Source organism: Schistocerca americana, chromosome 2, assembly GCF_021461395.2.
Source record: "Schistocerca americana isolate TAMUIC-IGC-003095 chromosome 2, iqSchAmer2.1, whole genome shotgun sequence".
Lineage (NCBI taxonomy): Eukaryota > Metazoa > Arthropoda > Insecta > Orthoptera > Acrididae > Schistocerca > Schistocerca americana.
The window spans coordinates 100,221,855-100,510,212 of record NC_060120.1 but is presented as its reverse complement, the minus strand read 5'-3'; the positions used below and the strand labels follow the sequence as shown (position 1 = coordinate 100,510,212).

General features: G+C 43.1%; 2 protein-coding genes across 2 annotated transcripts; both read left to right on the top strand.

Annotated features, from left to right (window-relative positions):
- Window positions 1-76,532: 76,532 nt before the first annotated feature.
- Window positions 76,533-205,129, top strand: LOC124593808 (ras-related and estrogen-regulated growth inhibitor-like). The gene is made up of 6 exons (XM_047132155.1): window positions 76,533-76,656; window positions 97,789-97,881; window positions 117,078-117,134; window positions 186,809-186,885; window positions 196,536-196,712; window positions 205,073-205,129. The coding sequence occupies exons 2-6, from the start codon at window positions 97,800-97,802 to the stop codon at window positions 205,127-205,129; spliced, it is 450 nt and encodes a 149-aa protein (XP_046988111.1). The 5' UTR covers window positions 76,533-76,656; window positions 97,789-97,799.
- Window positions 205,130-227,780: 22,651 nt separating this feature from the next.
- LOC124593807 (ras-related and estrogen-regulated growth inhibitor-like) lies at window positions 227,781-229,034 on the top strand. The gene has a single exon (XM_047132154.1). The coding sequence runs from the start codon at window positions 227,781-227,783 to the stop codon at window positions 228,120-228,122; it is 342 nt and encodes a 113-aa protein (XP_046988110.1). The 3' UTR covers window positions 228,123-229,034.
- The last annotated feature ends 59,324 nt before the right edge of the window (window positions 229,035-288,358 follow it).

Here is a 288,358-nt window from a genome sequence, read left to right as displayed (position 1 = left end):
TTGACGTATTGCTATCCAGTGCCATCTGTTGGCCGGTTTTTGCACTCTTTTTGATTTCAACTAAATCTCTTGGCATTTTTTGGCATTTATGTCAAGTATTGTCTCTCTACCTACATTAATCCGTGCATTAATGCATTTTCAAATGTTAACAGACTTTTGGGACTCCATGAGCATGGTATATCAGCAATAGTGAAGTACATTCGTCCTCGACTCCAGCAACTAATTTAGATCAAGTGACTCATGTACTAATCGTTACTTGCACTCCATTACAATTTCAGGCACCACCTCGTTATTATGGAACCTCACAATGTGCTTCACCCAAACCTCCCCCACCTGTTGATCCTCTCCAGTTTGGTGATGGAACCACCTTCCTGGCGCTTTATCCTACTCTTCAACGGTCCCAGTGTTCCCTACAAACCTACCTTGACCAGTTCACCACCTGGTGCAATCAGTGGTTCCTTTGTATCAACCGCTCCATGACCCAGGAAATCATCATAGATTCATTCCATCTCCATGATTTCTACCTAACCATTTATGGTAGTCCTATCCACCTCGCTCCTACCCTAAAATACCTTGGCCTCACTCTTGACCACCACCTCACCTGGACTACCCATCTCCTTATGATCCAACACAAAGCCCACAATAGACTCTGCCTCCTGAAACTCCTGTCCAGCCAGGCATGGGAATTGCATTCTTCCACCATCCTTCACACTTACAAATCCTTGATGCACCCCATCCTTTGTTATGCCAGTATTGCTTGGATTCCTGTCCCTCCCAGATTCTATAAAGCCCTCCAAATCCTGGAACACCATGAACTCCACTTCGCCTTCTGTATTTGTGTTGTGTCCACCACACGCATACTTTACAGCCTCATCTCCTTTCCCCAGCTTCTTCTTTTCCTTGAACACATCTGCATCCTGTACATCGTCCGCCGACTCGATCTCCTCCAACCCCCTGCTGTCCCCCTGCCTCTCCACCCCCAACCCATTTCCGCGCCTTTACTGTTGTGTACCGCCCTCTCTCCATCTCCACACCCTCCATCTCCAACTTCCAGCTCCTACCAGTCCCAGATGATGAGCCTCGCCCTGACATCTATCCCTCCTACCAATTCTAACCCCACCTTCCACCCCACTACTCCTCAGGGCTCCCTCTCCCCTCCCCTTCCCCTGAGCCGTTTTCCTCCCTTTCCTGGGTCCCCTTCTGTGTCTGTGTTCCCTCCTGCCTGTCTTCCCTCTTCATCTCCCACCCTGCCCATCTCCTGCCGCATGGTGCACTCCCTGCCCCCTTTTTCCTCTTCCTCTGGCCCCCCAGAACCACTCCCCCTCCACTGCATCTTCTTCCCCTCTTTTTCCCTCCTCTCCGGCCCCTCAGCAGGTCCCTATTAGCGGTTTTTATTCTTCGTGAGTGCTCCATCGTTTCCAGTGTTTTTTTATACTCTGCAATTCACATTTAAGTGCTTGGCAGAGGGTTCATCGAACCACAATCATACTATCTCTCTACCATTCCACTCCCGAACAGCGCGCGGGAAAAACGAACACCTAAACCTTTCTGTTCGAGCTCTTATTTCTCTTATTTTATTTTGATGATCATTCCTACCTATGTAGGTTGGGCTCAACAAAATATTTTCGCAATCGGAAGAGAAAGTTGGTGACTGAAACTTCGTAAATCGATCTCGCCGCGACGAGAAACGTCTTCGCTTTAATGCCTTCCATTCCAATTCGCGTATCATATCTGCCACACTCTCTCCCCTATTACGTGATAATACAAAACGAGCTGCCCTTTTTTGCACCCTTTCGATGTCCTTCGTCAATCCCACCTGGTAAGGATCCAACACCGCGCAGCAATATTCTAACAGAGGACGAACGAGTGAAGTGTAAGCTGTCTCTTTAGTAGACTTGTTGCATCATCTAAGTGTCCTGCCAATGAAACGCAACCTTTGGCTCGCCTTCCCCACAATATTATCTATGTGGTCTTTCCAACTGAAGTTGTTCGTAATTTTAACACTCAGGTACTTAGTTGAATTGACAGCCTTGAGAATTGTACTATTTATCGAGTAATCGAATTCCAACGGATTTCTTTTGGAACTCATGTGGATCACCTCACACTTTTCGTTATTTAGCGTCAACTGCCACCTGCTACACCATACAGCAATCTTTTTTAAATCGCTTTGCAACTGATACTGGTCTTCGGATGACCTTACTAGACGGTAAATTACAGCATCATCTGCGAACAACCTAAGAGAACTGCTCAGATTGTCACCCAGGTCATTTGTATAGATCAGGAACAGCAGAGGTCCCTGGGGAACACCTGATATCACTTCAGTTTTACTCGATGATTTGCCGTCTATTACTACGAACTGCGACCTTCCTGACAGGAAATCACGAATCCAGTTTTAATGTTGAAACTGTGAACGTATAATATTAAATTCTTCCACAGATGTGTCTACATGTAGTTTGCTTTTCCTCAGCACGAAGAAATGGTTCAAATGGCTCTAAGCACTATGGGACTTAACATCTGAGGTCATCAGTCCCCTAGACCTAGAACCACTTAAACCTAACATAAATACATCACACACATCTATGCCCGAGGCAGGATTCGAACCTGCGACCGTAGCAGCAGCGCGGTTCCGGACTGAAGCTCCTAGAACCACTCGGCCACAGCGTCCGGCTCCTCAGCACGGTGCCATCTCCCTGCAGGATAATGCAACGACTCATACAGCTTGCAGTGTACGTGAATGGTACGAAGTGCGCGAGGACAAATTTACCATACTCCCCTGCCCACCAAACTCCCCGAATGTAAATCCAATGAAAATCTGTAGGACCACCTCGATCGCGGTGTTCGCTCCATGGACCCTGAAGTGAGAAACATAGCGCGGCTGGCCAGGTCACTCGTAGCGGTTCACGCTGCAGAAGATGCTTATTCAGTCTTTAGACAAGTGGTTGCATTAAAGTAACCTAACAGTGTTTAATAATATTTCTTACTTACTTACTTATCGCGAATGGACCCAGAAGGATCACGCAAAGCTTTCTGACGTCGTTTCTTCCATACTTCTTTCATTCGTTCTCCATGTTTTCTTTTTCTTTCTTCTGTCCATTTTGTTCCTGGTCTCTTTAGTGCTTCCTTCTCCGACAATACAATCCACTTTTCCACCATATTTCTAAAAGTTTTTCTATCTTTGACATCTTTAAATTCAATATTTGCTTTTTGTAAATCTAATTTTACTTGGCTAATCCATGGTGTTGTTGATTTGACTTTTTCTATGTAAGTGAGAATTCTGTTGGTGAGTCGTGTGGGGGGAAGTCTAGTGACATGTCCATAAAATTTTAATCTTTGCCTTCTTATGTCTGCTGCCAGGTTTGATATAGTTTCTGTGGTTCTTCTTGATTGTATCCGATATCCTTCTTCTGTTAATTTTGGACCTAAAATCTTTCTCATAATTTTGCGTTCTTCTTTTAGTATTTTTTCTAAATCACATTTTGTGTGGAGTGTGAGCGTTTCACTAGCATATAGTGCTGCTGGCTTAATTACTGCACAGTAGTGTCTGATTTTTGTGTTCGAGGAGATGCATTTTTTATTGTATATTTCATGTCTCATACCATATGCTCTCTTCATTTTCTGTTGTCTGATCTTCTGTGCAACTTTCTCTCCTCCGGTTGGCTCCAAAATTTCACCTAGGTATTTAAAATGTTTTACTCTATTTATTTTTCCATATTTTGTGTTCAAACTGTGTATATGGAATTTCGTACAGAAAAATTCTGTCTTTTGAAACGAAATTTGTAAACCTACTTTATCCGCGCATTCCTTAAGGATCTCTATTTGTTTGGTGGCGATTTCTTCATCATCTGCAAGTATGGCCAAGTCGTCCACGAATGCTAAACAAGATATCTCCACGTTGTCTTTGGTTCTACCAAGATGGATTGGTTTCCAGTAGGATTGATTTTTTAATTCTTTTTCCCATTGCTTAATGACTTTATCCAGGACTATATTAAACAGAAGTGGAGATAGCCCGTCACCTTGACGTACTCCAGTTTTTATGAGAAAAGGTTCAGAGATTTCTCCCCTGAATTTAACTTTAGATACAGTGTCTGTCAGTGATTCTTTGATAAGCCTTAGTGTTTTGGAGTCAAGTCCAAGTTCCTCTAAAATGTTAAACAAAGATTGCCGGTCAATTGAGTCATAGGCTTTCTTAAAATCTACAAATGTACAAATTATGGGGGCATTTCTAATTGCTTTGTGTTTTAATATTGTCTTTAAATTAAATATTTGTTCTATGCATGAGCGACCGGGGCGGAAGGCTGCTTGATAATCACCAATTTGGCGTTCCAGCTGCTCTTGTGTTCTTTTCAGCAGGCATGTTGAGAGAATTTTGTAGGTGACTTGTAAAAGTGAGATTCCCCTGTAGTTATTGACATTTGTTCTGTCTCCTTTTTTATGTAACGGGTGAATAAGGGCACATTTCCAATCCTCTGGTATTTTTTCTGTTTCCCATATTTTTGTTATTATTTTTGTGAGCTCTTGCAACGTCTTTGGTCCTAGGTTTTTTAATAGCTCTGCAACAATGCCATCTTCGCCAGATGTTTTTAATGTGACATTTGATTTCTTCCTGTGTTGGTGGTAATGAATCCGGTTGAGCGTTGGCACTGATTTCTTTGGGAAACCTTAAACTAGGTTCTGGGCAATTTAGTAGGTTAGAAAAATATTGAGCCAATACTTGACAGTTTTCCTGGTTTGTTAGGGCTAATTTACCATCTGGTTTTCTGAAACATAAATTTTGAGGGATATATCCTCGTATTTTATCTGCGAAAGTTCTGTAGAAGTCTCTTGTATTATAGTTTTGGAAATTTTCTTCTATGGCATCCAGTTGTGCCTTTGTGTACTTCCTTTTTGCTTGCCTAATAGATTTTGAAACCTGTTTTCTAACCTCGTTAAATAAATGTAGACTTTCTTGTGAGTTTTTACTGTTATATTCTTGAAATGCCTTTTTTCTCCTTTCCAATGCATTTTCACAGTCTGAATCCCACCAAGGGTGTTTGAATATCTTTTTCAAGGGAATAGTTTCCTTAGCTATTCGCGTGATTTTAGAATGAAATTCTTCCCATGTGTTTGCCTTTTCCTTCTCCCATTCTTCTTTTACTTTAGATTCTTTAATCTTCTTGGTGTCATATTTCTGTATTTCTGTTTTCTTCTGATGACTTCTTCGTGCTGTAAACTTGATTTTAATTCTAGTTAGGTAATGGTCTGAATCAATGTTTGCTCCTCTGCGTACTTGGACGTCGTAAATTTCTTTTTGTACTGGGTATGAAATCGCCACATGATCTATTTGAAACTTGCCAATTTGTTGTATAGGAGATCTCCATGTCTTTTGTTTTCTTGGACATTTTCTTAGAGATGTTGGCATTATCTTCAGGTTATTCTGCTTACATAGTTCGACGAGCCTTGTACCATTTTTATTGGTAAATTTATGTGCAGGATATTTGCCTACGGTTTTTTGGTGGATTTTCTCTCTACCAATTTGGGCATTAAAATCGCCGAGTAGAACTTTTGTATCACCTTTTGGAATCTTGGCCATTATATTCTCCAAATTTTCCCAGAACTTTTCTGTTTCTATGGGGTTTTTCTTGTTGTCTCCGTTTGTGGGAGCATGAACATTAACCATTGTGTATGTTTTGTTGGCACATTGTAAGCGCATCGTCATTATCCTATTATTTACGGGAGTAACTTCCTTGATGGAGCTGAGCACGCTCTTGTGTATGATAAACGCCATCCCGAGATGGGGGGCTCCTCTTCCGATTCGTTTATCCGTCTTGCTCTTAAAGGTGCGATAGTTGCCATAATCTGATGTTTCTTCATCTGTAAAACGTGTCTCCTGTAAAGCTAGTATTACTATCTTTTGCTTTTCAAGTCCTGTTGTAAGGTTTAGAAGTTTTCCTGGTTGGATTAATGTATTTATGTTAAAGGTTCCAATGTATGTAGGTGTTTTAAGTGGAAGTTTGCCAGAGAGCTCCGACTTTCTCTGATGTAATCGTGTAAGTCCAGGTTCCCCAGAATCCGAATTCCTGGTTGCCATCTGTTGATGGGTGCATTGGTTACCACCTGGGGTAATGTTGTTATTACTTGCACGAGTCATACTTGCTTGTAATCAAGTTGGTCCAGTGTTTCCACTGGGTGTTTAGAACCAGGGATTGTTAGTTCCTGGCGCATTATGACCAGCCGCACATTGTGTGAACAGACGCTGACCAGGATGCCGATGGTTCCCACTTCAGACGCGTCCTGGATTTGGGTGTTGACAGTGCTTATTGTAATGGCGGCACTTACTCGCCATTACACAGCAACGTCTTCAGGTTCTGTGGTTTTTGAATCAGTGTGACCCTTGCCAAAAGTCACCCTCCCAACCCTCGTGATGCTGCCGCCTCGGTCCGGGACTGCTTGTTTGGGTTTCCCCTTATTCGCAGCTGTCCACCATATCTGATGGATCGTTCGCTATCCGCCACCTGCGACCCGCCCTGTACCTGAGGCTCGGCTATTAATAACACTGAGAGTACACAAATCTACCGCTACTGAGACGATCAACAGAGATGCTGTGCATCACGAAGAGTTTCAATGTTGAAACTGTGAATGTATAATATTAGATTCTTCTACAGATGTGTCACGAAATGACAACGACGAGATAATCAGAAGAATTAGACCTCATGTGGAGGTTTACCAACAGTGGTTTACCCAATACATGATTCAGAAATGAAAACGGGAAGAGCAAAACTAACAGTGCTACTAGAAGTATCTTCTCCCACACTTCGTAAGATGGATTGCAGAGTACAGAGGTAGCTGTATATTACCGACATACATTTCTTGTATCGATTAACGTTAATAAAACACTCATATTCGTGGATCTTAGTTCTAAAGTTAAAGCTTTCTAGAATGTCAAAAAAAAATTGTTCAAATGGCTCTGAGCACTATGGGACGTAACATCTGAGGTCATCAGTCCCTTAGAACTTAGAACTACTTAAACGTAACTAGCCTAAGGACACACACATCAATACCCGAGGCAGGATTCGAACCTGCGACCGGAGCGGTGGCGTGGTTCCAGACTTAAGTGCCTAGAACCGCTCGGCCACACCGGCTGGCCTAGAATGTCAAACGTAGCCTTTTTTTACTGAAACATTGTATTAGTAACAGATACTTTATCACAACTTGACGTTGCTTCCTCGACTCACAGTGTTCCTTGAATGTTATTTGTGAGATCGAGGAAAGGAGAGAAGAGTACAAGGGGCATTAGCGCAAGTCAGTGTTTTGTTAGCGATTTAACTGAATTTTCCTTCGGTGTTGACGGAAGTAGCAATAACATTAAAAAGGAAACAGTTCCTGATATTCTACAATATAATCCTTGCCAGTACTTTGGTATATCGGGAGCGAGAAACGGGTGATGATGACCAGAAGATGTCATTGTGCGCATGAAACGTATCTAGAATAACTGCAGTTTGTGCTCGCGCAGACTGTCTACATCTGTTTACCTATTTTAGGGACAGCTTCTTGTAGTTTTGATGACAGTGAATTTTATATTGTCCCTGGCGTAGAAGGTAGAGTGTATCTGCGTCCTTTTTATCAGACACTCATCACACAGCACTTAAACATGAACAAAGGGTTTCTTAAATTTAAATGAAACGATACAGGGTATTTCAGAAGGTACAATACAACTTCAGTGTGTTATAGCACCGAAGTTAAAAAAGATACTCCCACTGTGGTTGACTTATATTACACATTTCACAAAGTTTCTATGCTATGCACTGATGTGCGCCTGTTGTGGCACGCACAAACAGCAGCCTGAATTCAAGCTCTATCCACATCCGGCGCAACATATGCTGTGGCAGTGGCCGGAACGGTTCGGTTCGTTAAATCGTTGATGTGGTTGACAGGCAATTTGGAGACTCTGTCCTAGACGTACCCCCGTAGAAGTCCATCGGAGTGATGTCAGGCGAACTGACGGCGAAGAACAACCGCAGTAAGTTGCATGTGCTGTGTCGTGTTGTCTGCTTTCACTGGGTGCAACAGCTGCAGTCAGTATCTGTAAACGTTTCCAAAGGACCCGGTGCACGGTCGCCCTAGCGATTTATAGCTCCTGGGACGCCCTCAGAACAGAATACTGTTGTGAACGTTGAAAAGCCAACAGCATCCGTACTGTGTCGGCTTCAGTTGTTCCAGGTTGTTCAGGATAATGCTTCGCATCAATGCCTGCTATGCGCACAAAATTCCTGTACGCACAGTGTATCGATGTCTTTGGGTAGTGTTTGCTTCTCATACTGTGTTCGGAAGTACCTTTTGAGTCTGCGTGTCCGATGTTGTCTGAATAAACCATTATACACACAATGCCTTTTCTCGAACTGTTGTCATTATGCTTCACTCACGGCAACCTGGAATACAAACGAACAAAACATTGTTTCTCTGTCACGTAAGTCAAACATGCAGTGAAAATTTAAATTACGTTGCCGCGCTGAACAGTAATGCGTATGAATTTTCTATGTGAAAACACTTAATGCTTTTCAATTTAAACAGAAGTTATTACACTACTGGCCATTAAAATTGCTACACCACAAAGATGACGTGCTACAGAAGCGAAATTTAACCGACAGGAAGAAGATGCCATGATATGCAAATCATTAGCTTTTTAGAGCATACACACAAGGTTGGCGCCGGTGGCGACACCTACAACGTGCTGACATGAGGAAAGTTTCCAACCGATTTCTCATACACAAACAGCAGTTGACCGGCGTTGCCTGGTGAAACGTTGTTGTGATGCCTCGTGTAAGGAGGAGAAATGCGTACTATCACGTTTCCGACTTTGATAAAGGTCGGATTGTAGCCTATGGCCCAGATCCAATGACTGTTGGCAGAATATGGAATCGGTGGGTTCAGGAGGGTCATACGGAAAGCCGTGCTGGATCTCAACGGCCTCGTATCACTAGCAGTCTAGATGACACGCATCTTATCGGCATGGCTGTAACAGATCGTGCAGCCACGTCTCGATCCCTGCGGAAACAAATGGGGACGTTTGCAAGACAAAAACCATCTGCACGAACAGTTCGACGACGTTTGCAGCAGCATGGACTATCTGCTCGGAGACCATGGCTCGGTTACCTTTGCCGCTGCATCACAGACAGGAGCGCCTGCGATGATGTACTCAACGACGAACCTGGGTGCACGAATGACAAAATGTCATTTTTTCGGATGAATCCAGGTTCTGTTTACCGCGTCATGATGGTCGCATCCGAGTTTGGCGACATCGCGGTGAACGCACATTGGAAGCGTGATGGTATGCGGTGCCACTGGTTGCACGTCTCGGTCACCTCTTGTTCTCATTGACGGGAATTTGAACAGTGGACGTTGCATTTGAGATGTGTTACGATCCGTGGCTCTACCCTTCATTCGATCCCTGCGAAACTCTCAATTTCAGCAGGATAATGTAAGACCGGATGTTGCACGTCCTGTACGGGCCTTTCTGTATATAGAAAATGTTCGACTGCTGCCCTGGCCAGCACATTCTCCAGATCTCTCACCAATTGAAAACGTCTAGTCAATGTTGGACGAGCAACTGGTTCGTCACAATACACCAGTCACTACTCTTGATGAACTCTGGTATCGTGTTGAAGCTGCATGGGTAACTGTACCTGTACACGCCATCCAAGCTCTGTTTGACTCAATGCCCAGGCGTATCAAAGCCGTTATTACGGCCAGAAGTGGTTGTACTGGGTATTGATTTCTCAGGATCTACGCACCCAAATTGCGTGAAAATGTAATCACATGTCAGTTCTAGTATAATATTTTTGTCCAATGAATACCTGTTTATCATCTGCATTTCTTCTTGGTGTAGCAGTTTTAATGGCCAGTAGTGTAATATTCTGCATCTTTATCTTTCATGTCCTCACATTTGTAGTTGTTGCCGCAGAAGACTCGGAATTCTAGTGTGTCACTCGGCGGTGTGTAACGTAACTTTGTCAGTGAATGAGGAATAGCGTGCTGTAATCGGGTTTCGAAGAGTGCCTCCACACATGGAGTAGCCTCTCGTTCAGTATTACAGCGCCGCGACATCTGCAGCTGCCTGACGCCTTGGGTTCACTGGCACTGATAGCTTTTTGTATACCACATACAGAAAAACATTTCTTTTGAACAGCTAGTCATGCACAAAGTATTTCAGCTAGGAATTGAGATTCTGGAGTACGAAAAAATCACAGCAATGACGAGACGGTGTAATCTCGTGTGCGAAATATAGCAGTTACGTCCAAGATCGCTTAAAAATTATAATGTTTACGCCGTCGGTTTCAGCACTAGATTGCCACCTTTAGATGTGATTAACTCGCTATCAGGTTCATCAAAATATAGGCTTATAACGCTTCCAGTTAAGTATTCTCAACATTGTGAAGTATAAAACTATGTCAATGAATACGTCACACCGTCATATATTAAAAAAAGACTGGCATGTTGTAAAGCTTCTTAAAAGTTTTCGCAGCACTCGACGAAGTTGCAACTGCGCCGCCCGAGACGAACAGACCGACTGCGCAACTACCGCCTAGAAAATGGGAAGCTGCCGGCTTTATAGTTCCGCCGTAAAGACTCGTTCATTTAATGGCTCTTCCACTACGTAGCTTTGACTGGCAACTGAAACTGGGTTGTCCGAAAGAAATCCCATTACTCAACTCAAGGCTACGTACCTCCCACAGTTGGCAAGACACGGCATTCTGCGGACACGCCGCACGTGCTGTACTCCATCCGCCGGACTGTCGACAGTGTTTGTATTCATACCCCTAACGCCCGAAGTAAAGAACAGCGCTTAGGCTAAACCGAAGTAAGGCAAAAATAATGAGTATTAGCAGAAATGTGATTAGCTACATACGTAACATCAGAACTGGAGACCATGAAGCACACTGAGGTAACAAAAGGGACAATTCCTAGTATCGTGTCGGAGCTGGTTTTGCCCGTCCTAGTGCAGCAGCTCGATGTGGCGTGGACCCAACAAGTCGCTGACAGTCCCCTGCAGAAATGTTGAGCCATGCTGCCTCTATAGCCGCCCATAATTGTGAAAGCGTTGCCGACCCAAGATTTTGCGCACGAACTGACCTCTCGATTAAGTCCCATAAATGTTCGACGAGGGCAATACAACTTTGTTCGAAGTTTATGAGTAACCTAGATGAAAACAATTTATTGACAGACAGCCAATACAGACTCATACAATATCATTTTTGTGAAAGACAACTAGCTCTTTATTCTCGTGACGTAGTGAGTGCTATTGATAGGGGATGTCAAATTGATTCCATATTTTTAGATTGCCCGAAGGCTATTGACACCGTACCTCACAAGCGACTTCTTATCGAAAAGCGTGCCTATGGACTTCCGTGTCAGTTCTGTGACTGCACTCGTGTTTTTCTGTCCGGAAGGTCACAGTTCGTATCAATCAACGGAAAGTAATCGAGTAAAACGGAAGTAATATCTGACGTTCCCCAAGAAAGTGCTATAGGCCTTCTGCTGTCCCTGATACAAATAAAAGATTTAGGAGACAATCTGAGTTATACCCTTAGATTGTTTGCAGGTTGGTTGGTTGGTTGGTTTGAGGAAGGAGACCAGACAGCGAGGTCATCGGTCTCATCGGATTAGGGAAGGACGGGGAAGGAAGTCGGCCGTGCCCTTTGAAAGGAACCATCCCGGCATTTGCCTGGAGCGATTTAGGGAAATCACGGAAAACCTAAATCAGGATGGCCGGACGCGGGATTGAACCGTCGTCCTCCCGAATGCGAGTCCAGTGTCTAACCACTGCGCCACCTCGCTCGGTGTTTGCAGGTGGTGCTGACATTTACCATCTTATACAGTCATCGGAAGATCAAAACAAATTGCATAATGACCTTAGACAAGATATCCGTAGGGGGCGGGAAGTGGAAATTGACTTCAAATAATGAAAAATGTCAAGACATCCACATGAGTATCAAAAGAAATCCACTAAATTTCGGTTACACGATGAATCATGCAAATCTGAAGGCTGTAAATTCAACTCAGTAGCTCAAAAATGGTTCAAATGGCTCTGAGCACTATGGGACTCAACTGCTGAGGTCATTAGTCCCCTAGAACTTAGAACTAGTTAAACCTAACTAACCTAAGGACATCACAAACATCCATGGCCGAGGCAGGATTCGAACCTGCGACCGTAGTGGTCTTGCGGGTCCAGACTGCAGCGCCTTTAACCGCACGGCCACTTCGGCCGGCAACTCAGTAGCTGAGGATTACAATTACGAATAACTTATACTCTGAAAGGGGACTGTCTTTTTTGTCATTATGATTTTCACGGAGTTTTTATCATAAATGTAATGGAAGTTAACAATTTAAAAAATGTACCCAGCCTGTTTAGTGTCGGTAGGACCATATTCGTTGTAAGTCCGTTGCTGAGACCAGAGGTCTTCGTCAGAGAGATTATTTCTTTTGAAGAGAGCAACAGGCAGTGTGTTAGACAGTCTGGCAACGCACTTGCTTTGGGAAGGATGGAAGCTGATCTGCTGTGTAGTGGAGCCAGGATTATTTGAAAAGGGTGTTGTTTTAATTTATTCTGAGGAAACATTTTGTAGAACTGAGATGATATGAATGCAAAAATGTAAGAAGGGAAATTTTCTAAGTGTGTATTTGTGGTATTTGTGTGTGTATTTGTGGAAATATCGTATCATTTCAGAGGTTTCAAATCACTAAAAGATTTCAGAAAGGTGTTATCCTACGAATTTTCAAGCAGTTTTCGCAGAAATTCAGATGCGTTAATTTTTAGGTTCATTTTCTCTGTACTCACAATAACAGTTTTGACACACTAATTGTTTGATAGGCTACAGATAAGGATTAGCTATATACAGGGGCAACATTTTTAATCTAAGTCATTTGTTTCTCAGTCCATTGAAAACGGACCTCTCTTTCGCAGGCGAATTGTTAGATGTACTGGCTAGCTTGGATTTCACGTACTTCATTCCAAAATTTAATATTAACACAGTTTTCTTGCCAGTTTTCTGAGATTAACGTATTTCAATATGAAGATGAGTTTTATACATTTATCAGATACCAACCACATACAAACACGAGTTTAGAGGTTTTAACATGAAACTTTCAAATCGAATGATCAAATAGATAATGTTGTGGTTAAAACAAATCAAAGATTTCGATTTATTGGCAGAACACTGACAAAATGCACAAGGTCTACTGGAGAGACTAGCTAGACTATGCTCGTATATCCACTTCTGGAGTACTGTTGTGCGGTGTGGGATGTGCATAGGGTAGGATCGACGGACAACAACGAAAAATTTCAAACAAGGGCAACTCGTTTTGTACTATCGTGAAATACGGCAGAGAGCGCCACGCATATGATACGTCAATTTGTGTTGCGTTTTTCATTGGGGCGGGATCTTCACATGAAATTTCAGTCACCAGCTTCTTCAGAATATGAAAATATTTTTTTGGCGGCCAGCTACATAGGAAGGAGTGGTCATGATAATAAAATAAGAGAAATGAGAGCTCGCACGGGAAGACTTCCCGCGCGCTGTTCGTGAGTGGAACGGTAGAGAAATAGCTTGAAAGTGGTGAGATGAACCCACTGGCAGGCACTTACTTGTGAATTGCAGAATAATCGCGTAGATGAAGCTGCGCTGCCCTTCCGTAATCATTCTGTAGTTTTTGGCACCTCAGATTTATTTATGCGAGATACAGAGTGAAAATTATTGAACTATATGAAAGGATAACGTAAATCAGTTACAAACTACAGCGTGCACACACTTTATTCAACATGTAAACGTCAACTCCGATATCCGGATTTAGGTTATGACATGTTCGAGATGCCTGCCGTCATTGGCGATGCTGTAGCGCAGACGAATAGCGAAATTCTGTATGACCTGCTGAAGTGTCGAAACATAGATGCTGCCGATGACCTCCTGAATGGCTGTTGTCAGCTCAGCAATGGTTTTGGGGTTATTGCTGTACGCCTTGTCTTTGATGTAGCCCCACAAAAAGGAATCGCATGTATTCAGAGTTGGAGAATATGGTGGCCAATCGAGGCCCATACCAGTGCCCTCTGGTTACCCAGAACCAGAATGCGGTCCCCAAAGTGCTCCTCCAGGACATCAAAAGCTCTATTGCTTCGATGGGGTCGAGCTCCGTCTTGCATGAACCACATATTGTCGAAGTCTGGATCACTTTAGATAATGGGAATGAATCAATCTTCCAAAACCTGCACGTACCGTTCGGTGGTCACCGTGCGGTCAAGGAATATCGCATCGATTATTCCATGACTGGACATTCCACACCACACAATTACCCTCTGTGGGTGAAGAGACTTCTCGATCGCGAAATGCCCCCAAATGGGCCAATTTTGCTTACTGGCGAACCCATCCAAATGAATGTGGGCTGTTCGCTAAACCAAACCATGCAGCACGTACCAATTATCATCATGCCCCGCGGCCAACCGAGCAGTTTGAATGTCCTGACGCCAACCTTTCAGACATTATGACGATTTTATTTCATATAGTTCAGTAATTGCCAGCCTGTAGTTTGCAGTCGCTTTCAATGCAGGGAATATCCGTTGTTTGTATGAGTTCACAGTTTCGTTAGAACACGTGCGAATCAATGTCATTTCTATTCAGTCAGTTGCAAGTTGCTTATCCCACTACTTTTCCACTATTATATAATCTGGCTGGCGCTAATAAGTATATAGGCTGATTTTTCCTGTCTTTTATAAATGTGATTTCACATATATGAATGCGAAATATCAGATTCGGTATTTTTTTTCGAAGCAATATACACTCCTGGAAATTGAAATAAGAACACCGTGAATTCTTTGTCCCAGGAAGGGGAAACTTTATTGACACATTCCTGGGGTCAGATACATCACATGATCACACTGACAGAACCACAGGCACATAGGCACAGGCAACAGAGCATGCACAATGTCGGCACTAGTACAGTGTATATCCACCTTTCGCAGCAATGCAGGCTGCTATTCTCCCATGGAGACGATCGTAGAGATGCTAGATGTAGTCCTGTGGAACGGCTTGCCATGCCATTTCCGCCTGGCGCCTCAGTTGGACCAGCGTTCGTGCTGGACGTGCAGACCGCGTGAGACGACGCTTCATCCAGTCCCAAACATGCTCAATGGGGGACAGATCCGGAGATCTTGCTGGCCAGGGTAGTTGACTTACACCTTCTAGAGCACGTTGGGTGGCACGGGATACATGCGGACGTGCATTGTCCTGTTGGAACAGCAAGTTCCCTTGCCGGTCTAGGAATGGTAGAACGATGGGTTCGATGACGGTTTGGATGTACCGTGCACTATTCAGTGTCCCCTCGACGATCACCAGTGGTGTACGGCCAGTGTAGGAGATCGCTCCCCACACCATGATGTCGGGTGTTGGCCCTGTGTGCCTCGGTCGTATGCAGTCCTGATTGTGGCACTCACCTGCACGGCGCCAAACACGCATACGACCATCATTGGCACCAAGGCAGAAGCGACTCTCATCGCTGAAGACGACACGTCTCCATTCGTCCCTCCATTCACGCCTGTCGCGACACCACTGGAGGCGGGCTGCACGATGTTGGGGCGTGAGCGGAAGACGGCCTAACGGTGTGCGGGACCGTAGCCCAGCTTCATGGAGACGGTTGCGAATGGTCCTCGCCGATACCCCAGGAGCAACAGTGTCCCTAATTTGCTGGGAAGTGGCGGTGCAGTCCCCTACGGCACTGCGTAGGATCCTACGGTCTTGGCGTGCATCCGTGCGTCGCTGCGGTCCGGTCCCAGGTCGACGGGCACGTGCACCTTCCGCCGACGACTGGTGACAACATCGATGTACTGTGGAGACCTCACGCCCCACGTGTTGAGCAATTCGGCGGTACGTCCACCCGGCCTCCCGCATGCCCACTATACGCCCTCGCTCAAAGTCCGTCAACTGCACATACGGTTCACGTCCACGCTGTCGCGGCATCCTACCAGTGTTAAAGACTGCGATGGAGCTCTGTATGCCACGGCAAACTGGCTGACACTGACGGCGGCGGTGCACAAATGCTGCGCAGCTAGCGCCATTCGACGGCCAACACCGCGGTTCCTGGTGTGTCCGCTGTGCCGTGCGTGTGATCTTTGCTTGTACAGCCCTCTCGCAGTGTCCGGAGCAAGTATGGTGGGTCTGACACACCGGTGTCAATGTGTTCTTTTTTCCATTTCCAGGAGTGTAACAATATTTACTCAGTATGAGCCGTGTGCGGCTCGCATTCATGCCGTTTGTTCCTTGGCATTTTGTTACATCGAGTGGTGTTACTTCCTTGGTTACTGGTGTAATGAAGTTGCTGGCTTGCCTCCTTGAGTGGCAGCAGCAGCGCTTATCGATACTAGTACTGTCATGCTATCTTTGGTGTGAGCGCTAGTATTTCCGGGTGGTGGTGGTGTGCGTGGTGGTCAGCCAGTTGGGACGGAGCAGCGAGGAAGTCTCCACGACGCGAGGCCAGGTCGGGACCACAGGCAGCGTGCACGCACTGTTGGATCGTGAGGCGCTAGCTGCGAGAGCGACAAAGTTCGTTGCCCACCCAACCTGAAATGAGTGATCAGTTAACCTGTTATGAAACGTCAAATATTGTGACATCTCTTCATTCATTTGTGGATTGTTGCTCCCTAGGCCGTTTGGGCTAGCAGCAACGTATGATGTGTTGGAGTCTTCGAAATCTTGCAGCCGTCTTCCTATATTGTGATTAATTATTAAACTGACTGTTACTTGCCAGTGAAGTGCACCAGCGGTATTACCTGCCCTGTGGCCGTTAACGCTCCAGTTACCTGCCGTGTTCGATAGCGTAGTTTTCCGGCAGTGTGCCTTTCCTCGCCGTGTTGATGCTGTCCAGCATGGCGTGTAGTTCTACAGACTTTTAAGTTGTGTGGTTCATATTTGATTAGTGTGGTTATTGTTCCCTTGGCTGTTTTTAGACGCCAATTTCTGAAGATGTAGTGCTGTTCATATCCTCGTCCTCGGCCGATATTTTCTATCGTTGTGCCGTTGGTCGGACGGTAGGGAATTGATTAAGCTGTTGGTCGGTCCTTGGACCATCCCTAGTTTGGGTTGCCATCCGATTATTTAACTTCAGCTCTTGGCTGCCTGTCTCCCCTCACCTTACGTTTGAGCTACCTTCTCAGGCCGACCCTTGGAACACTTCTGAGCACCACTTGTTCTGCTTGTTTAGATTGTGATTTTTATTTTAGTTTCAAGTACTGTGCGAGGCCTTCGGCCATATATTAATTCTGTTCCTTTTAAATTTTACGTAAAGGCCTTCAGCAGAGTCAATTTAAAATTTTGAAGATTGATTTTATTTTAAAAAAGTATTTTTTCTTAAAATTTGTTCTATCTGAAATTGTTTGTAATCCTGGCCCTAAGCCATTAGTTCTTCAATGTGTTATGTGTGGCCTTCAGCCAAAGATTTACGTGAACCCCTTTTAATGAGGCCTTCAGCCGTGTGTATTCTTTAAAGGAAAATTTTTTATAAGAAGGAAGGGGTTTATTTTTAATTTGCTTCTCTTACTTGTTGTTCAGGCCTTCAGCCGTTGTTTCAGATTTGTTTGTGGCCTTCAGCCGTGCGATAAATTAATATTTCTTTAATTAGGCTTTCGGCCTTCCTGTTGTAAGTTTAAAAAGAAATTTCTTGGTTAGAAAAAATTGTTTATTAGTGTGTTTTAATTACAGTTGTCCTTCAGACGTGTAGTGTAGGCCTTCAGCCGCTAATTGTTTTCAGTTGCATGTGTTCTTTTAAATATTTACCTTCTATTTTTAATTGTTTTTTTATTTCTAAGTCAGGCCTTCAGCCGTTCTTGTTTTTGGTGTGGTTTTGGGCCTTCAGCTCAGAAAGCATCTCAAGATTTCTTTAAGTAGACCTTCAGCCGTACTATGTACTTGTGATCTTTTAAAGCAATGAGTATATCAGTTGTTCTTAGAAAAATAAAGTTGTGTGTTTGATTGTGCAGCTCACAGTAACTGTTTACGGCCCCATCCACAATCGTAACCTTATCCTGTGCGCTCTCTGAGTATCTACCAACCAGGTTTCACAGTACTTCTTACGTCTCTGAACATTATTCAAATTTTTGCTTATGTTCACTTAAGAAGTAAGTTCTCGACGGAGTACTTTTCGTTTGTACAGTATTGAGAGAATAAGTGATGGCACCTCATTTTTAAACCAATTTTTCAGCTGGTCAAGGAAGCTTGTGTTGACGTGGAACTTTAAGACATATGGCTGAAGTGACAGCGAATACGATAATTTTCCGTCACTCTGCCTCAGGTATATTGATTTTATTAGCTGTTGTAGGATGCAGGATAACAGCAAATTTGCATTGCACGAACTTCACCTACAAGGTGTAATGTATAAAAAGAGATAGCGTCTAGTCACTTTAGATCTCTTGTAAGAAATGGTGATTCAATTACGTTTTGCTTTAGCTAGCAAGCTAGTCAGATTGCGTTTGTATACTTCTGGGCCACAATGAGGAATGTTTCACGGCACTGATAAACTGATTCATACTCTTACTAACTCACAGATTAAAGTAATGACAGGCTTTCCCTAGTACCAAATGTCGGCCTTAATTTGATGATAAAAATATCTGAGAGTGTATATTTGGAGCACATTATTGTCTTGAAGTAGATCATGGGCTTTGGGAAAACGGAAAAAGAAAATAAGCGAATGGTTTGAGCTGTGGTGCCACAGAAAGATGTTGAAAGAGAGAAGACGTGCCGAAAGGTAATGCCTACGAATTTTTATGTGAAAACTCTTACGGCTTTTTGAATTAAATAAACGTTATTAACATTCTACAGTTTTATTCTTCATGTCTACACATTCATTTCTCAAAATTGTCAACCTGGTGACGATAACATTTCTCCCAACGAGAGAGCAATTTGTTGAGACCGTCACTGTAGATTGTTCGATTCTGATGGAGTCACAACCTTACCACTGTTTGCAGTACAGCTTCATCACTATCAAAATGAAATGGTCGAAGACGTTCTTTAAGTTTTGGAAACAGACAAAAATCGCATTGGGACAACGTGTGCTGTCCGGCATTGTCATGCTAAAGCAATCAGTGATGCATGTGTGCACAGACTCTTCGAATTCGGAACTCGATTACAGCTCGCTATTGCCCACGCACAGAGATACTGTAGTTACGTTACACACAGCCAATTTTACACGTTTCGATTCGGAGCGCTCTAGCGGCAGAGGGCTGCAAATATTTAAACACGAATTATAAAAATATAGAATATTGATAACTTTTATTTTATTTAAACAGCTTTAAGAGTTTTCGCGAAAAAATTCGGAAGCATTACTTCACAACTCACTCTCGTAGGTGATTTAATAAGATAAGAGAAGAGTTACTCGGCGGAACTGATGCGTAAGAGAACTTATGGACAACAGTGGCAAGAAGAAGGAAGGTAGGACTTGTGTTATGACATCAGGGAATCACTAGCTGCGACGTAATTGCGAATAAAAAGAGTGATCCAGGAACGGTGTAATTTGTTTCATTCATTCCAGTCTACGATCACAAAAACTTTCGTCATCATTGTTGTTGTTGTTGTTGTGGTCTTCAGTCCTGAGACTGGTTTGATGCAGCTCTCCATGCTACTCTATCCTGTGCAAGCTTCTTCATCTCCCAGTACCTACTGCAGCCTACATCCTTCTGAATCTGCTTAGTGTATTCATCTCTTGGTCTCCCTCTACGATTTTTACCCTCCACGGTGCCCTCCAATGCTAAATTTGTGATTCCTTGATGCCTCAAAACATGTCCTACCAACCGATCCCTTCTTCTAGTCAAGTTGTGCCACAAACTTCTCTTCTCCCCAACCCTATTCAATACCTCCTCATTAGTTACGTGATCTACCCACCTTATCTTCAGCATTCTTCTGTAGCACCACATTTCGAAAGCTTCTATTCTCTTCTTGTCCAAACTAGTTATCGTCCATGTTTCACTTCCATACATGGCTACACTCCATACAAATACTTTCAGAAACGACTTCCTGACACTTAAATCTATACTCGATGTTAACAAATTTCTCTTCTTGAGAAACGCTTTCCTTGCCATTGCCAGTCTACATCTTATATCCTCTCTACTTCGACCATCATCAGATATTTTACTCCCTAAATAGCAAAACTCCTTTACTACTTTAAGTGTCTCATTTCCTAATCTAATTCCCTCAGCATTCGTCATCATAGAGTAGAATAAAAGAACACGTCATACATAAGAAAATAACTTCAGTGGCACTAGAGAGAGACGTAGACGGTAAAAGTAGTAGGTGAAGACAGAGGTTGAAATATACCCAGCCACTAATGGAGGACGTCTGGCGCAAGTGCTTGTCTGAGACGAAGGTGACATAGGACAGGAAGTCGTGGCACCTTCACAGAAGGGTAATCACTCCCCCTCCCCCTCCCTTGTACCAGCACTTATAAATCAAGTACACTCTACTTCGTGGCAAAATTATAATTAATTTAAATAAGAAGTGCGATCAGTGTCATATTTAATGGGATGAAAGAAGAAATAGGCGAGAATAGGTGACAATTTAGTGCGCTGGAAGTGGAAATTATGGCACTTTTCACCAGAAAACCCTGCCTTGGGTTGTTCGACAGCCTGAGGCAAGTATTTCTATTTTACGTCACTCTGGCGACTTGCGCCTCTCTGTGGTTGATAGGATATGAAACGGGACTCGAACCCGGGACCCCGTAAACCAAAGGCAACGCTTCTAACCACTAGAGCTCCAGCTCAAATATGAACAATTTAGTGCACTAACTAACTGTTCCGACAGTTTAGAAATATTGTGTTTCGTTAGTTAATCAAAATTTGGCACTATAGTAGTAAGTCGTTTTTATTTAATTCCTCCGCAGGACATGAATTTTCTGGGACCATTTATTCATTACCCCAGATTGGTTTTTCAATACACAATACCAGCACATTGGTACTGAAAATGTAGAGCTGTGAAACCACAAAAATATAACATATACAGGGTGTTACAGAAAGGTACGGCCAAACTTTCTGGACACATTCCTCACACACAAATAAAGAAAAGATGTTATGTGGATATGTGTCCGGAAACGCTTAATTTCCATGTTAGAGCTCACTTTAGTTTCGTCAGTATGAACTGTACTTCCTCGATTCATCGCCAGTTGGCCCAATTGAAGGAAGGTAATGCTGACTTCGATGCTTCTGTTGACATGCGACTCATTGCTCTACAGTACTAGCATCAAGCACATCAGTACGTAGCATCAACAGGTTAGTGTTCATCACGAACGTGGTTTTGCAGTCAGTGCAATGTTTACAAATGCGGAGTTGGCAGATGCCCATTTGATGTATGGGTTAGCACGGGGCAATAGCCGTGGCGCGGTACATTTGTATCGAGACAGATTTCCTGAACGAAGGTGTCCCGACAGGAAGACGTTCAAAGCAATTGATCGGCGTCTTAGGGAGCACGGAACATTCCAGCCTAGACTCGTGACTGGGGAAGACTTAGAACGACGAGGACACCTGCAATGGACGAGGCAGTTGACGGTAACCCTAATGTCAGCGTCAGAGAAGTTGCTGCTGTACAAGGTAACGTTGACCACTTCACTGTATGGAGAGTGCTACGGGAGAACCAGTTGTTTCCGTACCATGTACAGCGTGTGCAGCCAATATCAGCAGCTGATTGGCCTCCACGGGTGCATTTCTGCGAATGGTTCATCCAACAATGTGTCAATCCTCATTTCAGTGCAAATGTTCTCTTTATGGATGAGGCTTCATTCCAACGTGATACAACGTACTGACGAAATTAAATGAGCTCTAACATGGAAATTAAGCGTTTACGGACACATGTCTTCATAACATCTTTTCTTTATTTGTGTGTGAGAAATGTTTCCTGAAAGTCTGGCTGTACCTTTTTGTAACACCCTGTATTACTGGAGGTTATTTTATATTAGATTTCCAAGTCAAATGAAGTCAAGCAGGTAATAGCATAATCAGTTGCTTCGATTACATCTCCCACAGATCTTTGATTCTTTCTTGCTTTCTGCTTTTTCACGGTTTGATGAACAGTTTTCTCATAAGCGTCAGAAACTGATACAACCCGAATATGCTTCGTCGGTTTGCAACTTCGAAGATGTTTTACAGTACTGTTGTGCCTTGTCCACACGCCAGGGACACCCCAGGCAATATTCTGTACCGGAAGCTCTTGAGTGACATCTGCGATATTTAAGTGGCTGATACTTATTTATCTGTTTCATTCTTCATTAACATGAAAGTATGATTCTGTGATAGTGTCCCATACTTTTTTCTGAGACCTCCAGGTTGTGGTAGATCGTTTGCAGTCATATGCTTCATCTAAATCTACATGGTTACTCTGAAATTCACACTTAAGTACCTGGCAGAGGGTTCATCGAACCATTTTCATACTACTTCTCTACCATTCCACTCTCAAATGGCTCGTGGGAAAAACGAACACCTAAATCTTTCCGTTCGAGCTTTGATTTCTCTTATTTTATTATGAGGATCATTTCTCCCTACGTACGTGGGTGTCAACAAAATATTTACGCATTCGGAAGAGAAAGTTGGTGATTGAAATTTTGTAAATAGATCTCGCCGCAAAGAAAACCCCAACTCGCGTATCATATCAGTGACACTCTCAACCCTATTGCGCGATAACACGAAACGAGCTGCCCTTCTTTGCACTTTTTAGATGTCCTCCGTCAATCCTGCCTTGTAAGGATCCCATAGCGCGCAGCAATATTCCATCAGAGGACGGACAAGTGCAATGTAGGCTGTCTCATTAGTGGGTTTGTCGCAACTTCTAAATGTTCTGCCAACAAAGCGCAGTCTTTGTTTCGCCTTATCTATGTGGTCTTTCCAATTTATGTTGCTCGTAATTGTAATTCCTATGTATTTAGTCGACTTGACAGCCCTTAGATTTGTGCGATTTATCGTACACCCAAAATTTATCTTTTTTTTTTTTAATACCCATGTGGATGACCTCGTACTTTCCTTTGTTTAGTGCCAATTCCCATTTTTCGCACCATACAGAAATTCTCTCTAGATCATTTTGTAATTGGAACTACTCGTCTGATGATTTTACTAGACGGTAAATTACAGCGTCATCTGCGAACAATCTAAGGGGGCTGCTCAGATTATCACCTACATCATTTATGTAAATCAGGAACAGCAGAGGGCCTATGACACTACCCTGTGGAATGCCAGATATCACTTCTACTGTACTCGATGATTTACCGTCTATCACTGCGAAATGTGACCTCTCTGAGGCGAAATCACGAAATCAGTCACACACCTGAGACGATACTCCATATGCACGCAACTTGATTAATGGTCGCTTGTGAGGAACTGTATCAAAAGCCTTCTGGAAATCTAGGAATATGGAATCCATCTGAGATCTCTTGCCAACAGCACTCATTACTTCATGGGAATAAAGAGCTAGCTGTGTTGCACAAGAACGATATTTTCTGAATCAATAAGTCATTTTCTAAAGTGATTCATAATGTTCGAGTGCAGAATATGCTCCAAAATCCTACTGAAAATTGAGGTCAGTGATATGGATCTGTAATTAAATGGGCGGTCGGAGTGGCCGAGTGGTTCTAGGCGCTTCAGTCTGGAACCGCGCGACCGCTACGGTCGCAGGTTCGAATCCTGCCTCGGGCCGGAAGGCCCCTTGCGGGGCAGGTCCGGCCGCCTTGGTGCAGATCTTATTACAATCGATGCCACATTGGGCGACCTCCGTGCCGGATGGGGATGAAATGATGATGAAGACAACACAACACTCAGTCTCTGAGCGGAGAAAATCTCCGACTCAGCCGGGAATCGAACCCGGGCCCGTAGGATGGCAATCCGTCACGCTGACCCCTCAGCTATCGGGGCGGACACGGCAGTGGTGAACGACGGCTGTGGAGGCGTGTGCGGGCGACTAGACGCTCAACTGTTGAGCAACTGGTCACTCGGCTACCAACAGTGTCCCCTCAAAGACCATCGTGCGAATGTTGCTGCACATAGGCCTCTGCAGCAGTCGCCTGGTTCATGCACTACTGCAGACTGCTATTCGTGGCGACGAAAGCTTCAATTTGCACACTCGTACCGCAACTTGACATCCACTGAATGGAAACAGGTGGCCTTTTCAGATGAATTGCGTTTTATGCTCTTGCGGATAGTTGGCCGTTGGCGTGAACGGCGTGAAACGTCTGAAAGCAAACTCCCTGAACAATCGTCGGAAGGGTGCAGGCAGGAGGAAGAAGTGTTATTGTCTGGGGAGTGTTTTCATGGCACTCCTTAGTTGAACTCGTCCTTCTGCAAGGTACCTTACATCAACACAAGTACGCATCTATCCTTTGGGACAATGTCCAGTCCTACATAGTTTGTTTTCCTCCGCACGATGGCATCTACCAACTACGCGTCGCACCACTCACAGTGAATCGTGCGTGGTTTGAAGAGCACGTGGATGAGTTTACCGTACTCCCCTGGTCACGAAACTCGCAGGATTTAAACCTAATAATGAATCTGTGTGACCACCACTATCGGGCTGTTCGCGCCGTGGATCCTCAACGGAGAAACCTGGCGCAGCTGCCAGCTACACTGGAGTCGACATGGCTTCGCACCTCTATCCGTACCTTCCAGATCCTTTTCCAGATTCTCTTCCTGCAGATCTCGCAGCGGCCCATGCTGAAGGAGATGGTTATTCAGTCTGTTGGCAGGTGGTCACATTAGTGTGACTGCACAGCGTGGAACTTAATGAAACCTTGAGGATTACAACAGATACCTTAAAATGTAACTGTGATGGGCAACATTACACCAACTGACGTAAGACGAGAACAGAGAGCTTCGCGAGAGATAAAGTAATTCCATGACCCTGACCGTTCTTAAAATCTTTTTCACAATTCCTTCACGAAAGAAGGCGAAGTAAATATTCCAGAATTCGAAACCAGAACAGCTGTTACCATGAGTGACATAAAAGTGGATATCTTAAGTGTTGCGAAACAACTCAAATCACTTAAGAAAGGCAAGTCTTCCGGTCCAGATGGTATACCAATCAGGTTCCATTCAGAATACGCGGAAACAATAGGGCCTTTCCTAAAGATTGGAAAGTATCACAGGTCACACCAATAACCTAGAAAGGAAATAGGAGTAACCCATTGAATTACAAAATGGTTCAAATGGCTCTGAGCACTGTGGGACTTAACATATGAGGTCATCAGTCCCCTAGAACTTAGAACTACTTAAACCTAACCAACCTAAGGACATCACACACATCCATGCCCGAGGCAGGATTCGAACCTGCGACCGTAGCGGTCGCGCGGTTCCAGACTGTAGCGCCTAGAACCGCTAATATCGTGTAGGACCCACAGCAACACGCAGAAGTGACCCAACACGATGTGGCATGAACTCGACTAATGTCTGAAGTGGTGCTGTAGGCGATTGATACCATGAATTCTGCAGGGCTGTCCATAAACCAGTAGGGGTACGAGGGAGTAGAGATCTCTTCTGAACAGCACGGTGCAAGGTATTCCAGATATGCTCAACAATGTTCATTTCTGAAATTTTCGTGGCCAGCGGAAGTGTTTAAACTCAGAAGAGGGTTCCTGGAGCCACTCTGTAGCAATTCTGATCACATGGGATGTCGCATTGTCCTGCTGGAATCGCCCAAGTCCATCGGAATGCACAATGGACATGAATGGATGTAGGTGATCAGACACGATGCTTACGTACGTGTCACTTGTCAGAGTCGTATCTAGACGTATCAGGGTTCCCAAATCATTCCAACTACGCACGCCCCACACCATTACACAGCCTTGACCAGCTTGAACAGTCCCCTGCTGACATGCGGGTTCCATGGATTCAGCGGCCGTCACTGTATCCGTACACGTCCACCCGCTCGATACGATTTGAAACGAGTCTCGTCCGACCAAGCTACATGTTACAGTCATCAACAGTCCAATGTCGGTGTTAACGGGTCCAGGCGAGGTGCAAAGCTTGTGTCATGCAGTCATCAAGGTTACACGTGTGGGCCTTCGGCTCCGAAAGCCCATATCGATGATGTTTCGTTGAATGGTTCGCACTTCGACACTTGTTGACCGCCTAACGTTGAAATCTGCAGCAATTTGCGGAAAGGTTGCAGTTCCGTCACGTTGATACAGGGTCTTTTTCTGGCCGCAGCGATGTCGGAGATTTGATGTTTTGTCCGATTCCTGATATTCATGGTACACTCGTGAAATGTTCATACAGGAAAATTCCCTATTTCATCGCTATCTCGGAGATGCTGTGTACCTTCGCTCGTGTGCCGATTACGACATCACGTTTAAACTCACTTAAATGTCTCTGTACCAACAGCAACCGGTCTAACAACTGCACCAGACACTTGTTGCCTTATACAGGGTGGTCCATTGATAAAGACCGGGCAATATGTCTCACGAAATCAACCGTAGAAATTACAAAGAACGAAACTCGTCTAGCGTGAAGGGGGAACCAGATGGCGCTATGGTTGGCCCGCTAGAAGCGCTGCCATAGGTCAAACGGATATCAATTGTGTTTTTTAAAAATAGGGACCCCCATTTTTATTACATATTCGTGTAGTACGTAAAGAAATATGAGTTGGACACTTTTTTCGCGAAGTGATAGATGGCCCTGTAATGGTCACACACTTTTAAGTTCGTGGTATCACGTACCATTCTGCCAGTGCGGACGGTATTTGCTTCGTGGTACATTACCCGTGTTAAAAAGGACCGTTTACCAATTGCGGAAAAGGTCGATATCGTGTTGATGTATGGCTATTGTGATCAAAATGCCCAACGGGCGTGTGGTGTGTATGCTGCTCGGTATCCTGGACGACATCATCCAAGTGTCCGGAGCGTTCGCCGGATACTTACGTTATTTAAGGAAACAGGAAGTGTTCAGCGACGTGTGAAACGTCAACGACGACCAGCAACAAATGATGATACCAAAGTAGGTGATTTAGCTGCTGTCGCGGCTAGTCCGCACGTCTGTAGCAGACAAATTGCGCGAGAATCGGGAATCTCAAAAACGTCGGTGTTGAGAATGCTACATCAACATCGATTGCACCCGTCCTATATTTCTATGCACCAGGAATTGCATGACGACGACTTTGAACGTCGTGTACAGTTCTGCCACTGAGCACAAGAGAAATTACGGGACGATGACAGATTTTTTGCACGCGTTCTATTTAGCGACGAAGCGTCATTCACCAACAGTGGTAACGTAAACCGGCATAATATGCAATATTGGGCAACGGAAAATCCACGATGGCTGCGACAAGTGGAACATCAGCGACCCTGGCGGGTTAATGCATGGTGCGGCATTATGGGAGGAAGGATAATTGGCCCCCATTTTATCGATGGCAATCTAAATGGTGCAACGTATGCTGATTTCCTACGTAATGTTCTACCGATGTTACTGCAAGATGTTTCACTGCGTGACAGAATGGCAATGTACTTCCAACCCGATGGATGTGTGGCACATAGCTCGCGTGCGGTTGAAGCGGTAATGAATAGCATATTTCATGACAGGTGGATTGGTCGTCGAAGCACCATACCATGGCCCGCACGTTCACCGAATCTGACGTCCCCTGATTTCTTCCTGTGGGGGAAGTTGAAGGATATTTGCCATCGTGATCCACCGACAACGCCTGACAACATGTGTCAGCGATTGTCAATGCATGTGCGAACATTACGGAAGGCGAACTACTCGCTGTTGAGAAGAATGTCGTTACGCGTATTGCCAAATGGATTGAGATTGACGGACATCATTTTGAGCATTTATTGCGTTAATGTGGTATTTACAGGTAATCACGCTGTAACAGCATGCGTTCTCAGAAATGATAAGTTCACAAAGGTACACTATCACATTGGAACAACCGAAATAAAATGTTCAAACGTATTTACGTTCCGTATTTTAATTTAAAAAACCTACCTGTTACCAATTGTTCGTCTAAAATTGTGAGCCATATACCTGTGACTGTTACAGCGCCATCTATCACAAAGCGAAAAAAGTGGTCCAACTAAAACATTCATATTTATTTACGTACTTAACGAATTTGCTTTAAAAAAACGCGTTTGATATCCGTTTGTACCTATGGCAGCGCCATTTAGGGGGCCAATCATAGCGCCATCTGGTTTCCCCCTTCAAGTTCGACCAGTTTCGTCTTTGTAGATTTTTCGTTTGACGCTTGTTTCGTGACGTATTTGGCCCGGTCACGATCAATGGACCACCCTGTATAGGCATTGCCGACCGCAGCGCCCTTTTACATATCTCTGTATGAGTACACATGCCTATACCAGTTTTTTTTTTTTTGCGCTGCGGTGTATATTTGAATATTTATGACAAATGAAATGTTTTAAGTGATTTTCGTAACGAAAACATTAGTACTAATAAAGGTCAGTTAATGCAGTTTAGTGTCGCGAATTTCTTGAAACATACATCGACTGCTGAAAGTTGCCTGAAAAGCACATAAATCGTCTGAAATAGTTACACGATCCCAACCGGAGACGGCTGCTAGTACTCGTTAGCTCTACAGTGTCACATGCTGTAACTTATACGCCACGGCTTGTCTTTCTCGTGGGCCTCGCTGGCCAGGAAGCTGCGGAAGCGGCTGCTGGCGGAGCGGGTCCTGCTGAATTAGTGGTTGCTGTAAACAGCGGAGCCTTGGACTTGAAAGCACTTAATCGCGGCGCGTAGCCTTGGCACCAGTTGGCGGCGCCGGCGCAGCCACGCCCCGCTGAAGCGGCAACCACTCCGCTCGAATGCCGTACCTGGGCAGCGACCGCCAGGGTGGCTGGCGTCGCGATCGCTGGCTGTTGGCGTTGCCTCACTCACACTATCGGGCTGCCGTGGTGGCGCCACTAATTAAGACAGCCGCCGGCGTGCTGTCAGCGGTGGCGCAACGCCGCCACAATATTTATTCCTAGCAACGCGCTGGCGCCGGCCGTTCCCTATGCTGGCGCTGTTCTACGCTAACTCGAAAATCTAAAATTCACTCTTACGAGCGCCACAAGGTAATTAGTTGGCATGAGTCAAGTTTCTTATTGAGTAATGAATGGGGTTAGGTGGCACAGTTCTAATTTTTTAAAATCTGATAAGGCCCATTAGAATGCCCGCAACTCTGAAAATAATAGGTTTGCTTGTAAATAACGTTTTTCCTACCAATAATGGCTTACGTTCATTTACACTTTACTCGTGGCATTTCGGGAAGTAATTCCCGTTTGAAAATGCGTTTTTCTCTAACGCAGCTGTTCTCGATACATACTTTACACAGAAAATTGTCTGTGATGTTTAGTGTAAGTGAGACGGCACAAACGGACCGTAAAAATACTGTAGGTACAAGTTCTTCCAAATTTCGCCACTATGTACACTACTGGCCATTACAATTGGTACACCAAGAACAAATGCAGATGATAAACGGGTATTCGTTGGACGAATATATTATACTAAAACTGACATGTGATTACATTTTCACGCAATTTGGGTGCATAGATCACGAAAAATAAGTACCCAGAACAACCACCTCTGGCCGTAATAACGGGCTTGATACGCCGGACATTGAGTCAAACAGGGCTTGGATGGCGTGTACAGGTACAGCTGACCATGCAGCTTCAACACGATGCCACAGTTCATCAAGAGTAGTGGCTGGCGTATTGTGACGAACCAGTTGCTCAGCCACCAGTTACTAGACGTTTTCATTTGGTGAGAGATCTGGAGAATGTGCTGGCCAGGGCAGCAGTCGAACATTTTCTGTATCCAGAAAGGCCCGTACAGGGTCTGAAACATGCGGTCCTGCATTATCCTGCTGAAATGTAGGGTTTAGCAGGGATCGAATGAAGGGTAGAGCCACGGCTCTTAACACATCTGAAATGTAGCGTCCACTGTTCAAAGTGCAGTCAATGCGAACATGAGGTGACCGAGACGTGTAACCAATGGCACCCCATATCATCACGCCGGGTGATACGACAGTATGGCGTTGACGGATACACGCTTCCAATGTACGTTCACCGCGATGTCCCAAACACGGATGCGACCATTGTGGTGCTGTATACAGAACCTGGATTCATCCGAAAAAATGGCGTTTTGCCATTCGTGCACCCAGGTTCGTCGTTGAGTACACCATTGCAGGCGCTCCTGTCTGTGATGCAGCGTCAAGGGTAACCGCAGACATGGTCTCCGAGCTGATAGTCCATGCTGATGCAAACGTCGTCGAACTGTACGTGCAGATGGTTGTTGTCTTGCAAACGTCTCCATCTGTTGACTCAGGGATCGAGACGTGGCTGCACGATCCGTTACAGCCATGCGGATAAGATGCCTGTCATCTCGACTGCTAGTGATACAAGGCCGTTGGGATCCAGCACGGCGTTCGGTAATACCCACCTAAACCCACCGATTCCATATTCTGCTAACAGTCATTGGATCTAGACCATAGGCTACAATCCGGAAACATTATGGTACGCATTTCTCCTCCTTACACGAGGTATCACAACAACGCTTCACCAGGCAACGCCGGTCTACTGCTGTTTGTGTATGAGAAATCGGTTGGAAACTTTCCTCATGTCAGCACGTTGTAGGTGTCTCCACCGGCGCCAACCTTGCGTGAATGATCTCAAAAGCTAATTATTTGAATATCACAGCATCTTCTTCTTGTCAGTTATATTTCGCGTCTGTAGCACGTCATCTTCGTGGTGTAGCAATTTTAATGGCCAGTAGTGTATTGAGATCGATAGTCACGCAAAAACTACTCTTTATGTTGTTCATTTTAACTCAAAACACTGAAAAATCTCGGAAACTACACATCGGATCAAGAAAGTAATAATTCCAGTATTTTGTCTTGGAGCGGGCATCCAACGATACCACACTCGACCCGCCACCCCACCCCATGCGTGTGTGGTGGGAGGCAACTTTGAAAACTTCAATAGCAACTCCCGTTTTTTATTGTAGATTACGATTTTACGGCAAAAATCTAAATAAGTTTGGTCTGGAGAACTTTCTCCTTTTCTCATTTCTGTAATCGGACGAACAAACATGGTACTCAATGGCCCTTGAATATCCAAAGGCGCATGGGACAGATGCTTATATGCAGGAATGTCAGCACAGGCGTTTTTGATGAGGTCGACCATGTCCTCACTGCCTTTTGGCACTTACTAGTACACCAGATCTTTAAATACCCCCAAAGAAAAAAAATCCGGTGACGTCAAATCCGGCGACCTAGGGGACCAATTAATAGGGCCACCTTCAGTGTAAAAGCGGTCTCATACCTCGCGGGCTTCGGTTGCTTAATGCCCTTGCCAATCGTCATGCTGAAGCCACATATGTTGTCGAACGTCCATGGCAACATCCTGCAGCAGAACCAGTAGTTCCTGTTCCAGAAACGTTCGCTATGTGCAACAAGCGTGTCTTTCCTCCATGATGCCGCACCATACGTTAACCAACCAAGGACGTTGGTGCTCAACCAGCCGTAACTAGTGGGGATTGTACACTCTCCAGTGGAGACTACAAATCTACTCTGTAGGAATGAGCATGGGTTTCGAAAGAGACGATCGTCTGAAACCCAGCTCTCGAGTGTGGTATCATTAGATGTCCCGCTCAGAGACAAACAATTGGAATTTCTTTTTTTTTTTTTTTTGATCCGTTGCGTAGTTTTTTCGAGGTATTTCAACTTCTTCTCTTAAAACGAACACCCTATACAGGGTGTTACAAAAAGGTACGGCCAAACTTTCAGGAAACATTCCTCACACACAAAGAAAGAAAATATGTTATGTGGACATGTGTTCGGAAACGCTTACTTTCCATGTTAGAGCTCATTTTATTACTTCTCTTCAAATCACATTAATCATGAAATGGAAAAACACAGCAACAGAACGTACCATCATGACTTCAAACACTTTGTTCCAGGAAATGTTCAAAATGTCCTCCGTTAGCGAGGATACATGCATCCACCCTCCGTCGCGTGGAATCCCTGATGCGCTGATGCAGCCTTGGAGTATGGCGTATTGTATCGCAGCCGTTCACAATACGAGCACGAAGAGTCTCTACATTTGGTACCGGGGTTGCGTAGACAAGAGCTTTCAAATGCCCCCATAAATGAAAGTCAAGAGGGTTGAGGTCAGGAGAGGGTGGAGGCCATGGAATTGGTCCGCCTCTACCAATCCATCGGTCACCGAATCTGTTGTTGAGAAGCGTACGAACACTTCGACTGAAATATGCAGGAGCTCCATCGTGCATGAACCACATGTTGTGTCGTACTTGTAAAGCCACATGTTCTAGCAGCACAGGTAGAGTATCCCGTATGAAATCTTGGGGGTGAATCGAGGAAGTACAGTAGATACCGACGAAACTAAAATGAGCTCTAACATGGAAATTAAGCGTTTCCGGACATGTCCACGTAACATCTTTTCTTTATTTGTGTGTGAGGAATGTTTCCTGAAAGTTTGGCCGTACCTTTTTGTAACACCCTGTATATTGCAGTAACGTCAACAGAACAATGTGTAACCTCACGCAACAAAAACATTACGAAAAAATGGCGTAGTACAGAAAGAGAAATGCAATTTATGATATGAATAATTTTCCGAGAAGTGCCGTGCAAAATATAAATAAACAAAAATCTTGACTGGCAGCAGAAAAGTTGTTTATTAACGAAGCAATTGGTTTTGTTTATTTTTTTTGTTTTTCCCTATAATATCTACTACGTATGTCATCGACACTGCTGACAGTATTACTCTTTCGTTACTAATAAAGAGGAGACTGTTATACAATGTATTCGCAAAAAATTTGTACGAAAAGGTAACAACTGTTCCAATTTGAAGCACTCACGGGGCAAGTTTATATACCGCATGCGAAAGGCGGCACTGACTGATGAGAAATAAGATTTAAGAAATAAACGAATTCCACTACCTATAAAACTTTTACTTCGGTACAAAATATTGGAAAATGTGTTGTACATGTTAAACATAAATACTATATGAGTGTCTGCGTAAAGTGTTTGTCTGATTACAGAAATTTACCGTATTTTAAGGAACTGTGCTACATACAGGTATGCAGTTCGTTGTAAATGGTAGCTTAACTCAGAAAGGTTTCATTAGGAAGACATTTCCACATACGCTACGTTTGTTGCCGGTCTAGATGATACTGAATTTCTCTCTAGATCATTGCCAACATCTTCCCCATCACCGCCTCAACAGCACCTCGCATTCATGGTGTACGAGTCCGCACATCAGGAACTGGTGAACCGAATGCTTTATCCCCAACAAGCCCACAAAAATGTCAAAGGAGGTGGTGTAAAGGGTCTGCAACACCGCTGTACACGACTTATTAGAGCAAGAACATGAACATTTCATACCTCGGCAAGGAAAGTGACATAAGTCAAAAAACGGCATTTTTTAGTTTACGTCACTAAAAAATACGTTTGAAGTGCCCCAACGTGCGCGGAAGTCGTCACGTCTGTGTCTCGCAGTTTGTTCACTTCAGAGTAGTTCCCTCAGTTTCTTTGTCGGCTACTTCGAGGCAAGAACAGTGACTCTCAGTGCTGCTACTGGCAAGCGTGCATGGGTCATTCCCAAGAGGCGCACACTCTGAGTTGTGACACTTTTCGTGAATAAAGTAAGCTGGGTCTAATTTTTACTGTCACTAATTACTACAATGTGCGTGTTTATGCAGTATCTTACATTACTACGTCCTTGAAGCATATATGCTTGTCTGATGGAAGAGACACTGCTTGGACGATAACAGCTGCTGTAAATATTCAGAAGTTTCTGGCGTTGCAGTGTAAAAAAAAAAAATGAAAATTTCCGCTATTCTGCTATAAAGAAAGTTCATGTTTGATCCCTTTTCTTGGCTTAAATTATTTCTACATTATGTAAGCCCATTTATGATTCTGTGATCTGTAAACCGCGTTCCTTGAATCGTACCTGACTGATGTTCCGTATTACATTGTACGGATTTCATATATTACAATTTTGATTTCTGTATTTTTATGATAAAACAGTTTCAATTTGTTCTTTATTTTTTACTCTCGTAAGTACTAAATTTTCTGATGGTGGTTCGAATCTCGTTTTATATTACAGTAATTTAAAAAAATATATTATCTGTGGTGGAAAAGTGGCAAAAGTATTACACGAGGGATCATAACACAAACAAAATGTTTTTAGGAATACAAAAGAAGTCTCAACTTAAACACCTACTTAACAGTTACTTCACAACACCTCACATTCGACAAGAACATAACAACATGTCCATATTCGTGTTGTGTATTATATACTGGAAATTACTGTGAAAACTACTTACTTGAAATTTAAAGGAAGCTTATATAGGGTGTGGCAAATAAAAATGAGACGGAGAACGGACACATTAGAGGAAGGGAAATACATTTATAACCTGACTGTAGCAGGTATTAAAAGCGACCACCATTGATATCTCGCCACCTTCGGGCCTTGTTCAGCAAGTTGCTGAGGGCAGATCTAAGCTGGACTACTGGAACAGCTGGAATCTCATCCGAAATGCTCTGCTGCAATTCTTGAAGGCTATAAGGGTTGTTGCGATACACCTTGAACCTGAGGGAAAACCCACGCAAAGCAATTGCATACAGACATATCACGTGACCGGGGTAGCCAGTTAGGGCTGCGACCAGACTGACCTCTGCTGTCAGCTCTGTCAGGCGTGAAGATGGTGTAAATGTATTCCAGTGTTCGGCCGGCTGTGTGGACAGTTGGTTCATCTTGTTGGAAATAAATATAGGTCTCTTCTTCTTGCTTTAATGCTGCCACAGATGGTTTCAAAATGTCCGGGACACATTTATTTGCCCACTTCCCCCTCTGCGTTGTTTCAGTACAAGTTCTTATTGAATTATTTAAGTACAAGTTTTTATTGAATTCTTTAAGTCTATGTTTCTCAAGTACTGCATTTTTGAGTTGTGTCACTGCTCTTGCCGCCGCATTGCGATTTTTTATTGCAACACTTACATCCATGTAAGAAAAAACAACATTGCATCTGTCCACGCTGCGAATTAAGTTCCCTGAACTGCCATCACCTCCAGAAACAAACAGCCGTCCAGAGACAAAATCAGTTACCAAGTGGCAACCCTGGCTGTGCAGTGCCTATCCGCGCGAGGGGAACTTAATGTGTGTGCTGCAGATTCTGGGCCGGTGGCGGTCCTCTTTCGGCTGTTGCTAATATGAGAGCCCCAGCCCGCGTAGCTTATGTCGTCTGAGAACCGGTGAAGACAGAGTCCTAACTGCTCATGATATACTGCTGGTTGTCGGGGAATGATGGACGCTTGGCTCCACGATGATGAACTGCTGAGTAAATGTATCGATGAATGGCTTCAGATCTGCTGAGCCCCGAGTTATGAAACGAATCCTCTCTATTGGCTGATTGATGCTGCAGGCAATAACAGGCACCCCACTCGCTGACTCCACAAGCAGACTGATGTCATCGTTGTGTGCCATTGGTGCCTATGATGAGGCATGGCGAAATAGTGCCGTCTCTGCTGACGGCATCTGTGGACAACAGCCGATGTCCTCGCCACTCTTGGGTTCACCTTCGTGTAGGCACGCTGACACGCCGCTTCGTCAAAGGGTGGACTACCTGGAGGGGAAGGGATGTCGGATACAGCAAGAGGTTATGCCTTGTGCACGTAGTGGCCATGATGTTGGACCATGTCTGGAGTAGGGCGGTGTGGAACAGTTTCATCCCAGACCTGGCGAACAAGTAACCCCAATGTGAAAGCGAACCATCATGCCGAAACACTAACCATGACTGAATTTTCAGCTGATGTGAATCAAGAAGCCTCAACATACCCAGGTGAATTGTTGGAATAATGGTACACTCAGAGAAATAAGAACTGTCCAATAACTGTGTTGTTAATTAAGCCACACCAGTCATTCAATTTCTATGGGATACGTGGATTTTCTGACCACAGATCAGGACGTTGAACCTGTTATTTCCCAAGAATACTCACGTCCATAGCTAAGATCACTAATGCACGCTTGTATGGTGATGTTCGACACAGAGATGAACCAGTTGGAAACCTGGAGGAGGAACACTTTCATACCAGTATTTGGCTGGCAAAGAGAGGAGAGGCAGTGACGTGAGATTCTTTATCACCAGTGTTCACGGAAATCTCCTGGACGAAAATCAAATCTCTTCGCAGTGCCTCATGGAGCGAGGACATTGTTGGTAATCCATGCATTGTTGGTAATCAATCCATCGGATGGTAACATTAAGTTTAGCGGCCATCTTGGTGCTTTTCGCAAGGAGTAGGCTATTCACGAGCACAAGATTTCACCGTCCCTTCTCCTCACTCATAACAACATAAACGAACTCTATACCTAACGTTTCACTGTCATGCATGCAACACAGATAAACAAATAACAATCCATATCAGGTCGCAGGGAGGCAACGAAAACCTACCTTCAGTATAACGCCCACGGCGACGCTGCAGGATTCCAGAATTTGCTCACCCATTCCAGTTCCCTGAGTACTGGTCTACATCGACTTTTTTGACTTTCCGGAGAAACGAAAAGTCTCTTTATCGGAAAAACAAACTTCAATTAGGCATTCCCATCGATTCGTTCCAGAATGTTCTTATCAAACTCAGCACGTTTGAGCTTATCATCTAGTTGCAAGGCTTGCAGCAATTTTTCTTTTTATGCATGCAAATGCAGCCGTTTGCGCAAATTCTTCACCACAGTACTTTGAGGTGTGCCTGTTTCTCTGGAAACGTGTTGACTTCCGCGGACTTTCCTAAAATACAGTACACACGTTATCAGCAGTGTCGTAACACACTCCAGGTGTGCCGTAGCTTGCCGTTCACCAACACTACAAGTCTCTCTAAACTTTTCATACCATCCTTTGATGTTCTTCGTATCTGACAGATCTCGACCCTAGGCACCTCGAAACTGTCGCTGAACTGTAATGGGCGATCGTATTTCAATAAACAACAAAACACATTGCGCTTCCTCTAGCATTGACACCATCATGACAGTCTCTTATAAATTACAGTACCTTCAGGAATAAGGGGGGGGGGGGAGGAAAGAAATCATATGCTGTCAGAATACATGTAGATGTGTATCCATAAAAACTTCATGAGCTAATGTAACGCCCCAAGGACAGAAAACCCCAATTAGCAAATTTTGTGGGATCTTTAAGTAGAGAAGTGAGTCATCTTGACAGTGACGGCAACTATTGACGATAAAATTTACACTGGTAATATTTTGATTAACACCTATATCATTCAAATACTGAGAATAGCATACAAAAAGGGGAGATAAAAGGATAGAATTATCATAGATTCTTTATCAAACATCTATAGAATAAATTCAAAATCATATGAACGAAGGTTAAATCCAAGAAAGTAATTCTAAGATAACATTTACCACGGAAGAGAGTTGTAGCAGCATCGAGAAGGAAATTCAATGCGACTACAATGCAACTCGGATATGGAAATGTTCAGTTAGTTAGTTGCTCAAATGGCTCTGAGCACTATGGGACTTAACAGCTATGGTCATCAGTCCCCCAGAACTTAGAACTACTTAAACCTAACTAACCTAAGAACATCACACAACACCCAGTCATCACGAGGCAGAGAAAATCCCTGACCCCGCCGGGAATCGAACCCGGGAACCCGGGCGAGTTAGTTGCTCTTGAATCACTTTAGAGTACTTTTGCGATAGTTCTTTGGACGCAAACGCTATTAGATTGTTTCAGTTTTGGAAGTTTCATAATTCGTGATGTAGAGACTGAAGAATTGCTCAGTCATTCGACTGATGAAAGTTAATCTTTACCATCCTCAACGCGACGGTATAGTAAGACGAGTGTTAGACTTCAATTGAGTGATATTCGTTTATCGGACTTAGCCTTCGTAGTTACGAACCTTGAGAGCAATGGATCAACGACAGAAAATATTTTCGTAATCTTGTGTAGGACACAGTAAAACGAAGACACGAAGAAAGACAAGTACGCCGATTAGTCAAAAGTTGTTGTCAGCGTCACGATTACTGAACTGAACAGAAGTTAATCTTGAATGATATATCGGTGTGCGTGTGTTGGAGGGACAAATAATTAATAACAGAAAGAGCAATAAAATCTGAGTCAAAAGATAAATCTTGCGTGTCGCCTAACTCATTAAACGGACAATACTATGTGTATTAATGCAAGTTGACTGACTCTTTAAACATTTTAAGTGACTATGTGAGTACATGAATAATGGACAGTGAAAAGTGATTAGAGTAAATCAGTATTACGGCGTGTTAAAAAAAATCATTTACTCCGACATAAATTATCTCTGGAGTTACGTCGGACTGTTGTTAATAACTTGGCGGAGCAACGGCATAGAAACGGAATAGTAGACAGCAAAATTTCATCCTCGCTATGTATGATGTGAAAAACGAACGTAATGATGAAATCAATAATCAAGATTTTATTTCGTCACGGAACTAACCGAGCATAAAATTAAAAATAAACGATTGCAGTTTACCAGTTCGCACAAGCTGAGAAGACTGTTGCGGACAGATAACAGAATATTTCTGAACCACGCGAGGAGTTGTGTTCTCACGAGAGCTACAGGTGCTGTTCCACGTCACACCGACGGGGACAAACATCGTTACGAGTCGCATCTCTTCCCGGCGAGTGAAGAAGGAGGGAAGGGAGGTCACAGTACGCTACCATTTATAAAAAACGACATACACACATGGAGGTGTGTGGCTGAGCTACCCTTTGCAACAAAGCCCATTGTTGTCTGTAGCATAATGCCTTGGAAATAAATTTTTGTAATCAGAGAAAGACTATACACTCTACATAATTAATAAAAATAAAAAGGGTTCATTAAAAAAATTAAAAATTGTGGCTAGGAAAGATATCAATCACAGCCTTATAACCGCGAAGCAAGTTGGTAGGTCGCTCAGTTGAAGTTGTGGTTTTAATTTTCACACAGTTCTGTTGTGGTGCCACCAGATTGTGTCAGGAAAGTCTGGTTATTTACAAAGGTTCGTTTCTTCGACCTGGGCAGAAGCAAATAATTCATCACCATCGATTTTCGTTATCTATCCGGGAAATAGCCAGCCACTATACCTCCACAGCATGAAGTGACTCATATTATACTGCCAAGAATTATCTTCCCAAGCTACATTCATAATGTTCTCATTTGGGGTTGATATAGGTGGTCACGCTAGATTTTCTGAAGGCTTCAGCTCGCATTTTTCTTCAATGCCTAATCAAATACAGAGGCTATCTTCATAATGTCTGATTTGTTAAATCTGATAAAATACATATTAATGTACTTCATGAGCTGCACTTCAGAAGTATTTTTGTTTGCATACTGGCATTCTGGAATATAGCCCATCGTCAGTAGCAAAAACTTTGCACGTCTACATGAACCGACGTGTCCGTCTAGTATAAAATCCTTGTGCTGGTCAAAAATGACGTTCATCTTTGCGGTATAGAAATAGTCGTCTGTACATACAGTAGTTTCATAGTAACAACATGTACAGTCTCACAAAGTAGCTACTGGTAATGTCACTTACAACCTATATATCAGGAAAAACTATGCAGCGGCTTTCTTATTTATAAATCGCATTCTAATGTTGCTTATTTGTGAGACGGGCTTGTTATGACTCGTGTAACAAGGGAATATGTCTACTAGACGTGTCGTAATTCGGCAGAGACACAATCCTGACCTATCGTGACTCCATTCGATAGCTCCGTGATATTGCTACCTCGAGTTAGTTGGTATTCCTATACTCTGGGACGAATAAGCTATGAATGAGTTCAGGATTGCCATACTCAACGATGTGGAGTCTGTCACCGGCTCTCCGCTAATAACACCCGAGAGTACAGACTTACTGTTCACTTGGTGACGCAGAACCGCACTTCTGCGTCACATGCTTTTAGTCAGGAAATGGGGCTTTTTTGCAGCAACAGTAGTGGATACTCAAACAGTACGACGACACCCAGAGCATTGTCAGCAAGGAGACAATTGTTGCATATTCTCTTGACGTGAGGGCAGTGAGGGCGTGACAACAGAGGTACGTTCAACCATGACACTAGGCAAAGGAATTGCACCACATTATCTTTCCAGAGCGTTCCTGGTCCACGTACAACATACGATGGACGAATCCGTGCGGGAAGGTTCCGACGAGAACGAACGTCGCGGAACGAACGTCGCCAGACAGAATTAGTCATCGCCCCATGAAGTCAGACGTGGCGTGATGGTATGGGATGTCATTGGGTACATCATGCGCTCAACTTTGGTAGCGCCATATCTTCGGCATCTTAGTGACGTTCTCTTTCATGAAGATGATGCAAGACCGCATGTTCCCCTACTGTCTTGACATACAGGGTGTTAGACTATTGTCTCGGCCAACACATTCTCCAGCTCCGTCACCCATTGAAATAGCACACTACCACTCGTTAACGACTACGAGTGACGGACTCTGCGATCGAGTTGAAACAACGTCGAAGTAGCTGCTACGCAAGCTCAGACACGATGAAAATCCGCCTTAGAGTCACTGTTGATGCCAAAGGTTCCAGCTGAATTTCGCACTCTGTATTATCACAAATCACCTTTTACTTTGTACTGTAATGTACAATACGTAAAACTTCGTATTATGGTGTTCTTCCTTTTGTAGCGATTTTAATGGTCAGGAATGAAATTTTCCCTCACTCACCGTCCACACTGAAACGTGAGTTTCTACACTTTTCGCAAATCAATAATATTCTTCTGCGTGTGATCGTGTTACATGTGATAAATCTGGCAACGATTATTATAGCACTAGCTGCACCCGGCCACGCTTTGCTGTAGCTGAGTCTCTTTCAATGGACAAGAAAGGAAAGAGAAAGCACACGTTTCTAATATGTATGGGAAACGGATATACGTCATAACCTTCTCTCCTCTCTGTCCATCTCCCCCTTCTACTTTCCTTTTACATCTCGTCCTCCACGCCTTCTCCCTGTCCATCACCTCCTCCCCCTCTCTCTATCCACCTTCTCATCACCCATTCTTTCTGTCGCCATCTTCTCCTGTCCCCCTCCCCACCATCTCACAGACTGTCACCTCCTCTCCCCTTTCTCTCTCTATCCTCTTCTCCCCACCTCTCTCTCTCTCTCTCTTCCTGCTCCCTCTGTGTGCCCACCTCCTCCTTCCCGATTGCTACGTCCATTTCCTTCCTTCCGTTTGTCCATCTTGTCTTCACCCCTCCTTCTGACCTTGAGCCATGTTCGTTGTCATCGCAAATCAGATAGCCATATGTTAAGGAATTAGGTGTTTCAAAACAAAACTGTCAAAATTTCAATGCAGTTTTTCAAAAACTTAGGAGATTAACGATTTTGAACAAACCAACATTTACATTTTTATAACGTTTTCCCTTTATTACATAAAAGGCACGTCTGTAATAAGCGGCGTTCCAGTGGGCATATAGAAATACTTGAGTATTCGAATGCAGCGTTGTGCCAAAATTTCAAAGCAGTCGTTGGAAAACTTCGGTGATTTGATGTTTTGAAGAAACGAACTTTAACGTTTGTACTTGTATAGAAATCGTAAATACTCCTGATTACAAATCTCTGAAAGTTTTTGACTCAATGCTTTGAAAGTTTAACACAGCATTGCATCGGGATGGGCGTGCGGTTTCATGTACCTATTTTAATATATTCAATACATAATTTAATAAATTTAACAATACGAAAATCTCAAAATTATATATATATATATATATATATATATATATATATATATACAGGGTTATTGCAAATGACTGAAGCGATTTCACAGCTCTACAATAACTTTATTATTTGAGATATTTTCACAATGCTTTGCACACACAAACAAATCTCAAAAAGTTTTTTTAGGCATTCACAAATGTTCGATATGTGCCCCTTTATCGATTCGGCAGACATCAAGCCGATAATCAAGTTTCTCCCACACTCGGCGCAGCATGTCCCCATCAGTGAGTTCGAAAGCATCGTCGATGCGAGCTCGCAGTTCTGGCACGTTTCTTGGTAGAGGAGGTTTAAACACTGAATCTTTCACATAACCCCACAGAAAGAAATCGCATGGAGTTAAGTCCGGAGAGCGTGGAGGCCATGACATGAATTGCTGATCATGATCTCCACCACGACCGATCCATCGGTTTTCCAATCTCCTGTTTAAGAAATGCCGAACATCATGTAGGAAGTGCGGTGGAGCACCATCCTGTTGAAAGATGAAGCCGGCGCTATCGGTCTCCAGTTGTGGCATGAGCCAATTTTCCAGCATGTCCTGTAACGTTTTTTTCGCAGAAGAAAAAGGGCCCGTAAACTTTAAACCGTGAGATTGCACAAAACACGTTAACTTTTGGTGAATTGCGAATTTGCTGCACGAATGCGTGTGGATTCTCTACCACCCAGATTCGCACATTGTGTCTGTTCACTTCACCATTAAGAAAAAATGTTGCTTCATCACTGAAAACAAGTTTCGCACTGAACGCATCCTCTTCCATGAGCTGTTGCAACCGCGCCGAAAATTAAAAGCGTTTGACTTCGTCATCGGGTGTCAGGGCTTGTAGCAATTGTAAACGGTAAGGCTTCTGCTTTAGCCTTTTCCGTAAGATTTTCCAAACCGTCGGCTGTGGTACGTTTAGCGACCTTCTTGCTTTATTCGTCGACTTCCGCGGGCTACGCGTGAAACTTGCCCGCACGCGTTCAACCGTTTCTTCGCTCACTGCAGGCCGACCCGTTGATTTCCCCTTACAGAGGCATCCAGAAGCTTTGAACTGCGCATACCATCGCCGAATGGAGTTAGCAGTTGGTGGATCTTTGTTGAACTTCGTCCTGAAGTGTCGTTGCACTGTTATGACTGACTGATGTGAGTGCATTTCAAGCACGACATACGCTTTCTCGGCTCCTGTCGCCATTTTGTGTCATTGCGCTCTCGAGCTCTCTGGCGGCAGAAACCTGAAGTGCGGCTTCCGCCGAACAAAACTTTATGAGTTTTTCTACGTATCTGTAGTGTGTCGTGACCATATGTCAATGAATGGAGCTACAGTGAATTTATGAAATTGCTTCAATCATTTGTAATAGCCCTGTATATATATATATATATATATATATATATATATATATATATGTATCCAAAAATACCCCTATATTACAACGCAAAGCTGAGGCAAAGTTTTAAAATAATCGTTCAAGAACTTTCGGAGATACACGATTTTGAACAAATGAACATACGCATTTTTATTTACACACATTGCTGATCGCCTTCATGATGTCATTTTGGTGACTACTTGGGGTTTAAAGCTACTGCTTCATATTTATTATATGTTAACACCTGAGTGTTCTGGCATGTATTTTGATTGGGTGACAATATCAAGGGGGATGGATATGAGATGCTTCTAGGCGGGAATATTTATTTATCGGTTGTTGATGTTTATCGGTTGTTATCGACGAATATGGTGACGTAGCTTACATAGTGGGCCGTCATTCCTCTCTGTTGCCTACATTGTGGTGTTTATGCCATATAGTTGAGCAGCTGCCACTGGTTTCCAATAAATGACAAACCAGACTGTGTGAGTCTGCAGCTCTTCTGGCGATTCACGTACGACGGGCGCTTTGCTTATATTGACACCATCCTTGATTTTTTGTTTGTACGTAAGTGTCTGCGAAGCTAAGCACAGGTTTCTTTAAATTGTAAAGATCCACCATATTTGTTTTCACTTTCTGCCGCCTCCGATTTGGTGGGTTGAACTGGCCGTTTGTATCACAGTCCCGATTCGCTGATAGCAAGCAATAAAAATTAATATGAAATGTTACTGAAAAGATGCATCTGATACTCATCCCCTTTGATGCAGCCACTCAATAAAAATATAGTGTAGCAAAATCGTTAACCATATTCGAATATTAAATATAAAGCAATAACCACAAACTACACGTAGTCGTCCTGCTGAAAATCTACAATGGCAATGAAAATGTCAAAAGTATTACCTCATAGGATACGGTCACGCACATGTAAGGATTTTATTCAAATGGACTGAGGCCAGTAAAGCCTACGCTCTTACACTTACCGCAAACGTGACACTAACCATCCTAATGTTTATCTCTGATTGTTAACCACTCTACTCAGTCGTACCAGCATATCCCCTCAACCACACAACTACACATGCCTCACATCCTCATCCAACGAAATATTCATCAGCTCCATCAACTTATTGAAATCAACTCTAACGAAATAGGTGTTAAAATCTTATGAGTCCTTAGGCCACGTCACGTACAGTACTTCTTCAAATGTCTTCGATGTTCGACATTGCGATTCCTGTTCTGCGACAGCCTGAGGATTACACTGGTTTCCGTAGATGGCTCAAAACTGATGGCTGAATGTTAAGTCATCGAGAGACTAATATAATACTGAAAACGATACCAGCAGAAGTGTCGAAACATCGAGCAGCAGATAAGTTTCAAGAGGAATGTGATGCGACGTAACTAGTTAGAAGATTTTTTCCATTAACGACAACAAACAGGGAAGTCCACAAACCTATGTTTAGTGCGATACTCCCGCTCTACACCAGGGCTGCTCATCACCCCTTCCTCCCCCCCTCTCATTCCCACTCTTTCCAAGTGTCTGGTTCGGGGTCCTCATACGCTACACTTTAACCCCACATTCATTCCAAAACAATTTATGTACTACACCCTTCTCTTGTGTCTGACAGTCGAATTCGATGCCAAGCAGCAGTATCGATACAAGTGAGATAGTGCAGTTAGCAAGAAATAAAAGCTAGTCAAACCTCCACAGATAGAGCGAGCAGTTTGTAACAATATGTGTATGTGTGTATGTGTGTATATGTGTACATGTGTATGGATGCACATGTGTATATGTGTATGGGTGTATATGTGTATGGGTCAATATGTGCGCATGTTATATATATTTGTGTGTGTGTGTGTGTGTGTGTGTGTGTGTGTGTATGTGTGTGTGTGTATGTGTTTTCAAATGGTGCAAATGGCTCTGAGCAGTATGGGACTTAACATCTGAGGTCATCAGTCCCCTAGAACTTAGAACTACTTAAACCTAACTAACCTAAGGACATCACACACATCCATGCCCAAGGCAGGATTCGAACCTGCGACCATAGCAGCAGAGCGGTTCCGAGCACCTAGAACTGCTCGGCCACAGCGGCCGGCTTGTGTGTGTGTGTGTGTGTGTGTGTGTGTGTGTGTGTGTGTGTGTGTGTGTGTGTGTGTGTGTGTGTACATGCATATGTATCCCATAGCGGAGTTTTGCGCTTAAATATGTGCTAGTGGGTCATGTTGCCTCATCTACTGAAGTTTTCTTCCGCACCAGTTCTGAGGCAACGAGTCACTACCGCTCACGTTCGACAATGTTGGACATACCCTCAAATAGCGAGAAGTGGGAGAACGTAACGTATCAAGGAACGTTTTAGAACATTGATGTTTTGGTGGTACAGATGTTATGGTGTGGGGAGCCAAATGTTTAATGGGCGTACTGACCTGCAAATCTTTGAACACGGCACACTTACATGTCAACGTTATTTTCGTTTCCCATATGTCACTTTTCAGGGGAGCATTCGGCCATGTTTGTGAATGACGAAGAATGACTGCGTCTAGCAGCGTCGGTGGAGGAGCTCTTGGAGCGAGAGGATATTCGGCTGATGGACTGCTCTGCCCGTTCCATGCGCTGGGGAAACGTATTACAGGACATTCGCATGTACCAACGACCATCCAGCAATTGTCACTCGCGCTGGTGATGGCTCGCCCCACCACAAAAACTCAGTACAGACCCTGTGGTCAACATGGAGCACGTATCAGAGCATGCATTGCTGTCCTTGGTGATCACACACACTATTATGAACCATGTCCCGCCGTTTCTAATGTCCAGGGGACCATCACGAACCGCGATGATTTCACTATAATTATTGTGTTTACATAAAAGTATAATTTCTGTTCGTCTCATTGCCTATTACTTCTGTTACCTTCTGTACTGTACTGAACTATACTGTAGCAGTTCTATCTGTATGTGGTCCAAGATTCATCGTGCTATGTTGCTTAGCTATGGCACATAACTTAAAAGTTACTTTCGTTCTTAAGGTTTGCACACCAGTGTAGGTGCTCAACATCAGTAGCACGAACAGATTCTAATAATGTACGTTGCAGGAAAAGTCTGAATACATATCACTCAGACCCATCCGTGTCGCGAAACGACCACGACGAGAAAAATCACAGAAAATTGAGCTCATTCAGTAGTTTACCGACAGCCATTCTACCCACGCCCTTACGCGAATGAAATAAGGAACGGAGGTCACACACACCAAGGTTCTATTCGAAGTATAAGTGGAGAAGGTAGTACATTGAAACACTGAAAAGATAGCATACGAAGTATCCTTACAGCCCGCCCATAATTCAGTACTGCACGTGTGTTGGATCCAGACCGGATTAGGCAAGGAATTAGCCTGTACACACCGAGGGGAAATACCGATGGCGACAGGTCTGTGGTAGTCGTGAGAGTATGTAATGGACATACTGAAGAATCTTAACTGGCAGCAAATTGATGATAGTCGCAGAACGTCCCATGGGAACAAGATAAAAAAAATTCAAGAACTTCCCTTCAGTGCATTAACTACGACTGTTTTCAGCACACTGAGTAGCTTTCCTGTACAGACCACGCAGATAAAATTAGGCAAATAACTGCTAGCAAACACTCATTCTCCCACTCTTCATCCGTGAAACGATCAGAAAGGAACTTCAACATATATAGTAGAGTAAGGAGTAAGGGGTTCTAAGAGTGACAGAATACGATCCAGCAGATGTATCACCCAAGTCAGTCATTGAAGTTGCTACCATAGAGAATGCGTTTTCAGGCTTTCGCTCTGCGCGAATGTTCCAATTCAAACCAGACAGATTTTCAGGAAATGATTTCGCCCTAGACAACGAATTGAGTCACCTTACATTAGAAAGAACACTTAACCCGGTAATTTAGAATTCTGAGACATCTCCTAATTTTTCCAACACTCAAGTCCAATCAGTACTCGAAGTACCAAAAAAGCCACAACATTCTAAAATTGCACCAATTTCTAAACTAAAAACCAACACAAAGGCAAGGAGAAAGTCAAGTAAAAAACAACAAACAAGAGTATTAACAAGCATTTCCTTGGAAACGAAGCTGGAAGAAGCATGGTACGTTTTTACTTAACATCTGCTTTGTTTAACCTTTAAATCTAAAGGAAGTGAAAGGGCTGACCCAATAAAGTGAACATTTCAATTCCGATGTGTTTATTAACTACCAAAAACAATCTCACATAAAAATTGGCAAACGCCACTCAGGCAAGATTATTTAAGAAACACTCATTACATAAAATCATAAGCAAGTTAATAAATCTCCCGTTTTGCCACTCAGGCAAAATATTTAAGAAAGTCTCTCATTGCATAATAAACCATTAGCAACGACCTCATATAAAAATTGACAGAAGCCACTAAGGCTGAATCCGACCATAACTTTAACAAAACAACTCTAGTTCAGGCACGTTATTTAACACCCTATCAATTCCAATACTTCAACATTACATGTAAAATAACAGTGGACACACTGCCTTAATTTTAACACAAATACTTAGAACGTATTTATTAAATCTTAACTTGGGCAACCTTGCAAATTACTAGACTAGAGAACCTTGCAGAGCGAACCACGACATTGTTCAAATGCCCATTGACTTGTAAGATGGGCTTTTAGTGAATAAAAAGTTACAACTTTGTACAATCATAAATATGTAACAACAGAAGTAAGGCCGAAGCTTGTAAGGCAGAAGTTTAACGACGAACGGTAGAACCGACTAAGGGAAGTAATACTTAACTTCGAACCAAGCCGTAGCTCCGTTTGCAACCCGACGTCGAGTAGGCCACCGAAATGTGAACCCAGCAAAGGCTACCGAAGAGGAACACACGAGCTCAGGCGAAGTCCACCGCCCGTAAGCCGAACTCGTAATCTAAAGGGAAGCTCTGCACTTCGGTTGCCCGCTGCCTCAGCTCACTGAAACACAGACTACACCCGACAACAGGAGACCAAAAAACTTTTCTTAACTTTAACATTCAAGATTGACCAGTAAATTGACACTATAAAATCAAGGTTAAACAACAACTACTTTCAAACACAAGTGCTTTCTTTAAGAGAAACAGTACCTGATAAACAAACGAGAACCGACATTCATTAGAAGTTAATGACACACATATTGGCCACCTTAAGTGGGCCTGCAAAGCTCAACATGGTAACCTTTAGAAATAAAAATTCAGATTGCCCGCAGAGGACGTATTGACATGGATTAACCGATATCGTAAGCAAATTAAACACTTGCTAATAATAGCAAATGAACTATCATTCTGCAAATACATCAATATTATGCGGAAGCAGAGCACACGCTTAGTAGGAGGCATCAAATGAAATCGAACACACATAACATCACGCCTGCGGCAACGTCTTACTGTACCAAGAGCGATGACAGTCACAGTTAACTACGAGCTCTTAGTAATTAGAGTACTTAACTGGGTGTCTTGTTGCTGGGGCGATTTTGCGAAGATGTCGGACCATCACTTCGCGAGACTTTAACAGCGTGTCCCTCCAAGGAAGCGGGCACTTCCACAGCTCACGTGGTTGGCGGAGAATGCACTGCGCCGGCCAACTTCCGCCGCCTCCAGTATAGCCACGTGATGACCGCCGCCCGGCCTCAGGCACGCCGTCTTCGCTTTGCCCGCCGCCTTCCGTTCTCAAAGCGTTGTTCCCATTATTCGCGGTCGGCACTCGCTTATATCCCGAGCCGGCGCAAGCCCAAAGACAAATCTCTGTACTAGGAAATCTATCGTGCTCATGTCAGAGATACTACTGGCGTCGGTCCCGCCACGGCACAAAGCTGAAATGAAGAAGAAAATAAGGAATGAGAAGACAGAACAGACTGGATTGGGAAGCAAGGTTGGGGAGGTTGTACGTGTGTCGCTAGGAGCCAGGAAAAAGGAAACCAGAAGTAAGGAAAACCGCCACAGTCATAGAAATTATCGGATGTTTCCAGCATTTGTGATGATGACGATGACTATTGTTGTGGACTGGCAAGACAGCCAATCCACTGGGAGGAAGCCGAAAGGCACGAGTTTAAGCTCACGCAGGCTGGTGTGAGGTCTGGAACAGTTAAAGGAGTTGAGTCTAGTAAAAAAAGTACGTAGCTTCTGGAATACTTAACTTTAATCCATAATTGGTAAACACCGCTCGTGACGGTCCATGTTTTACAATATAAATAGCAAATGATAATGGCGCCTTGCTAGGTCGTAGCAGATGACGTAGCTGAAGGCTATGCTAACTATTCTCTCGGCAAATGAGAGCGTAATTTGTCAGTGAACAATCGCTAGCAAAGCCAGCTGTACAACTGGGGCGAGTGCTAGGAAGTCTCTCTAGACCTGTCGTGTGGCGGCGCTCGGTCTGCAATCACTGATAGTGGCGACACGCGGGTCCGACGTATACTAACGGACCGCGGCCGATTTAAAGGCTACCACCTAGCAAGTGTGGTGTCTGGTGGTGATACCACAACTATGATGACGATAACCAGTTTACTGGTACTTTGAAATCACTACTTAAGCATAGGAAAGAACCTAGTGTATTCTGTTGCCTCTGTTTTGCAATAGCAAAAGATAAAAAAATGGTTCAAATGGCTCTGAGCACTATGCGACTTAACTTCTAAGGTCATCAGTCCCCTAGAACTTAGAACTACTTAAAACTAACTATCCTAAGGACATCACACACATCCATGCCCGAGGCAGGATTCGAACCTGCGACCGTAGCGGCCGCGCGGTTCCAGACTGTAGCGCCTTTAACCGCTTGTCCACCACGGCCGGCCAAAAGATAAAGAACTGTGGTGCTAGTGTGTTCAGTACTGTGCTTGGAAACACGTTGCAGGTACTGGAGTAGAGACGCCTCAAGACCATGTGATGGCTGCTTATCCAAGAAATGAACATTTTGTAACTTGTTGTAACATGAAAATAAAAGTATTCATTCTTTTCATGTTGCTGTTTAAAACCATATTAATATTTTAATTGCGTAACAGAAACTAATGATTTTTGAATCATTAAAAGGGCTTAAATTGAACCCATTTTAGGCAAATGTTATCAACGCTGAAAACAAGTATTATGCGCCGATCCAAAGAATCTTACTTCTGAGGGATAGAAAGAAAATCTTATCTCGCACAACGCTTCGGGCTCGTTAGAGATGATGTAAAATGTGCTTTCGTACAAATTACTTACCTTGTGTATCAGTTCTGCATGTAACTACATGCATTACAACCGGAAGCAGGGTTCTCGTTGTATGACGTGTGACCGATAAAACGTGTTCTACGTACGCGATGCAGTGACGTCACGGCTATTGCGTCTCGAGTTATTATTCATAAAAGCGTGGACATATTTTTGGCGTCACGTGAAGCATAATTCAGCTGTGCAATTAGACGCAAATAACAGTCGTGGGCTGTGCAACCAATCTCTCGGTGTCGCGGACATCCAATATTGGTTGTGCGACGGGCAGCACACAGTTCATCGCCCACACTTGTTTCGCATCCGCCTGCAGCTGTTTCTTCCGAACAAATAAATCAACTGGCTACAGTGTATTTTATATGACTGTAACTAGAATAGATCATCGTACAGTTGGATAGTACTTCATATTGAATTTCCGACGAAAATTCATTCCCCAGAATTGAGAGCGGTATAGTTACCGAATTTTTTAAGGATTTAAATGTAATTTTCTTAGACACATTTCCACTACCTACATAAATCTTTAATGAGCCTGAATGAATGTAATGTAATTACATGCATATATCTCACTTAATAGTGGAATCGAATTCATCAGAACACATGTAAGTCATTTACAAAAATGCCTTCCTTTGGCACACAAAGCAGAGATATATGAGATGAGATATATTTGAGTGTAATTAGCGATGGATTATCATGATTATCTTGACGTTCTTATTAATAACTCACTAACTATACAGATGTTTTCCTATCAGTATATAATTTTAAAGGTAACTGCGGAATACAAAATTGGTTCTTTCTTACTGACCCAGTGCATTTTTCAGCACCGCTAGGGTATCGCCACAATTTTTTTCTAACTATAAGACATGCGTTATATCGTTAAAGCAATTACATACAGATTTTGTAATGCTCATCAATTTCGCTGCTAGATTTGGTACTAAATTGGTACTGTAGTAGCCCATTGATTGCTCATATGATTTGCTCATATGACTGTCGGCCGAAATGTACGATTACCTTTCCTACAGTTTAAAGTCTGCAATGTTTGTGCCAACTTGTTTCTGTAATTGGAAATGGTTCAAATGGCTGTGAGAACTTTGGGACTTAACATCTGAGGTCATCAGTCCCCTAGAACTTAGAACTACTTAAACCTAACTAACCTAAGGACATCACACACATCCATGCCCGAGGCAGGATTCGAACCTGCGATCGTATCGGTCGCGCGGTTTCCAGACTGAAGCGCATAGAACTGCTAGCCCACACCGGCCAGCTATGTAATTATATCAGTTTATCTTATGAAGTGATCAGTAGTCGTGGAAGAGGTACGTTTTCTTTATACAGTGATAGTCGTGACCAAGTGAAAACCGTAATTACCAACGTCCAATGTAAACTGATATTGTTAAAACGTTATCTGAAATTCCTAGATACCAAAACTTTAACCTGATAGTTATATTTCTGGTGTCACCGCCACACACCACACTTGCTAGGTGGTAGCCTTTAAATCGGCCGCGGTCCGTTAGTATCCGTCGGGCCCGCGTGTCGCCACTGTCAGTGATTGCAGACCGAGCGCCGCCACACGGCAGGTCTAGAGAGACTTCCTACCACTCGCCCCAGTTGTACAGCCGACTTTGCTAGCGATGGTTCACTGACAAATTACGCTCTCATTTGCCGAGACGATAGTTAGCATAGCCTTCAGCTACGTCATTTGCTACGACCTAGCAAGGCGCCATTATCAATTGCTATTTATCTTGTGATGCATGTACCCGTCATTGTGGATTGGCTGTCTTGCCAGTCCACAACAATATTCATTTACTATTTTTATGCAAGTACATTTAAATAGTCGATCATGAAAATATAAGCAAAGGCACTGTTTCTAATAGTAGAAATCAGTACAACAGCGGCTTCACAGGACTAGTAAAAAGCAAACAGTAGCATACAGTTTAGAAAGAAAATAACCAGTTTAAATAATGATCACATAGCAGTAATTATACATTTAGCTCTGTTTTGGTTCATAGAAAAAAAACCTTGTGTTCTGCCTTACGGCAGGTCTTGTCATGGGGGAAGCCTCGTCAGAGAGGTCCACCGCATGAGCGTCCAGGGAAGTGATTCCAGTGGTGGTTTCCCGTGGCCTTCCACTGATGATGATGAAATGATAATGAGGACAACACAACACCCAGTCTCTGAGCGGAGAAAATCTCCGATCCAGCCGGGGATCGAACCCGGGCTGACCACATTTTTTCATTTTGTTCGTTATGGTTCGTTGTATTTCGTCGTAGCGAACTTCACATGACACCCGTTGAAGTTCGTTGTTGATCTTTTCACTCAGTTTTTTATTACAGAGACCAGCCTGCTCTCTGACTGAACACGCTGAGCTACCGTGCCGGCTACCACTCAGCTATCGGGGCGGACTTGTTCATAGAAGGAATGGTAAAGCAAATGACAAACTGTTTAAAAATGTCACCTTATGCTGCACAGCCAAGGTAGCTTTTTGGGGAAATTATTAGTAACACTGATTAACACATCCGCGCCTGCACGTACTTTTTTCTGCAATATAATGCATTTCTTCAGGTATTTCTATGTCGACTTTAATAAAATGACGATTGTGTAACCTCACCGAAACAAGTATCAATTGGTTAAATTATTATTTTTAGGGCTTAATAACTCATTTATCCCACCGCTTCGTATGCTCACACAAACATCTTGACTAAAACAACCAGTGAAGATTGTCATTAAAATGTTTGAAAATTTGCAAGACTGCAACCACGGAAGTTATATAAACTAGAAATAAAAATGTTCTGAAGTGAATCAGACAGGTAAAGAGGTCTTTATCACAACAATCGGTCAGCGAGTGTATGGCTGAAGAAGATGTAATAAACATGGATGGGATAAACATTATAAATTATTCCATATAAGTTTAGAAATGAAGCTAGGTAACTCTGACATTTGTGCCACAATTGGCTCTTGTTACGTAAGTTAAATGGCAAAGACTGGGACTGAAGCTGAAATGTGACGTTCTAAAACATGTACGCCGCGAGTAACGCAAACCAATTAGAGGTGGCGGTCGTGTTTTAGGGGCCATTACCCTACCTTTCACTTTGTTAAATCCGAGGAAGGATCAGTTTTAATATCAGATCGAAAGTGAGATACTAGAGGAGGACGGCAGAATGAACCGGTCTTCGCTGTGTCGTAAGATGAGGCGATTGAAGGGAATCACAGGAAACTCATATTACGACAGAAATAAGGGAATTTCAAACCCCGGGCCTCCAGACTACGGTATGCGTGTCTCAGCCAACAGCAAAAATACTTCAGTAAAATGTTCTTACAGTAATACCTTTCCTACCTCATGCTTCCTGCGTTCGCTGTTTGTCGAAACCGATGGTTGCCCTTTGAATGGTTCCGGACCATAAGAAAGGCATTTGTGTTGTTATAATTAACCTGTCTGAAATAGTGGTTACCTGGTAAGTAGAAAGCGTTTATAGGAACGACCATTGTTGATACTAATCATAGAGTTATAGCCCCTGCTAGTCCAGCATAACGGTCGATGTTTGTGGCCCTAAACTATCATGGTTTGAGGCAGCAAACTCGGGGCATAAGGAAGCCGATAGGTCGCGCTGAAGACCATTAATAAGCTATAATGACTCTACATACATTCCGGTATGTCAGATCGAATGGAAAGCAATCGTCGTGGCACCGGATATCTAGAATATTAGAAGTAGAAGGTTATTGCCATCACAATCGCTGTATTTTGATAGGTACAGAGAAAATGTGTTGCACATCTTTAACCATATCTCAAGATGTCTTCTTCCATCACGCTGCTTAAAATGCTCTCATACCTTTGCGTAAGACATCTGGGTTGATATGGAGTATTTAAAAGTATTTCAGGTGTGGAGGCAGTTCTGATTCTTCGGAAACGAAATTGTCCTCTAGTCAATGCCGATGTTCGAGCCCTGTCGAAATATTGTGATTAATAAGACCAAATAAAGTCATCAAGGCACGCTCTATAGTTACACCTGAATTTAAAAAGTCTCTTTAGGGGCTATCAGTGGCGACGAAAAATAAACTATGTGGAAAAAGTCGCCGCTCTTCCCCCATCAACGCATCATGTGTGAGATTTGTTGTAAATTTGGGAATCTATATGTGAAGTTGCAATGTCCTAGCATCATGGACGCGTTTCTGGTTTGGATTAGCGAACATAGATGGAATTTGCGGGCAGAGACATTCGTGTGAAGTCAAACTGCACAGATACATGTATGTTTGATCATTCCGTTAGATATTTCATCCCTGGCCATTTGCAGGTTTGTTAATCATACTCGTCCATATGAAGGATTACACTTATTGGCCTGTTCAGTATCAGAACTTCTCGTGCCATCTCTCTAACGGCTGACCACTATCTTCTTGTTAAACTGCAAAAGCGTTTCAGGTGTTTAACATTCTGTTTACGTAGAGGTCATCAGGGACAGAGCACAAGCTCGGATTGTTTCGAACATGGGGAAGGGAATCAGCCATGCGCTTTCATCAGGACCATCTCGAAATTTGCTTAGAGCGATTTAGGGAATCACGGAAAACCTAGACTGGGATGGCTGGGAACTGATTTCAACCGTCATCCTTCCGAATGCGAGTCCAGTGTGCTAACCAGTGCGCCACCTCACTCAGTAATGTGAACTGGAAATGCCATCACAGCATTAAGCCCAGCCGCCACAGTAGTGTGTCTACGAAATTAACGAATAGTAGCAAATGACCATTCAGTCGCCAGTGACACTTTTTAACAATTTCCGGAGGCTTCTGTATTCGTAGCTAGAGTGAAAATGGAACACATAAGAGCCGACGCTCTCTCGAAAGGCAAAGGTTAAATTTTTGCAATTTCATTTTTAGTCTACTCAAATGATCAAGTAATTTGCGAGCTTTTACAACAGTTGTAGTGACGCTTGTGTTCTCGCGGTCGCGTTCTCGCTTCCTGTGCACGGGGTCTCGCCTTCGATTTCCGGCGGGGTCAGGGATTTTCACCTGCCTCGAGATGACTGGGTGTTTGTGTTGTCCTCATCATTTCATCATCATTCAGGAAAGTCGCGGTATTGGGCTGAGCAAAGGTTGGGAATTTGTACGGGCGCTGATACCCGCGCAGTTGAGCGCCCCACAAACCAAACATCATCATCACTTGTAGTGACGAATTGCACCTTCATGTGAAATTACCATTTCTGTACGATTATGTTGAACGGTATAACACTCGTTTATCGCGCTTTGCGTACGCATACTTACTGCAATAGAGGATTTCTTTTGTCTATACGTACAACCACAACCTTATGGTTTATACTGTTTCTGAAGTGGTGAATTCAACAGACGGAAAGCAAACGTTTCCTACACGAACCGGTTCTGTTAGGCAGTGTACTCAATACTTAATCTGTGATAGTCATGGATGCTTCACAGAAGCCCTTTTTGTACTTGCGGATGTTCTACCAAGTTAATAAAAAATTTTCGAGTAAGATTGAGCTTGCAGGTATCCACATTTCAAAATACGGCTTATACGAGGTGTGACTAGAAAAAAAACGGACTAGTACTGGTGAAACAATAAAACGAATGCAATAAGGCTGAAAGTCGCGTGGCCTGTCACGTGACTCTCGCTCCGCCTACTGCTCGAGTTTCATCTGCCTCCTGCACTCAGTCTGCCCGTGGCGTCTGTTTTAAGTAGTTGACGTTTTGTCTGTGCGTCGGAAAATGTTGAGTGTACAGAAAGAACAGCGTGTTAACATCAAATTTTGTTTCAAACTAGGAAAATGTGCAAGTGAAACGTTTGTAATGTTACAACAAGTGTACGGCGATGATTGTTTATCGCGAACACAAGTGTTTGAGTGGTTTAAACGATTTAAAGATGGCCGCGAAGACACCAGTGATGACACTCGCACTGGCAGACCATTGTCAGCAAAAACTGATGCAAACATTTTGTCTTCCAGCGCGGAAAGTTTGCGAGGAAAAGCCTATACTCGTACAATGGTACGCTTCTGAGTAAAAATCCTTGGTGCCGCTTCTTCGTTCCTCTCACCTGCGTCCGAGATTTTCAGCGTTTCCGAAGTATAATCCTTCCAGTTCGGCTACAAAATCAACCGGTCGCGACTCTGTTGTGCTCCAGCGCATACGTGCTACGACGTCCGTCTTCCTATTTCCTGTGTTGAAGCAGGACCAACACACCTGTGTGGCCCTTCCACCCAGGGCTTCAGTTCCGCCAGCCGTTTCATTTCCACTGGCGTTCCAACCTCTACTAGTATAGGCAATCATTCTTTACGCCGTTTTTATAATAAAGACACTGCGTCACCTTTTATACAGTAAGCATTAACAAATTTTTACAAGACGTACGTGACAATGTCAGTCTCCTTTATATATTCATATCTACGATGTCCAACCTATCACATGATACCTAATTGTGTTTCTAGATCGCGGATGTGGATGAGTGCTTGTAAGTTGCGAAATTATAGCCACCTTACAACCTGTGTCACTTCACCGATTTTCAAAATCGGTCAGTTTAAAAAGTTTTTGATAGCGAAAGTGTTCTATTATCACAGAGCAAGACACATTATACCTTTTTCTTTTTGAAATATATGCAGAATAAATTTTAAACATGAAATGATGTTAACTAGCGATCTCCACGGATAGAGGCCTGTTACTTCACGATTCTGAGTAAATCAGGAACATTTACTTTACCCACCTGCTCAGCTCCTACATGAAAACTGTTGAACAGTTTTGGAATAAATTACGACCGCTGGTTCATATCAATCCAGATCCGTCCGTAACTTAGTAATAGCGTTGAAGACAAGAAACGCATTTCTCCATCAGCCTGTCAGTATTTACCATAAAATTAAAATTTTGTGTTCGGCCTTCATTTCGGTGGGTGAACGAACGTGAGTGATTTAGTTACACGTTGAACCTTTCACGCCGTAATATGGACAGCGATTAGCGGCACAAGATGTCCCGTTCTTTTATCAGTATTATGTTAGAATCAATGATTAAAAAGACAAGTTTAATTTTCCTCCGAACATGTTCGAAGTCATAAGCAGTCTTTTCATCATATTCGTGGCGCTAATATCAGTTGATATCGGACGCGTTTAAACTTGCGACTGTTAGGACGATCAAGGCCGGCATTGGTCTGGCGCGGTCTGGCACAAACAGCGGCGCCCCATCCGTTAGCCAGGCGTCAGTGTGAGCCAATAGCGCGAGGCGCGGCCAAACCGCTGCGGCCATTCTCCAAGGCGGGGGAGGCGGCGGTGTAGGCTGGTCTGTCTTACAGAATCAGGGCACCAGAAATTTTGAAGAGCTACGACAGGATCCGAGTGAACATAAAACGACATTAAGAGTTTTGTTTGCGACGTACGAAATTATGCGGAACAGACATCAGGTGTAAAAGTTCGTCTGGAACAGAATTCATGCTATAGTATAGGTAACGGGTCAGCGTCATTGCAACTGTTATAGTAACAAGTACCAGTTGGGTGTTTTTCTGTCTATACAGGGTGAATCACCTAACACTTGCGCCGCAAGTATTTCGGACAAAGAAGGTACAGAAAATACACAGATTTGGAGATACAGACGAAAGGGCAAGATTTCTTTACAACAGTTTCAAATTTTTACATGGAACAGTGCCTATTGAAAGTTGTCTTGTTGTGGTCTTCAGTCCTAAGACTGGTTTGATGCAGCTCCCCATGCTACTCTATCCTGTGCAAGATTCTCCATCTCCCAATAACTACTGCAACCTACATCCTTCTGAATCTGCTTACTGTAATCATCTCTTGGTCTCCCTCTACGATTTTTACCCTCCCCGCTCCCCTCCAGTACTGAATTGGTGATCCCTTGATGCCTCAGAACATGTCCTACCAACCGATCCCTTCTTCTGGTTAAGTTGTGCCTCAAACTCCTCTTCTCCCCAATTCTATTCAATACCTCCTCATTAGGTATGTGATCTACCCATCTAATCTTCAGCATTCTTCTTTAGCACCACATTTAGAAAGCTTCTATTCTCTTCTTGTCCAAACTATTTATCGTCCACGTTTCACTTCCATACATGGCTACACTCCATACAAATACTTTAAGAAACGACTTCCTGACATTTAAATCTATACTCGATGTTAACAAATTTCTCTTCTTCAGAAACGCTTTCCTTGCCATTGCCAGTCAACAGTTTATATCCTCTCTACTTCGACCATCATCAGTTATTTTGCTCCCAAAATAGCAAAACTCCTTTACTACTTTAAGTGTCTCACTTCCTAATCTAATTCCCTCAGCATCACCCGACGCAGTTCGACTACATTCCATTATCCTTGTCTTGTTTTTGTTGATGTTCATCTTATACCCTCCTTTCAAGACACTGTCCATTCCGTTCAACTGCTCTTCCAAGTCCTTTGCTGTCTCTCACAGAATTACAATGCCATCGGCGAACCTCAAAGGTTTTGCTTCTTCTCCATGGATTTTAATACCTACTCCGAACTTTTCTGTTGTTTCCTTTACTGCCTGCTCAATGTACAGATTGAATAGCACCGGGGAGAGGCTACAACCCTGTCTCACTCCTTTCCCAACCACTGCTTCCCTTTCATAACCCTCCACTCTTATAACTGCCATCTGGTTTCTGTATAAATTGTAAATAGCCTTTCTCTCCCTGTATTTTACCCCTGCCACCTTCAGAATTTGAAACAGAGTATTCCAGTCAACATTGTCAAAAGCTTTTCTAAGTCTACAAATGCTAGAAACGTAGGTTTGCCATTCCTTAATCTTTCTTCTAAGGTAAGTCGTAGGGTCAGTATTCCCTCACGTGTTCCAACATTTCTACGTAATCCAAACTGATCTTCCCCGAGGTCGGCTTCTACGTTTTTCCACTCGTCTGTAAGGAATTCGCGTTATTGTTTTGCAGCTATGACTTATTAAACTGATAGTACGGTAATTTTCACATCTGTCAACATCTGCTCTCTTTGGGATTGGAATTATTATATTCTTCTTGATGTCTGAGGGAATTTTGCCTATCTAATACATCTTGCTCACCAGATTGTAGAGTATTGTCAGCACTGGCTCTCCTGAGGCTGTCCGTAGTTCTAACGGAATGTTGTCTACTCCCAGGGCCTTGTTTCGACTTAGGTCTTTCAGTGCTCTGCCTATTGAAAGTAGAACCCTAAAAATACCGTAAGTGAGAAAGTTGATGGTGTTTGTTGCAAGAAACTAGTGCAAAGTGCTTACGATTGGTGGGGGGGAGATTGTTTGGGGGAGGAGACCAAACAGCGAGGTCATCGGTCTCATCGGATTATGGAAGGATGGGGAAGGAAGTCGGCCGCGCCCTTTCAAAGGCCCCAGCCCAGCATTTGCCTGGAGTGATTTAGGGAAATCACGGAAAACGTAAAATAGGATGGCCGGACGCGTCGTCCTCCCGAATGCGAGTCCACTATGCTAACCACTGCGCGACCTCGCTCGATCAAGTGGCTTACTAGTTATCGAACTGCGAATTCTGCAAACATCGGCAGTTGTTTGTTTCATCCTATTGCTTAGACGCTAGGTGACGATGTTATGTTTGTTTACATTTTGTTGTGTGTACCCTGTGATTGCGTTGCGACGGTCTTGTCAATTATTGTGTGATAGTGGTGATGGATGTCCCAGTTGAGATGACGTGCAACGGCGTCCGTCGTTCACGACAACGCCATTCTGTAACTGTTAGCAAAACAAACTTCTCGTGCGGTTTGGTTATTTTCGAGATACTGTCTCTCAAAACTGATATCAACGTCTCGATGGAGCAGCACGCCGGAGTGTGTGCACCGCCCTTGCTTGTAACTAAAGCAATGGTGTTCCATGTCTGCCGAACTTCTCCACTTATAAATATAGCGACAGCACCACTCGATAACGCGATGACTCCCTTGATCTGAAATGATGACCAAAACTCCTTTGGGTGTTCGCGACAGACTTTTCAGTTTACGCGAACTTGCTGGCTGTAGTTCTTATGCCCGGTTTGGGAATGGGTATTCAAACGTTGAAAATACAATGTCCTGAATCACCAACCCATCACCCAATCCGATGCCACATTATGATTTTGCGAGGATATTGAGTTGTTAATTATTATTCCCTCGTCAAGGCGTCACTACGTCGCGTATTCAACAACTACACGACGTAATTCCAGAGATAACGTACTCTTGAGCAATGTTCAGAATGCGTCGTATTTCGGTGTAAGCTTATTGCTGTTTACCGTTAAATTGTGACTAAATCACTTTTCACTTTTATGTTATCCGAAGAATCAGTTAATTCCACAAATACACTTTAAATGTCCATTAAATGATGTATACGACACGAAGAATTAAACTTGAATTAAAGTTTGTTGTTCTTCGTAATTATTTGTCCATACATTGAGCACACACGCCGATTTTTCATTCAGGGAATTGCGTCTGTTAGCATCAGCAACTCTGACTTTGACGATGGCCTCTGACAACACGGCGCAATTGTATGATCTTCGTCATTGCGTTTATCTGTTGCCTACTCAAGTCTAATAATTGAGTTTATGTTGGCGATCAGTCTCTTTCTGTGTCCTTTGATGTTCGTGACTACTAAGTGTAACGAAGGCTAAGTCCCATCACAAACCAGCAATCACAAGAGCTATTTTTGTGTCACATATATCAACTATCCTGTTATCTGTCTAAACTGTGAAGATGATTTTACTTCACTCCGACTTTTGACTAATACTTCCAACCGTAAAACTTTTAAACTGCAGATCGGTTTCAAAACAATCCAGTAGTGCTTAACATGAGCACTACTATTGCAAGAGTACAAGAGAGAAGTGAACATCTCCATTGCCGAGTTACATTGTGGTCACAGCGAACTTACAGCTCGATGCGGCTACAACTTTCTTCTAGGATAAATGTTATCTTTGGTCAGTTTATGGTCAGGGCTTTAACCTTCGTAAATAATAATTTTTTAAATTCTTTCTTTAAAGTTTCTGTTTCGTATCATATGGTATCCTTTCATTCGGTCTTTCTTTATGATAAGCTTTAGTGTTTACACAGCATTCTTCTTAATCAAACTGTCAAGAGTGTAAATTTTGTTGTCAGTAGCTATCATGACTGTCAGGATGACTGATTTTTCTATTTCTTTTTGCAACGAATCGGTATTCGTTATGGATTCTATAGTTGGGGTATTACATAACGTAATAAGTCGTGCTTGGAAGATGGCATTTCCAAATGCGAAAAAAACGGATGTGCTGATGGTTTATGGCGAATGTAGGAAGTACGTCGTTCTTTCGTGTACCGTGTACGCCGAAGGATATACGAATAGACGTCAACCTCTTCATCATCTTCAAACAATTACAGATGATGTGAAACGGCGTAACACTGTTGCTCGTGCGGCAGTTTCCTCTGGAATGCTAGAACGTGAGCAGAAATCGTAGCGTGGCAGACTGCAAGCTTGTACTGACGCTGGTGGCGGTCATTTTGAGCACAGGCTTTGAAAGCAGATTGGCTCTTTACGTTTCAGATCACATAGAGGTACTGTATTCTACTTATGTCAGCACCTCCGTCTGTGTTTCATTTGTCCTACGTAATGTCCCATTTAACAACACATACGCACCAATGTGAAATTCAAATTCGTTTGTGCTACAGTATGGAACAAACAACTGTCGGTGTTTACAATGTTCAAACTATAATATCTCGTAAACTACTTGAACTAGACTCTTACAAAAAACAAGACTGACTTTTTAATTTAGTCTACTTTGATTGTAGTACTGTCAGGAGGTATTACTCCATTCAAATATTTGTACCTTTTGTAAATAAATATACGTTTGAAACTCATAACACTCTGTGCATGGGCTGCAAAGGCGAGCTCCAGTCTGCCATTTACAGTCTGTGAAATCCGCATATCAGTGGCATCTTCCATTATCAAACACTTGCGGTGAAAGTCTTAGGTGATTCACCCTGTGCACCGGATACTTCCGAGATGATGTTAAAAATATTCAGGGACGGTGGAGAAGGCTAAATGTAACAATTGGAGGTAAGGAGAACTGCTCCAGAAACGATTTAGTCGAAAGCTAAGAACCTGCAAGCTTCCATATTGTGAGAGGATTTAGCACGGACCAAAAAAAAGGGAAAAGTCCAGTAAACATGGGCTCTAAAATACATACCGTAAGGACTATGAGCAGTTGTTCAGTAGAAGAGATTTGTTTCCAATATCAAGAAGGGCTGATAGCTCTTAAGATATGCAAATTAGTGTCCATCTTCACTGGACACTTTTTTCTTGTTTCGTCCAAACTGCTCCCTCCCAATATACGGAAAGAAAAGAGTTTGTAGTAGTAGAAGTCTACTGCCAGAACAATTTTCGCTTATAATTTTCTGCTCGTTCGTTTCTGGGTCAGTATCCCCTACTTCAGATTGATACATTTACCCTTCTCCATCGTCCCTGATTGTTTGTAACCTCATCACGGAGTCACCCTGCATACATCTGTGCCGCTACTCCACAACAGCGCACGTGAAAGGCACATAGTGTTACCCTATGATATCTGCGAGAGGTTGAGTTATCATGAGAAGGGGTATCCGAGAATTCAGTTTTGTTTTTCGAGATGTGAACCACCGATTAGTTCATTTATACAATTCCAGACGTGAAGTGTTGAACATTTATTATTAGAGTCTGGTTCTCTCAATCCCCAGTAAGTTTTGTAAATAGTAGAAATTTCAATTCGGTTGTAATTTTCCATATTTGTATTCGAATCTCGTAAAGTGAATTGACTAATCTGATCTGTAAAATTACATATTTAATTAAGGCATTTGTAATTGGTGTATTATAGTTGAAACTATAGTAGGAACCACGTACCTCATCAGAACAATCTATAAATAAAACCCAGAAAATATCATTGTAACAGGAGCACGATAATCCTTTGAAAATCTGTTCGATAAAAAGTTTTGCAGTGAACACATAGCGTGTAGTGGGGCGATCACTGTTGTAGAAATAATTCAAAAGCCAAGATCGCTTAAATGCTGTTTATTGGATAATCGGTTTCAACACACTAAAGGTGCCATCATCGGATCTGTGAAGACATATCATGACAGGTTTGAGGGACGGCTTACATGATTTACACTCTATATATTACTATTAGTACAGTACCACTTACCTGAATGTAGCTTACCATTTATAAACAATTTGGATATAACGATACATGAGGCAGGCCAGTTGATATAAAATCATTGTCACAAAAATAAAAAACAATTGCTCTTATGGTCACTCTTTTCCGTCAGATATGTAAAACCGAAGTCACAAGATAAAACTATTTGGTACATGACCGCTGCTTGACTAACAACGGTCGGCATAACACTGCCATAAGGGTAAATTATAATATGTAGTTTTGTATGGCGCTAATATGGATAATGTCTTTGCTTGAGATGTTTTTACTCTGTAACTGACGTACTTCATAGTATGTATAGTATGCATAGCATGTATAGTATGTACAGTAAGTGTATGCGAAAGTGTTCTTTGCATGGGTATTTGATTAGCAGTAATAGTAAAGTTGAATTGTGCTAGTAATGAGTGGTTAGACGGTGGGGCTGTGTGTCCACTGCTGGGACAGCGCTATCTAGTGGCCGCTTGTGAACCGCTAGAATAGCAGCGGGTAAACCGGCGCGGAATAGGGCAGTGTTATGCCGACCGTTGTTAGTCAAGCAGCGGTCATGTACCAAATAGTTTTATCTTGTGACTTCGGTTTTACATATCTGACGGAAAAGAATGACCATAAGAGCAATTGTTTTTTATTTTTGTTACAATGATTTTACATCAACTGGCCTGCCTCATGTATCGTTATAAAAAAAATGGTTCAAATGGCTCTGAGCACTATGGGACTCAACTGCTGAGGTCATTAGTGCCCTAGAACTTAGAACTAGTTAAACCTAAGGACATCACAAACATCCATGCCCGAGACAGGATTCGAACCTGCGACCGTAGCGGTCATGCGGTTCCAGACTGCAGCGCCTTTAACCGCACGGCCACTTCGGCCGGCATGTACCGTTATATCCAAATGGTTTATAAATGTTAAGCTACATTCAGTTATGTGGTACTGTACTAATAATAATGTGTACGGTGTAACTCATGTAAGCCCTCCCTAAAACCTGTCATGAAATATCTTCACAGATACGATGGTGGCACCTTATGTGTGTTGAAACCGGTCATCCAGTAATCAGTATTTAAGCGATCTTGGCTTTTCAATTATTTCGATAAAACGTTTATTGACCTTTTGCTTCAGTTTTAACATGTCCGGATTGCCGTGCGTGTTAAAGCGACACTTCCGGGACGGTGAGGTGAGCCGGAGCCGTATCCAATCTTCTCGGTGGATTAACGGCGAGGGCCGTAGTGCAGGCAAGCCTGGATGTGGTTTTTAGGGAGTTTCGCACATCTCGCCACATCAATACAGGGCTGGTACGCAAGTCCTGTCTTAGTTACATGAAACATATAAAAAAACGTTCGCTCACTTCCACATAATCAACACTACGCGCACACAGCTGAGGTACATACATTCCGTCCTGGGGGGTAACGGGATGGCGACAGGAAGTGCATCTGACCACCCATTAAGTTAATCATGCCAAATCCGTAAATGACGATTAGGATCCTGTGCTGATGCAGGGAAAGAGTACAAGAAAAATATGATTTTTTGGATTAAATTTGTTGCCAAAGATTCACTTACTGCGTAGAATCAATGACTTCGTTTTCACTCCATCTCTGGCGGACACGTGTTTCGTAGTTCTTTCAGAGATGGCGAGAGAAGGATCTGTGTGAGATATCGTAGACATATACTCTGTATAATTGTCATTGTGGTGCACGTATGATGTTTAATTTTCATTAAGGGAAATCAAAGTTTTATGAAAAATTTGTTTGAAGAAAGCTATTCTCGGAAATAGCAATCATATTTAATATTAGGCTCCAAGGATATGGGAAATACTTATAATGGGATTCTGAGATAGAAGATAGTTCTGGATGATTATGAAACCAAATTGAAAAACGCTTCTTATCATAGAACAAACAAAAAAAAGGCGAATTTGCTCTGGGCGGAGCTAGGGAAGGGAATCAGAATTAATGCATTAAAACCTTCTACATGAGGTGCTTTATTCACATCAGTTGATAGTTCCGCAAGAAAAATGGCAGCTCTGTCTCTAATTTCAAATTCTCACTAGTGGAATTTCGGCAGAACGTGTGCCTGTAGACATTTGTAAGTGCCAAAAATACGGCCGCGAGTAGTGATAAAGCGAGCGGTGTTCCTGCCAGGAGAATGCTTTTGAGAGACAATTTGTATAAATGCGAAGATGATGTGGATAGCTGCATCTCAGATAAAGATGCTGAACACGTTCCTGAATGCAACTAAAGTTCAAAAGATGTTGCTCATCAGGTAAACGTGAATAATTCTTTAAGCAAGTAAAGCCGGCCGGAGTGGCCGAGCGGTTCTAGGCGCTGCAGTATGGAACCGAGTGACCGCTGCGGTCACAGGTTCGAATCCTGCCTCGGGCATGGATATGTGTGATGTCCCTAGGTTAGTTAGGTTTAAGTAGTTATAAGTTCTAGGGGACTGATGACCACAGAAGTTAAGTCCCATAGTGCTCAGAGCCTTAAGCAAGTAAATAATGTTAAAATGTGTGCCTTACCATTTTTTACGGGGACTTACATGACAGTGTGGTACCAGAAATATTAAGGATCATGCTTAACATTTTATATGGTCTAGTAAAGCGATGATAAAATCAGTTCTGTATAGTGCTGATTTATAGATTAATTTTTAGGTTTGTTTTATTACATTGTTTCAAAAACCAATTTTATACAGTGCCGAATTTCAAGTTAAGTTTTAAGTTTGCTTTGTTACATTATTTCAAAAATTTTGAGTGCAAATCTTAGTATCACAAACAGAAACAATTCGGATGCTTTAATTCTGAGAGAGATTTCACAGTAATCTTTCGGTAACTCGCCCAGCAAGTAAATATGGTAACTCATGTTTAAGTGCCCTCAGTATCCGAGTAAACAATGTTAAGCGCCTATTGACGTAATTTTAAGAATAGAAGTTTGGGCGGACTTAAAGATTTAATAAAAAATGTCGTTACTCTAGAAATATTAGAAAACAAATCGCAATGGACTTCTTGTACTATCTCATTTATGACGTTTTATTGAAACTTCCCTATTCCATTTCTCTAAAGAACCAACTTGTCCGTGTATATATTGATTTTAAATTATCTAATGCCAAAACCAATTTCAGTAGAAGTGCAGAGTCGTGCAGAGCACTTTTGAGACTGTGAAGCAGTGAACCGTGACTAAAACAGAACGAATGCAAGGATGATAGCATTCAGAATAGTTGTAGAATTCAAGTTGAAATGGCAAGATCAAAGGCGCGGCCACTCTGATCTACAGAAAAATGGAGAGGGATGGAGGAGGATGGGAGAGGGTGAGGGCAAAGGGTGCAATCTGGAGCCAAACAGCGAAAGTCATCACAGGAGTACGTCGAAGCACAACTTCCTGATCAAAGAGATAGTTGTGCGCAAAGCCTGTGTATTGAATACAGAGAATCTGAGATATAAAGACACTTTTTAAAAAGGAGCTGCTAAATGAACGCACCCACCAGATTGCAGATTTTGCAGAAACTGGAAGATAACGATGGACTGCTTTCAGAGCAAATCCTTCTCAGCGAGTGAGAGTGCCTTTCTGTTGAGGACAATGAGGGTGGTGTAGAACATCAACTAAAACTACAGTTAAATAATTCGTTTAGTGATAATAATAACCTTAGCTGGCGAATAATATGTATGGAAATGCTCATTGAATACTTAACAGAGAGTTAGGTTGGATGGTCTTAATAAAGGCGACTTCGATGCTAACCTTTTTGAGAGAATGATGAGCTGAGACGGCATTCAGTGAGTGTCCTTGCCACTAACTCTAGAGGTCCACTACACCCTGGACCATGAGGGTGGAACCGTAGCCACCTTCACACACTTATCACCGTCCAACGACACTACCTGTCAATTCCTGTGTTCAGTGAACCATGCCACTGAAAACTCATCACCTGCAAAGACATGAAGCTGAGCACTGCTGTCATAGACAGCAGTCCAATGTCCGTCTGCGAGCGATGATAAACTAACACTAGAAACCGAATCGGAGAAATTTTCGTTGATATAATGATCGTATTGTTGTTTCTTTGTTTTAATCATAACGATTGAAAGTGTTGTGGACTGGCAAGACAGCCAATCCACTGTGACGGGTAGCCGAAAGGCACGCGGTTCAGCTCACGCAGGCTGGCGTGAGGTCTGGAACAGTTAAAGGAATTGAGTCTAGCAAAAAAGGTACATAGCTGCTGGAATACTTAACTTTAATCCATAATTGGTGAACATCGGTCTGACGGTACATGCATCACAAGATAAATAGCAAATGATAATGGCGCCTTGCTAGGTCGTAGCAAATGACGTAGCTGAAGGCTATGCTAACTATCGTCTCGGCTAATGAGAGCGTAATTTGTCAGTGAACCATCGCTAGCAAAGTCGGCTGTACAACTGGGGCGAGTGCTAGGAAGTCTCTGTAGACCTGCCGTGTGGCGGCGCTCGGTCTGCAATCACTGATAGTGGCGACACACGGGTCCGACGTATACTACCGGACCGCGGCCGATTTAAAGGCTACCACCTAGCAAGTGTGGTGTCTGGCGGTGACACCACAGAAAGATTTTCTTTTGTTAAGGCGTTTTGTATTGAATGACTGGAATTCACTTGCTGTGGTGAAACACATTTTGAGAAGTAAGTTGATTTTAAAGCACTCCGTTTACATTTCCGCAAACAAAAAATTTAACCAATTTATTTACTATTAACGTGCAAGCACTGCTTCAATTTCATTTATGTTACTGTCAATAAATACAGTCATCACGGAGTTCATTCCAACCTATCTAGAGGTGCAAGCAAGGCGATTAACAGCAGTCGCCAAGAGTGGCGTTGAATAGCCCCGTTATCTCGCTCAGTCCGAGAGGCTCTGCCCACGGAACATGACAGGCCAGTTGGCGTAGTGGTGGAATTACGTGCCTGGTGGAGGAATCAAAAATGGTTCAAATGGCTCTGAGCACTATGGGACGCGGTCGCGCGGTTCCAGACTGTAGCGCCTAGAACCGCTCGGCCATCCCGGCCGGCGTGTGGAGGAATCATTGTCGTTCTTGATAGATGTTTCGTGGCACTAAACTGCGCTGGTTTAAGCAGCTGCCATCGCAGCATTTATCCATCACTGTAAACCTCAGTACATCTGTACCACCAACTGATCTGCAACCAGCCATGCTACCAAATTCCAATACCCTTCTTCGGCATTTCGACAGAGGGGACTACCTCATGTCTGGAGCATTTTCTTGTCAGCACCCGTGGCCATTACGCATATAAGTACTAGCCACGGAGCTGGTGTAGAGCATTCAGTCGGCCACCGTTGCGGAGCGGGCTTCCGCCTTGCAACCCAGAGGACCGTTGCCGCTGTACTTTAGACCGTTGGTTCAATCTGTAATGTCTGTCGTCGCAGACGATCACCCGTCGTACAGCCCATACTCACCTCCAATGGGCCGAGGTTCGAGCTAGGAGCCTTCTGGCAACTGACCCATTTAGCGAAGACAGGCAGACGCAGATGTCGATGCCGTTACAGATGGAGGTAGCAGCACAGTAACGCAGGGTGCCCTTCGTTTCGATTCTTCCAGAACTGGCGGTGCATTTATCTCTTCAGTCTAAGATTCCAGCTGAGTGTATTTGTGAAGTAGGCTGGTGCAGTCCTGTCCATGATAACAGATGTTTCCTGAATAGTACCGATCGAAATCTACACTGCAAGCAAAACACTGATGTTACGATAAAGTTAGGCAAGCGCGTTTAAGAACTAACACGAATCTTCAAGCCGCACGGGATTAGCCGAGCGCTCTAAGGAGCTGCAGTCAAGGACTGTGCGGCTGGTACCGGCAGAGGTTTGAGTCCTCCCTTGGGCATGGCTGTGTGTGTTTGTCCATGGGATAATTTAGGTTAGGTAGTGTGTAAGCTTAGGGACTGATGGCCTTAGCAGTTAAGTCCCATAAGATTTCACACACATTTGAACATTTGATTTGAACGAATCTTCAGCTTGGTACTTTCTAACATGTATTTCTAATATGCCGAATTCAATCAAGCCACGTACAGCAGGAGGTAGATCATGATCGTAAGTTCCCATCGCAGTAAGATAGCTTGTAAGCTGTTCAGTGACTTGTCAGGCTCAGTGCAGTTTCATTTTACGTACACATGCAGAGGACGCTAGTATCCTCAGAGTATGGATGTGTGTGGGCAATGAGAGGGTTTTTAGACGACAAAGAACGAAGGAAGATAGAGCGCGTATTAAATGTTGCGTGTAATTACTAATCAGTGTTTAACAATCACCTGGGCCCCGATCATGGCAAATTTCGTACTCGAACAAGTGAGGAACTCGCTTTTGTCACTTGGAGGTTGAACGGGAAAGCCGTATGCGTCCTAACAGGATACCTATGTGTTAAGAATTACTCGTTCAATGTAGCTTAAATTGACACCCAGCCAATGGTCCCGTCAGATCCGCTGACAATAATGTCCTGTCGAAACTTCGTAATTCTTAAAACACAACGATTTGCAATATTAGAGTAAACGTTTTCGTCATCGCCCAGTAGCAGTGTTTTTCACAATGACAAACGTGATTTTCGCCACCGACTAAGGCAGGAAGCAAGTCAGGAGATTTTTGTTTGTGGCTATGACGATTTGTGGGTATGACGATTTGGAATTCGACATATCAGAATAAAGAGCTAAATTCGCCTTCCTTTATTTTAGGCTCCACTGCCTCGTTGACTGGTTTTCGCAACATACTCAGCCTATAGGAGTACAGAAATGCCTTACAAAAGAGTGAGACCCTGCCAGCCAACAATGACATCACCCGTCACGCTGCCACCAGTATAAGATAGTTACAGGCAGGCAGAAACATCCAGTTATGATTATTTTTGGTCGTTGAACCACGACTTCTATAGAGAGGTGAACGCCCTCTGCAGTCATGCATATTTCACTGCAGTGTTGAACAATACCTAGTCAGAACCCTTTGGCTGAATTTCAAACATACCGTCCGTTTGCCATGTAACAAATGACCTTTAGTGCTGATCCGCTTAGCTACTAAGGCATGGAATCGCACTCCTACGTTCATTCAGCTTATCAGACGAGTTTCGGGAGACTTTAATTGCTTACGTTCAGTATAACTTGTCTCTGGCGGCGCTGTTTGCTTTACACGTGGGAATGAGTTGCAGGATTAGATTAGATTAGATTAGATTAGATTAATACTAGTTCCATGGATCATGAATACGATATTTCGTAATGATGTGGAACGAGTCGAATTTTCCAATACATGACATAATTAGGTTAATTTAACAACATACTTAAGTTAATATAACTACTTTATTTTTTTGTTTTTTTATTTTTATTTTTTTATTATTTTTTTTCTTAATTTATATCTAAAAATTCCTCTATGGAGTAGAAGGAGTTGTCATTCAGAAATTCTTTTAATTTCTTCTTAAATACTTGTTGGTTATCTGTCAGACTTTTGATACTATTTGGTAAGTGACCAAAGACTTTAGTGCCAGTATAATTCACCCCTTTCTGTGCCAAAGTTAGATTTAATCTTGAATAGTGAAGATCGTCCTTTCTCCTAGTATTGTAGTTATGCACACTGTTATTACTTTTGAATTGGGTTTGGTTGTTAATAACAAATTTCATAAGAGAGTATATATACTGAGAAGCTACTGTGAATATCCCTAGATCCTTAAATAAATGTCTGCAGGATGATCTTGGGTCGAGTCCAGCTATTATTCTGATTACACGCTCCTGTGCAATAAATACTTTATTCCTCAGTGATGAATTACCCCAAAATATGATGCCATATGAAAGCAATGAGTGAAAATAGACAATGCTAGTTGTTTACGTTCAGTTTCACTTGTCTCTGGTGGTTGTATTTGCTTTAGACATCGGCGTAGGAATCAAATTACAACAGGGAATTATGTCTGAATAAGTCACATAATTGCTTTACACATGTGAGCAGCAACGAGGGAACTGAAAGGATTATCGTATGTCAGAGAGAGAGTTCGCATCTTAGGCTCGCTACACAGCATAGCACCCTTGAGAGAAACGGTAAAATAATGCAAAGGTTAGCTCTGCGTTCGTTATCTACGTTATTTGCGCGTGTTTGCGCTCGTGCGAGCGTGATGGCGTCTGTATGAGTGTTTGTGGGTAACCTGGAAGAAAAAGAGAGAGAGAAAGAGAGAGTTAATGTCTGTAATATTCTTTTCTATTAAGTGACATGAACCGTTGACCCACAACGGGAAACAACCTACAGTCGTGCAGATCAGGACTACGTATTAGCCCAGTAGCGAAATTAAAAGAAGTTCTGGGCATGTTATCAGAGGCAGTCAAATAAATAAGCAAAGGGTTTCTGAACATGAACCTATCTATTTTTTTTCTCTTCGAGGCAAATCTTCTCGTAGCTACTGTGAACCAGCATCTATCGCTTCCATTTAACTAGTGGGGCTTCTGGCCTAGTTCCTATAACTCATCCATTTCCTATCCCATCAGATTAATGTCCGAAAATACTCCATTTGATATTTCTTGATCTCGAAAAAAAGCTATTTTTGAAACTCTAGACCTATCCACTTCCAGCACTTCCCATTAACTATATCCACATTAATATACCTATTCTAACCAATCACCCACTGACAATACCTATCACCAAATCTTCCATCCAGCTGCAGGAATGTCTCAAGATTCCGTTTTCTATCCGCTCCTGTAAATTATTTACGCTAGAGACATGTCCTAGTAATCGCATTCGGTGCCCGCCCGGTTAGCCGTTCGGTCTAACGCACGGCTTTCCGGATTGGGAAGGAGCGCCTGGTCCCTGGCACGAATCGGCCCGGCAGACTTGTGTCGAGGTCCGATTAGCCGGCCAGTCTGTGGATGGCTTTTAGGCGGTTTTCCATTGGCCTATTGGCCTCGGGGAATGCGGGCTGGTTCCCTTTATTCCGCTTCAGCTACACTATGTCGGCGATTGCTGCTCAAACATGTTCACGTACGCGTACACCACCATTACTCTCCCACTCAAACATAGTGGTTACACTCGTCTGGTGAGAGACCTACGATTTTTACCCTCCAGTACTAAACTGGAGATTCTTTGATGCCTCAGATCATGTCCTACCAACCGATCCCTTCTTCTAGTCAAGTTGTGCCACAAATTCCTCTTCTACCCAATTATATTCAGTAGCTCCTGATTGGTTACATGATCTACCCTTCTAATATTCAGCATTCTTCTGTAACACCACATTTCGAAAGCTTCTATTCTCTTCTTGTCTAAACTATTTATCGTTCATATTTCACTTACATCCATGTCTACACTCCATACAAATACTTTCACAAAAGACTTCCTGAGACTTAAATCTATACTCGATGTTAACAAATTTCTGTTCTTTAGAAACGCTTTCCTTGCCACTGATAGTCTACATTTTATATCCTCTCTAGTTCGACCATCATCAGTTATTTTGGCCCCTAAATAGCAAAACTCATCTACAACTTTAAGTGTCTCATTTGCTAATCTAATTCCCTCTGCATCTCCTGATTTAATTCGACTACATTCTATTATCCTCGTTTTGATTTTGTTGATGTTCTTTTTATAGTTGTATTACTGTAGTAGGTGTGGATTTCGCGTCTATCTTGGCTACAATAATTCGTTAACTATGCTGTTCGTAGTAGCTTACCTGCGCTCCTATTTTTCATTCATTATTAAAACTTCTCTTGCATTACCCCTATTTGATTTTGTATTTATAACCCTGTATTCACCTGGCCGGAAGTCTAGTTCCTTCTTCCACCGAACTTCACTAATTCCCACTATATCTAACTTTAGCCTATCCATTTCCCTTTTTTAATTTATAACCTACCTGCCCGATTAAGGGATCTGACATTCCACGCTCCGATCTGTAGAACGCCAGTTTTCTTTCTGCCTGTAACTGCTACTTGCAGTATCTGTCTCCATGACTTTTTCTATAAACATTTATAACCCTATAATCCAAGGATTCACTAAAATACCTTGAACTAATCCGTATCCGTAAATTAACATGCAAACCATGCCCTCTCACCCTCCAAAAGAAAGCCTAAGACAACTAAATTAATAACTGGCTGAAGATAAAGATTGCATTCCTCGGCCAGCCTTCACGACTCCACATCCTTGATCCACGCCATTCTCGACAATGTCAATATAACCTGGATTTCCGCTCCACGAAAATTCTATCAATGCCTCCAAATCCTTGAACGGCACACAGACAGCCTTTCTTTTCGCATCCTTTTTCTCTCCACAACAGGAATTCTTTACCAGTCCAACACTCTCCCTTTCATCCTCGCACATACTGAACATCATACACGCTGCAAACTCCAACCCAACAATCCCATAATTACCCTCGAGTTTCCAATCCTGATAAGCTGCTGTATTTATAATAACAAACCCGCTGCGACATTTACCATCCGTTCCATACCTAATCCATTCTCTATCCACCTCCACATCAGGGTTCTCAGTTCTCGTAATGTTTTACTCTTTCCTCTTCATATCCGTGGTCTGGCGTCCATCCTAGTTACACTTGTTTAATAGAATTTCCATATTTTCTTACCACTCCCTCTCTCCCATTACGCCCATACGCCCATCAGAAATTATCGTCCAGTCAGTTTCACTGCTCCCGGGTTACTCCCCATCACTGCGAGCCCTCCCCGTGTAGTGCAGTGAAAGGCTTCGTCAGTTTTAATCATATTTTTCAAACATGTTAATGTGTAATCGTAAATTTAATAATGCTTATAATTACTTTATAATTTTGTAATATTTTAAAATAATTGGTATTGATAGAAATGTTTGTGAATGAGGAGAGGTAGGATGTAAAAAAGGGAAAAAGTAAGGTAGCAGTAACTTCAACAGGTAGGCCACCGCACATGTCGAAACGTTCAGCATCGTAACTTTGTTACACACATGACTTTTTTGTCTGGGACATATTATCACAGAATCGAAATAAAAATAGAGCAGTTCTGACCAAGGTTTTCGGGCAGAGAGTTCCCTTATTGTGGACCAAATACTCCCTGTCTAAAGGTTCACGCTTTGAACATCTCGTGTTACGTCACCTAACTGGCCTGAAGCATTCTACTTAATTCATGTGAACACAAATGTGGAAAGGACATTACATTTGACTGACGTGGTGACGCCAAGTAAGTGTTCAAGGAGACTATTCACCTTCCAAGGCAGAAGAAATGCACCCAATCTTTCAGCGACTAGTGTAAATTCTGTGTGCAGCTATGAGAAAGTGTTCTAAATGTTTGCATAGATTATATCTGAGGCGGAACATGGGAACCACCAAGTGCGATGTGGGAAGCCGCCTAAAAATTGCATCCACCCTGAGCTGGCACATCTACCGCGCGTCGTTAATCCAATCGAAGGATTCGATCCGGGGCCGACGTACCTCATACCCCCCCCCCCCCCGATCCCCCCCCCCGCCCCCCCGTTCCTATCCTACCGTCCTGGAAGCAGTCGCGTGAATTCGCGCAACTACCTGTGTAACTTGGCTGACATGGTAAAGCATCTTATTACCAAAGCAGCAAACAGTTCCATAGATTAAATATCAAGGTTATATGCAGCATCTTATTGTGAGAGTAATCGAGGCAGTTTCAACCGCGATTTCTCATTCCGAAAAACCTCTTGTGTAACTATAATTTTTTTGTTTATCCGAATTCCCCCGGGAGCGTCGTCTGCAACATACACACCACAATGCATTCTGCTCGTCCTCTCACTTAATGTAGGCATACAGGATGATTCAGCTGTCCCTGCCCATTGGTTTTATGCAACCCGAAATGCCTTCAAATACCACATGAACGTTTCTTATATTGTCTTGCTCGCTATACGCAAAACTATGAGTTCAACAGAAAAAATAAACAATATCTTTTTGTAGGAAATTTCATGTAGTTAAATTCTGTTCTGGTAAACATTTTAACTAGACTGTAGTTTTCTAATTATTCAAGAAATATACACAGAAATTGCCTTCAAACACTTTTTTTTTTTAATAATTCGAAAACTGTGGCCTCCTGTGAAAATGTATCCCAGTACAAAGTTTAAGTACATTTAATTTCCTAGGAAAATGTTGTGTTCATTTTCTCTGTAGGACTAATACATTGTGCGTAGCAAGCGAGAATAATGAAAATCTCACTTGTGGTTTTCGAATGCGTTGCAGGCTGCATGAAACCGATAGGTAGGGGCGGGTGAATCGCCGTGCATGCCCAGTTATAATACCTCTGATATGTTTCTCCTCATACATATTTGCTGATTTTTTCACTTTTTTAAGATAATGATATTATTACATTACATTTTGAATACAGATTCTGGTTTCAGTTGTTGTGTGAATAGTGTTATGGCACATTACACTGTTTATATTCCAGGCAGATTTGATGTTTCATGATTTCACAATTTCTATAGTCAAGTAGAGGCCGTAGTTTCTGAGGTGTTCAAGAAAACTGTACAAAAGTAACTATGAAATGCGTTTACCTAGAATAACTAGAAAACTGTGGCCTTTAGCAAAAACATATCCCAATACAAGATTTAACTACATTAAATTTCCTAAAAAATGGTCCTGTTCATTTTTTCAAACACGTTTTCTTAAATAATTAGAAGACTATAGCCTGTAGCAAAAAAAAACCAACACAAGGTTTAACTACATTAAATTTCCTAAAAAAAGCTACTGTTCATTTTTTATGTAGGACTAATAGTATTTAATAGCAGTGACGTAGCAAGTGAGAGACTCAAAATATATTGCACATTGTTTTTGAAGTCGTTGCATGTTCCATAAATGCCACAAGTAGGGGCAACAGAATCACCCTGTACTTCCCATATGGCACCTCTGCAGTATGTCTCCTATTACATATTTGCAGTTTTTTTACTTTTTTAAAGACATTGACATCAATATTTTATATTTAGGATATGTACTCTGCCTTCAGTTGTATGAATACAGTTTCGGCACACTACACTGGTAATATTACAGGCAGATTTGATGTTTCATGGTTTCACATTATTTATAGTAACTTACATATCAGAGAGTGGACGTTGAAATGCGGATGCGTGTCTCATTTCCAGCAGAGAACCATTCGCAGTGTAAGTTAGTGAGGGGGGCCATCACAGACAGCGCCATCGTCGGCGGCTTGGAGACGCTTCGGAGCGCCGTTGTCGTGGAAACGGTTGCTAGCTATAAACGGCACGGCCGTCCCGTGTAGCCGCAGTGGCCGCCAGCGTCCCCGCAGCTTAGCACAGCACAGCACTCGCACAGCCTGAGCTAGCGCTGCTACAGACGCGTGTGTGATGCGGTGCGGTAGGCCTCCTAGGGGCAGCAGGTGAGTAGCGCGCACCGACAACTTGCGATGGAGACGTGCAAGTACACTTGCGTGCAACGTGCTCGCGTGTGGCTCGTGAGCTGTTAGGGTGACAAACTGAAGCGGAGAGCCTCGCTTGAGCATTCTATGAGTCACGTTGGTCGCGAACTCGTACACTCGTAAATGTACACGTACTTAAAAGGGGTTCATCCCTATCTCACATGTCAACCACGAAACTTTTTGTATATTAGTGCTCTTTTGACGGGTGATTTCTCGTTTGTAAGACAGATATATGGTTAAGGCTGACATGCACAACATTTTTGTTCTTCAGCACGAATAAATCTGCAATAGTCATCTTGCCATGGGTTGTTTATTAATCCCGCACTATCTCTCGAAATTCCACGCATTTTCTTCATTCATACTTAACAAATTTCAATTGTTTCTTTATCTTTCCTAACCTTTTACTTTTAAATGTGTTTTTATTTAATTTCTTAATGATGTTATTACTGACAGCACTTGCTGTATATTGTGGACTTACACAATGCTTGTTCTATACATTTACGAACTAATACAATGTACGATGTTAAAAGTAATGTATCTGTAGTTGTTCCTAAGAGTACTTGCGTCGAAAATACGCCAGTTGACTTTCACTTTCCTTATCACTCCTTTTCACATTTATATTACCGACATGTTCCCGACGTCCTTCTCCCTTTGAAGTACTTCAACGCCTTGTTTATGTACATCTTCGATGTAAAGTGTAGAAACAAGATTAATTACTCAAAGAATGCCATTTCTAAAATACGTAATGACTGAGAAAGAGTATTTTCACTTACCTGAGGCTTCATACACATTAAATAAATCAGGACGTTGCTGCAAACTATATTAGCGAAAACTTCTCTTAATAACTACCACGAACATTCCAATAGACTATACTCGCATATATGTATTTAGCCACACAATTCAGATGACGACAGCCTTCTATAAATCCAAATGTTATGATTAATTACTGGATTCTTTGTAGAAGAAAGTATGTAAATACATTCACGATTTAAGTTTCGGTGTTAATATTTTACGCTTACGTAACGAACTTATGTTGCTTCATACTGCCTAAGCATACATAAGTGAAACATAACTGGGAACGTCGCATGTTATTTGACACTGTAACTACACGCTAAAAAAGACGTCTGTTTCGTTCTACTTCCAGCGCAATTTTTCATTGATTCGAGAAAGAACTGTTGCTATTAAAACAGTGCTCGTGTTCTTATAAACAAAATATTCAGTCCGAGAAAGATAGGCACAGTAGTGACCACAGATTCATTAGTTATAAAGCCTTAGAGTTTCTAAACACTAACAGTATATGCGGGTAACCATAACAGAAGAATTACACAAATAACTGAAAACTGTTAAGTCACATTCCACAGATTAAATCCCTGTTGCGTCCAGTGATGTTACACTAATGACATTGCTTCATCTGTAGATATAGTCAACAACGAGTCCATAAAGCCTACAGAAAACTATTTTGTGTCATGAATCACGGTGTGGTTGTACATGCGTCCTTTCTTACATCTTCATAAGACTCGATTAGAAAACTGCCGAAGATAAACTCAGATGTGAAAGTCACACAAAATTATTTGTTATATGGCACTATAGTCACACTAACAGCGGTAAAACGTGTGGTGGCCACATGAACTGTAATTGAGGTATGCTGCTGTTGCACAGGAGACGTAGTGTTCTCTTAAGAGGTACGAGTTTTCGTTCTTGCACAGAGTCATAACTGTGATTCATGCGCATTTAGTGTACAGAGTAACACTACGTCGATATTATCTAGTACGCTAGCGCGCTGCACTTTACGCTATACGAGCAGGTCACAAACATCTCGACAATAATTAATTTAATGTGGAAGTACATTACAACAAATATTCTCCGAACAGTTGGGGATCGCTAGGGTGAGTCTCTCGATCTTTTACTCCACATGCCTACTCTCCTCGCCCTATCTGCGTCCTCCCCCTTCCTTCTCAACTTTCACTCTCTCAACCCTACCACTACGTTTGTCACTACCACCAAACCGGAACTCTTGGATTACATGGATATGCTGCCAGAAATATTCCTCGGGTTACTCCACGAGATAGAATGAACTTCATTCGACCACTGACCAATTCCTTCAGAGAGCGGATTTCTCAGTGTGGTGAAGCAGTGTTTGATATGGACTATCAGTATACAAACTGTTTGAAAATGATATCTAAAAACTTCGAGGTACTGTCGAAGGAGCTGGGTTGGGTATACTGGAGACAACAAATCTCGATTGGGAACATCATCAAACTATGACAGGAGGGATTAATAGCACGAGTTTCTGTGCCCCACAGCCGAAACCCCACATTACTTGATCTGAACCCGCTAGACTTCTTTCTTTAGAGACAACTGAAGAGTGTTGGCTACAAAACTCGGTTAGAATCGGACGGGGATTTAGCTGTCAGTGTAAATGCTGCAAAGGAAAATTGTCCCTCTAAGACTCGAATCCTTCAGTGAGAACATCATCAGACGGTGCGTGGTCGTGCAGCTAATTTAGAAGCAGGCACTTTGATCTCTTGTTATAATAGTGTTGGTTTCCTTTTGGCAGTAGCCCAGACAGTGTTTAATACTTACCCTTGTCTTCTTCTAAAAACGTAGAAAAATGTTTTTGTGTGTCCTGTACATTGTTGCATCCAACTCTAATGACACTGAGATAGTCCCGAAATCGTAAATACACCCCAACACAAAAAAAACAAGAAAGAAAAGGATCCACCACGAAGAAATCATCCCAAGGGACTGATATCGGAAAAAGTGGTGTACATGTACAGAAAATGTAATGATTTATTCAAGAGAAACAGCTTCACAAATAGTACAATTCAATAATGCGTTGGTCCAATTCTGGCCTTTATGCAAGTAATTATTCGGCTTAGCATTTATTGACAGAGTTGTTGGATGTCCTCATAAGGGATATCGTGCGAAATTCAGTCCAATTGGTGCGTTAGTTCGTCAAAATCCCTAGCTGGTTAGAGGGTCCTGTCTATAATGCTCCAAACGTTCTCAGTTAGGAAGAGATACGGCTACTCACCTGGGAAGGCAGGGTCTGAATAGCACGAAGTCGAGCATTAGAAACTCTCACCGTGTATGGGCGGGCATTATCTTGCTGAAATGTATCCCCAGGATGGCTTGCCATGAAGGGTAACGGAACGGGGCGTAGAATATCGTCGACGTATCGCTGTGCTGTTAAGTGCACCGAAGACGACAGCCAAAGGCTTTCTGCTATTAAAGGAAATGGAAGCCCAGAGCATCACTCGTCGTTGTCGGACCGTATTGTGGGCGACAGTTAGGTTGGTGTCTCCAGAACCGTCTTCGCTGGTGTTCGGGGCTCAGTTCGAAGCGAGACTCACCAGTGAAGAGAATTCTACTCCACTGAGTGAGATTCAAGGCCGAAGACGTGTCTGGTGACGCTCCAGACACAGGTGGGATACCAGCCTGATTGTCGCCCGACAACCAGGACCGATAGTGTGGGGTCAGCAGTGTCAAGCGTTGTCCTGATGCTCATCACATTGTGAAATGCCGTTTTCGACCGCGAGATGTGTGGGAATCAAAGCCGCAAGGAAGGTGTGGTTTCATTAACGCCCTTTACGCCGCCCACGAGGCCTTTACGTGTCGATTCTGAACGCCGGTTTGTCTGCAATGTTTTTCTTGGCCACTCATAAGAAAACCGCGTGTTTTCAATGCTGGACGTTGCGGTTGTAGCCTCCATAGCGGAGGGGTCAAAAGAAGAGGTAAGACGTGGATAACAGGGTGTGCGACGACTTCATCATCATGCGACACGTCCGCGGAGACGATGGGCAGAATTGTGGTGAAATATGGTGCCACTGTAGCATCATTAACCCACCCTATGCCTCACGTAAACTTCTCAAGTGTGCCCTTTTTTTCGCATATGTCGACACCTTGCTGTTTGAGGCAACGCCGAACGCCAGGCTGACGTTGCAGGGTACCGCGCTTTTGAACCATTACAGAGGTAGTTCGTAAGCACATTTTAGCCAAATTTCAAACTTCTACGTCGCAATGGGAAACATTTACATGGATCTTTTGGTTGTGTTCGGCATTGTAGATGCAATGACAGATGGAATCTCTGTAATTCAGAATCCTCTCGTGAAGGATGGATCACTTATAAACCTGATCTCGTAGTTAACTGAGAACTAGTTCAATAGCTGTACCATACACAAATGGTTCAAATGGCTCTAAGCACTAAGGTACTTAACATCTGAGGTCATCAGTCGCCTAGACTTAGAACTACTTAAACCTAACCAACGTAAGGACATCACACATACATGCCCGAGGCAGGATTCGAACCTGTGACCGTAGCAGCAGCGCGGTTCCGGACTGAAGCGCCTAGAACCGTTCGGCCACAGCGGCCAGCGTACCATACACAGCCCCAAAACTATCATACATTGATCGTAACTTGATATTGTAATCAAACCTGACACATTACGGCCAAATTTAGAAAACTAGATCGTGTGTCAAAACATGGTCCATAAATATTGCAAAAAATACGAATTTGAAGATGCACACAAGAGAGAAGGATTCTGTGCACCTCTAGGGATAGTCATTGCAATTTGCGGGCCACTATGACCGAGCGGTTCTAGGCGCTTCAGTCCGGAACCGCGTTGCTGTTACGGTCGCAGGTTCGAATTCTGCCTCGGGCATGGATGTGTGTGATGTCCTTAGGTTCGTTAGGTTAAAGTAGTTTTAAGTTCTAGGGGACTGATGACCTCAGATGTTAAGTTCCATCGTGCTTAGAGCCATTTGAACCATTTAGTCCCTGCAGTTTAGTTTCTGTTGTAGGATATTGGAAAATCAGGCACAAGTCGCTTCGTGCGGAGCTATGCCGGCAATAGAATAACACTTCATCACCAAAATCGGAGTCATCTTTTATCCTTGCCGAAACTTAGGAGCCTTATGCAATATAGCCTGATAGCGAAATGGAAGAAGTAGGCTGAAACTGACACCTGCCTCTTGAGTCTTTATACATTTTACATACGTAAATCCACTCGTCGCTGACAGTACAGTCAGAAAGTTTCCTTTAGTAATTTAGTGAGAAATATACTGATGAGACAAAATACTATAATAATTATGCACCGCAAGTTTGAGGGCCGCGTGGTGGTGTCGTCGGCACACGACGCGTTTAGGAAAATATACACATGGATCAGAGACGAATAGGGACTCAGTCTTGTAACGATGCATGCTTCAAATGAGAAACTGCACTGGCAAGCAACTTTGAGAATCGCAGATTCGTATGGAGCTGAAACTGGGAACGAGCATCTCGCAAACAACAAAGTGGTCGGCTGCTCGAGCTACAGTCGTGATATGTCCGTCCTTTGGCCACTTTCCACAGATGCTCACGAGGAGGTGACAGGGTGTTGGACGACCAAGTCTCATCACGAAACGTGGAGGCTTCTCCACCCTCTAAAGTATGATAGGCAGTGATCCGTGGCAGGTCGTACGTCATTGTATAAAGCTGAGCACAGCGTTCAGCGCACGTTGCTGAACATGAGGCTCCACAGCAGACGACCTCTTTGTTTTTCTATGATGACCCAACGACATCGTCAAGAACGATTTCAGTGGGTGCGGGATCATCGAGATTTCATCGTCTAGCAATACAAACGTGTCGCCAGGTCGAAAGAATCACGTTACACCACGTCGATCGTAGTGCCCGGGCACGCCGTCATCCATGTCGACGGCTGCAGGCCGATACGAACTTAGGCCGGTGAGTGCAGTGTTATGCATGATGATTACTCTGACTGCCATGGTACCTCCTAGACGGATCATGTTCCGTATCACAAAGTCGGAATCTTCTTACAGTGATCTGGGGCAAGTGATAATAAACCCACAATGTTGTTTTGGCCACCAAATTCTATTGGTGTAATTCCGACAGAACATTTCAGAGACGCCATCGAGCTCCTGCTTCGCACGCAAAAACCACTGGTCGGAAATTTGCTGGAATTGCTTAATCCGTCCGTAGATCTTTCTTGTCACATACCGCCGGAAAGAAAACAATGACCTGTCGGGACCACGTCATGAAGAATCACGAGTCGTGTTGCATTGCGTTGCAAGAGAGGATAAAAAAGCGGTTAAGCACATTTTACCTCAGTCGTCTGTTGCTAACCTAAGGGAGGAAATCGTGTTTTATATCTGCTTTTGAATCGAAAAACTGTGTTCTGTGTGGGCACCGACTCGTCATTCGCCAAAATGAGAGTGATAAACCACGGAAAAACCAAACTCTGGTTGGCCAGTGTACAAGAGCAGTGCATGTTTATCCGCCGTGTGCATTAGACTTGTTCCGGCTAACCTGATGCCTTGCAAACTAGCTACGCAGGTGAAAAATCGGATGCTCCGGGAGACGTCACGCTAATACCGTGTGACACTGTCTTTAGACGTGATAATCGTCTCATTTCGATGAAGAAAATCTACAAGTTTCTTTGGGAATGCCACACTCAGCTGAGGCCACTCTTTCACGCATAGATCCCGTCGAGCTATCAAAGAGTCTAGCCTTGATAGTGGTTTTAATTCAGCGTTGAAGAGAGTCCACAAGCTTCTTTAGGAGTGCTATAAAAAGCTGAAGCCGATCATCGAAGAGTAGGACACACACAGCTATCAAACGGCGGCGATGTTGACCAGTACGTCAACCACGGTACCGAACAGTCGCGGACATTTCCTATGGGATAAATGGCGGTTGACTTGGCGGGACAGTGGAGGTGCGTTTGAGAGCCTCAGTATTCGCCAAACAAGCAACGACTTCGTGCAGAACTACGAATACGACTGTTAATGTTTCATAAGATGAGAGTATCCATGGCATACTTATCAGGAAGATGTGGGCTCCGAGAATGTTCACGGTGACCTCATTAAACAGTGCAATATCATCATGGTATGAGAAATATTCGCAAAATATCAGCGAAACATCTTCGGCCTGAACTTCTTCTCGCCCCCCTCCCAACACACACACATTGGGCCGTAGGCGCTATCGACGCATTGCATCATTTGAAAAAAGACAAAACCGCGAATCGTTGCAACATAGTACTCGCCTCCTGTCCCTCACTGTTAGTTAATGAACCTTTTGCCACAATATAGGCATGCTGCTTCAAGTGCCACTATGCACAATGGTCTCTTGCAAGGTACGATACTCCAAAAGCCCACCGAAAGAATTTTCTTCCGCAGTGTTAGCTCGGAAGGAGCCAGAGATGGACCTGCATTCACTGAGAGCGTCAACAACTTTCGGGCTTGAAACCGTGACACTTGTCTACGACCGTTATCGGATAGATTATTTTTACGATCTACTCCGTGTTACATTTATGTGGGAGGTGCACCATTCCTTCTAGGCACGCTGATATAAAAACAACTCAGACAACGTCATTGAAAACGTCCAAACACGATAGCTCCTTTCTTCCATTCTGTCACTTCCATAAGTCGGCTCATGTTACTGTGCTGATCCCACGGAACCGACAGAACACTACACTGCCCTAACTTCTACATCTACATACATACTCCGCAATGCACCATATGGTGCGTGGCGAAGGGTACTTCGTACCACAATTAGCATCTTCTCTCCCTGTTCCACTCCCAAACAGAACGAGGGAAAAATGACTGCTTATATGCCCCTGTATGAGCCCTAATCTCTCTTATCTTTGTGGTCTTTCCGCGAAATGTAAGTTGGCGGCAATAAAATTTTACTGCAGTCAGCCTCAAATGCTGGTTCTCTAAATTTCCTCAGTAGCGATTCACGAAAAGAACGCCTCCCATCCAAGTTCCTGAAGCATTTGCGTAACTCTCGCGTGATGATCAAACCTACCAGTGTCCGCAGCTCGTGGTCGTGCGGTAGCGTTCTCGCTTCCCGCGCCCGAGTTCCCGGGTTCGATTCCCGGCGGGGTCAGGGATTTTCTCTGCCTCGTGATGACTGGGTGTTGTGTGATGTCCTTAGGTTAGTTAGGTTTAAGTAGTTCTAAGTTCTAGGGGACTGATGACCATAGATGTTAAGTCCCATAGTGCTCAGAGCCATTTGAGCCAAACCTACCAGTAACAAATCTAGCAGCCCGCCTCTGAATTGCTTCTATGTCCTCCCTCAATCCGACCCGATAGGGATCCCAAACGCTCGAGCAGTTCTCAAGAATAGGTCGCACCAGCGTTCTATAAGCGGTCTCCTTTACAGATGAACCAAATCTTCCCAAAATTCTACCAATGAACCAAAGACGACCATTACATGCTTGTCCCACTCCATATCGCTCTGCAATGGTTCGCCCAAATATTTAGTCGACGTGACTGTGTCAAGCGCTACACCACTAATGGAGTATTCAAACATTATAGGATTCTTTTTCCTATTCATCTGCATTAATTTTCATTTACCTATATTTAGAGTTAGCTGACATTCCTTACACCAATCAGAAATCCTGTCCAAGTCATCTTGTATCCTCGTACAGTCACTCAACGACGACGCCTTCCCGTACACCACAGAATCATCAGCAAACAGCCGCACATTGCTATCCACCCTATCAAAAAGATCATTTATGTAGATATAAAACAACAGCGGACCTACCACACTTCCCTGGGGCACTCCAGATGATACCCTCACCTTCGATGAACACTCACCATCGAGGACAACGTACTGGGTTCTATTACATAAGAAGTAATAGCAATGCTGTGCTACACGACTGGATACTACCAGTTCTGCACTATGTACAGCGCTCCAAAGTGACCAGTCTGCTCTTTTAGTGATGATTAATACAGGGTGGCGCAGGGAAACGGGAAATTTCGAAATAACGTCATTTCCATGAATAAATTCATAAAACTAGTAATTATTTAACGAAAGTGAATGTATTCAGTATGCCATTATTCAGTATGTCTTTACAAACAAAATGTCCAAAAGTGTCTCTTTACTTTTTAAAGATGACCTCGAAAAGATGTGCTCCCATTCGGCGTTCACACTCTAACAGCCTGTTATGAAAAGTCTGGAATGCGCGGTGTAGCAAATCTTGGGGAATGGGAGTGATTTCGTTTTCAATGTTCTCCTTCAGTTCATGGATTGTTGCAGGACGTGTACAGTACACCTTGCCTTTAAGATATCCCCACAGGAAGAAGTCGCACACACTAAGATCAGGGGATTTCGCAGGCCATGCAATGTCACCGTTACGTGAAATAATGCGTCTTCCAAACAATTGACGAACTGCTGCCATCGATTGTCGAGCAGTGTGTGACGTGGCTCCATCCTGCTAAAACCACATGTTTTTGACGTTAAGATTAAGCTCGTACAGTCTCGGCGTAAAGAATGTTTGAAGCATTTCAACATATCGAGCGGATGTTACTGTCACTGCACTACCATTCTCACGTTCAAAAAAATAAGGGCCGATAACACCATGACATGATACAGCACACCATATTGTGACCTTGGCGCTATGTAGTGGTCGCTGGTGAAACTCACAAGGATTGTCCTGTGCCCAATAACGAAAATTCTGTTTGTTCACGAATCCGTTCAGGTGGAAATGGGTTTCGTCTGATATCCGTAAGTTACCAAGGATATTCGCGTCCTCGTTGATTTTAGCCAATATCTGGCTACTAAACTCCATACGTGACGCTGGGCCTCGTTCATGTAAGTGTTGCACAATCTGCAACTTATAGGGATGGAAGTCTAATTCGTGCAATATTCTTTGTAAGCTTCGTCGCTTAATCCCTAGCGAAGATACATGGTGTCGAACGGAGCGACGAGGACTTCACTCGATTGGAGCTCTAACAGCTGCAATGTTCTCTGGGGTACGTAACGTTGGAATGCCACCTGGAGGTTACTTTTTCAAGGCAGATCCTGTTTCTTCAAAATTACGCACCCATGTTGTAATCGTATGCGCAGATGGGACACGTCCATGATGTCCAAGCTGGTATTGCTGTCGAAATGTTCTCTGCGCGGCAGTCGCACTACCACCATTTTTGTAAAACGCTCTCACAGCTACTGCACGTTCCGCACCAGTCCAGTTCTCCATGGCAATGCGTTCACATCAATTGTGCAAAGTTTCGAACATCTGCCGGCGCTACAGTGCTGCCAACTGTAACGTTCAAAATTTCCCGTTCCCCTGCGCCACCCTGTATTTAGTGCGGTAATCATAGACAGATCAAAATTAGCTGTACTTGAAATCCTTTAATAATGTATTTGTTTACTGAAACAGTTTAACTACAAATTCGCACGAGTTCCGCCACAGCATGAGGAACGTTTAACACTCGGCGTGTTGACCACAACGTGTCTTTTAGTGAAATAGACGGTCGTCATTAAAAAGAACGGAATGTAAAATGTGACGCATAATGGGCCCTTATATTAGGTGGAAATACGCTCTTAGCAAAGCATATATCTTCACACGAATATACGAGTTTTTCATAGCGAACTGAGGAGCGGTAAATTTAGCAGAATTTTCGCGCACTTTCGCCGGTGGCATAATTTAGGGAGCGAAGGTCGGCGGCGCGGCAGACCCACGTGACGCCAGCAGGGCCCTGGCGGCTGGTCTACACGTGTGCGCGCGGCGCCGGCTGCCGACCGGTCGCCATTGCTGACAAACAGGATGTTCTCTCGCAGCCGGACTGCCGCACGTTCCTGACGCAAAGCGGTCCTCTTGCCACGTACCTGCCACCGTCTGCGCCGATCTTCGTCATCCCGCCTCTCTGAACGAGTCTCGAGCAGAAACCGTGAGAGAGTCCATTCAGCAAGCTACTCCAAAACAACCAAGACTACAGGCCTGCGCGCACACTTGTGACGTCACATACTGATGGCCGGGTCTGTATCGGAACGCTCCTGTTAAGCACTCTGCAGCTATACGAACTTTTACGAGTTTTAGAGCTGAGACCGCATAGGGATTCTCGTGCTTTCGTCTTCTACATGGCGTTGTAATGAAAGTATGGAAATCCCTATCATTGCGTTAAGTAAGTGAACAAAACTGCCCTATGTTACTTCAAGATGTGAAATTATTTTGACGATTTGCCTTAAATACGCGTTTCTAGGCTTGCATACAAACTGTAATTTTAAATTTTACTTCAGGAGCTAAGTTTTCTTGCAGTAAAAAATCGGCAATACGCAACAACAAGCAGACGTTTTCGATTTTAAACAAAGCAGCTGGAACTCCTACAGAATTTAAGAATTTGTTTCCCCGGCTATTTTCGTAAATTTTCCTCTCCACTTCAAAATTAGCTGACCTCACACGAAACTGAAATCATTCGACGAAATGGAGCATCTCCTGACATAATGTTTAATAAATCAAAAAACCCAAGAAAATATTCTATTTCCCTGTTCTCCAGAACTTTAGAACCTTAAACATGAAAAGATTGTTTCTCCTATATCCTTGACTGAAATTTGTGTCACAGTGTGCTGTTAATTTAATCACAATGCACTTACCTCGAAATTCTGCTTTCTGTACTGCTTAATCTGTCGAACACTGTGTGGTGTGCGTACTGTAAGACCTTCAGTACACACACTATCAGATTATTTGACTTGTCGCTCTAGCGAAATAGGCGAGTCTCAGCAATATGTCTCGTGGTCTTATCGTGGCGTGTTTATCTTCTGCCGTTAGGTCAGACGATAGAAATGCCACTTGCACGCTTATAGTAGCAGATTGACGGTGACCAACTTTAAACAGAACTTGATTAACTTTCACACACATTTATTAAAATAATAACAATCATAAACCTTACTTAACTTGATTCTGGATGTTATTTACAATTGACAATCTGAAGTTCCTTTGGTCTTGGTACGTTAATCTTATTCCCACATATCTCTGATACTTGATATAGTGTCTACGCATTTTTCTTCATGGCTATGTACAGGAATATAATAATCTTATTAGGCGCAGACTGAAACTTGACTACAGACTAATGCAGACTAATGCAGACTGGTACAGACTAGTGCAGACAAATGCAGACTAATCTGAGGCCTGTACACTGGTTATAATACCTCGCGCGTTCATGTATCACTGCGCGAGTGTGATCCATGAGGAGAAAAGGTTCTACGTTAGCAGCAATCTCATTGGCTGCGTTACATATTAATACGCGGATCGGCGGAAGCAGAATTTGGTCCGTCTCTAAGGCAGCGCCATCTCGTAATGCGGAGACGGACGAGCGCTGCGCCTGCGCTGTTGTGCTTAGCGGGGCGCGCTCTAGTGGGAAAGTTGTGTACGCGCTGACTACGCGGAACTATGTTCACAAGAGTAAGTGAACAAAACTGCCCTATGTTATTTCAAGATGTAAAATTACTTTGACGATTTGCCTTAAATACGCGTTTCTTGGCTTGAATACAAACTGTAATTTTAAATTCTGTCTTTTACCTCAGGAGCTATGTTTTCTTGCAGTAATAAATCGGCAATATGCAACAACAAGCAGACGTTTTCGATTTTAAACAAAGTGGCTGGAGCTCCTACAGAATTTAAGAATTTGTTTCCCCGGTTATTTTCGTAAATTTTCCTCTCCACTTCAAAATTTGCTGACCTCACACGAAACTCGAATCATTCGACGAAATGGAGCACCTCCTGACATAACGTTTAATAAATCAAAAAACCCGAAAAAAAATTATATTTCCCTGTTTCTCCAGAACTTTAGAACCTTAAACATGAAAAATTGTTTCTCCTATATCCTTGACTGAAATTCGTGTCACAGAGTGCTGTTAATTTAATCACAATGCACTTACCTCGAAATTATGCTTTCTATACTGCTTAATCTGTCGTACACTGAATTTAGTAAAACAATTTTCTAAGGTAGTATACTCAAATTGAAATTATTTCCGAATAGCTATATATGTATAACTGAACCAAATAATTCTGTAGAAAAGTACTGGAAACTCAATAATCTGGTAGGAATGATAAGGAATACTAAACATTTTCGAGCCGCACTCATTGATATAACTATTCTGTGTGACAATAGTTGCAAATATGAGAGACATTTCACAGCCAGCTTCATATTAACCTCGCAGCAATGGTCCAGAATTAAGAAACAAATTATACTGGTACATGATACATAACTGCTTTTAAAAATAATTGGAAAATGTGGTGCAATGGTAACAAATAACACGCTATAAATTTTTTGTCATTTACTTACCTTTGAATGATGCGTAGACACAAATTCCTGTCTGGGAATAGCTGCAATCCAGCTATTTCTCAACTTCACACACTTGAAAAATCGGAACATGTGCACTATCATGCCTTTTTGGGATTTATAATTTCCCTGACAAAAAGGGAATGCAACACTTGTATCCCATACTTCGAAGAACTGTAGGCGAATACTGTATGAAATATATTTCAGTTTCACGTGGCACACACTTTCAACACAACGTACACGCCAACAGGACTGCCGACTAAAGATAAGATGACCAACAGTTTGTGACGTCACATGCCAATATGGCCGCTGTGCGTCGGCCTTGTATCTAGAAGGCTTTGTCTACTCCCACAACAGTACAGGCACTTTTAGCTGCAAGTTCGGGTCGAGTTCTGGACGTTTTGGAAGCCTTCCTTGACTGTTCAAGTGGGTTAACAGTGAAGTCATAGGATTTTTCTTGTACAATATAAATAATTTTGTATTAAAGAAGACAACCCACCGAAAAGCAGAAGCTAGGTGTTGTCGATAGGCATACACAAGAGAAAGAAAACATGCCAGCTTTCAGAGTTATTCTTTGACGAGCTAGAGTGAAACACACACACACACACACACACACACACACACACACACACACACAGACAGACACACATGCCCCTACATGGTGCCAGCTGAACTATCTCTGCATTTTACTTCAGATCGTCAAAGGAAAACTCCGAGAGGTCGCAACTTTTCTCTCTTTTGATTGTGCCTATCGACTACTCAATGCTTCTGCTTTTTCAGTGAGTGGTCACCTTGAATCCAAAGGTATTTACGAAAAAGAGGAAAGCCATGAGTGGATGGGAGACACCGAAGGCAGGTCCAGTTTTCCCCTATTCTTCACGCCTGCAGGCACGTGAGAGCTGTGTGCGTAAATGTACCGGGTGATCAAAAAGTCAGAATAAATTTGAAAACTTAATAAACCACTGAATAATGTAGATAGAGAGGCAAAAACTGACACACATGCTTGGAATGACATGGGGTTTTATTAGAGCAAAAAAAAAGTTCACAAAATGTCCGACAGATGGCGCTGGACAGCAAAACGTCAGTGACTGCGCATGACAATCGTGTATAAAAGGAGCTGTAATGAGAGAGAATCAGATGCGCCAGCAGTCGCAGCATGTTGACATTTCCTGAAAAGGCGCTTTTAGTGAAGCTGTATTATCAGAATGGGGATGGGCTAGTTCAGCGTTACGATCCTATCTCCATAGGAAGGGGATTCGAACGGGTAAAGGTTCGTTGACAAATGCCGCTGTGGCGAGAATGATTTCGAAGTTCGAAGCCACAGGTTTTTTAGACGATAGACCCCGTAGTGGCACAAGGCATAATGCTGTTGAGACAGTTCAGAAGGAAATGGAGACTGTAGCGGGTTCGTCTATTCACGGGGAAGTCAGCGCTCGTGCAGTCGCACGTCGCACCGGCATTCCATAGAGTACTGTTTGGTTGGCATTGAGGCGTACCCTTCGATGCTATCCGTACAAAATCCATCGGCATCACCTGGCGATTTAGTGAAGCACAGGGCATTTGCTGTGTGGGCGTTTCAAAAGATGGCGGAAGATGACCATTGGTCGAGTAACGTGTTGTGGACCGACGAAGCTCATTTCACGCTCCGAGGGTCTGTCAACGCCCACAACTGCAAAATCTGGGCTACCGAAAATCCTATAACTGTCGTGGAAACTCCACTGCACGACGAGAAAGTCACGCTATGGGTGGGATTTACCACATCTACCGTTATCGGGCCTTTTTTCTTCGAGGAAATGCGCGATTCTGTTTTTGCAACTGCTACCGTGACGGGTGAGAGGTTCGCCGATATATTACGGAATCGCATCATCCCCAGCCTGGCTGATAAACACCTGCTGGAACGTACGATGTTTATGCAGGATGGTGCTCCACCTCATATTGCTAGACGAATGAAAGATCTCTTCGTTTGGTGATGATGGTGTGCTGAGCCGCCACTTTTGTAATGCTTGGCCTCCCAGGTCCCCAGACCTCAGTCCGTGCGATTATTGTCTTGGGGGTTACCTGAAGTCGCAAGTGTATCGTGATCGACCGACATCGCTAGGGATGCTGAAAGACAACATCCGCCGCCAATGCCTCACCATAACTCCGGACACGCTTTACAGATCCGTTCGCAACACTATTCCTTGAATACAGCTATTGTTGAGGAATGATGGTGGACATATTGAGCATTTCCTGTAAAGAACTCATCTTTGCTTTGTCTTACTTTGTTATGCTAATTATTGCTATTCTGATCAGGTGAAGCGCCATCTGTCGGAAATTTTTTGAACCTTTGTATTTTTTGGTTCTAATAAAACCCCGTGTCATCCCAAGCATGTGTGTCAATTTGTACCTCTCTAACTACATTATTCCGTGATTCATTCAGGTTTCAAATTTGTATTGACTTTTTGATCACCCGGTAAAGTGTAGGCGATTGTAATGGGTGTCTGCGGTAGTGCAGTGTCGTGTTCGTGTAGGAGATTATGAGGGCAGGGAGAGTGTCTAACGGGCTGCAGGCACATGGCCCGCTCATCTCGAGAATCACCAAGGGGGCTGATGATCACTCTTGTGGGATCACACGTGGTCGGCTGGTACCTTGACGACGAGAACGCGTGCCCTCACGTGTCCACAGAGACCAACATCGAGAAACTGTTACATCCGAATGCTCAACAAGTGTGTATATTGGACGATTCGACCAGCCTATCAGGTGGAGACCCACAGCGTTGCCCCTTTCAAACTCTGTCTGGTGTTCATAACGCTGTCTCACAGGAGTACTGGACATCTCCGTGTCCTTCACTGTAACCACTCCACCTCCGACACTGTTCATGCCTACCAGTCCTGGTAACAAAACTTAAACAGGATCAGCACTAGTGAACACCGTTCTACCTACAACAGGGAACTGCAACTCTAACCGTTTATTCAGAATGGTCCATTGATAGAGACCGGGCCAAATATCTCACGAAATAAGCATCAAACAAAAAAACTACAAAGAACGAAACTCGTCTAGCTTGAAGGGGGAAACCAGATGGCGCCATGGTTGGCCCGCTAGATGGCGCTGCCATAGGTCAAACGGTTGTCACCTGCGTTTTTTTTAATAGGAACCCCCATTTTTTATTACATATTCGTGTAGTACGTAAAGAAATATGAATTTTTTAGTTGGACCACCTTTTCCGCTGTAATAGTCACAAACCTATAAGTACGTGGTATCACGTAACATTCCGCCAGTACGGACAGTATTTGCTTCGTGATACATTACGCGTGTTAAAATGGACAGTTTACCAATTGCGGGAAAGGCCGATATTTTGTTGATGTATGGATATTGTGATCAAAATGCCCAACTGGCGTGTGCTGCGTATCCTGCTCGGTATCCTGGACGACATCATCCAAGTTGCCGGACCGTTCGCCGTATAGTTATTTAAGGAAACAGGAAGTGTTCAGCCACATGTGAAACGTCAACCACGACCTGCAACAAACGATCATGCCCAAGTAGGTGTTTTAGCTGCTGTCGTGGCTAATTCACACATCAACAGCAGACAAATTGCGCGAGAATCGTGAATCTCAAAAACGTCGATGTTGAGAATGCTACAGCAACATCGATTGCACCCGTACCATATTTCTATGCACCAGGAATTGCATGGCGACGATTTTGAACGTCGTGTACATTTCTGCCACTGGGCACAAGAAAAACTGCGGGACGATGACAGATTTTTCGCACGCGTTCTATTTAGCGACGAAGCGTCATTCACCAACAGCGGTAACGTAAACCGGCATAATATGCACTATTGGGTCACGCGAAATACACGACGACTGCTTCAAGAGGAACATCAGCGACCTTGGCGGGTTAATGTATGGTGCGGCATTATGGGAGGAAGGATAATTCGCCCCCATTTTATGGATGGCAATCTAAATGGTGCAATGTATACTCATTTCCTACGTAATGTTCTACCGATGTTACCAATGCATGACAGAATGGCGATGTACTTCCAACATGATGGATGTCCGGCAAATAGCTCGCGTGTGGTTGAAGCGGTATTGAATACCATATTTCATGACGGGTGAACTAGTCATCGAAGCACCATCCCATGACCCACACGTTCATCGGATCTGACGTCCTCGAATTTCTTTCTGTGGGCAAAGTTGAACGATATTTGCTATCGTGATCCACCGACAACGCCTGACAACATGCGTCAGCGCGTTGTCAATGCACTTGCGAACATTACGGATGGCGAACTACTCGCTGTTGAGAGGAATGTCGTTACTCTTATTGCCAAATGCATTGAGGTTGACGGACATCATTTTGAGCGTTTATTGCATTAATGTGGTATTTACAGGTAATTACCCTGTGACAGCATGCGTTCTCAGAAATGAAAAGTTCACGAAGGTACGTGTATCACATCGCAAAAAACCGAAATACAATGGTCAAACGTACCTACGTTCTGTATTTTAATTTAATAAACCTACCTGTTACCAACTGTCCGTCTAAAATCGTTGGCCATATGTTTGTGACTATTACAGCGCCATCTATCACAAAGCGAAAAAAGTGGTCCAACTAAAACATTCTTATTTTATACGTACTACACGAATATGTAATAAAAATGGGGGTTCCTATTTAAAAAACGCAGTTGATATCCGTTTGATCTATGACAGCGCCATCTAGCGGGCCAACCACTGCGCCATTTGGTTTCTCCCTTCAAGCTAGAGAAGTTTCGTCTTTGTAGTTTTTTCGTTTGACGCTTATTTCGTGAGATATTTGGCCCGGTCACGATCAATGGACCACCATGTATATCTACCGCTGAGGTGACAGCCCATCATTTCTTCTGGGTGCTTTACCTTCAAAATACCACTAAATATATCGTTTCAGGAAATTTATCAGCACTTATGGGTGCTACATGTTGTTTAATTTGACAAGACGGATAAACGTGCGAGGTAACTGATAATGCATTTTTTGAGAATAGTGTAGCAAATGCTTTGTCAATTTCCTTCGGGATGTATCAGTAAAGATACAAAGCACACTAAGTATTTGGAGCATTAATTTTTCTGACACTATTTTCGCGAAGGAATTAATTATTCTGGTTCGTAGGTGTCACCTAATAAAATATTGCTTTCGCGTGCTGATCAGATAATTCTCGGCTTCACTTATTCTTATAGTTCATGAAATAACGCTTACAATTTAAACATGGTGAATAATCCTAAGTCATTTACAGGTCGGGAAAATGTTTTGTCTGAGTGCCACATGGCGAATGATGCAGACTGCGTGAATATCCAGGCACGCTGCAATTTTGCACTCGGAGACCAAAGTTTTACACTCGGGTAACACAGAGGTCGCTGGTACAGGTAGCTTCGCTGTCTTAGTGTTTGACTGCTGCGGAGTATGGCGTTGACTGCAGAATTGACATTTTGTCCTCTCTCAGTACTCTCGTGCAGTAGCTCATAATATTGTTAATAATTTTATGAAATACCCTTTGCCATCCACTGTATAGTGGCTTGCAGAGTATACACAGGGTGGTCGGAAAGTCTGAAAAACTTGTAATGGTGATGGAGAGTAGGTTGTGCTGAGAAATAATTGCTAAGAAAAAATTCCGTGTTAATTAGCATGTAAGTTAGCCAATTAAGCTGCTGCACGCGCGAACTCAAGCAGCCCGCCAGAGAAGATGTTGTCAAACATGTTGTTGGTCTGGTTTCCTAAAACCGAACAAAAGTGATGGTAAGATCGAACCCGAGCAGTCTCCTGCGCTGTTAGACCGACTGCCAGTAATTATTGTATCTGGCGGGGGCGCTTTAATTTGCGCTCGTAACGGCCTGATTGGCTAACTTCGGTGCTAACTAAATCAGAAACGGTGCATTGTATGGAATGTTTTCTTAACAATTGTTTCTCAGCGTATCCTACCCTGCAACACACAAACTTTTCGGACTGTTTATGATTCCGTATGTGTAGGTGTAGATGTATGAACACTGAATAACTCAGGTTAATCATTCAACAGGATTTGCGCACTGCTAATAATGCAAGGTTTCTTCCCACCCTGCACTGTGTATAGCTGAAAGACGATTCTCTACTCAGGTACACCTTATTACCGTACCTACTGACGTCAGACAACAACTCGTCGATACTCGATGTTTCTCACCATAACTTCGTCTTCGTTACAACTTTTCGAACTTCGTCGATCTGAATACTACGTTTTTGGTCTAGAGAGAAAGCTAACCTCACCACACCCCGTTCATCGACTCTTTTCTGGACCAATGTGTTTTACTATCGACTTGGTCATAATCGACTTATTGTACTAGCACTAGCTTAGCACCCGCTGCTTCCCTCGCGGCGACTGAATGCTTCGCACATACTTCATTTTCCTTTAATCGACTTTTTATGTTGTTCACAAATTTCAACAACTTCTTAACTTTTCTCGCTAATTACGGCCACAGAAGCAAGATCTTTTCCGAATGTACTTCTAACCTAAGGTTTTTGTTAGTCATGCCTTTTGTGTTCTTATGGTAATATTTTCATAGAAACTTTCATCCCGTAACACATATTTCTTTATATCTAACTGAGAAGTCGAATACCAACGTTTAGAGAGTTAGCTTTAAGTTTCTTTAATATAAGACAATATTTTCTTAAAAATTTCCATCCCCTATTTCACCGCCTTAGCGGCTGAATTTCCTACAACAGTGAAAGACGTCTTTCTTTAATTTCTAACCGAGAAATCAAATACCAGTTTTCATAGACTTTCACATAGTATTTTACCTCCTTAGTGATTGATTTCACACCGTTAGGAGTGGAATTTCGAACATTTCTTTCTTAAGCGATGCCTGAAATATAAGCTCGACAACCTCTCCAAATTTCAAGTTTCTATCTTTGGCGGTTTGATGTTGGCGGTGATGACCCAGTGAATAACTCAGACCCTATTCCACGCCCTTAGCGGTTGAATTCCCAAAATCAGTGAAACGCGTATTTCATTTCTAACTGAGAAGCCAAGTACCAATTTCAAAGGTTTAGCTCTAAAAATGCTTTCACAACGAAATATTTTATAAAACATTTAACCCCCTACTTCTCCCCTTTTCGGGTTGAATTTCCGAGAACACTGAAATGCGCATTTTTTAAATTTATTTCTAATGGAGAAGCCAAATACACATTTTCGTAGATTTACCTTCAAAAATGTTTCCTTAATGAAGTATTTCCACAATAGCTTTCATCCCCCAATTCGACCCCATAGCGACTGGACTTCCAAAGACAATGAGACATATTTCTGAGACACTATTTACGGTGATAATGCAGACATTGGTAGCCAAAAGATTTCCTTGTGACGGTACTATGTTCTCTTCACTTTGAGCTCTGCATTCCCCGAAACATAAGGCTGTATCCATCAAGTACGAGCTACCAGTCCGCGCTATAACCCCGCTTGTGTCACAGTACATCCGCCATCAAGCTATACCACCAGTCAATGTACGATCACTACTCCAGTAAAAGAACGATCTGGTAACGTTGAGGCGATTTATACATACTACACGCGTGCCTTCCATAGTGCAGTTTTTCCATGCTACTGTCCCTTAGGACATGAGACATTTCAGTGAATTATAACGACACAGAGAGCCACCAAGTAACGACTTCAATCAATAAACCGCCAACTTCAACAAAATACAGTTTCAATTTGCTTTCACTTTTACCCATGCATTTTTCTATATTATTGTACCACGATCAGTGTATTCCTTTACTTAGTTTTACAATTGCTTCTATAGGAGCCCTACCTACCTTGGATGACACAATCACTTTTATCTGTTTGTCATCTTTATTCTTGTCCATCAAATTTGCACCTATGGTATCCAACTAAATTAAGGGAGTTTCCACTGCGCTTTTCTCTATAAATTGGCCTCAAATTAATTATCATGTAAAGACTCGAATAATGCAACGAGTTACATAACAAATAAAAGTCTCATTTCTGTGAGTATTTGCATTAGATGCCGAGTATTAGCTTCAAGTATTCTTCTGAAAAATGCTTCTTGTTCCAGAACCCACCAGAATGAAGACTACTGAAGAGAAGAGTGCAAGCACACCTCGTGTGAGGTTAGCAGTCCTGGGGCAGACCAACGTCGGGAAGTCTGGTAAGTAGGCCGCCCGGTGAGTGTAATGTCTATGATACAAACTTACTAACAGTGAGGCGTTCTGCACCCTTCTGACGACAGGGAGGTAAACTCTTACACGTTGCAGTCACCTTTTGCAGCGTGTACGTGCAGGCAGAGTGTCAATGAGGCTGGCTCTGAGCACTATGGGACTTAACTGCTGTGGTCATCAGTCCCCTAGAACTTAGAACTACTTAAATCTAACCAACCTAAGTACATCAGACACATCCATGCCCGAGGCAGGATTCGAACCAGCGACCGTAGTAGTCGCGCGGTTCCGGACTGAGCGCCTAGAAGCGCTAGACCACCGCGGCCGGCAGTGTCAATGAGGTTCTAGAAGTTACTGACAGGGATGCGGAGCCATATCGACTCTAGTGCCGGCCAGTTGCGCTAAGTTTCACGATTGAAGACCCATACCGCGAATAGCCCGACCTAGATGGTCCCACAGATTCTCCATTGTGATTAAATCGGGTGGGGCGTGCGAGGGGATGGGGTTGGTAGCCAGGGGAGTGCCATAAACTCATCGTGGTGTTCTTCGAATCAAGCACGTATACTGTGAGCCGGGTGACACGTTGGATTGTTCTGCTGGTAGATGCCACCGTGGTGAGGAAGGTAAACCGCATATGGGAGAGGACATTGTCCACAGATGGAGGATACTTAAGTTGATCCATTGAGCCTTCCAGAACAACGAAATCACCCAGGAAATGCCACGATAACGCTCCCTCCTCCGGCCTAGACCGTTCTCGCAATTGTTGCAGGGCCGTACACGCCAACGGTCTTCAGTCAGATGGAGGACAAAATATGATTCTTCCGAAATGGCCACCTATCGCCACTGAATGTAAGAAATGAAAGTAAGCAAGCCATCATGTTCGTTACAGACAACGGAGATTATTTTTATAATGAAGACACTGGTATTGACATAACTAATATGAGTTACATTATACTATTGGGAATTACGGTAGTGTGGCGGATACAGTTTTCTTGGGCACTGGGCTGGGCGTCGCCGACGAACAGTGGTCAGGACGGGTGCATGAACCAGGCGCCTGTTGCGGAGACCCATAGGCAGCAACGTTAGCTAAACGGTCGTTGAGGAGACAATGTTGGCAGCCCCCTGGTTCAGCTGGGTAGTCAGCTGCTCAATAGTTGCACACCTATGAGCCCGTACACATCTCCAGAGTCGCCTTTCACCCCTTTGGATCACCACAGCTGCCTCAACGTCGGTATTGGATAGTTTTCTTTTTCTTTATTGGATTTCGATCCCCCACCCCCCAGAGGGGGCGGGGGCAGCAACGTAATATTCTGCTCTACAGCCTACAGAAAAGTTAAAAAACATAATGAGAATAGAAACAAACTAGAAAAACTGGTGATAAAACGGTGACGCTGTAAAAACCTGAAAACATGGCGGAAAGCTGTGGAATTTAAAATATAAAAACACTGTGGTGACAATGCAAATGGAGATACACAAGAAGTAGACAGGCACAATTAAAAAACACGGCGACAGTCTGGTTTCCTGTCGCACGAGATAATAAACACAACTAGCGACAGTATGGCGGCTGTCCGCAACATTGACAAGGGACGCACAACACTGAACACTCACTTATAACAGCACTATACAGATGACACGGCGGCAGATGGGGGGTGGGGGTGGGGGAGGACCCGGATCTATGAGAGGGAAAAGGGGGGGAGGAGAGGAAAACAAAAAATGGGACGCTGATGGAGGGAGGGGACATAGAAGAGGAGGGGCTGGGCGGACGCGAGAAGGAGTGGGAAAGGCAGTGGTGGGGAGAGCAGAAAGTACTCGGGGGAGAGAAGGGAGGCAGAGAGACAGTAGGTGGGGAAAAAACAGGAAGGAAGGGGTGAAGAGGAAGCCTGGGGAAAGGACAGAGGAAAGACGGGGAAGGTGAGGATCGGAGTTGATAGGAGGGATAAATGGAGGGAGAGAGGGCATCATCCGGGAGGTGGAGTCGACGGAAGCCACCTTGGGAAAGTAGATGAAGGGTGTAGACTGTAAATATTGGATAGCGCCATTTTGCCATGAATGGTATACTTTTACCACCTCGGCACGCGAGCAGTCAACAAACTTAGCCGTTTCGGAAATGTTTCCACCCTTGGCTTGAAAGCCAATGATCATACCTTAGCAGGCCGGAGTGGCCAGTGGTTCTAGGCGCTACAGTCTGGAACCACGCGAACCGCTCCAGTCGTAGGTTCGAATCCTGCCTTGGGCATGGATGTGTGTGATGTCCTTAGGTTAGTTAGGTTTAAGTAGTTCTAAGTTCCAGGGGACTGATGACCTCAGAAGTTAAGTCCCATAGTGCTCAGAGCCATTTGCACCATTTGATCATACCTTTTGGAAGTCAGATAAATCGCTCCGTTTCTGCATTACGACAACCACTGTATTGTTTTCCGCTTCACTCTGACAGGCTTTATATACTCCCCACTTCAATCTCTGCCACCTGCCGTCTGTAGGTGGTATTGCAAGTTGACGTCCAATATAGGCGATGTTCGCATGAATGTGACTGGACAGAGTAGCAGGAGGCAAGAGACTAACTGCCTTTCTATTGTTGCTAGTGAAGTTCGCAGGTAGCAGTGTAAATTCTTGCAAATGCGATTTAGAAACATGTACATTATCAATGTAACCTGAAGTTCGTATGTCTGTATTAACGTCTTCCCTAATTAATGTATTTCATATTATAGAAGTAAATGTATTCATGCCCCCAAGTATAACGCTGGTGCGACTGTAAGTGCAACATGCCATGGTAACATTTCGTTATTTTGGCAGCAAAAAATTAGCTACGAGAATGCTGCTGTCTTCAGCTCTCTGTGACAAACATGATCGCCTGCTTAATTTCGTTTCTTCCACTTTGTTGTCGACAGTCAAATTACATTCTGATGAAACTCCATGCATTCGCCAATAACGCTCCTAGCCTACAAAAGGGTGGTCAGACGGATATACGGTGTCAAATCGAGAGCTTCTTGCAGGCCGTTGTTCACATGTCTCAGCACTCTGCCTCGCATCCTTGTGTACTTGTGTTGACAATATGGTCGCATTCAGAAGAAACTGCGACATCCAACCAGTGGAAACTGGCCGGAAAACTATTTCCTCTTGGATAACACATCCAATGCAATTTACCGAAAAAGTGTGTATTATTCAGCATGTTTCATTTTCAAGAAACTTCCAGAAGAACTGAAAAACTAAGTTACAAGCCTCAAATAATCAAATGTAATTTGAGTAATTTCCATGTGTCTTACTCTTCCTGTTCTTTTTATCTACGGTGTTCTGTAGCGTGTTTGGTTTAATATTTGCACATCTAAATGGTTAACTATGGTTCGCAAGGTGATTGGATTTACATATCTTCTGGAACGTGAGTTTTACGTTTCACCAAGATCTGTTTGAGAAAGACATTGTCAAACTGAGTGGTTTGATCTTAGAATTCTGTTCAATTGGGTCGTCCTCTTTCCAATATGGGTTTGATGGGGCTGGTGAGATTAGCAGTTTCTCGTTATTTTTTAATTTTCACTTACTTCCGTTTATCGTAAACTGGAAACTTCTCTGCATGTCCGTGATTGCATGATAACAATATAGAATTGTGAGTCCGCCTTGAAGAAAACATCCCGCGCCCGGGTTCCCGGGTTCGATCCCCGGCGGAGTCAGGGATTTTCTCTGCCTCGTGATGACTGGGTGTTGCGTGATGTCCTTAGGTTAGTTAGGTTCAAGTACTTTTGAGTTCTAGGGGACTGATGACCATAGGTGTTAAGTCCCATAGTGCTCAGAGCCATTTGAACCTTTTTTTTTGTGAAGAAAACACTTTTGATCACTTTCCTCTCCAGATTGGTTTCAGCGACAGTATCACCATTATTTGTGGTTTTTCTTTATTCTAAAACTTGCGAAATTAGCACCGTTACAAAACATTACAAAACGTTACTACATGTGGTCTGTTTGGTTCGAAATAATGTATTGTGTGAATAGTTTTATAATTCATTTTTATTTTTCAATCGCTGTATGGTTTCTATGTCTGATGCCGTTTGCTGAATATTTTCTACGTTTGCTGCCGTATTTTGGCCATACAGCATATCATCTGCGCGCGCACGTTAGTCGGCTTGCAGTAGCTCTAGTTTTTGAAAAGTTTCGCTCCGCTTTGCCCTGGTTGTGTTTCCACCCTTCATGTGGTTTCCCAAGTACTGTTTCTTTATCTACATCGACTTCTACGTACATATTCCGCAAGGCCCCATTAGGTGCGTTGAGGAGCGTACCTTGAACAATTATTAATAATTCTATTTCCTGATCGAACAGTCCACAGGTGTACTGCCAGTCCACTGTGTCCAACGGGCACAATATTTTGACGATCAGACAAGCAGCCATCGTCAAGTGTGTTGACGAACTGAACTCCTGAGGGGGAGCGGCTAAGTTATATCCCCTCATTCCACAACCCGTTCCCTCCGCTCTCTGCGTCCATAAGACACAGTGGATGGCAGTACACCTGTGGACTGTTCGATCGGGAAATACGCTGGGAGAAACTGTTCCACTCGCAAATGGAACAACGGAATAACGATTGTCTACATGCCTCTAGTCGAGCCCTAATTTATTTTACCTCGTCTTCTCGATCGCTACGAGAAATGGACGTTGGCCTCTTTGGAATCGTTCCGGTGTCAGGCTCAAATGATTCTCTAAGTTTTCTAAACAGCGTTTGGCAAAGAACGTCGTATTCCCTCCAAGGACCCCACTTTGAATTCACAAAGTATCTGCGTAACACCCGCCTTTTGATCGAGCAAAGCTGCCTCTGAGTTGGTTCACTCTCTTCCTTTTAATCCGAACTGAGGGCGCCCACACACTAGAGCAGTGCGCCCTTGCGGCCTTCGTAGTCGAGGTCGCTAACACAGGGGTGTGCGGTGGCACTCGAGTCGGCAGGAAGCCGGTTCTAATCCCGGTGGTGAATAAAATTTTGATTGCCAGTATTTGGATGGCAAGGGGAGGAGAGGTGGTGGCTGTGAGCGTACAAGCTGTGGCGGGAGTTTAGAGCGGCAGTTTCCCGCCGCAGAGCACGTGGCCGTCGGTTGTTATGGGGCCATGACGAGTGGCTAGCGCTTAGGGAAAAACCCCTCGGAGAAGCTTGGCAGGGGCGCGTATGGCCGTGTTTTCGTGCTTGGAGGAATTTATATGCCAGAGAAAAACTGATAAAAAAAGAACTAAGACTGACACAGAGGTGCAAGTTGGCACTCATGGACAGAAAAATATGTAAAGCTAAATTATCTAGACATGCCACAAAAATATCTAATAGTTTAGAAGTTACTGTTGTTTCAAAAATTGTAAATTTATGAAAATTCAAAAGCTGATATCTCGACAATGCTTTGCCCTATTAATATGAACAAAGTGTTTACGGATGAGGCTAGTAGATTTGCATCGAGTAAACACAGCCGATTTAGCAGGATATGTACCGTTTTTGAATGAGAGGTCGGCATATGGAATTCGATTGAGAGAAACTGTGTTTTTTGGTAGTAAATAAATTTAAAGAGACGAAACTAGCTGCAGCATTCTAAAGTTTAAAGAGGGAGGTGAGTAATTAAATATTTATTTTTATTTGTTTATTTTTGTTTAGTATCAAAAACCCGGGAAAAGCGAAATCACGCCATAAGAACATTGTTTGTGAAGAAACGGTGGCAGATACAATAATTGGACTTTAGATTGTTAGCCGGACGATGTGGCCGAGCGGTTTTAGGCGCTTCAGTCTGGAACCGTGCGACCGCTATGGTCGCAAGTTCGAATCCTGCCTCGGGAATGGATGTGTGTGATGTCCTTACCTAGGTTAGGTTTAAGTAGTTCTAAGTTCTAGGGGACTATATATCATTTATGTATAGAGAGAACAAAGGCGATCCTTATAAACTTCTTCAAATATTCTTGTCTCTGATGAGCACTCACCGTTCAAGACAACGCACTGGAATTTATCACTTAAGAAGGTTTCGAGCCCCTCACATACCTTGGAAGCTATTCCGCATATGCACGACCCATCTTTAACAACGTGTAGTGGGACACTGTGCCAAGCGCTTTCTGGAGACCTAAGAAAATGGAATCCGCTTGCTGCTCTTCGTACGTAGTTCGCAGGACATCGTTTGCATCTTCTCGCTTGATACACTGCCGGAATTGCAACACTCTCAGGGACGGTAGTCTGTGGCTCCAGGGTATAGTTTCTGCATACATAGAGTCTGTAGTGTTAATGATTCATTTGTCACTGTCATAGACGATCAGTCGTCTGCAGACAACTGCTGTGCTGAGTTCAAAAGTGAAAAGTGTCTGCCTAGGGAAACATCTATGGATGTATCGAGGAATGGCTGCCCATGTTGGGCATAAAGTATCGGTGGTGCGGTACAGCTTTCAACAGTGGTCTGTGGAAAATTCCCACACCTGTTGACTAGCTTCTGGGCGCCCGCGTAGCACAGACTCACTGTGCGAACAGCAGCGTCCAACCGAACACCATCCGCGGACAAGATCAGAGCATTTATTCCACTTGCTGTGTCATCAGGAATCACTGGGAACCGTCTGCTTGAAGCAGGACAAGATCACATGTGTCTCAGGCCCGTTTACCACAGTATGTGACGCCATCAAAGCACAGTTACTGCGGTGTCATGAAAGAGTTGACTGCGAATTGGATTGGCACATTGTTCTGTTAAATGATAAGAATAGGTTCTGTTTGCATGCGAATGACGAACACGTTTATGAGGCAGACCTGTCGAGCTGCCTATTCCAGCATACCCGCTCTACTGCCATTTCTTCAGCAGGAAAGAAATGTGCTTTTTCAGCAGGACAACGCACGTCAACAGACGGTTGCTGTGACGCAAAGCGCTCTTCGTAGTGTACAACCACAGCTCTGACCAGGAAGATCGCCAGATCTCTCGCCAATTGAACACGTAAGGGACTTAAGGAAGAGGGAACTCAGTCGTTCTCCAGGCCAATCAAGAACCATGCCTCGGACAATCTACCGCAGTCACCTTTATAGTCGTTTGCATGCGAGAATAGACGTCTGCGTTACCACCAGAGGAGGCACAATGTCTTTTGATGCGACTGTCTTGGCACCCTTTACTGTGACATGCCTGTTTCATTCGTTATCATATACTGCTACTGTCATGAACAACCAGTCACCACACTAAACAATAAAATGATCTTGTCCTTGAGGATGTTGCACCTTTTTTCCTCTACGTAACTGCCATTTTCAGAAGTAATAATAAATTACGTTCCAAATGGTAGCAGCGACATTGAGATGAACGATCATTGTCAAGGACTTTGCTGCACGCCGGGAATTAGGCACGAGGCGCTTATTCGCGTGAATGGGAGACTATGCGGCGCGGCCCGCCCCAGAGCCACACTTGAGCCTCTGCCAAGCCGCCACCTGCTGCTTCCTGCCGACCGCCGTCCACAACACGGCGGACGCTTCCAGCAACGCTGGCCCGGGGGCCTCCTCCTGGCACCTCGCCCATACCACGTGTCTTCCGTAAACCTCTACAACTACGGTATACAAGCGCTCTGTGAACCTGGAGGTACTCTTCCCTAAAACACTACTCTCTCTTTGTTTGTCCAACATGTACAGGGTCGCTAGTTTTACTACGTGTTCAAAAAAAAGTTCAAATCGCTCTAAACATTATGGGACTTAACATCTGAGGTCATCAGTCCGCTAGAACTTAGAACTACCGGGTGATCAAAAAGTCAGTATAAATTTGAAAACTGAATAAATCACGGAATAATGTAGATAGAGCGGTACAAATTGACACACATGCTTGGAATGACGTGGGGTTTTATTAGAACCAAAAAAATACAAATGTACAAAAAATTTCCGACAGATGGCGCTTCATCTGATCAGAATAGCAATAATTAGCATAACAAAGTAAGACAAAGCAAAGATGATGTTCTTTACAGGAATGCTCAATATGTCCACCATCATTCCTCAACAATAGCTGTAGTCGAGGGATAATGTTGTGATCAGCACTGTGAAGCATGTCCGGGGTCATGGTGAGGCATTGGCGTCGTATGTTGTCTTTCAGCATCTCTAGAGATGTCGGTCGATCACGATACACTTGCGACTTCAGGTAACCCCAAGGCCAATAATCGCACGGACTGAGTTCTGGGGATCTGGGAGGCCAAGCATGACGAAAGTGGCTGTTGAGCACACGATCATCACCAAACGATGCGCGCAAGAGATCTTTCACGCGTCTAGCAGTATGGGGTGCAGCGGCGTACTGCATAAACATCGTACGTTCCAGCAGTTGTTTATCAGCCAGGCTGGGGATGATGCGATTCTGTAACATATCGGCGTGCCTCTCAACCGTCACGGTAGCAGTTACAAAACCAGAATCACACATTTCCTCGAAGAAAAAAGGTCCGATAACGGTAGATGTGGTAAATCCAACCCATACCGTGACTTTCTCATCGTGCAATGGAGTTTCCACGACAGTTCTAGGATTTTTGGTACCCCAAATTCTGGAGGTGTGGGCGTTGACGGACCCTCAGAGCGTGAAATGAGCTTCGTCGGTCCACGACACGTTACTCAACCGATCGTCATCTTCCTCCATATTTTGAAACGCCCACACCGCAAATGCCCTCCGCTTCACTAAATCGCCAGGTAACAGTTCATGATGCCGATGGATTTTGTACGGATAGCATCGGAGGGTACGCCTCAGTGCCAACCAAACAGTAGTGTATGGAATGCCGGTGCGACGTGCGACTGCACGATCGCTGATTTCCACGTCCATAGACGAATCCGCTACAGTCTCCCATTTCTTCCTGAACTGTCTCAGCAGCATTACGCCTTGTGCTCGGTCGGCCACTACGGGGTCTAAACAACCCGTGCCTTCGAACTTCGAAATCATTCTCGCCACAGCGGCATTTGTCAACGGACCTTTACCCGTCGAATCCCCTTCCTATGGCGATAGCATCGTAACGCTGAACTAGCACATTCCCCATTCTGATAATACAGCCTCACTAAAAGCGCCTTTTCAGGAAACGTCAACATGCTGCGACTGCTGGCGCATCTGAATCTCTCTCTCATTACAGCTCCTTTTATAGACGATTGTCATGCGCAGTCACTGACGTTTTGCTGTCCAGCGCCATATGTCGGACATTTTGTGAACCTTGTTTTTTTTTTTTGTTCTAATAAAACCCCATGTCATTCCAACCATGTGTGTCAATTTTTACCTCTCTATCTACATTATTCCGTGGTTTATTAAGTTTTCAAATTTATACTGACTTTTTGATCACCCGGTACTTAAACCTAACTAGCCTAAGGACTTCACACACATCCATGCCCGAGGCAGGATTCGAACCTGCGATCGTAGTAGCAGCGGTTTTCCGGACTGAAGCGCTTAGATCCGCTCTACCACAGCGGCCGGTCACTACGATTATCATTCAATAACTAAACAAATAGCTGCGGTTTATTAAATCAAAACGATTTTTGTCTTTTTTCGCGTAATGATGTGCACTAAGTGCGGCTGAGCAGGAAACCTTGGATACAGGGATCTGTAGCTGACAAGTCACTGGGTCTTTGCCTTAAGATTTCACTTATAACCATTTACTGAAAGTCAAATACTTGCGTACATTAATACTTGAACAACATAGCTACAGGAGAGAACAAGTTAATTAGTCAGAAATCTTTAAGATGTAATTGTTAACTGTAGTCACAAAACTCTTTTATCCACTCAGAAATCTTTAAGATAGTTACAAATAAAATAGTTAACATTTAAAGACATGGAAATTGACCAACATCTTGAACACTATTGACATTTACTAACATAGATTTTAAATTCAAATTAAGTGGACTGGTTAAAATCTTTAACGCAATGGATAACTGCAATAAAAAATTTTAAATTAAAAAGACAAGTAAATTGATTGAAATCATTAAAGCGCAACTGACAGTTTAATTAAGGTGCAACCCAAAATGTTCAGGAATAACTTTAGTGATCTGGCCAGATCTTAAAGACAAGATATTACAGTACACGTGTTCGCCCACTGCTTGAATACTGCTCACCGGTGTGGGATCCGTGCCAGATAGGGTTTACAGAAGAGATAGAGAAGATCCAACGGAGAGCAGCGCGCTTCGTTACAGAATCATTTAGTAATCGCGAAAGCGTTACGGAGATGATAGATAAATTCCAGTGGAAGACTCTGCAAGAGAGACGCTCAGTAGCTCGGTACGGGCTTTTGTTGAAGTTTCGTGAACATACTTACACTGAGGAATCAAGCAGTATATTGCTCCCCCCTACATATATTTCGCGAAGGGACCATGAGGATAAAAACAGAGAGATCAGAGCCCACACAGAGGCATACCGACAATGTTTCTTTCCACGAACAATACAAGACTGGAATAGAAGGGAGAAACGATAGAGGTACTCAAGGTACCCTACGCCACACACCGATAGGTGGCTTGCGGAGTATGGATGTAAATGTAGATGTAGACGTTACCGTAGTAATAACTAAGGAAAATGAAGCAGCGGCAGTTGCTCGTGAATGCGGCATACCAGGCCGAAGCCAAACTTCGTAACCAGCACACATGTAAAACTTGCCTGTGAGCCGCACCTTGCACTGGGACGCCTTACAGTACACAGTAGACAATTTATGCTCCGTAACAGACAAAAAATACAGTAAGCTTACGTGCCATGATAAATCAATCATATGCACCGAAATCTTCCTGTACCGTGCTTCACAAGAAATGCTCATAAATACCAAATATGACTTTGTTTTAGCAGACACAAAAAATGTAGTAGTGTACAGATTAATACTGAAGAAAATAATGTACGTCAAGAATTTTCCTGTAACGTGCCTAGCAATAAATGGCTCGTAAATAGCAAAGGGATTCAATTCTAGCAAACGCAATAAGGTAACAGTGCACGGTTTAATAATGAAGCAAATCATGTACACTTGCTCTAACGTCTCTCGCAAGAACTGGCGCGTACATATCAAAAGTGATTCAGTTTTACGCAATATAAAACAATTACATTGGACAGTTTAATATTGTCCAAGATGCTACTGCAGGTGGGTGTAAAATGAATGTGCGCAACAGAAAATAACAAACGCTGATATGATGATTTCGCCCTGTCTGACTACCCCCTGGAGCAGATATTAGGATCTCTTAATTCTCTTTCATATACACTCCTGGAAATTGAAATAAGAACACCGTGAATTCATTGTCCCAGGAAGGGGAAACTTTATTGACACATTCCTGGGGTCAGATACATCACATGATCACACTGACAGAACCACAGGCACATAGACACAGGCAACAGAGCATGCACAATGTCGGCACTAGTACAGTGTATATCCACCTTTCGCAGCAATGCAGGCTGCTATTCTCCCATGGAGACGATCGTAGAGATGCTGGATGTAGTCCTGTGGAACGGCTTGCCATGCCATTTCCACCTGGCGCCTCAGTTGGACCAGCGTTCGTGCTGGACGTGCAGACCGCGTGAGACGACGCTTCATCCAGTCCCAAACATGCTCAATGGGGGACAGATCCGGAGATCTTGCTGGCCAGGGTAGTTGACTTACACCTTCTAGAGCACGTTGGGTGGCACGGGATACATGCGGACGTGCATTGTCCTGTTGGAACAGCAAGTTCCCTTGCCGGTCTAGGAATGGTAGAACGATGGGTTCGATGACGGTTTGGATGTACCGTGCACTATTCAGTGTCCCCTCGACGATCACCAGTGGTGTACGGCCAGTGTAGGAGATCGCTCCCCACACCATGATGCCGGGTGTTGGCTCTGTGTGCCTCGGTCGTATGCAGTCCTGATTGTGGCGCTCACCTGCACGGCGCCAAACACGCATACGACCATCATTGGCACCAAGGCAGAAGCGACTCTCATCGCTGAAGACGACACGTCTCCATTCGTCCCTCCATTCACGCCTGTCGCGACACCACTGGAGGTGGGCTGCACGATGTTGGGGCGTGAGCGGAAGACGGCCTAACGGTGTGCGGGACCGTAGCCCAGCTTCATAGAGACGGTTGCGAATGGTCCTCGCCGATACCCCAGGAGCAACAGTGTCCCAAATTTGCTGGGAAGTGGCGGTGCGGTCCCCTACGGCACTGCGTAGGATCCTACGGTCTTGTCGTGCATCCGTGCGTCGCTGCGGTCCGGTCCCAGGTCGACGGGCACGTGCACCTTCCGCCGACCACTGGCGACAACATCGATGTACTGTGGAGACCTCACGCCCCACGTGTTGAGGAATTCGGCGGTACGTCCACCCGGCCTCCCGCATGCCCACTATACGCCCTCGCTCAAAGTCCGTCAACTGCACATACGGTTCACGTCCACGCTGTCGCGGCATGCTACCAGTGTTAAAGACTGCGATGGAGCTCCGTATGCCACGGCAAACTGGCTGACACTGACGGCGGTGGTGCACAAATGCTGCGCAGCTAGCGCCATTCGACGGCCAACACCGCGGTTCCTGGTGTGTCCGCTGTGCCGTGCGTGTGATCATTGCTTGTACAGCCCTCTCGCAGTGTCCGGAGCAAGTATGGTGGGTCTGACACACCGGTGTCAATGTGTTCTTTTTTCCATTTCCAGGAGTGTATATATATATATATATATATATATATATATATATAATGTTTATGCATGGTTACCAAAGAACGTTGAAGGACGGAGTTCAAATAACGTCTCATCGTAAGTATAGGCAGAAGAAGTGCTCTCAGTTATTGAATGCTGCCTACTCAACGACGACTTCCAACCCGGAGGTGAAGTCCAGAATCGTATAGGTTCGCAACAGTACAGTGGCTGAGAGCAAAGACAGCAAGTCCATCTGTACCATCAAAGCTGATACCGAGCGACCGTCACATACGGGCGCTCACAACGAAAGACCTCGTCTATCCACCGCTGGCTTTCCAGCAAGGTTCAAATGGCTCGGAGCACTATGGTACTTAACTGCTGAGGTCATCAGTCCCCTAGAACGTAGAACTACTTAAACCTAACTAACCTAAGGACATCACACATATCCATGCCCGAGGCAGGATTCGAACCTGCGACCGCAGCGGTCGGGCGGTTCCAGACTGTAGCGCCTACTACCGCTCGGCCACTGCGGCCGGCTTTCCAGCGAGGCTCGGCTCCCTATCCTCGTAACTCCGGAAAAGAATCACATTCCCGAAACCACGGAATATTCTCCCTCTCTACAGATTCTTCCGAACGCCGACCAGCCATATTTTATTCTTTTGTCGTACAGCGTGGAAAGTTTGCGAGGAAGAACCTATACTCTTACAATGGTGCGCTTCTTAGTAAAAATCCTTGGAGACAACCCAGCCTGCGTGGTTTCCGATGTGCCGCTTCTTCGTTCCTCTCACCTGCGTCCAAGATTTACAGAGTTCCCGGTTATTCTTCTGGTCCTGCTACAATAGCGGCCGCCCGTCACCCTATTGTGCTCCAGAGCTCAGGTGCCACGACGTCCGTCAAGCTGCTACATGTGTTTAAGCAGGACCACCACCTGTGCGGGCCATCCCAGAACTTGAGTCCTTCATCTCCACTGGGGTTCCAACCTCTACTAGTACAGGCAATCATTCATTAAGCCTTTCTGTTAATGAAGACATTCCGGCTCCTTTCATGGAATAAGCGTTAACAATTATTTACAAGGCGTACGTGACAACGTCAGTCTCCTTTAAATATTCATACATACGATGTACAACTTATCAAATGATACCTAATTGTGGTTGTAGTTCACGGCAAAGTATGTGGATGAGTGCTTGTAAGGTGCGAAATTATAGCCACCTTACAACTGAATCGAATCACGGCCTCAATAACTGGCCTAACGACCACGAGACACGCACTCAGTCAATGGAACAGAACCGTTACGACGTAAGCTGAATTTTTACTTTTCTTTGGAGGATTTAAAGTTGAGTAGCACCACAGCCGACCGCGTATCCTACAAAAATGTTTTAGATACAGTCTGTACAAGGGCACTTAAACTTGTCTATGTTGACAGCCAAAGTAACAGCTGGAGGCAACTTTGTGTTTAGAGGAAACAGAAAAATCTGGCAGATGCTCACCAACTTCTGATGAACAAGACGGCCATTAGGGCCACCGCCCTCGGCTTAATGCAGAGACCACGCCCGGCACCACGCCCTTCCTCGTTCAGACGCGGGTATCTTTGTTCTGCGGTGCTCGTCCTCGTTCACGCCGACAACAGCGCTACACCTCCTCCGCAGGTGCCTCTGTCTTGCACCGCGCTGCCTCAGGGAGGATCACGTCAAGCGTCCAAGATGGCTGCCAGGCACCAGCATCGAGCGCGCTCCGTCCAGCCCGCAGCTGTCACAACCTTCACAATCCGAGCTTGCGCACGGCTTAAGAAGAGCATCCATTTTGCCCCGCGCGCCCTCTCGCGACGACAGACTGCTCAAAGAGTCTGAAACGAAGCTGACAATAGATAGATCTAAACGGAACGTACCAATAATCACTGCGAAATTCTACGCACTTGTCCCATCTTCTTACTAGTCTTATCCCCTCAGCGAAGTATTCATTACCTTGACATCGAAACTAGTTTCGTACTTTTTTCTTTACCTGTTAGTTGTAGTTGAACTTGATGCCACGCAACTAGTCTTTCATAGGATCAACCAGATAACAATCCGAAGGTCAAAAAAAAAAAATGGTTCAAATGGCTCTGAGCACTACGGGACGTAACTTTTGAGGTCATCAGTACCCTAGAACTTATAACTACTTAAACATAACTAACCTAAGGATATCACACACATCCGTGCCCGAGGCAGGAGTCGAATGTGCCACTGCAGCAGTCGCGCGGTTCCGGACTGAAGTTCCTAGAACCGCTCGGTCACAGAGATCGGCCTTCCGAAGGTCTATAAGTAGCTCGCCACTATCCTCGCCGGCTGTTTGCAATGTCAGCAGTGATGTATAAGATCGAGCATTATTACAGAGATACTTCGTAAGCCACCGTACGGTACGTGGCGGAGGGTACCCTGTTTTTTGACGTGCTTCCCAATCGTGCCCGAGCAGTATAAGCTGCAGACAGTCAGTGCGTTGGTCCTCCCAATTAAAAATATCGAACCGTGGCAATAGGCACTCCAACGGTGAATGATTAACATGATTTTATAGGACAATAGACCCAAACATTCATCATCTTTGCTGTTGAAATTTGTTTTGGTGTCAGGGTGATTGCGAAATTACTCTTCTTTACGATGAACGTTAAAATCTCTGGAACCTACCCTGCAGAAGTCTTACCGTATTTTAATTTCTTTGGGGTGAGAGACCGAGTTGTGCCCACGCTTACTGGACATTTCCTACAATGTGTTCAATTTTAAGTCGTCAGTATTCCATAAGTCAATAGAAACGAGCCCTCATCGGGGAGTTCGTCACCGCTACGGGACTCCCGGAGCGGGTCTCTTCGGTTACGCTTTTGAGGCCGCTTTTAAACTTTTTCAGCCATGCGTAAAAACTCGTTCGTTTCGTGCAACTACTGCTTATTGTTTGCTCACCCGAGAGCATATTTAATACTTCCGATGGTTGTACACTCTGCGGAAGTACGAAATGGACTACAGAACGCTCCCCTTCAGAAGTAGTTTCTTCGCGTGGACTCGCTATCGCAACTACGACCTTAGACGGTATGTTTATGTAATGTTTATGCAAGGTTGCCAATTCTTAGACGGCATTTATAAGAAAGAGTTTGCGCAAGGTTTCTAATAACAAAAATTTTCAATTTCCAGAATTAGGATTTGCTTCCGTTATATATGTGTGTGTTTCATCATATATAGCCAATCGGTTACATAAACTTTATTGTAATAAGTCTTGACCACGTTTCGGTACCACTAACGGTATCTTCTTCAGAAAGAATAATGACCTTTCTAGACTCTGAGAAGCTCATCTGCAGAAACCAGCACGGTTTTAGGAAACAGCGGTCATGCGAGACACAGCTGGCCCTCTTTGTGCATGAAATACAGTAGGCTCTAGATATAGCTTCCAGGTTGATGCCATATTTCTCGACTTTCGAAACGCGTTCGACTCAGTTCCGCACTGTCGCTTGCTACAAAAAGTGCACGCTTACGGTCTATGCGATGACATACGCACGGTTAAATAGAAAGTTTTCTAACGGACAGGGAGCAGTATGTCGTCCTGAACGGGGTCACTTCAACAGATGCAAGCGTAACTTCAAGTGTGCCCCACGGCAGCGTAATAGGTCCTCTGCTTTTTACGATTTACATAAACGATCTGGTTGATGGTATTGACATCGGCCTTAGACTGTTTGCCGATGATGCTGTAGTCTACAGGAAAGTAGTATCACACGAAAGTTGTGTACAAATCAATGAGGATTTGTAGAAAATAAATGCGTGGTGTAATGACTGGCAGTTGTCTCTCGATGTTAGTAAGTGTAACCTACTGCGTATAACAAGGCGAAAATCCCCACTAATGTACGAGTACAAAATAAATGCCCAGTCTTTGGAAGCGGTAACGTCCGTCAAGTATCTGGGTGTGACTATTCGAAATGATCTCAGATGCCGGGCGCGGTGGCCGAGCGGTTCTAGGCGCTACAATCTGGAACGTATTATCGCTCTGGCATTGTCAGGATGTGCAGACCTCAATCGCCATTTTCTCAAAACAGACATAAATTATGCTAAACAAGTTATTGGTTGAATACCATAAGCAACTAACAGGTGATTTAAGACTACTCTGGACGAGGATCCTGGGTGGCAGAGACAATTTAACTAGTGGAGTGAGTCAAGTACTCTGGCCCTAAAAATGTGGATAATGCAATCTGAATTGATCTGACGCTGAGCAGACTTTGACTGATCAAATCTACTGAAGTTTCTCTACAGAGGTGCAGCTGAGAGCAAGTGGCGATTGAGGTCTGCACACCCTGACAATGAGAGTGCGGCAGTACGTTACCCTGTTTTCTTCGTGCGGTGATGTAACTTGCAGCTGGCGAGATGTGTACGGTAGAGGGGACATGTGAAGGCAGCAACTATGAATCCATAGCAGCCACGACAGAAATGCAAAAGTCTCATGGCCTAGTGGTCAGGCAGAAGGATCGCAATCTACTCTCCACCAGAGCCCTGAAATCACGGTAGATTTCAGTGAGTGACACCCATTCGCTGATCGTACCAAGCACCATTTTGGCTCATTTATACGACAGAGCACACAAGGATACCAAACGTCAAGACTGGTAAACCAAAAACGAATAAGTGTGCCCTCGGCAAATGAGCAGTCCGAGACATTGGATGTCACACTGCCGGTACAGTAAGAACTTTACCATAGGCTCCTGAGTCCAAACCACTCGCAAGTGAAGTCAGTCTCAGGACAGGTCCCAAGAACCAACCACACATGCCAGAGCTTCGACCAGAAGTGCTTACTAGACCAAAGTCCCGCAACCGAGTGCCTCGCACCTCTCCAGAAAAAAAAAAAAAAATCAGTTTTCCCTCAAAGTGCACGAACGGCACTGCTTTCACTCCATCTTGAGCCAATCACATTGATCTAGGGGGGCTAAATTTCACCTCCCACACGACAGCACAAACTCATGTCGGACCAGGGCAAGAGTTAAGAAACGTGTGTCTCTGAAAAAAAGAAACCGCTAATTATTGGCTTTTTTGCAGAGGGTGAAGATGATTTTTCCCAAGTCATGTCTCCTCCCACAGCAACAAGCGAACAGATACAATCTCAAAGATCTTTATCTAAATCGCTTCTGCCTTGGAGCTTGTTAGTCCTAGCTATGAGGTGTAATAAAGATCTCCAAACGTTTCTCAGACACTGGATTTTTCTTATACAACCGAGGCGGCTGGGGGAAGTGGTTAACTGGCCAATTTGCATTTTGGAGATCTTTGGAGGCTTTTCCCCAATTTAACTCTCGTACCATTGAAAAGATGAATGAAATAAGTATTAGTGTCAATGGTGTTGCGAAACAGCTGAAATCATTAAAATTGAACATAGCTCCAGGGCCCGATGGAATCCCTGTCAGGTTTTATATCGAATTCGCAGCTGAGTTAGCTTCTCTTCTAACTATAATCTATCGTAGATTTCTAGAACAGAAAACCGAGCCCAGGTCTTGGAGAAAAGGACAAATCACACCCGTCTTTATTTTACGAGCTTCTGAGCTATATTACAACAGTGTGCTTGCTTAGGCTATGTTATCGAACGACTATCAGGATGATAGTCACGGACCACGCTTTGTTTGGCTATGATTCTGATTTGAGATCGGATGTAGCAGGCCGATACGACGTTTTTTTTTCAGATCCACGTTATGGAACACGTGTTTGTATCTCTGTGCTGAGGATACCACGTGAATCATGCGACATTAATCTAACTGTTCTCTGTAGAATCCTTGTGCATTTTGAGACCTAATAATATTCCCGAAACTAAAAGTAAATCTTGTGTCTTCCTTGTTACTTCGTTACTTTCATCAATTTAAATGAAAAGTGATGTCAGTACGGAGTAACCATAAGTCTTGCTCTAACGTCTTATGCAAAGGTAACTACAAGTATATTCTTTAATTCGGTTGATGGTTCAATTGAAGCCACTTTTGCTCCGAGCAATTAATTCATATAACAAGTCTTTCTTAGTATTAGTAAATCATTTGCAGATTTAGGAAGGTGAGTTTGCTTCCAGAGTTTCTATGTAGCTCGTGTTTTGTCGCCTCATTATTATGTTCCGTGATAGCGCTATATTCCCGGGTCACCGTAGTGAATAGTAGACCATTTCAGATTACAAGAGAATTTCCATTGCGTTATGCATGAGTGTCTGTGATCAATTATTCCTGACGATAGTCAGATAGCGTAACATTATTTCTTTGGGTTTTGTTCATATGTAAAGAGTGCATCTTTAGTCAAGGCAGTTTCCATGGAACTTTGATGTCCACTGCAACTATCGAAGTCGCATCTAAACCGCATACAAATTTGATCATGTATTCTTCTTAGTGATCTTCACATGCACAATAAGCGAAGCTTCTTTATTTGCTATCCTGCCTGACACTGCAATTTAACGGTCAGAAATGTAATACACGTTGTCAGGAGAGTCTTTGCTCACATCTGTGTACAATTTATTCCTTTCACCTGAATTTTATTGCTCTAGACTATGGGTGATACTTTCTAATATTTCTGTCTCTAAGTGACTTTGGTCTGTTACACCCTTTCGCCGTTCTAGGAAATCTATCTGTTGCCTGATTGTAGCTCTTTATATTATATCACGTTCTGAAACGATACTTTATTATGTTTCAGCCTTGACTGTCCGTTACCTGACCAGGCGATATATAGGCGAATATCGGTCTGATACTGGTAAGTGACTAATACTTCACGTAAATAACATTCAGATTGTTTTATTCTTTTTCGAGGTAGATCACATGCTCATTTCAAGCTGCATATTTAGCTATTGTAAGGAAAATAATTTAACAAGGAAGTTAATACATTCCTGCACAGATACTTGAAAAAATTCTCTTTGTTTTCCGTTGTAACTGAGCACCATTCCAGTAAATACAGAGTTACTAATTGGAAACATAACAGACGGATTACGCAGGTCTTACAACAGTATAGAGCTTTTAGGTCAATATTTTCGTTGAAACTTTTAGGTTTGTACTTCCCGCAGGCTCTGCCTACAACTTTTTTTTTAAAAAAAATGAACGCATCTGCTGGTTTCCTGAAATTCAAGACTGTGGTGCCGAAATGTTGTTCGATTTCACTGATTTACCTTTGTCTTACTAGGGTGTGAATCGTTCATGTATGTGAGAAGATGTTTCATTCTTTCATTTTTTTTAATATTACCAAAACCACGAAACCTTCGACTGAAGAATATACACAGTGATGTCATATGAACAAGAGGTCACAAGCCGTTTCTGAATTTACACTATATGTGACAAAGGTAATCCTTCCCAATACGATTCGAAATGTAGCGGTATCTTGTTGTTTATGGACATATGTAAGAGGATGTCGCTATATAAACAAAATCTATCCATGCTAGCACTAATTGCAATTTATTTCCGGAAATATTTTAATATATAGTTTTGTTCAAATTCTATGATTCTTCCTTAACCTTTCTCGAGGAGACCAAGAGGAGATTGAGAGTTGGGACAATAACAACAGCAGTTCGAAGAATTCCGCTATACAAGGGAGAGAAAGTCCGGTGTTAAGTCTCCCGCTGTTAAGAGACCAACGCTACCGGGGGCAGTTCGTGGAATACTGGCGTAAGTAACAACTCACCCGTTCGTCCTTCAAGCCTCATTCAGTTGTGGGATTACGTCTGCCTTGTTAGAGGCGGTAGGTACAGAAATCAGGATGGCGATACACCGAACGAAGCATCTACTCTTAACGAAGCTGTGGCGGCCGTAGGCAGAGATTTTATCCGCTTTACTTCGCTTTCTTTCACCGTAGATAATGAGAACCCTTCATCGTAGTTTATGGGTAATGTCGTACCTTATTTGTCACTTCTACTGTTGGCAAGCTGCAGTCAATATTATAAACAGTTAAAGTAAAAAGCAGCGGGTACAGGAAAACACAAACGCTTCAGTGTGTTTATTATAATCGATTATGTTGTAAATGAATTCTGCACCTGAACAACTTAGACTTTCATTTTTCACAACTTACTTGTCACTTGTTCGCAGTAAAGATTTACTTTTATATCACAGGCTGACAGCTTTGTTAATTAGTAGTAGGAGAAATTTTGTCCTTGAAGCACATCTGTTATAGCAAATATTCCGATATTCATTGAATTATTACATATTTACGTACTCTGGCTCTGAGCACTATGGGACTTAACATCTATGGACATCAGTCCCCTAGAACTTAGAACTACTTAAACCTAACTAACCTATGGACATCACACAAAACCCAGCCATCACGAGGCAGAGAAAATCCATGACGCCGCCGGGAATCGAATCCGGGAACCCGGGCGCGGGAAGCCAGAACGCTACCGCACGACCACGAGCTGCGGGCTTACGTACTCTGCTTCGTACTTTTTCGGTTCTTCGAGATCTTACGCATGTTTTTGATTGCTACCTCACCGAAGCTATGAATGCTTTCGTGGAACAATTTGTAGTCAAATATCGATTTATAGACACTTCAGTGACAATTTTTGCAGCGTTCACGTTAGCTGTTTGACTTTAGCCTTAAGCAGAAAAAAATCTATCTACATGTCTCTCTGGTCTTTTAGTAAAGAAAATGGTCGTATGGTTAATACTGACTTGAGAAATTAAATTTATGTTTCAGTAAAGATTCGATTAGTATCTGTAAAACAGTTATTGCTGAACACAGCTTCAACGAGAAAGAACTATAAAGCAATAGATCGCTTGAGTATTGCCCTCGAAAGAACGTCAGAATTTACTTACTGTTCTGATTTTACGGATACTCCAAAAGATAGCAGGAAAAATATTTTTAAAATGCAGACTGGTTAACAGGTAGGAGGCGAAAAGAAAAAAATATTAGTTTACTTTGACATTTTTTGACACCGAGGTAGGGGCAGTGCCATCCAATTCGGACGAAGTTGGCAAGCTGCTGCAGCTCCGCAGACTTATGCTTGAAGTGACAATGTATTCGATGCTACGAATGCGATATACCTAACATTTTACAGAATCTGTACATTGAGCAAGCAGTAAGGGAAAATCAAGTTGAAATCTGGAAAGAAAATAGAAGCTGAAGCAGCGATTTTTTTTTTATTTTTTTTTAATTTTTTTATTTTTTTTAGATTTGTCGGTCACTGTGTACTGTCACAGACGACAGATAACTTCGACGATTAGTTAAACAGAATGGTCAGTATCTTTCAAAGCCAAAAACAAAAGTAAAATAAATATTATTGAATTTAGTCGAATCAAAATAAGTGATGCTGACACTATTAGATTAGCAAATTAGCTACTAAAAGTAGTAGAAAAGTTTTGCTATTTAGGCAGCAAAATAACTGCCTATGGCCGAAGTAGGGACGATACAAAAAGCATACTTTGTGAAAATGGACATTTGTGAAACTCGAAGTGAAGTGTTTGGAACTGTTCTCTGAAGGTATCTGTGTGGACTGTAGCCTTGTGCGCAGTGCAGCATTGATGATGAACAATACAGACAGGAAAAGAACAGAAACTTTTTAAAAAGTGTGCTACTGAGAGTTACTAAAGATGACGGGGCTGTATTGGTTAACTAATGAAGAGTTATTGAAGCTAATCGGAGAGAAAAAAATTTATGGCGCAACTTGAATAAAGGCGATGATAGGATAACTGGTAATGAGGGGAAGAGTGTGTGTGCGGATTTGGGGTAAAAATTGTAAAGAGAGACCTGTGCTTCAATGTACTAAGCCGGTTTAAATGAATGTAGGCTGCAATAGCTATGTAGAGGCTTCTGAAGGATGAAGTAGCAAGGAAAGCTGAATCAAACCAGCCTTCGGACTGAAGTCCTTGGTTTAGGTCCGCCGAATTGTGTGCAGTTTAATTAGCTCAGGAATTTCGAAGATTTAAAGTGGCACATGAAGTATATACAACGCCAGAAATCAAAATGCTCCTGTCGTAGAACAAAAAAGGGACGAATATGTCCTGGCCCCTTTAAGGATGTAAAAACTGGGAACTAGTTTTTCAACTCATCTGGAAGCTCCAAACAAAGTCTTTTAAATCAAAACATCTTGAAAAAAAAATTGGAAATTTGTGGTAAGGTCTTATGGGACCAAACCGCTGCGGTCATCGGTCCCTTAGCATACCTACTACTTAATCTAACTAACTTACGCTAAGGACAACAAACGCACCCATGCCCGAGGGAGGACTCGAAACTTTTTTACCCGTTACGCTTATGCTCTTCAGTCATATGATATTATAGGCCAATTTTGCTTACTATGTGTGGTGAAGCTGCTGGGGAGCTAGGCTTAACTCGTACGAAAGCAAGAAAATGTCAAAATGTTTTGATTTAAATGTCTTTGAAAATAAATCGAAAAGTTAGTTTCCTTCTTTACATCACCAACTTTGGCTGGGGCACATTCGCCTTTTTGTGTGCTGCGACAGGAGCATTTTTCATTCTGGTAGTGCACATAGTTCATGCACCACTTAAATCTTCGAAAAATGATAGGAGCTTTGGAACCATGTTGCATATATTGTGACAATGGATACGGCTTTCACTGAAAAACAGGAAAACCATTAATTACATGCATTTTTCCACATTTCTGCAAAATCTGAACCGATTCGCACAAGTTTGAGACATATAAGCGGCTCGCTTAAATAAATTCACCAAAAACGTGTTGTTCGCACGTAAAATCCGAATAAACCTAGATTTTTGCGGGGGAGTTTTTAATTTTACCGTAAAAATGCACTTTCTATTTATCTGATTCATTTGAACCGTTTTCTGCGTGTTCTACGCACGTGGGAACGAATTTTACGTGTTAGGTTTAGCTCGACTACAAACCATCGTATCTCAATAAAGGTTAAAGATTGTTGGGAAAAAAACTTAGTTTTGACTTCATCCATTTTTCTGCCTTAGCGCAAAGTTTGAGCCGACTGGTACAAGTTTAAAATATAGAAGTGGCACGCTTCAAAGAGCTCCCAGAAAAACTTGTTTTTTGCTCTTAAAATCCAAACGAAGCAACGTTTATTCAAACAGTTAAAACTTATCAGATCAAGGTCCGATACACCGGTGGACCAAAAGTTTAAGATCAAGATCCAACACAGACGTGGACCAGATTTTAACCATCAGTCGCGCTTCAGTACGGAATTCTTTCAGGCAGACTGTCTTTGCACGCAAAATCCGAACGTGGGTAATTGTTTACGTCCTTAAAATCCGAACTGTGTACATGAAAATAGTACCAATAGCTGAGTATTAATTTCAGTCCAATTAAAATCTTTTGCAAAAGAAATTAAATTCGTTCAATTTGCCTGATCACTAGCTTCAGTTTGTCGTTCTAATCTTTCTTATTACACTGTAACATGGCGACAGTAAGGCAGATGTCCGAATGGCTATACAAATGGCAGCTGGTCCGGGATAAACGAAAAACCTTTTCCCGCAGGTTCCTAGCTTATATAGGAACTAAGCATTAACATCTTGGTCCCCCGCCCGCCCCCGAACCACATGGCCATTTCATACGCACCTGTTCCAGCGCTGTATAGATGCTTCGTAAGGTGAAGCAGTTGAGCAGGAATGCTGATGTGCGGAGACTTTGGTACAGCGTGTACCATCTTGGTGTGAAACCTACCGTGATTCTTGCGCAGGAAGGCAACCCTCTGCATTGCTGCTCTTGCGAGGACGAATAGCGTCAATATGCCCACCAAGGCAGGGGTAGTTGAGCGGCTGCACAGCCCTGGTCTCGACCAGCTGCCCTCCAGGTCAGAAGGCTGACTAATGCTGAAGGGGTCCCAGTGTGGCCCACCAGCTGGAAGGCGCTAATTCCACAGCGGCAGACTTTGCGCCAGCAGTAGGACCGCAGTTAGTGGATGACAGTTCTCAAGTTGGCTGCTTGCATGACCACGCGGATCCGACAATAAGCGTAGTCCTCCTTTCACACATAGTGTTGCCAGTTTTCAGAAGTACCACCCTCACCAGTGCCTCATAGTTGGGAACGGAGACGTACGCTTGACAGGCACCGAAAGCGGCAGCGCGGATACCCAGCTGATCCAGTTATAGTCGCCTGCTAGGCAACGCCTTCAGTGGCTTCGACTACGAGCGCCCTCTTACGTTGCGATATAGGATGTCCATCATCAGCTACATGGCCCAGTCTCAGAGACAACCTTCCACAGTCTTCAGTCTTAGTCTTCGAGAGTTCGCTCGTGCATTAGTAGTGGGGAGAGGGGGGGGGGGCTAATACTAAATGCTCGTTAGTTACTTCTTGTGATCGCTTGACTTTATTGTTGTTTGTTCTTTTGTAAAGTTTATTTACAGTGCTTGGCGAAAGTTATAATTAAAACTTCTGTTTACTGTATTTACGTGTTCGCTGATCATTTCTGCTCCTGAGCAGATTCCCCCCCCATGACAGCTGCTGCACCACTCTGTAGCCCACCTCCCCTTTTCGTTGTGTATGAAGCAGTACACAACAAGTATTTATACCGGTTCAGTATTACCTGTTGTGCCGAAGCATTTCTTCCAACTACGTACACCACGAAAGGCCCATATCTCTGAGGCCTGCCAATGCGGAAGACTGCTGTATAAACGTTATTGAGTAGCTGACCCCTACCTAGCTCGACTTGGTATGCGGAAATCGACTGGCGGCATTGCTCATCTGACATGTTTTGGTCCACTCTACGCTCACATACACTGATTAGCCAAACCAGTGAGACCACTGCCCACCACAACGTTGGATTCCGGCTGCTGGCGTTGCGGACACGTGACGCAGTAACAAAAATATGTAAGAAGAGTATACCTGGACGTAGGATCACACGGTCGAAGTTATGGGCTGCGAATGCGGAAATCCATTGAGTAAGCGACCTTCGCAAAGGGCAGATTATTATTACGCAGAGCCTGTGAACGAATATCTCGAAAACGGAGAAGCTGTCGAATGTTCACGTGCTACTGTCTTGGGTATCTACAGAAAGAGGAACAAGGACAGTGAAACTACCACTAGGTGCTAAATGGTTGGATGTCCACGACTCTTCCCAGAACGTGGGGTTCGGAGGTTTGCCTACTCCGTAAAGCAGGATAGATGGTGATCTGTGGCATCCCTGCCGAAAGAGCACAATTCTGGCGAACGCACGAGTGTTTCGGAGCACATCGTTCAAATGTTCAAATGTGTGTGAATTTCTAAGGGACCAAATTGCATAGGTCATCGGCCCTAGACTTACACACTACTTAAACTAAGTTATGCTAAGAACAACACACACACACACACACACATGCCCGAAGGAAGACTCTAACCTGCGCCGGGAGGGGCCCCGCAGTCAGTGACATGGCGCCTCTAACCGCGCGGCCCCTCTGCGCGGCGCACATCGTTCATCGTACATTGTTGAAGATGGAGCTCCGCAGCAGACCACCCTTACGTGTTCACATGTTGACCCAACGGTACCGTCAATTACGATTACAGTGGGCACGGGACCACCAGGATTCGGCCGTCAGTAAATGGAAACGTGTCTGTGCTTCGGATGAAACATATTTTTGCTATGCTAGGTCGATGGACATCTAAACAAACGCCGCCATGAGGTGAACGGCAGCTCGGAACGCGCAGTGCGCCATGGACGCATGCTGGTAGGAGCAGTATTATGCTATGAGAGACATACTCCTGCTCTTGCATGGTACCTGTGGTAGTAATTTAAGACATGCTGACAGCTGAAAACTACCTGCATCCCTTGATGTTTGATGTCTCCTCCGACGGTGATGTCATCTTTCGGCATTAGAATTGTCCGTATGTCGGAGCCATAACCGTGCTACAGTGATTTGAGGAACATCATAGTGAACTCACGTCGATGTCTCGGCGACCAATTTCGTCTGATGTAAATACACTACTGGCCATTAAAATTGCTACACCACGAAGATGACGTGCTACAGACGCGAAATTTAACCGACAGGAAGAAGATGCTGTGATATGCAAATGATTAGCTTTTCAGAGCATTCACACAAGGTTGGCGCCGGTGGCGACACCTACAACGTGCTGACATGAGGAAAGTTTCCAAGCGATTTCTCATACACTAACAGCAGTTGACCGGCGTTGCCTGGTGAAACGTTGTTGTGATGCCTCGTGTAAGGAGGAGAAATGGGTACCACCACGTTTCCGACTTTGATAAAGGTCGGATTGTAGCCTATTGCGATTGTGGTTTATCGTATCGCGACATTGCTGCTCACGTTGATCGAGATCCAATGACTGTTAGCACAATATAGAATCGGTGGGTTCAGGAGGGTAATACGGAACGCCGTGCTGGATCCCAACGACCTCGTATCACTAGCAGCCGAGATGACAGGCATCTTATCCGCATGACTGTAACCGATCGTGCAGCCACGTCTCGACCCCTGAGTCAACAGATGGGGACGTTTGCAAGACAACAACTATCTGCACGAACAGTTCGACGACGTTTGCAGCAGCATGGACTATCAGCTCGGAGACCGTGGCTGCGGTTACCCTTGAAGCTGCATCACAGACAGGAGCGCCTGCTATGGTGTACTCAACGACGAGCCTGGGTGCACGAATGGCAAAATGTCATTTTTTCTGATGAATCCAGGTTGTGTTTACAGAATCATGATGGTCGCATCCATGTTTGGTGACATCGCAGTGAAAGCACATTCGAAGCGTGTATTCGTCATCGCCATACTGGCGTATCACTCGGCGTGATGGTATGGGGTGCCATTGGCTACACATCTCGGTAACATCTTGTTCGGATTGACGGCACTTTAAACAGTGGACGTTACATCTGAGATGTGCTACGACCCGTGTCTCTACCCTTCATTCGATCTCTGCGAAACCCTACATTTCAGCAGGATAATGCACGACCGCATGTTGCCTGCACGGGACTTTCTGGATACAGAAAATGTTCGATTGCTGCCCTGGCCAGCACATTCTTTAGATCTCTCACCAATTGAAAACGTCTGGTCAACGGTGGCCGAGCAACTGGCTCGTCACAATACGCCAGTCACTACGCTTGATGAACTGTGGTATCGTGTTGAAGCTGCATGGGCAGCTGTACCTGTACACGCCATCCAAGCTCTGTTTGACTCAATGCCCAGGCTTATTAAGACCATTATTACGGCCAGAGGTGGTTGTTCTGGGTACTGATTTCTCAGGATCTATGCACCCAAATTGCGTGAAAATTAAATCACATGTCAGTTCTTGTATAATATATTTGTCCAATGAATACCCGTTTATCACCTGCATTTCTTCATGGTGTAGCAATTGTAATGGCCAGTAGTGTACTATGGAACCCATCTACTTCGCTACCGAGGGCCATCACCGGCTACACAGCTCAGCGGCTCGTTGTTTACGTGAATTACATGACTTGTTTGTAGACATATAATGCCACATATCTCCACAAATCTACTAACAAACTGTCGGATCCCTGATATGCAGAATTGGTAATGTATTTTGTTCCAATGTTGGACAAACAAGCTATTAAGCAGGTATTCATAATGTTTTAGCCCATCAGTGTATGCCCGTAGTCTTTTGTAACAGCCATCTCAGCGTTGCTGTTTCGCTCAATACCGCCTAAAAATACACCCCGTGAGGACTGTAGCTATACGTCAAACATAACAGTTCCACTGAATGAAACGTAAGAGCTGTACAACGTCGATGTGCTTACATCACTATATCAATTGCTTTACCACAATGTAACCATTACATGAGCCTCACAAATGGCTTAACGAAACTTCGCTGATCGCATTGTAAGTATCTGACATAGAACATAAATCCATAACTTCCAACAAGACAAACCTACAAAAAGTCTGTTCCTTCCATCTCTGAAACAAAGTAACTATACTGAAACTCATAGTAAATTCTAAGGACTTTGCTTTACTAGTAAGCACACATGTGCTACCTTTAAAGAGGGATTGTATTGAAGATTCATAAACTACCTAAATATAAAACGGCAACAACAGGAAGTAACAGCATTCCTAAAAGCACAGGATGTGGTTGGAGGGCCAGCCGATGACACTCGGAGTGTCAGCCAGAATACTTCATTGCATCGTTGGAGACTATACTTGTCCTGCGTGCTGCAAATATGCTCTTGCCAAGCAAGTAGGGGGAATTTTATTTATACCGCAAGACACCTACTGATAATGTCCACGTTTTGGCTGGCATTATTCTTCGTGATATTCATCGAAAAAGACAGAAACAATTTCTGGAAGGTTGAAGTTAGTGAAGTGCGTTCTCTGAATCGTCAAAATCTGGTAATTAACTCACTGAATTCCAAATACACTTTCTTCGTATCTCCTACAGCAGTAAATACGTGAAAACAGAAGTCCAGAGGAATATTATGTGGTGCAAATGCTGAGCCTTCCTAGTACTGACCAGAACCGTTGGAATTTTTACCGGAAAGGGATAGTGTCGATTCGTTCAAATGGAGATTGTCAAACGGGTGGCGAGTGAGGCCAACTGACTGTTCTACCCACCGTCTACTTTAGCTGATGGTGCCCTAAGCCTAGACCGAAACCAGTCATTTTAGTAGAATAACATCGTGATCTAGACTGTTTTTTTTTCAAGTATTTTGTGTAGTTTACGAGTTCACTGCTGCCAGAAAATGTTACCAAAACCTTTGAATACTCAAAACAATGCTGGTAATATGGGCACAGAGAAGACCACCAAGTGATAGCAGGAGGAATTACTGAAAGCTAAGTACAGCACGGTTGATGCTGCCGTTTATAGGCAAACATCATTTGAGAACCCCTCCTGTGCACGTGGTTCCTAAGTCATATAATTCACTTCATATATTTTTCAAGCAAGAGTTAAGCGTTATCTACATCCGAAATTGCGACAAATGGTTCAAATGGCTCTGAGCACTATAGGACTTAACTTCTGAGGTCATCAGTCCCCTAGAACTTAGAACTACTTTCACCTAACTAACCTAAAGACATCACACACATCCATGCCCGAGGCAGGATTCGAACCTGCAACCGTAGCGTTCGCTCGGTTCCAGACTGTAGCGCTTAGAACCGCACGGCCACTCCGGCCGGCAAATTGCGACAGTGCGGGTTATTGTTGGTCCAGTAGAAATGTTCACTCACCTTGCCGTGTTCTTCTCGTCTCCTGCAGCTCGAACACACGCCTTTCCTGCCATATCAATGTTGCTCGACTGGACAAGCTGTAACAGAACCAGCCGCACTAATTGTATCTACAGGTCGCGTTAAAGATTTTAGTGTCCAGGTTAACTTAGCTATTGAGGGATAGACAGTTTGTGAGTGATCACTTCACTACAGTGTTACTTGTTTGGTACATAATAGTACCAGGCCCGTGTTAATCTGAAACAGTTTCACGTAGAATCACAGTCACTCGTAATAGCCAGCTTATCGTATACAAGAAACCTGTTATAAGAAAGATTACAGAGACATTGTCTGTGACAGAATGGTCGCTCGAACATTTCACAGCTCGATCCCTTTGAACGTTTACTTCTCGGTCCCGACTTGCACAAAGCGCCACGCGGGTTTTGGCTATTCGAAGGTCACAGTGTCAACACAAAAAAACGAAATTTTGCTTTCACATCTTTCACACACATTCGCGTTAACTTTTCGGCTTTCTACAGTTAAGTTCAACTAATAAATCCGCGAAATTATCACATCTATCACAGCTCCTAACACATGCATCCGAAAACCGTAAAACCTAGAAAATACACGGGAATGCACTGTCGTGTGATTGATTGAGGGACATCATGGCCAATCCCATATCAGAATTAAACCGCGCAATCCTGCGTCTTTTACATTTGACTCATCAAACGTTAATGGCTTTATGAGCAATATATTAAAAGGGCACACTCATAAAATCCACAAATATCAAAATAACTCCCTCTTTAACAACTGTCGTGCTAGTAACAAGACTCTTGTACGCGTATGAAGCTATCTGCACGCCACCATCAGACTTACACAGGCTCGATACAAAGTGCTACGCCTCAACGTTGTTCGTAACCACATTGTATGTTATATAGCTGGTTACACACGTAACAACCAGAATCTCAAGGAACAATTGTTTCTAAACACCTCCACACTTCGCAGTAGTGTGTAAAGCCGAATATAGTCTTTACATCAGGAACGAATCGTTGTGTCGTAGAGTGTACCGGGTTCTGGATGTAGCATATCCAATGCTCAATTGGTCCATCACGAAGAACCACACTTGCGGGGGGATTTCGTTGATACCAGCCGTAACAGTTGACTCATTACTGAAAATTCTGAGCTTCATGGAACATACATATCTGTGATTACTACCGAATGCACTAACCAGTCCCCTATTTAGCTCAGAGCTAACCGTCAAAATCTGGTTGCACGTCATTCACATTTATCCATATATAAGATTTGCTTTCTTATTACACCAGTTGTTCAGTGTCAAGTACTGCAGTCTTATAGCCTACTTTTCAGGCAGAAGTGGATCAGATTCTGCGTCTTACTGAAATACACTCCTGGAAATGGAAAAAAGAACACATTGACACCGGTGTGTCAGACCCACCATACTTGCTCCGGACACTGCGAGAGGGCTGTACAAGCAATGATCACACGCACGGCACAGCGTAGACACCAGGAACCGCGGTGTTGGCCGTCGAATGGCGCTAGCTGCGCAGCATTTGTGCACCGCCGCCGTCAGTGTCAGCCATCGCAGCTCCATCGCAGTCTTTAACACTGGTAGCATGCCGCGACAGCGTGGACGTGAACCGTATGTGCAGTTGACGGACTTTGAGCGAGGGCGTATAGTGGGCATGCGGGAGGCCGGGTGGACGTACCGCCGAATTGCTCAACACGTGGGGCGTGAGGTCTCCACAGTACATCGATGTTGTCGCCAGTGGTCGGCGGAAGGTGCACGTGCCCGTCGACCTGGGACCGGACCGCAGCGACGCACGGATGCACGCCAAGACTGTAGGATCCTACGCAGTGCCGTAGGGGACCGCACCGCCACTTCCCAGCAAATTAGGGACACTGTTGCTCCTGGGGTATCGGCGAGGACCATTCGCAACCGTCTCCATGAAGCTGGGCTACGGTCCCGCACACCGTTAGGCCGTCTTCCGCTCACGCCCCAACATCGTGCAGCCCGCCTCCAGTGGTGTCGCGACAGGCGTGAATGGAGGGACGAATGGAGACGTGTCGTCTTCAGCGATGAGAGTCGCTTCTGCCTTGGTGCCAATGATGGTCGTATGCGTGTTTGGCGCCGTGCAGGTGAGCGCCACAATCAGGACTGCATACGACCGAGGCACACAGGGCCAACACCCGGCATCATGGTGTGGGGAGCGATCTCCTACACTGGCCGTACACCACTGGTGATCGTCGAGGGGACACTGAATAGTGCACAGTACATCCAAACCGTCATCGAACCCATCGTTCTACCATTCCTAGACCGACAAGGGAACTTGCTGTTCCAACAGGACAATGCACGTCCGCATGTATCCCGTGCCACCCAACGTGCTCTAGAAGGTGTAAGTCAACTACCCTGGCCAGCAAGATCTCCGGATCTGTCCCCCATTGAGCATGTTTGGGACTGGATGAAGCATCGTCTCACGCGGTCTGCACGTCCAGCACGAACGCTGGTCCAACTGAGGCGCCAGGTGGAAATGGCATGGCAAGCCGTTCCACAGGACTACATCCAGCATCTCTACGATCGTCTCCATGGGAGAATAGCAGCCTGCATTGCTGCGAAAGGTGGATATACACTGTACTAGTGCCGACATTGTGCATGCTCTGTTGCCTGTGTCTATGTGCCTGTGGTCCTGCAGTGTGATCTTGTGATGTATCTGACCCCAGGAATGTGTCAATAAAGTTTCCCCTTCCTGGGAGAATGAATTCACGGTGTTCTTATTTCAATTTCCAGGAGTGTAGTTACGTCCTAGCTGTCCCTCTGGGGTATTAATTCGGAAACAGATCGGATAAGGGCCATCGAAGACTTCTACTTGATTCGCACCTTGTACTGTTGCAATTTTTAGCCATGTGCCGTGATGCATCTCATCGGCCCCATTCGTTGTATTAATCAGTCACTGTCGTGGTAACATTGAAATTCTGACCTGAATATCCATTAAAATCATCGAGCTTCGACTGCTGTTATCGGTAAAAGAAAAAAGTAGGCTACCCTGGATGGCTTCGAATATGTCCGAAGTAAATTACTGCCTCCACAATACCGAGTGAACAATGGTCAGTAGTCTACCCAGGTGTCGTCTAGTCCACATCGCTCCACGCTATATACATTGACGGAAAGGGATTTGTGCGACATTAACGAAAGCTTTTAGGCTTGTTTCTGTATCTGAAATATTACGTCTATTCACATTTCGCTCCAATCACATAAGGGTGGCTCCACTAGCGCCACTATCAGGTTGCAAAACAGGTTTCTTTTAAACACGCACTGTATGGTCGTGCGCCTTGTATACCATTTATATTGGAATATTGGACCTGGTGAGATTATGTTAGTTAAGAATGCCTTTAAGGCGCCATTGGGACCATTTCGTTCATTTTGAACGAGGTCGTGTAATAGGGCTACGAGAAAATGGATGTTCCTTCTCCGATACTGCAGAGAGACTTGGCAGGGGACTTGTCACGGGAATGTGCCGTCCCAAGAAAATTGGTAAGGTATAGGATTGGTAAGCAGGGCACATTGGCTGACCCCATTTGAGGATACCAAAATTTACACACATCAAAAAAAGTTTTGCATTACCCCGGGTCCCAGAACTCCTGAAGACAGATATTGACTGTGGATACTGTATCGCAGTTACAGTCCCTTTGACTGTTCAGATGATGTCACTAAACCCGCACAAAGATGTAAACAACCACACATGAGCAGCACCTATTAGACAGAGGGCGTCCGACAGCCGATCAGTTCCAGTCATTCCACCAGGAAGGAGGTACACGGCTCGTGTTGTCTGTAGTTCAACCATGCCTAGACGGTCAATACCGCAGTTCGATCGCGTCCTCATTGTTACTTTGTGCCAGGAGAGCTCTCAACAATGCACGTGTTCAGGCGTCACGGAGTGAATCAAAGCAATGTTTTCCGGACGTGGAGAAGATACGGAGAGACAGGAACTGTCGATGCCATGCCTCGCTCAGGCCGCCCAACGGCTACTACTGCAGTGGATGACAGCTACCTACCGATTATGACTCGGAGGAACCCTGACAGCAACGCCACCATGTTTAATAATGCTTGTTGTACAGCAACAGGACGTCGTGTTACGAATGAAACTGTGTGAAATAGGCTGCATGATGCGTAACTTCACTCCTGACGTCCATGGCGACGTCCATCCTTGCTACCACGACACCATGCAGCGCGGTAGACATGGGTTCGACAACATGCCGAATGGACCGCTCAGGATTGGCATCACGTTCTCTTCACCGATGAGTGTCACATATGGCTTCAACCAGACAATCGTCGGACACGTGTTTGGAGGCAACTTGGTCAGGCTGAACGCCTCAGACACACTGTTTACCGAGTGCAGCAAGGTCGAGGTTGCCTGATGTTTTGGGGTAGAAATATGTGGGGCCGACGTACGCCGCTAGTGGTCATGGAAGGCGCCGTAATGGATGTTCGTTATGTGAATGCCATCCTCCGACATATAGTGTAACCATATCGGCAGCTTATTGGCGAGGCATTCGTGTTCAAATGGTTCAAATGGCTCTGAGTAGTATGGGACCTAACTTCTGAGGTCATCAGTCCCCTAGAACTTAGAACTACTTACACCTAACTAGCCTAAGGACATCACACACATTCATGCCCGAGGCAGGATTCGAACCTGCGACCGTAGCGGTAGCGCGGTTCCAGACTGTAGCGCGTAGAACCGCTCAGCCACACCGGCCGGCGCATTCGCACCGCCATCGTGCTTATCTTGTGAATGACTTCCTTCAGGATAATGACATCGCTTGACTAGAGTGGCCAGCATGTTCTCCAGACATGTACCCTATCGGACATGCCTGGGATATATTGAAAAGGACTGTTTATGAACGACGTGAACCACCAACCACTCTACGCTTAATCGCCGTTGAGATGGGGGACAATGTGGACCAACAGTGCATTGATAAACTTGTGGATAGTATGCCACGACGAATACAGTCATGAATCAATCCAAGAGGACGTGCTGCTGGGTATTAGAGGTTCCGGTGTTTACAGCAATCTGGACCACCACCTCTGTAGGTTTTCCTGTATGGTGGTACAACATGCAATGTGTGGTTTTCATGAACTATAAAAAGGGCCGAAATGATGTTTATGTTGATCTCCGTACCAATTTTCTGTACAGATTCCGGAACTCTCGGAACCGAAGTGGCGCAAAACTTTTTTTGATGTGTGTATTTTCACCACATTAATTAAAACAGAGTACTGGCAACAACATAATGATTAATTAGCATCTGCAAATTGCGGTGATCTACACCGATTATTCAATTGTATAGAAGTAATGAGGATAATTCACAAATTTTAAAAGAGAAACAGCCCTATGGCCTCAACTCTAAATTAATAAAAATACAAATTTAAAATAACTGCAGATCTGAGCTCACTAGTTGTGAAATTAAGTCATTTGTCAGTCCTCGTGAATATGAAAAATAACAAATTGTAAAATCTGTTAGGTTTCAAAAATACTCAAATAGCAAGAGGCCATAAATAGATTAATTAACTAATATGGAAAACATTCGGCAATGCGATGTTTGATTGCCTGAAAGATCTATACAGCAATCAGCACATTCTCGCCGTTTGGCGTTCACGTCAGCCGCGCGTCTGAATTCCGTGCCCGAGAGCTCGAGTGACAACAACCGGCAGGAGGGCGTGCGCACACCACTAACGGCTTCTAGAACACAGAAACCCAGCATCAATACACAGTTCACTAAAATACTAAAACCAACATCCAATCCCTGTGTAGCGCAAAATGCAAGGCGAGAAGTTAAACGTTATAGGCTGACAACCGCACTGTTAAAGCAGTAGGTCATTAAACAATCACTAATGGTATGAAATTTCACTTGATAAATTTATAAACCACAAGTACCTCAAGCTAATAATGACCAGATAATTTGCACACAACCTTAAAAACCAAAGCAATAAGGAACAAGTTTGCAATTCCAATTTAAATTAGCGGTTGAAGTTTTATACAGAGAGCAAACTTTGATTCATAAAATTGACCACTTAACATATTAACAATAGTTATAAAAAAGGAATCGCCCAATATCGGCCACACTTCTGATTCAAAATAAATGCAACGGAACGAGGACACAGCGCAGTTACATGGACTTGCAATACCAAGTATCCCGGACCCACGTATAAGTGGTTTGAGGGATGACTAGCGAAAATCAAACTGGCTACAGGGAGTAATCGCGTCCAAAAGTTCCACCACAAAATGGCTCACCATTTAATGTTGGTCCAAGAGGTCGCAGTTAACATATACGCCACGGTAAACTCCCGCGATCTCCTCAGGATTCAAGATAGACACGAATCTTAAACAGAGCCTATGTTGACCGGTGACCGCTTCCGCACTCCAGTTCCGCTCACCGCTAGATCCAGGCGCCGGAATGTCAACACCGTGCGTCCGCGCAGTACGCCAAGCGCAGACTGATTACATATGACTGTAATAGTCACAAACATATGGCTCACAATTATAGACGAACAGTTGGTAACAGGTAGGTTTTTTAAATTAAAATACAGAACATAGGTACGTTTGAACATTTTATTTCGGTTGTTTCAATGTGATACATGTACCTTCGTGAACTTATCATTTCTGTGAACGCATGCTCTTACAGCGAGATTACCTGTAAATACCACATCAATGCATTAAATGTTCAAAATGATGTCCGTCAGCCTCAATGCATTTGGTAATACGTGTAACGACATTACTCTCAACAGCGAGTAGTTCGCGTTCCGTAATGTTCGCACATGCATTGACAATGCGCTGACGCATGTTGTCAGGCGTTGTCGGTGAATCACGATAGCAAATATCCTTCAACTTTCCCCACAGAAAGAAATCCGGGAACGTCAGATCCGATGAACGTGCGGGCCATGGCATGGTGCTTCGACGATCAATCCACCTGTCATGAAATATGCTATTCAATACCGCTTCAACCGCACGCGAGCTATGTATCGGACATCCATCATGCTGGAAGTACATCGCCATTCTGTCATGCAGTGAAACATCTTGTAGTAACATCGGTAGAACATTACGTAGGAAATCAGCATACATTGCCATCGATAAAATGGGGGCCAATTATCCTTCCTCCCATAATGCCGCACCATACATTAACACACCAAGGTCGCTGATGTTCCACTTGTCGCAGCCATCATAGATTTTCCTTTTCCCAATAGAACATATTATGCCGGTTTACGTTACCGCTGCTGGTGAATGACGCTTCGTCGCTTAATAGAACGCGTGCAAAAAATGTGTCATCGTCCCATAATTTCTCTAGCGCCCAGTGGCTGAACGGTACACGACGTTCAAAGTCGTCGCCATGCAATTCCTGGTGCATAGAAATATGGTACGGGTGCAATCGATGTTGATGTGGCATTCTCAACACCAACGTTTTTGAGATTCCCGATTCTCGCGCAATTTGTCTGCTACTGATGTGCGGATTAGCAGCGACAGCAGCTAAAACACCTACTTGGGCATCATCATTTGTTACAGGTCGTGATTGACGTTTCACATGTGACTGAACGCTTCCTGTTTCCTTAAATAACGTAACTGTTTGGCGAACGGTCCGGACACTTGGATGATGTCTTCCAGGATACCGACCAGCATACATAGCACACGCTCGTTGGGCATTTTGATCACAATAGCCATACATCAACACGATATCGACGTTTTCCGGAATTGGTAAACGGTCCATTTTAACACAGGTGATGTATCACGAAGCAAATACCGTCCGCACTGGCGGAATGTCACATGATACCATGTACGAGGGTTGTTTTTTAAGTAAGGGCCGTTTTTATTTTTAAAAAAAGATACAAATACTTTTGTAAAAAAACTTTTATTTTCTGATTCTACACACTTTTACCTATTTTTCTACATAGTTGCCTTGATTATTTAAGCACTTGTCATACCATACAACTAAGTTTTTAATTCCCTCTTCAAAGAATTGGGCCGCCTGCTCCGACAGCCAAGAGTTCACGGCCGCTTTCACTTCATCGTCGTCATTGAAGCGCTGCCCTCCAAGATGGTGTTTCAGGCACCGGAAAAGGTGAAAATCGCTAGGAGCAAGGTCGGGGCTGTATGGTGCATGGTCCAAAACTTCCCAACCAAAAGAATCAATCAAATCCCGAGTCTTTTGAGAGGTGTGAGCCCTAGCGTTATCGTGCAGGAGCAAAACTCCTTTTGTCAGCATGCCGCGCCTTTTGTTTTGAATTGCTTTGCGGAGCTTCTTTAGAGTTGCACAGTAGGCATCTGAGTTGATTGTCGTTCCTCGTGACATAAAGTCCACTAGCAAAACACCGCACCGGTCCCAGAACACAGTTGCCATAATCTTGCGCTTTTACAACGTCTGTTTGGCTTTGACCTTGACGGCTGAGGTTGTGTGTCGCCATTCCATCGATTGTCGCTTGCTTTCCGGAGTGATATGGGATACCCATGTTTCATCTCCTGTGACAATTTGAATCAGCATGTCACCCCCTTCTTCCTCGTAACGAATCAAAAAGTCCAAAGAAGTGGCAAATCTCATCCCTTTGTGGTCCCCTGTGAGGAGTCTGGGTACCCATCGAGAACACAGTTTCTTAAAGTTTAGGTTTTCAGACGCAATTTTGTACAAAACCGATCTTGAAACTTGTGGAAATTCCAAAGAAAGAGTGGAAATTGTGAATCTTCTGTCCTCACCAATCTTTGTTTCGACTGCAGCCACCAAATCATCAGTGATCACAGAGGGCCGGCCTGAGCGTTCTTCGTCATGGACGTTTTGACGGCCATTTTTAAACTCTCTAACCCATTGACGCACTTTACCTTCACTCACTGCATTCAAGCTATAAACTTCTGTTAACTGACGATGAATTTCTGCAGCTGATAGGCTTCTCGCGGTCAAAAAACGTATCACTGACCGTATCTCACACGCGGCGGGCGATTCAACAATCGCAAACATTATAAAGTAGCACAGCGATGCGTACACGTCAGCTACAGAGCTGCATCTTGCATCAGTGTGAACGGGAAGGATGCCGGCAAGTGGCACGGTGGCTTGTTGCGGCGTCCGCGTGAACTACGGCACTATATGCGCGAACGGCCCTTACTTAAAAAACAACCCTCGTACTTATACGTTATGACAAAGCGAAAAAATTGCTCCAACTAAAACACTCATATTTCTTTACGTACTACACGAATATGAAATAAAAAATGGTGGTTCCTATTTAAAAAACGCAGTTGATATCCGTTTGACCTACGGCAGCGCCATCTAGCTGGCCAACCATAGCGCCATCTGTTTTCTCCCTTCAGGCTAGACGAGTTTCGTTCTTTGTAGTTTTTTCGTTTGATGCTTATTTCGTGAGATATTTGGCCCGTTCACTATCATTTTTTTTTCCTTTATTGTCATTTTACACGTTACGCAAGGTGGGCTGGCAGCGGCAATTTTACGCCGCTCTTCAGCCACAGGCAGTACAAAGAGAGAAAAACAATAAAGACACAGAAGTAACATAACATAACGGTGGACAAAAAACAGCAGACACAGTAATTAAAAAACACGAAGCCGTTCACATGCGAAGAAAAACAAAAGACTGTCAGCACTGTGCACAAACACTTATGATTGAGACGACACACGTGAACGATGGAGCGTGGGCGGCGAGAAACACTGAAGCACAAACACGACAGCACACACACAAAAGTGATGGCGATGACCTCCGGCGCGCTAATGTTCACGTGACGTGTGCGAGTCCGGGGACCTGCCAAAAGGGGAAAAAAGGTGGGGGAGAAGGGAGAGTGGAGATGCCAGGGGCAGAGGACATGGGGGAAGGAAAGAAGGTATCGCGATCACTATCAATGGAGATATATATATATATATATATATATATATATATATATATATATATATATATATATATATATACTGGGTGGTTATAATTAAAATTTCCCGATTTAACACGTTATAAGTTAAAGACTAATTAACGAACGAGTACCAAACTTGATAGCATTAATGCCCAGAGTATGGGCTATATGATTTCCATGCGTCACAGCGCCTCCGTCCACTTCCAACTATGGCCACCAGGTGCCTTGATCAGTCATTGTGATTCATAGTCTCACACACCTGACCAGTCGCAGTGCATTGGTTGACGTGTCAACACGAGCTTGGACAAAAGGAGCAGGGCGTTATTGGTGAATATTATTCAACTGCACTTCGAGAATATCGCCGGATGAAAGGATTACGGAAGGGTCCTCTTTCCCACTTGCTGTGAGGAGCATGATGAAGAGGTTCGAATCAGCTGGAGAATCGGACGTCTCTCCGGGAAGAGGACAACGACCGGTTGAGGACAACGACCGGTTGCACCACAGGTGGTTGATGAAATCGCCACTGCTGTGGTAGACAACCCTCCGCGCAATTCCCAATCGTGAGGCAGTGCGGGTGCTGTATCATGACAGTTGAAAATCACATGGTCCACTGTAAGGAAGGTACTTTGAGCTATTCTCAAATAGTATCCGTGCAAGATCCATATCGTACTGCAGCTTGCAGCACTTTACGCACAACGACGTCTCGACTTCGCTCTCCGCTTTCTCAAAAGGATTGAAGTTGGTGAGTACTGTTCCTGGACCGCCCTATGGACAGACAAAGCTCATTTTTCTCTGATGGATGGAGTGGGCACACAGAATTTCCAAGTGTGGGGATCTTCACCTCGATTCACTATGCATGAGGTTCCTCTATATGGTGAAGGTGTGGCTTTGCGGCTACGTTCATCGTTGGGTCATTCATTTTTGAACAGGTTGGGGCTAAAGGATCCAAAACGTGCAGTGTGACTGGCCAGCGCTACTGCGATATGCTTCTCCAGCATACCATACCCGCCCCGCAGGAGAGAGGCGCATTGAACTCAACAGTTTTCTTGGCCATCGCACATCATTCGTGAAGTTCACATGTTTCTTCGTATCACATTTGGAAACGATCAGATTATCAGCCGATCGTTTCCAGATGCTTGACCGACACGATCACCTGACCTCACTCCCAAAGATTTCTGTTTGTGCGGCTACCTGAAGGAAAGCGTTTACCAGGTGAACATTGATACATGTGCTGATCTGAAGCGCAGCATGTGAAGAGAAGTTAGCCAGCGTACCTACAGACATGCTTCTTTCTGGTGTGCAGAATGCAATTCTGCACATTCAGACTCTTTTGGAGACTGATGGACGCCATATTGAGTCCCTTTTGTAGCAGTAATGGTACCGGTATGTGATGGTATGATGTGCTGTAGCAGCACATTAAAAGTATTTCAATTGAATTGATTCTGCAATACTTCTCCATGTCCTTGACATTAATGCTGTCAGATTTGGTCCACACACACACACACACACACACACACACACACACACACACACACAGAGAGAGAGAGAGAAAGAGAGAGAGAGAGAGAGAGAGAGCAGCGAAATATGTAATGTGTGTATACGACAGCAGTGAGTGGTCAGATAGATGTTCGAAAACGGTTAGTCTTATTAAGCACCACAGTGATCATTAAAGAGATGGTTTTTGTCATTTTCATTTAACAAAAATTTAGATTATCTGGAATGATAAACTGGACGGTTGCGCGATACTAGTGCAACTGTGTAAGCACTTTCGCGCGCTACTTACGGCGTAACTCCTCCGTTACAAAACACATTGGCTCTCTCAAGAAGTGCTCAATTTAAACTTCTGACGCAACTGGGACTCAGGGTTTCGTTACAGACAACAAGCCGTGGAAACAGGCTCACTGCAGGAATGAAACGGCATCATAGAAAAAGTCGGAGTATATAAATAGCACTGTAAAAGTTCATGCAGTCTTTATGATTTCATGTAAACTCCGAGATTTTGGTGTTCTTGATGGATTGTGAACTCCAGCCAGTCACAAAGCTAGAACTGTTACGCCCGTTGGTCATTACAATTGTAACTAAATGAAGGTGGCGTGGAAAAAAATGTCTAAATACCATTTAGTATTCATGGACTATTCAACTTTTTATTTTTTTTTCAACCTCCGATAGGTTACGAAAGGTAGTTACAATAAAAATCAAAAATGTCGTACTTGCAGCATTTAGCTCCATGTTCCAGCTACTTCTCTACATAGTCGCTGCTCAGTTTGTAGTGTGGTACGAGGTTTCTAAATAGCACCGCCGTAGAGGGAAAATCTCTCAGCAGGACTCCACTCACTATTTTCTAGGTATATTTATGTGCTCATTGCGCACTGGGAACCGAAAGGTCCGACTAGAGGCTGCAGACGGGAGTGCAAGAGACACCGCGCGGCACATCTGCCTAAAGCTTCGCCGAATTTTCACCTTGGTTTTAATTTCGTGAGCGACCGGAGGTTGAGATAACATAGCTATCATATTACACTACTGGCCGTTAAAATTGCTACACCACGAAGATGACGTGCTACAGACGCGAAATTTAACCGACAGGAAGAAGATGCTGTGATATGCAAATGATTAGCTTTTCTGAGCATCCACACAAGGTTGGTGCCGGTGGCGACACCTACAACGTGCTGACAAGAGGAAAGTTTCCAACCGATTTCTCATACACTAACAGCAGTTGACCAGCGCTGCATGGTGAAACGTTGTTGCGATGCCTCGTGTAAGGAGGAGAAATGCGTACCAACACGTTTCCGACTTTGATAAAGGTCGGATTGTAGCCTATCGCAATTGCGGTTTATCGTATTGCGATATTGCTGCTCGAGTTGGTAGACATCCAATGACTGTTATCAGAATATGGAATCGGTGGGTTCAGGAGGGTAATACGGAACGCCGTGCTGGACCCCAACGGCCTCCTATCAGTAGCAGTCGAGATGACAGGCATCTTATCCACACGGCTGTAACGGATCATGCAGTCACGTCTCGATCCCTGAGTCAACAGATGGGAAAGTTTGCAAGACAACAACCATCTGCACGAACAGTTCGACGACGTTTGCAGCAGCATGGACTATCAGCTCGGGGACCATGGCTGCGGTTACCCTTGGAGCTGCATCACAGACAGGGTCACCTGCGATGGTGTACTCAACGACGAACCTGGGTGCACGAATGGCAAAACGTCATTTTTTCGGATGAATCCAGGTTCTGTTTACAGCATCATGATGGTCGCATCCGTGTTTGACGACCTCGCGGTGAACACACATTGGAAGCATGTATTGGTCATCGCCATACTGGCGTATCACCCGGCGTGATGGTATGGGGTGCCATTGGTTACACGTCTCGGTCACCTCTTGTTTGCGTTGGCTGCACTTTGAACAGTGGACTTTACATTTCAGATGTGTTACGACCCGTGGCTCTACCCTTCATTCGATCCCTGCGAAAGGCCGGCCGCGGTGGTCGTGCGGTTCTAGGCGTTCCAGTCCGGAGCCGCGCTGCTGCTACGGTCGCAGGTTCGAATCCTGCCTTGGGCATGAATGTGTGTGATGTCCTTAGGTTAGTTAGGTTTAATTAGTTCTAAGTTCTAGGGGACTGATGACCACAGCAGTTGAGTCCCATAGTGCTCAGAGCCATTTGAACGATCCCTGCGAAACCCTACATTTCAGCTGGATAATGCACGACCGCATGTTGCAGGTGCTGTACGGGCCTTTCTGGATACAGAAATTGTTCGACTGCTGCCCTGGCCAGCACATTCTCCAGATCTCTCACCAATTGAAAACGTCTTGTCAATGGTGGCCGAGCAACAGGCTTGGCACAATTCGCCAGTCACTACTCTTGATGAACTGTGGTATTGTGTTGAAGCTGCATGGGCAGCTGCACCTGTACACGCCATCCAAGCTCTGTTTGACTCAATGTCCAGGCGTATCAAGGCCGTTATTACGGCCAGAGGTGGTTGTTCTGGGTACTGATTTCTCAGGATCTATGCACCCAAATTGCGTGAAAATGTAATCACATGTCAGTTCTAGTATAACATATTTGTCCAGTGAATACCCGTTTATCATCTGCATTTCTTCTTGGTGTAGCAATTTTAATGGCCAGTAGTGTAGAAGGTGAAATGCTGTAGGAAAATATTTTATTATGAAATCATTTTTAAAGTTAAATTTTTGAAGACTGGTATTTGGCTTCTCGGTTAGAAACGAAGAAATACGTGTTTTACTCTTTTTGGAAATGGGATAAATATCAGATTGGTATGAAGATAGCACGGGATATTGTTTATTCAACTTCGATTGCTCGTGAAGTGGAAACCACTGTGAAAAACTAAAAAGTTCTATTTGCAGTATTCGGCTACACCTTCCAACTACTTGTCTACATACTCGCTCCTCCGATTTAGAAATTTCTCATATTGTGTGTAGCAGCTCCACCATTTAAGATGGGAAATAGTTAGTTTCGGTCCAATTTTTCTGAGTGCTGAAGTTACAGCCAGCGCAGGCCTGTTGACAGTAAGTTGCGCTACTAAGTTGCGCTACCAGAGGTTGCGAAGTAGAATGGCGGCCACTGTGCCATAGACCCACTGAAAAGAGGAAGCACAGTGGTTTGCATGGCGCGAGTTGCAGGCAGTTCAACCCAGGTGTTATCAGTACATGACTTGGAGCAGCGCGTTAGCAAAACAGGGGCGCACAGCCGCGTAAAAATAGGTGCCAATTCACTAACAAGGCATTCAAGTCTGACAGCTCTCCTGGACAGCAGGAGCTACAGGAAGCAGCAGATGGGGCACCAGCATTCCAGTCCACGACAGGTCACTGGTTCAACCCTCTGCGGCCAATTGGGGGGGTCTGCAGATAGCCACTGGTGAGTCACCCCATGGCTTGCTACTGTGGGCAGTCTTGTGGCTCCATACACATGTCGGAGGCATCCTGAGGCGGGGGCCACAGATTTGGACGCCTGATCACAGGCGCTTGTTGTCGCCGTGATCCTAACCACGATGGCAAAGAAGCATGCAGCAGGCCACACTGCGGCTTCCTGCGAGCATGCTGAGACAATGGGGATGAAGACTGCTGAGTCGACCGTAGATGCATACTGATGTTGTTACAACTCCGTGGTCGTACAAGGCCGACACACAGCAGGGCGTTGCACAGGTCGCTGAGGCAGCCTTTCTGCGCCAAGCCGTTTTGCAGACAGCGAAGTGGTGCCCTCAGCATTGTGGGACCTGGTGACGCAGACTGAGAGGTAGGGGGGCACTGTAACTGGAAATAATAAATCACTTGGGAAACTCGGACGAGTTTTAATATGGCGCAGCCTGACAGTTTCCATCCTCATCCAACATTTCCCTCTACATGTGGTACCAACATTCCAAATATCTTCTTCATAGAAGACGAAACCTTCCAGTAGAACTTCTCACTTACTATTTTATAGGAATCTTTAGGAGCTCACTGTGAGCTCAGAACTGAAAAGTGCTATGTGACACGACACATGGCCCTACTAGAGATAATGCACAATACATCTGCGAAAGTCTTCACCGAATTTTCACTGTGGTTTTAATTTCGCGACGATCGTATGTAGAAAAACACATAACCTTCATAGTCTGTGCTTATTTATTCAAATGATTAGCATTTCATTACAGCCGCACAATGTAGGTAGTAGTGCCGTCTACCTTATGAGTACAAGGAAAGGTAGCTCATATGGTTTCTCAATCAGAAATCGCACTTCATTTTTGTTTGTGAAAATATTGTGCTATACCTCGTGTAAGGAAATGGAACATCTAACAGCATGACTGTCGAAATTCGACAGTGACAGGATCGTATCCCCTTGAGACTACAATTTATCATTGTATGATGTTTCTGTTCCCTTTAGTCGTGATTCCATGAGTGTTTCGCAAATGAGGAATCAATGGGTAAGGGCAATACTGAACGCTATGCAGGAATTCTACTCTACGTGACTAGCGCCCGAGAGAACAGAAGCAGTGTTTTCTCGACCGTGCAGGATCGTATAGCCTCGTCACATACCAAGTCAGCTTGTTTTCAGCAATCAGATTATCCAGAGGACAGTGGAAGGACATCCTAAAAATCGTATGCGACCGTTGTTGTGGCTACTCCCGAACGGTAACAGAGAGGCCCGCCGACGAAGGTACGCCAGACGACTACATTGGACACAGTAGCCTCTTTTCTGACGAGTCCTGTTCCTCCGGATGGAAAGACGAGGGACGTATTAGTGTTAAGGCTCTGGGCAGAATGAACGTTGCCTGAATGCTTTCGTCATCGTGGTATGGGACCAGCACCTCCCTTGATAGTATGGGATGCCACTGGGCAGACAACACAACCACCTATAGGTCTCATAACCGGCAATTTGGATAGTAGCTGTCACATTTTTAATGTGTTAACACCGGTGGCTTTCTGTGGTGTATAAATCAGAGAGACAACAATTAGGCAGATATGGGAATATCACAAGTAAGTTTTTTCACATTGTTTGCACAGAAATGAGATGAAATCTAATGACGGAACAGAGGAAAAAGAGAGAAGAAATTTACTATGGTCTACAAATCAAAGAGATGCTGATCAGGAGGGAGAATTGGAAATGTTGTGTGCACACTTGTGAGAGAAAATTTAATGACGAGACAGTAAAGTATTTACAGAGCTGCAAAATTATGCTGTTTGTGTGTGTGTGTGTGTGTGTGTGTGTGTGTGTGTGTGTGTGCATGCGCATGAAGAAAAGGCTTTCATAGAAAGCACACAATTCTACATCACTTTGTAATTAAGAAATTGCACGTGTGAGGAGTATAATATTTATCATAGTAAATACAAAATATGTGTGCGAATTTTGTCAAATATTTTTAAGCATGTCACGAATTCATGTGAAGATTACGTAGTTTTTCTGAAATACTGTATATTTTTTTAACCTGGAGCCGTTTTACGCAATTATAAAGAAGCTTGCATAATTTGACAGCCTCATTATGACTGGCTTCCTCATTTAATGCCTTCTAAAACACTATGCTGTGATTGGTTGCTTATTTTAATACTACTCTAACATTGGCTGGAGATGGGTAAGTTGCTGAAGAGGGGAGGGAGAAGGAGTACAAAGCACAATTGGGCTATCAGTTATTATTGGTTTTCCGTCTTGAGATTGCTGCACGGAAAACCAGTAATAACAGCTGCTGCGGAAGACGGCCATGCAGACAAACAAATTATAAAGTTGGGCTAATTCTGCCGTCTTGTATTTTTTTAAACTTCGCACCACCACACCATCTTAATTTTTTATTTCCCACCACGTCTTGGTTTTTTAAATTTCCCATCATTGCCATTTATGATTTTTTAAATTTCCTGCACCAAAATTCTTCATTTTTTAATCTTCTCCCCCACACACACCTTCAATTTTTCGTCGACTGCAGTGCCAATTAGCAGCAAAAATTTGAACTGTGAATCAAAGACTTGGTAGCCATACTCTGTTACCAGAACGTTTCGTCTTTCTTTAGTATTTGGTCTCTAATATTTATATCCATTGCAACTCTTAACAAAATTCCCATCCGTAACTGCGATGAAAAATATCGGCGATAGTGCACTCCCTTGCTTGGGATGATTTTTTTGTTCTAACCAGCCTGTTTTCACTCCTAACAAATCCTTAATACTTTAGTTTTAGTCTTCTCACTGTTCGAATACAAACAATATGTAAAATGTCAGTATTTACTATCCTCCCGGGTGCTGAAATTTTAATGGCTAGCTGTCTAGAAGGTAGCGTCTCATTAGTCTGAACAAACTGTATATATGGTATTTCCAATTCACCTACAAGCGATGAATTGCGTTATAAAAATCCCAATTTTGCCTGTGATACTATTACGTTAGTAAGATAGAAAAATGCACGTAAATGATAATTAAAACGATTGCGTGGTGAACTGTGTGGCTGGTTTTTGATTTGAGATTTCGTGTTGGAAGGTAGGAGACGAGATACTGGCAGAAGTAAAACTGTGAGGACGGGGCGTGAGTCGTGCTTGGGTAACTCAGTTGATAGAGCACTTGCCCGCGAAAGGCAAAGGTCCCGAGTTCGAGTCTCGGTCCGGCACACAGTTTTAATCTGCCAGGAAGTTTCACACTCGTGGAAGTCTGACAAAATTGAGATAGTGAGGTAGCTATAGAAGTGAAACAACTAGAGAAATCTTACCTGTAGCTTCCCTCGCTTGAAACAGAAACGGTCACTTTTTAGGTTTTTGGCGAGCAGACGGCAGCCGGTTTGGGCGCGTAGCGACCCTGAAGTCTGACACGGGGAGCGGTGCCAGCTGCGGGCAGCCGCTGCCAGTCGCATTCTTCGCTGCCAGAACAGGGAAGCCGGCTGCAGCGCGAGTCACCCGCTGGCGTCTGGTACACCTTGCTGACGTAAACAGACCGCGTCTGGGCGCTGCTCATAAAAGTCGTGACTCTGGCCCTTCCTGTGAAGCACAACACACACCGGGCCAACCAGTTGAGGAAACTTCCTGAGTGTAATGTCGCTGAAGGGAATGCAGGGTTCGACTGGGAGGAATTCATGTTATACGTTCATACCACGTTTATTACGAGGGGAGTTGGAAAATAAGTTTCCCCTGTCGACTGTGCGCGGAGTTGTGTGATATGGGCGAAAGACGACACGGCAGGTGAACGCGCACGTGCAAGACACCGCTCCGTAGCACCGTTTCTATTCACAATATACATAAATGACCTGGTGGATGACATCGGAAGTTCACTGAGGCTTTTTGCGGATGATGCTGTGGTATATCGAGAGGTTGTAACAATGGAAAATTGTACTAAAATGCAGGAGGATCTGCAGCGAAGTGACGCATGGTGCAGAGAATGGCAATTGAATCTGAATGTAGACAAGTCTAATGTGCTGCGAATACATAGAAAGAAAGATCCCTTATCATTTAGCTACAAAATAGCAGGTCAGCAACTGGAAGCAGTTAATTCCATAAATTATCTGGGAGTACGCATTAGGAGTGATTTAAAATGGAATGATCATGTAAAGTTGATCGTTGGTAAAGCAGATGCCAGACTGAGATTAATTGGAAGAATCCTAAGGAAATGCAATCCGAAAGCAAAGGAAGTAGGTTACAGAACGCTTGTTCGCCCACTGCTTGAATACTGCTCAGCAGTGTGGGATCCGTACCAGATAGGGTTGATAGAAGAGATACAGAAGATCCAACGGAGAGCAACGCGCTCCATTACAGGATCAGATCATTTGGTAGTCGCGAAAGCGTTACGGAGATGATAGGTAAACTCCAATGGAAGACTTTGCAGGAGAGACGCTCAGTAGCTCGGTACGGCCTTTTGTTGAAGTTTCGAGAACATACCTTCACCGAAGAGTCAAGCAGTATATTGCTCCCTCCTACGTATATCTCGCGAAGAGACCATGAGGATAAAATCAGAGAGATTAGGAGAGATTAGAGCCCACACAGAAGCATACCGACAATCTTTTTTTCCACGAACAATACGTCCGCCACACACCGTCAGGTGGCTTGCGGAGTATGGATGTAGATGTAAATATGCTCATACGACGTTTATTGCGAGGGGGAGTTGGAAAATGAGTTTCCCCTGTCGACTGTGGGCAGAGTAGTGTGATATGGGCGAAAAACGACACGGCAGGCGAACGCGCACGTGCATGACACCTATACACTGTTGGATAGAGTTTGACCGCGATCAAGCAGATGGTGCTGTCGCAGTGCCTGCGCAAATCGGAGGCCAGCCGCGCGGTCTTTTTCTGGAGCTATGGAGAGAAGGTGCGTTTTGGAGTCGTGGTCAAATGCGGAAGTGAGAGCTGTTATCCGCTATGAATGGGCACGTGGAGTAATCAGGTACAGGAATTCATAACCGCCTTGTTGAGGTGTATGGGTCATGTGTGATGTCGAGGCAAATGGTGCGGAGATGGTGCCAGCAATTCAGTGATGGACTACAGCAAGTACCGGACATACCGAGACCTGGACGGACGTGCACGGCCACTAGAGAAGCAAATGTCAGGCAGGTGGATGACATGATTAAAGCGAACCGGCGTATCACCATCGGTGGGGTAGCGGCAGAACTTGGAATCGGACATGAACGAGCTCACAAGAACATCTATGATATTCTTCGATAGAGGAAGGTGTCAGCACGATGGGTGATCCGCCAGCTGACACACATGGAACAACGCATGGCGTCCAGCCTGGAACAGCTCGTGCGTTACCGCGAATCTGGCAATGACCTCCTGTTTCGGATTGTGACGGAGGATGAAAAGTGGGTCCACCATTAAACGCCCGAATCGAAGGCATGGAGTGGAAAAATCCGTCATCACCTGTCCGAAAGAAGTTCAAAAGCACTCCGTCTGCAGGTAAAGTGCTACTGACCGTATTCTGGGACGCCACAGGTGTTTGCTGCTGGACTTTCTGGAGGATGCAACAATCATTGCTGCGCTGTACTGTGCCACACTGTCGAAATTGAAAGAGGTGATTCGGAAAAAGCGGCCTGGCCTTCTCAGATCTGGCGTTCTGCTGTTGGATGACATTGCGAGACCACACACGGTGACGGCAACGCAAAACCATATTGCAACTCTTGGTTGGGAGCGCCTACACCATCCGCCTTACAGTCCGGATCTCGCACCAAGTGACTTCCATCTGTTTCTTGCTTTGAAGAAGACTCGGCGGAAGGCGCTTTGGCAGCAGTGCTGACGGCAAACAAGCCGTTCAACACTTCTTCCGTATGCACCGCCCTGATTTTTTCTTGGAAGGATTTCTGAAGCTTATAAAGCGTTATGACAAATGTCTCAATGCACTTGGAAATTATGTAGAAAAATAAAGATATGTCTTATGTCTCATGCCCTTTTTCATCCTTTCACATACAACTCTGACCACAGTCAACAGGGGAAACTTATTTTCTAACTCCCCCACGTATGTCGTATATAAGTAATGATTAACAGTAAGGAATAATGTCGTGTGACTAGGGCCTCCCGTCGGGTAGACCGTTCCGCCGGGTGCAAGTCTTTCGATTTGTCGCCACGTCGGCGACTTGTGCGTCGATGGGGATGAAATGATGATGATGAGGACAACACAACACCCAGTCTCTGAGAGGAGAAAATCTCCGACCCAGTCGCGAATCGAACACGGACCCTTAGGATTGACATTCTGTCGCGCTCACCACTCAGCTACGCGGGGCGGACAGTTGTAAAGCATATTTCGCTACTCACGTATTCGTTGGTGGGAACTGTATGATAAGACTTGCATTTAATGCATTGGTTTGAAAATGGACGTAATTGTCCGGAACTAGTCGCAACAAATAAATACCATCGGAACTGTGACAGATATTGAAAGAATACAGAGTTTAATAACTCAGTTTCCTGGTACTATCCTCCATCGATATGTCGGAACATTATTTGTAAGGCGTATTTAATATACATCTATTTTTGAAAATACGTCAACCGTCTATGGTATGGACACGTGGAATGAACTACTGGCCATTAAAATTGCTACACCAAGAACAAATGCAGATGATAAACGGGTATTCAATGGACAAATATATTATACTAGAACTGACACGTGATTACATTTCCACGCAATTTGGGTGCATACATCCTGAGAAATCAGAACCCAGAACAACCACCTCTGGCCGTCATAACGGCCTTGATACGCCTGGGCATTGAGTCAAACAGAGCTTGGATGGCGTGTACAGGTACAGCTGCCCATTCAGTTTCAACACGATACCACAGTTCACCAAGAGTAGTGACTGACGTATTGTGACGAGCCAGTTGCTCCGCCACCATTGACCAGACGTTTTCAGTTGGTGAAACATCTGGAGAATGTGCTGGCCAGGGCAGAAGTCGAACATTTTCTGTATCCAGAAATGCCCGTACGGGACCTGCAACATGCGGTCCTGCATTATTCTGCTCAAATGTAGGGTTTCCCAGGCATCGAATGAAAGGTAGAGCCACGGGTCTTAACACATCTGAAATGTAACGTCCACTGTTCAAAGTGCCGTCAATGCGAACAAGAGGTGACCGAGATGTGTAACCAATGGCACTCCATACCATCACGCCAGGTGATACGCCAGTATGGCGATGACGAATACACGCTTCCAATGTGCGTCCACCGCAATGTCGCCAAACACGGATGCGACCATCATGACGCTATAAACAGAACTTGGATTCATCCGAAAAAATGACGTTTTGCCATTCCTGCACCTAGGTTCGTCGTTGAGTTCACCATCGCAGGCGCTCCTGTCTGTGATGCAGCGTCAAGTGTAACTGCAGCCATGGTCTCCGAGCTGATAGTCCATGCTGCTGCAAACGTCGTCGAACTGTTCGTGCAGATGGATGTTGTCATGCAAACGTCCCCACTGTTGACTCAGGGATCGAGACGTGGCTGCACGTTCCCTTACAGCCATGCGGATAAGATGCCTGTCATCTCGACTGATAGTGATACGAGCGAGGCCTTTGAGATCCAGCACGGCGTTCCATATTACCCTCCTGAACCCACCGATTCCATATTCTGCTAACAGTCATTGGATCTCTAACAACGCGAGCAGCAATGTCGCGATACGATAAACCGCAATCGCGAAAGGCTACAATCCGACCTTTATCAAATTCGTAGTCGTGATGGCACGCATCTCTGATCCTTCCACGAGGCATCACAACAACGTTTCACCGGGCAACGCCGGTCAACTGCTGTTTGTGTATGAGAAATCGGTGGGAAACTTTCCTCATGTCAGCACGTTGTAGGTGTCGCCAACCTTGTGTGAATGCTCTGAAAAGCTAATCATTTACATATCACAGCATCTTCTTCCTGTCGGCTAAATTTCGCGTCTGTTTCACGTCATCTTCGTGGTGTAGCAATATTAATGGCCAGTAGTGTATATGCTCTGAACCGTTTCCTGGATCATTTCAGTTGCCTTCATCCCAGCATCAAGTTGATGATGGAGGTCGAAAGACATGGAAGGATTAGATTTCTAGACATACTGGTCTACAGAAAGGACTGTTTATCGGAAACGCCCACGGACGAGTATCTATCTGCATGCTGCTATCCACCATACCAACACTCGGAGATCCTCCGGACGTTCGCAAAGATTGTTCACTTTGCTCTCAGAGTTTGACATAATAGCTGGATAACCTTAAATTCGTATTTAAGTAGAATGGCTACATAGACAAATGGGTCCGCCATACATTCGAGTTTGGACCGGCATCGGAACCACGAGAAGGTGCATGTATATGTGTGCCGTCTCTACCGTATGCCGGGGGCATATCGTCAAATGTAGAGAAAATTTTAGGAAGATATAATATCGAAAGTGTATTTCGCCCGCTATCCCAGATTAGCACTCTCCTTAGCTCCATAAATGATGACCTGGGATTGGGAAGCCTGGTTTTTATATAACTGGTTGCCACTGTGGCAAATCGTGTATTGGCCAGACAGTTCAATTTAATATGAACACCGGTGACGTCGACAAGTTTCTGTACAGCGACAGATTTACACCTGGTGGCCAAAATTGGAACTAATTTTTTTCCAGCGTACGCCGGTTCCAGATTAACGCATTAGCGTATCTTCCAAGATCCGCTGCATACAATAATTACAGCCCACACTGGACCTGCGCTTTAATTGCAACAACCAGTTATGATAAGATTTAAACAGTTTCCCCTGCGTCCTACTATTGGCGCTGTGATTTAAAGGAATATGTCGAAATTAGACGGAAAGACAATATTACAAACAGAGAAAATGATTACTTTTGAAGCAAGTTTTGGAATACAGTTTTATCTGGCATTAAGAAAACAATCATCTTTGAATCGGCCGGCACACTATACTGAGAACCCTACTCGACAAAGATGCATCGTTTTTTGTCAGTTTTCAAGCTGTACGTTGACTGGCTCTAGGAGGCAGCATCGACGATTGACGGTGCATGCGCTGTTGGCATTCCGCTCCATATAAGAGGGTCGTCGTTCACCGTGTCAATCAGTTACAACAAGATCAGCATTATCACTAACCTGGAAAAAAGTTTTCCATTCACCGAGACGAGAACCACAAATGCCAGGGATGACTAGGCATTTCCCAAGTAAATTATCGAAGGACTTCCTTTTACTGAGGTCTCTACCACTTCAATACAGGAATGGCTTGTAACTCCAATAGAATCATTGACGGCCTTTTCAATGGAAGTGTGGTGTATCCAATGATACTGAGGCCTTGCAAAGAACAATTTTACGGCTACCGACTACCTTTCAAACAGAAGGTATGCGGAGAGGAACACGGCAGCAGCCTCCGAGCAGGTGTATTGGGAGATGATTACTGCCTGTTGTACACAGACAACCAGACAACCTCCTAATAGTGTGACAGAACAAGAAATGGGAATTGATATGAAAGACATGAGGGAACAATACTGAAGTCAGACCTCAACAGAACTTTGGAAGACTTGTGATCAAATTTGGTGAAAGGCAAAGTAACATCCCTTTGGAATTTCTAAAAGCATTGGAGGAAGTGGCAACCGAACGATTATTCAGTTTGATTGTTTTTAGACTCTATGAAACTTTCGCAATAAATATCATCTGCACAATCCCTAAGATAGGAACCGCAATTAAGTGCGATACTATCGTACAATCAGCTTAATATCTCATGCAACCAAGTTTCTGACAAGAATAATACAACACAGAAGAATGTAAAAGGAAACTGAAGATGTGTTAAAAGGCGATGAGTTCCACTTAAGTAAGCTAAAGGCATCGGAGAGCAAGAGGCCGTTCTGACATTGAACTTGATAATAGAAGTAAGAAAAAACCTGACACCATAGGGTTAATCGACCGAGAAGAATCGTTTGACAATGTAAAATGGCGCAAGATGTTCGAAATTCTCATAAAAATAGGTATAAACTATAGGGAAAGATTGGTAATATATAATACTAATGAACCTGGCAATGGTTCGCAATTGCTACATGTGTATGGGAATTAGATGTATGTCCGAACTTCCCACTACCCCTCTGCCGTCGATCTTCTCCTACCTCCTCCTCTTTGGCCATCTACTCCTAGTCCCCAGTGTCTCTGTACATCACTTCCTCCTCCCTCCCTCTCTCTCTCCCTCTCTCTCTCTCTCTCTCTCTCTCTCTTTCTCTCTCTTTCTCTTCCTCCCTCCTTTCTCTGTCGACCTCCTCCTCCCCCTTTCTCTGCCAATCTCCTCCTTCTTCTCTATACTCATTACCTGTCCTCTCTCTGCCCATCTCTTTGTCCCCCACCCCACGCCCCCTTACTGGCTTTGATCATTGGTTATAGATGTTGCAAAAGACAGCTTGATTAGGAATCGAAGTCGCTTAAAATGAATGGGTAAACATGTTGGGATCATCGGTATACAGAGCATGAGAGAGACCTCCGCAGCTGCTGTATCTGTGAGAGCAGTAGGTTCAATGACAATATTTCACATGGTTTTAATCTGCGAACGGGTGGGATTACGAAATTTTGTACAAATCAGATTCCATAACAACATTATAATTACAGTCCGATAAGCCATAAATAGAACTTCCCTGTGTTCTGTTACACCGTCTGCGAGGAATAAAACGAAACGGCACATTGTTGTGTGTACACATTTTGCTTAAAATTATGTATAAGGAGAAAGAATATACATAGGAGAAACAACTTGTCTAAAGGCCCCCACACACGCTACTGCATGCTTGCCAATCACGTTTTCGCAAGCATGCTTGTGCAAGCTTTCTTGACCGTGTCTAGGGTAAATTAGCGCAAGCATCAGGCTTGCACAAGCAGCTTGAAGATTGACCGAATTTCGATTATGCGTGTTTGTGCAAGCCTCCAAGCGTGTCCATGCTTGCTCGTGTGTGCCTAGAGTAGGGAGGCTTGAACAAGCACACATCTGTCATTCGGACACAGACTGTGGAAGGGTTCGTTTATTTAGATTTTGTGTCGTTTCCTTCTTCGTTCTGATGTCGGACCGGGAAGTGCTGGAGGAATTTATTAGGTGCTACGAAAGACACCCATGTTTATGGAATATTAAAAGTAAAGAATATCACGATGAAATGAAAAGAGACGCGGCATAATGAGGTGCTTCTTACAAAGTACAAAGAAATAGAGCCATCAGAAACTAAAGATACTTTTATGAAGAAAATTAATACATTACAAACGAATTACACACGAGAAAAAAAGAAAAATGACAGCACTTACAAATCAGGGGCTGCAACAGACGAAGTTTACAGACCTGTTCTGTGGTACTTTGAAAAATGGCTCTGAGCACTATGGGACTTAACATCTGAGGTCATCAGTCCCCTAGAACTTAGAACTAGTTAAACCTAACTAACCTAAGGACATCACACACATCCATGCCCGAGGCAGGATTCGAACCTGCGACCGTAGCGGTCGCGCTGTTCCAGACTGACGCGCCTAGAACCGCTCGACCTCAACGGCCGGTTGTGGTACTTTGATCTTTTCAGCTTTTTAAATGAACAAGAGACACCAAGATGCTCTTCGAGTAATTTACAAGGAATAGAGGTAAGTGAGATAGGTTGGTAGTAGTATTTAGTTACAGTAGCACTGTTACAATTATTATATGCCTATGCTTTTATTTGTTTATACTATACTTCAACACACATTGTTTTCTTTTACATTTTTCTTTTAATGCACAAAATTATGTTGCCGAGGAACTTGTCCTCCATTAACAAAGTAGTTCATAAATTCCTCTCTCACGTGTTTAGCTTCAAATGGAATGTTTCCTGCAGTAGACCTTAGGAATGGTAGCATATTAGAATCTTCTGTTGTTAAGCCATAGGACGTCACGAGGAACAAAAGATTCAAATACCTTTCCTGATTCATTCTGAGGCAATTATGCCAATCACGAGGATATATCTTCAACTCACTCCGTAAATTTGTATGAAAATACGATTTTCGTTTTTTAAGCCAATCTTCACTTCACATATCGCGTTTTCCCCTTTTTGCCGTAAAATAAGCAAAAAGCCTGCAACAGCAAGCGCATCGTCGTCTGTGCTCGACATTTTCCAATGTAAACAAACTGATGCTTGTACGTGCGTGCTTCAGTCGTGTGGAGGCGCGAGGAATTTGTGCACGCTTGAGCAAGCATGCAGTAGCGTGTGTGGGGGGCATTAATGATTTACGTACCCTGCCATCGTAGTTAAGACTGACTGCGAGAAAGAAAAGTAAACAGCATATTTTCAAAGTACGGCGTAGCATTTCTTTCCTTGTAGTCAGTTTTAGCAGAAACCTGTACATTGTTGTTCAAAAAAATTCATACCCTATGTCCGTCCGAATGTTAATTAGAATATTGTGGAAAAAGTTGAAGTAAAACGGCCAAGAGGTTTCCGAGATTTGTGGTAATAATGTGTCAGTACAGATATACCAGAACAAAGAAGGAACCTTAAAAAGAGATTAAGAACGAAGTGTTCGAATTAGTGCCGTGTTGGACGCCACGGTTGATTTCCCTGCCATCAGAGATTCTTTACGAGTCGAATGTCGCGCTCCTGCTGAGCGATGTGCTGGATGAAAGCACAGTGGAGCTGCGGTCAAGCGTGGGGGTCGGTTTGTAGCGGCGGCCGAGGGGTCAGCAACGGCGGATTGGTCCTAAGTTGTTCGACTTGAGCAGTTCCTGGAGTGACACAAAGAAGACACTTCTAGGAGGAGCCAGGTTCAAGAGCCTCAGAAGAGAGACGACGGTCACAACGGGAAGGACTACCGTGGACAACAATCTGGCGGAACGGGTGCTGTCTGTGCCGAGTGGACGCACAGCAACTCCAGTGGAGTCGAAGGAACGGCTTAGGCATATTATAAACTGTACTAGCTGATTGTTTCCGCAGTTAATCACCATTGTGCCTGAAATACTGCAGCTGGGGTGCTAAGGTACCAGGTTCCAAAAATTTAACATTTTAGCCAGACAAGACAATTTAATCAAGAAAACGTACTGCAAATATTTATGCATTGCTTCAGCACATCTTCGGTAAGTCGAAGAAACTTCAATAAAAACAAGGACAATACATTTTTACAAATAGAAACTGAACAATTTACACTACTGGCCATTAAAATTGCTACACACGAAGATGACTTGCTACAGACGCGACAGGAAGAAGATGCTGTGATATGTAAATGATTAGCTTTTCAGAGCATTTACACAAGGTTGGCGCCGGTGCCGACAACTACAGCGTGCTGACATGCGGAAAGTTTCCAACCGATTTCTCATACACAAACAGGAGTTGACCGGCTTTTCCTGGTGGACCGTTGTTGGATGCCTCGTGTAAGGAGGAGAAATGCGTACCATCACGTTTCCGACTTTGATAAGGGTCGGATTGTAGCCTAACGCGAATGCGGTTTATCGTATCGCGACATTGCTGCTCGCGTTGGTCGAGATCCAATGACTGTTAGAAGAATATGGAATCGGTGGGTTCTGGAGGGTGAAACGGAACGCCGTGCTGGATCCCAACGGCCACGTATCACTAGCAGTCGAGATGACAGGCATCTTATCCGCATGGCTGTAACGGATCGTGCAGACACGTCTCGATCCCTGAGTCAACAGATGGCATCACAGACAGGAGCGTCTGCGATGGTGTACACCAATGACGAACCTGGGTGCACGAATGGCAAAACGTCATTTTTTCGGATGACTCCAGGTTCTATTTACAGCATCATGATGGTCGCATCCGTGTTTGGCGACATCGCGGTGAACGCACATTGGAATCGTGTGTTCTTCACTGGCATATCACTCGGCGTGATGGTATGGGGTGCCATTGGTTACACTTCTCGGTCATCTCTTGTTCGCACTGACGGCACTTTGAACACTTGACGTTTCATTTCAGATGTATTACGACCCGTGGCTCCACCCTTCATTCGATCCCTGCGAAACCCTACATTGCAGCAGGATAATGCAAGATCGCATGTTGCAGGTCCTTTCTGGATACAGAAAAGGTTTGACTGCTGCCCTGGCCAGCACATTCTCCAGATCTCTCACCAATTGAAAACGTCTGGTCAATGGTGGCCGAGCAACTGGCTCGCCACAATACGCCAGTCACTACTCTTGATGAACTGTGGTATCGCGTTGAAGCGGCATAGGCAGCTGTACCTGTACACGCCATCCAAGCTCTGTTTGACTCAGTGCCCAGGCGTATCAAGGCCATTATTACGGCCAGAGGTGGTTGTTTAGGGTACTGATTTCTCAGGATCTATGCACCCAAATTACGTGAAAATGCAATCACATGTCAGTTCTAGTATAATATATTTATCCAACGAACACCCATTTGTCATCATCATTTCTTCTTGGTGTAGCAATTTTAATGGCCAGTAGCGTAACTTCGAATAACCAAATGTTGAGTCTACCTTTTCTGTAGTTCCGTTCTAACATAGATTTAAAAAAGTACATTTGAACAAACAGGTCTCTGTGTCTCAGCCAGTCCACCCTGCCTGTAATTTCTCTAGATACGACACAGGAGATACGATACTAAAATCGTCTTGTTTCAAGTTCGAGCGCGGGATTCTTCAGACATGTAAGTTACAGATGGGCGGTGTATGCTTCCTCTCAAAGTGCTACTTGATTCCAAAAGCTGTTTGTAGTGTCCACGTCCCACAAAACCACCAGGAGCTGCTGTTGGTTGGCCATCCTCACGTCAAGGGTGAGTAACAACTTTCACCGTCATAGAAGCTAAATCACACTTTCCATACATATCGGAAGGTGCAGGGTTCAGCGGCGTTTGACTGAGACCCTGCACCGTGTGACATGCGAACCGTGCATTGAGTTAAGCTACTTTTAAGCAACTTCCTGCATGGAAATGTGAGGGCGCCGTGCAAGGGGCCTACTTGTTTGTTATTTACTGGGCGCCGGGCGTGCAGCTGCATGTGCTGGGAGGTAGAGCAGGCATAATTTTGATTATTTATCGCTGTGAGGATAAATCAGTGGGTTACTCCACTAGCTTTAAGAGTTCATTGTGTTATTGATTTTACATGACTGAAACTAACGCTCACTCTGGTTGCATTATGATTTTGTTGTTATGGCTTTCATGTGAAGAGGTGGTATTGAATGAGTAGTTATTGATACGTAATCGTGGATAGATTGTTAGTGTTGCGGGTAGCTTCTATTTTAGTTGTGCGCTACCGATAGTGATACTCGAAGTACAGTTAAAGGTTATATTTACCGTTCCTAGATAAGGTTAAGTTTTATTTGGCATCGTAAGTTTTACAGCTATTGTTCTGGTTCTGACCAATTGCCAGATATTGTAAATTGTTACGTTGTGCCTTGTTGTCCTTATAGAGAAACTCTGAATTTGTTGTGGTTCAAATGGCTCTGAGCACTATGCGACTTAATTTCTGAGGTCATCAGTCGCCTGGAACTTAGAACTAATTAAACCTAACTAACCTAAAGACATCACATACATCCATGCCCGAAGCAGGATTCGAACCTGCGACCGTAGGAATTTGTTGTGGATTTGAATTTATTTTGTTATTGTTATAAGAATAATTCTGCTGTTGGTTAATTTAGTTCTACTTAAAATTCTTCGTGTTATAAAAATATACATTTTTTTGTAATTGGTTTACTATTTTGTTAATTGAAGTTTGGATGATAAATGAAATAACTGTTAACCTGAGACCTGAACCTGCACATTCCCCAGTCAGGACACCACTCCAGCTAAATCCCACGCTAAGCACTGAAAAGGGCGTCAGACAGGAATGCAGTCTTCCTCCCCCATATTCTGTACACCAAAGAAGCAATGAGTGAACTTCAAAAAGTTCAGGATTGGGATTAATATTCAGGGTGTTAGGATATTAACGATAAGATTCGGTGACGAGATTGCTATCCTCAGTGAAAGCAAGGAATAATTACAGGACAGACTGAATGGAATGAACAAAAAAATGGCTCTGAGCACTATGCGACTTAACTTCTGAGGTCATCAGTCGCCTAGAACTTAGAACTAATTAAACCTACTTAACCTAAGGACATCACACACATCTATGCCCGAGGCAGGATTCGAACCTGCGACCGTAGCGGTCGCTCGACTCCAGATGCAGCGCCTAGAACCGCTCGGCCACTACGGCCGGCTGGAATGAACAGTCTAATGAGTACAAAATATGGATTTAGTGAACCGAAATAGAGCGAACTAATGAGAAGTAGCAGAAATAAGTTGAGGGTTAAATTTAACATCCAAATTTATGACCACGAAGAAAACAAAGTTCTCGAATTCTGCTACCCTGGAAGCAAAATAACACTTGGATGAAGCTAGGAGGACATAAAAAAACAGTCTAGCACAGGTAAAAAGGGCATTCCTGGCCAAAAGAAGTCTGGTAGCGAAAATTAGGTAGACTGATAAGTAAAAAGGAAGATCTCTCTAGAATCGGTGAAGAAAGGAATGTATTGAAAACGTTGATAAGAAGAGAGGACAGAATGATAGGACATATGGTAAGACATTAGGAGATAACCTCCAGTGCATTGGGATTGGAATAACTTCAACAAATAATTGAGGGACGTATGGTGCACGTGCTACTGTAAGACGAAGAGGCTGGCCCAAAAGAGGTGGTGCGACACACGAAACCAGATAGAAGACCATAGCCCTCCCCCCCCCCCCCTCTTCCTCAAAGACAAGGAGTGAGATACCTCTATTACCCACAGGAACGGATGTGGCGATAAATGGGTGCGACAGTTAAAAGTGTTCGAAATTGAGCTGTTGGTATTTCTTTCCTGTTTTTAGTTGTCTTTGAGTACTGGAAGCGAGAAGGCCACAAAAATCAGACTAGCATAGGCAGAAAGGGTATTCCTAGGCAAAAGCCTGCTGGTATGAGGCGGAATGTATCTCGTACTTGCTATCTAATGCGTTAACCGTATCATAATAATGAGCACTACAGCCAACAAATAATTTGACTGATATCTTACCATATCTCCCGACATTTTCTAAGTATACCTTCTCCTCTTGTGATTCTTGAACAGATTATTCGCTATTACTCGCTGATATTTATTGCAGAACTCAGTTAATCTTTCTCCACTTTTTTTAAACTCTCTCGCCAATTTTGCAAGGCATCGCCGTTACTGCTGTGCAAGCCGAGTTGCCACTGTTGTTACGGTAGGCCGAGTTTGTGAGTTCATGAAGCAGCTTCTGGTGCAGACACCGCTAAGACAATTTCTCACTGTCACTATTACACAACTATACCCCAGCATCAGTTACCAGGATAGGAAAACGAAGGCTCTGCAACACTCCAACAAATTGGTAACAAAGTCACCTCTCACGTTCCTAACACCAAGGACACATTGTCCCGCATCCCTTTCTTCTTCTCCTTCGCCTAGAACAACATCCAGTTCACCATGATTATTAGGTTTTCATCTCCCTTAACGTACTGAATTATCCGTTCAGTATCCTCATATATGCTTTCTATCCCATCATCTTCATCTTGCAACGTCGGCATGTATTCCTGAACTATTGTTGTCGATGTTGGTTTGCTGACGATTCTGATGAGAACAACCCTATCGCTGCACTGATCGCAGTAAGGAAGTGTCTTTCCTACCTTTCTGTACTCAGCTGACTTGAAATTCTTGTCTTTTTTCCGTTTCACTTCACTGACTCCCACGATATCTCGATTGAGCCTTGAATTTTTCTTTTCATGTTTTCTAGCTTCCCTACCACGTCCAAACTTCTCCTTGACAACTCCCTCTACACCATAGAAGAATTCTTGAATAGGAATAAATAAATCTATAAATATAATATACGCATTTTGTGCCATTTGAGGGAATTGGGGTAAATAATAGAAATATTAATCTATTAATATTGAACTCTGTACTGTAATATATATATATATATATATACTGTAATATATATATCTATTATTAGCCGTTATGATGTGGAACGTGGAAAATATATATATTAAAAAATCTTGTTTCATATGTGCATTTCTTGTGCACTTGACACTTTCCACGTTCCACATCATAACGGCTACCGTACCGTGCGATTGATCTATGGAACACGCAACCAACTAACTAACTTCTGACATTCCACGTCCCGACTCGTGAAACATTTTCCTTTCGTTGGTTACTCAGTCTTTTTGTCGTGTTCGTCTCCCCGTTGGCAGTCCCCTCCTAGAGATGCGAATGGGGCAGTGTTGCGGAGTCTTCTGGCAATGGGACTCTTTCAGTGACAGGACACATGTCCTGCGGATACACATTATGTGTCTTTAATGCAATGGTTTCCATTGCCTTCTGCATATTCATGCCGTTGATCTTTCCCCATTCTTCCCCCTTTAGGTACAGTTTGCCACCTCAAGGGCAAGAGAGTGTCCTGAACCTCTGTCCGCTCCTCCACCCTCGTTGACAAGGCCGTTGGCAGAATGAGGGTGACTTCTTTTCCTGGAAGTATTCGGCCGCCAGAGCTGAGGACTTCTATTAAAAATTTAAGTGGTGGCGCGGGGACCGAGGACGTTTTGATTATTAATCAAAGAAGCCACCTGTAGACCACGAGATCAATAACGCAAATGTATTATAAAAATAATATATAACATATAGCGTTCATATAAGAAAAACAATTATTGCAGTGATTTGACATAAAACAGCTATGCTTGATAAACAACCATTTGCTTTCATGTTCAGATTTTCACATTATCATTCAGAAATTCTCCTAATGAATACTAGCATTTTTGTACTAACAACTTTGATTGCTTTTGATTCAGTTAATGAAGGTCACTCGACACACTCTTTCGTCCGTGTTTCTTTTTATCGGATGCTGTTTTTCAGCTTTTTCTGATTTCGGTATAGATCTTCGATTGCTTGCCTTCACCTGCGATAGTTACGAAAGCACCCACCATACGAGCAACAATTTGCTTACGTTCTAGTTGACTTAGCTCCAACATACAGCGAAGTGAGAAGACTCTTCGGATACCTCGTGACATCGTGTCGGACATCCTTGTGTCCGACGTAGTGCAGCAAGTAGTTGGAAGTCCCCTGCAGCAATACTGAGCCATGCTGCCTCTGTAGCTGTCCATAATTGGAAAAGTGTTGTCAGTGCGGGATTTTGTGCACCAACTGACCTCTCGATTATGTCCCAAAAATGTTCGATGTGATTCACGTTGGTTTATCTGGGTGGCCAAAACATTCGCTCGAATGGACCCGAAAGTTCTTTAAGGGGCTCCGGAAAGGCTCAAAATCATGAAAAGTTCAATTTTTACTTTTTTGCGTTTTCTGAATCTGCAGACTATTACCTTTTAATAGATACATAATTTATTCAATTCCGAAGACTACAACTATTTTTAAATTTTTTTTGAAATGTGTTCTACATGGGCGTGACCCACTGTGGCGCTGTTAAACTGCTGTCAAATGGTGTTATTATTAACGTCCGTGTTCATCAGGTGCATTTTAGTGATGTGAGATGAAGTATGTGTTGTGGCTAACCTGTGATGCTTCAATATATATCGCTGGTGTGATTGTCGATTGTTTCATGTTTATTTACTCTGTCGTTACCTCGAAAATATTCGTAATTAATTCTGTTTCTTGAGTCACTTTTTTGTTGAAGTATAATAATGAGTAAAAGTAAAGTTATTAGAAATCCTCTGAAGGCTTTTAAGAAAAGGAGAAATGTTGGAAAGCCAAAGGTATGTGTTATTACTGTAAACAATAAAGACGATAACCAAGTGAGTGAACTTAACCTCTCAAGTACACCTGCCCATAGCAGTCAAAGTGGGAAAGAAAATACTTCACAGAAGAAGCTTGGTTCAATGAGTGAAAACTATGAATGTTTTATGGGCGAATCGGATGTGAATGAAATATTTGATATGTCGGTTCTCAAAGGAATTTTTTCAAACTGTGTAAGATGTATTCATTGTAGTGAAGTTGGTCTGGAACTCTCCATAATAAAGCACGTAGGACTTGCTAGTGAAATACAACTGAAATGTGATAAGTGTTCATACATGACCACCTTTTGGAACAGTGTTGCAGCAACTGCAACTGAAGAAAATGGTAGCAAAATCTACGAACACAACAACGAGCGATGCTTGCTTTAGACAAGGAACGCCTTCGGGCTGCAGACAGGGCTGTAAAGAGTCTAGAAATACAAGCAAGAGTAAACAGGAGGAGGAACAAGAGGAAGCTGGAGGAGGAGTTTGCAGAGGATGAAGATAATCCATCCTATGGACCTGGAATGCACTAAAAAGTTAATCCAATCTTTTATTTTCTCATACTAATTACATGTTTTCTAAGGATCTTCCAAACATATTTGTTTCAAACTTTCAGTAAATGTTACACAGTACCTTCTGCATAATTTAACACAGCCTTTTTCCAAAAAACTGTATATTTTTGAATATATAAATAAAAAATTGCAAAAAAATGTTGTGAATTTTCATTACAACTGAAAAAAATCATCTTTAATAACTGAACTAAAATTTTGTAAAATCCCTGTGTTAAATTGTAGCCCATATTCCAATAAATAATCTGTAAAAAGTTCAACTTCCTACCTCAAATACTTTGTGAGGAAAGATGTAATTTATAAGCGTTATTTTAACATTGCAAGTATAGGGCGTTCCGGAGCCCCTTAAACCAGTCGCGTACAATTGTGGCTCCATGATATGGTGCATTGTCATGCACAAAAATTACATCATTGTTTGGGAAAATAAAGGCCATGAATGGCCACAAATGGTTTCCAAGTAGCCGAACATTATTATTTGCAGTCTATGATTTGTTTAGTTGGAGCAAAGAACCTAGTCTATTCTATGGAAACACAAGCCACGCAATCATGGAGCCACCACCAGCTTGCATTGTGCATCGTTAACAACTTGAGTCCATGGCTTCCTGGGGTCTGTGCCACACTTGTACCCTATCACCATCTGCAGTCGGGACTCGTCTGACCAGGCCACGGTTTTCCAGTCGTCCCGGACCAACCGATACGGTCACAAGCAGAGGAGAGCACTGGAGACAATGCCGTGATGTTAGCAAAGGCATTCGCGTCGGTCGTCTGCTACCGTAGCCCATTAACGCCAAAATTCGCCGCACTGTCCAAACGGATACGTTCGTCGTAGTCCCACACTGAATTCTGCGGTTATTTCACACAGTGTTGCTTGTCTGTTAGCACTGACAACTCTACGCAAATGCCGCTGCTCTCAAACGTTAAGTGAAGGTCGTTGGCAGCTGCGTTGTGAGTGGCGAGAGGTAATGCCTGAAGTTTGGTACTCTCGGCAGACACTTGACTCTGGGGTCACGGAAGATCTCCGCAGTGGAATGTCCCATGCATGTAGCTCCAACTATCATTCTGCGCTCAAAGTCTGTTAATTCCCGTCGTGTGAGCGTAATAATGTCGGAAACCTCGTCCCATGAACCACCTGATTACGAATGAAAGATCCGCCAAAGCACTGCCCATTTTACGTTGTGTACGCGAAACAAGGCCCCGGGAGTAGGCAACATTCCATTAGACCTACTGACAGCCTTGGGAGAGCCAGTGCTGGCAAAACTATACCATCTGATGAGCAAGATGTATGAGACAGGTGAAATTCCCTCACACTTGAAGAAGAATATAATAATTCCAATGCCAAAGAAAACAGATGTTGACAGATGTCAAAATTACCGAACTATCAGTATAATAAGTCACAGCTGCAAAGCTGCAAAATACTAACGCGAATTCTCTACAGACGAATGGAAAAACTGGTAGAAGCCGACCTCGGGGAAGATCAGTTTGGATTCCGTAGAAATGTTGGAACACGTGAGGCAATACTGACCCTACGACTTATCTAAGAAGAAAGATTAAGGAAACGCAAACCTACGTTTCTAGCATTTGTAGATTTAGAGAAAGCTTTTGACAATGTTAACTGGAATACTCTCTTTCAAATTCTGAAGGTGGCAGGGATAAAATACAGGGAGCGAAAGGCTATTTATAGTTTGTACAGAAAGCAGATGACAGTTATAAGAGTCCAGGGGCATGAATGGGAAGCAGTGGTTGGGAAAGGAGTGAGACAGTGTTCTAGCCTCTCCACGATGTTATTCAATCTGTATATTGAGCAAGCAGTAAAGGAAACAAAAGAAAAATTCGGAGTAGGTATTAAAATCCATGGAGAAGAAATAAAAACTTTGAGGTTCGCCGATGACATTGTGATCCTATCAGAGACAGCAAAGGACTTGGAAGAGCATTTGAACGGAATGGACAGTGCGTTGAAAGGAGGATAAAAGATGAACATCAACAAAAACAAAACGAGGATAATGGAATGTAGTCGAATCAAGACGGGTGATGCTGAGGGAATTAGATTAGGAAATGAGACACTTAAAGTAGTAAAGGAGTTTTGCTATTTGGGGAGCAAAATAACTGATGATGATCGAAGTAGAGAGGATATAAAATGTAGACTGGCAATGGCAAGGAAAGCGTTTCTGAAGAAGAGAAATTTGTTAACATCGAGTATAGATGTAAGGGTGAAGAAGTCGTTTCTAAAAGTATTGGTTTGGAATGTAGCCATGTATGGAAGTGAAACATGGACTATAAATAGTTTGGACAAGAAGAGAATAGAAGCTTTTGAAATGTGGTGCTACAGAGGACTGCTGAAGATTAGATGGGTAGATCACATAACTACTGAGGAGGTATTGAATAGGATTGGGGAGAAGAGAACTTTGTGGCACAACTTGACTAGAAGAGGGGACCGGTTGGTAGGACATGTTCTGAGGCATTAAGGGATCACAAATTTAGTATTGTAGGGCAGCGTGGAGGGTAAAAATCGTAGCGAGAGATCAAAAGATGAATTCACTAAGCAGATTCAGAAGGATGTAGGCTACAGCAGGTACTGGGAGATGAAGAAGCTTGCACAGGATAGAGTAGCATGGAGAGCTCCATCGAACCAGTCTCAGGACTGAAGACCACAACAACAAACGCGATACTACCACCATCTGTATATTTCGCTACCAGATGACTTTTGTTAGCTCAGTGTGACAGCGACGGACACTTGTAGCGTATAGAGAACACTGTACAGGTGTCGTTTGTGGGCATATACAGCAGATCAGTCTGTAGACTTGGGCTTGCATCTTCATTTATGTTAAAGCGTGCATTCCTCGCATTTCTATATTTTTCCCCAACTCTTGTACGTAGCTGTGGGGACGCCACAAGTGGTCGCTGAGACTTTTTCTGGAAGAGATGAGGCCGTTAAGCGCGGTTGCTGCTCCCGCCCCTGCCACAGACAGAATCGATGCGGCCACCCCGCGGCCACCAGACGCGTCCAGAGAGCCTCGTTAGACATAATTACGCACCGGCCAGCCGGTGCTGGTGGGCCCACAGTGGGCTGAGGCGGGCAGGGCCCAGGTGTGCTGCGGTCGCCGCTATTCCTGTCCTCTGTGCGCCGCCTCCCGTCTCCCGCCCCTCAGCTTGGAGGCCGGCCTGCCGGCGTTTACCTTGGCGCGGCCACCGCCTGCCACAGAGTCAACGACACTGCGCTTGACCGCCGCACTCACCGGCAGTGCTTCACGCTCTTACATGCACGGCCCCGTCCCGCCCACTTCTTTGGTTCTAATCCCGGCGTTCAGGACTTTTGCAGAGGTGTCGTCGACAGATATGGACAAACTACACTTATGAAACATCCTGGCAGATTAAAACTGTGTGCCGGACCGAGACTCGAACTCGGGACCTTTGCCTTTCGCGGGCAAGTGCTCTACCAAGTGAGCTACCCAAGCACGACTCACGCCCCGTCACGTTTTATTCTAGAAACAACCCACAGGCTGTGGCTAAGCCATGTCACCGCAATATCCTTTCTTCCAGGAGTGATAGTTCTGCAAGGTTTGCAGGAGACCTTCTGTGAAGTTTGGAAGGGTGGAGACGAGGTACTGGTGGACTTAAAGCTGTGAGGACGGGGCGTGAGTCGTGCTTGGGTAGCACCGGCGCGGTAGCTCAGCGTGTTCGGTCAGAGGGTTAGCTGCCCTCAGTAATAAAAAAACTGAGTTAAAGGATCAATAACGAACTACTGAAACGGATGTCTTACGACTTCCGCACCGAGCAGATGCAACGAACGAAAGCGAACAAAATGACAGAAAAAAAAAATGTAGCTCAGTTGGTAGAGCACTTGTCCGCGAAAGGCAAAGGTCCCGAGTTCGAGTCTCGGTCCGGCACACAGTTTTAATCTGCCAGGAAGTTTCATATCAGCGCACACTACGTTGTAGAGTGAAAATTTCATTCTAGAAACTACACTTATGCTCATGAATTAAGGATAATTGCAGAATGCGGTGCCACACAAAGTGGCACTACACAAAACTGGCGCTAATAGCATAGGCACATAGGGAACACATGCGACACAGATCTGTAAGTCCACAGTATTGGTGATGAAGTGAGAAAACCGTCCAGAAACACATGTGCTACAAAAAAAAAAAAAAAAAGAAAAGAAAAAAAAAAGGTTCAAATGGCTCTGAGCACTATGGTACTTAACATCTGAGGTCATCAGTCCCCTAGAACTTACAAGGGAACCTCCCCATCGCACCGCCCTCAGATTTAGTTATAGGTTGGCACAGTGGATAGGCCTTGAAAAACCGAACACAGATCAATCGAGAAAACACGAAGAAGTTGTGTGGAACTATGAAGAAAATAAGCAAAATATACAAACTGAGTGGTCCATGAGCACGATAGTCAAAATCAATGAGTGTATGAGCTTAGGAGCGCCGTGGTCCCGTGGTTAGCGTGAGCAGCTGCGGAACTTAAGGTCCTTGGTTCAAGTTTTCCTTCGAGTGAAAAGTTTGCTTTCTTTATTTTCGCAAAGTTATGATCTGTCCGTTCCTTCATTGACGTCTCTGTTCACTGTAATAAGTTTAGTGTCTGTGTTTTGCGACCGCACCGGAAAACCGTGCGATTAATAGACGAAAGGACGTGTCTCTCCAATGGGAACCGAAAACATTTGATCGCAATGTCATAGGTCAACCGATTCCTCCACAGGAAACCACGTCTGATATATTGTATACGACACTGGTGACGGCATGTGCGTCACATGACAGGAATATGTTGACCCACCTAACTTATACACTTGGCGAACGGGTAAAAAGGTTCTTCTACCTTGCCCGATTTAGGTTTTCTGGTGGATGTAATAATTACTCCCAAAAAAGTGATGAAAACATAAGAGTTTGTCACATAAACTGAAAATAAGAAATTAAACTTTTCACTCGAAGGAAGACTTGAACCAAGGACCTCTCCTCTCGTAGCTGCTCACGCTAACCCCGAGACCACGGCGCACCTTCGTTCTCACTCTCTTTGATGTTGCCTATCTTGCGCATGGACTACTCAGTTTGTACATTTTGCTTATTTTTTTCATAGTTCCACACAACTTCTTCCTGTTTTCACGATTGATCTGTGTTCAGTTTTTCAAGGCGTATCCACTGTGCCAACTTATAACTAAATCTGTGGGGGGTGCGATGGGGAGGTTCCCTTGTCAAAACTGCTTAAACCTAGCGGTCGCCCTGTCCCAGACTGAAGCGCCAAGAACCGCTCGACCACACCGGCCGGCCATGTGCTACAAAACGCCACTGTTTCCTGCGCATGTACCCCGACATCAATATGGGATACGACCACCATGAACACGTACACAGGCGGCACAACGGGTTGGTATACTGTGGATCATGTGGTCGAGCAGCTGCTGGGGTATAGCCTCCCATTCTTGCACCAGTGCCTGTCGGAGCTCCTGGAGTAGGGGTTTGAAGACGTGCAGCGATACGTCGACCGAGAGAATCCCAGACGTGCTCGATGGGGTTTAGGTCTGGAGAACAGGCAGGCCACTCCATTCGCCTGATATCTCGTTTCAAGGTACTCCTCCACGATAACAGCTCGGTGGGGCCGTACGTTATCATATATCAGGAGGAAGGTGGGACCCTTTGCCCACCTGAAAAGGCGGACATACTGGTGCATAATGACGTCACGATACACCTGACCTGTTACAGTTCCTCTGTCAAAGACATACAGGGGTGTACTTGCACCAATCATAATCCCACCCCACACCATCAAACCACGACCTCCATACAGGTCCCTTTCAAAGACATTAAGGGATTGTTATCTGGTTCCTGGTTCACGCCAGATGAAAACGCGGCGAGAATAACTGTTCAGACTATAACTGGACTCGTCCGTGAACATAGCCTGGGACCACTGTTCCGATGACCATGTACCGTGTTCTTGGCAACAGGCTTTAAGGGCTCTCCTGTGACCAGGGGTCAGTGGAATGCACCTTGCAGGTCTCTGGGCGAATAAACCATGTCTGTTCAGTCGTCTGTAGAATGTGTGTCTGGAGACAACTGTTCCAGTGGCTGCAGTAAGCTCCCGAGCAAGGCTACCTGCAGTACTTCGTGGCCCTCTGCAGGCAATGATGGTGAGACATCGGTCTTCTTGTGGTGTTGTACACTGTGAACGTCCCGTACTGTAGCGCCTGGACACATTTCCTATCTGCTGGAATCGTTGCCATAATCTTGAGATCACACTTTGTGGCACACGGAGGGCCCGTGCTACAACCTGCTGTGTTTGATCAGCCTCCAGTCGCCCTACTATTCTACCCCTCATAATGTCATCAATATGTGTTCTTTGAGCCATTTTCAACACACAGTCACTATTACCACGTCTTAAAAGGTCTGCAAACTTATTCGCTGCACCGTACTCTGACATGCACGAACACACCTCTGCATATGTGGACTGCTGCAAGCGCCATCGTAAGACGACTTCAGCTCAAATGCACCGCATGGTCATACCTCGAGGTGATTTAAACCCGCAAACCACCCACCAGAGTGTTGTTTCACCATGTATCAGCATTATCCTTAATTTATGAGCATGAGTGTAATTCATCTGTTGGAACTACACTATCGGAAAAAAATTATTACAGCTAGAAATACGACATCGATTTTGACCAGATTACGTCATGTGCCACCTGGGGGACAGTAAAGGCAAAAACACTCTATCTTCAGGCCACAAGTGGCCCATCGGGACATCCGACCACCGTGTCATCCTCAGATGAGAGTGCAGATAGAAGTGGCGTTTGGTCAGCACACCGCTCTCCCGGTCGTCACGATGGTTTTCTGTGACCGGAGCCGCTACTATTCGGTAGAATATCTGCTCAGTTGGCATCACGAGGCTGAGTTCACCCCGAAAAACGGCAACAGCGCATGGTGGCCCGGATGGTCACCCATCCAAGTGCCGGCCACACCCGACAGCGGTTAACTTCGGTGATCTGACGGGAACCGGTGTATCCACTGCGGCAAGGCCGTTGTGGGGGACAGTAGACGTGCTAATAATGGTTTCAACTTTGTCCGCCAGCAGATAGTGTAGTGGTACAGCTTACCAGAGCGCATTTGTGTCTACCGTTTAATAGGGTATACTCACAGCCATAAGGCTCAGTTTGGCGCAAACGTTTGGAGCAAGCAGCCAACCATGCAATGGAGACGCACTCGTGCTGCCTACAGCCAACTGAGCGAGTTCGAATGGGGTCAAATTGTGGGCTGACGCGTGATACGATGGTCCTTTCGAAAAACTGCCACACAAGCTGGATGTCCTGCGCCAGCTATGATACTATGCTGGTATCAGTAGTCAAGTGAACACCCCACACTCGTTGACGAGATTCTGGACTTTCACGCAGCACAGACGCTGCCAGCATCGTCGTATTGTACGGGTAGGAGTGGCAGATCATACAGCTACCACAGCTCAGAGGAGATGGGTTATGAACCCGGACGTGTCAGAATGAAATGTTGCGAACTGGTTATTACCGGTGGAATTAAGGGCACACACACCTCTTGCTCGTCTTCCACTCAACCTACAGCGTCGATGTACTAGGCTCGAGTGGTACCGTCATCGGGTTATTTGGAAGATGGATTGGCGCGACGTGGTCTTCAGCGATGATGGTCGTTTGCGAGTACGACGTAGTCCTGGCGAGCGCTGTCTCATAGAGTGCATTCCTCTCCGACACACTGGCCTCCCCCCAGGCCTTATGGTCTAGGTGGACAAGCTACAACTCTCGTTCACCTTTGCAGTTTCTAGAGGGGACGCTAACAAGCTCTCGGTCGTGCAGAGTGCTCTTAAACGAGTCCTTTTGCCGTTTCTGAAATTGGAAGCTGGTATGTTGTTCCAACAGGATAATGCTCATCCACACCGTTACACTCAACTTGATCTGGAAGACGTGCAGTTAACTTCCCTGGCCAGCGCAATCTCCGTACCTGTCTCCAATCGAGTGCGTGTGGGAAATGATGGGACGGGAAGACACTCGTGCAACTCGGCCTTCAACAACTCCTACAGAAGTAAGTGAAAAGGTCGAGCAGAACAGTTTTTACTATTTGTACGATCAACTGATACCAGTGATCGCCTGCACTGTCGCCCGACATACGAATACGGATCGACACATGGTACCTCGGAACCGCCTAATGATCTGTAAATGTAAACATTTAATGTTCTCTGTATGCAAAGTTGCAATTATAAAGCTTCCCGCGCCCGAGTTCCCGGGTCCGATTCCCGGCGGGTTCAGGGATTTTCTCTGCCTCGTGATGACTGGGTGTTGTGTGATGTCCTTATGTTAGTTAGGTTTAAGTTGTTCTAAGTTCTAGGGGACTGATGACCATAGATGTTAAGTCCCATGGTGCTCAGAGCCATTTGCAATAATAAATCTGGAGTGAATGGGGAAACAAGTAGGATGTACTAAACTACTGGCCTTTAAAATTGCTACACCAAGAAGAAATGCAGATGATAAACGGGCATTCAATGGACAAATATGTTATACTAGAACTGACCTGTGATAACATTTTCGCGCAATTTGTGTGCATACATCCTGAGAAATCAGTACCCAGAACAACCATCTCTGGCCATAATAACGGCCTTGATACGATTGGGCATTGAGTCAAACAGAGCTTGGATGGCGTGTACAGGTACAGCTGCCCATGCAGCTTCAACACGATGCCACAGTTCATCAAGAGTAGTGACTGGCGTATTGTGACGGCCACCATTGACCAGACGTTTTCAGTTGGTGACAGATATGGACAATGTGCTGGCCAGGGCAGCAGTCGAACATTTTCCATATCCAGAAGGGACCGTACAGGATCTGCAACATGAAGGCGTGCATTATCGTGCTGAAATGTAGGGTTTCGCAGGGATCGACTGAAGGATAGTGCCGCGGGTCGTAACACATCTGAAATGTAACGTCCACTGTTCAAAGAGCAGTCAACGCGAACAATAGGTGACCCAGACGTGTAACCAATGACACCCCATACCATCACGCTGGGTGATACGCCAGTATGGCGATGACGAATACACGCTTCCAATGACCGTTCACCGCGATGTCGCCAAACACGGATGCGACCATCATGATGCTGTAAACACAACCTGGATTCATCCGAAAAAATGACGTTTTGCCTTTCGTCCAACCAGGTTCGCCGTTGAGTACACCATCGCAGGCCCTTCTATCTGTGATGCAGCGTCAAGGGTAACCGCAGCCATGGTCTCCGAGCTGATAGTCCATGCTGCTGCAAACTTCGTCTAACTGTTCGTGCAGATCGTTGTTGTCTTTCAAACGTCCCCATCTGTTGATTCAGGAATCGAGACGTGGCTGCACGATCCGATATCGCCATGCTGATAAGATGCCTGCCGTCTCGAGTGTTAGTGACACGAGGCCGTTGGGATCCAGCACGGCGTTCCGTATTACCCTCCTGAACCCACCGACGACATATTCTGCTAACAGTCATTGGATCTCGACCAACGCGAGCAGCAATGTCGCGATACGATAAACCACAATCGCGATAGGCTACAATCCGACTTTTTTCAAAGTCGGAAACGTGATTGTACGCATTTCGCCTCCTTACACGAGGCATCAGAAAAACGTTTCATCAGGCAACGCCGGTCAACTGCTGTTTGTGTATGAGAAATCGGTTGGAAACTGTCCTCGTGTCAGCACGTTGTAGGTGTCACCACCGGCACCAACCTTGTGTAAATGCTCTGAAAGCTAATCATTTACTTATCACAGCATCTTCTTCCTGTCGGTTAAATTTCGCGTCTGTAGCACGTCATCTTCGTGGTGTAGCAATTTTAATCGCCAGTAGTGTAATTTTTTACCACAGTGTAGTTCACTGATGACTGGATTTTAATGGATCACGTTCATTTTTAACCATTCACCATTCCTTTTTTATCTAATTGTCAAATTCTGAATAGGTTTTATAAAAGTGATGGGTGGGAAGGGGGGAGTGGGAACGGGGTTGAGGAGAGGGAGAGGAGTTGGGTTTGCTGCGACTTAAACTACTTTCGCGGTGAACGACGAAATGGTTTTGCGATTTCATGACAAACTATTCTGCTACTACTCAGTATGTGGTGCATGTTACGTCTTATTCGCCTTACTACAAACGGAGATTGATCTAATACGTCTGTGGTGTGGCTGTGTATAATGCGAGATCGGGTTGGAAGCATGAGTTCCTTTTAGAGGAAGGGATATAACAGCTGTGCCCCTTCCCGCCCCACTAGGTGTGCTTACGCCCTACAATAACGAGGTTTTACAGTATTGCATTAAATTTACAATTTTTCTAAATGAAAATTCATGAATTGTTTATAATGGAAACGCTTTCTCTCGCCACAAGGAGTTCATTCTAATAAAAAAGAAGTATGTATAGGTGACAAAAAGTTCTCCTTTTAAAAATTCAACAATTTGGACCAGAAATTTTTTAAATTATAACTAAAATAGTTAGTGACATGAGCGAACGAAACTGAGATTACAGTGGACCCTTGGTAGTCCGACTAATCGCTTTACAGGATTAACAGGTAAGTCTCAGTAGCTGGAAAATGAATTGTAAAGGGAACTGTTTTGACACTTTCATTAAATTCCAAAATAAAATTGTGTTTTTTAACAAAACGCAGAGCATAACCCTATGTATTATTCCAAAATATTGTTTGTGAAAGCTATGGCATAAACTCAGGAGCACAATCTCTTTCAGGAACACGTACTAGCATGTAGAAATGCGAGATACAACGAACCGAGACATCTTGTTTTAATTTTAATCTATATATATATATATATATATATATATATATATATATATATATATATATATAAAAGGAAATGTCCCGATCGATAGATTCACTCACAGTTTCATCATCGCCCAGCCCAAACCACTGAGGACAGAACCTTGAAATTTGCACAGGGTGTTGACGTTATGCTACAGGCGTCGTTTAAATAGAGATTTTTTGAAATGCTATCCCTAAGTGAGTGAAATAGCCTCTTCGAAAATGTCGCTAGTAATGAAATTTTGAAGCTAGAACATCGAAAATTGGTGTTTGGTTTCTCGGTCAGAAATAAAGAAATACTTGTTTCAGCATTTTTGAAAATTTTACCCCTATAGGGGTAAAACAGTGTGTGTAAGTTGTTTTTGAAAATAAATCATTACTAAAGAAATACTGAAGTATTTCTAAAGCTACATCTATAAAAAATTTTATTTGACTTCCCGGTTACAAATAAAAAATATTTATTTCAGTGTTTTCGGGAATTCAACGAGGGTGAAACAGGGAATGAAACGTTTTATGAATATATTTCCTCATGAAAGTGTTTTTAAAGCTAAACCTATTAAAATTTGAATTTGGCCTCTTGGTTAGAAATTTAAAAAATCGGAAACTAACGGGTTATGAAAGTTTTTGCGGAAAAATTTCATCATGCAAGCATTCTTGAAGCTAAATCTATGAAAATCTGTGGTTAACTTCTCTCTTAGAAATAAGCCCCTAAGGAAATGAAATAGGAGGTGAAATGCTTTATGAATATATTTCATTGTGAAAACATTTTTAAAGTTAAATTTTTGAGGATTGGTATATGGCTTCTCGGTTGGAAACGAAGAAATACGAGTTTTACTCTTTTTGTAAATTCAACCCAAAAGGAGGTGCAACAGGGTCATCATCACCCAGCCCAAACTGTTAAGGATTGAAACTAGAGATGATACTGATCTTATATCGTAGGCAAATTTTAAGAAGGGGTTGTTCGGAATTCCAATGCTAAGAGGGAGAAGTAGGGGATGAAAAGTTTATGAAATTATTTCACTATGAAATCATTTTCAAAGCTCAATCTATGAAAATTTTTATTTGGCTTCTTTTTTAGGTATAAAAATAAAGTTTTTCACTATTTTTAGCATTTCAACCCCCAAGAAGGATAAACAATGGATGAAAATTTATAAGAAAATATTTCGTTTTAATAAAAAAAGCTAAATCTAGCAAAACTGGTATTTCACTTCTCACTTAGATATAATTATATATGTGATAGGAGACGAAAGTTTCTACGGAAATATCCCGAGAAGAGCGCAAAAGGCATGATTAACAGAAACCTAGAAATCCAGCTAGCAGACTCGCTTTTTGGTCAGAAGCACATTCGGAAAAGACATTCCTTTTATGGCCTTAATTAGCGTGGAAAGTGTAGAAGGCGTTGCGATTTGTGAACAACATAAAAATTAGACTGTAGAAAAATAAAAAAATTATCTGTACAGATCATACATTATACGCTAGTGAGGCAGCGGGCGCTAAGATACTATATAAATATAACACGATTATAAAGCATCGGTCGTGGACCCTGAAAGGCACACTAGTAACTAGAAGTCGAGACAACGAGAACGGGCGAATGGAATGAACAGAAGGGACTACAGCCCGATAGTAAACGACCAACACTGGAACCGCAGCGAGAAACGAGTGACCATCAGAAAAAAAACGATACTGACCCCCCTTCTAGTCCTAGATGTCTCCAGAATGGCTCTGAGAACTATGGGACTTAACATCTGAGGTCATCAGTCCTCTAGAACTTAGAACTACTTAAACCTAACCAACCTAAGGACATCACATACATCCATGCCCGAGGCAGGATTCGAACCTGCGACCGTAGCAGTCACGCGGCTCCGGACTGAAGCTTGGCCACCGCGGCCAGCATGTCTCCAGACCCACACAGTTGGTTCCTAGCACACTTTCATAGCAACATGTGGCTTGAGTGTGTGTGTTTTACCTACTCCAGAATCCAAACATGGACAGATTAGGTTCATTGTGTATTATGCGACCCTGGTGAATGGAGTATCTGCCTATGGTTGTGCTAAATGAATTTCGGACTTCAGCGGAATCATTCAGCATGCTGTCCTGCACCGGTCAAACTTAAGATATTTGAAAATTTGATTTCATTTCATCAACGATAGCACGGGAAATTCTGGAATTATTTCTGTATTAACGATGCCGAGAGTACGTCTTTGTGTAATAGAATTAATAGAATTTGTGTATTCCCCTTCACATGCATCAAGGGGCCTGATCATTTTATGTATAAATTGGTACAATTTTCAAGTATTTTGTTTAAAAAAGTCTTCATTGGTTTTAAATAAGATCACTGTTAAAATACACGAGTAACACGATATTTTATATATACCGACATTTTATTTTTAGGTTATAGCGAGATTAGATGCTTTCTCGCTGAATATGTGTTTTCGTGATATGTTAAACGTTCAATTGACGTGGACTTGGCTTGGCTTAGCGATACACTTGTGCAATATATTTTGTGGCGTCTGCGATCCAGGAACTAATTTGTGTATTTTATTATGTGTGTGTGTGTGTGTGTGTGTGTGTGTGTGTGTGTGTGATTTTTGTTATTTATTAGCTTTAATTACGTCTATTAGTGCAATGTAGACATGATACCATTCTTGAATTCGAGTAACACATTTGCTATGCTTATTTATTCGTGTCCCTTTCCCCTTATTTGTGAAATCGTGGCTATGCTGTTTCCGAGGGTGCTTTTGTTTTATATACAACTTAGAGTTCTTATTTATTTATTCTATTCACAACTGTGTGTTAGACACTGAGTATCAATAATTTCCTTCTGTGTGGTGTTATCATTGTGTTTTATGTATTGTCTTCCTCTGGAAATCTGTTAGTATTAACTAGTCTCAGCAATATTGGCGACTCCATTCTGCGACCAAAAAAATATTGTTCCAGAATTTGTAAGTAAAACTAAATATGTTTCGAGCTACTGAAGTTTATAAAATGAGAGGAAATGAATGTGACAAAAATATGTAACTGACAATTATTCAGTTGCAGACATAGGACAAAAACTTTAACAATATTATTGGTAACTGAGAATTATCAGTCAAAACCATTAAACACTTCTATGATTGTTCATTCTTCAGAAAATATTGAGTACACATTTTATTCATTAATGTATCAATTAAAACGAATGCGTTCACTTTGATGTGATACCTGATAGCTTACAAGATAATAGACTGAAACTGAATTCAGTGCCTTTGTCGTCTCTGAAACTAATTACTTTGACAAGAAGTCTCTTTAAGTGTTCATTCGCTGCAAATCGGACGATTCACTCTAGAAACGGGACAATGTCCGTTACATCCCTTCTCCAAGGGGTGTCAGACTGTGGGAAAACGTATTCTTAAGGTAGGAGGAAAGTAATTTCAGGTTATTGAAATTATCTCGCTATGAGGCCTGTCTGGGTAGCTCACTTAGTAAGAATGCTATCCGTGAATCAAACGTAAATAATTCTTCATTAATATCTCGTAAACCGTGGCATTACAGGTATGAATGTTGCTACAGCAGCAAAAATAATGTACTCATATGATTGGAAGACATGTTCCGCCTCGACAGCACGTGTTTCTTCGTCAAACAAAACGCATATTTCTACAACCAAGTTCTCCGCCAAGTCATCCGTTTTTGTAAGAAATATGTCTCACAGAAGGGTGAGTATGACTATATAGAGCAGAACGAACCCCGTCACCAATTTTCATGCTCGCAGATTGATTTTATCGAGGACATAATTAAAACTTTATGACTACCTGTTGCATATACAAAATATATAGGACCGCTCTCAGTAAATGCACATGTGATTATGTCAGGACATAAAAGCATGTGGTGATTCAGTGCAGTGTTAATAGGGTAAGTCTTGAAAAGGAATAGAGTCTCATCGCAAGTTAAAGCCTGTGCCACCTATCATGTCAGTTGAGTTCTGTGGCAACAAACAGACCTTGTAAAAGTCGTTTGTATGCGATCTCAGCAAAGAGGGAATTACGAAAATATTTTAGTCTAAACAGTGTCGAATGTCGGACTGATTCAATAGCGAATCGTGGTTTAAATGCCAACAAAAACACCCTTTACATCCATGAAAGAGAGAACTGTCCCTAGATTTTCTTAATAATATTACTTTTCTTAAACATCTCTCTCTCTCTCTCTCTCTCTCTCTCTCTCTCGTTCTCTCTCTCTCTCTCTCTCGATCTCATTAAATATGTGAACGCAAAATATTTCTTTTAGAATTAACGGGATTGGTTTAAAATTTTATGACCTTGAATCATCAAAATTATAATGTCATCAATTTCTGTTCGTGCTGATGGAACGGACTTCGTTAAGATAAAACATGCAGGTTATATGTGATAAAAGTAACTAGTAATTACCTCAGTAAGATGGCCGTAATGACGGCTGTGCAAAACGCGACCAAGCCGGCTAATTCTTGTCACAGAAACTCAAAAAAATAATGAGCAATCAGTATTTAGTAAGCATGTTATACATCTTACTACTGAGACATTCCTTATTACTGAGGAACACGTGCATGGACCTTCCTTCCCAAAAGTTACAAGAAGGAGAAAAAACTGAAGGATACGAAATTGACAGTCTTTTTTAGATATGGAAACAAACAATTAATCAGCCTTACAAAGAGACTACATAAACCTTTGATATACATATACTTCAACATTATGTGATTTCCTCGCTAGGTGGAAAGGTAAAATTTTAAGTTTTATTAAACGTCATCATTCACTCGAGATGAGTTACACTGTTCAAGAGTGAAAAAAACATTGTGACATTTCAAGATTGACACAAAGAGCTACAACCATACCTGCACTCTGGTCCACATTGGGGAGGTGAAGGTCGGATGGCACAGGTGCTCGCACAAAAGTTCACTGTACAACTGACAGCTACAAGCAGATTTCGTACATGATTTCAGCAACAGACTCATACAGTCAATAAAAAAAAAGACTCTTGCAAGAAAGTGAAGTGTCAAAACTGCTGCAAGACATATCTGCTTTCATTACACCAAACTAATTCTAGCTTTAATGTTAAGTTTAATATTAGTGTTAAATTAAGGCTAAAAGAAAGATGGGTAATACCAGGAGCAACTACGTTCCTAACCAATTCTAGGATTAATGGTAAATTTAATATCACTGTTAAATTAAGGGTAATCTTAGAGAAGATGAGTAATACCGAGAGAGACTATGTACCTAATTTTTTTTCCTTATTTGTTTTATTTTTCCCCACACCCCTTTTACTAATTCTGAACACGTCAGTAAAGCAAAAGAGTATTCTAGACGGGAGTAATTTTAAGTCTGGTACTCTTTTGTTCCCCCCCCCCCCCCCCCCCCATGAACCATGGACCTTGCCGTTGGTGGGGAGGCTTGCGTGCCTCAGCGATACAGATAGCCGTACCGTAGGTGCAACCACAACGGAGGGGTATCTGTTGAGAGGCCAGACAAACGTGTGGTTCCTGAAGAGGGGCAGCAGCCTTTTCAGTAGTTGCAAGGGCAACAGTCTGGATGATTGACTGATCTGGCCTTGTAACATTAACCAAAACGGCCTTGCTCTGCTGGTACTGCGAACGGCTGAAAGCAAGGGGAAACTACAGCCGTAATTTTTCCCGAGGGCATGCAGCTTTACTGTATGATTAAATGATGATGGCGTCCTCTTGGGTAAAATATTCCGGAGGTAAAATAGTCCCCCATTCGGATCTCCGGGCGGGGACTACTCAAGAGGATGTCGTTATCAGGAGAAAGAAAACTGGCGTTCTACGGATGGGAGCGTGGAATGTCAGATCCCTTAATTGGGCAGGTAGGTTAGAAAATTTAAAAAGGGAAATGGATAGGTTGAAGTTAGATATAGTGGGAATTAGTGAAGTTCGGTGGCAGGAGGAACAAGACTTCTGGTCAGGTGACTACAGGGTTATAAACACAAAATCAAATAGGGGTTATGCAGGAGTAGGTTTAATAATGAATAGGAAAGTAGGAATGCGGGTAAGCTACTACAAACAGCATAGTGAACGCATTATTGTGGCCAAGATAGATACGAAGCCCACACCTACTACAGTAGTACAAGTTTATATGCCAACTAGCTCTGCAGATGACGAAGAAATTGAAGAAATGTATGAGGAAATAAAAGAAATTATTCAGATTGTGAAGGGAGACGAAAATTTAATAGTCATGGGTGACTGGAATTCGAGTGTAGGAAAAGGGAGAGAAGGAAACATAGTAGGTGAATATGGATTGGGGGACAGAAATGAAAGAGGAAGCCGCCTGGTAGAATTTTGCACAGAGCATAACATAATCATAACTAACACATGGTTTAAGAATCATGAAAGAAGGTTGTATACATGGAAGAACCCTGGAGATACTAAAAGGTATCAGATAGATTATATAATGGTAAGACAGAGATTTAGGAACCAGGTTTTAAATTGTAAGACATTTCCAGGGGCAGATGTGGACTCTGACCACAATCTATTGGTTATGACCTGTAGATAAAAACTGAAGAAACTGCAAAAAGGTGGGAATTTAAGGAGATGGGACCTGGATAAACTAAAAGAACCAGAGGTTGTACAGAGATTCAGGGAGAGCATAAGGGAGCAATTGACAGGAATGGGGGAAATAAATACAGTAGAAGAAGAATGGGTAGCTTTGAGGGATGAAGTAGTGAAGGCAGCAGTGGATCAAGTAGGTAAAAAAACGAGGGCTAGTAGAAATCCTTGGGTAACAGAAGAAATATTGAATTTAATTGATGAAAGGAGAAAATATAAAAATGCAGTAAGTGAAACAGGCAAAAAGGTATACAAACGTCTCAAAAATGAGATAGACAGGAAGTGCAAAATGGCTAAGCAGGGATGGCTAGAGGACAAATGTAAGGATGTAGAGGCCTATCTCACTAGGGGTAAGATAGATACCGCCTACAGGAAAATTAAAGAGACCTTTGGAGATAAGAGAACGACTTGTATGAATATCAAGACCTCAGATGGAAATCCAGTTCTAAGCAAAGAAGGGAAAGCAGAAAGGTGGAAGGAGTATATAGAGGGTCTATACAAGGGCGATGTACTTGAGGACAATATTATGGAAATGGAAGAGGATGTAGATGAAGATGAAATGGGAGATATGATACTGCTTGAAGAATTTGACAGAGCACTGAAAGACCTGAGTCGAAACAAGGCCCCCGGAGTAGACAATATTCCATTGGAACTACTGACGGCCGTGGGAGAGCCAGTCCTGACAAAACTCTACCATCTGGTGAGCAAGATGTATGAAACAGGCGAAATACCCACAGACTTCAAGAAGAATATAATAATTCAAATCCCAAAGAAAGCAGGTGTTGACAGATGTGAAAATTACCGAACTATCAGCTTAATAAGTCACAACTGCAAAATACTAACACGAATTCTTTACAGACGAATGGAAAAACTAGTAGAAGCCAACCTCGGGGAAGATCAGTTTGGATTCCGTAGAAACACTGGAACACGTGAGGCAACACTGACCTTATGACTTATCTTAGAAGAAAGATTAAGGAAAGGCAAACCTACGTTTCTAGCATTTGTAGACTTAGAGAAAGCTTTTGACAATGTTGACTGGAATACTCTCTTTCAAATTCTAAAGGTGGCAGGGGTAAAATACAGGGAGCGAAAGGCTATTTACAATTTGTACAGAAACCAGATGGCAGTTATAAGAGTCGAGGGACATGAAAGGGAAGCAGTGGTTGGGAAGGGAGTAAGACAGGGTTGTAGCCTCTCCCCGATGTTTTTCAATCTGTATATTGAGCAAGCAGTAAAGGAAACAAAAGAAAAATTCGGAGTAGGTATTAAAATTCATGGAGTAGAAATAAAAACTTTGAGGTTCGCCGATGACATTGTAATTCTGTCAGAGACAGCAAAGGACTTGGAAGAGGAGTTGAATGGAATGGACACTGTCTTGAAAGGAGGATATAAGATGAACATCAACAAAAGCAAAACAAGGATAATGGAATGTAGTCTAATTAAGTCGGGTGATGCTGAAGGAATTAGATTAGGAAATGAGGCACTTAAAGTAGTAAAGCAGTTTTGCTATTTGGGGAGCAAAATAACTGATGATGGTCGAAGTCGAGAGGTTTTAAAATGTAGGCTGGCAATGGCAAGGAAAGCGTTTCTGAAGAAGAGAAATTTGTTAACATCCAGTATTGATTTAAGTGTCAGGAAGTCATTTCTGAAAGTATTCGTATGGAGTGTAGCCATGTATGGAAGTGAAACATGGACGATAAATAGTTTGGACAAGAAGAGAATAGAAGCTTTCGAAATGTGGTGCTACAGAAGAATGCTGAAGATTAGATGGGTAGATCACATAACTAATGAGGAAGTATTGAATAGGATTGGGGAGAAGAGAAGTTTGTGGCACAACTTGACCAGGAGAAGGGATCGGTTGGTAGGACATGTTCTGAGGCATCAAGGGATCACCAATTTAGTATTGGAGGGGAGCGTGGAGGGTAAAAATCGTAGAGGGAGACCAAGAGATGAATACACTAAGCAGATTCAGAAGGATGTAGGTTGCAGTAGGTACTGGGAGATGAAAAAGCTTGCACAGGATAGAGTAGCATGGAGAGCTGCATCAAACCAGTCTCAGGACTGAAGACCACAACAACAACAACAACAACTCTTTGGTTACCTGTTTCGACACGAAGTCATCAGATTCAAAATTCCCAGCTCCAGGCAAATCAAATTGTCTAAGCTTACCACCTGTGCCACCTTGAAGTTTCCGCAGTCGAACCAAGGACCACTGTCTGGAACACCGGTCTCACGCAGCCCACCCAAAGCTTCCAAGCGCCGCAGCAGATGGCATGGGAGGTGAGCTGCAACAGCACCCAGCATCTCAGGTTGTAGATGTCGCACTGCCGCTGACTGCACCACTCGCGCTCTGTCAATCGAAGTCTTTCTGATATTACTCCGCTGCCAGTAAATCCTGCATGGTTGCCAGCGTGGAGTTTTACTGTTATGGGTGTTGGAGTAACGGGCAACTTGCATCTAACTGTTCTAGACTCCCATTTCTGAGCCCCCGAATAGTAATAAAGTTTTGCGCCAAGTGAAACGTCCATCATTAGGGCCTAATACACAAATACTGGCATATACGCAGTGGATAGTGGTTAACATTCTCTATTTGTGGTCCTAAATATACAAGTGACTTCATTTTAAATTAACTTCTCTCCTATGTACCAAAATCTAAAATCTGAATTTCAGAGGGTATTTGTATGTTCCAACAAACGAATATTCTTTTCTAATTTCACATAATATTCTTCATATTAAATAAAAAATCTTGCACAGAGTGTAATAAACTAAAATTTCACTTTGCCACTCATACTTCCTCTAAATACCTAGAAATACAACGTACTTCATGAAGATCGTGACTTTGACTGTTTCCTTGAAAATAGGTATTAAAAGCACTGTACCTTCTAAATCTGTCCTTTTAATGTTCCAATCAGTATTAACAATAGATTCATTCAAATAATCTGGTCTGGGCAATATACATTAAATCCGTCCGCTATTTATACAAGTTCAACACTAATAAAAGCGACAAAATACAGGGATGGATTCTTGACTGAAAATGGAGGAAAAAATGTCCTATGGTCATGAGTCCGGAAATGCAACCGTTGCCACGGTAGCACTGTAGCACTAACGGATGAAAGTTCCTTTGACCACTTGCGGTGTAGCGTTGGTTTGAAATTACGAGTACTGTGCAGGCTGCAAATTAGAAATTCACCTACCTCAGAACGGCGTCTGCTCGATGACCCTTCACTCGGCATTGTAGATACTTAGAAGATGATGTAAAAGCAGCGTTGATAAGAAACGCCATCTGATATCTACAATTACTGAGGCCGCGCGACTCTAGTAATGAAGTAAAGTTCTGTAGAAAAACTGTCAATAAAAACTTATGGGCCGGTAAGATAATGTATTGGCCTCTGGAAAATACTGTCCGAAATTTCCACACAAAAAATTTTATTTGTTATTATAACCAAAGAAACGGTAATATTCAGTTCACATTTAAACTAATGGTTATTGTCGTCAAGTTCACAATTCATACACTCATTTTGCATGCACAGCAGCCAGAAACCTGTCGAAATCCGATCCGAGTTAAACAACGTTTCCACTGTCAATGATTCCACCACTAACATGAGTTATTACATTGGGTCCTTCTGGTAGATTTCAAAAAAGAAATGGCTCGCCAAAAAAGCTCAGTGGTTGAATACTGAAACATGCCACATGGATACTGCGAAGGCCAAATTTTCAGAAGCGAATATCATTCCAACAATGCAGTTCTAAAACTTCAAAACTTCACAAAACTGTCTGCAACTACATCAGCGTTAGTCACGACACGTATAAAACGCGAGGAAATCAATATTCCTTCATTTTACACATTATTTTGACTCACACTAGTAACATGACCGTCCGCGTTCAAAGCTAGCATGAGACTCCCTTTTGTGACCTCACTCCCAGTATAACTATCAGGTAACGAGCGGGAACCGTCTCAATTATGATTGGCTGACCATACTCGCTGCGAATCGGAATGGTCGCTCATGATCATACTCGCGCGAAAACTGGCCTGCGCCAATCCTTACATACACACGCATCTACGTCATTCTGATATACAAATATTAAGATAATGTTTAATAAACGAAAACGAAAATGCAATAAATCTGGAAATATCCTTTGGATATAGATAACACTCCAGCTGACTTTCTGGCTGCTCTGTTACAATAGCAATCACACGTAGACATACGTCGTCATCAAAGTGGCTAAATGCTCCATGAACGTTTTCCCACGACAGGCTTGCGTAACTCTTGCAGGTTACTTAAGATGGTATATAATTCAACATTAAAATTTGACGAATGTCCCACGTACACACTCTCATTCACTCACATATACTCCCACAACAATTTTAGACATCAATAATAATTTTGTCTGATTTCTATATTACAAAAACGAAAAATAATTAAAGTTTCAATATGAAAATGCGAGTTCCTAACTGAATTTAGTTTCCTAAGTGTCGGTTTTTTGCTTTTTTAGCAATTCCTTTTTATCTCTGAAACTATGATAGTTATAAAACTGAAATTTGGATATAATCTTCTCCTGAATGTCAAAAGCTCAAAAGGTAGGGTACCGATTTTGAACATGATTGAATAATATTTAATATCATTTATTTAGGTTCTTATAGGTGGTGAATCTACGCGTCCAATAAGAGACGTTGGACCCACGGCAGGTAGTGACAGATGCGCGTGTCTCCCAGTTAGGCCGACGGATGTCAGCGCCCGAAGTTACATGCAGCTAGCTATCCTTAAACAAACGTGAGCTCGGAACAAACTTGCGACGCTACGCACTTGCCGTGTATTCCACGTGTGTCGCAGGCTGTTTAATTGATCAGCGTACTGTAAGCAGCAGAATGATCCGATGTTCACACAGGTAACAAGCCTATATAGTGTTTGTGTATGACGAAGCTGATGGAAGCGGTCGAGAGGCAGCACGGCTATACCAAATCAAGTACCCTCATAGACATCAACCACATCATATAACATTTCAAGCCGTTTTTGGGCGTTTATGTGATAATGGGTCCTTTCAGACTATCGTGTAAGGAGGCGGCAGACTTCGAGTACACCAGATGTGGAGGACCAGTAAATGTTCAAATGTGTGTGAAATCTTATGGGACTTAACTGCTAAGGTCATCAGTCCCTAAGCTCACACACTACGTAACCTAAACTACCCTAAGGACAAACACACACACCCATGCCCGAGGGAGGACTCGAACCTCCGCCGGGACCAGCCGGAGAACCAGGTTCTAAAGAGTTGTGATACTAACCCGAGTACAAGCCCCAGGCAAATGGTCCGCCGACATGGTGTAAGTCGAAGTACAATTATGTATAACCTGCGTGACAACCGCGTGCACTGCATCTTATGAGGGCACTTCGAACATCTGTTGTGACGTGGATCTGATGTAGTCAAGAATCTGCCCCTGCAGTTTGTCGGTTTTATTAATGTTCACTCTGTATAAAACAAATACTGATTAGTACAGAGTTAAATTGAAATTTTCGATAGATGACATTGGCCTTCAGACGTTCGTTGCTTGTAGACCAATTATAATATTGCCGTCGCCACACACTTTGGAAACGCTAGGTACTGCATTCCCCAGCGAGACGAATTGCTGTGCGGTGGCATATAATTTTTATTACAGCTGTTTAAAAAAAAATAGTATATGCTTTATCACCCACGTAGAGTTTAATTCTGACGCCTAGCGGCAGTTCCTTCACGTCGACCTAGCCTTATTACTCAGACGAGGAGACCGTCACTAATGATAGCAGTAAGTACTGTGCTCATTGGGAAATGGACTGTGCCCTCTTGGGACCTGTGCTTGTTTGATGGTTCTGTAAATTTATAGAACATGTTTCAGTTAGTGTCGTTCACTACCATCGTTTAAAGCAGTTGTCTTCCTCACTGCTCATGGTATTTTCCAGGAGAACAATTTCCAAATGGGCTCCACTGTTCTCCAGAGCATGAGGATGAACTGAAGAGATTATTTTCAACGTGATGTGTCTAAAGCTCAGACTAATATTACGTCATGTATCTCTAGCTCAGACTAATATTACGTTTAAAATTACAAAACGTTGTTAAGACGTTTTCCCATCTTGCTACTTCTTCCTTTTTTTTTCTTTTTGTCGGTGCGGAGATTATCCTGTTCAAAGCTGTATCAGAAAATCAGTGTTGTGTGTAAAGTGAAGTATCTCTTTTTTGCGTTGTATTTCTAAACTGTCGCGTTTCTAAACAGCCAATAGAAACACTTCATGCTGATACGTGAGATCTCGAGCTCTTGCAAAGAATATTATTTTGATTTACTTGCACTATATAACCACACAACGTTAAAAAGTGGTAAAAGATAATAACTCCTTGCAGCTACTGTGTAGCCACGCGGAAGAAACCTTAAGCAGAAAAGACTTGATGTTGTAAATCAACTTTTAAATAACTGATCCACACTGTGCTAACTCGTTTATGAAATTTAAAACCTTTTCTCCGTATTTTCAGCCTATTTTAAATACTATTTTTCCTAAATTCAATAATGTAATTAATGTTTGGAGTGATGTAAATGATATTTGACTTTTTACGGTAAAAACATAAAAATTGTACTTATTTCTGTAGATAATATCAGTGATTTTGCTGCAAACTCAGTTATTTTCAGTCCCAAAGTGCATTATCGATCACATTCTAACGACCAGAAGTTTTCTGTTTGTTAAGTCTACATTTAGAACGTAAAAATGGAGTTATGTGACAAAAATTGCACTTCATGAAGGAAAACTAAGTACGTTATGTAAAATTTGCATTTCATGGGTTTTTGTTTCTTGGGAAAAAGCTCTCTGGAAACACACTTTTCAGATATAGTTAATGCCTCACGTCTAGGAGGATTGTCTGACGAGAGTTCAGAACTCATTACTGATTTCCTTTTGTTCTACAGGAACAGGTGACTGCGCATTTTCTTGTACCATTCATCTCAAGAAGCTACTCTGCTTCTATTTAGCTGTCTTTGAGAAGGAACAGCTCTGACTTGTGTGTAATACTTCTTTCCAGATCTACTGTACCGGCAGACCGTGAACGTGAACAATGGGCCAGTAGACGTAGAAATAGTGGACGTCTCTGGAGAGTCGGTACGTAAAGCGTTGCCTCAGCATGCAGTACACACACGTTGCCAGACGCACGTGTACGGTGATTTCATGTTGAATTCATTATTTGACATTGTGCTGTACATATAAATTTTTGTTTTTTACCTCTCCGTATCCGTAAGCTTAGATCAACATTGCCTCAGTAACACAGCCGTATACATTCTTCCATTGCTTCAGATTGAAGAGTGGTCAGTAGGACCCGTTTCATAGTTTTTCAGCGCAACTTGTTCCTTAACGTGCTGACAGCGATGGCTTTCTTGTATGCATCTTCGCTGCCACATCCAAATATAGCCTCTGGCAAAGGAGAGTGCGTCTGAATTCATATATCTATTTTCCCTTTTTTTCTTTTTGGGGGGGGGGGGGGGTGAGGGGAGAAGAGACCAAACTACGACGCCATCGGTCTCATCGGATTAGGGAAGGACGGGGAAGGCAGTCGGCCTTCCCTTTCATAGGAACCATCCAGGCATTTGCCTGGTGCGCTTTAGAGAAATCACGGAAAACCTAAATCAGGATGGCCGGACGCGGGATTGAACCGTCGTCCTCCCGAATCCGAGTCCACTGTGCTAACCACTGCGCCACCTCGCTCGGTTCTATTTTCCCCGCGTGTGTATGTGTGTGTTTGCATGCATGTGTGTGTGTGTGTATGTGTTGTTTGTGTGTGTGTGTGTGTGTGTGTGTATGTGTGCTGTATGTGAGTATGTGTTTGAGAAAGAGAGTAGATGGGAGGATATGAGTAATTTGAAATCTGCTCTAGCCTTTTCAGAGACCTTGATAGAGTCGTAGCTTTGTAGTGCTAACCTAACCTTTAGATAGCTTGTGCCAAAACCAAAGCTGCTGTTCAGTAGAAGGGGGGTCGGTAGTCTCGTTTCACGAGGCACAAGTGCCTAGTTGGCAACGTGTCTTCTCCCCCGCCACTGGCGCGAGGCGAACGCATTATCGCACAAATATGTCATGCATTGTTCGTCGGGGTTTTGTGATTCGAACGCTTCTGTGCGCATTACCCTACCATCATGGACAAAGCACTTTGTTACATTAGTTCGACTTTAGTGTGCGGGTAATTTGGTACAGTTCCTTTTTAAGAATAACGCAAAGATTTTGGGAGGTCTGTTTATTCTAAACTTTCCTCGGGTATACTCATACGTTTCAAGAATTTCAGTCTGTGTTACTCCCTCTTGAGAGCACGACCGCTATGCTTGCAGGAGTGTGCTGTTTTTGGTCGGATAAAAGCGCTCGATATTACTTGCAAAGCCTTTTCATGTTCTTAGTATTCGCGTATTGCTTTCTATTTGTTAGATTTTCCTATTTTCAATGTGGTTTCCTTCGTGAATATTTGACTGAGTACTAACCATAAGCTAACAACATCCTGCAGCATGGATAACCCTTTAGCTCATGTCTGAGTAAGACAGATGGATATGTACATCTGTCCAAAATTTCTGCTTGTTAATATTTATTTCTTTGTGCAGTTGATAATTAAAAGAAGTAAGTACAAAAATGTTCAACGAGAGACAGAAATACAGCAATATAAATCCCGTAGGAGTGAAACAAATAAGAAGTGCAGTGCGGCCAAGGCGAAATCAGTGCAGCAAAGATGTGAAGGAATCAAAAGAGAAACGAGCGTCGGGAGGACTGACTCAGCATATCGAAAAGGAAGTTAAAAGCAAGGGTGGTAACATTAAGAGTGCAATGGAAATCCCACCGTTAAACGCAGAGAAGTGAGAGCGGGTAGGGGGAAACAGTACATTAAGGCCTCTATGAGGGTCAGTACTTCCTTGATGGCGTGATGCAAGCAGAAACAGGAGTCGACTGGGAAGAGATAGGGGATCCAGTATTAGTCAGAATTTACAAGAGCTTTAGACGGCTTAACATCAACTAAGGCAGAGGGGTGGATGACATTCGATGAGAATTTCTAAAATCATTGGGTGGAGTGGCAACAAAACGATTATTCGCGTTCGTGTGTTGAATGTATGAGATTGGCGATGTACCATGTGACTTTCGGTTAAGCATCATCCATACAATTCCGAAGATAGCAAGGGAAGGTAAGTGCGAAACCCATCCCACAATCAACTTAACGGCTCATGCATCCAAGCTGCAGACAAGAATAATATGCAGAAGAATGCAAAAGAAATTTGAGGCTCAGTCTGCCATTAGGAAAGTTGAAGGTACCACAGAGGCAGTTCTGACTTTGCGCTTGATAATGGGAGCAATTGATAGTCGGAGCGGACAACTACTTTGCGGGCCTGGAGGAAACTCATTTTCGAGATGGCATCAAGGCACTGTAACATCGTTGGACCAAGTGTAGGAATCTACAAGGAGACTACATTAAAATATAAAAAAAAGTTTCAGTGAAGTAAGTACATTTTTTTCTATTCCGTTCCGAGAACTTTTTAAACCGCCCTCTTAATATCAAAACTGGAGTCCAAGATGTAGATGAATTTAAGGAATTCTGTTACCTTGGAAGCAAAATAACCGATGACGCACAAAGCAAGGAAGACATAACAAGCAGATCAACTTAGGAAAAGAGAGAATTTGCGGCCAAGAGACTTCTGCTGATATCAAACGTAGGACTTAATTTGACGAAGAAATTTCTGAAAATGTATATTCCGGGCACGCATTGTATGGTAGTGAATCACTGATAGTGGGAAAGCCAGAAGAGAGTCGACGGGTTTGCGATCTGGTGTTACAGAAGAATGTTGAAAATTAGGTGAACTAATAAAACAAGGAATTACGGGGTTCTTCGCATAATTGACGAAGAAAGGAACGTATGGAAAACACTGATAAGAAGAAGGGATAGAATAATAGATGTTTTAAATCATCAGGAAATAATCTCTATTGCACTAGAGGCCGCTGTAGAGAGTAGAAACTGTAGGGGAAGACAGAGATTGGAATATATCCAACAAATAATTGACGACGGAGGGTGTAAGGTTTTTTTCTTCTTTTTTTTAAATTTCGAGTTGAGCCTCTATGGACTGAGTGGTAACATTTTACTCCCTAGGTCTTGTTCTTGTTCCAGCTTTCACTTCCTGCCAATATCTTCTGAGCCCACCAAGAAGTGCCTGTTTATGTTCTTCGGACAAAGGTCCTCTCGGTCTTTTGGACGTTTATGTCATTTTAAAACCTTGGTAGTTGTTCACCAATCTTCTTAATTTGTTCCTGTCAAAAATTTCTCTCTCTGAGATACCAATCTGCCTAAGATCTTTTTCACATTCTTCGAACCATCTCGGTCTTGTTTTCTTAGATTGGATGAAAAATCCATATTCTTTATCTTAGTCAGTCACCGTCCATCCTCATGAGACGGCCGTAAAATAACAATCGTCTCTTCTTAATGGATGCTGTGATAGGTTCTATCTTGCTGTACAAGTCCTCATTTGCTCTCATTCGCCATTGTCCCGCAACCCATCTATTACCTAGGATTTTACTTAATGTCCTACGCTCTCGCTCTTCTAGCCGCTCAGCTTGACCTTGTCTACGCATGGTCAAAACCTCGGACGCATATAAGCCCTCAGGTTTTACAACTGTATTATAATGTCGGAACTTGGACCCTACAGTCATAGACTTTTTGCTATAGGTATTCTTTGTCAGTTGGTATGCCTGGTCTAACTTCCTCATCCTGACATTAACTGCTTCTTCTTCTAATACATTCTCTTGTATGACTTCACCGAGATACCTGAAATACTTAACTCGTCCGATTTTCCCCAGATTGCTGATCATCCATTCAGTTCCATCACAGATGCTCGTCACATATTTTGTCTTTTGATTAGAGACCTAGAGTCCAACTTTTTCAGCAATTTCTGACAGCCTATTGATATTGTTGACCGCTGACTCTATGTTGTTAGCGAAAATGGCCAGGTCATCCGCAAAGGCCAAGCAGTCAATGTACACCCCTTTGTTCTTAGGACCAAGTGCGAACCGCTCTTCATTTGTTTCTTCTTGGGCTAACAACTTTCTCCATTTTCGAATGAATGACGTTTTCCAAGACGCAGTTGAAAAGGAGCGGGGATAGTCCATCTCCTTGTCTTACACCCATTCTAATTGTAAAGGGTTCTGAAATCTCACCCATAATTTTTATTTTTGACGCTGTGTTGGTGAGAGTTTTTTTGTTCACCTTTCTTGATGTATCATCTACCCCAAATTCTTCCGAAATATTCATTAATGCCTCTGGAAAAAAATCCTTTGCGGGTCGAGTCAGACGAGTGAGAAGAATCATAACTCCAATGGTCGACTCCATTAGTTCAATCTCTCCTGTCATTCTCCAGCACGCTCTAAGGCTTGGCGAGTATTTAGTGAGCTAGATTAGAACGGTTAAGTCAGTCTGAAACTTCTAGGATGGTGGACATGGTGCACTTGAGTGAAATATGACAATGAGATACGGACGTAAAAGGTCAAAATAAATTCAAAGAGCACAGGGTCAACTTCCAAACTGATACTGCTTTTTTGTTTAGGTCACTGATTATTTCATGTCATGTCGCAGGTGTATTTGTAAACAGATGCGAATTACTTAGATGCATCAGATACTGAAAGTGTTTATTAATATAATCCTAATTCCCTTCTATAAGATTCTACTAACTTGTATTTCATATTTTATAATCTTTTGTGTAATCTTTATTCGTATGCTCCCAGCTGCCTACATTCTATATCGTAATGGAATTTAGGCATTGCTCCCATGGCTGCAGAAAGTAATAATAAATTGAATTAGTCAGCCTTCTTACAAGAATTTTTAAATACATTGGAAAACGAGGCCCACACTTCACATTTATAGGCCGGCTCATTGAAATCACTACTCTAATGGCGTATAAATATACCTCCGATACCTCCGGAGCCTAGGGCACAAGAAGCTAAAGTGCAACTGTTGACTACAAAACATAATTTCCACATTCAAATATTATGCATTTCAAAACACTAGACAGTGACCAAACAACTCTGCAACAGAACATTATTCAGCAGTTTAAGCAACACGCAATAAACGCGTAAACATGCACATACACATACATACATACACACACGCGCGCACGCATACACACACACACACACACACACACACACACACACACATACACACACAAAATGAAAATACAACTGAATAAATTCAAACTTCTAGGCCAGCAACTGTAAACAAAACAGACAAATGAATGCTAATTGTCCCTCTGCAACGTAGAATGTATAATAAAATATGCATATGAGCTTGCAGTGAAATTACAGTCACAGTTCACCAATGTGTACAAGGAAACAAAAGCAAAAGCTTTTACAAATATACAAGGTATAGACTCGACCCGAACATCTCTCGAAGTGCTTCGTTTGCCTTTTCAGTACGCAATTGTTTATTATTGTGCTGGTAACCAACACTTTTGAAATAATGGAATGCTAGCCTGGTATTGACAGGTACTCTTTTATCAAATTCAAGTAAATTCCCTGTTTAGTTTTTCTAATATTAGTAACAGAATTCTATCATTTTGGCGCACTGCTTCCGAAAACAGCAGCCAATCGCGGAGAAGACAGACCGCCTTTCTCGCGATACATACACCGAATAAAACATCTGTCACCGGTATCTCACACCACATTACGTCATCTTTCCACTGCTGCCTTCTCAACTGCTCTAAGAAGAGCTTCGTCCAGCTGAATATGACGGCTGCAAAGGCAGAAATATTACAACAGATATTGCCTTAACATCCCTGTATTACGAATAACAGTCTGTATTAATGTGTACTTGTCTCTGATTTCGTTAGACAGCGACAGAACACACACAATGAACGAAAAGGTAAAGTTTACCTCACATGCGTAATCTAAACAGAAAATCTGAAGTCAACATATTCCAATCTACATAAAATTTTATAAATATACGAGGGTTGGAACTTTAATGGTGACAACTATTTATTTACAGCTCGTACAAAATAGATACGTGTTTCAAAGTTTTCCTGGCCTTCAAAGTAGTCACCAGCATTGTGTATAACCCGTTATTAGCGACGTGGAAGTCGTAGGATACTCTTAGCAGTGCCAGTTGTGTTGACAGTTCGAGAGGCAAGGTCTATCTCCCGACGAATTTGTAGCAGTTCTGAAGCGAATGCCGTGAAGTGGTTCCTTCAGTTTAGAAATCGAGTTGAACTCATGAGGGCTTAATTCAGGGGAGTGCAGTAGGTGGTACAGCACTTAGCAGCCCCATCAGTCAAACAAATCAGTAATAGCTTGTACTGTACCTGCTTGAGCACTGTCCTGCAAAATGACGGTCAGGTCCTGCAGATAGCGCCATCACTTTTGTTTCTATGCTGTTCATTTTTGGAACACAAACTACGACCAGCTTAGAGACAGAAGTGATGACACTTTCTGCGGGACCTGACCATCATTTTGCAGGACAATGCTCAAGCACGTACAGTACAAGCTGTTACTGATTTGTTTGACTGATAGGGCAGCTAAGTGCTGTACCACCTACTGCACTCCTCTGATTTAAGCCCTCGTGAATTCAACTCGATTTCTAAACTGAAGAAAACAGTTCACGGCATTCGCTTCAGAACTGCTACAAATTCGTCGGGCAATAGACCGCGCCGCTCGAACTGTCAACACAACTGGTACTGCTAAGAGCATCCTACGACTTCCACATCACTGACAACGTGTTATACACAATGCTGGTGACTACTTTGAAGGCCAGTAAAACTTTGAAACACGTATCTATTTTTTACGAGCTGTAAATCAATAGTTGCCACTATGAAAGCTCCAACCCTGGTATATTTCACAATCTGTAAAAGGAAAATCGAGTGAAGATGCCACAAATGTAATGAAACCTGTTCGGGCAATAAAACAAAACTGTGTTCTTAGAAGAAGGCGGACACATATAATTCATTATTTTTCTGTGAATATTTCTGCTGTTTGTCTCTGTTTTGTACTGTATTCCAGTGCTTACCCAAGTAGAAAAGATGCTCCATGGGGCAAATGATATGATTAATAATTTATTAATTCATGGTTATTTTACAGTCTGTTAAGTAAGAGTGTGATCGACATTACACACAGATGGTAAAAGATAGCGCCTTAGTTCTTGTACAGTCCAACAGAGGGGACCTTTGCCCTTCATGCTATATCCATGAAGCATGAGCTTACTTTAAATTTTTGAGTGAGATACACACGAAAACGCATGAGTTTATTGTACGTGCAATATTTGTCAAAGATGTTTGATGCCGACTGCCAAACGTTGGGTCATCCACAAAAATGAAGATGGGTACTGCAGGAGGGCAATGATCTGAAGCACCGCAACAGGCTTTGCAGCTACTGGAGAAAGGAGAATGGTGGCACAATAAAGGCTCCTTTGAAGAAAAAAAATTGTTTACTACTACTACTAGGCTAATTATTGTTTAGCTCTACAGGACCTTTATACAGAAATGTTTCCCACACCACCTTGTATTGTCTTTCTTTGTGTGTGAGCAACACTATGTTCACTGTTGTGGGTAAATACATACAGCGTACACAGGGCGATGTGTGAAACTGATAGCGATTACACGCTTCCACTGTTGTAGAAATCTGCTCCAGATACTGCAGATACCGTGTTGAAAGTGGTAACCAAAGTACGGAGAAATATTCTTCGGGGCTCTGTTGCATAACAATCAGATTGCTTTCAGTTCTGAGAAATGTCCAGGTACAATTGTGGATTTGAATGATCCATGAAGTGGCTTCTTTTCCGAAAAAAGCATCGAACTATTTCACTAGAACTGAACGCTCCAGTCGGAACTGTTCTCAAGCTGGTATTTATTATTAAATCACAATAGAAGTATACGCTGGTTGTAGAATAACACGTACCTTCTTGAAATGAACAATATTTTATTGTTCTATTAACTGATTTCCTTCCATATACACATATATTTCACAATGTGAATCAAAATCTCGCAATGGCGTCGATTTTTTACATCACAAGAATGACTCTCTCTTGTAAAATTACTCTTAACAAGAACAAAAGCTCTATAAGTCTATATCCTAAGAATAATTATGTAAGCGCTGACCGCCACAGAGTAATAAACGATATCTTTGTCTCTCTCTCTCACACACTGTCACAGCAAGTTACACTGCATGATACATCATAGCACGTACTGGTTTGGAAGTCACAATCACCTGACGTTAGTTCTATTGCAAATGTACGGCCTTACATCAAAAAGAAATTTCAAGGAAAAAAGGTATTCACTTTCAAATAGCTGTCAACGCAAATTCGGCACATGAATACGCGGGTAGCCGCGTGGTCTCAGGCCCCTTGTCGCGGTTCGTGCGGCTTCCCCCGACGGATGTTTGAGTCCTCCCTCGGGCATGGCTGTGTGTCTTGTCCATAGTGTAAGTTATTTTTAGTTCTATTAAGCAGTGTGTAGGCTTAGGAACCGATGACCTCAGCATTTTGGTCCCATAAGACCTTACCGCAAATTTCCAATTTTCCATGAATATCTACATCTACATCTACATGCATACTCTGCAATCCACCATACGGTGCGTGTTGGAGGGTACCTCGTACCACAACTAGCATCTTCTCTCCCTGTTCCCCTCCCAAACAGAACGAGGGAAAAATGACTGCCTTTATGCCTCTGTACGAGCCGAAATCTCTGTTATCTTATCTCTGTGGTCTTTCCGCGAAATATAAGTTGGGGGTAGTAAAATTGTGCTGCAGTCAGCCTCAAATGCTAGTTCCCTAAATTTCCTCAGTAGCGGTTCACGAAAAGAACGCCTCCTTTCCTCTAGAGGCTCCCACCCGAGTTCCTGAAGCATTTCCGCAACACTCGCGTGATGATCAAACCTACCAGTAACAAATCTAACAGCCCGCCTCTGGATTGCTTCTATGTCCTCCCTCAATCCGACCTGATGGGGATCCCAAACGCTCGAGCAGTACTCGTCGTATTAGTGTTTTATAAGTGGTCTCCTTTACAGATGAACCACATCTTCCCAAAATTATACCAATGAACCGAAGACGACTATCTGCCTTCCCCACAACTGCCATTACATGCTTGTCCCACTGCATATCGCTCTGCAATGTTACGCTTAAATATTTAATCGACGTGACTGTGTCAAGCGCTACACTACTAATGGAGTATTCAAATATTACGGGATTCTTTTTCCTATTCATCTGCATTAATTTACATTTATCTATACTTAGAGTTAGCTGCCATTCTTTACACCAATCACAAATCCTGTCCAAGTCATCTTGTATCCTCCTACAGTCACTCAACGACGACACCTTCCTGTACACCACAGCATCATCAGCAAATAGCCGCACATTGCTATCCACCCAATCCAAAAGATCATTTACGTAGATAGAAAACAACAGCGGACCTACCACACTTCCCTGGGGGACTCCAGATGATACCCTCACCTCCGATGAACACGCCTAAAACTTGGTTTCAAGCATGCCTCGGAGTTATCAAACAGCTATCGAAGCTGCAGGTGACTGGATGTAATTGCATCTTCCTTTTGTTAATGTATGGGGTTTGTATATGTTTTAGTTTCTTGTCGAATACTTTTTTTTTACTGATTAACCTGACAACGATCTTACGTTACAGACTATGTGTATCACTTTCTTTCGCAATGTTGTCGTGAGTTCAAGGAGAAGGTACATTCTCTTACCCGTTGTCACCGTTGCGTCCCGGGTTGCCTACACTACTAATGGCCACGTGTTGCTCCAGAACGAGAGGCCGCTGCCCGCGGAGCAGGTGGAGTGGTCGGACGCGTGCGTGCTCGTCTACTCCATCACGGACCGGCGCTCCTTCGACTACAGCCTGCAGGTGCTGCAGCAGCTGAGCCAGGCGGCCAAGCCCACAGCCCTGCTCGCCAACAAGGCCGACCTCGACCACCTCAGGCAGGTGAGCCGCCTTCACATTGCCCACTTTGGATGGACAAAACGCTGAAACAACCGCACCATCGATGTTTCTACCGTCTTTGCAGCAGTCCTCTTCAGGATAACTCTCCGCTAGATCCGCGGTTGATCTGCAATATATGCAGATTTATTTCAGTTGTTATGTGGATACGGGCATCAAATTATGGAATCTTCATTTGAAACTGTGCAGTGACATCCGGGAATTTTACGTTAGTAGTCACCTGGCAACCGAAATAAGACAGTATGAAGACGACCACTGCTAAGGCGGTCGAAACGTCGTTGGCAAAGGTGTTTTAGTGTTTTATGGTGATGCAGCCTTACACCGAATATAGTGTTATTCGAACTGACACAGTACTTGAAATCCTATGAACTTGTATTACCATAATTCCTTCATATAGTTAATAAACATGGATGTGTGCACATTCTTGAATATGAGAGTGTGGGTGGGTGCTTGAGTGGAATCCATGAAATTTGCAGCAGAAAATTGCAGCGAAATGCAGGAAGATCTGCAGCGGATAGGCACTTGGTGCAGGGAGTGGCAACTGACCCTTAACATAGACAAATGTAATGTACTGCGAATACATAGAAAGAATGATCCTTTATTGTATGATTATATGATAGCGGCACAAACACTGGTAGCAGTTACTTCTGTAAAATATCTGGTAGTATGCGTGCGGAACGATTTGAAGTGGAATGATCATATAAAAATAATTGTTGGTAAGGCGGGTGCCTGGTTGAGATTCATTGGGAGAGTCCTTAGAATATGTAGTCCATCAACAAAGGAGGTGGCTCACAAAACACTCGTTTGACCTATACTTGAGTATTGCTCATCAGTATGGGATCCGTACAGGGTCGGGTTGACAGAGGAGATAGAGAAGATCCAAAGAAGAGCGGCGCGTTTCGTCACAGGGTTATCTGGTAAGCGTGATAGCGTTACGGAGATGTTTAGCAAACTCAAGTGGCAGACTCTGCAAGAGAGGCGCTCTGCATCGCGGTTTAGCCTGCTGTCCAGGTTTCGAGAGGGTACGTTTCTGGATGAGGTATCGAATATATTGCTTCCTCTTACTTATACCTCCAGAGGAGATCACGAATGTAAAATTAGAGAAATTCGAGCGCGCACGGAGGCTTTCCGGCAGTCGTTCTTCCTGTGAACCATACGCGACTGGAACAGGAAAGGGAGGTAAAGACAGTGGCACGTAAAGTGCCCTCCACCACACATCGTTGGGTGGTTTGCGGAGTATAAATGTATATGTAGAAATACTTCTGTCAGAGACCTGGCTCAAACCAAGTATTACCACAAGTTTGACAAATCTTGACAGCTACGTCATTCTAACACGTGACAGATGTTGGAGTGGTGGAGGGAGTGCACATGTCTGTTTTCTCACTTGAGACAATTACTGAAGGGTAAGACACACCTATGAGTTCTTTTTGCGCGGAAAGAAAAACTAGTGACATGTAAGCGAGCTCTGGAGAAACAGGAACAATCCTGACAAATACAGGTTGATTCAACTGCCGCAACCAGTGGGTTTTACACAACCCGCAATAACTTCGAAAACCAGGCACAAGATTTCCAAATTCTCACGCTCACAATGTGTAAACTATAATGGAACGCCAAAGAAACTGGTATACGCATGCATATTAAAATACAGAGATATGTAAACAGGCAGAATACGGCGCTGCGGTCGGCAACGTCTGTATAAGACAAGTAGTGTCTAGTGCATTTATTAGATCAGTTACTGGTGCTACAATGGCAGATTATCAATATTTAATTGACTTTGAATGTGGTTTTATACACGGCGCACGAGCGATGGGACACAGCATCCCCGAGGTAGCGATCAAGCGGAGATTTTCCCATGCGACCATTTCACGAGTGCACCGTGAATATCAGGAATCCGGTAAAACATCAAATCTCTGACATTGCTGCAGCCGGAAAAACATCCTGGAAGAATGAGACCAACGACGACTGAAGAGAATCGTTCAACGTGACAGAAGTGCGTGAATTGCTGGGCCATCGACAAGTGTCAGCGTGCGAACCATTCAACGAAACATCATCGATTTTGACTTTCGGAACCGAAGGCCCACTCGTGTACCCTTGATGACTGCACAACACAAAGCTTTACGTCCCGCCTGGACCCGTTAACACCGATATTGGACTGTTCATGACTAGAAACATGTTGCCTGGTCTGACGAGTCTCATTTCAAATAGTATCGAGGGGATGGACGTGTACAGGTGTGGAGACAACCTCATGAATCCATGGGCCCTGCATGTCAGCAGGGGACTGCTCAAGCTGGTGGAGGCTCTGTAATGGTGTGGGGCGTGTTCAGTTAGAGTGATATGGGACCCCTGACACGTCTAGATACGACTCTGACAGGTAACACGTACGTAAACATCCAGTCTGATCTCCTGCATCCATTGATGTCCATTGTGCTTTCCGACGGACTTCAGCAATTCCAGCAGGACAATGTGACACTCCACACGTTCAGAATTACTTCATGGTGGCTCCAGGAACACTCTTCTTAGATTAAACACTTCCACTGGCCACCAAACTCCCCAGACATGAACATTATTGAGCATACCTGGGATGCCTTGCAACGTGCTATTCAGTAGAGATCTCCACTCCATCGTGAAGATCCTACGGATCTGTGGACAGCCATTAAGGATTCTTGGCGTCACTTCCCTCTAGCACTACTTCAGACATAAGTCGGGTCCATGCCACGTCGTATTGTGTACTTCCGCGTGCTGGCGGGCGCCCTATACGATATTAGGCAAGTGTATCAGTTTCTTTGGCTCTTCAGTGTATAAGTCCTACATAAAAAATGAGCAGGACATTTCTGTAGAAAATTTAATGTAGTTAAATTTTGTATCGGGATACGTTTTCGCTGGAGTCCACAGTTCGATAGTTATCCAAGAAAAACACATTTGAAGGTCATTTTAGTACGTTTTTCATGAATAATTCGGAAACTACGGCCTCTAACGTAAACGTATACCACAACCAAAATGTTCTGTTCATTTTTTTTTCTATAGGACTAATAGTTTGCGCGTAGCGAGCGAAACAATATACAAATCTTGCATGTGATATTTGAAGGTGTTATGGATTGCATAAAACCCATCGGTAGGACAGCTAAAGCACCCTGTATTCAACTTTATATCTCCCCCATAACGTTGGGGCTGGAATGCACGAAGGGGTGATTCTTGAAAGCTTTTTATAACTTCAAAGTGCAGCATGAAAAACTTCAATGAACAGCATAGTTCTATACAGTACAAATGAAACACCGGGTGGAGTCCTTAAAGTAATGCCTATCAGAAGATTTGAAATCGGTTGGCAATTCATTGTTCGTGATGGAAGATGAAGAACGTAAAGCTGAGATACATAAGTCTCAATGAAAATGTTTTTCCTGTATTGTTAATGGTCGTTCTAGTAGACTAGCTCGTTCGGCAGGTCCCGGCAGAGGTTCGAGTCCTCCCTCGGGCATGGGTGTGTATGTTTGTCCTTAGGATAATTTAGGTTAAGTAGTGTGTAGGCTTAGGGACTGATGACCTTAGCAGTCAAGTCCCATACGTTTTCACAAACACTTGAACATTTGAACTAGCTAGTTGCTGTTTGCCATACAACACACAGGTTGAACTGGTAGCATTGTCGTATTCTTTTATCATGAGGGCTGTGCTACATAATTTGTAAATTACTTACGAATTGATTGTCAATACGATGTTCTCCGGCTATTTCTACGTTCACTAGTCGATTACTGGTATATTTTCAAAATTTAGTTTTATTAGCTTCTGACGAAAAATGGCCTTTATGGTCGAAAGCTCGTCGTTTGCAATTAATTCGGCTTAACAGGGGAATCAAGAATATTTTATCTACGAATTCTATCGATATCTGCTTAACATTTTTATTGAAGAAACAGAGGGTGTTCCAGTCCGATTTCACGATACTGTGTCTTGTATATGAATGAAAATAGACGCTTGCGACGGATTGTAATTTATGCATCGAAACTAAAAGCTTGTCTTGGCATTAGTTGTTGTCTGCATAATGTTGTTGCTTTGACGGAGGCTTCGTCTGGAGCTAGCTCGCCTAATTTTGTTGTGGATATTATCTCTTCCATAGTGTAGGACATTAGAGAGTTTTTACCTTTGAGTTACATCGCCGTATTGGGATTTTTCATTTCGTTAAGGTACTGTTTATAGAGTGATTTGTTGGAGAAATTCTAAGTAAGTTTTGATAATAAATATACCAAACTACACTTTTTTACAGAAGCTCCATAAATTCACTTATTTTTTTTACTTCAAGTTTTCTTCTGTTAGCTTTAAATGATAGTCTTCAACAGATATACAGTTTAAATAGCGGCAACATCTTCTGCTATACATTTTGAAAAAGATGGACGTCGCTGTTCAGTGTTATAGCCATACAGTACGAGGGACGTTCAGTAAGTAATGTAACACATTTTTTTCCTGAAAGCAGGTTGGTTTTATTCAGGATTCCAATACCCCATATGATTTTCCTCTCTTTTGGTTACAAAACCTCGTTTTCAACATCTCCGTTCAATGCGACGGCCTTACGCCGCCTTACCTAGAGGACCTCTATGCCCTCATGGTACCGCTCTATTGGTCAAAGTCGGAGCCAACGTCTTGCTGCAACAATAACCTCCCCATCGTCCACTTTCTGATTCCCGCGGAGTGCGTCCTTCATTGGGGCAAACGGATATCGGAAGGAGCGATATCCGGGCCATAGTGGGGGGGGGGGGGGGGGGGGGGTGGTTGAGGAAGAACAGTAAAATGAAATTCTGCAAGCTTCTCTCAGGCTGCAGACTTGTCAAAGGCATTGCACTGCCATTGAGAAAGAGAAGTTCGTTTCAATTTTTGTGTCTACGAACACGCTAAAGTCGTTTATTCAACATCCTGCGTATAGTTCAGTGGACTTCAGAGTTCACTGTTGCACCATGATCGAGGACATCAAACAGATTAACCCATTTCGAATCCCAGAAGACCGTTGCTATAACTTTACTGGCTGAAGGTGTGACTCTGAACTTTTTCTTCGGAAGAGAGATGGTGTGATGCCACTCCATGGATTGCCGTTTTGTTTCCGGTTCGAAGTGACGAACTCACGTTCCATCGCCTGTGACGATGTTCGACAAGAACTTGTCACGATCAGCATCGTAAAGCGCCAGCAATTTCGCACAGATGGTTCTTCATGGCTGTTTATGATCCTCTGTTAGGCGGTGAGGAAACCACCTGGCACACAACTGTGAGTAGCCCAATTAGTGGACGATTGTGTCAGCACTTCCAACAGACATCCAATTGTACAGCGAGGTCTTTGATTGTGGTCACTTCGAATAAGAGTGTCCGCACGTTCCAACATTGCAGGAGTCATAGCTACGTGTGAACGTCGGCACATGGGTGATAAGACAAGTTTGTTGCGACCTTGTAGCAGTGATGACATACGCCTCGTCCAACGACTTACCGTTCCTTTGCTCACTGCCTGGTTTCCATTGACAATCTGCAAGCGCGTATGAATAACTGGAGTGCTCTGGTTTTCCGCCAAAAGAAAGTCAATGCCAGCTCTTTTTTGCTTGGAACGCACCTCAGTTACAAAAGCCCTTTTGAAAGCTACGATACTGCCGCCACCCATCCTTCAGGGCTGAAACGGGGATATTCCACGATGACCCCACAACAAATTCCACATATGTCAAGCGAAATTGGCGAAAAAGATATGTTGCATTACTTATTGTACGCTCCTCGTAATAAAATTCACTGTTGCTGTTCTGGCTGTTATCCATTTGCGAGTAGAGTACAGGGAAAATTTTGTGCTTCAGAGTATGTCACTTATTTTCAAAAATATTTGAAATTGTTGGCATCATTCGCATAAATACGAGTAACATGGGACTACTACACACGTTCACTGTTTGATGTCATGCATAAATAGTTTTAACAGTCACAGAAGACAATGTTATCTTTCAAAACGTTTTGTATGACTACAAACCGCAGCTACGAACAATTTTTTAATTATTACTTCACGTTAACGCTCTTCCTTAGAGTTCCAGATCTGAATTGGAAGGTTTCTTTTGGCACACAAACGCGGCTGTTAATAATAGTTGCAGTACTTTGTACTTTAGTACACGTACATTTATGCGGCCATGTATATCTTGTATTGATTTTTCTGTTGCATTTCCTGTGAGCGTTTTAGTTAGCGACTCACTCTGAAGCCGAGACTTAAGTGCTGAGAGAGAAATAGAGACTGAATTTCTAGAATTACTGTTCTCCATTGTATTCCACAATGGAGCTGTATGCTCCAATTCAGGTAAAAAATGAAATACAAACGTCTCCGTTATTGGTTATGCAATAGATGCACATATCTTAACGACGGACGAAAGTATTTACATACCTTGCGAATGTTGTTTTTCCTTTAAGCTTATATATGAGATTACAGATACTGTCGTACTGCAAGAGCACATTTGAAATGAGTGTCACGAAATGCCATGTGGTGTCACTGTTATCGTGCTATCAGGTATAGTGGCCACACTTCTCGCGAATTCTGTGTGATCGCCGATAAAAATATACACAAATTCGTAGGAGGCTAGCAGATGGTGTGATAAGAGCCACAATCCCATCCGAGTGCACTGCACTGATTTCGTGACGGAACGATCCCTATCTCTTCGTTGTTACCCAGCAACACCGCAATCGTGATTCAAACTAACCACACTGGACAGTTCTGTGATTCAAGTTGCACCTGATGGTGACGACAAGACATATGACCGAAACATTGCGTCATATGGGGGCTTGGTACACATTAACGTCGACTCCAAGGTAACCTGAGGTAGTCAATATATGCTGCATCATTTCATTATATTTATTCACCGGTAATTTCAATGTATTACTCCTGTGCTACTAACTGTATTCGCTATAAATTTCGCAGGCAGCATCCACTAAATGCACCGTAATATCATAAACATTGAGATGTGTGAAAAGCTGCCGCATTGTGCACGACGTTTAAATTTATTACTTCTTTGCCACAAACTATATTCAGGATTTATTTCGGTGACAGTATCCACATATTCTGCTGAATGTATCTACAAAATCATTGAGACACAGGGATATCTTAATAGACCCAAAGCCAGCAGACCTCTTAAGATGTACTCTTGCACTTCATCCGCCGGAGCCCTCCAGATGCAATTTGACAAAGCGCATAACTTCTGGGTTCAAAATGGTTCAAATGGCTCTGAGCACTATGGAACTTAACATCTGAGGTCATCAGTCCCCTAGAACTTAGAACTACTTAAACCTAACTAACCTAAGGACATCTCACACATCCACGCCCGAGGCAGGATTCGAACCTGCGACCGTAGCAGTCGCGCGGTTCCAGACTGAAGCGCCTAGAACCGCTCGGCCACCGTGGCCAGCTTAACTTCTGGGGTTAGCACGGTTAACGCGGTAACATCTTGCGGCATGAACTTCGCTTGCAATGAGAATTACTAAGGAATACGATGCTTTATGATTAAGACACTGGTTCGTTACTCGGGAGGATAAGGATTCAAATCTTCGGTTGGTTATCGTGATTTAGCCTTGCTTTACTTTCGCTAAAATCGCTTAAGATGAATGTCCACATGGTTGCATTATAAATGACACCATCGATTTTCATACCCATTGTTTTTCACTCAAGGTTGATTCTATCGGGAGAGTTGTGCGCAGCAACTGTGGTGTATTTCAAAAACGGAAAAGAAATTCAGCAATCAGTCGCAAATTCTGTCTGTGCTTCTGTTGAACATGTAGATTTCAGCTGTTGAATAGCTATCCTCAGTGCTAAAAATACAAGAAAATATTCACGAATCAGTAACTGAAAATAGTAGTGACAACGTAGATTTATATAGACTTCTTAAGCGTGTGACAAGACATGTTACTATATGACTTTAACATGTACATAGCCTGACTCCAACGGAGATTGTTCCTTTCAAAGCAGTACCAGCAGCCACAGCTTACCTTATAAGGGTAGAGCAACCACTAGCACCGATGAAAAACTGCCAGTTCACTTCTTTTAAATTTTAATAACAATTTTGTACAATAAACTGAACTGTTAATTATATGTTCATGTTAGTGTTAATAGAAGGCATGGTTGTACTCGTATGACGTAAGCTTTGCCTACTTGTGCTGCCCTGTAAACAACAGCCTCAGTTAGAACCTGACTACGTACATGTTAAAGTCGAATAGTAACATGTGTTGTGACGAGCTTGATAAGTCTATGTGACTCGATTTAAACGGTACGTTACCTAATATGTTGTCATTACTCTTATAAAACGTGGATTTAGTATACATTGTCCAGTTAATGGTTCATGCATATTTCCTTGTATTTTTAGCACTGGATAGATGAAATATGGATCTGCAATAAAAATACAAATTGGATTAAAGTGTGATTGCTGATTTCTTTTTTGAGGAATTGGTTTCCAATTCGAGCTCATGCTCCATCGCTAGTGACTGGATGCCCGTGGTTGTTTCGGTCACCAACACTAAGCTTGGTTCTCCAGCCCTGTCGCTTACCAGCTGTCCACGTCAGCTGAACTGAATATGACTGCCGTATATCACGTCATCGACAGTCTACTTCACGTACTCACATATAGGCCTACTGTAAACTCTTCAGAATAAACTGTCATCACATTTTAAGTAATTTTCGGCAATCGGTCTGTGTAATTAGTTGCTCGTATTCGCTTCTACAATGACCGTGTGCCCTGTCCATTCCGACTACTTGATAAGATTGGAAAATAATAGCCTACCAGTAGCAGAAGTAAAGTTTTATTTACCGTTTACAATAATTTCTAGAAATATAAATTTGTCGTCTTTGGAAGGAAAATGGACATATGAACAAATTATTATAATATAGTTACGAATCTCAATCTGAGAAGGAAGCAAATTCGACAAACAACAAATAAAAATTGTTTTAGGAAGCATACACACTGGTAGAATCGCATATAACAAAAATGGACTTTAGAACCATAAGGTTCTTGTCTAGTATAATGTGCATGTCACCTACAAATATCCACAGTTAAAATGTATAGTTAAGGTAGCAGCCTAATACTATAGGGTTTATTCGTAAAACTTTAAAATAAAACACACCTGATATTGGATCCAACAGACATTTAGTATGGCACATACAAGGTTAGTGATATAAGCCGACTGACCAAAATGTGCAGGCACTGGCAATCAGTAAACTACGGTAGGTGGCGCTTACTGGGCGAACGAGAGTTCACATAGCCGCACCAAGCAACCAATTCCTGATTCAGCCAATAAAATGGTTAATAGCTGCGATTAAAAAAGAATAAGACTAATGAAAAGGGAAGAAGGGGGGGAGGGGTAGAAGGGGGGAGGGGGCGTTAAAGTCATACAGCACGTAAAGAGCAAGCAGGCTCAGGTAAACAGTGCTAATTGTTTGCATATCAGTGCATAAAGCAGTATGAGAAGAAATTGTAAATAAATACGGGAATGTGCTAAGTAACAGTACATAAGTCCAGTACACTTCGTAGAAAATGTTAACATAATGTAGTAAAGGCATAAATACATAGAGCCGTATCAATCAGTACGTAACAAACCTGAAAGAAAAGATACTCATAAAAACAATAAAGTAAATTAAAATATAAGCAAAAAGGCGTGACGGGGCTGAGGTAATTATAACCTATGAAGTAATGTACTAGGGAAAGTAGTCGTGAATGATAAAGCATACCATGTAAAAAAACTGAAAAGCAAACTAAATAAATAGTAAATTGTTATAATAGTGAATAAAACTAAAGTTCGCAAAACCGCACTAAACAGAACGTTAAAAAAAAGTAGTTACTCATTATAATGTACGCCATATGAATTATAGAATTGAAAGTAGGCTTCATAAATACAAATCGAATTCTGAGGAAATCAAGCAGCACGCGAAGGTTTCCTCAGAATTACCTTGTAGTGGAATTGAAAGATATATTGATTTTCAATCATATGACAAAAAAGGAATACGTATTATCGATAGCAAGGCCAACGATGTATTTAAAGTATCTATACGTTCATAGAGCTAGTACTATATATTCTCTGACATCCCTCTTTCCTTGGACGGAAATCAGCGATAAGACAAGACGGCGCTGCTGTTGACAGATTTGTACGTCACTGTTTATTTACGGGTATAAACTTTACAGTTATGAAATAGTTTCAGAATTAAAGCTAGTAAAGGGGTAGAATGTTATCAGTTCCGAGAAATAACTCATTTGTAATGAACCAAACAAGAAAGAAAGAAATGGTTATCTGATCAACTGCAAAAAGTTTCTTAACATTAAAAAATCTGCTTTTTTGACGAGTGAAGTATTTGATTGACAGGTTGGAACATAATTCGACAATTTATTCAAACTGAGTACAATTGCTGTTACCTACACTTTTCCATACAGATAGCTAAAACAGAGCAGAGAACAGTTAATGTTGATCAGATAATTTTGAAATGCCAGGTAGTCAAATTACCTATTCCTATTGTAGCCAAGACCAATTATTGGCCATCTTTGAGCCCAGCTGTTGTTTTGATTGTTAGTGCAATTCTTATTTGCAGTTGAATTTAATGTAAGTGTTGCCGTTTATTGTTTTTATGCTGTGTGCAGTTGTGATGGTTTCTAACTATGGATAATTTTGCAACATGAAAGAAGAGGAAAACCGATTTTGATTCGTCCGCTAGCTTTATGGTAACTTGAAGATATGTACGCTCTGCTATAAAAGTCTAGTTACCTATCTATAGCTGTGTGATGTTAGCAGTGGAGTCGTTATTTGGAGGCTGCTAGAACTTTGGGGTTTGCAATAATTCAGTATTTCACAAGGCAGCGGAACTGTAAATGTCATTACAAATAACGTTAAATGAAAATCACTGCATAAAAATGCACTTGGATTTGTGTGTGTAGCCCAAACACGGCGTTGATCAACAAAATATCATCCAAATGCTGATGGTAGTATATCCTTAGAAAGTTGTTCAATATTCTATCATTAGCAGCCTAAATGGCAAAATAACGCCCAGTGTTGTCACACCGATTGGTACTCAATTACGAAAACCAGTTCCGATACGGAATGATGCGGAGGCGTTTGTGAAGAGCGTGATGGATATGTGATGACAGTACATTCTATAGTTCGTTCGTTTCTAAAAACATTTCGCAGCGGGCTGTTTGAATTCGACCGAGCCAACTACGCATTACATCCCTCTCTCCCCCTTTCGTCCAAACTGTATTTACACTCTTATAATAGCCTACTATAATAGCTAATGGAGGCCCAAGATTCCACGTACAAGTAAATCCTAAACTATGCGTGCATTCATGTACTATCAAATGACTGAACATTCACAATTAAGGAAAAAAACATGCACGGTTAGAATTCAATCTTCTGTTGTGATGCATTTTATTTTGTTTTAGAGCGGTGTACCACAACCAGTTTTTTCCGATTCTCCACCGCCTTGGGGTAGCTCTGCGTGCTGAGCCTATGAGCTAGCAATCACTGGATTCGGGAGGCGAGTTGGTTTGAATCCATCCACCAGCAATCTTGAAAATGATTTCCGTGGTTTCACATTTTCAATTTAGAAAAATGCCGGAGAGGTCCCTTACTATAGGCCACAGCCAATTTCTGGACAGGTTCCAATTTGCTTAAAGCTCTTCTGTTTAAATGAAAATATCTGCAGCAATGGCGAGCCGAGCTCCTCTTCGGAGACTCCCAGTAGTAAAATTTATATGATAAATGAGTAATACTCGAATTTCTTCTCATTCAGGCTGATGCGTTTGTCTGCCGGGACATTCTTTAATGCAGAAAGTGATGTTTCTTACATGGCAGGAAGTGACAGATGCATACTTAAATGATAAAATTTGGGAAATACCCTTTACATTTTAACCATCAAAAATTATTCTAGCTTCTCTGTCGAACAGATATATCATTTTATTCCAGAATCACTGTCAGTAATAATCACTTTGACCAAAAAAATTTGCGCTTTTGCGTTCCTGATCACTTCCTCAGGTCAAATCCAGACTGAAAGAAGAGGAGTATAAAATGACATTGGAGTGTGAAGGCATAAAGGAGCTTGATTGCTTCTTAGTGGTTTATCACAATGCAGCTCTTGTAAGTAATGAAATTACATCTGCGCTTGGTGAAAACCATAGATCATATTCAAATAAAATGGTTCATCGTTCTTTCTGGAAATTTTCAGAATAAACGAAAACCATGAATCTTTTTGAGGTCCTCTTTAACAAATCGGATCCCTCTTTTGTCGTTAACCTGGTTACGTCATTGGTCCCTACGGTGTGCTACTACCTAACCTTGTTGTTTCTGTCGTAATTTATACCGTAACTGCTGATCGCCAGGAGGTGCCCTAACCTTTGAGTTGCAGCACTGGTTGGAAGTATGTACATATTCCCCTTTTCCAGTCCCCTCAGCACGCGGCAGCAACGTCATTGTTCCTCCACTCCGTACCCCTCCCCTCCCCCCCCCCCCCCCCCACATCCCGCCCTCTCCCCCTGCCCATGACAAGGTCCGTAACTAAGCCTTATTGGTGTTCCACTTGTCAAGTTAATATGTGTAGATAGGCGCTAAGTTAAAATCATGGCAACAAATATATCAAGTGTAGTATGGAAATATTTTGAGAAAGGTGACAAGGATTTATGTAAATAAGCTCTGTTTCAAGACTGTGAAATCACTGGACAATAAGTACCATCGTTAGCACGTTAGGTGCCATTGTTTAAGAAGAGGATGGTACACAATGTAATCAAAGCCGTTAACGGCTACTGCAGAACATGATTAGTGGGGCATTCATGATGTATTACTTTCAATATAGTAGAAATAAAGCTCTACCACAGTAAGACAGTAAGCCCAAATAATCAGGATTTACACTATGTCATAAAAAGTATCCGGACACCTCGCTGAAAATGACTTACAAGTTCGTGGTGCCATCCATCGGTAATGCTGGGATTCAGTATAGCGTTGGCCCATTCTTAGCCTTGAGGCAGCCTCCACTGCCGCAGGAATACGTTCATGCAGGTGCTGGAAGGTTTCCTAGGGAATGGCAACCCATTCTTCACGGAATGCTGCACTGAGGAGAGGCGTCGATGTCGGTGGGTGAGGCCTGGCACGAAGTCGGCATTCCAAAACATCCCAAAGGTCTTCTATAGGATTCAGGTCAGGACTCTGTGCAGGCCAGTCCATTGCAGGGACGTTATGTCGTGTAACCAGTCGGCCACAGGCTGTGCATTATGAACAGGTGCTCGATAGTGTTGTAAGATGCAAGCGGCATCCCCGAATTGCTCTTCAATAGTGGAAAGGAAGAAGGTGCTTAAAACAACAATGAAGGCCTGTGCTGTGATAGTGCCACGCAAAACAATAAGGGGTGCAAGCCCCCTCCAAGAGATACACGACCACACCGTAACACCACCACCTCCGAATTTTACTGTTGGTACTACACACGTTGACAGATGAGGTTCACCGGTCATTCATCATACCCACACCTTCCTAACGGATCGCCAGATTGTGTACCGTTATTAGTCACTCCACACAACGTGTTTCCGCTGTTCAATTGTCCAAGGTTTACGCTCACTCCAAGCGAGGCTTCGTTTGGCATTTGCGGGCGTGGGCGTGCTGTGTGGCTTATGGGTAGCCGCTTGCTCGTGAAATTCAAGTTTTCTTACCTCCCGCCTATCTGTCATAGTACTTGCAGTGGATCCTGATCAAGTTTGCAATTCCTGTATGATGGTCCGAATAGATGTCTGCCTATTACACAGTACGGCTCTCTTCAACTGCCAGCGGTCCCTATCAGTCAACTCAACAGACGAGGTCGGCCTGTACGCTTTTGTGTTGTACGTGTCGCTTCACGTTTCCACTTCACTGTCACATCGGAAACAATGGACCTAGGGATGTTTAGGAGTGTGGAAATCTCGCGTACAGATGTATGATGCAAGTGACACCCAATCACCTGACCACGTTCGAAGTCCGTGATTTCCGAGGAGCTGTCTTACAATGTCTAATGACTACTAAGGTCGCTGACATGGCGTGCCTGGCAGTAGGTGGCAGCACAACGCACCTAATACGAAAAACGTATGTTTTTGAGAGTGTCCGGATACTTTTGATCACGTAGTGTATCTCTGAAGACCGACTTTACTTACATCAACCTGTAATCAACCAAAATCCTTCTCCTTTGCAATTCTTTAACGACAATGTGGCTGTGCATCCTGTAACATAACTACTAATCGAATAACAGTTTATTAGTGTACAGTTAATCGATAAAGTTAAACGATTCATTTAAATAATCGATAAGGCACATTAATCGCCTCTTACTCATCATCACCATCTCTACTGTAATGACTATCAGCTGCGCTAGCGGTGTTGTAATTCAAAGAGAGCCAACTACTGAGGAAAGGTTACGTCCCACCTTGATAAGCAGAACGAAACGCCTACACTGACGCTGCGATTATTTCCCTCTAACTTCCCTTTCATTACTATTTTCAGCAACGACGTTTTTCTCCACCATCCTACCTCTTTGTTCCATTAGGTTCCTTATTAGGTATATGTTGTGGCGTAGGTTAACAACCACGCCACTCGGAAGTAGCCGAAAGGCACGCGTTAACTCACGCAGGCTAGAGATAGGTCTGAAACAGGATACGTAATGAATGCTATAAAGAAAAATACGTAGCTGCTGGAATACTTAACTTTAATCCATCCTTGTTGTACATCGCTATTGACGATACAAGTGAGACTCTGTAGATTCAGGCAATAAACTACTAATGGCGCCTTGCTAGGTCGTAGCCATTGACTTAGCTGAAGGCTATTCTAACTATCTGCTCTGCAAATGAGCGAAAGGCTTCATCAGTGTAGTCGCTAGCAAAGTCGTCCGTACAACTGGGCGAGTCCTATTCTGTCTCTCGAGACCTGCCGTGTGGTGGCGCTCGGTCTGCGATCACTAACAGTGGCGACACGCGGGTCCGACATGTACTAATGGACCGCGGCCGATTTAAAGCTACCACCTAGCAAGTGTGGTGTCTGGCGGTGACACCACAGTATATCCTTTCGATGAACCGTTCTTTCTTCGTTCCATGCACGACAAATCTAATGGATTTACAACAGTCTCCTGTAACACCACATCGTTTCTTTTCCGTTTTCCCCATAGTCGAAATTCCACAGCCAACAGAGCTAGGTTCCAAACATAGCTTTTCGTGAATATTTTTCTGCTGTCGAGTTTTATATTTTAGAATGTTGGTAGCTATTTCTTTACGTAGAAAGCCGTTTTGCCTTGTGAACTTCTTGTTACTAGCTCTTTCGTGAATATTTCTTATTTACCTGTTCTACGTCCAAGTCATCAAAATATGTCCATCTATTCAAGTGTCTCTTGTCCTATTTCTACCATAAGCCGTCGAGCATGTACGCTTGCTCCACCCACCAGTTTGTTTATGTTCTACTGAAGGTGACAGCTAGCACATGATCTGCTTCGTTCAGCAACCGTCTTAGTTCCTGTTCACTTTCGACCGCCACTACTGCGTCGTCAGTGAAACGAAACTGATGACCTTAATTGCCTCTTCAATACAGAAATTACATAAAAATTTTACAATGAACAATCCTGCGTTACACCTTGACTGCTTTTGGCCTCTTGTACCATCATGTCAAGTACTCCAGTTTCCACATTTTCTCCAGTCTGACTGGTTTGATCCAACTAGCCACGGACTCCTCTCTTTTGCAGACCTTTATATCTCAGAAGCAGCATTTTCACCCAACCTCCACAATCATTTCTTGGATGTATTCCAATCTCTACCTTCCCCTACACTTTTTGCCCTCTGCAGCTCGATCTAGAACCAAGCAACATACTCCCTAATGTCTTAAAATATGTCCTACCATCCTGTCCCTTCTTTTTGTCAATGTTTTCCGCACGTTCTACTCCTCGCCGATTCTATGGAGAACGACATCATTTCTTATCAGTCCCCCTAATTTTCAACTGCCTTCTGTAGCAATTCATCTCAGACACACCGATTCTCTTCTTTTCTGGTTTCCCCACTGTCCGCAATTCACTTCCAATCAATGTTGTGCTCTAAATATACATACTCAGGAATTTCTTCCTCAAATTAAGACTGATTTTGGATGCTAGTACACTTCTTTCGGCCAGGAATGATCTTTTTGTCTATAATACTCTACTTATTATGTCCTCCTTGTTTCATCCGCCACATATTACTTCGCACCCAGTGTAGCAGAATCTCTTCACTTCATGGTCACCAATTTAGAAGTCAACTTAATCGGTAATCTCTTTCTGGTACTCCCCATTAGTTTCGTCTTTCACTGATTTACTCTCAGTATACCGTGTGTACACAGCAGACTGTTCATTCCATTCAACATATCGTGTAGTTTCTCCTTTCTTATCACTGTTATCCTTTCACCCTAAATTTTAATTACATCCCTGAACTGTTCTTTTATTTCCGTCGTTGCTCTTTTTATGTGCAGATTGAACAGTCGCAGACAAAGACTACATCCATGTCTCATATCCCTTTTAATCTGTGCACTTCGTTCTTGGTCCTCCAATCTTATTTTCTCCTCTTGGTTTTCGTACACGCTGTATATTACAAATTTTCCAGTAGGGCCAGGCACTTTATTGTGAATAGTAGAGTAATCACGTAGATGTAGATGTATAGCGTCCACCTATTTTTCTGATAGTTTCGAACATCTTATACCATTTACGGCGTTGAATGTTGAACGCTTTTTCTACATCCACAGATCTTTTCCAGTCTTGCTTCCCTTATCAAGCGCATAGTCGCAATTGCCTCTCTGATTTCTTTACATTTCGTAAAGTCGTCATCTGACAGATCGTCAATTTTCTTTTCCATGCTATGTATTGTTCTTGTCAGTAACTTGGATGCAGCTGATGTTAAGTTGACTGTGCGATAGTTCTCGCACATTGCTGTCCATGCTGTCTTCGGGAATGTGTGGATGATATTTTCTTCCGAAAGTGTTACAAGCTCTACACATTAACTTCAATAGTCATTTAGGTAATGTTTTTTTATTTGAATTTCATACAGACCGCCATGGAAACTAGAACATACATATTTTTATTCAGAGTAGCTTGCACACTGGGCTCGCATTCTGGAAGACGCATCAGGCCATCCTGATTCAGGGTTTTCGTGATTTCCCTAAATCGCTTGAGGCAAATACCGATATGGTTCCTTAGAAAGGGTACGGCAGCTTTCTTTCTCCATCCTTCCCTAATCTGACTTGCGCTCCGTCTCTAGTGACCTCGTTGTTGCCGCGACGTTAAACGCTAATCTCCTCCTGCTCCTCTCATTTTTATTCATTCGCCGAATGTACTTGCTTTGTTATATAATTTGATATAACAACTAAATGAAAGCCTACTCCAACTAGCCTGTTCTCGCTAAAACGAATCCCGTCATTTTTCTACCGCAGTGCTGTATTCACTTGCTGTCTGTTAGAGGTAAGCGTTACTTGTTCAAACACATGGCGTAACCTCTCTGAATCCCACCAACCAACAATAAATTCATATTACATGCCACTGATTCGAAATAACCGATAAATCAAGATTAATTATATACATTATACTGTAGAAATCAATTACGCTGTACTGCAAGTTCTAGACTGATTGAAATCAATTACGCTGTACTGCAAGTTCTAGTCTGATTTATGCTGTGTAAGCAACCACAACGTAATGGATGTAAAGTTTGGTTGGAAATATAATGATTAATGAGAAAAGACGTCTGTGAGACGTATTTCCATCAGACATTCAATATCTGGCATTTCAAAACTCCTTGATTAACATCAACTGTTTTCTGTTCTGTTTTAGTTATCTGTATGAAATAGCAAATAAAACTACAATTGAATTCAATTTGAATAATTTTTCGAATTCTGTTGCCAAATTGTCAATCAAGTACTCACCCGTCAAAAAAGCTGATTGGTTACATCATGAAACCCTCTACAGTTGATAAGATAACCATTTTTCTTCCTTCTTCTTTTTTGTTTAGATTCAAATGAGTTTTTTCTCGGAAATGATAACATTTTACCCCTTTACTAACTTTAATACTGATTCTAGTTTCGTAACCGTAAAGTTTATACCCATAAATAAACATTGAGTTACAATTCTATGAAAAGCCGCACCGTCTTTCCTTGTCATTTCTGCCCAGATGTCAGAGAATATTTGCCTTGGAACGACGTATCCTCGCTGATGGCAATGAAACAATAGCGTAACTCGAAGGTTTAATATCAGAGGACATCAAATTAAAATTCAAGATGTTGAAAGTGTGTGCTGTAAGTCCGCCGTTCTACATTTTGCGACGTTCTGAAACTCTCAGCATTCGCAAAAGTTTGATGTCCAGTTATGGTAAAACGAGGTTAATACTACAAGCAGTACAAATATGTGGCAAGCGCATTTTGTTAGTTTGCATGTTTATTTTAGTGTTCACACCTAACACATGAAATGAGCGGAGTACCCATTTAAAGGTCAGCTTCTGTGTGTTTAAACTTCACTTGCAGTGCACATCAAAGTCGATTGCTTAAAATGTTGGTTTCTACTTAATACAGCCGAGAAGAACAATATCATAGTCCTATACACTTCGAGATCTAAGTAACGCAGTTATCACATCATATCAGGAATTCTCACCTGTTAACCTTCTACCTCCCACATACTTTATATCCACGAGCGTAATATTTTAGTAATTTTCAAATTTAGTAGATCAGTAACCTCCATTTGCATAATAATATAGCGTACAAAATTACTATTCCACGATGTCCCCGTCGCTTTCACTTAGCCTAGTAAAACAAACATTCTCTGAGGAATTACTTCTGCAACAATTCAAAACGATTACCAAAATGTCTCATAATCAAGTTAGTATTCCCACATTGCGAGTCTGCATCCATTCATGCGTCCTCCTCCCAACACGACATTCTCTCGTCCCAACAAAAATATCTTCTCTGTCTTGACAAAATTTAACATAGGTAAAATATATCCCAAACTTTGTCACCGCATTACGTTATGTACGGAATAATACGGGGGGCGTTCAATAAGAGGCTCCATGTCACTGACTGCGCGGCCCCTCCCGCCGGAGGTTCGAGTCCTCCCTCGGGCATGGGTGTGTGTGTTGTTCTTAGTATCAGTTTAAGTTAGTGTAAGTAGTGCGTAAGTATAGGGACCGATGACCTCAGCAGTTTGGTCCCTTAGCAATTGACACACATTTTAACATTTGAACGTTTAATAAGTGAGGCAACATTTTTTTCTGAAAGCAGGTTGGCTTTATTCAGGATTACAATACCCCGTATTATTTCCCACTCGTTTGAGTACAATCCCCGTTTTTCATATAATCTCCGTTCAATGCGTTCAATGCTACAGCCTGACACCACCTTACTGTGTGTTTGTGGGGGGCGGACGCCTGTATGCCCACATGGTAACACTGTAATGTACATTCTGTTGGTCGACATTGGAATGAACGTCTTGTTGCATGATTAAGCCCCACGTACTGCTGCCCTTGGAGTGCATCCTTTATTGGAACAAATTGATGGAAGTTGTTCTTTGTGCTCTACTTTTAAAAGATGGAAAACCCAGCGAAGACGCCCCTTTCAGTGCCCCAACTGATGGATTAGTGGACTTCCAACAGAGACGTCCAACTGAGTAACGAGGTGTTTGGTTGTGACCCTCTGATCACCTCGAATGAGATGTTCCGCGCATTCCAATACTGCAGAAGTCACAGTTGTGTGCGCGACCTCGTTGTGATGACGCTAGACGCCTCGCCCAACGACTCACCCAACTTTTGTTCGCTGACAGGTCTCCGTAGACATTCTGCAGACGGCTGTGAATATCTGCGATGCTCTGGTTTTCGTCAAAAGAAACTCAATGACAGCTGACTGCTTGAAACAACCTCCGTTACATACGCCATATTGAAGGCTATTATAGAACCACCACGTGTAGGAACTTCACTAAACGTTAGGAACTGAATCCAAAATATTCCACGATTTCCCACAACAAATACTGCATTTTTCAACTGAAACTGTTCGAAGAAAAAATGCATTTCATTACTTGTTGAAATTCCCTCATATTTTGAGATCATATTTTAATTAAAACTTAGACAGTAATTAAACACGTGAAAAAAAGGGTTACATTATCAACATTTTAGACAGTAAAATTGGAGAATGAACAAATTATGTCATATACAGATCGACACGTAAAAGTTAATAAAAAATCTCCATTTCAAAATATTGATCAAATCTTCTCACGTTATCAGCCAAGTCGTCTCATCTTCGTGTCGTAACATTTAGACGAGCTTCCTACTGGTCATCTTCAGGCGATGTATCAAGTTCATGACCAGTTCGACCACTGGCCAGAACATCTCTTCCGGAGACACGCCACTGGCCCGCCCGCTGGGCGCACGGGTGTGGGGTTCGCAGTCCAGTGTCTACAAAGGACCAAGTTGTACATGAACCCGACAGTTTCCCTGAATGTTTACCCTGATGACGACTGACAGCCGTTTGAAATTAGATCGAAATAAATTCGCTGAATTCGACTGACTTGGCGTCAGCTGTATTAGGTACACATGTTTCACCCGTTGGTGACGTATGAAAATTTGTGCCAGACTGGGTCTCGATTCCCCGCTTATCCCAAGCGGTCGTTTTGCCGTTAGACTAGTCGTACACTCCTCTTGGACTGACCCAGGCACTCCGAGACTTTTGATACCGTTCCTCACAAGCGACTATTAATCGAATTGCGTGGATATGCAATATCGTCTCAGTTGTGTGACTGGATTCGTTATTTCCTCTCAGAGAGGTCAGAGTTAGTAGTGATAGACGTTAAATCATCGAATAGAACCGAAGTGGTATCTAGCGTTCCGTAGGGTAGGGTCATAGGCCCTCTGCTGTTCCTGATTTACATAAATGATCTAGGTGATAATCTGAGCAGCAACCTTAGATTGTTTGCAGATGATGCTGTAATTCACCATCTAGTAAAATCATCAGGCAATCAATTCCAATTACAAAATGATCTAGAGAGAATTTCTGCAGGGTGCGAAAAGTGGCAATTGACACTAAATAAAAAAAAGTGCGAGGTCATTCACATGGGTACTAAAAGAAAGCTGGCCGGTGTGGCCGAGCGGTTCTAGGCGCTTCAGTCTGGAACCGCACGACCGCTACTGTCGCAGGTTCGAATCCTCTTAGGTTAGTTAGGTTTAAGTAGTTCTAAGTTCTAGTGGACTGATGACCTCAGATGTTAAGTTCCATAGTGCTCAGAGCCATTTGAACCACTAAAAGAAATCCGATAAATTTTGGGTATATGATAAATCGCACAAATCTAAGAGCTTTCAATTCGACTAAATACCTAGGAATTACAGTTACGAGCAACTTAAATAGGAAAGACCACGCGAAACAAAGACTGCGCTTTGTTGGTAGAACACTTAAGATGCGACACTTGTCCGTCCTCTGCTGGAATATTGCCGTGTGGTTTGGAATCGTTACCAGGGAGGATTGACGAAGGACATGGAAAAAGTGCAAAGAAGGGCAGCTCGTTTCGTGTTATCGTGCAATAAGGGTGAGAGTGTTACTGATATGATACGCGAATTCGGGTGGCACTCACTGAAACAAAGGCGGTTTTCTTTGCGGCGATATCTATTTACGAAATTTCAATCACCAACTATCTCTTTCGAATGCGAAAATATTTTGCTGACACCAACCTACGCAGGGAGAAATGACCATCGTTATAAAATAAAAGAAATCAGAAATCGAACGGAAAGATTCAGGTGTTCCTTTTTCCCTCGCGCCATTCGGGAGTGGAATGGTAGTATGAAAATTGTTCGATGAACCCTCTGGAGGCACTTAAGTGTGAATTGCAGAGTAACCACGTAAATGTAGATGTATATCTCTGTACCATAGTCTCTTATCTCCATTATTGAACGGTGGCAACTTAATTCTGTATTCTCACATTGGGGAGAATAAGATCCTGAGAATCGAGACCTGTGGGTTATTATCTGGTACTGGCCACAGCACATAATATTTACGTTCATAATTACTGACATCCATTCGAAATTAGATCAAAAAAAATTCGCTAAATGGGAATACGTGGCGTCAGTTGTATTAGGTACAGATGTTACACCTGTTGTTGACATACTAAAGTTTGTGGCGGACCGGACAGACCACTTGTAACTCCTACAGACGACGCCAAGTTATTCGTATTCAGCGAATTTATTTCGGTCTACTAGGCCGAAGATGACGAGTGGGAAACTCGTCGAAACTTTGCGACAAGACATCTACATCTACATCTACATCCATACTACGCAAGCCACCTGACGGTGTGTGGCGGAGGATACCTTTAGTACCTCTATCGTTTCTCCCTTTTATTCCAGTCTCTTATTGTTCGTGGAAAGAAAGATTGTCGGTCTGCCTCTGTGTGGGCTCTAATCTCTCTGATTTTATACGCATGGTCTCTTCGCAAGATATACGTAGGATGGAGCAATATACTGCTTGACTGCCCGGTGAAGGTATGTTCTCGAAACTTCAACAAAAGCCCGCACCGAGCTACTGAGCGTCTCTTTTTCAGAGTCTTCCACTGGAGTTTATCTGTCATCTCAGTAACGCTTTCGCGATTGCTAAATGATCCCGTAACGAAGCGCGCTGCTCTCCGTTGGATCTTCTCTATCTCTTCTATCAACCTCATCTAGTAGGGATCCCACACCGGTGAGCAGTATTCAGGCAGTGGGCGAACAAGTGTAGTGTAACCTACTTCCCCTGCATTTTCTTAGGATTCTTCCAATGAATCTCAGTGTGACATCTGCTTTACCGACGATGAATTTTATATGGTCATTCCATTTTAAATCCCTCCTAATATCTACTCCCCGATAATTTATGGAATTAGCTGCTTCCAGTTGCTGACCTGCTACGTTGTAGCTAAATGATAAAGGATCTTTCTTTCTATGTATTCACAGCACATTGCACTTGTCGACATTGAGATTCAATTGCCATTCCCTGCACCATGCGTCAATTCGTTGCAGATCCTCTCGCATTTCAGTACAATTTTCCATTGTTACAACCTCTCGATATACTACAGCATCACCCGTAAAAAGTCTCAGTTAACTTCTGATGTTGTTCACAAGGTCATTTATATATATTATGAATAGCAACGGTCCCTCGACACTCCTCTGCGGTACACCTGAATCACTCTTACTTCGGAAGACTTCTCTCCATTGAGAATGACATGCTAGGAACTCTTCAATCCAATCACACAATTGGTCTGACAGTCCATATGCTCTTACTCTGTTCATTAAACGACTCCGGGGAACTGTATCAAACGCCTTGCGGAAGTCAAGAAACACGTCATCTACCTAGGAACCAGTGTCTATGGCCCTCTGAGTCTCGTGGACGAATAGCGCGAGCTGGGTTTCACACGATCGTCTTTTTCGAAACCCATGCTGATTCCTACAGAGTAGATTTCTAGTCTGCAGAAAAGTCATTATACTAGAACATAATACGTGTTCCAAAATTCTACAACTGATCGACGTTAGAAATATATGTCTTTAGTTCTGCACATCTATTCGACGTCCCTTCTTAAAAACGGGAATGGCCTGTGCCCTTTTCCAATCTTTTGGAACGCTACGCTCCTCTAAAGATCTTCGGTACACCGCTGCAAGAAGGGGGGGCAAGTTCCTTCGCGTACTCTGTGTAAAATCGAACTGGTATCCCATCGGGTCCAGCGGCTTTTCCTCTTTTGACCGATTTTAATTGTTTTTGTACCCCCTCTGTCATCTATTTCGATATCTACCATTTTGTCATATATGCGACAATCTAGAGAAGGAACTACAGTGCAGTCTTCCTCTGTGAAACAGCTTTGGAGAAAGGCATTTAGTATTTCGACTTTTAGTCTGTCATCCTCTGTTTCAGTACCATTTTGGTCACAGAGTGTCTGGACATTTTGTTTTGATCCACCTACCGCTTTGACATAAGACCAAAATTTGTTAGGATTTTCTGCCAAGTCAGTACACAGAACTTTACCTAGAATTCATTGAACGCCTCTCGCATAACCCTCTTCACACTACATTTAGCTTCGTGTAATTTTTGTTTGTCTGGAAGGCCGTTGGCTAACTGCGAATAAATGGCGTGATCTGTATTAGGTACCGATGTTCTACCTGTTGGTGACATACTTAAGTTTGTGGCGGACCGGATAGAACGCTTGTAACTCCTACAGACGACGCCAAGTTATTCGCATTCAGCGAATTTATTTCGATCTGGTGAGCAAGATGTATGAGACAGGCGAAACACCCTCAGACTTCAAGAAGAATGTAATAATTCCAATCACAAAGAAAGCACGTGTTGACAGATGCGAAAATTACCGAACTATCAGTTTAATAAGACACGAATGCAAAATACTAATGCGAATTCTTTACTGACGAATGGATAAACTAGCAGAAACCGGCCTCGGGGAAGATCAGTTTGGATTCCGTAGAAATATTAGAACACGTGAGGCAATACTGGCCCTACTACTTATCTTAGAAGCGAGATTAAGAAAAGGCAAACCTACGTTTCTAGCATTTGTAGACTTAGAGAAAGCTTTTGACAATGTTGACTGGAATACCCCCTTTCAAATTCTGAAGGTGGCAGGGGTAAAATACAGGGAGCGAAAGGCTATTTACAATTTGTACAGAAACCAGATGGCAGTTATAAGAGTCGAGGGACACGAAAGGGAAGCAGTCGTTGGGAACTGAGTGAGAGAGGGTTGTAGCCTCTCCCCAATATTATTCAATCTGTATATTGCGCAAGCAGTGAAGGAAACAAAAGAAAATTTCGGAGTAGGTATTAAAATCCATGTAGAAGAAATAAAAACTTTGAGGTTCGCCGATGACATTGTAATTCTGTCAGAGACAGCAAAGGATTTGGAAGAGCAATTGAACGGAATGGATAGTGTCTTGAAAGGAGGATATAAGATGAACATCAACAAAAGCCAAACGAAGAATAATGGAATGTAGTCGAATTAAGTAGGGTGATGCTGAGGCAATTAGATTAGGAATTTAGACACTTAAAGCAGTAAAGGAGTTTTGCTATTTGGGGAGCAAAATAACAGATGATGGTCGAAGTAGAGAGGATATCAAATGTAGACTGGCAATGGCAAGGAAAGCGTTTCTGAAGAAGAGAAATTTGTTAACATCGAGTAGAGATTTAAGTGTCAAGAAGTCGTTTCTAAAAGTATTGGTTTGTAATGTAGCCATGTACGGAAGTGAAACATGGACTATAAATAGTTTGGACAAGAAGAGAACAGCAGCTTTTGAAATGTGGTGCTACAGAAGAATGCTGAAGATTAGATGGGTAGATAACGTAAATAATAACGATGTACTGAAGAGAATTGGGGAGAAGAGGAGTTTGTGGCACAACTTGACCAGGAGAAGGGACCGGTTGGTAGGACATGTTCTGAGGCATCAAGGGATCACCAATTTAGTATTGGAGGGCAGCGTAGAGGGTAAAAATCATAGAAGGAGACCAAGAGATGAATACACTAGGCAGATTTAGAAGTATGTAGTGTAGTGTTAGCAGAAGAGCCAACACTGTGTTTCTAGAGGAGGCCGAAATGCACGCGTTTAATTAAACGCTGACTGGCGTGAGGTCTGGAACAGGACAATATCTTGAGAATTGCAAATAAAGTACGTAGATTATGTAATACTTAACTTTAATCCACAATTGTAGAACATCGCTCTTGATGATACATGCTTCACATAATAAATATCAATTGAATACGGCGCCTTACTAGGTCGTAGCAAATGACGTAGCTGAAGGCTATGCTAACTATCGTCTCGGCAAATGAGAGCGTATCGGTCAGTGTTAGCTTCGCTAGCAAAGTCGGCTGTACAACTGGGGCGAGTGCTAGTAAGTCTCTCTAGACCTGCCGTGTGGCGGCGCTCGGTCTGCTATCACTGACAGTGGCGACACGCGGGTCCGGCGTATACTAATGGACGGCGGCCGATTTAAAGGCTACCACCTAGCAAGTGTGGTGTCTGGCGGTGACACCACATTCCTCCCCCGTAAATCGGCGAACGGTGGTGTTATAAGGCTTCCGCCCGCCGTGGGGAGGACCCCACGTTGACGTATGCTACGAGGCGGGGAGCCTAACAACAGACGAGGCTGTACCACCCGCACCCGGCCATTCGGTCCGAGGGGAGCTAGGAAACGCCTGAAAACCTAGTCCAGGGTGCACGCCAACGTGCGGTGTATGCGCCCATAGAGAGACAGGAGGGGCCGAAGGGTCGACCTCCATCAGAACGGGGCAGCCGACGGGCGAAGACGACATCTGGTCCGGAGCGGGCAAGAGTTCCATGTCGGAGGACAGCTGGTCACGGGAAGCGATCGGCGGCGCGTGACCCAGGGAGGCGCTTGGCGGCTGCAGCGAAGCGTCCACTGCGGGCGGCGCCGGCCGGAGAACAGGCGGCGGCGGCGGCGGCGGCGGCGGCGGCGGCGGCGCGTCGCCATGGGGCAAAATGGAAGTCAGCGTCGGTAACACCTGGGGATGAGGCGAGCCAGTAGATAGGTCCCCAGGGCGCTGACCGGACGGCACCGTCGCTGAAAGCAGACGGGGAGCAGCAGAACCCGTGCGACTAAAGAGGCGCAGCTGATTGAGATGCCGACGCACCTCACCAGAGGCCCCGAAAACCAAATAGATAGCGCGGCCGAGGCAGCGAAGAATGCGCCCTGCGAGCCAACGCCGTGAACCTCGATAGTTGCGATAGTTGGGATAGTATACAACGTCGCCTGGAGCAAAAGCAGGCGTCTGCCGCTGCCAGGAACCTGATGCGGCGGATGCAGGAAAGACATCAAGGTTCGATGAGGACGACCGTGGAGCAACTCAGCCGGCGAGCGACCATCTCGGGGTGAGAGCGATACGAGGACAAGAAGAGTAATAACGCGTCCTCCCGAGAATGTGACTCTTTCAACTTCAACATCTGCGTCATGAAAGTCCGGACCAATCGTTCAGCGGCACCGTTGGACTGAGGCGAAAACGGCGCGGATGTCAGATGTTGAATACCATTGGCCTTGCAGAATGACTGAAATTCTGCGGACATAAATTGTGGGCCATTGTCGGAAACAATAGTCTGTGGAAGACCGTCAATGCAAAAGATAGCAGACAACGCTTGGATGGTGGCTGAAGGCGTCGTGGAAGACATCCGGACAACAAAAGGAAAATTACTGAATGAATCTACCACAACCAACCATCAAGCATTCCAGAATGGACCAGCAAAATCGATGTGTAAGCGTTGCCAAGGGGAAGTGGCTTTCGGCCATGCAAAGAATTTTTGCGGTGGTGCGGATTGTTGTTCGGCACACGCCATGCAAGAAGAGCACATATTCGTAATCGCAGCATCGATTCCGAACCAAGTACAGTGCTGACGAGCAAGTTGTTTCGTTCGCACTATACCCCAATGTCCTTGGTGGAGAAGCCGTAAGACAGAGGACTGTAACGAACGTGGGACCACGACCCGAGACTGATCATTATCAGAACGCAACAGCCAAACTCCACGTCGAACAAAAAGTCTCTCCTTGTGAGCAAAAAATCGGCAAACCAACGGATCCGCGATCCGTGACATTGACAAGGACCATTGCGTAGCAACAAAACGCAAAACGGTAGCAAGGACAGAGTCAGCAGCTGTGGCTGTAGCTACACGACGAAAATCAATCGGAAACGATTCGACCACGTCATCGGTTTCCGCATCAATGAACATGCAAGCAAGTTCGGAAGAATCGAATGCTCTATCCTCAGCAACAGGCAAACGGGACAACGCATTGGCGTTTCCGTGCTTAGCAGTGGACCGATACAAGATTTCGTAGCGGTACTGAGAGAGGAAAATTGACCAGCGAATGAATTTCTGCGCTGTACGTGGAGGTACAGGCTTGTTCGGATGAAAAAGCGATGTTAAAGGTTTGTGGTCGGTGATGATGGTAAAGTGACGACCATACAAGAAATCATGAAACTTAGTAACACCAAATACGAGAGCCAAGGCTTCTTTCTCTATCTGTGAATAATGTCTTTGCGCAGACGAGAGCAATTTGGACGCAAAGGCAATAGGGCGATCATGCAATACATCTTTGTGCGCAAGCACAGCACCGATCCCGAAATCCGATGCATCGAACATCAACAAAAGGGCTTTCTGGGGATCGAATGGCGTAAGGCAAGTATTTGAAAGCAACGCCGATTTCAACTGGCGAAAGGCGCGTTCGCATTCCGTCGTCCAGACAAACGGAACACCTTTACGGCGTAAGCGATGAAGCGGAGCTGAAATGGAAGAGGCATTGCGCACATAGCGATGGTAGTAATATATTTTACCCAGCACACTCCGTAGCTGCTTCAAATTCTGCGGCGAAGGCAAGTCTTGTATGGCACGGAGGTGCTCTGGACTAGGATGTATGCCTTGGGCATTGATTACATGTCCCAAATATGGTAAGTCACGAGCAAAAAACACACATTTGTCCTTCCGCAAGCGAAGACCATTTTGTCGCAAGACTTGAAATAATGTTCGGAGATTGGCTAAATGTTCTTCTTCCGTCTTTCCGGAGATCACAATATCGTCCAGATAGTTTGCTGCAGTAGGGACCGACGCACAAACAGTTTGCAGATATTGCTGAAACAAGGCAGGGGCGGATGCACACCCGAATGGCAGTCCTTTGAATCGGTACAAACCAAGATGCGTGTTAACCACCAAAACGCGCTGGGATTCTTCGTCCACTGGTATTTGCAAGTACGCATCTGCTAGGTCCAACTTCGAAAAATATTTACCCGGGCACAGTTTGTCAAAAAGATCTTCCGGGCGGGGTAAAGGAAAAGTTGCAATCACTAGTTGCGGATTCACTGTAGCTTTGAAGTCCACACAAAGTCTCAATGTTCCGGAAGGTTTTGGCAAAATTACTAAGGGTGATGCCCAGAGAGAAGCCTGCACACGTTCAATCACACCTCGTGATTCTAAATCGTGTAATGTTCTTGCGACCTCATCACGCAATGTGTGGGGAACATTGCGCGCTCTGAAAAATTTCGGTTGCGCGTTTACTTTCAGGTCCAAATGTGCTTCATAGTTCGTAGCGCAACCAAGGCCCGGTGCAGAAATGTCTGCAAACTCTTCACATAGACGAGAAACACTGGCTGAAGGCACAGTCTGGTTCACTGAGAGGACCTGATTTACTATAGACAAGTTAAACAACTGAAATAAATCTAAACCAAACAAGTTCACTGCAGAAGAAGAACGAAGGACGTAAAAAGACACAAGTTTTGTTAGTCCCTTGTATGTTGTAAGAAGGCTGCACTGTCCTAACACAGGGATATTCTGACCAGAATAACTATTTAACTTAACATTTGCGGCACGCAACGCAGGTGTGCCCAGTTGTTTGTACATGTCTTTATTGATCAATGAAACTGCAGCTCCGGTATCGAGCTGGAATGGGACCACGTTGCCATTAATGTCCAAGTCTACAAAAAGTGTATTGTCCTGCTGACGACAAGAGCAACTGTCTCGTGCAGTTTGAACTGACAGTGGGACAGAAGCACTCGCGACTTGACGGGATTTCCGTCGTCGTTGACGCACACTTTTTGTGGGATGCACACAGTCACTGTTAGAGAGAGTGGCACTGGGCGGAGTGGAAGTAACTACATGAATTTCCATGGGCGAAGGTTCACGAGCCTGAGTAATCTTGGTTCGATTCCGATTCCGGCGCGAAGCAAAGGGCCTGGAATGGTTGTGAGTGTCCGATCTGAGCTTTTTCTGGCAAACACTCTGAACATGTCCTTTTTTATTACATAAAAAAGCAAATAGCTTGGCGTGACGGTCAATTCTCACGCAAATGTCTAGTAGCACACCGCGGACATGATTTCACTGCATGTGCGTGCTTGCGCGGCACACGTGCCTGCGCGGACGTGTGCGAGGGCCGTTTACTGTTCCGTGCAACTCGCCCAGCGGGCCGGTCAATGTGACACACAGCTGGCGAAGTTTCAAATGATTCCTGAGCAAAGTCAAGTGTGTCTTGCCTATCCAATATGTCTATCACTTGTTGAAGGGAGGGACTGACTAGTTTCAAAATTTGCTCCCGTATACGAACATCAGAAACGTTCTGTGCAATTGCATCACGTACCATAGTATCTGAATAAGGGAGGCCACATTCACACTCAAAAGCACAATCCCTAGTAAGGCCTTGCAAACTTGCAACCCATTCCCAATTAGTTTGACCGGCTGTACGTTTTGTACGAAAGAACGTATACCGTTTTGCAACTACATTGACGGATTCCTTGAAATATGCATCTAATGCAGACAAAATTTCTTTGTAGGACAGAGTTGCTACGTCGCGTCGGGGAAATAATTTCACTATCACACGGTACGTCTGGACGCCGATACACGATAATAAGTGAGGCTGCCGCTCATTACCTTGAATTCTGTAGGCGGCGGGATGGAATCCAAATTGGCGTGACCACTCCGTCCAGCTTTCCAGTGCCGCATCAAACGGACGAAAAGGTGGTGCAACTGCATGTTGTGGCTGCGGTAGCGGTGGAGCGGCGGCTGCCGCATCGGTTTGCATTGCACGTTGACCCTGGACGAGCTGTCCAAGGGCATCCAATAACGCCTGCGTCTGCTGATTCTGCAAGCCATAAAATTCGGACAGTACATCTGGAGATTGTGGCAAAGCCATGACACAAGTAAATTAAGCAAGTAGAAAAAAGAAGACCCTTTTGAGACTCGTCGCCAATATGTAGTGTTGGCAGAAGAGCCAACACTGTGTTTCTAGAGGAGGCCGAAATGCACGTGTTTAATTACACGCTGACTGGCGTGAGGTCAGGAACAGGACAATATCTTGAGAATTGCAAATAAAGTACGTAGATGATGTAATACTTAACTTTAATCCACAATTGTAGAACATCACTCTTGATGATACATGCTTCACATAATAAATATCAATTGAATACGGCGCCTTGCTAGGTCGTAGCAAATGACGTAACTGAAGGCTATGCTAACTATCGTCTCGGCAAATGAGAGCGTATCGGTCAGTGTATCAAGTATGTGTATGTGTAAAAAAATATTGCTCTATGGCAGCTTGAATATTGACACCTCGTGACGTATGCTGCAGGTGACAGAAGAGGAGGGGCGGCGGGCGGCTTCTGAGGGTGGTTGCGCCTTCTACGAGGTGTCTGCCGTGGACGATTCGGCCGGCCTCTACCAGGCATTCGACTCGCTGCTGGCCGAGGCCCGCGCGTCGCAGCAGCACCAGCCCAAGGCGCGCAAGTTCTCCGTCTCCAAGATGCTGGGCACGCTCATCGGCAAGCCGCAGACGCAGCCGCCCCCGCCGCCCGCGGGCGCCGCCCCCGGAGGCGGCACCGTCGTCGAGTTCCACATCGCGGAGGCGCACGGGTCGCGCCGCCACAGCCGCAGGATCAACCTGGTGGCCGCCGCTTCTTCGTGACGTCATCCACCGCACTGCAACCTCTCCTCACGGGCTGCACGCAATCCCTCGCTGGCCGGCTGGCGGTGTTCCGTCGCAGGGCGGGTGCTTTACATCTCATCACTCAAAATTCCCGTCGGCTCATAGAATGAGCGTTGTCTCAGGTCGGCGACCTTAGCAAGTAGCGAATTCACTGAAGGCGCAGGTGCTTCTTGGAGGCTACGAAACCTAAAACCGAAGTGTCAGTGTATAAATCCGATGATTTTCTTCGCAGAGTCATGTCTCACAGTAGTGATTACCACTTCATCCAATGCTGTGGCTTACGTGCACAGTTCTGAGATGGAAATGTATTGCCACGAACATTACTGGGCACCGTGGCTGACAGTATTGCCTAACATGTGGCTCCAATATTTCCGGCCAACATTGCCGGCCTATACAAAAGCTAATATGAAATGTCTATGACCTGTAGTATTAGGATAATATTCTCATATGGCACTATACGACAACTCAATCCAGAAACAAGTCTCTCTAGTGTCTGGCTGAATGTGAGACGCTTCGCACTCAAGTTACGTGTGTAGACTATTAATCTCCGCGTGTCTTTCTGAATAACACGTTTTCTTTCCATTATGATGTCTGTTTTCATATTTACAAAGGAGAACTCTTCCATGTGTTTAGTCGTATAAATAATAATCACATATTAATCTCTTTGTCGATGTTGGCGATTGCATGTCATAAGCCGGTAGTCTAATGTATTTTACTATGTCAAAGAGGATAGCCTTCCTCAAGCTACACTGATTTTTATTACGGCGAAAAAGCAGAAGTTGCGAATTTCGCTTTTATTTACTTGATTGTTAAGGCTCTGAGCACTATGGGACTTAACATCTGAGGTCATCAGTCCCCTAGAACTTAGAACTACTTAAACCTAACTAACATAAGGACATCACACACATCCATGCCCGAGGCAGGATTCGAACCTGCGACCGGTAAAGTCGCGCGGCTCCAGACTGAAGCACCTAGGACCGCTCAGCCACACTGGCCGGCACTTGATTATTACACTCCTGGAAATTGAAATAAGAACACCGTGAATTCATTGTCACAGGAAGGGGAAACTTTATTGACACATTCCTGGGGTCAGATACATCACATGATCACACTGACAGAACCACAGGCACATAGACACAGGCAACAGAGCATGCACAATGTCGGCACTAGTACAGTGTATATCCACCTTTCGCAGCAATGCAGGCTGCTATTCTCCCATGGAGACGATCGTAGAGATGCTGGATGTAGTCCTGTGGAACGACTTGCCATGCCATTTCCACCTGGCGCCTCAGTTGGACCAGCGTTCGTGCTGGACGTGCAGACCGCGTGAGACGACACTTCATCCAGTCCCAAACATGCTCAATGGGGGACAGATCCGGAGATCTTGCTGGCCAGGGTAGTTGACTTACACATGCGGACGTGCATTGTCCTGTTGGAACAGCAAGTTTCCTTGCCGGTCTAGGAATGGTAGAACGATGGGTTCGATGACGGTTTGGATGTACCGTGCACTATTCAGTGTCCCCTCGACGATCACCAGTGGTGTACGGCCAGTGTAGGAGATCGCTCCCCACACCATGATGCCGGGTGTTGGCCCTGTGTGCCTCGGTCGTATGCAGTCCTGATCGTGGCGCTCACCTGCACGGCGCCAAACACGCATACGACCATCATTGGCACCAAGGCAGAAGCGACTCTCATCGCTGAAGACGACACGTCTCCATTCGTCCCTCCATTCACGCCTGTCGCGACACCACTGGAGGCGGGCTGCACGATGTTGGGGCGTGAGCGGAAGACGGCCTAACGGTGTGCGGGACCGTAGCCCAGCTTCATGGAGACGGTTGCGAATGGTCCTCGCCGATACCCCAGGAGCAACAGTGTCCCTAATTTACTGGGAAGTGGCGGTGCGGTCTCCTACAGCACTGCGTAGGATCCTACGGTCTTGGCGCGCATCCGTGCGTCGCTGCGGCCCGGTCCCAGGTCGACGGGCACGTGCACCTTCCGCCGACCACTGGCGACAACATCGATGTACTGTGGAGACCTCACGCCCCACGAGTTGAGCAATTCGGCGGTACGTCCACCCGGCCTCCCGCATGCCCACTATACGCCCTCGCTCAAAGTCCGTCAACTTCACATACGGTTCACGTCCACGCTGTCGCGGCATGCTACCAGTGTTAAAGACTGCGATGGAACTCCGTATGCCACGGCAAACTGGCTGACACTGACGGCGGCGGTGCACAAATGCTGCGCAGCTAGCGCCATTCGACGGCCAACACCGCGGTTCCTGGTGTGTCCGCTGTGCCGTGCGTGTGATCATTGCTTGTACAGCCATCTCGCAGTGTCCGGAGCAAGTATGGTGGGTCTGACACACCGGTGTCAATGTGTTCTTTTTTCCATTTCCAGGAGTGTAGTTTCCGGCTGTGACCATTTTCGGGTCATCCAGATAGTCAAGAATGATATTCCCAAAACATAGTAACCATGTCGAGATAACAAACATATACGCACAACGAAGTGGAGACGAATAGTTACAGAGCATATAGAAAACTATAGATAAGCTTATCGCTATGTTCTCTAACCGTTCATCTGCACTTTGTTGTACGTATATGTTTGTTTCCAGAGTGAGATTTTCACTCTGAAGCGGAGTGTGCGCTGATATGAAACTTCCTGGCAGATTAAAAATGTGTGCCGGATCGAGACTCGGACTCGAGACCTTTGCCTTTCGCGGGCAAGTGCTCTACCATCTGAGCTACCCACGCACGACTCACGCCCCGTCGTCAGAGTACTTGCCCGCGAAAGGGAAAGGTCCCGAGTTCGAGTCTTGCTCCGCCACACAGTTTTAATCTACCAGGAAGTTTTACATGTTTTTTATCTCGACATAGTTGCTATATTTTGGGAAATAGCGTTTTCGACCAATTGTATGATATGAAAGCGTGACCCTGCGCGAAACTATTCATTAAGTAGATAAAAGCAAAATTTGCAGCTTTGGCTGTTTTTCCACCGCATTGGGTAACAAAAGTTGCTGCCCAGCAATTACTCCAGAATGCTGGAAGTTCGTACACTGATTTCTCATCAAAAGTTTGGTTGGTACGCTCCATTGTCGGTTTCGGCTTCACATGTGTTACAAAAAAGTAAAAAAAAGGCAGATTTTCGCATAAATTCACGTTATCTTACCTACATAGTAAAGTGTCAGTGCAACTTACCGGTGGTTCTGTCGGCTATCCATGCATCGACGTATTTCATTGAATCGATATAAATGTGTCATAGATGTGACTGGTTTCAAAGATATATCAGATGACGCAATGTGCATTCGAAAATCGATCACGTATGTTGATTAATTATCAACAGTAATAATGTGCAGCCTGAAAGTCTGTTATCTTCGCACATAACAGTAATCATGGTCGGTTTGAGACAAGAGCGTCTCAAGTTACCAACTGAGAGGGGCGCCAGGAACTACACAACATAGAGCGACATTTTATGTCGCTGCTGGACGTTAGAAAAGTATCCTGGTTTCCAAAAAATATATGGTAACACAGATGACGATGTCAGTAATCGATATTAAAAACACACCTTTCAATTGTTCACAAGCTACTTACTATTCCAACACTGTACAGGACTGGCCCATTATAGGACGACTCCCATTAATCACATCGAAGTTGGCTTCACGTATACAGCTCAGCAAGAGCCAACGTTTCTTTACTGAAGGAGGAAGTTTGTAAAAATATGACGACGTAAGTACATGGTATCTCTTTGGAATCAAATAACAGCATCAATCACAATTACATTTTCAAGCACCACGAGTGGTCTCAGCCACCTAAACCATTTTCAAGAGGTCATGAGCCTAGTGCCGAGTCTATCTGTAAAGCTCCACTACGCAGTACCCTTAATCTCTCGTAAATGGCCTTGGCAGCTGAAACTGGTAGTAGTCTCCGGCAATAAAACTGATACTGTAACTACCACACTGGCGGCCCATGAACCAACATGTTCAAATTGCTGAAAAAAAAAATGTTTTCGTATTAAAAGCGTGAGGTAGAAGCAACAGCTCATGCTAGCTACGATAGAAAACCGATTCTTGTGTTCTGATATTCAACGTAGGACGTTGCCATGCTTCTCGCCTCAAGGTGTTATTTAAAAAACGTTCGTCAGTATATGAGAACTATAGACTACCAACCATCCTCAATGTTCAGATCTCAATGTATTTTACAACAGAGTAAATTACCATGTCTTTTATGGGTAATGCAATACAATTTTTCCTCGACAAGATAATTTTTCAGTATTTTAATGCTTTAAGCATTCTGGCATCGTTAATGCAGGGTCAATACCGCGCACCCACTAATGGAAACCAAAAGTGGCTGCACCTTGACACAAAGTAATTTCGTATTTGTAATCTCAGTTATGTAAAGAATTTTTAGTGGCTAAATTTCCTTCCTCTAAATGTTATTGATCGGTACATAACATTAGCGTTAGCTGTTCTCTTACAATAACATCGATGGGCTCCACTAGAACAGCTTACTTTCATGTAGCTGCCATGATACTCTGATAAACGTCTTGTTGTAAACTCAGCCATATTATACAATTTTTGCAAGACGATTCATTGAGTGTTGAGGCACCGCTTTCCTGTCGGAAAGACAGCTTCGTGTATAAGGTGTCTTTCAGATAACTGTATAAGGGATACTTAATCCTTCTGATCTCCATGTTTTGCTGCTATTAAGCTGATTACAGGTTTTCTTAACTAATACCGTACCAGTGGCAAACAATTATTGAAATTTGTAAAAGAATGTTATAAACCTTACCAAAGATTATTGCAGTTAGAGAATTAATGTGAGATGTATGGAAGAAATCACATATTCATAATCATAAAATTTTTGCTTATAAATTGGCGAATGTTACACAATAATGGATGAAGAACATTATTAGAAGTATGCAACAGTTTATTAAATTAAAAACGTCTGTGATACCTAGCTTTAAGACTTTTATATTTGCATACAAACAACTGAAATAAATAACTTTGTGTTTTACTTTGCATTTTAATGAAATACCCCGTACCTAACCTCAGAGCACATTCACGTATGATAAAATTTGTGTGAAAATAATTTGATCTTCCAAGATTTTCAAAAATTTTGGGTGAGTGGTATAAAAAGTAAAAACATATTTTTCGAACAAAATACCTCGATTTGTCTTCAGAGTAACCTGAGTCGGTCATAACACAGTTTTATCATCAGTGGTACACTTTAGACAGAAGTAATAGCGTGGACTTGCTTAGGAATCGCTAAAAACATTGATTTTCCACAATTTTCTAAATCCTCCGAAATGTGATGCAGACATTTGTACATGGCGAGCGTTATGGATCGCTACTCACAGCTGAACTGGTAGCACTCAAGTTTCATGCTTATCTGTGACAATGGCTTGCAGAAAAGGTAGGTCTTTGCCCACCTTTGAACGATGTCTTATCACCTGTGCTAGCTTTCTGCTTGTCATTCAAACTAGGAACTCTCTTCCGCTACCCTAAACATTGTGAACGATGGTGTAACAACTATCCTCACAACCTATCAGTTCCTGGAACATTCAGTCGCTGATTTTGTCAGCTACCTCCCTCAGTGCTGTCTCTTATTTTACGTATTGAGCAAGCTAACGTATGTAAGCTTCTAACGAAGAAAAATAAAACCAGGTATATGAGTCAAAAGATACAACTAAAATGCCGTAAATTAGCTCTAGAGAATATAATGATCTGTAAAAAAGTTAAACAAAAGCTTATGACTCGTAAAACTGAAAAATAACAGTTGACAATGCATAAAAAATAATGAAGATGTTCTGGAGTACACAAGGAATTTCTACAGCTGACTACAGTATATGAAAGAACTCATGAACCACTGAAAATGCCTAATGCAAATGAAACTGACGAACATTCAGAAATCCTCCCAAAAGAAATAAGAAAAATGATAAATGAAAATCAGAATGGTAAAGCATGGCGTCACCCGATTGAAATATTTGAAGCTAAAATCTTACGTGTTTGTTTACAAAAAGGCAGCATCCCCGCCTCCTGGGGCAAGGCGAAGATAATCCTTCTACACAAACAAGGAATTACTAGCCCATCAGTTTACTCCCTGTTATCTACAATCTTTTTTTTATTAAAGCCTTGTTAAGCAGCGTCTGCGCCATCGTGGGAAACGCACAACCTATCGAGCAGCTGGATTCCGCAGTGATTATAGCACAATAAAGGATACACACATCCTGCTTGAAGTAATTGGTCGAACCCACGAATATGAAATGACAGTATGCATTGTTTTTATAGATTTTGAAAAGAGTTATTTCTATCAGCCACACTGCAGTTATAGAGGCACTGAACGAACAAGATGTGGAAACATTATGCATAAAAATTTAGTTATCGTATGTGACAACGCTATGGCTTCTATAAGCATAGGAAAACATATGAGGGAATTTTTCATTGAAAGAATAATAATGCTGAGTAATCCTGTGTACCCGAGACTATTTATAGCAGTTCTTGAGATAGCGGCGACGAAAATTATTTGAAAATGCAGATGAATTAGAATGTTGTTGTTGTTGTGGTCTTCAGTCCAGAAAATGGATTGATGCAGCTCTCCATGCTACTCTATCCTGTGCAAGCTTTATCATCTCCCAATACCTACTGCAACCTACATCTTTCTGAATCTGTTTAGTCTATTCATCTCTTGGTCTCTCTCTACGATTTTTACCCTCCACGCTGTCGCCCAATACTAAATTGATGATCCCTTGATGCCTTAGAACATGTCCTACCAACCGATTCCTTCTTCTAGTCAAGTTGTGCCACAAACTCTTCTTCTCCCCAATTCTGTTCAATACCTCCTCATAAGTTATGTGATCTACCCATCTAATCTTCAGCATTCTTCTGTAGCCGGCCGATGTGGCCGTGCGGTTCTAGGCGCTTCAGTCTGGAACCGCGTGACCGCTACGGTCGCAGGTTCGAATCCTGCCTCGGGCATGGATGTGTGTGATGTCCTTAGGTTAGTTAGGTTTAAGTAGTTCTAAGTTCTAGGGGACTGATGACCACAGCAGTTAAGTCCCATAGTGCTCAGAGCCATTTGAACCATTCTTCTGTAGCACCACATTTCGAAATCTTCTATTCTCTTCTTGTCCAAACTATTTATCGTCCATGTTTCACTTCCATACATCGCTACACTCCATACAAATACTTTCAGAAACGACTTCCTGACACTTAAATCTATACTCGATGTTGCGAAGAAGTGGGCCCTGTGATAAATCTGTTCAGAACAAATATTATGCACAACAAGCGCGTAACGGCAAATAATACTGAACATCAACTTCAGTGTTAACGAATATGTTTATGTCTGTCAGTTAACTGATATCAAAGGAGTTTTACTACCTGAAATTTTCCTCCTTATCAACCTAGGCTGGAGAGCTTACGAAAGTAACGCTACCACTTTTTAAATTTAATTTATCAGCAAACTTAAAAAAAGTTTGCTTTCGAACAGTGTATTGTTTCTGTACTCATATACGACTGTGAAACTTGGATTTTGAAAGAGTTTTTCAAAAGAAAACTTCGAACAGCTCGGAGGGCTATGGAAAAGTCACTCCTAGATCTGACTAAGGAAGATGGGAAAAGAAGGGAACGCCTAACAGCAATAACGGAGGAGCCAGGCGGGGTAGCCGCACTGTCTAGAGTGCATTGCCACGGTTTGCGCGGTTCCCCCCGTCGGAGGTTCGAGTCCTCCCTTGGGCATGGGTGTGCGTGTGTGTGTGTTGTCCTTAGCTTATGTTAGTTTAAGTTAGATTAAGTAGTGTGTGGAATTTGACATACCCACTACCTTTGACTGATCGCAGAAGAGGGAGCTTCATCGGCATTGTCGATTCAGAGATATGAGATGCGCCTCTGTAATATGCCTCTACGTGCACCTGCAGATACATCAACTGTTTTTCATACTCGTTCTCACTCATATTTTGATGCAACCAATGAACTCATTTTGTGCAGTTTCCACACAGACAACAGCTCCAAATTTTACGATACACTCCACCAGCACTAATAATATGTTGTCAAAGAGCATACTTCTCACAGACAAAATAATTTAAAATGTGATTCTTTGACATAGAACAACACTGAAACTTTATAATACGTTTAAAATTACCCTAGCACAACATAGCATATGAATTGTAAGATTCCTCACTACGCTTACGTAAGAACTTCCAAGTTCTCGCTTCAATTAAGGGCTGACGCAGGTTATAACAGACGTTTTCTGGTTACCATTGTTTGTAGACTTCTTAGTGTCTCCTTATAAAGCTGGGGGGTCCACAGTACACTATTTAGTTAGTTACATGCTCCATAGATCAGCTGAACGGTTCTTTAATAAAAATGGTGTAGAACGAGATAGTTTACAGAATGTATGAACACGATTAGCTTTAACAACAATGAACACATTATTATTTTAGTAGTACTCTTGCATTTACACTTACAAACAAGGTTTACTTTTCTTCTGGCTTCCAGTTTCTGAGTAGATATTCATCAGTGGAATAGGGGAAGTTGTCCATGTGAAATGATTTTAAGTTAGATTTAAAACTTGCTTTGTTACTTGTCAGATTTTTACGTTATTGGTCAAAATCAGAGTTTCTTGTTGCTGGATACTAAATTCCTTTCTAAGCCGTTGAAAGTTTCAGTAATGGGTAACGAAGGTCTTTTCATAACTAGTGCTCCAGGTATGGATATCACTGTTCTCAAATTGTGGTGGATTATTCATGACGAATTTCATTAGCGAAAGTATCTATTGTGATGGCACAATTAAAATGTGTAGTTCCTTCAACAGGCGCCACGTGACGTCCGTCGGTGAGCACCACATGTTGTTGTTCGTTGTTATTGTTCGTTTTTGTGCAGTCAATACTCTCTTTTCAAGTAATGAGATACCCCAGAAATTTATTTCATAAGAGATTATTGAGTGTACATATGCAAACTACGTGAGGAGGTTGATCCATTTGTTTCCAAGATTATTAATTATACGAAGAGTAAAACTAGCTGAACTTAAAATTGTTTAAGAAGCCCTCTAATTTGTTTTTTCCAGTTCAAGTTTTCATCAATATGTACATCCAAAAATTGGGAGCATTCTGCACTATTTACTGACTTCTGCTCAAATTCTACACCTGCTGTTGATATGACGCTTTTTATTGTACAGAACCGAATGCAGTGCATCTTTCAATATTTAGGGAGAGTCCATTTTCCGTGAACCACATTTCAGTTCTCTGGAAAATATCATTTACCATCTCTTCTCTTGCTTCCTTTCTAATGGTATTTGTTATAACCCTAGTGTCGTTTGTAAGAAGAACCAGTTGTGCCTCTTGAATGTTAAGTGGACGATCATTCACATGTGGAAAGAGTAGAAGTGGACCCAAAATTGAACCCCATGGACACCCATTGTGATTTCTCCCCAGTCACTAAAATTTTCTACCATCTGACATTGTTGGGATTATTCAGCACAATATTTTGCATTCTGTTTGTTAAGTATGATTCAAACCAGCTGTGCAAAAAGCCATCACTTCCATAAAACTTGAGTTATTCTGAGTGAATGACCTGATCTGCACAATCAAATGCTTTGAAAAGATCACAAGAAATACCAACTGGATATATTTTATTATTTAAAGCATTTCCTATTTGATGAGTGAATGTATAAATAACATTTCCAGTTGAGCAACCGTTCTGGAATGCTAACTGATATACTAAGTAAATTGTTTCCACTTAAGCGTGAGCCTACTCTTAAGTCCATTACTGTTTTGAGTACTTTGGAAAAAAAATGATGTCAGTGAGGCAATTGGACTAGTGTAGTGAAACATGACCCGCTTTGTGATATCAGCCACGACCATATAAAACAATCATGCGAACGACTACCACAACAACCTACGTGAGACAGTTTTATGAACATGTAGAGACCTTCACATAATATTGTGTCACTGTTTGAATACATAATCCTCCATTTGTTCATTAGAGCCTCCACGAGTTTATCCGAACGCGAGGCCCTCCTAGTATCTGTTTGCACAAACAGTCGAATCAGTGCAAAGTCCCACAAAGCTGATTGTCTATTATTTAGACATTCTGGTACGCATTTGCGTTAGACTGCTGTACGGCCACTAGAGCCCAATAGTACTAGTTCTGATTACTCACTGTTGTAGGAACCTCGCAGATCCGGCCTAGTGTACGTGACTAACAACAAATTCTGAAAATATATCCTTTACTGTGCAGCATAAAGACTGCAAAGACAGGGGCAATCTTCTTCAAAACACCCCTGTATAAAATCGCGTCCATTGACTTTAAGTAAGCTGGCTGAACGTCACCCGTCCCTAGTTTTTCGGTCACCATCGTCACAATACGATCCCAACATAATGAATTAAGTTAACGTCGACTCTGTCTCCATTCAGAGAATGGAGGGTAAAATTGGTCCGTTGCTGTCATTTCAGTAGACTGCACCTGTCGAGCAAGTCACCGGCCTTCATCTTCTATGCACACTCACAGATACACAAACATGTCTTCATATTTTTATCAGGAAGACATTATCCGAGGAGCAACCAGATTTAGCTCCAGTCTCCTGGTTCTGACGAAGATTTTAGAGGGATTTCTCTTTACCGTAAGGGAAATGCTGTAATCACGAAACCCCTCTCAAAGTTTCGCAGCTGGGACTCGCTCTCCCCCCGACCAGATCGGCTGATATTTCGCTACAAAAAACCAAACTTTACGGTGGGTCAGATGAAGCAACAATCAATCCAGTCAACGCCTCACCAGTTCCATTTGCGAATTCTATTACAACTAAGCGAAACATGTGTCAGTGTCAAGACTTCTGAGTGCAGAGGACTAGACGAACTTATGCATGACGAAATGTGGAGACTGGCATTCTCCCAGTGATGAAGCGGAACTTTCCTGAAACATATCTTAAGGTAAAATTTTTTTTTATTCCAGTCTTTGATCACAATATAAAGTTCTTCGGCTATGACTGGTTTCTGTCAGTAATGACCATCTTCAGATCTGTTCTACACCATGTCCTAATGTAATAAAGCCGTAATGGCATCGTCAAAACATATAAATATACTCATCAAAATGACTCTGAGCACTATGCGACTTAACTTCTGAGGTCATCAGTCGCCTAGAAATGGTTCAAATGGCTCTGAGCACTATGGGACTCAACATCTGAGGTCATAAGTCCCCTAGAACTTAGAACTACTGAAACCTAACTAACCTAAGGACATCACACCCATCCATGCCCGAGGCAGGATTCGAACCTGCGACTGTAGTGGTCGCTCGGCTCCAGACTGTAGTGCCTTGAGCCGTACGGCCACTCCGGCCGGCTATATTCAGCACAGCTTCGTCAGTTGGCAGGTAACAGCACGCTATTTACAACAGCGAAGTCATTCAGTCATTTAATTCAGTCTGTTCAGTTTGTCAACCCATAGAAGCCGTTTCCTTCCTAGTTATTGATCTACTAAAACTATTTTCTGATTAATTCCAGTACGTCAGAATGTAGATCCCAAGTTTGGTGATTCGATCACCCAACAGCCCAATTCTCGTAGCATAATTTTTGCATGTTACACCTTACCTAACCTGTCTGCGTCAGGGTTCAGGTCAAAGTAAGGCAAAAACTGCACATTGCTCTAGCCTAATATCGTGTTCGTAGCTGTTTTACTTAGATAATGTATATGAATACATAATAATAATATATGATATTTGTATATAGCACTACAATTTAAAGCCCCACCCCCAACACATTTTTTTGTCTGTGGATGAACACTAATCTCTAGAACTACTGTAGTGAATTTTATGTGGTTTCCTCTAATAGATAGACTGATTCACGGCCGCGCGGAGTCGCCGCGCGGTTTGAGGTACCATGTCACGGATTGCGCGGCTCCTCCAGTCGGAGGTTCGAGTCCTCCCTCGGGCATGGGTGTGTGTGTATTTTTCTAAGCGTAAAGTAATGCGTAAGTCTAGGGACCGATGACAGCAGTTTGTTCACACACACACGCGCACACACACACACCGAGCGACCGCTACGGTCGCAGGTTCGAATCCTGCCTCGGGCATGGATGTGTGTGATGTCCTTAGGTTAGGTTTAATTCGTTCTAAGTTCTAGGCGACTGATGACCTCAGAAGTTAAGTCGCAGAGTGCTCAGAGCCATTTGAACCATTTGAACACACACACACACACACACACACACACACACACACACACTGATTCAGGAGGAAGGTTTAAGGTTTGTGTGTATAACTAATATTTGTGGTAGTGAGGAGTCAGATATACTAGGTGAGGCATTTAAAACTGTTTGTCAGAATATTTGGCGAAATAAACATCGGATTAAAAACCAAATTGGTAATAAACGTTGTTCATCTCGAAGATGACATTCATTAACATAATGCACGACCCCCCTCCCCCTCCCACTGCATCGCCCACCGGGGGCAGGAGGCGTGGGGGGGGGGGGGGGGGGAGGAGCGGACATTGAAATCTTAAATAGGGACGCCTGTTTTTTATTGCAGATTTGGATTCTCCGTGAAATATTTCTTTCGTTTTATGCTAGATGGAGTTGTAATCGGCAAACATGGAAATGAGGTGACAATTGTTGCAAAATGGTACCGTCTCAAGCAAATACACATCCGATGAATTTGGATTCTCCGTGAAATATTTCTTTCGTTTTACGATAGATGGAGCTGTAATCGGCAAACATGGAAATGAGGTGACAATTGTTGCAAAATGGTACCGTCTCAAGCAAATACACATCCGATGAAGATAATCGAAGTATTTTTTGATAGATTTGATAATGCTATCATGTGACAGCTCCCATGATCGAATAAAGCACAGACCATGATTATGCGCTCAGTCCGCGGTCAGACTGTGCATGTTACTTCAATGATTCGGACTCTACGTATCTCGTCGCAATTGTTTCACGATGTTAACGACTGCAGAGAGGCTCGACATTATTGTCACGTACTTCGAGGCTTGTTAAGGTTATGCTACTCTGTTCTTCGACAGGAATGTTCAGTCTGAAACGACGATTCTCAGTATTGTTCACCTGTCAACTGAGAGTCCGACGACGGCCTGTGACAAACGGAAATAACACAGTGAATATTTTAGCTGCGGTTACTGCAAATCCTCATTTAGTTCTCGGCAAACTGCGCGACGTTCAGGAATTTCGCAAAGAAGTGTTCTATGCATACTGCATGCACACAAGTGGTATACATTTCATTTATCGCTGCATCAAGAATTGCATGGTGACGAGTTTCTTAATCGCCTGAATTTCTGACAGTGACAGTTTATGATAATTTCATTTCACGGATACTTTTTTACGATGAATCAAATTTTACGAATCGTGACCAAGTGAATCGATATAATAAGCGTTATTGGTCAGTGGAGAACCTCCAGTGGGTAAGGCAAGTTGAACATCAACGCCCATCGAGTGTCAATGTTTGGTGCGACATTTTAGGTATGCAGGTAATTGGCGCACACTTCATAAAAGTTAATCTGAAGGTCAAATATACAGCGACATTGTGGATAATGTTTTACCCATACTAATGGACGATGTTCCGTTTAAAACGGGGCTAGATATGTGGTCTCAACACGATGTATGCCCAGCGCGTTATTCACGACTAGCTTGAGAAGCTTTGAATAGAAACTATCCAGGTCAATTGATTGGACGAGGAGGTCCTCAAACGCGGCTCGCACGCTCACCCGATTTGACTTCTACCGACATTTTCCTGTCGGGATGGCTAAAATAGAGACTTTACATGGATGTACCTACAACATCCGAAGAAAAAAAAATGGCTCTGAGCACTATGGGACTCAACTGCGGTGGTCATAAGTCCCCTAGAACTTAGAACTACTTAAACCTAACTAACCTAAGGACAGCACACAACACCCAGCCATCACGAGGCAGAGAAAATCCCTGACCCCGCCGGGAATCGAACCCGGAAACCCGGGCGTGGGAAGCGAGAACAACATCTGAAGATACGCGGCAGCGAATTCGCAATGAATGTGCAAACATCAAAGTAGAGACACTAACACAGTCTGATTGTCATTCAGACACAGTTGCAATGTCCATTGGAAACAACGGTCAACATTTCGAACATCTGGTCCACTGAAATACTTGTGAGAGGCTAGGGGACTCACAGTTATCAAGCACTCCGAGATAGTGAGAGGCAAGGGGACTCAGTAATCAAGTATCTCGAGATAGTGAGAGGCAAGGGGACTCACAGGAATCAAGTACCCCAAGATAGTGAAAGGCAAGGGGACCCACAGTAATCAAGCACTCCGAGATAGCGAGAGGCAAGGGGACTCACTAAAATCAAGCACCCCGAAGGGAACACACTACTACTATATCCATGTAGTTGTTCCTGGGTAACGCTAAATTTAGTCTAAGAATAAACTGCGGGAGAGTAGATGGTGTCACATAATATCATTTTCCCAAATGTCAAATAATGTACCTTGATTTTCCTGACTGGATGTGTATTTTTGTGAGATATTACAGTTTTGAAACAATTGTCACCTCATATTCTTTTGTGCCAATAACAGCGCCATCTATCTTGAAACGAAATAAAAGTTTCATAGAAAAGTTAGATATTTTTTAACGCAACATGCAAATCTCCAATAAAAATAGGGGGATGGTGCCGGGGGTCGAGCGTTATGTTAATGGATGTCCTTCTTAGAGGCGAACAACGTTTATTACCACTTGTTTTTAATCCGATGAGTATTTCGCCAAATATTCCGACAACCAGTTTTGAATGTCTCGTACTGTATATGTATTGTTATCTGTTCCGTATTTGATTGGCGTTAGGAGTGACATCTGGTGGCAGTGGTGGGAGCCATAATCTGATCTGGCCACCTAGCGAGGAGACGGTATCTGGCGGGAAAAGCAGTAAACGGCATCCGAAATTCCAGACAGCATCGCTGTCTGGGTAAAAACGTAACGCTTGTAGGATAACTTTGTTGTCTGACTGTTTGTTTGTCTGTCAGACTGCTGAAAATCCTTTTCTCCACGGACAGATAGACGTATCAAGTTAAGCCTTAGCCTAGACGTATCAGGGGTCCCATGTCACTCCAACTGCACACACCCCACAGCTTTACACAGCCTCCACCAGTTTCAACAGTCCCCTGCTGACATACAGGGTCCATGGATTCATGAGGTTGTCTCCATTCCCGTACACGTCCATCCGCTCAATACAATTTGAAACGAGACTCGTCCGTTCAAACACACTTAAATCTTGCTAAAATGGCATTGTAGCTGTGTTGGGAAGGTACCAGAGCTACAAGCGCTAGTACAAAGCACTGATGCTCAAATCGTTATAGGCACTGAAAGCTGCCTAATGCCGGACATAAGCTCAGCCGAAATTTTTGCGAAGAACCTAACCGTGTACCGAAAGGATAGGCTAAACACGGTTGGCGGTGGCGTGTTTGTTGTTGTCAGAAGTAGTTTAACTTGTCGCGTAATTGAAATAGATACTTTCCGTGAGTCAGTATGGGCACAAGTCATTGTTCGCAACCGGAATAAAATAATAATTGGATCCTGTTATCGACCTCCCAATTCAGAAGATACAGTTCAAATGGTTCAAATGGCTCTGAGCACCATGGGACTTAACATCTGAGGTCATCAGTCCCCTAGAACTTAGAACTACTTAAACCTAAGTAACCGAAGGACATCACACACATCCATGCCCGAGGCAGGATTCGAACCTGCGACCGTAGCAGTCGCGCGGTGAAGATACAGTTACTGAAAGTTTCAAAGAAAACTTGAATTTGATTTTAAACACGAACCGGACTCACACGATAATAGTTGGTGGTGACTTTAATTTACCCTCCATATGTTGGCGGAAATACGTGATTAATTCCGGAGGTACGCATAAAATATCATCCGAAATTTTGCTAAATGCTTTCTCTGAAAATTATTTCGAGCAGTTAGTTCATGAGCCCACGCGAATAGTGAGCGGTTGTGAAAACACACTTGATCTCTTAGCGACAAATAATCCTGAGTTAATAACGAGCAACAAAGCCGATTCAGGGATTAGTGAACACAGAGTTGTTGTAGAGAGACTGAATACTGTAATCCGCAAATTCACAAAAAATAAGCGAAAAATGTACCTATTCGAAAAAGCAGAAAAAAATTCACTTGACGCCTTCCTGAGAGACACTCTCCACTCATTCCAAATTAATAATACAAGTGTAGACCAGATGTGGCTTAAATTCAAAGAAACAGTATCGGCAGCAATTGAGAGATTTATACCAAATAAATTAATAACCGACGGTGCTGATCCTCCTTGGTACACAAAACGGGTTAGAACACTGTTGCAGAAACAACGAAACAAACATGTCAAATTTAAACAGACGCTGAATACCCAAGATTGGCGATCTTTTACAGAAGCTCGAAATTTACCGCAGGCTTCAATGCGAGATGCCTATAACAGTTTCCACAACGAAGCGTACTCTCGAAACCTGGCAGAAAATCCAAAGATATTCTGGTCGTATGTGAAATATGTTAGCGGCGAGAAACAATCAACGCCTTCTCTGCGCGATAGCAATGGAGATACTACCGAAGACAGTGCTGCCAAAGCAGCCTTTCTAAATGCCTTCAAAAAAGAAGACGAAGTAAATATTCCAGAATTCGAATCAAGAACAGCTGCCAACATGAGTAACGTAGAAGTAAATATCCTCGGAGTAGTTCAAATGGTTCAAATGGGTCTGAGCACTATGGGACTTAACATATGTGGTCATCAGTCCGCTAGAACTTAGAACTTCTTAAACCTAAGGACATCACACACATCCATTCCCGAGGCAGGATTCGAACCTGCGACCGTAGCGGTCACGCGGTTCCAGACTGAAGCGCCTAGATCCGCACGGCCACACCGGCCGGCTCCTCGGAGTGGTGAAGCAACGTTAATCACATAATAAAAGCAAGTCTTCTGGTCCAGACTGTATAGAAATTAGGTTCCTTTCGGAGTACGATGATGCATTAGCTCCACACTCAACAATCATATACAACTGTTCGCTCCACGAAAGGTTCGTACCCAAAGACTGGAAAGTTGCACAGGTCACACCAATATTCAAAAAAGGTAGTATGAGTAATCCACTAAATTACAGGCTCATACCGTTAACGTCGATATTTAGCAGGATTTTAGAACATATATTGTGTTCGAACATCATGAATTATCTCGAAGAAAACTGCCTATTGACACACAGTCAACTTGGGATTAGAAAACATCGTTCCTGTGAAACACAACTAGCTCGTTATTCACGTGAAGTGTTGAGAGCTATTGACAAGGGATTTCTGATCGATTCCGTATTTCTGGATTTCCGGAAGGCTTTTGACACTGTACCACACAAGCGGCTCGTATTGAAATTGCGTTCTTGTGGAATATCGTCTCAATTAAGTGACTGGATTTGTGATTTCCTGTCAGAGAGGTCACAGTTCGGAATAACTGACGGAAAGTCATCGAGTAAAACAGAAGTGATTTCTGACTTTCCCCAAGGTAGTGTTATAGGCCCTTTGCTGTTCTTTATCGATATAAACGATTTTGGAGACAATCTGAGCAGCCGTCTTCGGTTGTTTGCAGATGACGCTGTCGTTTATCGACTAATGAAGTCATCAGAAGATCAAAACAAACTGCAAAAATATCTTCATGGTGCGTAATGTGGCAGTTGACTCTGAATAACGGAAAGTGTGAGGTCATCCACATGAGTTCTAAAAGGAACTCGTTAAACTTCGGTTACACGATAAATCAGTCTATTGTAAAAGCTGTAAATTCAGCTAAATACCTAGGTATTACAATTACGAACAACTTAAACTGGAACACATAGAAAATGTTGTGGAGAAGGCTAACCAAAGACTGCGTTTTATTAGCAGGACACTTAGAAAATGTAACAGACCCACTAAGGAGACTGCCTACACTACGCTTGTCCGTCCTCTTTTAGAATAGTGCTGCGCGGTGTGGGATCGTTCCCTGATGGGACCGACGGAGTACATCGAAAAAGTTCAAAGAAAGGCAGCACATTTTGTATTATCGCGAAATATGGGAGAGAGTGTCACAGAAATGATACAGGATTTGGGCCGGAAGTCGTTAAAAGAAGGACGTTTTTCGTTGCGATGGAATCTTCTCACGAAATTCGAGTCACCAACTTTCTCCTCCGAATGCGAAAATATTTTGTTGACACCGACCTACAAAGGGAGGAACGATCACCACGATAAAATAAGGGAAATCAGAGCGCGTACGGAATGATATAGGTGTTCATTCTTTCCGCGCGCTATACGAGATTGGAATAATAGAGAGGTGGTTCGATGAACCCTCTGCCAGGCACTTAAATTTGATTTGCAGAGTATCCATGTAGGTAGAGATGTAGATGTAGCAGTAGTAACCGATCTAACAACTGCGCCAGAATTTGCACAGGCATTGCCAATCGCAGCACGTATTGTGCCATTTTACATATCTCTGTACTTGAATACGCATGCCTATACTACCAGTTTCTTTGGCGCTTCAGTTTAGAGCTACCCGTATGGAACCGGGCCGGGTAGCTATTTGCAAACGAGAGAAGTGTTGCAAAAGTGCTTGACAAAACAGTTATAATATCCAGACTGAATGTTTCACTCCGCTGTGTCTGCTGTTCTGCGATTTCCTCGAGATTGCAACTGTGAGAAGGACGGAAAATGAGTCCAGAACCTAACGCTTCGCGGCAAACACTCCTACCGACTGAGCCACTCACTCTCGACCGACAATCGCCATCACTGCTTCACTTCTGGAGAGAGGCGGCAGGAGCAGTGGAGCTGTGGAGACAGGTGCTAACACGTGCTTTGGTAGCTCAGTGGGAGAGAGTCTTGTCCGCAAAAGGGAACGCCCCTCTTCGGTACACAGTTTTAATGTGCTATCATGTTTCAAATATTGTTTTTGTTGTTGTTGTGGTCGTCAGTCCTGAGACTGGTTTGATGCAGCTGTCCATGCTACTCTATCCTGTGCAAGCTTCTTCATCTCCCAGTACTTACTGCAACCTACATCCTTCTGAATCTGATTTGTGTATTCATCTCTTGGCCTCCCTCTTCGATTTTTACCCTCCACACCGCCATCCAATGCTAAATTTGTGATCTCCTGATGCCTCAGAACATGTCCTACCAACCGGTCCCTTCTTCTTGTCAAGGTGTGTCACAAATTCCTCTTTTCCCCAATTCTATTCAATAACTCCTCATTAGTTATGTGATCTACCCATCTAATCTTCGGCATTCTTCTGTTGCACCACATTTCGAAAGCTTATATTCTCTTCTTGTCCAAACTATTTATCGTCCACGTTTCACTTCCATCCATGGCTACACTCCATACAAATACTTTCAGAAACGATTCCTGAGACTTAAATCTATACTCGATGTTAACAAATTTCTCTTCTTCAGAAACGCTTTCCTTGCCATTGCCAGTCTACATTTTATGTCCTCTCTACTTCGACCATCATCAGTTATTTTGCTCCCCAAATACCAAAATTCCTTTACTACTTTAAGTGTCTCATTTCCTAATCTAATTCCCTCAGCATCACCCGACTTAATTCGACTACATTCCATTATCCTCGTTTTGCTTCTGTTGATGTTCATCTTGTATCATCCTTTCAAGACACTGTCCATTCCGTTCAACTGCTCTTCCAAGTCCTTTGCTGTCTCTGACAGAATTACAATGTCATCGGCGAACCTCACAGTTTTTATTTCTTCTCCATGGGTTTTAATACCTACTCCGAATTTTTCTTTTGTTTCCCTTACTGCTTGCTCAATATACAGATTGAATAACACCGGGGAGATGCCGCAACCCTGTCTCACTCCCTTCCCAACCATTGCTTCCCTTTCATGTCCCTCGACTCTTATAACTGCCATCTGGTTTCTGTACAAATTAAATAGCCTTTCGATCCCTGTATTTTAACCATGCCACCTTCAGAATTTGAAAGAGAGTATTCCAATCAACATTGTCAAAAGCTTTCTCTAAGTCTACAAATGCTAGAAACGTAGGTTTGCCTTTCCTTAAACTTTCTTCTAACAAGGGAACCTCCCCATCGCACCCCCCTCAGATTAAGTTATAAGTTGGCTCAGTGGATAGGTCTTGATAAACTGAACACAGATCAATTGAGAAAACAGGAAGAAGTTGTGTGGAACTGTGAAAAAATAAGCAAAATATACAAACTGAGTAGTCCATGGGCCACATAGGCAACATCATGGACATTGTGAGCCTAGAAGCGCCGTGGTCCCGTGGTAGCGTGAGAAGCTGCAGAGTGGGAGGTCCTTGGTTAAAGTCTTCCCTGGAGTGTAAATTTTACTTTCTTTATTTTTGCATAGTTATTATCTGTGCGTTCGTTCATTGACGTCTCTGTTCACTGTAATAAGTTTAGTGTCTGTGTTTTGCGACCGCATCGCAAAACCGTGCGATTAGTAAACGAAAGGAGTGCCTCTCCAATGGGAACCGAAAACATTTGATCGCAAGGTCATAGGTCAACCGATTCCTCCACAGGAAAACACATCTGATATATTCTATACTACACTGGCGATGGCATGTGCGCCACATGACAGGAATATGTTGTCGACCCACCTAACTTGTACACATGGCGATTCTTCTACCTTGCCCGATTTAGGTTTTCTTGTGGATGTGATAATCACTCCCAAAAAAGTGATGAAAACATAAGAGTTTGTCACATAAACTGAAAATAAAAAATTAAAATTTTCACTCAATGGGAGATTTGAACCAATGACCTTTCGCCCCGCGGCTGCACACGTTACCACGAGACCACGGCCGTCCCGCACTTGTAGGGTCGTTGATGTTGCATATATTTCCGTGAACTACTCAGTTTGTATATTTTGCTTACTTTTTTACAGTTCTACACAACTTCTTCCTGTTTTCTCAATTGATTTGTGTTCAGTTTTGCAAGGTCTATCCACTGTGCCAACTTATAACTAAATCTGAGGGGGGTGCGATTGGGAGGTTCCCTTGTAAGATAAGTCGTAAGGTCAGTATGGCCTCACATGTTCCAACATTTCTACGGAATCCAAACTGATCTTCCCCGAGGTCGGCTTCTACCAGTTTCAAATATTAAACAAATAAAAATAGCTGGGCACTTCTGTTTTGTCGAAGGTGGCTATCGTTTTAGATAATTTCCGAATTAAGAGCAGTAAGTATATGTGAACGTAGGTTCTACCGATGTATACTGTTGGCAAAAAGTTCTGGGAGGTTCCAGCCGTGTGTGTTGAAAAACACGAACTGCCGATGTTTGGTGATGTGGTGATGTGGTATTTATACTAGTGGAGTGCGAACTTCCACCTAGCTACGGGCGGCCGTGTACTGTCTTGCCGCTAGACTGTGGTGGGGGGGGGGGGGGGGGGGCGATGCGCGGAGTGGTTGGAAGAGGGGGGGGGGGAGGGGTGAAGCTGCAGTGGTCGAATAGCAGGTGCTCTGTTCGCCTGCTTCTCTGTGTGGGCATTCCTGTCGCGCCTTGATAGTTGGGCGGCGCTGGTCGCGCTCTCGTCGTGTTGTCACTAACGCCAAATTCCATGCCGCACTTACTTGGTATCCATCGTCTGTGTTGACACGATTGTCGCTGACTCGCATTTCAATGGACTCCTTCATGCTCGGCAAGGCAACTTGGTGTTCTGGAAGTCAAAAAGTGTGGTCTTCCTCGTGGCTGTGCTCTGCTATAGCTGATTTTCCTCTCTGTCCCAGTCGAACATGTCTGATGTGCTTCTCGCTGCGTTTCGAAACATAGCAGTTCGTTTTCCCAACGTACTATTGGCCACATTCGCAGGTGATGCTGTATATTCCGAGAACGTTAATTTTTAGTTGGTCTTCCGCAGATACGAGCCACTCTTTCGTCTTCGGCGGTGGTCGGAAGACAGTTTTTTATTGGATTTTTCGAGTAGCCTAGCAATTTTGGCTGAGAGCCGTCCCATGTACGGAACGAAAGAGCGTCTCTTGTCTTTCTTCTTCCTCTTCCCGGTTTCCAGCATCTTGTCTCTTCTTGAATGCCCTATTAATCTATGCTTTCTGTACCCATTTTTGTGGAGTACTTCGTTCAGAGATTGCAGCTCGTCTGGGAGGCTTTCCTTACCACAGATGACGTGCGCTTTATGTACCAGGGTGATCAGCACTTACTGCTGTTGCACTGGATAATGGCAGCTCGTTGCATGCTGGTGTACCTTGTAACCTCCCAACAGAAAAAATAGTTATAACCTTCACATTCAGTGTAACCTCCCAACAGAAAAAATATATAATTATATATTTAGTGTAACCTCCCAACAGTTTATCATTCCATAACCTCGCAATAATAATGTGACTAACCTCCCAATACTGTGAATCTAAACTGGTAAATCTGGACGTCAGCAGTGCTGCGTCATGGCCCTGAAAGACCATCCTGAATAAATTGAAAATTCTTACCTCAATGAAGTCGCTGGATAACGCGTATAGTATATCTGCTCCCATAAGAAACTTTTCTGGCACAGCCCAGTGCAATGCTGGCCGCTAGATTTGTCATGTATAAAAAGAAACAACTGATTTTTCTTTACGATAATCGGGATGACCATGGACTGCAGAAATTAGTAAATTCTTTAAATTCAGATGAATGATTATCAAAAAGTTAATTTTATAAAAAAAATCATTATTAAAAGATTTTTTAAGACATTTACATGGGACTTGATATAACAATAGTACAAAGTTAGTTCTAACAAATTAGATATGCGCGCGGCTGTTTATACCTTATACTACATCGCTCAGGCGCGACCGGCTCAACCGCCCTACTGCGAGCTACTACCCCTACTACTGCTGACACTGCTCTCTGGTCTGCGATTCTATTATAGCTTACATATCGCAGGCAGCGCGTGAGCAATACATCGAAATTGCATGTGCTCGAGTGCGCTAGCAATAAATTCCTTAGTCATGGACCTCTTACAACGTTTTTCCTATACTGAAAGGCATAGCGTACAATCAACAGATAACCAGCCTCCTCTTTTTTCATAGTGAAAGCAATGTTATGATGGATGTTGTTAAGTGATCCAAAAACCCTTTCAGTGCCTGATTTCAATGCACCCATACCACATAAGTGTTGTCCATTTAGAGGAAGAAATGCTTTGGTTTCTGGTGAGTAGTTTGGACAGCCAACGCTCCAAAGGGCTCCATGTAGCTGCGATCCCTGTAGCTTGTAGCCCATGGCCACACCATCCGTCTGTTCGTAAAATTCTCCGTTACACTTTAAGTAGGTGGTCATCAGCGCATGTTCGAACAGTTTAACTACTTGAAGCTCGAAATTTTGAGACAGCAGTGTCAAGCAGTACCTCAGCAACTATGATACTTTTTGTGGACTGGCAAGACAGCCAATCCACGAGGACTGGAGGCCGAAGGGCACGCGTTTAAACTCACGCAGTCTGGCGTGAGGTCTGGAACAGGTAAAGTAATTGAGACTAGCAAGTAAGGTACGTAGCTTCTGGAATACTTAACTTTAATCCATAATTGGTGAACATCGGTCTGAAGGTACATGCATCACAAGATAAATAGCAAATAATAATGGCGCCTTGCTAGGTCGTAGCAACTGACGTAGCTGAAGGCTATGCTAACTATCGTCTCGGCAAATGAGAGCGTACTTTGTCAGTGAACCATCGCTAGTAAAGTCGGCTGTACAACTGGGGCGAGTGCTAGGAAGTCTCTCTAGACCTGCCGTGTGGCGGCGCTCGGTCTGCAATCACTGATAGTGGCGACACGCGGGTCCGACGTATACTAACGGACCGCGGCCGATTTAAAGGCTACCACCTAGCAAGTGTGGTGTCTAGCGGTGACACCACAATACTCGTCGAAAATTTGCAGTATTTTAATATTTCCATCCGGCTGGAAAGCCGAGAGCTTTACACCAAAAAGAAGTGTAATTTCACGTTAAGCGATGCGTTCTATGTGGCAGTAGATACAACACACGTGAAGAAGCTAAAGGGCCGGTTTCAAATGACAAGAGCGTGAAACAACTCGATTTAAACCACTGTCACTTAATTTTCACATCTTGTCGGTCACTGAGAACTGTACTAGTAATGAGCAAGTGAAATTTGAAAAAAAAAAATGCACGAACTTCTTGTGAGGATTGACGTTCCTAGTATCACAGCCGACTTCCCAAAAGAATCATGATGCGACGACTCCCACAATGAGACTGTCTTATTGAAGGAAGAATCAGACTTCAGTACGCTTTGAGACCGAGCTCATAGCCGACCGAACACTACTTCTGTTAGTCGATGATGTAAGAGGATATCTGCCGCCATTATCCCAGCATTCGGCTGAAGAACTTAAAAAAGCAAGTGAACACTCAGTGAGGACGATTGGTTGAATTAACCTCGTTCCATCAGATGCCGACTTTTATAGACTGTAGTTTTGCAGTCAGAAATGAGTGGCAAGTTCTTCATAGTAACATCACAGTATTTCATTTACTGAAAATTTCTGCATTACACAGGTTTTCACACATCAGTTTCTGAGTTCTACTAGAAAGGCCCGAGGACGTATTGAGCGTTTATGCTTGGAAATTGAGAGTATACACTGTCTTATTTCGCCATTTTAGAAAACCTTGAGATGTCATGACCAATGTGTTTCTTTACAGTGGTCTTCTCGAAATTTGGTTGCAACCACCGTTCTAATCAGCCAACAGGCAACAAAGCAAGTTAATGATCCACTAAGAATTTCTGGATGTTCTTTACTTTCCCCACGACGAATTCCTAAGGGTAGATATTTCAGAAGACGCTAAAGTAATCGTATGTCTCAGAGGGATGATGAAAAGATTAGGAAATATGTTTTTTATTCAGTAATAGCATCACTTGCCGTTCATGACCAACTGAAATTCAAGCTTTTCGAAACTTGTAAAGTAGCTTGTCTTCTAAGTGCACATCCCAGCTACAGATATCAAAGAAATGGCGACTAGTCAGTCTTTTAAGGCATCCTCGTTGCTCATACTAGTAAGCTAAAATAATCAAGCCGTATTTTTTTTCAGGCGAAAACATCCTTCGATAATTGATTGATAACATCTTCAGTTATTATAATGTTCGTTTTCTATATATTACCTGCTATTATTCGACTCTGGACCTCGGCTTACGTCTGTTTGACTATTTTCATGCCGTTCCGCCAGCATGAGTGGCTGGCATTGTCAAAGGTCCACCATCCATTTCAGGTGGCAGACTGGAGTCAAGCACGCGGCCTCAGATATCTGTCTTGTCTTGTAGAGTTAAACGAGGGTGTTTGTGTATGTAGGTCTGTGATGGAAGTGACTGACAGCCAATAATTAAACTTTTAACATTTTAAGTCACTTTTTCCTCGATTGCTACTTCAAGTTTATCATGTAGATAAGAACGAATGTTACCTGTACCAGGGAACGTAACCTCTGCAACGCCAATTATGTTTTTTTGTGTGGATCATCATACATTACCATCCTCTCTCCCCCTTAAAATGATGGTTGGTGGAGTGCATCATATGTGAGAAACCTGTAAAATTTCTTAAGTGATTAAAGCTCTTTTCTTGTACACATCATTATTTGAACATCATTTGCAATGATAAATGGTGTTACACATCTCAGACAAGACTATCATAAGTTCAGTGCCAATTACGTGGCAAATAGTAACTTAATAGCGCAAAGTTATCGTACACAGTAAGTAAACAAATCGTTTTACATTATACTGACAAATACCTAATATTCACTTTTAAAAACTGCACTTCACTTCTAATAAAAAAAATGTACGTAATTGAGTTAACTGTATAAAAGACTGTAGGCTGAAATCTTTTTCCTCATAAAACGTAGGAATACGAAGTGGAGCCAAGAAGAGGAATATATCGTAGGGGACACAGATTTCGTCACTTTAGTAGGTTCGGACATGTATAAACCCTAATAGGCTAAAAACTGGAATATCTATGTCTGGATTTATTCTCCACTCGTAGGTAAGTTAAAGTTAGTTGCTACAACATACTATACTACAGTATAGGTTAACATAAAAATTAATATTGCCGAAACAGAAATGTAATAAAAATGTTGATAATTTCTTCTCACATAAAAATTCTCAAAAGTACTTCTTCTCTTCTTCTTCTTCTTCTTCTTTTTCCATTTCAACTAGTGGGTGATGGGCCTTGCTATACCAAATTAATTTACTGGCATCCATTTGATGTTGTCATACCATTTTTTGGTATTGTTTAATCTCTTCTGTCATTCTTGTTTTGCCGGCCGGAGTGGCCGTGCGGTTCTAGGCGCTACAGTCTGGAACCGAGCGGCCGCTACGGTCCCAGGTTCGAATCCTGCCTCGGGCATGGATGTGTGTGATGTCCTTAGGTTAGTTAGGTTTAAGTAGTTCTAAGTTGTAGGCGACTGATGACCTCAGAAGTTAAGTCGCATAGTGCTCAGAGCCATTTGAACCATTCTTGTTTTATACATCCATAAGGGGTGTTAAAAAAGAAACGAGCCCGGGTCTGGAATGCGCAAACTGGGGACATGAGGCTAATATCGTGGCATGTATAACGAGGTGTGGTTCCGACCAGAGCGTGGTAATTCACTGGCCGTCGCTAAGGGCATGCGTGCACGTCACGTGACTATACAGAGCTAGCAGCAGCATGCATCAATCGTCCAACGCTGCCAGTCGCAAACAGTGACATGGAGGTGTCAAAAGAAGAGCAAAGAGGTGTTCGTTTTCTGACAGCGGAAGGAGTAGGAGGAACGGACATTCATCGACGAATGTCACAAGTGTACGGCGAACACTGCATGTCCCTTACAAGGGTCAAGGCATGGCACAAGCGCTTCAGGGAGGACGGGTGTTGTTAGCCGATGATGCACGGTCTGGAGCACTGCACTGCGTTACCGATGACATCGTCCAGCTGGTGGGTGCTCTCGTTATCCAGGACCGCAGAGTGACAGTGAAAGCCACAGCCGCTGTGGTCGGACTGAGCGTGGGAAGTGTTCACACCATCATGAAGGAACGACTGCACGTGCGTGAAGTGTGTGTCCAATAGGTGCCCCACAGTCTTCAATCACACCAGGAAGCACGTCGAATGACCAACTGTCATGTTCATCTGCAGCGCTATTCTCGGGAAGGGAATGCGTTCGTAGCACGAGTGGTGGCTGGAGATGAATCATGGTGTCATCACTTCGAACCAGTATGAAAAAGACAAAGTCTCCAGTGCAAGCATCCAGGGTCGCCACCACCAAAAACGCCAAGGCCATCCACACAAGTGCAGGAAAGGTTATGCTTACGTTCTTCTTTGACCAAGATGGCCCCCTTGTGATTCACTTCCTGTAGCACGGGACAACAGTGAATGCCCAGCGTTACTCGCAAACCTTGACCACACTTCGCCAAACCATCAAATCAAAACGATCAGGCAATCTCACCTGTGGGGTCATTTTGCTCCACGACAATGCTAAACCTCATACGGCCAAACCGGTCGTGGCAATCCTGAAGAAATGCAAATGGGAGGTTCTCGGCCACCCTCTATACAGTCCGGACCTCTCTCCCTGTGATTACGCCGTTTTTGGTCCCCTTAAAAAGGCTCTTAGGGGCAAACGATTCAGCTCGGACGACGACGTCCAGCTGTACGTGCGGAAGAGGTTAACATCGCAGCCCGAGAAATTTATGAGAGACCCATTCACCACCTTGTGTCATAGTGGGACAAGTGTTTCACCAGCCAGGGTCAATACTTCTAAAATGCAGGTACTGGTTTCTGCAATTATGCCTCTGGCTCGTTTTGAACGCCCCTTATAGTTTGTCTTACATCACTGGTCGTCAAACTGTGGCCCTCGGGCCAATTGTCCGTGCACTTCCGGTACTCAGAAGTACTTTATAATGGTATGCTTCTATAAACTAACTGCAGAATCCAAAAACGTCAACTAACGATAAGGGCTCCTTTAGAATGTATTTTTCTTTTTCAGTAACAAACAAAAATATTTACAGAGGCAGTAATATTTTAAAATGGGCTTAATTTTAGTTGACGTTGGTGAATTCGGCCGAGAGCCAAGTTTAGTTTGCCGCTTACATCAGGGGTAGAGTGGTACGCAGCACGCCCACTGCGGAGTTAATAGAAGTAAGAAGGGGAGTATTTAATACTTTATCTTCCAATACTGACAATTCACGAGCGTGCACAACTAGCACTGGTCAGATGCTTGGTATAAATTTCAAGTGAGAGTAACATTTACCCATGAACGCGCATTATAGAGATGGCCATCTTTAAATGTTGTACATGTTTGTAGTAAGGAAGAGTATATGAAATTAAGGCTTTTGTAATGCGATGGACGGACTGGACAGTGTCTTCAAAGAAGGATATAAGATAAACATCAACAAAAGCAGAACGAGGATAATGGAATTTTGTTGTGGTGGTCTTCAATCCACAGACTGCTTTGATGCAGCTCTCCATTACAGAAGAATGCTGAAGATTAGATGGGTACATCACGTAACTAATGAGGAGGTACTAAATAGAACTGGTGTGAAGAGGAATTTGTGGCACAACTCGACAAGAAGAAGGGATCGGTTGGTAGGACATGTTTTGATGTATCAAGGGATCACCAATTCACGAGGGTCACTCCAAAAGAAATGCACACTATTTTTTTAAAAATTCCATCTTTTATTGCACATGTCTGAAAGTTTTACAGTGTGTAGATACATCCTTTAGGAACAATATTTTCATTTCTCCACATAATTTCCATCCCTCTCAACTGCCTTACGTCATCTTGGAACCAGCGCCTGTATACCCGGACGGTAAAATTCTGGACCAGCCTGTTGGAGCCACTGTTTGGCAGCGTGCACAAGGGAGTCATCACCTTCAAACCTTGTTCCACAGAGAGAGCCTTTCACTTTCCCAAAGAGATGATAGTCACATGGAGCCAGGTCAAGACCGTAAGGCGGGTGTTTCAGTCTTGTCAATCCGAGTTTTGTGATCGCTTCCATGGTTTTTTGACTGGCATGTGTCCGTGCATTGTCGTGCAACAGCAAAACATCCTGCTTTTGCCGATGTGGTTGAGCACGACTCAGTCGAGCTTGAAGTTTCTTCAGTGTCGTCACATACGCACCAGAATTTATGGTTCTTCCACTTGGCATGATGTCCACAAGCAAGAGTCCTTCGGAATCGAAAAACTACATAGCCATAACTTTTCCAGCAGAAGGTGTGGATTTGAATTTTTTTTCTTGGGTGAATTTGCATGATGCCACTCCATTGATTGCCTCTTCGTCTCTGGAGAAAAATGATGGAGCCATGTTTCATTATCTGTCACAATTCTTCCAAAAAATTCATCTCCACCATTCTCGTACCGTTCCAAAAGTTCGTAGCATACAGTTTTTGTTGTTTCTAAGTGAGTCACTGTTAACATTCTGGGAACCCACCTGCACAAACCTTTTTTAACGCCAACACTTTCAGTCTTCTGCAAACACTTCCTTCCCCTATCCCAACGTAGCGTGACAATTCGTTCACTGTGATGCGTCTGTCAGCAGTCACCAATTCGTTAACTCCCTGCACATTCTCTGGAGTGTGTGCAGTACGAGGCTGCGAGGACAATCCTCAATATTGACGTGCCCGCTTTCATCACGTAACGTGCTTGCCACCAACTAACTGTGCTGCGATCGACAGCAGCATTTCCATACAAATTTTAAAACGTCTTGTAGACGTTTCCCACTGTCTCGTTTTCACAGCACAGGAATTCTAAGACAGCACGTTGCTTCTGACGAACGTCAAGTGTAGCAGCCATCTTGAAGACATGCTGTGACGGCGCCACTCACGGAAACAGGTTGAACTAAGTTTGAAAACAAGCGAGAAGGATGTATCTACACACTGTAAAACTTTCACACATGCAGAATGAAAACTATATTTTTACAAAAATAGTGTGCATTTCTTTTGGAGTGACCCTCGTAGTGTTGGAGGGCAGCGTGGAAAATAAAAATCGTGGAGGGAGACCAAGGGATGAATACACTAAGCAGCTTCATAAAGATGTAGAGTGCTATAGTTACTTGGAGATGAAGAAGCTTGCACAGGATAAAGTAGCGTAGAGAGCTGCATCAAACAAGTCTGTTGACTGAAGACCACAACAACAACAATGCAACGCAATGAGTAAAAGAAATAAATTACATTCGAAACCTTTAGTAAATATTCGCGACTGTGTCTCATATTTCTGTTACTAATTAGGATGAAATATTAACCTATGTAGATTACAAATTAATAATAAGATCGGTAGAGGACGGTGTGGTGAAGTGGTCATGACGATAAAAGTGGGCGCTGCATATTTTTTGCCCTAAACAGCACTGCTGCCTGCCGAAAAGCGGTGACACTAGTTTTGTCATCGCCATTGCTGTCAGTGAGATTGACAAAGAAAGCTTGTTCCGTTATTTTTTAGTAAAAACGCTGTAATATCTCTTTATATTCTACTAATTATCCCTGCACAATTCTATGAGTGAATTACGTTTCCTACTTGACCATCTATATACTCGTAGAATCGATGTGCAAAGTAGTACAGTAGTATTACTATTCCATGAGTGCGTAATTACTCATTGTAATATTCTCTCTGGTGTGTTGAGAGGACTTCTAGGATCTTCTCCGTGTCGAATAGCCACATTGAATAATTTTAATTTTGCTTTCGAGATTCCTGGAAGAAAGAGACTGAAAATATATTGTATGCTACTCAAGAAAATATATACTGAGCATTTACATCAAAGGTGTCTAAGGAATTTCATTATATATATATATATGTATGTATATGTATTCTTTAGTTGGAAATTTGCACGGAGGTGTCGTTTCGTTGGTAATTAGAAGGGAACTTCCGATGAATTGGAAACGAACCTTCAATTATTAGATCCAAGGGCTCCATTATTTCTTCGGAAAATTAAACTCTATCAAAGCAAAGTTTCCGCTTGATCTGAGGTTTCCCGACTGACTACGCAACGCAAGAAAACCAAGACATTTTATTTACACAGTATTGCAGATCGCTTCCAATCATTGAGACTGTGGACAAGGATAGTCATCGTCCGATTCTGATTAAACAAGTAAAGCTTAATATAACTTTCTTGAGCGACTGTGATGACTGTGATATGGCTGCTTATGAATGAGATCATTAATAAAATACTAATAACTAACTTTCCTCCTCACCAGCGACCAGTATAAAGACAATATTAATTAAACTTATAACACTTTTGCTTTTGAGTCGTCAGATGTAAAATGTTTTTGTTGTCTCACTCATGTGGAGAGTAACAAGTTTGTACAATATCAATGTTTGGCCTACAAACGTAGTTCCTTGTTATTTATTTGAGCTAGATAGTTTCTTCTGTGAACCACTATTGCCGACATGGCGTCCTACCGGGAAATGTGGCCACAATGCTTGTCGGCAAAAATGGCCAAGGTGGTCACCCTCGTAAGAGTTAGTTGCGTCCAAAATCACGTATAATACAACAGATAAAACTGGCTTCTCGACACTTGTATGCATAAAGCTATCATCCACTATTCTGTCCCTTTGTGATAATTTTGAATTAATTAAGCTAAATTATTTAAAAGCGTCTGTGCTGTGTTATATTTGGCCTCATAAAAAGTCGGACTGAAACCGGTCTGCTAGAGCCGCTTGGCTTTCTTTCATGAAGATGCCTAGAAAATGTGCCTCGAAATCAGAAAAACAAACATGGGATCCTGTTACGATGGCAGTGACAAAGGTACCCTCTTAGGTACGGTACGAAAAACTGGTCACTATGTAAGCGTTCATAAAAATGCGTGTAGTTCCAATATATTGTTTTCCCCTTAACTTTAAAATATTTTGTGTGCTCCTTTCCTTAGAATCCAATTACCACTACCGTACATTAGAGCAGGCTTAGTCACCGCATTGTGTAGTCTTAGCGCCGTCTCCTTACTTCCAAGACACCTACTTATTCAACAATTTGTTGTTGTTGTGCTGGTCTTCAGTCCAGAGACTGGTTTGATGCAACTCTCCATTCTGCTGTACCCTGTGGAAGCCTCTTCGTCTCCGAATAACTACTCCAACCTACATCCCTCTGAATCTGCTTCCTGTATTCATCTCTTGCTCTCCCTTTATGTTTTTTACCTTGCACGCTTCCCTCCAGTACTAATTTGGTGATCTCTTGATGTCTCAGAATGTGTCAATTTACAGCATTATATTTCTGTACATCTTGAACGACATCTGAGTTGACTTTACATATTGATATTTTAGTGCCGAGATATTTAAACTAATTTACCTGTTGTTTTATTTTTTTTATCACTGTTTTTTCTCTTCTTATGTGTCTATCTTCGGCTGAGATCACTTTTGTTTTCTTTACAAGTATAACCTTTTGATAACTTCGCCAAACGTTATTCAATTTAACCACATCTTCTTGGAAAGGTCCTTCACTGTCTTCTATGAGAACTTAGTCATCTACGAACAAAATCTTGTTAATAAATTTGTTCCTTTCTAGATCCAGCTTCTTGGAAATTTTAGAATTCCATTCTTCTAGAACTTATAGACCACAAACTGGTTTAGTCCCTAGCGGACTCTCAATACATCTTCACTTATGCTAATTTTAGTGTTATCGTACAGTGATTTAACGTCATTCAACAAATTTATGGGTACATTGTGCTCAGTGAGTATTTCCCATAATTTCATCCTACTAACTTATCAAAGACCTTATCATAGTCTAGGAAGAGCAGAAATTGTATAATCAATTTAAATTTGTTTTCTTATTCTAATAATGCCGAACACTTTCATTCTTAACCGTATATAGCTGATGTTCCTGAAACATATTGAGGCTCACCTTTATTTACGATAACGATGTAGGCTGAAGTAACGAATTAAAATTTGTACCACGGCCAGGATTTGAACCTGGACGTTCCGCTTTTTAGGCAGCTGCAACAACTGTTACGCCACACTGACACTATCGATACCACAGCTACATGGATTTTCCTAGTACATCTCCCTCCCTGATACAAATTCCATCTCACAGCTCAGCGCATTGTTATTCCACTACTAAACTCGCATCAGTATTCCCAAGGCTCTCCAGTATGGGAATGGCACCTTAGGAATGAGCGGAATGGGTTTAACCCTGCCTGTATCTCAGGTTAGGTGATATACTAATCATATGAAGTCGATGCTCTTGAGACATATTGAGTCTTATCTTTATCTGCGATAGTAATATAGGCTGAAGCAACAAAAAAAATGGTTCAAATGGCTCTAAGCACTATGGGACTTAACATCGGAGGTCATCAGTCCCCCAGAACTTAGAACTACTTAAACCTAACTAACCTAAGGACATCACACACATTCATGCCCGAGGCAGGATTCGAACCTGCGACCGTAGCAGCAGCGCGGTTCCGGACTGAAGTGCCTGATTTTGTATCCCGCCTGGAAGGCACGTGGGTCTGCTCCTGAAAACTTTACTTTAGCAAGAAGGTGAATACATAACTTTGCACTGAGGTGCAAAGCCTTAGACTCGTTGTAATTAGTGCAAAGTCTCTATATGAAGCATATTGCCCCGGCCGTCTGCTCTTGATCAAATGGGCAGAATCTACAGCGGCGCTCGCAGAGCTGAAAGCGCCTGCTAGAGGGCGCTGCCGTCGGTGTCGATGTCGTAGTGCCAACGTATGAACTTGCACCTACGGCGTGGCATCGTAGCTATCAATACAATACCAGAAGCAACGAATTCAAGTATGCACCAGCGCCATGATTGGAACCAAAGGCTCCTCCGTATTCGATGGAAGCACTAACAATTACACCACATTGGTACTGCACCTACCACTACTGTATGAATTATGCTAGTACGTCTCCCTCCCCGATACAATTCCAACTCATGGCTCAGCACATTGCCAATCCCCATCTAAATCACCTAAAGGCCAGGAAGTAACAATGTTTTCTCTTTTTTTTTCAGTCTCATAGACAAGTGTCTCATGTTAATTTGTATTTCTGTATAGATAATGAGAATGTCTCGTAGGTCAACTGAAGCAAGGGATACAATTTTTACAGGTGTTCCTTTTTCCGCCTTTGCTACTACTAGCATCCTATTGTTCCGCTGATACTTATTCATTTGACCTATGTAGGTCAATTCAAGAATAGAATACTAAAGTTAGCGAAGACGAACAAGATCTACGTACGTAAAATTGGCATCCTGTACCTTAGCTGATCTATGCAGGGCGTAAAAAATGAGCGATGTACATAAAATTTGTATCCCGTACTTCAGTTGACGTATGTAGGTCAACTGAAGAATAGGAAACCACTGTTAGCGAAGGCGAAAAACTTGACACAGGTAAAATTTGTATCCCATACTTCAGATGACCTATATAGGCCAACTGAGGAACTGTTCAACTGTTACGTATGTCGCTTTTTTCGTCTTTGGTTGCCCTAGTATTCTATTGCCCAGTTGAACTATAAGGTCGACTGAAAAACATCGTAGTAATACTAGTGCTAGCGATATAACTCTAGTATCCTATTCTTCAGCTAACCTACATAGGTCAATTTTACTCTTGTAGGTTTTTTGCCGTCGCTACTAACGTTATGATAATTTTCAGTCGATACTACTAGTATCTAATGCGAATAAAAGGTTTCTATCCCGTAATTCAGTTGACCTATACAGGTATACTTCAGTTGACCTATATAGTTCATACAAATTTTATGTACGTCTTTTTTCCTTTTTTGCCTTGCGTACTTTAGCTAAGGTATAGGATGCCAAGGTTAACTATGTAGATTTTTTTCGTCTTCGCTACCATTATTGACCCATATAGGTCAAATGAAGTACGGGATACAAATTTTACGAATGTCGGTCTTTCGCCTTCGCTAGTAGCAGTATCAGTTGAAGATTAGGTTGCTAGTAGTAGCGCGGGCGGAAAAAGCAACACCTGTAAAGATTCTATCCCGTACTTCAGTTGACCTACGTAGGTCAACAGAAGAATAGGATACCAGTGCTAGCGAAGGCGAAAAAGTCGACATACGTTAAATTTGTAAACCGTACTGCAGCTAACCTATACAGATTATTTGAATTTCGGAATACAGTTCACATATATGCACCACACCAAACAAAGGTTTGCTTCACCTCGGTTCAGAAAATTTCGGAACCTGTACAGAAAATTGGAACAGAGATCAACATAAACACCATTGCCACCATTTTTATTGCTCATGAAAATCACACTTTGTATGGTGTACCACCATACAGCGAGACCTTCAGAGGTGGTGGTCCAGACTGCTGTACACACCGGTACCTCTAATACCCAATAGCATGTCCTCTTGCATTGATGTATGCCTGTATTCGTCGTGGCATACTATCCACATGTTCATCAAGGTACTGTTCGTCCAGTTTGGCCCAGTCTTCAACGGTGATTCGGCGAAGATCCCTAGAGTGGTTGGTGGGTCACGTTGTCCGTTAACAGCCCTTTTCAATCTATCCCAGACATATTCGATGGGATTGATGTCTGGAGAACATGCTGACCACTATGTTGAGAGATTTCGATATCCTGAAGGAAGTCATTCACAAGATACGCACGATGGGGGTGCGAATTGTCGTCTATGCAGACAAATGCTCCGCCAATATGCTGTCCATATGGTTGCACTATCGGTCGGAGGATGGCATTCACGTATCGTAAAGCCGTTACAGCGCCTTCCATGACCACCAGCGGTGTACGTCGTCCCCGCATAATACCACCCCGAAACAGAAGGGAACCACCACCTTGCTGCACTCGCTGGACGGTATGTCTTAGGCGTTCAGCTTGACCGGGTTGCCTCCAAACACGTCTCAAACGATTGCCTGGTTGAATGCAAATGCGACACTCATCGCTGAAGAGCACGTTATGCCAATCCTGAGCGGAATATTCGGCACGTTGTTGGGCCCACCTGTACCGCGCTGCATGGTGTCATGGTTGCAAAGGTAGACCACGCCATGGACGTCGGAAGTAAAGTTGTGCATCATGCAGCCTACTGTGCACAGTTTCAGTCGTAACACGACATCCTGTAGCTGCACGAAAAGCATTATTCAACATGGTGGCTTTGGTGTCAGGGTTCCTCCAAACCATAATCCCTAAGTATCGGTCATCCACTGCAGTTGTAGTCCTTGGGCGGCCTGAGCGAGGCATGTCATCGACAGTTCCTGTCTCTCTCTGTATCTCCTCCAAGTCAGAACAACATCGCTTTGCTTCACTCCGAGATGCCTGGACACTTCCCTTGTTGAGAGCCCTTCCTGGCACAAAGTAACAATGCGAACGCGATCGAACCGCAGTATTGACCTTCTGGGCATGGCTGAACTACAGACAACACGAGCCGTGTACATCCTTCCTGGTGGAATGACTGGAGCTGATCGGCTGTCGGGCCCCCTCCTTCTAATAGGCGCTGCTCATGCATGGTTGTTTACGTCTTTGGGCGGGTTTAGTGACATCTCTGAACAGTCAAAGGGACTGTGTCTGTGATACAGCACCCACACTCAACGTCTATCTTCAGGAGTTCTGGGAACCGAGGTGATGCAAAACTTTTTTTTATGTGTGTATCAACTGAGGGATTCCATGCTAACGTCACTTCTGTCCCTTTTCTTTTTCTTTCTGCAGTATTCCGTTCATTAGTTTAGCTATATAGGTCAACTGAAGAGTAGGATACTACAACTCAAATAAGCGATATACTTAACATTGCGTTCTAAATATGAATGTACATGACATATGTCTACCACCTGATTTCTCTGCCTACATTCCCTTGTTTCTCATCATTGGTCTTTGCTGTTATATCTGTGCAAAACATCAGCTCTGGTAACTTCTGACACCATTGGTCAAAGCCGACGAGCTGTACCCCATCCTTCAGTAATCCAGAGTTCTTCAAAGATTCCTGCTAGAAAATATTGACAGCTCAGAATATACACGAGTACTCCAGTAGCTACATTGTCAAAACGGTTCTGAGCACTATGGGACTTAACAGCTATGGTCATCAGTCCCCTAGAACTTAGAACTACTTAAACCTAACTAACCTAAGGACATCACACAACACCCAGTAGTTACATTGTCTCTTACATAGGTTTCACATTGTATACACTATTAAATAAATTCCTTCCAATGCGCAAATTATCACTGCAGTAATTATAGTTACGTAGCGTAATCACGACTTTCGGACGTAAAATTGTAACAGTAGCTGACACTAAAAATCTAAATATTTTGCGCAATGCAGCAAATTCTTGTAATAAATCCTCCAGCGTTTCTTATTATTCAAAACATCGCCAACGATATGACACTGTAGGTGCCAAATTGTTTACATTCTTCCCGTGTTCACCACCTTATAACATTATTCAACGCCGACGGCTAGTATCTCAGTTTCGTCTTTACCCGAGCACTATTCTAGCGTCACTTTTGTAGTTCCTACTGGCTTTGCAGAGGGGTTTCAAATTGTGATGGTGTGGGTACGTTGTTAAATCTACAAGTTTAATTACTAGGACAGAAGATAATGTGCGTACGCTGATGACCAGTCAGAGATGAAACATTGTCTTTGGTTGTCCTAGCAACGAGGAAAAACAAGGTTACAATTTATATTAACTTGGCATTTATTGTGAATATATTTTCCTTTCGAATATAAAACTGTTTCTCGGTGCGGTTTGCTTTCTTTGAGAGATCAAAGCTCAGTTTTTTTATGTTATAGTGACTTTAACCTTTTTTTTCTTTGATATCACTTTTTTACTTCATATATTAATTTTAGACCTTGGCTTTCTGTAAGTGTATCGGCCTCTTCAATTGAGCTACGGTGGTCAAGCAAATTTCAAATTCAGTTTTTAGTTAGTTCTTGCCATTTTTGCTTTTCTGTGTTGATATCTGTCGTTACTAAAGTACACGAATGGTGTCCCCGCTTCTTTCGTTGCGCGTTACAGTTGGCAACAGGATATCATTGATCGAAGCCAATCAGATGACAGTATACGGTAGCCAATGAGAATCACTTACGAAATTTGTAATCATGGGTATCACAAATATTTGGATGTTTCTTCCGAATGTCACGGTTTCCGAGGTTATCGTTAGTCTGGACTTGATACCACAGTTTTAGTTGCTGCGAGTGAAACGAGAACCAAAGAAGTTTTTCATCTTGATTGTCATAGATATTTCATTGTTTTTTTGTAAAATATCGCGAATTTGGAGATCGTGTTTTTTGGTGACACCGAGTAGCTAACTTCATTTAGGAAGCACAGGAAATTACGGACGAACAAAGTGTCAAGTTGACCACATGCAAATCATGATTTTTCGTGTTTTCTTCCCATCCTTCCTCATATTAGCCGTTACAAGCAGCAGCAGGCAACGGAACAGCAACGGATACCGTAAGTGAACTTTTTGCAGTTGTTTGTCTTATATATTCGTATCGGTCTATTATATAGGTCAAGAGATAATTTCGATATCCCGTTTCGTAAATAGACACGTGTTTTTGGCTCTCTGTATTGGTATCGGTTTCCATATTTCTCTTTTGGTATCTGTTTGGGCTTTTTGTGTTGATATTAGTTTTTCTCGATGTTTTCGATACATCGATGTAGTTGGTTGAAACCAAAGGTTGTGTCGTTAATCTCTGGTTGTTTTGTTTTGTATATTTTAGATTTTGTAGTTGTCATTTTATATGTTAGTTTATACCCACTCAAAAACTCTTATTTCCCGTGATTATCCAGTTTGCCTTAATGTATATTATTATTATTAATTTCTACGATTCTGTGCCTGTTGTCTCTATTTTAGTGCCATGGGGACGAGCGATGTCGTTGGTTACCACTTGGAACTCATGTTTGTTTTGCATTGCGGGGCTTGCTATGACGTCATTCGATAAAGTCGACAGATGGTATCTGGTTTATCCCTCAGTCTTTTTAGTCACAATCTTTTTCAATTACAAGTAAGTATCCGAAAACTTTAATCGAAATAAATCATTTTTACAACCTACTGCTACAAAGAACTGACTATACGTCTGTCCTTGGGAAACAAACATCTGTCGCAGGTTTATTCTCGTTCTTCAAGGACTCCAAGGCTGTCTAACAAGTGATTCCACAGAGATCTGCGTTCATGGCCCAACGAAAAACTTTAAAATCGTCAAATGGTAAGTAGTGGAAACTTTTGCTGCCACTAATAACTTCTAGTTTTGTTAGAGTTTAAACTGATGTATCAGTAGTTCAGAATGGTGAGTGCAAAAGGTAAACTCAGAAAAACGTTTTGAGAAATGTCTCTCTTGTCGGAAGTGCATTACTTAATTTGCTATTTCTTGAAGTTAATATTGTGACATTTATAATTTCCCTCTGAGTTTATGAAGGATCGACTGGGGTAATATTATCAACACCACTTTCACAACTGAGATTAAGAATAAAAATTACCAAAAATAATTAAATTAGTCGTTTTGTAGACAATATACGCAGTAGGACATTTGAGAAAAGCTGCGCAAACATACTCAGGACGATAAAATGTATCGAGGTGCCTCATTCGCTAAGTTATAGTAGAGAAAGTGACGAATTTTCTGACGTACGCAAGTAATTATTAGCTGCCGAATTATGGCACTGCATTTTTAAATTGAGTTATACATACATTTTTTTCCTCTTTCGCATTGAAAAAGCATTCTAAGAGCACTTCAGTGACATAGCATGTGTGGAACGTGGTCAAAAACACCAAAACCGTTCCACGAACCACTGTACCATCGTTAGGAAAAGAGGTCAACCAAACGTCTGCCATACTATACTAAATGTAAGCCAACAGATAACTCAGGCTCAAAATGTTGGCCTCGATTGTTGATAAATTCTTTATAGTGACTCGGAGTTGATAGACGAACTATAAGTTGAAATTCAAGTACACTTAACGCAGGACGAGGCCATGCAGTAGGGTTTTTCATTTCTTCGGGAGTCATCGGTCTTTATTTTTAATGTCATTTGTTTTAATGTACCCCACAGACAATAGTTCATAGGCCTTACGCCTGGTGAGCGTTCAGGCCATCTTGTTTCCCGAACAACAGATCCAACGACCACCAAATGTTCTGTTAAGGAGGGCTGTAAAAATATCTGTGCGGAACGGGCAGAACATTCATCACGTTCTTATCACATGGACTGTCTGATGTCAAGTGGCATGTCTTCCAGTAACAGTAGGGACGTGTCAAGTACCCAACTATCGATCCTTGCCACTGCTTAGAATCGCGTCGATAAACCAAGGAATAACGTCACGGTTCTTGAACAGTCCTGACCATGACCAACACCATGTTCGCGGTTTATCCACTTGTCATAGAAGGAGCTGATTTTCGACAGTCCAATAGTGCATATTGCAAAGATCTGTTTTCTCGTAGCCTGTAAACGGCGCTCCATCTGTAAACAAAATCTTATGTAGAGACGCGGCATCCGTTGCAGTTTTCGTACTCACCCATAGGACCACTGTAACTGATTTTGAGAGTCGTTGCCATGAAGCTGTTGTTGAATGAAAATATGGAAAGGATTAAATGTCTTGGAATATAGTGTTTACAGAACACGGCTTTCGCTGATCCAATTCGCAGGGAAATGTGTTTTACCTCAGCTAAAATATTCAGCACCTACTGATCCTTTTCTTTATCGTATTTCATTCTTTAAACACCTATTCCTTGAACTTCTTTTTTTCTAATTTTATTTTATCCATTAGAAATGGTCAGTGAAAAGCTGCAACTGAATAAACGATGTCCTTGTTTCTTGAGAAATACCTTCTGTCTTTCGCGTAATTCTTTTACAAAATTTATTTTGAAGGCGTTTCGAGAAATAATTTCAGTGCTTTTTTCCTTTATTATGGTATTTATGTCTGTTGTTTTCGAGGTGTCAGCTGCTGTATTATTCTGTGATCTTCAGTGTTTTCTAAAAACGTGCGCAGTTTTGTAATCAATGTTATACTTCCAACTGTAGTTATCAGCAAATTTAGAAAAAAATATCTCATCATTTTCTTGCAGAAATTATGTTAGATGGTATCCACAGATGTATATTACAGATCGCTCGCAGATAATTTGTAGTATTCTTTTCAGATGTAACCTGAATCATAATTTGCTTATATGTTAGTTGCAAAAGCCTTTATTTCTGTGTATCACTACCTGATTTGCGTATTTAAGGATTCTATCCAGGGGCATGAAGAAATTCAATGATTCGTTTTTCTGTTTTTCATTCAGTATTTTGTTTCACATTTTTTGTGGTACGAATACATCCTCAGTTCTTACAACAAATTCATTTTACACCCCTTCTTTGGTCGGTGTAGTACAATGTCATTGTGCACTATCAATCCAAATGGCTGTCCTATATTGTGTACCTGGTGCGTGTGTTGCGATTGTTGATGTTGTGTGTCTGTTGTGTGACTAGTCTCTAATGTACTCTTTATAACATGTGAGGAAATTTTGGACTGTTTGTCGTAGGTAGGACATCGGGGATTCCTGACTTGTTATTTTATGTTTCAGAATATGAGTATGGCTTATGATCACACTTTACTTTATCTTTCAGCTTTGCTGTAGCTTATTAGATGTGGAGAATCAAAATTTTTAACTTTTGTGTTTGAAGCATTAAAATCTTTTGTCATTTATTATAAATGTATTTGTTTGTGAATATAAATCGTCTTTTATGTTTCTGTTCCGTGGTGTAGTTTTTATCTAAACTTTTCTTTACTTTGTCCATAATTGCGTCAACTATGGAAACAGTGTAGCCATCGGTAACCGCAATCTGTTTCCTGTTGCATGCCTTCTTGTTTCAAAGATATTTTGTTTGCGCTGTGCACCACTGATCCATATTCTTGTGATTTTTAGGCTCAGGTGCGTGATGTTTTTGTCATGTGCATCTTCCACTGCAAATATAATTTTCTTATGTAGACTATTGAAGCAGTTTAGAACAACCAGTACTTCCTTCCTATCCCCTTTTATTAGAAATAGTGTGTCACCAACACACCTGCAGTAAAAACTATTTTGCCCTTAGGTTGTTAAATTTTTGTTTCAAATCACTTATGCATATGTTGTCTGCGGTACCAGATATACAAGATCCAGTTTCTAGATCATCTGGCTCCTTGCCATGAACTGCAAAATGATTGTAACTTAAAATTAGCTAGAGGAGTTCCGTGAAGACACTCTGTGCGTATGCAAGTCCTTGGTTTTATTATTTTCTTTCGGATTACTGCTACAGCTTCTTGTATAGATGAGTAAAGGCTGAAAATTTTAAGTGATGGAAACCAAGCACATTGCTTTTACACAAGGAAAAAAAATTAATTTATCCTTGCCTAAGAAGTACGTAATAGAAAGTGCGATCATGACTATATCCAGATTCTAGAATGTCTCAAGGAATATATCACGAGTGATCCATGTCGTACACAGGACAAACCAGGCGGGATTTCCACATTAGGTATAAAGGGGACTTTAGAGCCTATACACAAAATAGACACACTTTAGGAAAAGCCATACACATATACTATACAGGACACTCATTTGCAAATGTGGAGCAATATGTCGAAGTAATCCACCAAATATATACAGATCATAAAATGGATCTGTTGTAAAAACTAGGAGATGTATTCACATCGCAAGGAATACCGAGACAAAACATTGAATAAAAACTGGGAAGTGACTCAGTGAACTTCTTCTGATGCTCCTATGGTTTTCTTAAATAAGTAAGTAGATTAGTGATACTAATACACAAGCAAATAATGAGTGATATCACATTCGAAAAGAATGCTACATATTCTGTATACAGTCTGTAGCATTGTATCTCTGTTGACAATATGTTACGTATCATTCTGTTTATTACTATATATTCTGTCTTCAAAGTGTACTTTGTGCAGTAAATGACGTGAATGACGTCGGATACGTGTGTGTTTTTGTATATGAGTGTTGCAAGAAGACTGCAAGAAAAATGTTTTCCACATCTGCTATTATCTACATAGAAAGATCCATGACTTACTACAAACTATACTAAATGAGTGTTTACATAGTAAAATTAGGCAACCGAACAATAAAGTAATTCATCATCTCACGAAAACATCGTAGTACGTGGAAAACGCTCTTGAAATGGAAATTATTCCCCGAACAGCTTCAGCAAGAAAGAAATGAGTGACAGCAGCAAACATCATAATATACATAATATATCATATGAACTCGTCATTTAAAAAGAAAAAATAGCATTTGGAAAGACAGATCACGAGGCATTTGCACTGACAGGAAACGTTTTAGCATAAAAACGCGTTGTCGCTCAAGAAGTTTAGCGACATTCGCCATAAAAGAAAACCATAACCACATTTTCAAATGGCAGGTCACTGTAAAAGTCTTAACAGCTTCACGACCAAGTTGTTTGATCGCTTCAACAGCAGCGCACACACTTATTATTTCATGTGCACACGCACAGTACTTGAGTTACGAGCATGCTTACATTTGGTGTACTAGGGCAGATGTAGGTGGAACGTCTTGTTCTGACAGACGAACAGTGGTTTGGCCGCTGTTGCCTTGTTTGTATTTGATCAAATTTCTTACGTGTTATGTCGTTATGGTCCTTTTCATGTACTCTTCCAGTGCCACAGAAAAATGTACACAGCTCCTATAAAAACAAAAAGTCGAGTGATGTCCAAATTCGGAATATAGATATAGAAATTAAATTATATTTGCGTACATCTGAAACTTCGCCACACTGTTCGTTATAAGTTAACGCAAACCACACTTCTATGTATTTGCTCGCTTTGCAAATCTTTAGCATGGGCTGCTTAGATGCCTCACCATGTATGTAGAAAAATGGACTATTCAAGGTCTTGCTGTTATGATGGCGACGAACGAGTCGTCGCCAATGTTGACTGGTGGCCAACGCTAAATAGAAACATATAAATCACAGCAGGTTTGTCAGTAACGTCGATAAGGTGCTGTCCCGTATGGTCTGGATCTGCAAAAACTAAAATAATTAGAAGTGGTTGGTAAAAAATAATATATATTGTACTTAACTGGTTGTACAGGATTCTTCTTGGCTGCATACATATAATTATAAACAGATAGCAATTGAGGCCTCTATTATGCTATTCGTTACCAAGCGCCTCGTTATAGGTTGCTTCCTATCATCTGAAGGTTATGCTACTTTACTACTTGACTTCCGAGCAAGAGTGTACGAGAGCTCGCTAGAAACTTGATACAAGCCGCGGAGCGGCGCTAGCAGCATTGGTCGCGACTCACGGGTCCAACGATACTAATACAAACCGCGGGCGATAAATACAACCCCTGACAAGTGTGGTAAAGAATGTTGATAACACACTTGTAGTCTACGGTTTTCGAGGCAAAGTTTTGTGAAACGCTCTTGAGTGGTAACAGAGGAGATGGCAGTAAATCTGGACTGCTGTGCATTCCTTTGTAAGTTATATTTTCAAATGCACCACTTACTTCAAAGCATTTGGCAGCTCACGTCAACAATTACACTTTTGCCTATCAGAACTGCTATCTACATATTACTTTTAGTTGAACAAAACTACATCAGCAGTTGTGAAATCTGCAAAAACAATGAAGATACATGGGGCCGAAATGAACTTTATGTCACTGATCAATTTCAAGATGATACGACGGTGGTCTGAAAGGTTCTCGGCGTGATACTGAAAGTGAGAACTTTCAAAGGCTTTTTATTTTGCAACAACATCGCCTTTAAAATTAACACTCTTCATCCACCTGTGTTCCAGTGATAATATTGCATCTGTGTTGTACTCATCTGGAATTGATGCAAAATACACTACTGGCCATGAAAATTGCTACACCACGAAGATGACGTGCTACAAACGTGAAATTTAACCGACAGGAAGAAGATGCTGTGATGTGCAAATGATTAGCTTTTCAGAGCATTCAGACATGGTTGGCGCCGGTGGCGACACCTGCAACGTGCTGTCATGAGGAAAGTTTCCAACCGATTTCTCATACACAAACAGCAGTTGACTGGCATTGCCTGGTGAAACGTTGTTGTGATGCCTCGTGTAAGGAGGAGAAATGCGTACTACCACGTTTCCGACTTTTATAAAGGTCGGATTGTAGCCTATTGCGATTGCGGTTTATCGTATCGCGACATTGCTGCTCGCGTTGGTCGAGATCCAATGACTGTAAGCAGAATATGGAATAGGTGGCTTCAGGACGGTAATACGGAACGCCGTGCTGGATCCCAAAGGCCTCGTATTACTAGCAGTCGAGATGACAGGCGCCTTATCCGCATGGCTGTAACGGATAGTGCAGCCACGTCTCGATCTCTGAGTCAACAGATAGGGACGTTTGCAAGACAATAACCATCTGCACGAACAGTTCAACGACGTTTGCAGCAGCATGGACTATCAGCTCGTAGACCGTGGCTGCGGTTACCCTTGACGCTGCATCACAGACAGGAGCGCCTGCGATGGAGTACTCAACGACGAACCTGGGTGCACGAATGGTAAAACGCCATTTTTTCGGATGAATCCAGGTTCTGTTTACAGCATCAAGATGGTCGCATCCGTGTTTGGCGAAATCGCGGTGAACGCACATTGGAAGCGTGTATTCGTCATCGCCATACTGGCGTATCACCTGGCGTGATGGTATGGGGTGCCATTGGTTACACGTCTCGGTCACCTCTTGTTCGCACTGACGCATTATGAAGAGTGGACGTTACATTTCAGATGTGTTACGACCCATGGCTCCACCCTTCATTCGATCTCTGCGAAACCCTACCTTTCTGCAGGATAATGCACGACCGCATGTTGCAGGCCCTCTACGGGCCTTTCTGGATACAGGAAATGTTCGACCGCCACCCTGGCCAGCAAATTCTCGAGATCTCTCACAAATTGAAAATGTCTGGTCAATGGTGGCCAAGCAACTGGCTCGTCACAATAAGCCAGTCACTACTCTTGATGAACTGTGGTATCGTGATGAAGTCGCATGGGCAGCTGTATCTGTAAATGCCATCCAAGCTCTGTTTGACTCAGTGTCCAGGCGTATCAAGGCCGTTATTACGGCCAGAAGTGGTTGTTCTGGGTTCTAATTTCTCAGGATCTATGCATCCAAATTGCGTGAAAATGTCATCACATCTCAGTTCTAGTATAATTGTCCAATGAATACCCGTTTATCATTTGCATTTCTTCTTGGTGTAGCAATTTTAATGGCCAGTAGTGTATTTGTCTACAGCTGCAGTAGTTTCTTAGTTGGACGATATTGGCTTGCTAAAAAATGGTTCAAATGGCTCTGAGCACTATGGGACTCAATTGCTGAGGTCATTAGTCCCCTAGAACTTAGAACTAGTTAAATCTAACTAACCTAAGGACATCACACACATCCATGCCCGAGGCAGGATTCGAACCTGCGACCGTAGCGGTCTCGCGGTTCCAGACTGCAGCGCCAGAACCGCGCGGCCACTTCGGCCGGCCTTGGCTTGCTAACAAATGAGTTTTTGGATGAGATGGAAATTCGAGGAAGCCAAATGTGGAGAACAAGGCCAATGTTTCAACACTTTGTGACGTTACGTGTATTTAGGAGAGCTAATCGTCCGGCCAGAATACGAGGTAAGAAATTTACATGTACGGCTGAGGCCTAAGGTGCGACAAAATGCCGCGGCCTGTTCAAAGGCAGCGAACGTTGCTACTGAGTCGAGGTGCGGGCAAAAAGGCTTGACCGGAAACGGGTAAATCCCAGAGCTGGGAATTTGGAAGGCTGATGCCCGCATTGCCTTTGTGCAGAATATGCTTCAGCAAATGGCTGATTTTCAGACACTCCTAGAGATGGCCACGTTACAGCGCTTTGAGATTCGACAATAACTCGCATTAAAGTATTCATGCAAATCTGAATACGTCGACGATCTCAAGTAAATGAGGCGCATCCAGTGACGTAACAATATTTCAATATCTTTAAAACCGAAGAAGGTAATATTTGACAGCGAATGAACATTTACACAATGAACCTCTGAATTAAAAACTTTTAATTTTTTTCATGAGACTTCAACAAACTATATCTTAGATGATATCATTGCACTATAGCTCTCATCCCTGAAAGCTGCGTTTCTGTATCTATTTTATTTATTGACTTACGACTTTCATACCTGTTTCATTATGCAGATGTTTGTCAGAATACGGGTTCCCGGGTTCGATTTCCGGCGGGGTCAGGGATTTTCTCTGCCTCTGATGACTGGGTGTTGTGTGATGTCCTTAGGTTGGTTAGGTTTAAGTAGTTCTAAGTTCTAGGGGACTGATGACCATAGATGTTAAGTCCCATAGTGCTCAGAGCCATTTGAACCATTTTTTGTCAGAATATCGTATCCGCCACAGTTACACAGCTAATGAGCACAGCGTCATTACCTCACATATTGTTATACTTGTATTTTCATTTAATGAACTATTTACAGTTTCGCCAGTAACTTTTGAAACGTCCCCTTAGAACAGTTAGTGAATTACTGTGCTGGTAAACCCCTTACGTTATTTGATTTTCAAACAGCTGATCAAAACTGAACGTACTCAGACATTTCTCTCTTTACTTATTCTGATCATCACTAAACTGACACACACAATAATTTTAGCGCAACGCAGTCTGACTTTTAATAATCCCTACAAAAATGGCCCTGACTAACAATAACCTATACCTTTCATCAATCACTTACCTCACAAAAATCTTCGTTACTCGAACTACTGCAGTACATCGAGCGCCAATACTGCCAGCTAAATAAAATATTCTAACTACTGAAGGCACTAACTACTGATAGGAAGAGTTAGCAAATGAGAGACTTTGATAGAGAACAAACAATGTATTTACCTTAATAATGTTCAAAAGTCATAATATATGTATATCAGTTCATGATATACAGTCTTACAAATTTACTGTCTCTGATGGACACACGTCCACATCATCCGCTCTCAAAACTCCGCCATCTCTCTCCCCACATCCACCACTGCTGGCGGCTCACCTCCAACTGCGCAACGCTACGCGCTGTTAACAGCCAACTGCCTAACACTACAATAGCAAATTCCAACATTGCAAAACCAGCCATGGACTGAACACATCACAGTCAGTGATTTTCATATAGAGCGCTACATGGCGTTACCAACATAAGAACCTAAACAGCCTACTTACACTTTATTTAAATGTTTGACTGCAAGTGCTATTGAAAAACTGTGCTAATTTGGAAGTGGTCAATCGCATGTTTTAGCGGATGCTGCAATTGAAAAGAGCGCCAGAAGACGCTTCTGTCAGGGAGGCATAAATAATTGCTGAAGCAATTTTTAGCGACAATCTGTTGTCATTTAAGGCAAGCGCACTTGTAAAAGAAGGATGGCTTTCTTATTAACGAACAAATATTTATTCGTAAGTGTTGCGAATAATCTGAGTGTAACCGAGTGTTTATTATATTTCTTTATTTAATTATTGTTCTAACGTACTAGTTTAGTCCAGGAAGTAGTCATTTTGAGTCAAATCACGTCTTTAGAGTTTAAGAACAATGTATTTTTGGTAGGAACAACTTTCAGCCAATGGAGAAGCAGATTATAGCGGAGCACTGCGGGAGTCAAGTGAAGACTGAAGCTTTTCGACTGAAGAGTTCAAGGGAGCGATTGTCGGCACTTTATGTGGAGTCCTTGAAGAGGGCAGCGCTGTCTGACGTAACGTGATTGATTCTATCGTGGAAGTGTTTGGTTCTGGGCAGTGGTCGGCCGCTGTCATACTTCTGAAGGGACTTTAGACTTCTAGAGGGCTGAATGTGCTCCACGATAGGACTCCAACTTTTGGAGCTTGATTTGCGGAATTGCGAATAGACGGAGTATGAGTTACTATTCTTTACATCGCGCGTGTTCATTAGTGAATCGTCATGTTGAACTGTGAACTGTTTTGAGCTGATGAATATTTCGTGTATTGTGAGCACGAAATTGACTTAATTTCTACGTATCTTCGATGACCATTTATTCTGGGCATTTTGCTACTATTCTCGTAATGCTCGCAACGTAACTTCACTGCGTTTGATAAGGGTATTTTCTGTCTACATATTAACTGAATATCGTAGCACCACTTCTCGTTTATTTGAGATGTCCTTAATCGAATAAACGTGATTCAACGTAATTCTCTGTCTTCTAGATCTATTATAGACGTTAGAATAGAATCCGTTATTAAAGTATTCATTTAACTTTTACTTTTTTATTTCTTTGTATTTTGTTAACTAGCAATTCTGGCCAATGCATAGACAATTTGACTACAGGATCACAACTACTAATTATTATTTGCAGAGAATTAGCTGCTGGGAGTGAAAGCGACCCTCCGACCGCATAGAGCTATTCTTTTTAAAACAGAGCCGTGCACAGTCAAAGTACCCAAACTATGAGTAACCACAGGTAAAGACGCATCTGGTTTGCTCTTATAGGATGCTATTTGGAACACTATCTACTCAGCAATAACCGTTAGGTACGTCACAATTTGATACCGCATGTCTCCTAATTTGCCCATTGCCGAGACAATTCTGTGAAAAGGAGCATTGTCTTCAACGAATTTAGTTTTCAAAGCGGAATTCTTTTCTCGATTTTTACACGCATATCCGTTAGAGGATTATTGTAATATACTATTGCTTTTTTAGCTTTGTAAGACAGCTCATCAATATAGTTCCTTTCGCATTTCATAACATCGATGCCGTGCTGATGTCATCGTCTTCGCTTTCATTTCGGTTGAAGTATTGGCTTGTGCCCACCGTTTATAGTCTTATTTTTTTCTGGTGTGTAGTGGTGAATCTGCGTTTCATCCTTTGTCACATACTGATGAAGGGAATTTCTTTTCCTTTTACGAAGTAGCATCACACACTGTTTGAAAATAGTCATGCGAATTCGTTTGCAGTCTGCTGTGAACAGGTGCAGCACCCATTTTCCACAAATGTACTCCATGCGTATATCTTCATGCAAAATAAACAGTATCACAGCGTTGTTTAAATATCGCTGCCACTTCAATAAAGGGGGAAATTAAATTGATCGATAAAAGACACCGTACACATTTACGAGCATCTAATGAATTCCAATTGGCGTGAACATCACTAAACGACATTCGGTTTCTTCATTTCCTAGAATCCGCTCACCGTGACTTGTTCAGACTGTGCCTGCAGCCGACTATTGGACTGAATGATCTGTAATTTCACACGAAGCCTCTTGAAAGTTGTACCACTCTCTGACGAAAAACGTCACACACTTATTGCAGCGATCTACATACGAGACCAAGAACTTTTCAGATCACCCTCGTACGCAAACAAGCAGGACTGCATAACCGTACAATAACTCTGACATTCAGAAATGAATGTAATATACCTTTTATAGTGGAGAATAGCGTATATAGCAACATGTGAAATTTCCTGTTCGCTGGTTTAATATAGTGGCTGGTTTTAGAATGATATGAAGGAATTCGCATTAAAAACCGCCATTTTTTACTGTTTTTGGTGTTTTGAGGCATGAAGCTGTGCTTTGTGTGAGTATGTTTAAGTGTTGTATAACATATCAAAACTTCACTTACATAGTTTTATGGTGAATAAAATGCTGTACATTATTAAAATCGTTCAGCACCTTGTACATAGAAACGGAAAAAGATCTTCTGCGTGTTATTTGCAGGTGAACTATGTTTCATCAATGTCTTAACAATTTTCCTGGTGTTGAAAATAAAATTTGTGCTAGTTACCAATAGTTTCTATTTCAAAACATCAAATTCCAACCGGTTTTTGATTATACTTCTTCTTAATTGGATTTCACTAACAGACAATTGGCGTGAAGTAGAGTAGTAATGTACCACATAGACTATTAAATGGAATATTAACAAGATTTACTCGATTTCAATACTGCTAAAATTGAACAGAATATTTATTCCTTGGTACATGAGCATCTTGATCTTAGAACTGTTTTCCACATGTGGGAAAAACTAACTTTTCTGGACTAATCTTTGTGATTTTAGGTAAAGATTACAGCACTAAAGTGAATGCTACTATTTCGTAATGAAATAAGGTAATACAACACGCTCCCTTGCTTAAGACCTATATCAAGATTAAACAGAAATAAGATCACTGAAGTCATAAAAATATTGTTGCCTTGCTACTTTCCTCTGACATATTTATATCTTCAGTTACAGTTAGTTATTAATGCAATAGTCAGAGCACCGCGCACGTTTATTTTATCTAGTTCAATGGTCCTTGAAACAGTTATAGTTTTTTCTTACTACATATTTTTGTATTCTTATATCTTCATCATATTATGTACAGATGATGAAGCTGTTTGCACATGTCACATGATGTGAACATTCACTTTGTAGTCGGACAGCACACGGGTTTTTAGAGGTGCCTGAGTGCAGTTGCCGACGGGGGCGCTTACAGAATGTTCAAAAGAATTACTGTTGTTTCTTCCGCATTTAATATGCTACAGGCAAAATGAAACTGTCACATGAATTTATTTTCGGAAGTAAGTCTCATACGCTAGTCCACAGCGTTTACAAAGGTCTCATTTATCGAATTCGGTAGGAGGAGGGAAATGTCAACTCCCTCTCCCCAGTAGTAAAGAGAATAAAAATTTCGCACAGAAAGCACTTTGTAGTCACAAGCAGCTACTGCAAAAAATACCTCGCATCATAACTGCGCACTACAAAATTTATACAGTACAATTGTTTGATATATAACTCACAAAAATCCGTTAAAATAAAATACAATACAATAACATAACATAAAAAGAAAACTGGAAGAGGAGAAAATAAAGATGCGGAAGAAAGACATTTCAAATTACATACTCCACCAGCCTCCTTACGTCGTAATAATGACAGTGATTATCTATCTCGCTCCTGATCTCAAATCGAATGAAGAAAAAAACTGAGCCCTGGTTAGTCTTGTCTTATTCTCGTGATCCATACATGATATGTACGAGAGTAGTTGCAGAATTCTCACACAATCGTTCTCGAATATCGGTTCACTAAATGTACCAAATCGTGTTATCCGATATTAAGACACCTTACTTACAATATAAGTTCCCGGCACTTTCCATTTCAGAGTGGGGTACATCGACCTCATCCGATGATTCTGTTAAGTTTTCCCCAACCCTTCCAACAAATTCTCCATACTGCTGATTTTACATGTTCTCCAATTTCACATCAGTTCGCATATTCAAACGATACGATGAGCTTAAGATGTTCACCACTAATCTTTTAAACTGATATTGTTGGGATCTATCCGTTTGCTGTAGACATTATCCTACATGTATTCCATTTAAAGGGGTCCAAAAACATACTTCGGAAGCCACCACACGGTGCATGGCGGAGGGTACCTTGTCCAACTGTTAGTCATTCTGTGGGGCTGTGGGTTTGTTATTTATAATGTAACTTCTTTACATGCGAATGTTAACTCGATACGTTGTTATCGACGCTTGTATCGACCCTCGTATCGTAAAGGCTATTGTTTGTTTTGGCTAGTATAGCTCAGTGTCGGTTAGATCATTAGTGAGTTCCTTCTGCTTATAGGCCGAGTACACTATTCGTTTGTTACATACCCGCCGATCGATCCACTGCTGTGGCCGCCCCGGGTACTGCGTGCACTGTAGTTGACCTCTCACCCTTGGTCGAGTGGGAGATCATTCCAAAGAGTGGCAGGCAGCGAAAGACTTTCCGAGGGCCAATCGTAGGGTCTCTGCAGTTTATTTGACGAACAGGTTTCGAGTGTTATCTGTGGCTGATGAAGTGACTAAGCCGCAAGCAGTCGTCCTACCTGTTCCAGAGGAAGCTTGTCTGCCCGCAAGGTATGGGCATTCCCAGAGGGTAGGTTTACTGGTAGTTGGAAGCTTCATTCTTAGGCGCATAATGGGGTCCCTTAGCAACATGGCTGCCAAGGAGGGGCAGGAATCCAGTGTGCACTCTGTGTGCATACAGGGGGGAGTCATTCCGGATGTGGAAAGGGTGCTTCCGGATGCAATGAATAGTACAGGGTGCAGCCAACTGCAGGTGGTAGCCCATATCAGTACCAATGACGTGTCGCTCTGGATCGGAGGAGAGTTCTCTTGTTTCCGGCTGCTAGCGGAAATGGTAAAGACTGCCAGTCTTGCTTCCTAGATTAATGCGGAGCTCACCATCTGCAGCATCGTTGACAGAACCGACTGTGGTCCTTTGGTGCAGAGCCGAGTGGCTGAATCAGAGGCTCAGGCGGTTCTGTGACCGTGTAGTCTGCAGATTCCTTGACTTGCGCCATCGGGTGGTGGATTTCCGGATTCCGTTTAATAGGCCAGGAGTCCACAACACACAGGAAGCGACTACACGTGTAGCAGGGGCAGTGTGGAAGGGACTGGGCGGATTTTTAGGTTAGAGGGTCTCAGGAAACCACAGAAAGGGCGTCCGTCTAAAAGGGGGCAGGTAAAACACAGTAAGGTAGTTGTAACAAAAATCAGTATTGTAGTTGTAAATTGTCGTAGCTGTGCTGGGAAAGAACCAGAGTTCCAAACCCTTATACAAAGCACTGAAGTCCTAATAGTTGTAAGTACGAAACGCTGGCTAAAGCCGGAAGTACGTTTAGCCGATTTTTTTTTCAAAAAACTTAACAGTGTTCAGGAAGGATAGATTAAATACAAATGGTTGTGGAGTATTTATTGCTGTCAGAAGTAGTTTACCTTGTAGTGAAACTGAAGTAGGTAGTTCCTGCGAAGTAGTATGGGTAGACGCTATACTTGACAATAGGACTAAACTATTAAGTGGATCGTTTTACCGAATCCCCTGCCCCCCGCCCCCCTACTCAGAAGATACAGTTGCTGAACAGTTCAAAGGAAATTTGAGTCTTATTTCAAACATGTACCCCACTCATACTCATAGAATTATAGGCTGTGTTGACGTTAATCTACCCTCGATATCTTGGAAAAATTAAACGTTTAAAGCAGGCGGCAGACATAAAACGTCATCCGAAATTGTACTGATTGCTTTCTCAGAAAATTATTTTGAGCAATTAGTTCATGAGCCTACTCGAAGCGTAAATGTTTGCGAAAGTATACTTGACCTTTTAGCAACAAATAACCCTGGAGAAATAGGGAGTGTCGTGAAGAATACAGGGGTTAGCGACCACAAGGCAGTTGCTGCTAGGCTAAATACCGTAACACCTACAACCGTCAGAAAGAAACGCAAAGTATATCTATTTTAAAAATCTAATAACAATGCTATTAACGCCTTTTTAAGAGACAGTCTTCACTCCTTCCGATATGATCATGTAAGTGTAGAAAAGTTGTGGAATGTTTTCAAAGAGATCGTATCGACAGCAATTGAGAGACACATACCATATAAATTAATAAGTGATGGTACTGATACCCCATGGTACACAAAACGGGTCAGATCGCTGTTGCGAAAGCAACGAAAAAGCATACCAAATTGAAAAGAACGCAAAATCCTCGAGAATGGTCAGGTTTCGCAGAATTTCGAAATATAGCGCGTACTTCAATGAGAAAGCTTTTAATAATTTCCACAACGAAACTCTGCCTCGGAATCTGGCAGAAAACTAATACATAAAGCACACCAGTGGCAAGACGCAATCAGTACCTTCATAGCGCGATAACAGCGGTGGAGTCACTGATGACAGTGCCACTAAAGCAGAGTTATTGAACAAGATTTCCCGAAACTCCTTCACAAAATAAGACGAATTAAATATTCCTGAATTCCAATCAAGAAGAACTGTGAACATGAGAGAAATAGAAGTAGATATCCCCGGTGTAGCAAAGCAGCTTAAATCATTTAATAAAGGCAAGGCCTCCGGTCCAGATTGTACACCATTCAGGCTCCTTTCAGAGTATGCTGATACAATAGCTCCATATGTAGCGATTATGTACAACCGCTCCCTCACAGAAAGATTGCAAAGACTGGAAAATTGCTCAAATCTCACCAATACCCAAAAGGGGAAGCAGGAGTAATCCGCTGAATTACAGGCCTATATCACTAACATCGATTTGCAATAGGGTTTTGGAACATATACTGTATTCGAACATTACGAATTACCCCGAAGAAACCGATTTACTGACACATAGTCAGCACGGATTCAGAAAATATCGTTCTTGCGGAACACAACTAGCTCTTTATACTCATGAAGTAATGAGTGCTATCGACAGGGGATGTCAAATTGAATCCATATTTTTAGATTTCCAGAAGGCTTTCGACAACGTTCCTCACAAGCGTATTCTAACCAAACTGTGTGCCTCAGTTGTGCGACTGGATTCGTGTTTTCCTGTCAGAAAGGTCATTTACCGTCTTGTAAAGTCATCAGATGACCAAAGCGCATCTCAAAGTGATTTAGATAAGAGATCTGTATGGTGCGCAAAGTGGCAATTGACCCTGAACCAAGAATAGTGTGAAGCTATTCAGATGAGCACTACAAGAAATCCGCTAAATTTCGATTACGCGATACGTCACACAAACCTGAAGGCCGTAAATTCGAATAAATACTTAGGGACTACAGTTGCAAATAACCTAAAATTGAACGATCACATAGATAATGCTATGGGCAGAGAAAACCAAAGACTGCGCTTCCTTGGCAGAACACTTGGAAGATCTACGAAACAGATTGCTTACACTACACTTGTAGCCCTATTCTAGAGTTCTGCTGTGCGTTGTGGGATCCGCATCAGGTAGGGCTGACGGACGATATCGACGACGTTCAAAGAAGGGCAGCTCGTTTTGTAATATCTCGCAATAGAAGAGATAGTGCGACAGACATGATACGCGAATTGCATTGGCAATCATTAAAACAAATGCGTTTTTCGTTGTGACGGGATCTCCTCATGAAATTTCAGTCACTGGTTTTCTCCTCCGATTGCGGAAACATTCTGTTAGCACCCACCTACTTAGGGAGAACTGATAATCACGATGAAATAAGAGAAATCAAGGCTCGCACAGAAAAAATTAAGAGCTCGTTTTTCCCGCGCGCCGTTCGAGAGTGCAACGGTAGAGAGACAGCTTACATGTGGTTCATTCAACCCTCTGCCAGACACGTTATTGTGAATAGCAGAGTAATCACGTAATGTAGATGTAGATGCCGCAATAACTTGTAAGTTGCGTCGATGAGCACCCAGGAGTACTCTGAAACTTGATATTCGTAAGTTACATTGCCTTGTAAATATTTAAGCCCGCCTGAACTGTAAAATAGCCATTTCTCGACCTCGAAAATGATTAAGGAAAGAAAGCGGATAATTTAAAAGGTCACTGTCTTACTGAAAAAATCTATTGTTTCACATGCCAAAAAATCTTTTATAAAACATGTCAGTTGTTACTACTGTAACTAACACTTCGCACACTCCAGAGCCTAAATCTCCTGAACATTCCGTTTCGTGTTAGTTACAATTCTGAAACTAACAGTTCTAAAATTCCCTAGCAATATTATATTGTTCCTTATCTAAAAGTGGCAACGATTACTCCACACGAATTGAGAACACGACGGGCACCGTACAAATAATATTTGGCAAGTTGGCGAAAGTCTTAAAGCGAATCAACCACAAGGCAGCTTCATGGTTCCTTATATACCCTCCATGTCTTCCGGAAATGACCGCTAAAAAGGATACTCACGTCTAAAAGTTAGCGCACCTGCCTCATTGCTTAGAGAGCAATCTTTGTATACTTAATCATTTGTAACTTCTTTACTTGCGATCTATCCCCTCAGTAACTTTCCCTATTCTGGATAGGTATTACAAGATCATCTCATCACAATTTTACATTCGTATTCTACAAGTTATTACGTTATGATTCTTTCATTGGCACCATGAGTGGGCTCTGTCCTCTGAACATTACCATCCCTGTAATTTGTTATATGGCCATTAATTATTATATTGATCATAGTGCTGCATGTTCTATAGTCCGCATTATTTTTATCTTTAGGGTAATATAAGTATTCTGACTTTTTTAGATGGCGAATTTTCTTAAAAATCTATAAAAGTATTGAAGATTATTTCGCCAAACCAACATCTTTTTTTTTTACGTCAAAACACATATACTGTCAAAATTTCAACTTTGCATCTCTTTGCTCTCGCCAAATGATACACTACGAAAATAGCGATTTTTATGAAAAGTACTTATTGGATATGACTGAATAATAGTATTTATTACATCTACGTCATTCTAAACTATTCTACCAAAAATTATAACATTCTAACAATAGTTACTTCCTGTGTTACAAAATGGTGCTGTTCCTGATGATGAAAACCTCTCGGATTTCCAGCCGGGAGGCGGGAGGCGGTGTTCAAAATACTGAAACGTTGCAAAGAGTGTCATTCGTCACTTTCTGGCGGCTTCGGAGGGGAAAGTCCACATTCAGACATACCCTTTCACAAATGGAGTGAGGGAAAAATGACTATCTGTATGCTCCCACACAATCCCTGATTTCTCTTTTCTTCTCTTCGCGATCCTCATACGACATGTTTGTTGGTGGCAGTAGAATTGTTCCTTACCGACGCAAACGCCGATTCTCTCAACTTCGTTAATAGCGCTTCGCGAAACTAACGTCTTCTTCCCTCGAGGGATCCCCATTTTCCTTCATGCATCAATTGCATAGCACTCGCATAGAGATGAACCTACCGGTAACAGATGTACCAGTATGCCTCCGGATTGCTTCGATGTCTTCCTTTGATCCGACTTGGTGGAGATCCCAAGCACATGACCAGTATTCAAGAATGGATCGCACAAGCCTTCTGCATGCCGTCTCATTTATAGATAAGCTAAACGTTCCTAGAATTCTACCAATAAACCGAAGTCGAATCGTCTTACCTACAACCTTCCGTAAATGCTAGTTCCATTTCACGTTGCTTTAATACGCCTAGATATTTAATCGATGTGATTGTGTCAGTCAGCACACCATCAATACTGCGTTCGAACATTTCAGGGTTATAAACTTAAATTTGTCCACATTTAGAATAAGCTGACGTTCAGCACACCAAATCATCGAGCAGTTCCTTACGATCTTCCAAAGAATAACAGCAGAAGTAGATAACAGCTTCTTCGGCGGACTATTTGATACTGCTACTCGCCCTATATGATACTCGCCCCGTATATCTGGCTCATATAACAGGAGAGTAAAACACGAGTGATAAGGGCGCTTATAGATGTTATGCTTCTTCTTCGCTCCACTTGTTTGTGTGTGTGTGTGTGTGTGTGTGTGTGTGTGTGTGTGTGCGTGCGCGCGCTGCAGAGAAAGAAAGAGAGAGAGAGACCTCAGTCTCTGTATCACGCTTCGGACAGTTCCTCAGACGTGACAGTTTTGACATAGAAAAACTAGACGAATCAGAAGCCCAGGAAAATAAATGCGCCGTGTGGCACCGCGTGAGTAGCATCTGCTCAGTACCGTGAGCATAAACACCAAATGAAGCCTTACAAAGTAAATTCAGATATTGCTCCGTCTCTTGCGTGCCAGAGTTGGAGAAATTGGAGCAGTTGTTACAGAAACACACATTTATGTGGTGGTATATTGCTGCATTTGTCGTCTTATGAGAACTCGCTTATCAATCGATTATTTTAGTTCAGAAAATCCCCACTAGTTTTGTCAAGAGATTATGCGGGATGTGAAAGCAGGAACGTAGTGCACAATCAGTCAAAGAAAAATTACAGCACCTGTGTCAATAATACATCACACAATTTTTTTTTCTAGAACTCAGCCGGCCGATGTGACTGAGCGGTTCTAGCCGCTTCAGTCCGGAACCGCGCGACCGCTGCGGTCACAGGTTCGAACCCTGCCTCGGGCATGGATGTCCTTAGGTTACCTAGGTTTAAGTAGTTCTAAGTTCTAAGGGACTGATGATAGGTGTTGAGTCCCATAGTGCTCAGAGCCATTTTCTAGAACTCACCTAACGAAAAGATTTGCAATTATCTTGTGTAGGCTACTGTTAGACCACAAACTGTTAATAATTTTTGATAGGAAGTATTCTGTCATGAACAACATCTCGTAATAATGTTATACAGGGTACAAACTCTAGGGATTGATTCGTGAGAGGATAAATGTTGGTTCGCTATCTGTCAGACTTTTAATACTATTTGTCAAATGACTAAAGATTTTTGTGGTAGCATAATTTACCCCTTTCTGTGCCAAAGTAAGATTTAATCCAGAATAGTGAAGATCATCCTTTCTTCTAGTGTAGCTATGCACTTCGTTGTTATTTTGGATTGGGATGGGTTATTAATGACAAATTTCTTAAGTGAATATATGTACTGCGAAAGTACTGTGAATATCCCGAGTTCCTTAAATAAATGTCTGCAAGTTGATCTTGGGTGGGCTCCAGCTATGATTCTGATTATACGCTTTTGTGCAATGAATACTTTCTCTCTGAAAGATGAATTGCCCCAAAATATGCCATATGAAAGCAGTCTTAATAAAGATAGGCACAGTAGGCTAATTTACTGATATGTTTATCACCAAAATTTGCAATAACCCTAATAGCATAAGTAACTGAACCTAACCGTTTCAGCAGATCATCGATGTGTTTCTTCCAATTCAATTTCTCATCAATGCACACACCAACAAATTTTGAGAATTCTGCCTTAGCAACAGACTTCTGCTCATAGTCTATATTTATCAATGGTGTATGCCATTTACTCTACAGAATTGTATAAACTGTTTTTTCTCAAAATTTAGTGAGAGTCCATTTGCAGAGCACAGCATTCAGTGTTTTCAACAGCGTTTCACCGTTTGTCTGACACAGGGTCGTTTTAGGAAGCAGGAAATCATGAAGTACGTATCCGAAATGTTCGGACACCAGACTCGAAGCGAAAATGATTAACACAGTGGAAGGTGACCGTCTTGTCAGTACCAGGCAGCTGGCCCGCCAGTACAGGGTAAGCCGGAAGACTGTGTGGAACATTCTCCATGAGAATTGTTAGCACCTTTACCATTAGAGCGTGTGCAGGGCCTACTAACGACAGAATTTCCACATCTGGAGCAGTTTTTTCGCTGGTTTCTTCCCCACGCAACCACGATTCCTGGATCTGTGTCACCATCCTGTTCAAAGATGAGGCCACCTTTAAGCGGAGTGGTATCTTCGACTATTACAACAGTCATCTGTGGGACAGTACGCAGAGCTCCCATGGTTGACAGCGAATCACCACCATCGGCGCAGCCAAAATGTGTGGACCAAGACAATTGGCAACTGTATTTTGTTACCAGTCCTCCTTCGACGTCACCTAACAGCCCGGAACTATCGTCGTTTCTTGCGTATGTCTTTGCATCCCCTGCTGGAAGAACTGCCATTGACAATTCGAGCAGTTATGTGACTGCTACATGATGGTGCTCCAGCCCACTTCGCCGTTAACGTCCGGACGCATCTCAGTCGTGTTCTCCTGGTCGATGGATCGGACGAGGAGGTCCAGTTGCATGGCCTGATCGTTCACCGGATCTCAACCCGCGCGATTTCC

What these genes read in the sequence shown, in the direction of transcription:
- LOC124593808 (XM_047132155.1), top strand. Translation starts at nt 97,800, where the DNA reads ATGAAGACTACTGAAGAGAAGAGTGCAAGCACACCTCGTGTGAGGTTA. An exon ending in CGAATATCGGTCTGATACTG is followed by an intron (nt 117,135 to 186,808) that starts GTAAGTGACTAA and finishes ACTTCTTTCCAG; the next exon opens with ATCTACTGTACCGGCAGACC. An exon ending in ACCTCGACCACCTCAGGCAG is followed by an intron (nt 196,713 to 205,072) that starts GTGAGCCGCCTT and finishes TTGTATTTTTAG; the next exon opens with CACTGGATAGATGAAATATG.
- LOC124593807 (XM_047132154.1), top strand. Translation starts at nt 227,781, where the DNA reads ATGCTGCAGGTGACAGAAGAGGAGGGGCGGCGGGCGGCTTCTGAGGGT.